Source organism: Carassius gibelio, chromosome A14, assembly GCF_023724105.1.
Source record: "Carassius gibelio isolate Cgi1373 ecotype wild population from Czech Republic chromosome A14, carGib1.2-hapl.c, whole genome shotgun sequence".
NCBI lineage: Eukaryota > Metazoa > Chordata > Actinopteri > Cypriniformes > Cyprinidae > Carassius > Carassius gibelio.
In genome coordinates this window covers 19,849,420-20,137,777 of record NC_068384.1, presented here as the reverse complement: position 1 = coordinate 20,137,777, position 288,358 = coordinate 19,849,420, and the positions used below count along the sequence as shown (strand labels likewise).

The 288,358-nt window shown below is 38.6% G+C and overlaps 13 protein-coding genes, 3 long non-coding RNA genes and 1 other non-coding gene across 40 annotated transcripts; 6 read left to right on the top strand and 11 right to left on the bottom strand.

Moving 5' to 3' along the window:
• Nucleotides 1-7,279: 7,279 nt before the first annotated feature.
• LOC128027127 (uncharacterized) lies at nucleotides 7,280-10,873 on the top strand. 3 transcript variants are annotated; one of them, XR_008186624.1, is made up of 6 exons: nucleotides 7,280-7,525; nucleotides 8,325-8,424; nucleotides 8,590-9,539; nucleotides 9,658-9,742; nucleotides 10,248-10,374; nucleotides 10,495-10,873. It is a non-coding gene; the product is annotated as an uncharacterized LOC128027127 (long non-coding RNA). The 3 variants fall into 3 exon arrangements; XR_008186626.1 differs by having other exon boundaries at nucleotides 9,389-9,539; nucleotides 10,495-10,866; XR_008186625.1 differs by having other exon boundaries at nucleotides 9,424-9,539; nucleotides 10,495-10,865.
• A 2,096-nt stretch (nucleotides 10,874-12,969) lies between these two features.
• Nucleotides 12,970-14,442, bottom strand: LOC128027146 (uncharacterized). The gene is made up of 2 exons (XR_008186635.1): nucleotides 14,338-14,442; nucleotides 12,970-13,624 (listed from the first exon to the last, which is right to left on the bottom strand). It is a non-coding gene; the product is annotated as an uncharacterized LOC128027146 (long non-coding RNA).
• A 76,867-nt stretch (nucleotides 14,443-91,309) lies between these two features.
• Nucleotides 91,310-100,605, bottom strand: LOC128026972 (receptor expression-enhancing protein 2-like). Its single transcript, XM_052614282.1, has 8 exons — nucleotides 100,422-100,605; nucleotides 98,293-98,365; nucleotides 97,337-97,413; nucleotides 97,090-97,210; nucleotides 96,889-97,002; nucleotides 95,491-95,638; nucleotides 93,687-93,853; nucleotides 91,310-93,397 (listed from the first exon to the last, which is right to left on the bottom strand). Exons 1-8 carry the CDS (start codon nucleotides 100,451-100,453, stop codon nucleotides 93,323-93,325), a joined length of 807 nt encoding a protein of 268 aa, XP_052470242.1. The 5' UTR covers nucleotides 100,454-100,605; the 3' UTR covers nucleotides 91,310-93,322.
• A 693-nt stretch (nucleotides 100,606-101,298) lies between these two features.
• On the bottom strand, nucleotides 101,299-122,423 carry LOC128027795 (lysine-specific demethylase 3B). 13 transcript variants are annotated; one of them, XM_052615679.1, is made up of 26 exons: nucleotides 121,962-122,423; nucleotides 120,624-120,776; nucleotides 120,307-120,420; nucleotides 120,093-120,198; nucleotides 119,529-119,653; nucleotides 119,330-119,398; nucleotides 118,955-119,128; nucleotides 118,445-118,858; nucleotides 116,437-117,640; nucleotides 115,282-115,486; nucleotides 114,982-115,196; nucleotides 114,434-114,586; nucleotides 114,211-114,315; nucleotides 114,001-114,128; nucleotides 113,658-113,907; nucleotides 112,115-112,362; nucleotides 111,516-111,788; nucleotides 111,264-111,435; nucleotides 111,047-111,137; nucleotides 110,006-110,136; nucleotides 109,795-109,914; nucleotides 109,011-109,034; nucleotides 104,214-104,353; nucleotides 103,836-104,012; nucleotides 102,386-102,520; nucleotides 101,299-102,243 (listed from the first exon to the last, which is right to left on the bottom strand). In XM_052615679.1, exons 1-26 carry the CDS (start codon nucleotides 122,112-122,114, stop codon nucleotides 102,163-102,165), a joined length of 5,160 nt encoding a protein of 1,719 aa, XP_052471639.1. In that variant the 5' UTR covers nucleotides 122,115-122,423; the 3' UTR covers nucleotides 101,299-102,162. The 13 variants fall into 13 exon arrangements, with proteins under 13 accessions (XP_052471639.1, XP_052471642.1, XP_052471636.1 ...); XM_052615682.1 differs by having other exon boundaries at nucleotides 114,211-114,312; nucleotides 121,962-122,402; XM_052615676.1 differs by having other exon boundaries at nucleotides 114,211-114,345; nucleotides 121,962-122,394.
• Nucleotides 122,424-124,040: 1,617 nt separating this feature from the next.
• On the bottom strand, nucleotides 124,041-138,409 carry LOC128027794 (spondin-2). Its single transcript, XM_052615669.1, has 6 exons — nucleotides 138,270-138,409; nucleotides 134,245-134,473; nucleotides 131,560-131,780; nucleotides 128,209-128,400; nucleotides 127,279-127,453; nucleotides 124,041-125,590 (listed from the first exon to the last, which is right to left on the bottom strand). Exons 2-6 carry the CDS (start codon nucleotides 134,471-134,473, stop codon nucleotides 125,403-125,405), a joined length of 1,005 nt encoding a protein of 334 aa, XP_052471629.1. The 5' UTR covers nucleotides 138,270-138,409; the 3' UTR covers nucleotides 124,041-125,402.
• A 4,102-nt stretch (nucleotides 138,410-142,511) lies between these two features.
• On the bottom strand, nucleotides 142,512-159,942 carry LOC128027792 (C-terminal-binding protein 1-like). The gene is made up of 11 exons (XM_052615668.1): nucleotides 159,626-159,942; nucleotides 158,673-158,724; nucleotides 158,296-158,463; nucleotides 151,269-151,423; nucleotides 151,050-151,194; nucleotides 150,762-150,968; nucleotides 147,190-147,404; nucleotides 146,701-146,831; nucleotides 146,418-146,545; nucleotides 146,108-146,228; nucleotides 142,512-146,025 (listed from the first exon to the last, which is right to left on the bottom strand). Exons 3-11 carry the CDS (start codon nucleotides 158,351-158,353, stop codon nucleotides 145,836-145,838), a joined length of 1,350 nt encoding a protein of 449 aa, XP_052471628.1. The 5' UTR covers nucleotides 158,354-158,463; nucleotides 158,673-158,724; nucleotides 159,626-159,942; the 3' UTR covers nucleotides 142,512-145,835.
• On the top strand, nucleotides 159,671-162,864 carry LOC128027793 (uncharacterized). Its single transcript, XR_008186806.1, has 4 exons — nucleotides 159,671-159,818; nucleotides 160,205-160,280; nucleotides 160,376-160,476; nucleotides 162,734-162,864. It is a non-coding gene; the product is annotated as an uncharacterized LOC128027793 (long non-coding RNA).
• On the bottom strand, nucleotides 160,756-169,841 carry LOC128027790 (ankyrin repeat domain-containing protein 13D-like). Of its 2 annotated transcripts, none has more exons than XM_052615666.1 (17): nucleotides 169,024-169,841; nucleotides 168,798-168,933; nucleotides 168,521-168,645; nucleotides 168,321-168,366; nucleotides 167,928-168,071; nucleotides 167,662-167,851; nucleotides 167,156-167,222; nucleotides 166,958-167,039; nucleotides 166,815-166,876; nucleotides 166,000-166,130; nucleotides 165,752-165,909; nucleotides 165,223-165,336; nucleotides 164,974-165,146; nucleotides 163,005-163,084; nucleotides 162,707-162,931; nucleotides 161,186-161,245; nucleotides 160,756-161,102 (listed from the first exon to the last, which is right to left on the bottom strand). In XM_052615666.1, the coding sequence occupies exons 1-17, from the start codon at nucleotides 169,105-169,107 to the stop codon at nucleotides 161,003-161,005; spliced, it is 1,977 nt and encodes a 658-aa protein (XP_052471626.1). In that variant the 5' UTR covers nucleotides 169,108-169,841; the 3' UTR covers nucleotides 160,756-161,002. The 2 variants fall into 2 exon arrangements, with proteins under 2 accessions (XP_052471626.1, XP_052471627.1); XM_052615667.1 differs by having other exon boundaries at nucleotides 160,756-161,065; nucleotides 161,169-161,245; nucleotides 169,024-169,840.
• Nucleotides 169,842-171,797: 1,956 nt separating this feature from the next.
• Nucleotides 171,798-181,727, bottom strand: LOC128027789 (lysine-specific demethylase 2A-like). Of its 3 annotated transcripts, XR_008186805.1 has the most exons (24): nucleotides 181,223-181,439; nucleotides 180,566-180,602; nucleotides 179,849-179,987; nucleotides 179,561-179,639; nucleotides 179,428-179,474; nucleotides 179,170-179,348; nucleotides 178,973-179,079; nucleotides 178,781-178,874; nucleotides 178,120-178,273; nucleotides 177,917-178,032; nucleotides 177,709-177,835; nucleotides 177,391-177,635; nucleotides 177,226-177,303; nucleotides 176,881-177,144; nucleotides 176,564-176,695; nucleotides 176,392-176,472; nucleotides 176,014-176,277; nucleotides 174,849-174,881; nucleotides 173,795-174,714; nucleotides 173,505-173,668; nucleotides 173,282-173,428; nucleotides 172,790-173,002; nucleotides 172,408-172,691; nucleotides 171,798-172,377 (listed from the first exon to the last, which is right to left on the bottom strand). XR_008186805.1 is itself a non-coding variant. In XM_052615664.1 (23 exons), the coding sequence occupies exons 2-23, from the start codon at nucleotides 180,599-180,601 to the stop codon at nucleotides 172,510-172,512; spliced, it is 3,801 nt and encodes a 1,266-aa protein (XP_052471624.1). In that variant the 5' UTR covers nucleotide 180,602; nucleotides 181,223-181,727; the 3' UTR covers nucleotides 171,798-172,509. The 3 variants fall into 3 exon arrangements, 2 of the variants coding, with proteins under 2 accessions (XP_052471624.1, XP_052471625.1); XM_052615664.1 differs by having other exon boundaries at nucleotides 171,798-172,691; nucleotides 181,223-181,727; XM_052615665.1 differs by having other exon boundaries at nucleotides 171,798-172,691; nucleotides 173,795-174,684.
• Nucleotides 181,728-181,925: 198 nt separating this feature from the next.
• On the bottom strand, nucleotides 181,926-205,094 carry LOC128027788 (syntaxin-3). 7 transcript variants are annotated; one of them, XR_008186802.1, is made up of 12 exons: nucleotides 204,680-205,086; nucleotides 194,557-194,631; nucleotides 194,363-194,462; nucleotides 193,497-193,571; nucleotides 193,025-193,095; nucleotides 192,839-192,947; nucleotides 192,623-192,696; nucleotides 190,227-190,361; nucleotides 189,999-190,098; nucleotides 187,853-187,963; nucleotides 183,998-184,077; nucleotides 181,926-183,270 (listed from the first exon to the last, which is right to left on the bottom strand). XR_008186802.1 is itself a non-coding variant. In XM_052615662.1 (11 exons), the coding sequence occupies exons 1-10, from the start codon at nucleotides 204,707-204,709 to the stop codon at nucleotides 186,431-186,433; spliced, it is 864 nt and encodes a 287-aa protein (XP_052471622.1). In that variant the 5' UTR covers nucleotides 204,710-205,094; the 3' UTR covers nucleotides 185,535-186,195; nucleotides 186,423-186,430. The 7 variants fall into 7 exon arrangements, 3 of the variants coding, with proteins under 3 accessions (XP_052471623.1, XP_052471622.1, XP_052471621.1); XR_008186803.1 differs by having other exon boundaries at nucleotides 181,926-183,210; XR_008186801.1 differs by having other exon boundaries at nucleotides 181,926-184,077.
• A 9,714-nt stretch (nucleotides 205,095-214,808) lies between these two features.
• Nucleotides 214,809-217,931, bottom strand: LOC128027785 (GTP-binding nuclear protein Ran). The gene is made up of 7 exons (XM_052615654.1): nucleotides 217,802-217,931; nucleotides 217,142-217,213; nucleotides 216,304-216,388; nucleotides 216,080-216,205; nucleotides 215,795-215,982; nucleotides 215,294-215,464; nucleotides 214,809-215,195 (listed from the first exon to the last, which is right to left on the bottom strand). Exons 2-7 carry the CDS (start codon nucleotides 217,172-217,174, stop codon nucleotides 215,151-215,153), a joined length of 648 nt encoding a protein of 215 aa, XP_052471614.1. The 5' UTR covers nucleotides 217,175-217,213; nucleotides 217,802-217,931; the 3' UTR covers nucleotides 214,809-215,150.
• A 5,356-nt stretch (nucleotides 217,932-223,287) lies between these two features.
• On the top strand, nucleotides 223,288-233,047 carry LOC128027783 (uncharacterized). The gene is made up of 10 exons (XM_052615652.1): nucleotides 223,288-223,431; nucleotides 223,735-223,847; nucleotides 224,333-224,429; nucleotides 225,148-225,255; nucleotides 225,336-225,442; nucleotides 225,562-225,676; nucleotides 226,754-226,819; nucleotides 226,905-227,094; nucleotides 227,524-227,684; nucleotides 229,447-233,047. The coding sequence occupies exons 2-10, from the start codon at nucleotides 223,735-223,737 to the stop codon at nucleotides 232,885-232,887; spliced, it is 4,398 nt and encodes a 1,465-aa protein (XP_052471612.1). The 5' UTR covers nucleotides 223,288-223,431; the 3' UTR covers nucleotides 232,888-233,047.
• On the bottom strand, nucleotides 232,911-237,056 carry LOC128027784 (cell cycle checkpoint control protein RAD9A-like). The gene is made up of 11 exons (XM_052615653.1): nucleotides 236,708-237,056; nucleotides 236,522-236,592; nucleotides 236,302-236,424; nucleotides 235,963-236,077; nucleotides 235,453-235,552; nucleotides 235,243-235,349; nucleotides 235,062-235,168; nucleotides 234,250-234,314; nucleotides 233,617-233,724; nucleotides 233,341-233,539; nucleotides 232,911-233,262 (listed from the first exon to the last, which is right to left on the bottom strand). The coding sequence occupies exons 1-11, from the start codon at nucleotides 236,739-236,741 to the stop codon at nucleotides 233,140-233,142; spliced, it is 1,152 nt and encodes a 383-aa protein (XP_052471613.1). The 5' UTR covers nucleotides 236,742-237,056; the 3' UTR covers nucleotides 232,911-233,139.
• A 119-nt stretch (nucleotides 237,057-237,175) lies between these two features.
• Nucleotides 237,176-241,802, top strand: LOC128026997 (uncharacterized). Its single transcript, XM_052614318.1, has 5 exons — nucleotides 237,176-238,944; nucleotides 239,575-239,699; nucleotides 240,292-240,475; nucleotides 240,569-240,781; nucleotides 241,500-241,802. Exons 1-5 carry the CDS (start codon nucleotides 238,114-238,116, stop codon nucleotides 241,695-241,697), a joined length of 1,551 nt encoding a protein of 516 aa, XP_052470278.1. The 5' UTR covers nucleotides 237,176-238,113; the 3' UTR covers nucleotides 241,698-241,802.
• Nucleotides 241,803-244,161: 2,359 nt separating this feature from the next.
• On the top strand, nucleotides 244,162-244,280 carry LOC128027808 (5S ribosomal RNA). Its single transcript, XR_008186808.1, has one exon. It is a non-coding gene; the product is annotated as a 5S ribosomal RNA (ribosomal RNA).
• Nucleotides 244,281-262,755: 18,475 nt separating this feature from the next.
• LOC128027096 (uncharacterized) lies at nucleotides 262,756-271,340 on the top strand. Its single transcript, XM_052614404.1, has 10 exons — nucleotides 262,756-263,697; nucleotides 264,073-264,260; nucleotides 265,339-265,535; nucleotides 266,746-267,069; nucleotides 267,248-267,481; nucleotides 268,477-268,524; nucleotides 268,800-268,904; nucleotides 269,656-269,727; nucleotides 270,006-270,169; nucleotides 270,474-271,340. The coding sequence occupies exons 1-10, from the start codon at nucleotides 262,756-262,758 to the stop codon at nucleotides 270,504-270,506; spliced, it is 2,307 nt and encodes a 768-aa protein (XP_052470364.1). The 3' UTR covers nucleotides 270,507-271,340.
• Nucleotides 271,341-275,675: 4,335 nt separating this feature from the next.
• cdx1a (caudal type homeobox 1a) lies at nucleotides 275,676-283,346 on the bottom strand. Its single transcript, XM_052614315.1, has 3 exons — nucleotides 282,904-283,346; nucleotides 276,615-276,763; nucleotides 275,676-276,008 (listed from the first exon to the last, which is right to left on the bottom strand). Exons 1-3 carry the CDS (start codon nucleotides 283,265-283,267, stop codon nucleotides 275,817-275,819), a joined length of 705 nt encoding a protein of 234 aa, XP_052470275.1. The 5' UTR covers nucleotides 283,268-283,346; the 3' UTR covers nucleotides 275,676-275,816.
• Between the last annotated feature and the right edge of the window lie 5,012 nt (nucleotides 283,347-288,358).

Here is a 288,358-nt window from a genome sequence, read left to right as displayed (position 1 = left end):
TGTCGAATGAAAATGTTTTGATATTTTACACTATCACACAGTTGATTTGTAGGTGTTGACCTTTGGGCTGTGAACATAATGTGAGGAGGAGGAATCAGCATACAATGTAATATTTAATTATAAATAAATAAATGTCAAGTGCATATTGCAAAAGTGAGTCATGCAGAAATGGAAGATTTACATACTGCAAAGTACAAAAATGAAAGGCCATGCGTTCTACAGTTTTTGGAGTCGGGGAAAGGTGATGTGGTTGAGGTTCTTGCTAAAAGCAAAACCAGTAAGTGCCTCAGGTTCTTGTTCCACATCAGTTACAAACCTGAGTTTAAAAACACAACTATACGTACCAAACGAGATCTGATCTTGAAAGTTAAAAGGGGAGAAAAAAAATGGTAGAAGCAATGGTGGTGCGTTTTGAACTTAGCTGTGACAGCCGTGAGTTTTGCAGAGAAAGTTGATGATGTGCCTTATTTCTGTCAGAATAAATTTTCCTCCTGGATCCGCACACACACAACTCTCTAAGTAAAACGTCAAGGTGCATCTTTTATGCTTTACTACTGATGTTCCTCACATCTCTGATACTCTATCAGCAGAAAGCTCACAAGAGCTACAGCATATACTGCGAGAATTAAACACATAAATGGATCATTGTCTTTTATCGGTCTACTGATTGATAGGATCTGATAAAAGTCTTTCTTTTGCATAATTTCTCGGGTGAACGTGAAGCGTAAACCAGCAATGGTGGTTGATGTTCTCCATGTCCTTGTTCCTGTTTAAAAACACTGTGCCGAGAACAGCAAAATAAAAGGGAGCATAGCATTTGAAATATTGAAGAAGACAAAAAAAAAAAAAAACAGTGTTGTCAATAATTGATGCAAAAGGAACTATGTGTTTATGTGTGATTTATGAGCTATGACTAAGGAAAGTACAGATGTGCGAAGCAATGTTGTGGACTTCGGTGTGCTCTAGATGGAATTTCTGACATCTTGTGTACAATACGTGCTAAAACTAAGATGTTTTAAAAATAACAGGAATGTCCAACAGACATTTACATATCAGCGGTAGACGATGTCACTAGCGTTCACTCAGAGTTTAGCCCATGTATACACTGTAGTTTCATAGTCCCACATTGCTCTGAAAAGGTCAAACCCGTGAGTCACCGTCCACCAAAAACCCCGCATCTGCAACAATGTGCTGTGTATTTTGGTTTTATGTATACAAACAATTCGCATGTCGCCCACAACGAACAGCTAATCTTGTGTAGTGTAGCTGTCAGTCCATTGGTGCGGCAGGAAAGTGACAAAACACACCCACCCGGGGAAAGTTTGAGTCCTGCTGTAAACTGATCACCTGCACTACTGTGATAGTGAGAGTGTGTGTGGGCTAAATGTGACAGTGTACTACATTCAAAATGCTGACTACATCTGTATATCTATTGCTGAGTATAAATATAATAAACATACTTCACCTTTTTCTCCTTCAACCACTGTGTGCTTTGGGATATTGTCATGTTGGAAGGTAAACCTTATTCCCATTGACAGCTTTCAGATATTTCTTAAGAATTTGACATATTTGGCCCCATCCATTTTCCCTTCTATCCTGACAATGCTCCAGTGCCTGCTGCAGAGAAACACCCCCATAACAGGATATTACCACCAAGCATTACTGGAGGAAAGTTGGCAGAGCTCAGTCGTGACTGCAGCTGTGTTCAAATGGCAAACTTGCTTACTGTCCAGCACACAGTGTATACTGCCTACTATACACTATATTATTAAATGAACGTAACTTTATTGGGAAAAAAACCCTCCCTACACCTATACTGCTTACCACCTAATAGCACTGTATTATTAATGAGACATTTTATTTCCAATTTGCAAATATTTCCTTTATTTTTATTGAAAATAAATGCCTTTCTGATCTGTTATGTCATGGAAAAAGGAGAAGCCTGGAACAAGTTTTTCTTAAAGGGCGGTCTCAAACTCGGGACGCTCGTGTCAAAATCATTCATAACACGTCTTTTACCCGCTACGTTACTGATATAACAGATGAATGGGCATCTTTTGCAGTGCTGTTTATCACAGCCAGGCATTGGTGGGCAGAGTTATTGTAAGCAGTCTCTGCCAACAAAATATTTATATATTATATTACTTCAATATTTTATTTTTATTCAGTATCTCTGAAATAATCTCTACTGTATAAAGCATTAAGAGATCGAAAACGTGCTGTAGAGCTTAAAGTACCATTCATGTCCTACTTATGATATTGTTTTTAGATACACAGCGATAGTTTGTAGGTTACAGTAACATGTATGTATAAAAGTGTTTTATAATTACCATTCCCCGTCTCTGGTTAACTCATGCCATTTAAGATGAAACATTACATGCAGTGTGTTGTGTTCTGGGAAACAGTATCCCATACAGTGTTTTCAGATGCATACGTCAAATTTTTTTTCAAATGAAAAGCACTAGTGTCTCGCGAGATTCTCTTTCCTGCAGAGTTTAGCTCTAACCCTAATCAAACATACATGAGTTTGTCATAGGTAGGTTTGTCTGATTAGGGTTGGAGCTAAACTATATACTGTAGTAGGATTTGTATGGTAGTATGCCATTCTGAACACAGCTTCTATACTGATTTCAGGATACTTCAGTTATATTTAGAAGATTCTGGGAACTGGGTCATCTGGGTATTTGATTTATACAGACAATTTGCACACTATGCACAGCATACATACTGGATACTGCAGAAATAGTAAGAGTAGTATGGTAGTATGGCATTTCGAACACAGCATGCATGTGGCCTTTCTTGAGGGCTGGCTTTTTTTAATGCAACCCTCTCATACAAGCCACATATGTGGAGAATTTGTGATATTATTGTCATATGCACACAATGACTATCCTCATTAAAAAATAAGTATACTTCAGGTTTATTTTATTAAGTAAAATTCAAGAAAATTTTCTTTAAGTGAACTTTACATTATACTTAAAGTATACTAGCATACTATGTAGGGTATATTTTTTGATATATGAATATCTGAACATACAAAACATCAAAAGAAAAAAACAGGGTAGCTGCTTGTAAACAAAAAAAAAAAAAACATTTGAATGTGGGTACCTATCATAAATCAAAATAAGAAAGAAATGATATTTTGAACAAAAAGCTGAAAAAGAAGACTGATAATCAAAATGTAGATGGAGTCGATCAACACAGCAAAGCTTGAAAGTCATTTCCTCTTCATTTATCCAACATTTTATTCCATAACGTTACACAGTTTTGATGTGTTTTATGTCTGATTGTGTTACATTGCAAGTGGAAGCATCTGTTGTCTTGGTTTCTTCTTTGCTTGTGTTTTGGAAATTCTGTACAGAAGGTGTGTAATAGCGTGCCCTGAAACAATCAAAACATGGATTCCTGGAGCACAAGCTGTAGGGCAAATATATATTTATATTTTTCTAAGTATAAGTCAAGTAAACATAAATATAATTTTAAGTATATTTCTGAAAAATTACATGAAGAACATTTCTGGTAAGTACATAAAAGTACACTGAAAGTATACTTTCATATTTTAAGTTTAAAAGAGGTTTACTAATGGCACACTTGAATAAACTTAATTATCATAAGGGCACTCTCTGTCATGAATTCCTGCAGCTGCTTCAAAGCTGATGTAGGACTCTTTGTCACCTCTCTGACCAATTTCATCCAGTTTGGAGTGATGTCCTGATCCAGGGAGGCTCTGTGTTTTACCAAATACCTTCCTCTTCTTATTAAGAGACTTCTAGACATTGATAAAGCCTTTGTTTTCTTGTATCCATCTCTTGACTTGTGTCTGTCCACAACTTTATCCCGGAGATCTTTTGACAGTGCTTTGCCACCCGTTGGATGTTTGCTTCGGTTACAAGGACTGTTCCAGGAAAGCTCTTTTCATGCTGAGCTGGTCAAAATGACCACAGCTTATTACAGTTGAAAGTCAAATGGCTTTGTGTGCCATTTAGAAGGTGATTAGCTACACCTGACTGAGTTTATAATATTTTAGGAGGGGGATGATCCTTTTTCCAACTCTGGAATCTGTTTTCAATCTGTCTGCCTGTCAGTCAGTCTGTCTGTCATTGGTTTGGTTAGTGATGTCAGCAAACATCGGTGTTTTATGCAGCACTAGTGGTTATGTATGATGAACACTCAGATTATGATTGGTAGCTCTTAAGCAAATCATCTCTGCTAATAGCCAGAGAGTGTTTTTTTATGATGTTATATAAATTGGATGCTTTTAATGACTTATTTTCTGCTGTCAATGATCTATTAAATTACTCATTCCATCCTATTTCTGTCCTCCCTTTAATTGCAGCACAATATAAAATTTCAACAATGTCATTTCTGCCCCAGGGGCATGATAACAAGCTGTGAAATGAATCATGACTTGTGTAGTTTAAGCAGAAGAGGGGATTGCGTTGGGCAGGCTGAGTCTCATGCTGGGTGACACTTTCCTTTCTAGTCTTGGGCAGTTTTTGTTTACTTCTAAACTCAGGCCACTATCCCAGTTATCATTTGAATTTGGCAATTAAGATGTTTCTATACCAGAGTTTTCTGACTCAATTACATGGCAAGCTACCTGTGCTGCTGCACTGGGAGCAAAGTGCCTTGTGTTGTGTGTTAGTAGAAATAGCACCCCCTATTGGTAAGAGGACATGTTATTATGTGTTGGTTTTTCATCTGCTCCTTTAGACTGATTGCTGCCTGCTATTCAAGGTGTAATGATCCCAACTAAATACCTTGCTCCAAAGCCATAACTGAATACATTTTGTCACAGCAAATCGGTGACATGAAATTATGAAACCAGCCAAACGTTTCTTATAATGTAGGTGTTGCACAGAAAACCCCATATCTGTAGTTTATACTCATACAACAAATCATGTCTCAGGGTGTGTGTGCTTACTGTGGGAAACTGCACGATGGACTCTAAATGCATGCTTAATAATATGAATTAACGTGAGTCTCCATGTGTGCTTCTAGCTCTCGCAGATGTTACTGATAGCACCTGTAAATGCTAAATAAAGCATGGCACATGGTTGCTTTTACATGCTCCTGAAAGAAATGCTTTGCTTCAGTAATATATATAAATGGCAAATAAAAAGGCTCATAAAATGCATAGCCATGGCCCTTAATTCTGTTCAGTGTTCAGCACCTACTGTTAGACTTAACTAACATATTATTGTTTTAAATACACTTATTTTACATATTTATTATTTTTTGTAAAAACCCTTAAGGTAATTGCATTTATGCAATTTGTATTTGCTTTTATCAAACAACTTGCACTGCATTATACATTTTATAACTTCATGCATTCCCTGGGAATCAAACCCATGATAAGATGTTGTTAGCATCATGCACTCCAAATGAGTTACAGTAAAAATGCATTGTCATTATTGTATAATATAGCAATATCTGTAATTCACAATATGACATTTTTACAGTACAGAAGCAGGTACAGTGCATTCAGTTTTTTTTAAATAATGTACAATGTGTACATCTTCTTGATTACCTGACATTTCTGCCATGTTCACACCGTCAGAGTTTGGGATTGACATCTACACTTACTTACTGGTGTTCTGTTCACACAGGGGTAATTTCTGTATTCTGTAAAGCTGATCTCATTGGTTCTGTTTCAGGTCTTTTGCATGTGCTTTTGCATGGAGCAGTTTTAATCAAGATTAAAGGTGATCATAACTAATGAGAGTATCATAACTAATGTCCATCACATATGCAGATTAATATCTAAACTTTTATTTTTCTTCTGACCTACAATTAGATATTAAAATTGAGTAATTCACCAACAGTTAAAACGGCTAACTACACTCTAAGAAAGAAAAAAAAATACAAAAGCTGTCACTGGGATGGTACCCTTTCAAAAGGTATATTTTGTGCCTTATAGCAAGCATTTTAGCATCTTAAATGTACATATATGTGCCTAAAGTGTGTATATGTAATGTGGGCCAGATAGTAAAAAGCTGTAACATCCACAACTGCTTTTGACACGTTTGACACAACAAAAAGTGATATTATCTTTTTTTTTTTTAAGATTAACCAAAGGCAGCTTTTATATCTCAGTAAAGAGTAGAGCATTTGAGTCATGCAGTTGTGATTAGCTCTAAACTTTCAGACACACAGCTCATATCTGGATATCTGTAAGTTACCAAAACTACTAAAGAAGTAGTGAAGTGACATTCAGCCAAGTATGGTGACCCATACTCAGAATTTGTGCTCTGCATTTAACCCATCCGAAATGCACACACTGTGAGCAGTGGGCAGCCATTTATGCTGCGGTGCACGGGGAGCAGTTGGGGGTTCGATGCCTTGCTCAAGGGCACCTAAGTCATGGTATAGAAGGTGGAGAGAGAGCTGTTCATGCACTACCCCCACCCACAATTCCTGCCGACCCGAGACTAGAACCCACAACCCTTCGATTGGGAGTCCAACCCTCTAACCATTAGGCCACGACTTCCCCAAAAAAGACACGACAGACAACAATTTGTCCAATATCCATTCAAACGTTAGAACTTTGCAGTGTCCAGAAAATGTACAGGTGTAAATTCAATTATAGAATGAGGTTGTTACTCCTGTAAATAACCCAAATGTGTGTGAACGCAACCATATAAATGGCTCAAATATAGGACTGACAACGGTATTCTTCTTGCCTTCAAGTAGTTGTAAGTTGTAAAAGAAATCAAACTCTCATTTTTAACACCTACATTGTCTTGCTTTGTCCTCATATATTTGAATGGTTTAATTAGTAATGAGTAGTATCTGATTTATAGCTGGGCCAGCGACTGGGGTTAATGCTTATCTTAGCTTACAGCTCCTCTTCTTCTGAGGCACATTAATAATGCTCCTCACTGAAATTACCCAAAAGATAACCCAATTATGCTCGGACCTCAGGGAAAATAGCCTCTCTAGAAAACCTTAACTTGATCGCTAGGAACACGGAAACCATGCCTTTGTACAAATTAGTTATGTTGTTTGTTAAAAAGTTGCAAGCGAGCCTTTATTGTTTGACAGCTCTGTGTTTTCTAGCCAGGGGGTTTACACTGTAAAAAAATGATGTACATTTCATGGTTAAAAATGGCAGCTGTGGTTGCAGGATTTTTACCATAAAAATACGGAAGCAACATTTTAGGTTTTACAGTAAATTTACATTTCATTAACTGATACATATACTGTTAATATACCATCCCATTGAAGTACTGTAATTTTTTCGTACCTATGCAATACACTGATAACCACCAAATCAACCCATTCTCACTCCAAAGGCGTCAAAAACCGAAGCATGGTCAAGCGCCCCTAGCGTCACTTTTATGACGCCAAATGTGCCTCTCGGCGTCGACTATCGAAGCACTACGACCTTCATTGCTTTCAGTGGGAAACTTTTGGCGTCAGAATTCGACACGAGGACATGAGATGTTTATCGCTATGAAATCACGTTCAAGAAGTCTCATTCAGCACACATCGCGCGATACTTGCTATCAGTTCCACAGTTTGGGTGAGTAGTCGTATATACGCTCTTTTAATGCCTTTTATCAAATGTATTCTGTCTTCTTTATTAATCAGATTAGTGCCATATGTTTAATCGCTGTATTATATCGGTCATCCGCGGCTGTCTTTGAGTTTCATTGCGTTTAAATAAATGAACACAGCTGCTAATTAGTGTGATTAAACTCTATCTGTCACGTGACGTGCCATAGACCTTCGATCCGTTTTATATTATTATTAATTTCAGGATCAATGATGTAAGTTGTATTTGTAGTAAAATCATGGTAATCACGACACAATAGTAATAAATGAAATGTGAAGTTAAAACACAGTAAATGGGACATTAGTAACTGTAACTGTAGTTTTACTATGATATATTAATAATCAATACAACAATACAATAATCACCAAACCAGCTATGTTTGTATCACTGTAATGTTAGTGTTTTTATGTGCTTTTATATGACAGATATCACAGTAATCATGTGTTCTGTACCATGCTTTTAATACCTTTTAATGTGAATCCAAAAAAAAAAAAAATCAAATTAAAAATAAATAATAAAACATGTATTTTTCCATCTTGCAGTTCATTCATATCAGTTTATATATATATATATATATATATATATATATATATATATATATATATATATATATATATATATTAATTTTTATATATATATATATATATATATATATATATATATATATATATATATATATAAATATTTTGCTCACAGATCATTATTAACATTCTGTATATAATTCAATTTTATTTTCTCTCCCCTTTTTTATTATTTATATTTTTAGCTGAAAAGACGTAAAGGCAGTCAGCCCAGTGGTGTTTCTGGAGAGGGATTCCTTCAGAAATGGAGAAGACAGAAAGCTGCGGAGGCAGATATTTGCAGCAGTAAGTCTGTGATAGTTTGTCTCTTTTATCAAAAATTCCTGCTGTTATAATTTGTACAGCATTTGTTGTTTCTTAAACTGTTGCACTGTCCAAATACCCACACTTGCCATCTTTTCACTTGACCACTTGATTACTTATTTGAAGTCTTTCCTGTATTTGGCCTAGTGTTCGAGTGAGCATGATGACCACGAGTGTGTGTCGAACTTTTCATGACCTGATGACTGTGTTTCCCAATCCTGATCCTGGAGAACCCCAGCACTGCACGGTTTTGGTGTCTCTCTTATCTGCCTTGGAGTCTTCACTGATGAGCTGATGAGTTGAATCAGGTGTGTTTGATCAGGGAGACATCTCAAATGTGCAGTGTTGGGGTTCTCCAGGACCAGGATTGGGAGCCACTGCCTTATGGGACACTTATGTGTTTAAAGAGATTTTTAATATCTAATTATCAATATTTCACATACTGTACATTGGACAGCTTTCCATGACCTCTTGTGAGATCTCGGCAAAAAGTCTGACGATTTATTCCAAAACATGATGCATGATGGGATACACTAAGCTTTGTATAGCGCTCCAGAGCAGTATTGGAGAGGTTTAGTGTGTGTTAAGGACGCTGTGCTTTGGCATTATTAAGACCGGGGACAGTCTTGTGCACACACTGTCACGTACACACACTCTCAAGTGGCCAAGACTGCAAGTGTGGGTATCTGGACAGGGTCAAAGTCTTAAAAATGATCCCTAAACACATCACAGTCTTAATAATCCAGTTTAACACTTGTATGATATTGTACAAGCCCCAGGACTGTCTCATCTGACACTATCAAAGAATTCATATGACTATAGCTTGTTATTAATTACTTGCTTTCAATAATGGATTCATTTAACATTTAATTATACAGCATCTTTACAGAGGTGTAATGTACAAGCTGCACGTAATTAATAATATGTCCTTCCTTCTGTCTTACAGGATTTTTTCCAGATAATGCTGTTCTTCTTTTTCAGGTCTAAAATATCGAGCTCAACAGCTATTTTAAGAGCCAACCCTCACAAACCTTCCTAAAACCTAAAAGAGCTATTACTGAGTCTCAGCGAATCTTGCCATGATCAGCTCTTCCCAGGTACATTTGTTTACTCCAAAAATGCTCTGGTCTGAATCTTACTTTAAATTAACTTAATTATGTTTAATGAGCAATATTAATTGCACAAAGAGTAAGTAGAGATTATCTTGTTTCACAGAAGAGAAGGAAGACCAAGGATATGATTTGCTCAGGATGAGGAATGAAGATGGCCATCTTGAGCTCAAACAAACAGAAGTCCTCTGGTATGTGTGTGTTGAAGCAATGTTATACAACATTTTATGATGATCTCTCACAGAACTGGTCATGTCAGCCTTGATTTCGTTTTATACTATTACAATTACAGCATGTTAGCAAAGTGTGACTGGACATTTTTAATATTATGTTTTTAAAAACACACCACCTGTTTTATTAGCAGACAAGTGTCATGAAATTGGTTTAGTTGATATAAACACCAATTGACATTATTTCATTGTTTTGTAAATGTTATGTTATTAATTGTGAATTGATAGTTGATTGGTTTGAAGCCAGGCATTACACTGCACAGACTAAAACACATTTGTGAGAGAAGTCAGGAACTTTGGAGAAAGATTCTAGAGGAAAAAAACACATTTACTGCAACAACAGATGAATTCTAGAGTCTCTGAGAACTACACATGCTAATGTCTCATGAGCAAGACCTTTGCTTCTGTAACTTTTTCTTAATTCTTGCAGAATGACATATTTATTGCAGTATTTTTATTTGTACAGATGATCTCATCAGCCAAATGAGGGGTTTTGACCAAGTGATGCTCTTGAAAGGAGTGAAAGAAGAGGATGTGGTAAATTGTCTTCAGAGAAAAGCTTCTCAAAAGATCTTAAAACAGCTTGAAGAATGGTAAGTGTACAGTACTACAAGGGTCATAGTTACTCACCCTGCTAAAACCACACAGAACATAAGCTGCGCTCTCTGTCCATTAAACAACTTCTTCTGCATTGTTTGTTTCACTTTGACCAGGTCTGGGATCTTAGGACTGAGAGATCATCTGGCTGAGAACAAGCTACACCTCATCAGTGCTGGACATCAACCACAAACTGTTTCCAGACACGAGAGAAGAAGATCACGATGGGGAGATGAAACCAGTTTAGATGTGATGATGGGAATCATTATTTTCTGGAACAGTATCACATGTCTAATATGTATCACATGATCTGTATCACAGTTGACTGGATGGGACTGTGTGACTTTTAAGGACATTTCATCACTCATCTGTGTGAACTGATTTATATATGAGGTTAATGTATCTTTGATGATAATTATTTTCATTGAATCTTATTTGTCTTGATGCTACTTTATCAAGTTTATAGTCTATGCTTCAATAAAATGAAAATGGTGAATATTGTGTTCTGAAGATTCTTGGTAAATACATCATTTTACTAGGTAGGCTCATATGTGTTTATTTTAGACTTGGAAAAACGACCTTTTAATTATTGGGATTATTTTTTTATTTAAGACATGAACATTTTTGATCGGATTAATAACATCTGGGACATCAGTACACCAGAAAGTAATTTTTTTTATATTTTAGTAACAAATATGCAAATTTTTTGTGAAATACAGGGAGTTACAAGATTAATTATTCTGCATTACAAGATGGTGCCATGGGCTTTATTGTTACAAGCACTTGACGGATAACTGAGAATGTAGCAGGAATGATCAATGTGGATCTTGTACTGCATTAAAACCAAGAGCACGCACATTACTGATGTCCAGCACATGAGGAGCAAGATACGGGGGTGAGGAGGACATTTTTACACTGATTTCGGCTAATTAGTTATATATAATGCTAATATATATATATATATATATATATATATATATATATATAAATTAATATTCTTAGCACTGCATGAATTTGTCCTTGTGTAATAGTGAAGTATCACAATGTGTATACATTGTCCTTGATTACTGCTTTACAGTGGGGAATAGATAATGGCAAGTTGTTGCAGGTTCATCCATTATATTTCTTGCCATTTACTTCAAAAATCAAAGAAATAATCTATTATTTTCATTATTAAATCATTGCTTTATAATTTTTCCATGTTTCATCAGATGGCTTCACAATGTCCTGTCAAAAGGTATAATAGCCATGATGAATAGAATAGAAAACAGAGGACTGTGAAAACTGTCAGATATAAATGTGACTCAGCTCAGTTTGTTGTTCATGATGAGGAGAATACATATATGTAGGTTTTACTGCCCTGCTACCCCCAGGGGCCCAGTAGCACCCCCCGGAAGAGCCCAAAACTGTACATTTCAAATGGCTGTAAATCAGAGTCCAATTAACATATCAAAGAGAAAATGGGCAGGATTATTACTTATGCTATGCTGATAAAATAATGTTGAGCTCAGTTTTCAGAAATAAGTGGAAAGCTGGCATAAAAGCATTTTAAATATTGCTCACTGTAAAATACCACATTTCAGCCTGCCTCTCAAATATATCATAGAGGTTTGCACAATAAACATATTTAGATATCCAGTTTACCTTAAAATAAATTATTTATTTAGTTTCGTTAATAAAAAGTTTTAAACTACATTACCCACAAGCCTCCGTCGTTCTATCTATGCAAAGGCAACACTAGGGGGCTGTTTTTGTAGTTCATTGAAGTTATGCTTAGGGTTAGGATTAGGATCTCGCTAATGATGTCATTTTTCTCAAGATAGCAACACTTCATTGTTGACTTAATATATTACTAATGTGATGATAGGAGCAAAACATACTTTTTAACATGATGCGCTGTTTAATATGGGTTAAAAGATAGTCCAACCACAGACTGTCCTGAAAAGTCATAGCCAATGACATCTAAGCTGAGCAGCAGCGTCACACTTCCTTATCCATGTATGACAGATGTCTTTCGTTTTTCGGCTGAAGGGATAGATTCGGTTAACAATAGATTAAGCTTGCTACTTATTAGATTCTGTTTTATTAACGTCTTCACCTTCCTCCGTTGTTCAGCTTGACAAAAATTAGGCAATATTGATGTGCACATGCCCAGCAGTCGCAGTTGTATCCAACAGATAGATTCCTCTCATTAAATATAAGACACATTTTTAAGATTTGTATATTTTTTTTTTGACCAAAGACAAATATATTTACTAATCAAATGACGTGCTTCTAAAATTTACATTGTATATTACATTGTGTTTTAAAGTTAAAATTGTTCACATTTGTGTTTCTGTGATTTACCATTCTCTACCATTTGAACCCTAGGAATAAAAACAGAAATTATAAATGAATGAATGAATGAATGAACAAATAAATACATAAAGCATAATAAACATGCATATTTTTGTAAGGATCTTCCATTATTTATTGATATGTCAAACTCATTTAAAGTCAACATGCCCAAATTACTACACTGCATCCTCTGTCACCAAGCTCGTTTTTGCCACCATAAAGAATAAAAAGGCAGTTATGTTGTAAACATTAACTATTTTCAGTATGCAAATGAAAATGCTTTTATTAAAAAACAAAACAGTAAATACAGTATGTCTTTCAGAGAACACTGGAAAAAGATAAATTTTATTAAAAAAATTAAATTGACCAAAATGTTATACAACACAATGTAAATGTTTCAAACTCACAAAAAAACACCATGAAGACATGCATGTCAAGTGTGCAATATCATCTATAAAACTCAATCAGCACAGCATCAAATAAACACTGATTGTCTGAACAATGGAAGACAGAGAAAGTGTTCAGGAAAACAAACACCTGCTAGCTTTGACAATAACATCATGAATTCACTTCATGACTGGAGCTAGGGGATGACTGTGTATGAATATCTCCTTTACTAAAACTCTTAATTAAAGTCTAAAAAGTTCACTGTATGAAGCTTGAAAAAGAGAACAAAATGCTTTATCAATACGAAAAATACTATTTTTAACTATTGTTTTCATCACTGGTTCTGTAATGTATTCATTATGAGCTTATAAATAAAACAAAGTTACATCTTCTGCAAAAATCAAACCACTGCAAAGTCTAATCACTGATCCAGGGACCATATCTGTGTGTGTGGGGGATAAAGAGTTAACGAGGTGAGTCCTTGTGCATGATGGAGAACTGCAGTGTTATCCTCAAACAATCCTGTAAAACAGAAATATTACATTACATTCAACTTATACATTACACTGTGTTTTGTTTAGACCATAAAAGCAGCCTCTGTAAAGATGCTGTAAAATTAAATGTTAAATGAATCCATTATTGAAAGCAAGTAATTAATAACAAGCTATAGTCATATGAATTCTTTTGATAGTGTCAGATGAGACCGTCCTGGGGCTTGTACAATATCATACAATTGTTAAACTGGATTATTAAGACTGTGATGTGTTTAGTACAGTATGTGAAATATTGATAATTAGATATTAAAAATCTCTTTAAACACATAAGTGTCCCATAAGGCAGTGGCTCCCAATCCTGGTCCTGGAGAACCCCAACACTGCACATTTGAGATGTCTCCCTGATCAAACACACCAGATTCAACTCATCAGCTCATCAGTGAAGACTCCAAGGCAGATAAGAGAGACACCAAAACCGTGCAGTGCTGGGGTTCTCCAGGATCAGGATTGGGAAACACAGTCATCAGGTCATGAAAAGTTCGACACACACTCGTGGTCATCATGCTCACTCGAACACTAGGCCAAATACAGGAAAGACTTCAAATAAGTAATCAAGTGGTCAAGTGAAAAGATGGCAAGTGTGGGTATTTGGACAGTGCAACAGTTTAAGAAACAACAAATACTGTACAAATTATAACAGCAGGAATTTTTGATAAAAGAGACAAACTATCACAGACTTACTGCTGCAAATATCTGCCTCCGCAGCTTTCTGTCTTCTCCATTTCTGAAGGAATCCCTCTCCAGAAACACCACTGGGCTGACTGCCTTTACGTCTTTTCAGCTAAAAATATAAATAATAAAAAAGGGGAGAGAAAATAAAATTGAATTATATACAGAATGTTAATAATGATCTGTGAGCAAAATATTTATATATATATATATATATATATATATATATATATATATATATATATATAAACTGATATGAATGAACTGCAAGATGGAAAAATACATGTTTTATTATTTATTTTTAATTTGATTTTTTTTTTTTTGGGATTCACATTAAAAGGTATTAAAAGCATGGTACAGAACACATGATTACTGTGATATCTGTCATATAAAAGCACATAAAAACACTAACATTACAGTGATACAAACATAGCTGGTTTGGTGATTATTGTATTGTTGTATTGATTATTAATATATCATAGTAAAACTACAGTTACAGTTACTAATGTCCCATTTACTGTGTTTTAACTTCACATTTCATTTATTACTATTGTGTCGTGATTACCATGATTTTACTACAAATACAACTTACATCATTGATCCTGAAATTAATAATAATATAAAACGGATCGAAGGTCTATGGCACGTCACGTGACAGATAGAGTTTAATCACACTAATTAGCAGCTGTGTTCATTTATTTAAACGCAATGAAACTCAAAGACAGCCGCGGATGACCGATATAATACAGCGATTAAACATATGGCACTAATCTGATTAATAAAGAAGACAGAATACATTTGATAAAAGGCATTAAAAGAGCGTATATACGACTACTCACCCAAACTGTGGAACTGATAGCAAGTATCGCGCGATGTGTGCTGAATGAGACTTCTTGAACGTGATTTCATAGCGATAAACATCTCATGTCCTCGTGTCGAATTCTGACGCCAAAAGTTTCCCAATGAAAGCAATGAAGGTCGTAGTGCTTCGATAGTCGACGCCGAGAGGCACATTTGGCGTCATAAAAGTGACGCTAGGGGCGCTTGACCATGCTTCGGTTTTTGACGCCTTTGGAGTGAGAATGGGTTGAAATGCAGGTGGTAATGAGAAAAATACATGATGAACCACAGCCCATCACAAGCAGCTTTTAAATAATAACATATTCAGAAGGTGGACAGTGTCATTCACACAAACACAAAGTCCCATCGTGGTAACACACATGAAACTGATGTAATGCAATAAACATTCATTTAACATTAGGGTGTAGCATAAAACCCTAAATATACAAGACTGAAAATACTAAGTAGTACCCCAGTTAATGAAAAAACAAACAAAAAAAAACATCAAATTTGAAATGTAACGCAGGGAATTCTGGGAATGTGAGTTTACGGTTATTTACTGTAAATTATACAGTCTTTTTCTTTTCTAAAAACGGAATACTACCGTAAAATTACATGTAATGTCCAATACAGTTTTTCAACGTAAATAGTAACCATTTAACAGGTTTCTTCACAACGCATTTTTACCGTCTTTTACCGTTAAAATCAAGGACATTTTTTTAGAGTCTATGCTAGCGTGCCAACATCTTTTATCATTAATGACTTGATTTGTCTTTGAAGTATGGTGTTAACTTTAACCTCTGTTTGACAACATTCAAGAAAGCGATATACGAACGGTTGGCGAAATTACATTCTGACACTTGCAGCGCTCTCTCCATTCCTTGACTGACTGATAGAAAGCAGTCAGGCTGGAATGAAGACATTTCTTGTGTGAACCTTTTGTCCTGAGGGACTGACTCGCTAAAGCTGGTCTCATCTCCCTGTCCTTTGCACTTAGTTGCCGTGGAAACCCAGAGGTAACTATTCTGAGGCTCGGAAACAGGAGCGCGATATTGACTTGGTGTCGGAATGCTCTACACAAAATCATCAGTCACATCACATTCCTCCAAACACAAACTCAATGGGCTCCATTATTCTTTCACCCTTCAAAGCACACAGCTTGCTTGAAATATGTCACCAACTGGTATTTTTCATATGAAAAGCTCCGGGTTCGGCAGCACAATATTCAGTGTGACTGAAGGAAATGGAAACCTTGAACGTTCATCCTTTCCCGGAGTTGTTCGGCAGAGTTTGATGGGAAGACGTAAAAACACAAATGTGTGAGTTTCACCTGTCCTACACCATGCCATCACAGAAAGACTTGTGTTTATGAGCCATCCAGAAGCTCTCGCCCAGCCTACTGTCAGTTCTGCTTCAGCCGTGCAGGCGAGGGCAGCTGAACTACCGTAATCGCTGCATCAATTACATGCATCTGCGGAGAGCGCTTGTTACTCAATATGTATGAGATTAGAGGCCTGAGTTCAATTGCCTTATTCATGTTTGTGAGGGAACAATGTCAGGAGAAATTACAGAGTGCACTACTCTTTTTTTTTTTTTTCCTATACTTTTGTTCTCCTGCTCATGTCTGGTTTTTACGGACAAAATTAGACTTTCTTTTCACCTGCTGGATAAGCTGTTGGGTCTTGCTGATGTGGACTGTAATGATCTTAAATGTTGCTTCATTATGTTGCATGTGCTCATTTGTCATGCAGGGTATTATGCTGATGCCGGCTTTAGGGTTTAAAATATGCATGTATCTTTGACGAGTATTAATTATGGCACCATACATCATGCACGCTAGTTCTGCATGTGTTTATACGGTATGTCTACTGTTGTCTGCATTCTTTGAACTCCACCAATGAAAAAAATAAAAGGATTTTTTCAGTCTTTCTTTGCAATAAATCTAGTTAGTACTGTAGATCAAATGCTGCTGAAAGATGTGTGTTTAAACCCTAAAAAGACATGAGTGGAATATTATCAGCCAAAAATCATCAATCATGTCACTTTTTATATCATCTGGAGGTTATGAGTTGAATCTTGCAGGATATGTTGCCCTATTAGGGTATAAGAAAAGCCAAGGTCCACAATATTTATGTGTTTTATTTGATGCAAAAGTATGTAATGTGTAGCATGTAGTATTGCATTCAGAGCATGCATTGCAACTGTTCATGCATTTTCCGGGAATCTGTAACACTTTAGTTTAGGGGACCAGTTCTCACTATTAACTAGTTCCTTATTAGCATGTATATATATTCTGCATGGCCAGATCCCTTAAACCTAGTTCATAGTTAATAATTAATTAACAGTGATAACAGGTCGCCAAACTAAAGTGTGACCAAACGATCTTGTCAAAGTTTTTAATCAGTTTTGATTTTGTTCTGTTTACAGTAAAAAAAATTGTTGATATTCCATTAAATGCTTTTTAGATCAGTATTGTGCTTTCTAGGCTGTTTAAAGTAACAATTTTTTAAATGGTTTTCTCTAATGTTCTTTGTAGATCTTACAATTTTCCCTACAATATTTGAATGCAAAACACATTTTGGTCTTAACTAGAATCAATAAGACTGAATAACTTGTGAATGACATTGTTTGTCTGTAAAATGTTATATTGAAAGAAGTTTTCCAGGATCAAGCTCAAAACATTTGACAGTATATAGTGGTTTTTAATCCATTTCCCATCCCTTATATCCTGCTGTCGAGAGAGAACAATATCCAGAACCCATGTTTCACCTCTTTTACCCCATCTTCTCCCAGCAGAATGTCTTCAGCCTTGTTTCTGTTTCAGCAAGCTTTACCTCTTGAGCTGCACATTTTGCGCTTGTTGTCAGGTTGCTGGTTGCACATGGACTCACGGGAGATGCCAGTGAGTGATCTGAGGTGACAGCCCAGCACGGCGGCAAGCGAGCGAGAATTTATGCCCCCCTCCACATATTCACTTTGCTGTGACATGGCCCTGCCAGTGTCCCATGGGCCTCCAGTCACTGGAGTCATGGGAGATGGTGAGACCCAAGGGTTCATAATTTAATTATTTGAAAGAGAGAAAGAGAGAGGGAGCAGGGTCTGATAGCACACGACACATTACTTAAAACCAAATGCACAGTCTTGCCCCCACCCCATCACTCACACATATAAACACACACACTGATAAACACACAGAGCTGTCCATGGAGAGGATTGGTGGAAGGAATTACATTAACATGGCTTTGAGCTGAGGGGGGTTTGATACTCATGCAACCTGATTGCGGCAGGAGGAGCGTGAGGGATGGAGATGAGTGCCAGCACTGCTGTCCTCTACCCTGCGGAGATGTTTATCCAAATGAAAGTGGAGAGAGCAGCGGCGCGCTCATGCTGAGGCCAAGATGCCTTCCTCAGAAACTGCATTGGTTTAGCCTGCTGGGGGAAATGTTTCTGTCTCTGCTTTTGAACAATTATTCTTTATAAGTTTCTACATGAGTTGTGCTTTTCACGCTGTGTGCCATGATGATGAAGATGGTGACAGTAAAGCTGGGGATGACTGCGGTTGTGGTGGTGGTGATGATGATGATGATAGTGATATTGGAGGTGTTGATGAAGATGGAGCTGGTGATAAAAGTGATAACAGAATTGCGCTGATGATAATGAACACAATGGTTGTGATCATGATGAGGATGTGATGATGGTGGGAACAGTGGTTGTGATGGTAGTTTAAGTGATGATAATGATGATGCTGGTCATATTATGATGATGATGATAACACTGATGATACATTTACATTTAGCAAACGCTTTTATCCAAAGCAACTTACAGTGCATTCAGGCTATACATTTTTTTTAACCAGTTTGTGTGTTCCCTGGGAATCGAACCCACAACGTTTTGCACTGCCAACACAATTCTCTACCACTAAGCAATTCTGATTATGGTGGTTATAGTGATAGTTATAATACAGTGATGATGACAATAAACACTGCAGTGATCATGACGGTGACAATGTGATGATGTTGGTAATAACAGCATAGGTGAATAGGTAACAGTGATGATAACAGTGATGAAGCTAAAGCTGGTCAAAACAGTGGTTTCATGATAATGGTGAGCATGATGGTGATAATTTAATGATGGTGGTTATATGTTGATGCCTGTATTGGCGATAAAAGAGATGATGATGATGATGATGATGATGAAGATAATGATTAAAATAATACTGATGATGATGGTAATAACAGTGATGGTCCTTTAAATCAACAGTATTTTTATGTTTATGATGTTGATTATAGTGGTGATGTATGTTGGTGATAACTGTGTTGGTGATGATGATGATAGCTAATGCATAACAATGATGATAATTATTATAGCAATGGTGATGATGAAAATGAAGCTGGTGATAACAGTGCTGGTGGTGATTATGATTATATCAAGTGGCAATGATGGTGATTGCATTAGTGATGGTGATAAATAAAAGTGTTGATGATGAAAATGCAAGCTGGTCATGGCAGTGGGAATTTCATTATAATGGGGAGCATGCTGGTGATAATGTGATGATGGTTGAGGTGATTCTGATGGTGATAAAAAAAATTATGATGATGGTGATTACAGTAGTGATGGTGATTAGTGTGGTTATGATGAAGCTGAAGCTGGTCAAAGCATTAGTGTCATGATAATGGTAAGCATGATGGCGATGTGATGATGGTGATAACTGGTGGCGCCTGTGATGGTGATAAAAAAGGTGATGATGAATAAGATAATGATGATAACCTTTATTTTATATAGCGCTTTAAACAAAATACAGTGCATCGAAGCAACTGAACAACATTCGGTAACACTTTAGAATAAGGTTCCATTAGTTAATGTTAGTTAACTACTTTCGTTAACATGAACTAAGCAAGAACTATCCTTCTACAGCATTTATAAGTCTTAGTTCATGTTAATTTCAACATTTACTAATGCATTATTTAAATCAAAAGTTGTGCTTGTTAACATTAGTTAATGCACTGTGAATTACCATGAACTAACAATGAATAACTGTATTTTCATTAACTAACATTAATGAAGATGAATAAATACAGTAATAAATGTATTATTCATTGTTTGTTCATGTTAATTAATACATTAACTAACATTAACTAATGGAACCTTATTATAAAGTGTTACCCAACATTCATTAGGAAAACAGTGTGTCAATAATGCAAAATGATAGTTAAAGGCAGTTCATCATTGAATTCAGTGATGTCATCTCTGTTCAGTTAAATAGTGTCTGTGCATTTATTTGCAATCAAGTCAACGATATCGCTGTAGATGAAGTGACCCCAACTAAGCAAGCCAGAGGCGACAGCGGCAAGGAACCGAAACTCCATCGGTGACAGAATGGAGAAAAAACCTTGGGAGAAACCAGGCTCAGTTGGGGGGCCAGTTCTCCTCTGACCAGACGAAACCAGTAGTTCAAATCCAGGCTGCAGCAAAGTCAGATTGTGCAGAAGAATCATCTGTTTCCTTTGGTCTTGTCCTGTATAACAATAATACTGATGATAAATGTAATTATGATTATGGTAATAACAGTGAAGGTACTGATGTCCCCTACATCAACAGTGTTTTTATGTTTATGATGGTAATTATAGTGGTGATGATAAAATGTATGCATTTAGCAGACACTTTTATCCAAAGCAACTTACAGTGCATTCAGGCTATCAATTTTTTACTTATTGTAGTGATGATAGTGATGATGTGTATGATTAAAGTGTTTATCATATGAAAATGAGTATATAAAGTAGCGAAAATGGAGATTACAATAGTGATGGTGATGATAAAGTGTTGATGATGAAGATGAAAGCTGGTCATAGCAGTGGAGTTTAAATGATACTGGTGAGCATGCTGGTGATACTGTGATGGTGTTAACACTGGTGGTGACTGTGATGGTAAAAATAATGATGATGATGAGTGTAATGATGATGGTGATCATAGTGTTTTTATGTGGTGATGGTGATGAACAGCAGTGTTGATCATAATAGTGATGATGTGATGATGTTTGTCATAACAGGTGGTGATTATGATCCGATAACAGTGGTAATAATGACAATTATGCTGTCTGTGATGGCGGTGATGATTATGTAGTGCTCATAATGTGATGATATTGGTGGTTACAGTGCTGGTGATTATGTTTGTGATAACAGTGGCAATGATGATGATAACTATAAAAAAAAATAAGAAGCTGCTCCGAGGTGTGTTATCATGAGTTATATTTCCCCTTCGCTTTGGTTTACATTGCTACACATAATGCCACTCTTTCAAGAAGTGAGCTGAGAAAAAATATCCATCTTGATCCACAAATAAAGCCAAGATGTCACTGGCCATAAGGTAGAAATCGACTATCCTACTACAACTAGCCCAAGGCTGTTCCACATCACTGAAACCAACGTTACCACATCAGTCGCTACAGCTACTGCTGTAGTACATTATACAAAACAATGCTGTTTTACACATTCTACACATACTAAGCTGTCCATATAAAACAATACTTCACTCTTAAAAATAAAGGTGCTTCAAGATGCCTGTCACAATCATGGACTGGCATTCTCCTATTTGGTCACTTTCCTTTTCTTGTTAGGTTAATTTATAACTTGTGTTTTATAAACCCTTTCTGTTTAGTTCATAGAAGTATCATAGCGTGAAGTTTATTTAAGTTGTGTATGTGTTTCTTCTCCACCCTTGTGATCATTAAAACCTTCTCCATTATGATTATCCTCTGGCATCCTTCTTTGGATGACACTTCATGTTACTATGCCATAGAAGAACCTTTTTGTGTAAATGGTCCCATAAATAACCTGTAAGGAATCATTCAACAGAATCCAGTAGCGAGTAGAAATAAGGTTTATTGAAGCAGTCAGTAGACCAAACAGAATTGCTGGCAGACAACGGGCACCAAGCAGGTCCTAGGGGACACAACAGCTGCAGTGTAGACTCCAAGCAGGGCAGACCAGAAATGTGATGTGATGAGACGATCCTCAAACATAAGCAGACCACAGATCAAGCAGATATATAAGCTGGATCTCCGAGCAATCCAAGAGCGTGACCAGAACTGCACAGAACAGAGATCAGAGCACACACAGCAAAACAACGATCTGACACAGCCGTACATATAGGGCTAGTAAACGAGACACACCTGCGACTGATCTGATTGCTCGTCAGCGCAGCTGGCGCTGATAGGCAATCAGATCAGTGCAGTACACACAAAATGAGCAAGCTGCGGACCGTGAAATAACCTTTATCATCTGAAGGACCTTTCTGTTTCACAAAAGGTTAATTTTTTGTGGCGAAAGAAGGTTCTTTAGATTATAAAAAGAAAGAAATGGTTCTTCTATGGCATCGCTTTAAAGAACGTTTGGAGACACAAAACACGTTCTGGTACCTTTTCAACAGCCTTGTGCATACCCCATCAACTGAAGCCTTGAAATACCAATGAACAATGAAACGAGACAATGAAAACTCACTGACACATTGAACACTGTATATTTCTCAGGAACAGCTGGATGCCTTCAGTCTGTACAAAGTGGATGATGACCACAGACAGCAGACAGAACTGTAATGTTGAGGATCAATAATATTTTAGAAAAGGCATTTCATCTATAACTTAATTCCATTTCATGGCATAAGAAGACTTGTCTCACAACTGTGGCACGTAAAATATTTAACAATACTTCATCAAGTATCACCTTGGAGCAGAAATCTCAGTGAGCAAAGAATAACATTGCAGCAAATCACAAATGGAATGTGGGAAATATACAAAAGGGAAGGCAGGGGGAAACTAGATATAGAGATAGACTAGGTAGGAATCTCACATCAAAGAGAGGATACTTTCACTTTCCCAAGGCAAGCCTCTAGCTTAACCCGCCACTTTTCCTCATGGAGAGTTCATTCCTGGTGCAGTGAGAAGAGGGAGAGTGGAGGGAAAAGAGAGAGAAAACAAGTACAGTAAAAGCCTTCGTTGGCACTGCAGATTTTTTCAGTAAAATAGGGAAGTAAAGTAATAAAAAGCTCCCTTTTCAAATCAGAGTTACAAGCCTAGATGTTAAACCACATTCTTTAACACATTGGGTCATGGTTCTCAATTGGACAGCAGGTGTAAAATATTAGCAGTGCAACAGTTCTGATGTTTTTAATATTTCTCTGGTGTACTGATAAATAATAATGACTAATAGAAAAAAAAATATGCTGATTATGATGGTGTTGACAGAAGGAGTAATGATAATTAATGATGATAGTGGTGACCACATCGATTGTGATAATGATGATGTGATGAATATTGGTGGTGATTTTGATGATGATATAAGTGGTGATGGTGATTATAACAGTGATAATGAAAAAGCTGGTCAAAGCAGTAGGGATTTCAAGACAGTGATAAGCATGATGGTGATAATGTGATGATGGTAGTAAAAGTAGTGGTGATTATGAATGTAAAAAATACAATAATTGTGGTGGTGACGATGATGATGATGAAGGTGATTATGATGGACATAATTATGATGATAATGAAAGTTATGATTATGATGATGTAATAACAGTGGTGATGGTTATGATTGTAATAAATGTACAATAGGTGTGATGGTGATTATGACAGCAATGATTATGATGACAGTGATGGTGATTATAGTGGTGGTGGTGATGTAATACTGATGATGACAGTGATGAACAGTGATAGTGACCATGATGGTGACTGTGGTGGCCCAAGCCACACAGGATGACCAATTGGCAAGGAAGGGTAATACCAGCACCCAAGTTATGTTTTAGGTACATAGGTTAAGTAATTTTTTGCAATAGCCACACCCCAAACAATTCATGATTTAGAAACATTGATAATATAGTTTATTTCAGTTATCATATAATATTATTTGTCTTAGCAACACACTGTTTAAATGAAGTACACACATTTTCACATTGTAGGGCTATGTAAATATTTTCTGTTTATTAATCATTGTTTCTTTGTTACCATGTTGGAGAGAGCTCTGTCCTGGGGGGGGGGGGGGGGAAGAAAGGTGTGGCCAAGGGTGGAGGACTGTGATATCCTGTGACCTGCCAATTAAGCCATACCATGTGCTGCCATGTTAGAGGGGGGTTTGGGTTTAGTTTGTTGGCTCTGTAATTGTTTGTACTTGTCTCCCATTTTTTATTTTCCCCTTTTTGTGTAAATTGGTTTTGTCAAGTCACTATATATGTTCCCTGGTGTCTCATTCTGTTAGGTGAGGTTGTTAAGTTCATATTCTGTTTTGCTGTATGCTGTTTTGAGTATAGTTATATTTTGTTGACCTCTTTTATAGGCCTAGTTGTTAATTTTTTGGTTTCTATTGTTCAGTATTTTTTTGGGGTGTAATAAAATAACCCATTTTCTAAAGAAACTTCTGTTTTCCTCATGGCCGGACTGTTTGGACCGTGACAATTGGTGGCAGCGGTGGGATATGAATCAAACTGAGAAATAGAATTCAGGTACCTGAAGTCGATGCAGAACCTTATGCTTCCGTCCTTCTTTGGCACCAGGACCACTGGGTTACACCACTCACTTCTAGAAGGCTCAATGATCCCCAGGGACAGCATCAGGTCAGTCTCCTTCTTCAGTGAGGTCAGCAGCCGTTCCGGGATCCTGTAACTAAGCCTCCTTACTGATGACCCCTCCTTAACAACAATGTCATGTTCAACCATATCGGTCCTCCCAGGATTCTCCTGGAATACCCCATAACCACAGATTTCTCTCACCTGAAGCTGCTTTTCTTCAGAGAGGTGGTTGAGGTTGTGGCCCCCTAGAACCCCAGCTGAAGGCAAGTACTGTTCATCCACTTCCTCTTCCTCTCTCACACCTCTGATAAGCATCACCTCTTTTTGTTCAGGTCGCTGCACCCACTCCTTCAGGAGATTTATATGAAGTGTCCTGCTCAACCGAGGCCGCCTAGGGGTTGCTACCTGATATGTGGTAGGCCCAAGTTTCTTTAGAACCGTGAACGGCCCCTGCCACTTTGCCAGAAGTTTGTTGTCGTCACTGGGGAGGAGCACCAGCACCTTCTGTCCCGGGTTGAAAGATCTCTGTCGGGCTGACCGGTCATACCAGGACTTCTGCTGTTGCTGGGCCTCCTCCATATGTGATTGGGCGAGTTCGCTCATCCTTTCCAGCTGCTCTCTCATCTGTACAACATGGGATATTATATTAATCGATTCCCCTTTTCCTTTTCCTCCCTCCCAAATCTCTCTCAGCAGCGAGAGAGGACCCCGTACTTCATGCCCGTACAAAAGTTCAAAGGGAGAGAAACCAGTGGAGGCTTGGGGTACTTCCCTGTAGGCAAACAGGAGATAAGGCAGCCACTGATCCCAGTCTGTACCACTATCGTTGACAAATTTCCTGATCATCTGCTTCAAGGTCTGATTAAAGCGCTCTGTCAGTCCATCTGTTTGGGGGTGATACGGCGTAGTTCTCAGGCTCCTTATACCGAGTAGCTGGTACACTTGTTTTAGTAGTGTAGACATAAAATTAGTTCCTTGATCAGTTAGTATTTCAGAAGGAAAACCTACTCTGGAAAAGAACTGCACCAAACAGAAAGCCACTGATTTTGCTTTTATAGACTTTAGTGGAAAGACTTCAGGGTATTTTGTAGCATAATCTGTTATAACCAGCATGTACCGGTTCCCCGATTTACTTCTCTCCACAGGACCCACAATATCCATTCCCAGACGCTCAAATGGGGTGCCAATGATGGGTAAGGGTCGGAGGGGAGCCTTGGAGGGAGTTTTAGCCGATGTAATTTGGCACTGAGGGCAGCTTCTACAAAATTCAGCCACCTCTCTGCTTAAGCCAGGCCAGTGAAAGTGGCGTTTGATGCGTGCTGCAGTTTTGTGCTTACCCAGGTGGCCAGCCCAGGGAATAGAATGCCCCATGGTGAGTATGGTATGTCTAGTTGCTTGAGGAGCCACTAACTGCAACACTGACCCCTGTTGACGGTAGAGCAGGCCACTTTGCAGAATGTACTCATCTCTGTTGGAGTCTTGCCCAGCTCCCGGGTCCCTCCCCTCTGCTTTCTGAAAAAGAGACACTAAAGATGGATCAGCTTTCTGCATTTCGATTAGGTTCTCTGGCATTTGAAATCCCAAGGATAACTCTGGTTCAGGAGGTGTTGATGGTTTTACCACTGTATTTTGGAACTTCTCCTGCCGTCTCTGTCTGCGAGTTTTCTGAGACTTCCCGGGTGCGGTCTCCAACTCCTCATTATAGAAAGGCAGGGTACATAGAGTCTCAGAGTAGTCATTGGATTTGGTCGCCTGTGCTCTAGTAACAACTGCGTTGCATTTTCTATGATCTGACTGCATCAAATCAAACAGCACTGGAAAGTCTCTCCCCAGCACAGCAGGAAAAGGTAAGCTATCAACAACCCCAATGTTCAACAGGTATGTCTGCCCATCTACTTTAATATACATATCAGCTGTCGAATAGCTCTTTTCATCCCCATGTACACAACAGATAGGTATGGTGTCTTCCGTGCTAATTATGTTGGGAGGTACAAACTTCCTATGCACCAGAGTCTGATCACTTCCGGAATCAAGCAGAGCCTTGAGCATTATTCCATTAACTTCAATATCTTTCAGTTTAATAGACTGGACCTTCTTGAGATTAGGCTCCTCCTGAATTCGTGGTACAAAGCACATCTGAGTCACGTTAACTGAATTTTTAGGGCACATAGGTTTTGTATGGCCTTCTACTCCACAAAGATAACAGATCGGCTTTCTCCCTAAGGATTTTACTGGTCTGTTAGCTGGCTGGCTTTCCCTCATTGGAAACTTACCCACCCCAGCGTCTGGGTGGTATGTTGGTTTGCGATAGTCCTTCGCATTTCTCCATGAGTTGTAACTCCATGGTTGACGCTTCTCTCGGGCAGCCACAAAAACCTCAGCCAGTCTAGCAGCCTCCATGGCCGAATCTGGGTCATGCTCTCGGACCCAGACCTGCAGCTCAGGAGAAATCTGTGGTTATGGGGTATTCCAGGAGAATCCTGGGAGGACCGATATGGTTGAACATGACATTTTACTCTTGAGACCGATCACAAAGCTCTTCAGTGGCTGAAGCGAAGGAAGGATACTAATGGCCGGATTACTCGCTGGTATCTGGCATTACAGCCTTTTCGCTTCATAATCCAGCACATCCCTGGCAAAGTAAACGTTACTGCAGACTACCTCTCTCGCAGTACCAGCGAGAGTCCTAAAGAGGGGGGGTGTGTGGTGGCCCAAGCCACACAGGATGACCAATTGGCAAGGAAGGGTAATACCAGCACCCAAGTTATGTTTTAGGTACATAGGTTAAGTAATTTTTTGCAATAGCCACACCCCAAACAATTCATGATTTAGAAACATTGATAATATAGTTTATTTCAGTTATCATATAATATTATTTGTCTTAGCAACACACTGTTTAAATGAAGTACACACATTTTCACATTGTAGGGCTATGTAAATATTTTCTGTTTATTAATCATTGTTTCTTTGTTACCATGTTGGAGAGAGCTCTGTCCTGGGGGGGGGGGGGGGGAAGAAAGGTGTGGCCAAGGGTGGAGGACTGTGATATCCTGTGACCTGCCAATTAAGCCATACCATGTGCTGCCATGTTAGAGGGGGGTTTGGGTTTAGTTTGTTGGCTCTGTAATTGTTTGTACTTGTCTCCCATTTTTTATTTTCCCCTTTTTGTGTAAATTGGTTTTGTCAAGTCACTATATATGTTCCCTGGTGTCTCATTCTGTTAGGTGAGGTTGTTAAGTTCATATTCTGTTTTGCTGTATGCTGTTTTGAGTATAGTTATATTTTGTTGACCTCTTTTATAGGCCTAGTTGTTAATTTTTTTGGTTTCTATTGTTCAGTATTTTTTTGGGGTGTAATAAAATAACCCATTTTCTAAAGAAACTTCTGTTTTCCTCATGGCCGGACTGTTTGGACCGTGACAATGACAGTGCAATAGTATTAACAGTGGTGGTGATAACAATGGTAATAGTAGTGATGATAATGATGATGAGAGTTTATACCCTAGCAGTTAGTCCAACGGAGAGATGATTAATGATATAGCTCACAAATTTTGTGTGAAACATTCCTGATTTTGTCTGCTTCACTGATAAATAAAATTCTAATTTAAATAAAACTTGGTTATAAAAAGCCTGTAGGCTTAATGCAATAAATTAAATTTAAAAAATATTACAAAGGCACGTGCAGACGAAGGTCCTCTACACAAGAGTTTAATAGAATCCAAGAAGATGATGATTCATGAAGGCAAAGGGAACACGCAGCATCACAACATCAACAATAACCCAACACAACCGAAGAGTGCACAAGGAGGAACATAATTACACAGATAAAGATAATAAACGAGGTGCAGGTGAACAGAATTAACTAATCAAAGGATGACAGAAACTAGGTCAGGTGAAACATGAAGGGAGAAAACTAAAAGTCCATGACCATGACACAATCAGAATGAATTAAAATTGTTTTCTTTGTGTAGGCAAATTAACATTTTAATGAATGCACAATATCTTAAAACCCTATTAAACCTTAAGAAAGCTTGTTGCTTACTTCAGTGTTTTCAAGCTTTGAGTCTGTGCTTGGCACCGACACACACACACGCACATTTGTTTTTGTGAAAAGTGGGAACATCCCACAGGCATGATGGTTTTAATACTGTACAAACTCTATATTCTATGGCCCTACACCAACCCTGCACCTAACCCTAACCTTCACAGGAAACTTTGTGCATTTTTCGTTTCTAAAAAAAAACTAATTCTGTATGATTTATAAGTGTTCTGAAAAATGGGGACATGGGTTATGTCCTCATAAGTCACCCTCTTCTTGTAATACCTGTCTCATACCCATGTCATTATACAGAGTTGTGTCATGATATGTCACAAAAACAAGAGCACACACACGTGCGCGCACACACACACACACACACACACTTCATTTCACTTTCTTAGTATAAACCTGTTGTTTCTTGTATTGGACCTTGTCTAACAGTTTCCCTCTCCTTGCTGACAGTTCTGAAGCATGTTTGCAGTGCATGTGCATGTATAGATTATAGTTTGTGTTTGCATACTGTATGTGTTTGCCTGCATGTGTGGGTTTGAGTGTGGACAGGGAATTTGGTATTCTTCCAATATTGGCAGCTATTTTCCAAGAAGTGGCTGATTTGGAATACTGTAAATAAACAGCAACTTTATGCATGACAGAATCAGCAAAATGCGTGGAAGCCTCGCAAGTGATAATGTTGCTAAATCCAGAAAACCAGAAATGTACTGGATCACATTCATTCTTTTTATAATGTGTACTTTAATTTACTTACAGTAAGATATTTTATATCAGTATTCCTGAAGGTCCATGAATAAAGGAATATGAATGCAACCTTAAACCTTTATTCCAGTGCCATTCTACATGTGGCCTTATCCTCCATCTCAAACTCAAGAATCAAATCAGCTAAGCAGACACCTTTCAAAAGAGTGTACATCAGCGCATTAAATGTGCATGCTATCTATAAAATTATCCCCTGCCAATTAGCCTCACAATATAATTTTAATTAGAAAATTGAATAAGCAAAAACAGTGCGAGACAGTGACTAACTAGCATCTCTTGCAAGATCTTAATTAAGAGCGTGTTTTGATGAGTCTATGTTGACAAAAGCATTGATCAGACACTCAGAACGAAAGGACAGCCTTGATGTTGAGACTTGAATGATGATTATATGTCATCATTTATGCTTCACAGCTTTTAAATTCAGTTATTTTTATTATTATTATTATTATTATTATTATTTTGCGCCAGTTCTGAGGGTATGACAAACAAGTTCCTCAGGAAAGCATTACTATTGTTATTGATCATAATCATTGTTTTATTGTTAGTTTGTTCATCAAAACAGAAGGTTGATGAATAAAGGAATATGAATGCAACCTTAAACCTTTATTCCAGTGCCAGTCTACATGTGGCCTCCATTACAAGCTCAAGTTCAAATCAGAACATCTCTTGCTCACCAGTGGATCCTCTGCAGTGAATGGGTGCCGTCAGAATGAAAGTTCAAACAGCTGATAAAAACATCACAATAATCCACAAGTTATCCACACCACTCCAGTCCATCAGTTAACATCTTGTGAAGTGAAAAGCACTATGTTTGTAAGAAAGAAATCCATAATTTAAGCATTTTAACTTCAGACTTCTGGCTAAAATACCAGTCAATATTCAACACGTTTCCTTCAATGAAAAAGTCCATCCCCTATTGTCCTTTCACATCAATATCCACCGACATACTTGTTTAGAACTGTTTTGGACTGTTTTAGCTTGTACATAATGCATGATCTGTATATATTACTCTCCTGATTTTGACAAGACAACTTTTTCATCTGAGAAAGCAATATTATGGATAGAAGAGAGTCAAAAACATCATTTTGAATTTGTTTTAATACAAACATTCAGCTTTTCACATTAAAATACATTAACTGATGGACTGGAGTCATGTGTATTACTTCTGGATTATTATAATGTTTTTATCAGCTGTTGCTGGACTCATTCTGACGGCACCCATTCATTACAGAGAATCCATTGATGAGCAAGAGATGGAATGCTACATTTCTCCAAATCTGTTCTGGTGAAGAAACAAACTCATCAACAGGAAATGGCATCTATTATTTATCATGCTAGATACTATAAAGCAGTATTAAGTATTAACCCTAACTTTATCAATATCTCTTCCTCCACCCTTTCCACCATTCTAAATGACAAATAGTCAGCTGTAATTCAGGCATATATTGATAAGATATATATATATATATATATATATATATATATATATATATATATATATATATAATTTTGTGAAACTACTGGAAAAAGCATTCATTATAATGTAATTTTCAGGTTCATAAAGAATAATGACAATAAGAATGTGAAATAATTGCAAAATGGTATCACGTTGTGATAATAATTTTATCATAGTAATGTTACTGCTATACAATAATATCAGTAAATTATTATCAGAGTCATGCCCACATACAATCAAATTTATATAAACACTAGCATGTATAATATCACAACAATGGAGAGACTTGCAATCAGCCGCAGGATTTAATCAGGCGAGATAAAGGAGCGATCTGTTTTTGATTGCTATAGTTATCCCTTCACAGTAAGAGGTTAGCATTACCAGAAAATTCCCCTACGTCACAATATTCCCTAGTCATTCACAGAGACCCAGAAATAGAGCGGGGGTTAAGTGTACCATCTGGGAGTAATTAATACTTAATTAGTGTGTGATGTGTTGAATACTCGTTAGGGGGGACATTTGGGAGCACCTTCCATCTCCTAAAAATATCCTGTGCTCTGCCAAAATGGACTTTTTTCGCAAACAGCCTCAGAGACACTCAGTGACATTTAAACACGTGTCCACAAGAAAACGAACTCATTCTCTTCAGCACCTCATTTAGTATTCAGTTTCATCAAATAAACATTATTACAAAGCTGTTTTTCCATTTCATAAATTAAAGCATCCAATTTACTGTTCATTACTTACACTCCTTGGTGCCCAATTTGACACGTGCAAAGCAATTGATGAGTCAAATTAATTAATGTTAAAATGTTCTAAAATAGACCCAAGCCATTGCAGATACATCACGGCATGTTGGAAAATGTTAGGGAACTGGAATGATACATTAATGAGTTTTTTTTAATGATATATTTCCAGTAGAGTATATTAAAGTGTCTGTTTTGTAGATTTTATTCACTAAGTAAGGATTGATGAGTGATTTCACTTGTTGCTGGTGTTAACATAAAAACACAAGCGTGCTGGAGCAATGGTACAGGGTGGAGCATGTTGCTCATGTTGTTCTCAGAAGAAACCAGTCTAACCTGGGGGGTATTCCAGAGAGTGACATAGCCAGGTATGTTTAAAGTTAAGCAGATAAACTCAGCTTTCGGTTCCAGAAACGGAGGTAACCTTTAGGATATGTTTTTAGCCATAGCAACTCACTCCCTGAACACAACCTGCTCTGGAATAATTCAGATTTAACGAAGAATCTTCTGCAGTGAATGGTTGCCATCAGAATAAGAGTCCAAACAGCTGATAATAATAATAATAATAATAATTCTTATTTTGTTATTTCCTAAGAAAGAGAGGGTAGAAGGTAAACAGACAATACATTACAAAGACAGTGCATAAAAAATGTACAATACTGTACAAGAATAAAAAGAAAAGCAATATGCAATAAGGGACAAAACAACAAGGAATAAAAAAAACTAAAAATAGCTGAAAAAAAACCTGCATTTTTGTAAGAAACAAATCCATCAAGGCATTTTAACTTTAGATAATTTTGCTGAAATATGAGTCTATAATCAATAACGCTTTCTCCAGAAGATCATTGTTACGTGTGAGCCTGGACAAGGAGGAGCAAGAATCCAAGTGCAAGCACAAAAGCTCATTAAAACACAAGCACGGATAATCCAAGAAAAGAATCAGGATGCGATCCATAGAAAGGAATCGGGAACATAATCCACACAGAGAAGGCAGGAGAGCATCACCTGGGAAAATGCATACAGGAAAAATTCCCGTCAAACAACAACTGACGTACAAACCTTATATGTATCCAGTGGTGAGCAAGTGATGTCATGCTAAATGGCGCAATAATGCTAAGTGATGTAATGCAAGATTATAGGAAACGGGGAAGTCTGTGAAATGAATAGGAATGAAAAATACTTTGTGAAATCAAATCCTTTTCAGTTTTAAAGTCCATGCCTTTAACACCACAATATCGGGTTACATGAGAGGCAGAAAACACCATTAACTTCACGTGCGATCAGAGCTCAAATCGCTTTATCGCGAAAGCAAAGGCATTCTGCGTTTCCGTCAGTTTCCCGGGCCTTCACGTAACCCCTCAGATCATCTCTCAGTTCAAAGAGGAAAAAAAAAACACACGGTTTAAGACAACTTGTAGCCTCTCTGTTTCAACAGCTGTGCCTCTGTATCTGTTAGGATGCACGTTTCGGGTTTTCTCGCCGCTCTTTTGGTTTTCCTTTCTTTTACTGCCAAGAGTCAAAATCCCTTTCATAAGAGCCACAGGGGAGCAACTATCCCCGCTGGTGAGAGACACTTAGTAAAACAATTCAAGATAACCTTTTATTATCACGGTACCTCATTACTTTTTAACGAGTATAATCCTAACATGCTACTACTCATGAATAATTTAAGGAGGAGAGCTCAGCCTGGAGTGACAGGAGAACAGGAGGGAAAGTTTATGACTTCAGCTGCAGCACTTATAATTAAGATCGCTTCATGAAAAGTACCTTTTAATTGCACCATCATTGATCCATGGGAAAGGTGAGGCACAAGCCTTTGATAACTAGTTAATAACACAGTGACATGAACACGGGTATCGTCAGCCATGGCTCGTGCCCTTTATAGTGCTCTTTGAATCGGCGGTGAAATGGAAACCGCACTGATAACTCTCTCTTTTAGTCATCTGTCATAAGAGACGGTTGCAGCGCACAGAGGTGTCTGAGTTCACCTCACACTCATTAAAATCCAATACAAAACAATTACTGTTGCACTGACTAGATTTAGCTGTGAATTACATTGTAAACGGATGAGATTATGAAGGTAAAGGTCTGGAGGGGAAAATGTTTGTTTATCGACTGCGTTGTCATCATCTCAGAAGGAATTCGGGGCCTGAAAGTGATTTTGTGCTGATTTTGGAGTGCTGATTGAAACCTTTGCAACCCTGAGTACAGAAGAGGGTGTTTTCATAAAGGACTTAAAGGCCCGACGGCTCTGAAACCAATGAGTCATCAGGTGAGCTGAGATTATTAGGATGAATGTGTTAAGTGAGGACACGAGGATGAAAGGAAACATTAGCGCTGTGTTGAGTGTGGAAAGCCTCGGGCTGGATGCTGTGTTTCGAAGAACTGCTTCCCGCTGCTGGTTTGGACACATTCACTTCCATCCCAGCCATGAGAACACTTGCTGTCTTTCTAAAGCTGTATTAACACTGCAAAGGTGGCACAGAAGCTGCATCTAAATTGGCATTTTGGCAATTTGTATCCTGTTTTAGGTGCATATTATGACCCAGGTTTATTACAAAGCTTTGCTTACAAACATAAAAATAAGTTAGCAATTATATGTTGCAATGCAACCGTGTAAACATTTAGATTTATAGTATTAGATAAACAGTAGGCGAAAAGTACGACCTACTACTTCCAAATGGCAGTGCTGGCAGATCACGTGATAAACAAGAAGTGTCAAATGTTTAGGAGCATCGAGATAAGACATTGCACTTTTGTCCCACAGCCCTTTGAAAGTGCAAAGCAGTAAATTTGATGACACATTAAATGAATATCATAAATGTGTGACTGTAGTCAACTAATGGCTTAAATGAATGACTAACAGGAAAATCTTTGGTGGAGGCAGCCTAAATGGGTCACAGTCAGAACCGCATTGAACCCCAGTCAATCACAATTGCAGGAAACAATGTATCGCATGCAATTTACCTACATGCTGAATGTCATGACAACCAGTTTGAAGTGGCTCTACTGTTTGTGTTTGTTCACATTTTGGAAAATGACAAAAGAACCACTGTTGAAAAGACTGTCTAATTCATTGACTAAGTTAGCAAAACAGCAGTCACATTTGATTCTGAACCTCTTAGTGCACAAGTCAAATAGAAGTCGAATGTCTACGAGAAGGTAAAGACAACCACCCCTCCGAAAGCGGAGAAGAAGAAGAAAGGTGAAATCATGAAACACATTGCTTGCTTCCAAACAGAGCCAATTTGTAAAAGTGAAGAATGCTAGTTATTTGGAACAAATCCACTTCCTCTCTGAGGAACACAGACTGAGCACAAGGTAATCTCCTTCTGGATTAATGCATTCCTAATTTAGTTTAACACTTGTTTGATAAAATAATGTAAAGTCAAGGTTGCTGGACAAGTTACTCTTTTAATTTTAGCATTATTACAATTTGGAACTTAATGGCAAAATTGTCTATAATGACAAATGAATTATTGAAACCCACTGCCATTGAAAATGTTGGCACATCTACTCTTTATATGAATATTTTCCATATTGTAGAATGCATGACTGATGCAAGTAACTATGCAATAAAACGAATGGAAGGTGTTTATTTATTATTTTATTTATTTAAAATAAATAAATAAATACATTTTGTAGGACATTCTTGCAGGCATAATTTGTGTATGTCTACCAGGCGACTTAAAAGCAAAAGCCTTTCTGAGATTATTAAAAAAAAATACATTCATACAACATTAGAAGCTTCCATCCATTTGGCACTTGACTTATAAGACACCATAATGCAGCTTTGCGAGATGACAAAGTGCTTTCATGCCAGTATATTAAATCAACTTAAATGTGTTATTATAAGGGACTTTGGGAAGGGGTACAATAAGGCAAAGTCCACAGAGAGCCACTCATCACCATCTAGCACACGACTATCTTTGGCCTGATAAAACATTTGAGCGACTCATTGGAGCATGGCTTTCCCTTGAGGCACCAAGAGTCCCCAGTGTGGAATGAGATCATTAAAATAATCAAATTACGGCCACTACGAAAAAAAATCACCAATGCCTAAAGTTGTTTAAGAGTATTATAAATAATGGCACTAATGCTGCTGAGAAGCAGAGTCATTTAGAGAGCTTAAACAGACCTTGAGCGCTCCACACTTCACAATAATAGACACGATTCAATCGCTCCCAAACTAATACAACCGTATCATCATGAAAGATTCAACAAAAGTACACATTTTGAATGTCAGTTCTTGCCTGTTTCATGCTTGACTTTGATTGCATGGTTGAAAACGATTAAAGCATGTCTTTCTGGCCGACTAAATAATTGTCTTTGCCAAATAATAAAGGCAAAGTTTTGTTCATGCAAAATAAACATTACTAACTTTAATTACGGATTGTTTAATTTCCCTTTCCTTCAGCACCTATAAAAATATCTCCTTTGAGGCAGTCTGTTATGAAAACGCCGTTTAATTTAAAGGAGAATTAATACAGCAGTAATTACTTTATCCTCTCATCTGATGATCTTTATTGTTGGCTAAAAAAAAAACAATATTTCATTTCCCAAGGGAGTCTGCTAAGAACGTATTTCCCTTGCCTCCTCATCAATTTTACTTCAGCAATGAGAAGACGGCAGAATTGTTCTCATTTGAACCAATAATCTCCTTGTCAATGCCACTTATCAAAAAACTTCCAAATTAATTATGGCAAAATGCAAGTTTTTTTTTTTTTTTTTGCATTGGATCCGTGAAACTGCAAGTGTGCCATCAGTTAGGAACGGCTCTGCAGCGATTACAGTTGATTTTATTTTCTTTAACGAATTTAATGTTGCCTTTTTTCTTCCTTCCTCTTGGTTAATTGGATTATAATGTCTGTCTGCTTTAATGTTTGGGAAGAATGAAAGAAGTCTTTGCCTTCATATCTATCATGAAAGTTTTCTCTTGGTCCCCGAAGATTAAACCAACTTCTTTATTTGTTCAAAATCTCACTCCTGACACAGAATGATAGGAAATGAAAGGGTGACAAGTGATTACTGAAGCATACATTCTTTTTCTTCTGCTTTGATAGTGCAAAGTCTGCAAAAATAATGAGGACAGGGGGTGGGGGGGAACAAAATAAATAAAGACTCAATTTGCAGTGACTCATTTTGAGATGTTGTCCAAAATGATCCGTCTGCCCTAAATATAGAGGGATGTGAGAACAGTGCAATGGTATGTAAATCACTGTGGCAGAAATGATGAAAACATGCTAACTTCTCAACACATCTGCACCAGCCAGTCAGTGTCATCGCTGTACAGTACAATGTTTTGGCGGACATCTGTGCATTAAAGGCTTGTTAAAATTGTTATTATAAATATAAGACTAAACCGTTCTAAATTTCGTTAACTCCCTCTGTTGACAGTGGAACTGAAAATTGTAGTTGTTGTAGTAATTATTATTATTATTAATCATAAACAGTTCAATAACAGGAGGTTATGAGAAATGGTAGGGGAGAACCGGGGCGAAAGTAACACGGGACGAAAGTAACAAAGCGATTTTCTCCGAGCCTCTTTCTGCATTTGCATTCCCAGCTATGACAGCATGTTCAGCACGCAATCCTTGACGGAGCTGAGAAATATCATGTGATTTCCTCATCGTTTCCAGAAGTTAGGTTCGTAAAACTGTTTTCGAGTACAAAAAGTAAATTGTTGAAGCAGTAATTTTTTTTTATTAGTCGTGTTGTTTTTCTTGTTTCATGTGTCACAGTAATTATCAATCTACAGGTTATTTAGTGCTTTAACACATCCTAAAGTTTGCATTTTCAAATTTTTTTTTATATAAAATTAAATCGAGTTTAAATGTCAGGAGTTCCTGTCGGGACGAAAGTAACAGTTTTTACTTTTGTCCCGCTACAGTCACAAAAAGTATTTATTTTGTTCCAGTGCAAGCTATATTGTGAATTTCTGTGTCTTGCATCATTTCTTACAAATGTTAATGTCATATTATACCAAAAGAATATGTCTTAGTGAGGGTCAGACAGACAGACAGAGGATTGGTTTTATCCAGATGTTTTTGAGAGGGCGTTTCTGGACATGGAGGAACATCTCTCTCTGGGCAGCTGCTACATCACATTTATATTTAGGTTTTAGCCATATCTTAGCCTTTACACCTCCACCTGTGATTTTGCAGTGTTTCCAGATCCACATTTTCAATTCATGCATAAAAACAACTGGATGGAAACATAAATGGACCTATTGTTACACTATGTTTAGAGTCTTTTTATTATGCTAATGTGATAAAAATTTTATATTGTGCATTCTGTAGAATTTTTTTATTATTATATAAAAATACATTGAAATTTAATACAGTCAGGTTTTAAGACATCTGATGAAACTGAAACTTAAATTTAAAATGAAAATATGAAAATGTAATTTAATAATTTTTTTGCAAAGATAAAGGACAAAGTATGTTTGCAGTTATTTATTAACAAGGTCACAATCAGGTATACTTAAGAAAAATAAGACTAACAGAAAAAAATCTAGCTTATATTGTTGTGTTACTTTTGTCCCAACCGATGGGGTCGAAAGTAACAATGTGCAACTTATGTTGAAAGTGAAATTATACTGAAGTCTTCCTACATTTCTACAAAATACCACCTGGTATTGTTAGACCACACTTATGCTTTACTGACCACAGCAGAAATATATCAACATTATCTTTTAAAATGAAGTTTTTCTGAAAAATGGTACTTTCGCTGCCTGCTCGCCCCTATTACCAATAAAGAGCTCTTGATAGTGAAAGCTCAGCATTGGAAATTGATGTTTTTAAAGACTTTAATGCCAGTTTGAGAACTCCATCATGATAAAGCCATCTGCGTTAATTCAGCTTGTTTTAAAAAAATTATCTTTTAATAGCAGAAGTCCAGCAATCAGTCACAAACGAGCTCTTAAGCTCCTCCCATTCCCATATAACACCGCAAATAACGTAAAAAAAAAACTGTAAAAAAATAAATAAATAAAAATAGCCCTGCTAATCATTTAAGTGCCAGGTCATGCTAGTTCACTGAAGCTTCTACAACTTAGCAAAACAAGATAGTATAGTTACAATCAAAACTTAACTTGAATGTGGACCAGAATTCATGCCGATAGTGAAGTCTGACTGTGTTATACTGCTTTAGTAGTCGAAGTGATTCCTCTTTGTCAACATCTTTAAGTGAGGAAGTGAGTTCTTCTAGCTATTCAAAAGTACTTCAGGCTTCACGTCAGATGTGCTGGAAGTGTCTTACCTGATGAAAGCCGAGAAAAGAAAGGAGATACACGCAGTCTAAAACATTTTTCCTGCCTGAGACAACCCGAAGACAAGAAAGAGAGGAAGTTTGCATTAAGTCTAACTAGACAACAGCAGTGAGAGACAAACCTCTTCCATTTTTCACTGTCAAAAAGCCCTGATTCAGGCCATATAGACAAAAGTGAATACGGCGCTGGAAGGATCTAACAGTGTATTGTGTTAAACAGAGAGAATCAGAGAAGTGACACTGCATGTGCGTGAATGTATGAAGGTGGTTTGAAGCACCAGGAGGTATTTCGTAATGAGCACGGCGGATGAGAAACCGCTGCGTCCTGTGAAGGAATTAGATGCGTGAGGCATCGGAGCGGCACAGTACCATCATTAACGCACTTCCAAAATCACCATTTTCACTGTATTAGTACCCTTTAGTTACACACGCATATTTTCTTTTTCTTCCGACTATACAGGCACAAGAGCAAGGAGCGAACGACTTGTCAGTTCCGCAGCAATTTCAGAACCATTTCAAGAGAAATTATGCTAATAGGGTGTAGCCGCTAGCAAGCGTATAACTATTCCATCCGAACCCAGTATGAAATAAATGACATCCTTACAAAGGGCCTACTGAAGAATGAAACACCAGGGTCGGAAAATCAAGGCAGAATCGGCCTGGTTTGAAATAACGAAGGCCATTTGCGTTTCATCTTGGCATCCCCTGCTGCTTCCCACCAGGCACATTTTATAATTTGGTTGGAAATAACATTAGTATTTATTTATTATTTCTATGCTGACCACTTGTTAACATAGATGTGTACTGCTGCCGCTGGCTGCATGCTCACACACATTTAACACCTGTTTATAAATTGTGCTTTTAGCTGCGTCTTTAAAGGTGCACAGAGGTACGTCCATGTTCACACACACACACACACACACTGCTGAGATGACTGTGGGAAAAGGATGGGAGTCCTTGTGCTCCACTAAGTGGAAAACTCAATCTTCTTACCTCAGCAGCTTCATACAGGGGAGAGCAGAGGACATGTGTGCCAGAGAGAGGTCTTGTGTTGTTGATTAGCAGTTTGCTCAGGAAAAGCTAGCAGACTTCTCTTAACAAAACAACAAGATCTCACCAAAAACTGGTGCACAGCCAGCATTCGCAGGGAACGTTTATATGGTCAGTGAATTCACTATGAATCACTTTTGTCCAGCTGTATGTCATTACAAATACTTTAGTCTTTATTTATTCTGTAGTTTCATCTTTGAGGATGTTAAAATGATTTTGCTTGATAGTACATTCAAAAGTAATGGATTTAAAAGCAGCGTATTAAATAAAAAATTAAAACGAAAGATTAAATTAATAATTTATTCACCCTGATGCTGTTCTGAATTCATAATACCAGGGCTCTCAAGTTTTATCAAAGGTTAGGAGTGTGATTACATCTGTTAGGGGCGGAGCCACTCAAATATGCACTTCAAGTTTTTCTTTGGGGCCAAATTTCTTATTTGATACATTTGAAAATACATTTAAAATATATAAAACAATTTATTTTATTTTATTTAAATCAGATTTACCAATTGTTATACCAATCTAGCAATTTCCTTAGTTTCAGGTAGCCAAAGCTAGGCTGAAGCTTTTGTTCGCAAAGCAGTTGGTTTCGGACCGCATCAATAATAATTTAGTATAAATTTGGCTATATTCCCCAACAGCTCTCACTATCTTTGATCACTTGCAAGCGATTTCTTCCAGGAAGTTTAAATGCTAAAAAAAATAAAAAAATAAAGTGGTTGCCTACAGCATTCATCAGATCTTGCCTTTTCCAACTTCCACTCCATGTGTGTGCGCATCCGTGTTGCCTAGTAACGAACATGCATGCAGCGGGATCAGGTAAATTACATGGAAACAACAAATTCTAATTTCTGATTGACTGGTAGGTGACATTTAACTCTGTCGAACTCAAGACAGCTATGAACTCGACAGAGAACGTCCCTCCATATGCCTGTGCCTCGTCCATTAATTGTATATAGTGGGACATGTTATTCCTTACTTCTTAGCATGTGGCATGTGTGCGTGTGAATTGGTTGAAATGCGTGTGTCTTACGGTGAATGCATGAGACTCGAGAGCCCTGATTTTACATGTTTGGCAGACGCTTTAATTCAAAGCAACTTCAAGGTACATATACTGTATATCAGCTCATGCATTAGGAATCAAAGCCATGACCTTGGAGTTGCTAGAGCTATGCAGGAATTTTCCCTATGGAACTCAGGGAACTTAAATATACTCAACTTGTGCTTATATTGCAAGTGTTACTATAGCTTTGTGTGAGGAAAAGGACAAAATTTGAATTGTTATTTGGTAAAAAATCATCCCATCTATTATAGCTCTCAATTCTAATTTGCAATCAGGATCTAATAAATTGCATAAATATTTTCTGCAACTTAAAAGTAGGAGGATTTGTTGCAAACAATATCAAGGCCATGGGTTTGTCTGATTCTCCGAAAAAGCAAGAACTGAAATCTAAAATCTGAAAATAAGTTGCTTTGGATAAAAGCATACACCAAATGCATAAAATAAAATAATAATAATGATAATAATAATGATAATAATAATGATAATAATAATTATTATTATTATTATTATTATTATTATTATTATTATTATTATTATTATTATTATTATCATATACAGATTTCATCCAGATCAAGATTTACCAGTTTGACTGAGGTGTTTACATGAAGGCTTTTGAGTCCATCACTCAGGTTATAAACAGATTATTTGGGTACATGTAAACGCAGCTACTAACATAAAACCTGATATTATATATATATATATTTTTTTTTTTACTTAGTTTCACCAGTCCCCATTCACTCCTACTGTATGGAAAAGAGCAGCCAGGATGTTCGGAAAGATAACTCCTTTTGTGTTTTATAAATAAAACCATAAAGGTTCAGGTCAAGACAACATTCATGTAAGTAAATAATGACAGAGTAACAGTCAAAGGTGACTTTGTCGCGGCTGTGTTCCACTATTACCACCTTCTCTAAAAGTCAAGACCAGTTATCACAGACATCACCCTCTTCTGTCCTCTCAGTCTGACCTTTATGTGCCTCTCTATGTCCATTTTTCCTCTTTTTTCCTTTGCACTCTCTCTCTCTATGTCTGGCCAGCTTAAGTTTAGTAGTCTAGCAATTCCTCATAATGATGTCAGCTGGCAGTCTTCCTCATGTACATCCGCTCTTCTCTCTGTCTCAGCGTTTGTGTGTGTGACTCATTCAGGGAGTCCGGATGCAGGTATGAAAATGTTTATTCAGCACAATAACTTTCCTCTTAATTGCAGAGAGTGTTCTCCAACACATGAGATCCATAAACCTCCTTCGTCATCACTCATTACCCATCACTCTCACTCATTCTTAAAGCTGTGGATTTTGTTTTTGTTTTTCCTATTCCAGTTTAATATGCAGAGATGACTATAAATAAGCCATCCGTAAGCCCTATTTGGATGGCATGAGTTTTCTAAACTACAGTGGCCATTACAGAATGTCAAACTCTGCAGTTGCATGCGTAACATATGATGTATATGTCTTTTAATGAATTATTTTTTAATATAATTTCAATTTAAATATACATCACATGAATTCATAAAAGTGACAGCTTATAATAGACCCTTGTAAATGTATTGAACATGATGCTTATATTATAATAGCCATTCAGAAGTTTTAGTGATTTGGCTCTTCTTAGTTAATTTTATTGTATTTCTCTTTCTTTTATATTTGAAAAGTTGAAATATTGAACACTTTTAATATTTCAATATGGACTTTGAACTAACAAAAGTCCAAAAAGCCTATGCATAAGCCTCGATAATCCATATAGGTGAAAAGTTGCAAAAAGGCCCACACACTAAGACGAAATTTCATTCCTAACTGATATTTCATTCATTCCTCTTTGTTTTCCCAACCTTGCGCCTTTGGGTACAACAACACTGCACATTTTAAGACTTTTTCGAATTAAACATAACTGATTCAGTTCATGAGTAGAGACTCTATACTCTGAAATACAGTATATTGGTCAGGTAAGGCAGACATCTAAAATGTGCGCTGTTTTGGTGTGCCTCCTGGAACAAGCTTGGGAACACTGGAGTTGCATGATAGTAAAAGATCTGGGCTGGTTACTGAAAGGTTGCTAGTTCAAGTCTTTTAGTGATGATCTATCAACTATGTGATACTGGCAAGGCAATTAACCCCAGGTTGCCCTTTGTAATAAGTCTACTGTAACACATTTAGGATACAAGTGACAAGTAACTGTAGACTATCTACCACACAAGAGGACTGATGCTGTGCTTCACAACAATGTTAAGTCAGTCATCAGCTTTCAACATCTTATGTCAAGTTCATGACCATGACTAATTAACATTTTCTAGAACTTATTAAGGACTCTTCAAATAAAGTGTTGCCTTGGAAACAATAACATCACGGGCATGCCATGCCTTTATAATAGCTGAGACTATGTGATTATGAGTGTCAGGCTCCTCTATACAATGGGTGGATCAGAGCCACACTCCAACAATCAGAATTATTACAGCAGAATGACAAGCCACAGTACTGCCATTCAGCACTGTCCAAACTAGTTATTTCGCCTTGAACCCCTTGTGAGCAAGTTTATATATAGTACAGCACATATGCGACGACATGTTAGAGAAGGGGAATGGTAATTAGTGAACAATGAATTGAGTGAGTGACTGTCTCGTTCACTGGTCAGATGACAAGTGCTGTTTAGCGAGACAGACTGAGGTCTGTACGGGCGCATGAGGAGTGATGGTTTTGGGAGTTAAGTGTCACATAGATAAGTTAAGACTCATGGGATCTGACACATTCTCAGAAAAAAATTTACCTACAAAAAACAATGAGTAGCGGACTCAATTCATTCATTACAGTGATTTGTGTGTGTGTGTGTGCTCTTGTTTTTGTGACATATCAGGACATAACTCTGTATAATGACATGGGTATGACACAGGTTTTACAAGGAGAGGGTGACTTATGAGGACAAAACCCATGTCCCTATTTTTCAAAATGCTTATAAATCATACAGAATGAGGTTTTTTGTGAAAGTAAAAATGCACAAAGTTTCCTGTGAGGGTTAGGGTTAGGTGTAGGGTTGGGGAAGGGTGATAGAATATACAGTTTGTACAGTATAAAAACCATTACGCCTTTGGGATGTCCCCACTTTTCACAAAAAAAAAACAAACAAACGTGTGTGTGTGTGTGTTTCTGGACGCATGCACAGGAATCCATGGCTCATTATCACCTGCTCATTGTAGTGTGAGTGTGTGCGAATGTTTATGCCGGGAAGGTAATTTGAGAATGCATCGAGTGTTTGAGGATTGCATCTGCATTGTTTCTCTAAACTGAGTTTACAGCTTGCTAATCGATACCATTGTGCTGGAGCTCTCTGCATAACAATACAATCCCTTTCCCTAATCACGAAACACTTATACATCTCCTCCCTTTAGTGTAAAAATATGAGCATTCATCACACTCAAGATGTTTGCCATTTCGCCGTCCGCACACAGTTCCTGCAAATTCCGCATTCAACCTCCTCGACAGCGCGAGAGCCCCCAATCATCAGCCCCGCACTTCTATTCAAACCACACCTGCATAATTGCCACATCTGACCTTTTCCAACCTGTCTCAGGCAAGCGCGAACGCACAATTGAGCGGCGGTATAAATAGCAGCTCATTTCATGCTGCTGAGGCATAAAACAAAGCTTGATTTTCATACCCACTTCATCTCACCAACTCTGAACCGAGCCACCAGGGCCCATTTCCTTTAATGATACCGACCCAAGCCGATGGTGCAGCCAGAAAAGAGTCAGTGGATGTTAAAAGTTGTTGTAAATACGAGCTTGTTGTCGTTCCGTTGAATTCGATTCTCGCCAACCCTTGTGAATTGGTAATAGCTCTCTGGATGACTAACTTCAATTACTGACAGCCATTCTCTAAGCAGGGTAGGAAGAAAAAAAGTTTTGATATTGAAAGCAGCTCATAGTCTTAATCCATAATTATCCTTAAAGCTTTCCTCTGTCTAGGAGCTGTTGTGCCCCTGTACTGATTCGCCTGAGATTTCTTTAGCGTGTGAGCGAGCATTAGAACACAGATTTGCAAACAATGCACACATGCATAACAACGTGCAAAGCACGTGAGTTGCATCTTCTTAACCAGCTCGACGCATACATCACAGCTAAAATGCATCTCGGTGCATTCTAAAAACATGACCCCGATGTGTTGCGGATTATGCTTTTTTTGTGTTTTTGAGGCATGATTACAGACGCTTGCATTTTTGATCTCATTACAACCGATTTACAGGATGTTTTATAAGCTTATTAATTCATTGGATCAGATTTGATCATTCTAAGGAAGATCATTCCTTTGAGAAGGGCTTTCCACATGTGTGACTGCTTGATATAAATCTGCTTGGCGTCTGCAGTGATGGGAAACACACAAAAAAAGGACAGAGATGGCGTTGGCCTAACACAAGAGGATCCCTTTTAATGCACCACAGACAGCTGCAATAAAATGACACAGAAGGGACGTCTTTTCATGTGAAGTAGAATACGCAACGAATCTCACACAATCACTGAACACAGAAAACTAGAGTAAGAGAATTCTTGAAACTCGGTACAGAAGTAGAAGAGCGTGGGTGGACGAGGGTGGGTGTTAATAGGGAATTAATGAGAGAAGAGCACACTGGATGAAGGGATGAACATGGAGCTATGGAGGAAAGATGCAGGATTAGTCGAGAGTGGGGTTGTTTTATGTGGGAGGGATTCTCCTGTTAGAAAAGTAATGGGATAGGGATCCCTCTGGAAACAAGAGCCCACACACATTGCCTCAGACTTGCAGTACTGCTGTGGACAAGCAGGAGCACTAAAGCTGTTGTGCTTACATTTAGGGTGAGAGTTTTCTTGAAGAAGTGTTCAACTAACTCGTCTTACACTACGGACATGAATGCTACCTGACATGAATGAGGAAAGGTACACTATTTCTTTTCTAAAAGATCAGATTTACAATTTTCATCTGCTGGAAAAAAATACTCAAGCTTACATTAAGGGAATGCAGTCAAACTGCTTTAGATTGAGCCATTATCCAACTGCCAAAAAGAACACCCAAACAACTGCATTAAACACCTTAAAACTGCTCTGAACACCCAGCAACTGCTATACAGTATTGTTCAAAATAATAGCAGTACAATGTGACTAACCAGAATAATCAAGGTTTTTCGTATATTTTTTTATTGCTACGTGGCAAACAAGTTACCAGTAGGTTCAGTAGATTCTCAGAAAACAAATGAGACCCAGCATTCATGATATGCACGCTCTTAAGGCTGTGCAATTGGGCAGTTAGTTGAATTAGTTGAAAGGGGTGTGTTCAAAAAAATAGCAGTGTGGCATTCAATCACTGAGGTCATCAATTTTGTGAAGAAACAGGTGTGAATCAGGTGGCCCCTATTTAAGGATGAAGCCAACACTTGTTGAACATGCATTTGAAAGCTGAGGAAAATGGGTCGTTCAAGACATTGTTCAGAAGAACAGCGTACTTTGATTAAAAAGTTGATTAGAGAGGGGAAAACCTATAAAGAGGTGCAAAAAATGATAGGCTGTTCAGCTAAAATGATCTCCAATGCCTTAAAATGGAGAGCAAAACCAGAGAGACGTGGAAGAAAACGGAAGACAACCATCAAAATGGATAGAAGAATAACCAGAATGGCAAAGGCTCAGCCAATGATCACCTCCAGGATGATCAAAGACAGTCTGGAGTTACCTGTAAGTACTGTGACAGTTAGAAGACGTCTGTGTGAAGCTAATCTATTTTCAAGAATCCCCCGCAAAGTCCCTCTGTTAAAAAAAAGGCATGTGCAGAAGAGGTTACAATTTGCCAAAGAACACATCAACTGGCCTAAAGAGAAATGGAGGAACATTTTGTGGACTGATGAGAGTAAAATTGTTCTTTTTGGGTCCAAGGGCCACAGGCAGTTTGTGAGACGACCCCCAAACTCTGAATTCAAGCCACAGTACACAGTGAAGACAGTGAAGCATGGAGGTGCAAGCATCATGATATGGGCATGTTTCTCCTACTATGGTGTTGGGCCTATTTATCGCATACCAGGGATCATGGATCAGTTTGCATATGTTAAAATACTTGAAGAGGTCATGTTGCCCTATGCTGAAGAGGACATGCCCTTGAAATGGTTGTTTCAACAAGACAATGACCCAAAACACACTAGTAAACGGGCAAAGTCTTGGTTCCAAACCAACAAAATTAATGTTATGGAGTGGCCAGCCCAATCTCCAGACCTTAATCCAATTGAGAACTTGTGGGGTGATATCAAAAATGCTGTTTCTGAAGCAAAACCAAGAAATGTGAATGAATTGTGGAATGTTGTTAAAGAATCATGGAGTGGAATAACAGCTGAGACGTGCCACAAGTTGGTTGACTCCATGCCACACAGATGTCAAGCAGTTTTAAAAAACTGTGGTCATACAACTAAATATTAGTTTAGTGATTCACAGGATTGCTAAATCCCAGAAAAAAAAATGTTTGTACAAAATAGTTTTGAGTTTGTACAGTCAAAGGTAGACACTGCTATTTTTTTGAACACACCCCTTTCAACTAATTGCCCAATTGCACAGCCTTAAGAGCGTGCATATCATGAATGCTGGGTCTTGTTTGTTTTCTGACAATCTACTGAACCTACTGGTAACTTGTTTGCCACGTAGCAATAAAAAATATACTAAAAACCTTGATTATTCTAGTTAGTCACATTGTACTGCTATTATTTTGAACAATACTGTATATATATAACAACTGCACAGAACACCCTAGCAGCTGTCCAGAACACCCTAACAACTGCACAGTACACCCAGAATATGCTATAAACAATGGTCCAGAAAACCCTAACAACTACATAAAACACCTTAAAAACTACCCAAAGCACTCAGCAATTATATACTGTAACCAACTGCATATTACACCCTAACAACTAGAACACCCTAGAAATTGCTCAGAATACTTAATATATTTAACCCATCCAGGTGCACACACACAACAGTGAGTATAGTGAACACGCACAATGTGAACATGCACACAGTGCTGTGGGCATCCATTTTTGCTGCGGCATCCGGGGATTTGAGTTTGTTGCCTTGCTCAAGGGTCTCACCTCAGTGGTGGTATTGAGGGTGGAAGAGAGTGCTGGTCATTCCCTCACCCCACCTATAATCCCTGCCTGTACAGAGTCTTAAATTCAAGATCTTTGAGTTACAATTTTGACTCTTTAAGCATTAGACCAACACCTAGTATTCATCCAGAACATCCAAGCAGCCACTCAAAACACTTTAGCAACTGCACAGCAACACTGTAGTAGAAGGTTGTGCATGGTCAAGCACCACTACCAGTTTTTATGCAAATTCTACGTGTGTAATTGAATATTTATGTGGTATTAGAAGCATGCATAAGCCTTTGAGTAATATACATACATTTATCAACCTACAGTATAAGCAGCAGGAACTGACTGAATGTAAATGCACATTATTACCATTTTAGACACCAGGAAGTACACTGAGAATTTATGTCAGGCACTAAAGTGTTGCATGATGCAGATGCTGATGAAATGCCCATGGAACAGAGCTTTATATCAAATAAGAAAGGCAATGTATTAATTTGCTTTATGCTCCTACCTTTCATTTGTTTCAAAGGTCATAATATCTGATTACCATTCACGTGAATGGGTACATGTGGCCAGGTGAATTTTTTTAATTAATTAATTAATTATTTGATCTGCAAATCAGCATATTAAAATTTAAGGAATAAATTCAATTTTAATACATACAGTGTGTGTATATGTGTGTGTGTGTGTGTGTATATACAGTACTACGGACCTCTTCTCCATCTACATGACGTTATTAGGATCTGTCATTCAGAAGCATGGCTTTTCTTATCACTGCTACACTGATGACACCCAACTGTACTTCTCAGTCCCACCAGATGACCCGACGGTAGCTGCTCGCCTGTCTGAGTGACATTTCTAGCTGGATGAATGACCATCACATTAGATATTATTTTATGCCCATTAGATATTATTTTATGGCTTTTACTGGAGTAACTGGATAATTACAATTATTAGTGCTATTACAGACATATCACTTATTTCTTATTTATGTATGACTGACAAATATGCACCACATTAAGATTATTAGTTAGTCTAAATGTTAAAACTGTGCAATCAACATGATGGAAATTTTACATGCAATTAAAATTAATGAGTCTTAAATTTAGGTCTAAAGTCTCAAAAAGCATTTATGCTTTTTATGTGAATCAGCCTATAAAAGGTTTACTTATAATCAAATATTAAACTGGGATAGAAGCATTTAAACACTGACAATGTGCAATTCTTCTTATTTGTAGATTACAACAGCATGTGTACTTGAGTAGAGCAAGTTTCTGGCATTTGTAAAATAAAGTTGCACAGCTGACAATCTGGAGAAATGACACAGCGCTCATCACAGCAACAAGTCCTCAAGACTCGCGCTCAAGAGCTAAGTGTGCCGTGCTTCTCCAGGTGTCTCCTCTGGGCAGATGGGCTGCGCGACTGCCATTTATAGAACAGCAATTACTCAACATCTGCCACAGTGATGAAGCCTCAAATTATACCGTGGAACCCAGCAGGGGGCTGTAGGTAGGAGCTGTGGGTTTTCATCATGGGAGGGTGGAGAGGGACCAACCTACCAGGTGTTCCCTACACTGAATGTCTCAAGGGGCGAAGGAGAAAAAGCCGGGGAGGTCTACAGTTGAGCTCATTTAGCCTCAACAAAACATTAACTGCAAGACACCCAGCCTGGCAAGCACAGTTTGAAGCGCTAAGTTTTACTAATTCATACATGAAAACAGGACAACATATTGGCAAGATTCAGCTTTTAAGTTCCTAAATATTGACAAGTCATATAGCTCCTTTGGTCTGCCTCTCATATATATTCATGCATCACATTTCCCGTTGCAGGCCTGAGATTGTAATGCATTCATATCTCGTACCATTGTTGCGTTAGTTTCAGATGCTGCCGCCTTGAGCCAGTCAAAAACCTTCAAAAACAAAATGGATTTGTGCAGTGTGTGAGATGACATATGCATTCACATGTTCATTATTTAAAATATAAGTGCTTTGGCATGCAGAATAATGCTCGTCAAATGTTCTTCGACATCGGATCCACCCAAAACCAGGCAGGTTACCAAAAAAAGAAAATGAAATAAACAAAAGAAAAACAACTGAAATCCGAATATGCAAACACTCGTTCCTTTTACAAGTAAATAAATAAACATAACAATAGTTTTGTGTTGTCAAATCACAATTCAGCTTTTCTCAAACCTTGACAGATGAGACACAAAGGTACAATAGAAGGCAGGAACGTGGCTCCTCTCCCAAAGACAGCGGTGATGGTGGGACTGATTGAAAAACAAAGAGAGGAATTGGAAAATTTGAGAAAGTTAGAGAAGGTCTCTCCTGCATTACGCCAAACGGGGCATGTTGCCTGGAGTCTTGCCTACGGACATCAGCATGGGCAAACACACACACACACATACACACACAGACACTTTCTCCAGTTGCTTTTTTCAGTCTGTTTTATTTACTAGCAGTATGGCGCACATTTGCATGACAACAACAACAAGATGTCTCAAAAGATTTCTATTAAAGTTTTCAACGTGTCATCTGTCTCCACACGTTTCTCTGCACTTAACTTTAGCTGCCAAGTCATTTCGAACTGAATTCTTAACATCAGGAGGAGAGGAGCGATTTTGAAAAGTGCATTTGGGGACAGCAAAGCATGAATATTAGTAAACCTTGAGTGAGATAAAGGTGGTTTGGCTTGCAGTCTGAGATTTGCTCTTTGAATTCTACCTTGAATCATTTAATCAATGAACCGACGTTTTGTGTAGCAGACTGCAGTGTCCTGGCGCATTACTTAAAACATATCTTAAATTATTTAACATAACTATTTTATAACAATTTTCTATATAACATTGTTGTAATTCTTTTAGAATTATTATACATGCAGTTTTGACCTTAAATTAATTTACTATTTAATTGAACTGAAAAAGGATGAAAAGTTATTAAATATTTAAAACCATAAAATAAATTTCAATCATTTTAAAAGTGTATATATATATATATATATATATATATATATATATATATATATATATATATATATATATATATTTATTTATTTATTTATATATATATTTATACCATTTATTTGAAATATAAATCCTTTGTTACAATATAAATGTCTTTACTGTCACCTTTGATCAAATTAATGCATGGTTGCTGAATAAAACTATTAATATTAATAGGCCTACTTAAGAAGTTAATATGAATATAAAGAAATATATTAATATATTATAATATATTGCGCATAATAGTATAAACTACTATAGAATTTCAGCTTTAAGAGCACTGTATAGTTGTATATAAATGTATAAAATGAAAAATCCCTAAAATAATTCCATTATTGCAAAAATACGGCACATTACTTGTGCAAAGTGTTACTTTTTTCTCCAGCAGTGCATTTCTGGTTGCGCTGGAGTTGTATAAAAAAAAATCGAAATTCTTCCCACTGCTGGAGCCTCGGGACTAACGGCCTGAAAGAGGAGCTTACACTGTGTTACCCGGTGTCATGAATCTTTCATAAAACTGTCACAGGAAAGATGGAGCGCCGATGTAGCCATAATTCCCAGTGCCGACGACACAGTCCCAGTAGAAAGTGTGTTATTGAGGCAGGTGGATGCTTCGAGTCTGTTGCGTTAATTGAGATTGGCTATAATAATATTTTACATCAAGTCACTATAAGAGTGTTATTACAATTTCAAGTGTCAAGTTAATATTGAAAAATGACTTTCTAAATCTATTCTTTGCTCTTAGTTCTTCACTCTGCTCCTGTTCCAAGTATTTCTCTGTATTTTCTTAAATGTGATGAATTATCCATTCCTCTCTTCAGGAAACTCTGTCTGCCTCGCTAAAATAAGAGAGATTGCCATTTGCATGCGTAGATAAAGGATAAAATATTCATATCCATACATTGTTAGCTTGTGCTTTTTTGTTCTATTTTCTTACTCTGGAACATTTCTCTGCACTTTATTGTTTTTCTTATTCATGAAGAGCACTGAAAGTGTCCTTATACCAGCATTATGAGACATTTAAAGGCTCTGCTTGGGAATTAACTTCAAAAACCTTAACATTTTCACTCCCATCCATACATACATGCACATCCTCACATGACTACACTCTAAAACCAATGGCATGACAAACCAAAGACCTTTGACAACATATAGTGGCAATTCAACTACTGCTTCAAATATCAATACAACTCGGTGATGGATGTTAACTACATTTCCATTTTATAAAATTTTCTTTATAGTAGAAAGGAGATCTTCAAATTATAAAAACGTTCTTTACACTTAAAAAAAAAATGTTCACTAAAGTGTTATTTGGCAAACCAAAAATTAAAATCAGTATCAAGCTCTCAACATAAGAGCTTAAAAGCATTATAGTTTTATCTTTCTCATTAATTAATAATCATCTTGTTTATAAAGACTCATTAACAAACTTTGATTTAACAACGAACAAACAAAAAAACAGCCGATTCTAAAATGATTTGTTCGTTTCCTTCACTTTCCACTTCTCTGTGGAACCCTTCAACAGATAATGACGAAATGGCGTCTGCTCCAGCTCTAGTAATGACCTCTAATGTGTTGAGCTGGGATAATGTGCATTACAAGTTGCATTTGCGTTGAGTTTGGAATATGCCTCCACGCTTTAATACCGCGCTGCAGCGAGAATCCATTATGGTAATGCAGCACCTGAGGGAAGCAATGGGAGATATCAGTCTTCAAGTGCTTATTACCAAAGATGACTGTGTTTAATGAAAGTCTCCCTGTGTGAGAAGGTAAGCCTTTCTCTTTCTTTCTCTCCCCCTCTCTTCTTTTTCCATTTGTCCTTTCAAACCTGTTTCTTCCAAAGTGCTTCTCTCTGTTGCCATCCAGCCTTGTGGAAGCTACTTTAAAGTTATAGTTTGTATAGCTCTGAAAAAAAAAATAGCGACACTACAAGCTTCTACAAGACTGAAAGGACCAATATGTATTTACAAAACATTTTGACCACAGTGAATGATTTATAAAATGAAAACCAATATATTTTGACATTTTCTTCAAATATCCATATGTATGAGTAAACTTACTCAGTAATGTACCTGGTACAGCATTGCACTTACAATATGAAGAGTGTGGTATGAGTCCTGTGAAATCAGAGTAATGAAAAAAGAGCTCAAAGACTTTTAAATTAGGGCTGCACATTTAATTGAATTTCTAATCGCAATTACAATTATGGATGCCATTTACGTGATCGTTTAAAAATGGAAATTAATCGTTCAAAGTCCACTTATGTTATTCTATGTGCTTAAGATGCATTTTTTTCTTTCTACATGTTATCTTAAAGGTTTTTTTCCCATTATTTTAATTTTAGTTTTAGTATAATATTATAATGCCATTCATATTTTTTACTCTTTTATAATTTAAAGAAGACACCAATCTGATGCATAGTTGACATCTGAGGCTTAATACTATAAAAAAAAGCACTAAAAGATGCAAATTGTGATAATCGTAATTAATAATCGCAACTACAATTTCAAGGGAATAATCGATAATTATGATTTTTGTCATAATCGCGAACCCCTAGGTAAAATGGTATGTTTGCTTCAGAAAATGTGTTTTTATCTCCGTCACAAACTGCACAGAGGAACGAAGGCTGATGATCCAAGTGTAGATTTTATTGACAGGGTAATCCACAAATGTAATCCAAAAACAGGCAAGTTGTCTCACACAATAAACAATCCAAACAAAGGCGAATCAAAAACCAGGATACAAGGCTAGGAAATGCAGTTGTGACACAAGCAAGTATTAGTAATGAATGGCTGAGAGAACTTATATACAGAGGGCTTATATAGGGTGAGCTAACAAGGCTAATAAGACACAGGTGCAAACAATGAGTGCTGAGGATTATGGGGAATGAAGTCTGTGACAGAGTGTCGGTAGTCTGGGATGGAATACCCTCTGGTGCCCATCAAGGTGGTGCTTGCAACAATCTCATATTTGCTTATGTAAACACAGTTGGTTAGGTTTAGTGTTGGGTTTAGCAAAGGTGCTAAGTTATTTTTTTTTATTTAGCATGGCTCATCACATTTCCAGTTACTATTTCTCCCATTCATATGTGTACAACAGGTCCATCTCCTACAAGTGGCTTTTAGCATTACTCCACTTATAATATCTCAGACCACACTACTGAAGTGTGAAGTCGGTATGCTTTGAGACTTTATACACTTCTGACATCCCCATCCAGCATCTTCCTTTGCTCTTCCTTGTCCTCCTCTCATGTCTCACCATCTTTCTCTTTACCTCCCCTCTCTCATTTGTCTACACCAAGCAGTGACAGCTTATGTAACAGCTCCAAACTTAGCTTCCTATTTGAATGACATGTTACATTTCAGTTTTTTTTTCTTCCATTACTTGACTCATTTTAGTTATTACCCTTTGACAAAGAGAACAAGATGAGGAGAAGGCTGAGAAACAAGAGAGAAAGATAGAGAATAAGAGGAAAAAGAGTGAAGAAGAGTGGAAGCGTGGAAGAGAAAATAAGGATTCAGTTATTTAATCTTTACAGACTGAGTCTGACTTTGGCTCTATTCATAGGCCAGAGGTGCACGATGCTTCATGGGGGCTGCCCTGGGATGGGGAAACAGCAGCATGCAACACCAACATTTTGAGCAGGTAACATGAAGGAGGAAATCGTGAGTGAAAGAATGAGGGAAGTGAAAAACAAGCAAAAGAGAAAAATGGAAAGCACAGGAGCTCTTAGTCACTTGTCTGCCTTGTAAATCTTCCGTGATCAGTCACATGCATTTAATTACTTATGCTTTAAATTCCCAGTTTTGACTAAGTAAATGCTGACAAAAAAATAAAATAAAAATGGTGTAACAGATATGCTTATAATAAATTTCAACTTACACAACTTCTGACCAGCCAATCAATTATAGTGGGAACGGAAAGTATTCAGACCCCCTTCAATTTTTCAATTTTTGTTATATTGCAGCCATTTGCTTAAATCATTTGAGTTCATTTTTTTCCTCATTAATGTACACACAGCACCCCACATTGACAGAAAAACACAGAATTGTTGACATTTTTGCAGATTTATTAAAAAAGAAAAACTGAAATATCACATGGTCTTAAGTATTCAGACCCCTTTTTGTTGTTATGGATTTGGGGGTGCATTATTTTCAGCTATGAAATCAACAAAAAAACAAACAGTGAAAATACAGTATAATTACAGTTTGAAATATCTGTTTTGTATTTGAATAAAATTTAATTTATTTCTGTTATCAAAGCAGAATTTCAGCATTACTCCAGTCTTCAGTGTCACATGATCCTTCAGAAATCATTCTGATATGATGCTTTGCTGCTGAAGAAACATTTCATATTTGTATCAATGTTGAACACAGTTGTGCTGCTTAGCAGTGATACCTTGATTTCAGCATTCTTTGATAAGTAGAAAGTTTAAAATAAACACATTTATTTGAAATAAAATTATTTTAAAACAACATTTGTAGATGTCTTCACTCTCACCTCTTTTTAAATAAATTTAATGCATCCTTGCTGAATAAAAGTATTTTATTTTATATTTTCACTGACCCCACACTTTTAAATGGCGGTGTCTTTCAATGACTTTGAAATATTATACATTGAAATAATCTATTCTGAAAAGAAATGCAGATGCATTATGCACACTCATAAATAAATGCATGACACTTATTATGAAGCTGAATGCAAATTATGTCCAGTTAACTTCTTATAATAGTGCTTAGTGTGTAAGAAGCAGTGTACACTATGTAGGGACCATGTGAATTGAACAGTGTTAAATTAAGGGACAGTGGAGGGAATTTCCTTGTACAGTGAAATTATCCATAGAGTTCCCTTCTTTCATTTTTCATTTCTACAATGCAGACAACAAACTCGAGAGAGCAAGAGAAAGAAATTGAGGTAAGACAAAAGAGAATGTGCAACAAAGCTGATATCCCCTTGACTTTGATTGTTATATTACACATAAATAAGACTAGGAATTTCTCAGAGTGATTAAGTAGGTCAGATTTCCATGCTATTCTTTGCATCCTTTACATATGAGTATAAACAGAGTTGATATTGGCTTTCTAATAATTGCTTTGAGGCAGGAATTTTCTCAATAGTTTTGCCGGAATAGCAGAAGATGGAAAAGGAAATGTCTTTGTTGCTGTCTGACTGAACCGCCAGGAACAAATATTAGAGGGAAAATACTACAACTTTGTCCTCTTTCACTCCTAATTGCTCTTTTTTTTAAACCATACACTGTGTTTTGCTCTATCTACGCTCATCTCCTCGTTCACTTATTTCTCCAACAGATTCCGTCTGCTCCAGCGCACGGGTGAATCAGCGCTCCGCACGGCCACAGCCACTAAACTTCTGATAAAATCAGTGTTTAATTCACATCGCTCGAGGCCATTGACAGAAAAAGTGGAAGCCTTTCATCTACAAAGGGATACATTGGGACTCCTAGCACGAAAGGATTCTCGCAGAATAAGAGCAATCGTCACGAGTTGTCCCATTTATTTCACTGAGCGTGTTCTCTCACTGACACTAAGAAGATCTGAGGGGCCTGGAATGAGACGCGTCCCGCTATCCGCTATGTGGACAGAGTGCAAAATGCAACTTTTAGTGCTTTGAACAGACTTTATGGTATAATATCGCTTTGTGGTGGAAATTATTTGAGGCTGATCTTCCTACCTGAAGGCCATTCCCAGACCAGAAAAAGTGAGTGACATGACATTCAGCCAAGTATGGTGACCCATACTCAGAATTCGGGCTCTGCATTTACAGTAACCCATCCAAAGTGCACACACACAGCAGTGAACACACGCACACTGTGAACACACACCCGGAGCAGTGAGCAGCCATTTATGCTGCGGCGCCCAGAGAGCAGTTTGGGGTTCAGTGCCTTGCTAAGTTGTGGTATTACCAGCCCGAGATTCGAACCCACAACCCTAGGTTTAGAAGTCAAACTCTCTAACCACTAGGCCATGACTTAAATTGGGAATATTGTCACATGCCCTTTGATGAGGGCACCCTATTATGCATTTTTATTTGTCATTTTGTCACAAACTAATGACTTTGCATGAGTATTTTTTTAAGTTTGAAATTTTGTTGGAGAGACACGCTCTTAGTGGGTCATTCTCAAAATCTAGTGATTTCATTTATAATATTTAAATCACGACACAGAAAAACCCCCATAGAAATAGTTAAGACACTTCACATAAAAGGCATTACTTCTTAAGCTAAAAGTTTATTACTTAACATAAAATGGCCTGACCCAGATATTTATTGACCCAGAATTTATTTATTTGCTCATTTTGTTCTAAAAAAAAATGCAGATTTAATAGTTCAAATATTGAAAACACTATTAATTTAGATTTAAATTGATCTCTTTGTTGTGGACTAAATAAAAGTATCACAAATATAAATATACCAAAATATACCTAGGTATTATTTGAAGTAAAAACCACAAACTGCAGCTAACAGGGAATGTTTCCAGAAGTTTGGCTAACGTTCTGGTTAGGTTTTTGCAAAGTTATGAACTATTCTATTATCAGTAACGTTAAAAAAGCATTCATCAAAGTTAGCTGGCCTTTATTAATGTTCTCAAAACATTAGCACAGAAACATTATTTATGCATCGTTTATGGACCACTTTTCCTGAATTGTTTTAGTCGATGGGTTTAGTGATTTAGTTTAGATGTTTGTCTAATAAAACTACATGTTTCAGAATGTTTAGTGAAATTCCAAAAGCAACAGTCCCATAGTGTTTGCAAAATGTTACATTGGAATGTTCCATTAATATTCCAATCAACAAGAACAAAGGATTTTAAAACATTTTTTTTTTTTTTTATGAACATTGTGAACATTTGGAGAACATTCAGTAAATAACTTAAATGGGAATGCTAGCATAGAACTTATTTTTGTTAGCTGGTCTCATTATGTATGGTTTATTCTGGCTGTGTTAAATTACTTACCTCTTGACCTGAAACATCATTTGATAAGCATTCATGAACATCAGAGGCATAGCTGAATATTTTCTGCCATGTTTTGTTATATCTCTGGTCAGTTAGGTGGGGGGGAAGGGGAAAGGCACAATCACCAACCTCAGTCCACTGTAATGCCACCAGAAAGCTTCTCACTTAGAATTCATTTCTTCGAATGGGCCACCTACAAAGCCCTGTCCATGCTGCGAGCTGGTATGCCTCACTCATCCTGCCAAACAGCAATTTGTCAACCTTTTGGAAATAGCTTATGTAACCCCCCCATCCACCATCCCAAAAAAAGGTATAAAAAAATATGCTGGCTTTCGAAAAAGCATAAATAATTATCATTTTGTTAGTGCAGAGATAGCTTATTAAACAAAGCAGGAGCTTAGCGTTTGAAGTGAATAATCCAGCTGAATATGTACTTGCCCTGCAGCGCTGAAGACACGGCCAGAACCATCACACCGTACAGAGACACTGACACGTGACTCACTGCTAAAGCTTACTGAGACCTGATCTTCAGCAGCAACACGTCAAATCTGCCATGTGCTAAACCCATTCCTCAATAGATTCTAAAAATGTTTGTACCAACAATCAGATGCCCACAGGCGATGGTGGCCTATCAGCTGGTGCATTGGATGGCACTTTAGATGAATATAGTACACTTTGATGTTCCTTTGCTATAATGCTTGAAATTTTTTTTTATCTTTAAAGTATTTTCTATCCATCTATATATATATATATATATATATATATATATATATATATATATATATATATATATATATATATATATATATATATATATATATATATACACATTCATTCCATGTTCCACAAATACCATTTATTAATTCATTCCATGTTCCACAAAAATCGTGTTGGAAATCATTCGCATTTATGTATACCAATGTTATTGTTAAAAAATAAATAAATAACTCCAATACAATTATAAAATGTATGGTCAATATAAATTTAACAACTGAAACCCAATATCTGGTTCCAGCTAGACCCCATACTTAGCAAGTTAGTTATCCGTTATTTTCTTTTCTTTTCTTTTCTTTTATTCTGATATCTATTTAATGGCAGAAAATAATAAAAGTACATAGATAAAGGTTTTCGGACAACTAAATTCAGCTTATAAAACATTTAATTTGCCCTCTTGGCCATCATTTTTTTCTGAAGGTTAAAAACTTTTCTTTTGACCATTTCTTGAAAAGGAATTATGGCTGTATATGTCTATTACATGGTGAATGCTGTATCCTTGGATCTTTCATTCAAATGAATATTGAATAAGTTGCAGTTAACTAGCGCCTGAATGAAAACTAAGATTAAGGAGAACAATGCAATCAAATATAACCTCCACCTGATTTGAATGCATCTCTAAGGTAAAGTCTCTTGAACCTTTCTGGGCTGATGGCATGTGACTCATTTGAATCACAACACAGTGAAACTCATTTGCTGATAGTGACGGATGGAGAGAAATGTCAGACCTCTGACCTTAAGATTTGATCCTCGGGCAATGGTTGGGCAAGCTTTCTTTAGGAAGCAATATCAGAAATGTAGCTAAAAATACAATCATGAGTGGTAAATATATGTACTTTAACTCTCACTTGTTTCTGCTCAAGCTGTTTGATTACTACAGCATACAGTTTACCCTGAACAAAATGTTATTCCATGACTTGATGAAAAATGTCATACTTCGAGATGTTACCATAACTTTTTAAAAGGAATAACGGAGGCTTTAGTAATTAAAAAGCCACTTTGGTTATATATACAGCATTTGTTTGTCTTTGACACCAACAGTTGGTGTATGAACACAAAACGGCTGTTTGTGTGTCAAACAAGGAAAATCACCCCACACTCTTCAGAAGAGGCTAAAATCATTTTTCTGTATACATTTACTTCATATGTTTGCACAAGAGTTTATAGTTATGACCTGGCAGGTTCCAAGAGCTCTTAGAAATAGCGTCCAAACAAGAGATTTTGACTCACCGACACTTTTAGCTTAGTTTTGTGGTCATGTTTGTGTATCAAACATCACCTTGATAGCTCCTCAGAGGTGACTGTCATGCTCCAGAGCGAACAGCATGATGTGGGTGTTGACCTTTGCCCCGGTGACCTTAACTGACCACTGCTGTTCTGAACACACTGCACCGGTTTGAGAGAGAAAGTTCAAGGCTGGATGCTCACCAAACATTTCCTTTTAGCCGCATAGATGGAAGAGTTTTGCTTATAAATAAATCAACTGATTCTGACTGTTTAGAGACAACTAGTGTAAGGCTCATTTTTGGGAAATGTTGCCATTCGTGTCAAAATAACTTACTGCTGATATAATTAACAGGAAAAAAATCACAGATACTGAAAATTATTGAGAGGCATAACCCTGAACATTGCGTAATTAAAAATAAAACTGATTTTAATCTTATTAAATACATAAATTATAATAAAAATATTTTTAAAAGCAAGAACTAAAAATGATTTTATTTTTGAGAAGTAAGGCTTATTCTTTAGAATTGGTGCAATTAGTATCTTTATGACTTACTGCTGATACAATTAAAAGGAAAAATCACAGATACTTAAAATTATTTAAGAGATGTAACGCTGCAATAAAAACAATACAATTATTTATATATTTTTATAAACGAATAAACTATCATAATACAATTATTTTATTTTATTATAAAAAAAATAATTATTGTTTATTCTTACCTCACAGAACACATACTAATTGCACAAGCGGAAAAATAATAATTTGTGCACTGTACAGACACTGTATAGTTTTGTATATTTTTCATTAAAAATCTGCTATGTTCTTTCCCCAATTATATTTTACATAAATGCTGGACTAGTCCTGCCATGAAAGGGTTCCTGGGGAAAAGCAATCATCTTGTTTAGTCATCGACATTCATGTAGTTTGTGTTACATATGATATGTTTCTGAAATGTGAATTGGAATAAAAGTTGGTGTTTTATTGCCTCTATTGTTCATTTTAGTTGTTAATCTATTGTTCATGGTAGGCACATTGCATTATCAAGCGCGAGGTTGGGGGTTCGATTCCCCGGGAACACATGATAAAATATTGATAGCCTGAATGTACTGTAAGTTGCTCTGGATAAAAGCGTCTGCTAAATGCATACATTTATTTATTTATTTAGTGAAAGTTTGAGCCTTAATTGGATTTTATGATCTATCAACTGTGAATTTACATCAACTGAGCTGTAAGATACTGTACAGTAGTTCAACTATCTGTAAGACATTCTGGCAAGGTACTGTATGCCAGCTGAACCTCAAGTTTAGATATTTGCAGGCACCCCGGGAAGCTCTCAAAGAGTGAGCCCACTAGACAGGTCAGGTCACTCTCAGACTTCGACAAATCTTTCCCATCTCCTTGTTTACCTCCTCTGACCTGATTTGAGTCTGGCCCTTCCCTGGAATATCAGAAGCAACTCTAATCCTTCCTCAAGACTTTTTTTTTTTTTTCAAATCTCAGCGAGCAGGAACAACCCCGGCCATCTGTGTGTCTCTCTATTGATCTGGCTTCCCTGAGAAGATTCTGGAAGGCTGGAATATCCCCCCTCTCTGCCACCAGACTGCACCGCTCAGCGGTCACCACTCATCAGGTTGGCACGCGCTGTTCTGTGGCCTTTCTGAACATAAAGGCATGTCTGGATGTCCATCTCCTTTTAGACTTAATCTCTTCTAAGATCCACGACGGTATGTTGTTTAATCAGTAGGGTCTAACGTTTGATGAGACCATTCTCAGTGTTTGTGGAAGACCTTTCACAAAACAGCACTTTTTCTTATAAGGTGAATGCAATTTTATTTATTTTTTCATATATTGCCTTATAGCAATATGACATTCATCTTGGAATTACACTAACTGTACACCTAGGGCCAGATTGACTAAACTGGGCAAATTAGCGTTAGAATAACACGATACCATGAAATTGCTGATGGGAGTGGGAAGTTTCTGAGGGTGATCGACTGACAATACACAAATTAACAAACAGATGCAGCGATTTTTATATTGACTAAAGCGATCTACCAAGAGCAGAGCAAATTAGCATAGGTAGGCAATCAAGTAAAAAATAATGCTTAGATATCCAAATAAGTATTAAAAATGACACGAACTACTTATGGTGGTTGCATCTCTTTTTAAGTCTGTTTATGTCCTTGTTTACACATTTGCAGAGACAAGTGAGGCACACGACTGAGGCATCCCTGACTGCTCGGACAGTTCGACCTTCTGCGGCGGAGGGGGGCCGAGGGGGGAGTCCCCGTTCCCTGCCCTGCCCTACAGAGAGGGCCATCTGTGCTAGGAAACCTCACGCCGAGGACCTGACCATGTGTGCCATGCCCTGTGACTCAAACACACACACACACACAACATACACATACACTTTAGCTTTCAGCCTTTTCACTGAGAGATACTGTCAACCCTCATCCCACTCTCCATCTAACCGTGCCGAAAACGATCACAGGAAAATGCTATGCAATAGTTTTTTTGATGTTTGGGTCACCGCTCTCACCTACCAAATTAACATCACATATATTTCTGATGTACAAAAGCAGATTTGTGATATCAAACGTGACCTGAGGGGAATCATTAGGACGTCGTACATGTGTTGCGTGCTGTGAAATGTGATAACAGAATAAGTGGCGGCACTCTGTTCTGGTCTCATTCGGGGAGCCGGGGAGCTTGTGGCAATATTAAACCTCCAAAACATCTGTGTGAGGGGCACAGGATGGGGGCGAGCCAGGAATATTCAGAGAATATGTGAAGTGGAAAAGCATTTTTAGGTCAGTGAAATCAAAAAAAGATCAACAGAATGAGAGAGAGGATGCAGCGCTGATGGTAAAGCCATGCACATCGAATTCAGTCTAATGTGATTTTGTGTTCTGTGTCTATTCAAGTCAGCCTTGATTTGGTTTCCAACACTAATCGCATCATCCAAGAGATTTGCATGGGCTTTTTTTTTTCTCATCTCTGTTTTTTTTTTTTTTCTGCCTTATTGAAACTCTCATAAGCCATTGTCACCTAAATCCCCCTGATGAATTAAAAATGATTGATTCAGACGAGGAAACAGCACCATAGGGGTTGGGGGGGGGGTCTACTGGCAACAGAGGACAGAAAGGGAAACATAATTGAGTCCACATTCATTTGCGCGTGAGAGTCAGGTCCTGTAATCACCTCAGGAGTGAGCATACCGCAATCAGTCCGCCCCTCGCTTTAACCTGCCGCGCTTTTTAGTGCACTTTGTCAATTAGAATCAGCTTGATGATTTTGTATTGAATTTCAGCATGAAAGGGCTAATATTGACGAAGTGTGGTAAAATAAGCCTGGACGCTTTTTGTGCTAATGGGCCATTCTCTCCACGTACTGGCTTATCAGTCTCAAAGGAAACGGATCCTGCATTACATTTAACATGAATCTGACTTGCTCCCAGGAGAATTATGTTCAAAGTTTAGATGTACATTTCCACAAAATAATACATATGTTTGAACATATATTTCTTTAAGATAACTGAATCGCTTTCCTGCCAGAGTAGTGTGTGTGTACTGTTTTTGCATGCAGTTTTCTGCCTGTTCTTTATTAGTATGTGACAGTTTTAACTAATTATTCCAACCAATAACCATACGAGCAATCAGGGAACAGATTAAGGCTCAACACTAATATTTGTGATGCTTTTTTAAATGTTTTATCCTCATCTTGTTCCACTTTTACACAGCCTGTTTGACCAAATTTCATTTCAAAACTTGAAAATGTTAAATACAATTTCAGTTTCATCCTCATAACATCACAGACCTACAATTAAGTTTTTTAATTTAGACATTTAAAGTTTCATTTGCAGTGGGCCTAACATTTTCAGTTCAATCAAGGAAAACATATTAACTGAATCTAATACATCAATCCACATAATAGCAGGAGTTATAATGCATTAATAAGCTATAAGTGGCATTAGATATAAGTGGATATAAGTGCCATTTATTAAAAATAAAAAATAAAATACAAAGGTGTGATGACCTACAGTTTACCTTTTGTTACTTTCTGAACACCTGTGTGAACTTGAACTTTTTTGTATTGGTTTATGAAAAATTATGAAACTTTATGAAAAATTGTTATATACTAAAATTAAATTAATCTAATTCAATAAACATCCCTTTCTGATATTATAAAATCTGACTCTTTTCCAGCACGTCATGAGATCAAAAAGGCACCACACACAACAAAATGATCTGGAGTGAGTTGTTGTTGCTTTACTCTGACTTTCTAGCATAATAAAACTTTGTATTTTTTGAATAGAATAAATGTGCTGCTCTGTCCAGTTATAAACTATACAATAGTGTTATACAAAAGTATAAAAAAAAAAGTTTTGGTGAAGCGAACAATGTCAACCTCAGATGCACCGTAGTGTGTCTACAAATAAGCCTTGGTCCCAGTCACACTCAAAAGTGTATTATCATTGTTATTAACATGTTTCGCACAAAGCGGATCTTATTTCTGCCCAGGTTTCCCTGCACACGGCACGCACACATACACACTGCTCCAATTAGGAGGGAGTGTTGTGTAGAGTCAGTGTCGAGGGATTCAGCTTTCTTCTGCGCTGTCAGGTCCCATCAGAAAGGCGGCTCATTAGTGTCAGGTTCAGCACTGCCACCGACTTTCCCTTCTCTCTTGCTCTCTGTCACTCTCTCTCTCTCTCTCTCTCTCTCTTTCTCTCTCCTCCTTTTTCATTTTCGCACAAACATTTCAAAAGAGCCTGCTGTACGCTTTCATATCTATATCATCAGAGCACGGTCTTGTTCTTCAGCCTCCCATGAATGCTCCCTTCTCCACCGGTCCAGCCGGAAGAGGTAAAACGCATCCAGAGTGTGAAGAAGGGTTACAGATCATCACGTGTTGTCTGTTAAAAATGGTTTTACTTTTATTGGTGAATCTCACAAAACCTGTCAAAAGCATGTCCCAGTCATATTGCACCCCCAAATCAAACACATCTGTCTGGAATTGCTGGTCAATCATAACATTCATCGGTCAAATAGGTCATAAGAATGATGCTACACCATTAAGACATTCAATAGAGTTTAAATCATTCAAGCACAAAAAGACGCGAAAGGATACAAGTCAGTACGCACACAGAGAAACACTGAATTGAGTTTTCTTTTGCGTCAATAACTACTCCATTTAGTCACGTCTCTGGCAACACGCAAACATAACAAAACAAAAAAAAACATGAGAAAATCACTCACTTCTCATGAATGAATAAATATTCTGGCTTTAACAAGGATTCATCTTTATTTATTTTAGGCTATACAGTGAAGAATATGCAGTGTTACATTTGATTATGCCGTTTCTGTACCTGAACACTTACAAACCCAAATACCTGAAGCATTGTTTCATTCTAATCTTTGTCCTGTTTATTTATTTGTGCAATTGGATATAATGTTTTTATTGTTTTCTTATTCACTGACTGTTTACTTGTCTTAAATAAAGTTTGAACCTTATATTTGTTAGACTAGTAGTAGATCTTTTTGGTGGCTTATTGTGCTTAAAACTAGTTTAAACCTCAGACATGATCATGTCTAATGGATTTAATGGACACGCACACATGGTGGCCATTGTAAGTCCTCAAGACCGCAAGTGCACATGAAGTGTGTCAATTCGGACAGGGCCACTGTCAACGGTTACAATATTTTCCGGCATCACCAGGGGCTTAAGCTCAGCTCGGGGCCCTGGGCTTAAGCTCAGGTAAGCCTGTGCATTAATAAAACCCAGTACACCACATAACTGACCGTTGTCCCTGGCAGTCAATCTCCAACACTGTTCCACTCTGTATTACACTTGCATCACTCTATGGTTTATTACTGTCACATAATAAATCATATGAACTAAAATCAATAATTAATGTCAATTTATTTATTTATTTGGCGAGTAGCTGCATAATAAGCAGGACAACATACGGCCAGTTCATCATAAAAAATAAAATTAAAATTGTATCCTGTATACCCTCTCATTGCATATTATTTCAATAATAATAAATTATTATTAATAATATTATTAATACTAAAAGTTATCATTATTATTATCACTGATATTACTTTAGTTTTTATTAATACATTAATTTTATTAATTATATATAATAAATATTAACAGTTATTTTGTTAATTTTATTAATAATTAAAAAATACATGTTTATATTTTCCATTTTCATTTTAGTATGTTAACGTTTTAGTAATTTGTACACGTTTTATTATATATTTTTATTGATTGTTTGTCTTTAGTGTTCATACATTTTTTATTACAGGTTGTTGTCATTTATTCTTAGTACAACAAATTAAATGACAATGAAAAAATACCTTAAAAATAAATATATATATAAATATATATATATATATATATATATATAAATACTAGTTGGTGCTATTCTTTATCTATTCTATCTGTTTTCTTTTCATTTATTATATTATTTAAAAGCCCTTGCTATGTGTACTGTGTTTAACCTAACTGAGACTTGTTATAGCACTTATATATCATTGCTCTTTTTGTTGTTTTTGATTGCTTCCACTGTCCTAATCTGTAAGTCGCTTTGGATAAAAGCATCTGCTAAATGTAATATATATATATATATATATTATATATATTATTTTATTTCATTTAACATTTATTTTATCTCAAGTATGTAATAATTACATTGATAATAATCGACTGCTTTCTACTTTACATATTTTGCTTAAAGAAAATCTGTCATATTTTAGTACCATTAAGCATCAATTTATACTGTAACATTAATTATCATTATCATAAATATAGTATTTATCATAGTGATTTAGATTTATGGTCTAAATAATAATAAAAAAATTATTACAGTAATATTTAAATTTTATTCTTGTATTATTTTTTATTAAGTATTAGTATTAGTTTGTTATTATTACATTTAGACAGTGCCGTAATGAGAAATGTGCTTAACTGTCAAAAAATGCTAAAATAAAAACCTTAATGTCCTTTAAAACAGACATTTTCTTTATGTAGAATGCAACACTCATATTTCCATAACTAACATTACAGAGCCTTACAGATGGGCGAACCGTGAAAGCGCTGGCATTAGGCATTACAGAGTATTTTTACTCTCGTCAGCAGGAGAGGTGCAGAGGCAGACTGGCAGTGAGAGTAGAAGGAAAACAGCACTAATGGTCTCAATGTGTCAACAGGTTTTCGCCAAGGACTCCATCTGCAGCCACACACACACACACACACACACACATAGCTCTACATCAAGTAATCTTCAGGATGAATTTACACTCCACACACTTGATAATTAATCCTAATCTGTTTATTTTTGAATCTCTGTTATGACTACAGTGGTTTAAATGAGTCTATTATTGCTGTAAACACATCACTGCACGCTTGTCAGGATTGTGTATACTATAAACCAGGTTGGAGTCATACACAGAACTTATATTCCAAATTTCACAAAAGAAAGGGAATGCTGTGTTTTTTTTTTTTTTTTTTTTTTTTTTTTCAGAGATCCGTTAAAAGGTGGCGGCATGAGAGAGATTACTGTGGTGTTACATTTAAAGCAAAGCTACTTATCTTAATACCGCTGCCATCTGAAGCTGCACAGAAACAAAATATCGTTTCAATCACATGCCAGAAATAAGTGGCGGACTTGTAAATGTAGCACAACTGAACACTTATCTGAGCAAAACAAAGATAAAAAAAAAATAATAATAAAAAACTTTGATCTCAAGTCTCATCTTCTCCATCATCTATCCCCCAAAGTCTCTCTCTCTCTCTCTCTCTCTCTCTCTCTCTCTCTCTCTCTCAGCAGCCCAACCCCATTACTATTAAACCCTTTAATTAAGAAAACAAGCTTTGAATTCGACTGTGCAACCCCATCTCCATGTTGGGGAACATTCAAAACTCATTCTCTTTCCCAATCCATCCAAAGGTTTTTTTGTTGTTGTTGTTCGTGCGCTCGAGTGCATGCTTGCAACTTTGAACCATATACTCAGAAAATGCCACACAGATAAAAGCCGGCAAGTGTCAAAAAGCAAGCAAACTTTTTCTTCCCTCCTCTCTCCTCCACTTTCCCTCTCCTCTTCCCTTCTCTGCGGCGTGTGTCTTTTCATTCCATTTGCAGCGACCTAATGAGGACATTTCTGTCAAAAAAATCAATCAAAGGCTCGGCTGCGAGCGTGTTATAAGTCTCAGGTATCTGAGGTGCCTCTTTTCCGGCGGATGAATGATAATAAAAATAAAATAAAATAAATAAATAAAGAGTGTGTTTAATTCAGTGACACGGGGGGCTGCTGGTGAGGAGGGGGGAGTTGAAAGAGCACATGCTGGAGAACAGACGCTGGTTGGATTCCCTAATCTCTGAGAGTGCATAAAGTGAACATGCCAAACACCTTCAAATTGTAAAGAGAAAAGTGTGACTCATTTTTTCCCCCATCCTGTTTTTTCTCTGTGCATTTATTTTTAAGCTCCATTAAAAGGCATTAAGACGAAGCGTTTGTGCATGAGCATGTAAATACATATAAGGAAGAGATGCACAGCAGTGGGCAGCCCTCCAGCGCACCCAGAGTGCCTCACTCCGTGCACATTTTCACTTATCTCCAGCAAACAAAGATGGATGTGCCTCAGCGCTTATTAAACCATGCTTTTTAAGCTCCCGCATGCCTTGTTTTGAAAAGCAAATTTCTTTATGCTACCGATTGACAGAGCAAACGCGCGCAAAAAATGCATGTGAGAAACTCTCTACATCGCGCGCATGATTACTTGTTTTAATGCGGACGCTTTGAGCTCGAGCGGGATCCTGGGTTGCCTCTCATGTAGGGCTTAGCACTGTATTCTCTCAAAGGGGTGCTGATCTCTTAATTACAGGCTCGTTTCTCTCTGATCAAACAATGACGTGATGGAATGTTTCAGCACGAGCTGAAAGTGTTTTATAATCTCGCTCGCTCTGAACCGGAGCAGGTGGCCGATTGTTCGCGCGCTCAGAAAACAGTGGAAAACAGTTTGGCTCCAGCGCATCCGCATTATGAAAATGATGCAGAGGAAATTGAAAAGACGTGCACTTCACAATGAGAAGTGCCCGAGGACACCGCTAACATGATATCAACATAATGTTGATATTTAATTTATTAAATTAAGGCAATGAAATAGTGGATACTGCATAAAGTACAAGTGCAATCTCAGTTTCCAAATTAGGAATGCCTAATTATTTATCATAAAGGGCAACTGAGAATATTGAGGTCTAAATGTGCTGCACTGAATAGTTTGAGTAAATTATTCTATAATTACACTAAATTATAGTTTAGTACATAAGAGTTTATGAAAAAAATATGTTGAATTAGGCATCACTTATAAATAGCATTCTGAAAAATGTGTAGCATAAGCTGTGAAAAATAATTGTTGCATTATTTTTGGACGACTAATTAAAGTACACTTTTCCAGCTAATTAGTTTGAAACTTTTAGATAACATTATCTGAATTCCTTTGGAAAGAGTTATTTATTTTAAATACTTTTTTAGACTTTTTATTAAGAAATTATTTTTCATAATTCGAAATGGTCTTTGCTACAGTATGTGGTTGTTAGGCCTTTTTTTTTTTTCATGTTGCTAGGTAAGTCAAAAGTGCCCAGTCCCAGTCTCCTTCACATTTTGTATTTAGATCAGTGCATTCATTATTTTGTTTCATCATCAGTTATGTAAAAATCTTTGGTTCAGTTGCTTCCACATCCAACAGGACTGAGACATCAAATCAGTAACAAACACAGCAGGACAAATTATGCCGCTTAACTCCATTTTTCATATTAGGAGTTAGTTTAAATCATAATCGTACACTATAAAAATTAATATTATTATTATTATTATTATTATTTAAGTTTTAAATAAATCGAAGATCACTGAGGTACGTTTAACAAGAAAATAAAACTTCATCCCTTTTATTTCAAAACGGCACATTCAATACAGCTTGCTATGAGCTCTTTTTTGTAATAATTTATTACATGTACTCGCAATTTCTGAGTGAAAATTGTTTCCTAGCTTTTTTCAGTTAATATTTTCAGTCGAGGTAACAGTAACAATGAAATAAAGGTCACATCTAATGAAGTTCTCACTCAATTATGTAAAAATCATAATCGGTTATGTCTTAAATCAATGTAAACAATTCTGTAAAAGCGGCTGTGTGTCAATGTATTAGATCCATGCATTAACTCTTAAAGTGACAGCAGCCTTATAAACCTGCTGCTGTCCGTGTCTTTAATATTAATCAAACAACAAAAGGCAAAGAGAAAATCACTCACTGCTCGTGACTGAATAGCTTTTGTGTCTATAACAAGAATCAAATTTAATTTAATCTTTACAGTGAAGGCTATGCAGTGTTTTAATTTATATTTGATTGTATTTCTTTCTTTGTATCTGTGTTCTATTACATTAGTCCTATATTACAATTAGCCTTATTTTAATAACAAAAATAAATCTAAATATATCATATATAGCCAAAAATCTATAAAACTGTTTAAAAGTTGTGAAAATGTTGTGACCAAGTAGCTTTATACAGTGTGTGTGCAATTGTAAAGATTGTAAGCCTGTCCCTCACGGCCTAATTTTCATACACATTATATACAACATTGCTGTTAATAGTATTCATCGTCTGGTTGACTACGTCTTGTATTGATTTTTATGAAAATTCCTGTCATATGCACACAAACTGACAGTCACTACTGATAAGCGATTTTAAACATTGTTATAAAAGCCTTTGTTTTTCTCCGTCTGTATTCGCTCATTATGGTGAGAGGCTGATGTTTGCTTAAACATATCTCCACAGCAGCACTCTTGAACCCTCTGGGTCAATTACCTAATCTTAATAAACCATAATTGCTGAGCTTGGAAAGTAGCTGAGCTATTAATTCTAGTGTGGCCCACTGGAGAATCGAGGGCTGCTGCCAGAAACGACACATTCAAACACACACACACACACACACACACACATATAAACACACTCATGTCAAAACCAAGGGTTAATAAACACATCACAGTGCTAGTTTAACTACAAGACAGATTGCATTGAAATATAGGCTATGTATGTATATGTCAGTTATTCATCAGCCTCTGTCAGAGAGGGGGGGCTTCTGGGATAATTAGTGAGACATTGCACCCCCCTTGGCCTTCTTTACTCTTCTTTACACAGAGGAATCCCCAACAAACAGGGGAGAATCAATCGATCCCTGTGCAAGAAGATTGATCCAGGAACCATCCCACTGCCTTTAATAAAGCCGTCTGCCAGGGAATACTGCTCTCACACTATTACCCAGCAGCCCTTTCACCACAGGAGACCCATATCAGACTACAGCTACTATGAGAATAACAATGTGAGCAAGGAAGGGGGCACACTGCCACATTACATATTAACACGCTCGCACAATCATCACAACGCGGCGAGGAGGGGTCGAATCTGAGCGTAGACATCCGAGGTGACCCGAAATCAATAGTGGTGAACTAAAAATAGGCAGGAGGGAAATGTCAGCTGTCATTCTGACACTTAAGACCAATTTCTGGTGTAGTGCTGAAAAACAATCAGCGCAGAGAGACTATTCATCAAACCAGCGTGAAAACTAAGCTTGCGATCCATCACCGGAAAGATAAAAGACTTGTGTGATCATGTACTGCAAGATAAAATGATGAATTACAAGGTCTTGCCGAGAAACTGTCATATCTTTCTTTTCATTCACTGGCTGCATGACACACCTGTTCTTCAGACTCAAGTTGAACTAATATCACTAGATCCAGACCGTGGATAAATGGACAGATTTCTAGAAGTGGCCAAAGAACTATATTCTGAGTACATGTTAACGAACAGTATTATTATTATTATTTTAAATATTATTATTGGGCATATGCATAAAAATAATAATCATTTAAAAAAGGGGGTCATAAAAAGTTTTTAACCATACTTTTGGGACTGAATGAGTTTGGAAAAACAAAAGAAAAGAAAAATGTGGGTGTTCATATGGAGGCATAACTAATACAAGAACTAACTCGAACCTCTTTTTATAACCTCTTTTTGCACTTTGGTTTCATAGGTCAAACTCCCACTGTTTTTTACCCATTCAATATTATTTTGATTATCATTAATAAAAGATATGAATCAAAATAAGAAATAAAATGCAAAATAAAATAAAAAACACTATTAAAGAGCCACACAGATGGGCTCTTTAAAGTAAAAAAACCAAAAAGTACACGATTTATAAAGTTATTGGCTTTTTGTTATTGGCTTTTTAAGTTATTGGTCGACTCTGAATCGCTGAAGCGAGTTGTTATAGATTTCAAATCTTTTGCCCATCTCTATGTACGTCACTAGGAGCACTTTGCATAATAATCTCCGCCTACCGTCTTGGTGGAAACGGAACTCTGACCTGCCCCACCCCCCCACACAGACGCTCTGGTTGGTGTGAGAGCATCAGGGCGAGGAGACAGTGTGTTTTTAATTGTAAAGGCAAGTTTGTTTTATTTTCACTCCCAAAGAATGAAGATCAGAAGGCTAAAATTAATTTTTACCACAATACCAGAGCAGTACAACAAATCCCTTTTGTATGTGTGCTGTCTGCAGCCTTTGTTTGTGCTGATCGTCATGTACAAACATGTCATTAAAATGAAGTGTAACTCCGTGAATACTCAATGAAGAGACATGAGAGAGATATCTATAGAAAGCTTGACATGTCTACTTTAAAACTAAACAAGTGCTGCCGAAAATATCACATATATTCTGTGATAAAGTAATCCATATGAAAACAACGCGATGTCTGTTTTTCACGTCTCCCTTCTTTATATCTAATGTGACCACGCCCCCGCGCTGAACACGCTATTCAGATTCAAACTGAAGCGCGCGGCTTGAATACACCCACACAAGAGCAGCGAGACTGTTCAAGTTTTTTATTTTACTGTTTGTTTCGCAATGAGAGAAATAAGACATAATCCCCCCCCCCCCCCCAAAAAAAATATGCTAACGCATTGTTTACCATGACGTTGTGTGCGGAACAACCAATCAAAACTGACTATGTCAGTTGACCAATCAGAACACAGTATGCTACTGAAAGGTGTGATTTAAGGAAACTGAATCTTTTGAACAGCTTCGCGCGAACCGTTAGGGGATCTCTGAGAATTGAGGTAATTTTTTCAGTTTAACAAACAGTTACCAAAAGTGAGTCATCCAAAAATGAAGTGTATGTTAGATGATTTTTGTCTTTTATGACTAGTCCCACAATGTTCTGGATTTTTTTACACTGTACTAGAATATTTCAGAATGCTACACAAACGTCTAGAATATTCGCTTGCAAAAGCAAAATATCTTTTAAAAAACATTCAAAATTATTCAAACTTATCTCTACTAAACCAATGTGATAGTAATGGTAGAAGTTCAAACATGTACCTGACCTAAATATTCATAATTTAGCACCATAGAATTACATGAGAACCATAATTGAAATAAACTATTGTCACGTTGTCTAATATTCAGTGTTGTGGAAAGTAATGTAATGCATAACAAGATTGCTCCATAACAATAAAAAAGTAACTAATTGTGATACTTAGTTACTTTTTATGGAAAGTTTAAGTAATACATTATGCTGCTTTTGCATTACTTTTTGTTACCTGGGCTGGGCTTGCTTATTTATTTTTAATTAAAAAAAATTTCAAAATGTACGCAAAGATTTCACAAAAATGCAATTATAAGAAGGTCCTCTGCCTCTGCACCAATCCCAATTTCTCTCAACATGGGGATAAAATGTGCAGTGAATAAATTACTTATTTTAATTACGTGTTTGAAAATGTAACTCAGATATTTCATTGTAAATTTAAAAGTAATGCATTACTATTATCTGAAAAAACTTGTAAACACTCATAGCATTTAGTCTGGCCTAAGCACCTGAGTAAGATTTGGGGTCACTATATAAAATGCTGTTTCTTTTAGATTTCAAAACTGCTCTTTATGTCCTCAGGTACAGTATACTCAAATAATACGCAATCTAGATAAGTATATCTGTGAATCAATAAGTATATCTGTGAACCCCCCACATCGTCTCTCTGTGAGCCCATTTATTAGACATGTCAGCATATAATGGAGCTCTTTAGTTCTTAAGTATATAGAGAGGCTCAGGCATTTGTCATCTTAATGACAGTAATTTCCTCGTCTGTTATCCTGCCTGCTCTAGCCTCAAGTGATCCCTACACCCGATCCTGACTTCGGGCCGACTCCGCTAGTGGACATCTGTCACTCTGACCCGCGTCACAGCACATCTCGTCTCATTGTCAACCCATGTCTGGCACGCGGTGACACATCGGCGTTAATGCTGGCATGCCGTTCTTGGCAAGATTTGCAAGTTTACAGACACATTGACCTACTCCTTTAGCTTTAGCATCAATGTCAGCGAATGCTCGCGTCGCACAACGATGACACGTTGCTGTCAAGAGTCGTATTGAGCAGATACTGACACGACGGCCCTCTGTCCGCTTCCAGCTGTGGCCTCCGGATATGATGTTTTAACGCTGGGAACGGGAAGACTCCCAACACAACTGGAGGCGGGAAGCCCAGGCATGAGAGAGAGAGAGAGAGAGAGTGCGGGTGGCTCAAGTTTAGGCTGCTGTAGTTGCCATAGAGACAGATGAGGAGTGAAAGCGAAGCAAAGGAACTAAAATAAGAAATGGCCACAGGTAATCAGCGGCGAGCTGTCGCAATAATGTTGACATCTTGCTCATAACTGGTCACTGAGGCAAGAGCTGAAAACCAGTGTCTTATTTTGTAATGACAGGGATAGTTAGAGAATCACAAAATGGGATCAAATTAAAGTGTGTTGGAGTTCAGGCCTGGGAAGGTTGTTGCAATGAGCTACTTTCAAACAATTACAAACTCTTGTTGCACTTTAACTCATTTAGGGTCAGTTCACCCAAACATGAAACTCCTTCATGTTGTTTTAAACACATATGACTTATGGTGCATTAAAGTAATCTCGTATAGATCGTATTTACGAGTTGAATGCACATGAGCGCCACCACAATATCGTAAAAATTTTCTTTAACCCCGATCTGTACGAGTTGGGAGCGTTTCAGTGATTAACATAACGGAATATACAATACTTAAAGGTATTTAGCTGTGATGTTGTCAGGCTTTTCTATTTACAGCGCAGTAAGTTAATCAACGATGCATAATATGATGGCATTATAATATAACAATGCAAATTGTAACAATAAAGTTGGCAGCGGTTCAATAAAATAATTTAAAACATTAAAAAAAACGAAGCATACCTAATGCACATCTCTTTGTTCTTCATTTTCTACAACAAGAGTTTAAGAACATTGCTGTATTTTTGTGTTTTTAATTAAGATATAGTACTCTGCCATCTTGCTCCGACCAAAGTGACTTGAACGCACATGCCGTCATAAGCACGACTTCCCACCTCGTGCGTACGAACTTCCCAGGAGGACTTGAACGCACTATTACTTTCTCCTGTGGAAGATAAAATAAGACAAGCTTGATTGAGAAATTGAAACATTAAGTGTAGAAACAATTTTCACTCCGAAATTGCTAGTAAATTTCTCAAGCAGTCAGAAAGAAGTGACACAAGTGAATGAAATGTGATATTTTAAAGTAGAAAAACTTCAACTGAATATTCTTGCAAATTGCACTTCGGTAATCTTTGTACTATTTACAGCCTCGACAAATCTTGTTTTACCGACTACAGCGGATGTTAATGGTGACCGAAACTGTTTGGTTAACAACATTCTTCAAAATAGCTTCTTTCATGTTCCAGAGAATAAAGAAAGTCATAAAGGTTTTAAAAGACATGAAGGTGAAAATGAACTATCCCTTTAACTACATTAAATTTATATTCTATTTCTACCCGCTGGACTGGGTTCACATTATATTATTTGAGTCCAAACCGCGATTTGTTTGCATCATCCAGTCAGCTAAGCATTGCTCTCTTAAATTTTTTATATTCATGTTTTTGAGCAATTGGTTTTGTTTCCAAAGCTTGAGTATATAACTGCGCTTACATCTGTCTTACGAATTTACTGGAGAATGCTGGAGGCGAACATAAATGAGATATACATCTCTTTACTTGCAGCGCTTCAGTCACGTTCATCAGGAAAGCGAGTGAAACACACTCACAAACACATTTTTATTAAATAATATGTCATTAATAGTGGTTCACTTCTGTGATTTGGTACGACTGCATTCACATCAGCAGTGAACCATTCTGTAGTTCACTTGACCCCAGACCAACCCTTTTAAGCAGACTTCTAACCCTAACCCTAACCCTAACCAAACTCTGACATCAGTCGAACCCGGGTACGCACCAAAAGTGCTAGTGTGAAAGCACCATGGCAAACATCCCGCAGTACCATCTACATACCATGCTTTATGAATACGGTAATCAAACCGTGGTACTACCATTCTTGCACCATGGTAACACCGCAGTGCCTTTTGTAGGGCGAGAGAAAAATGAGAACACAAGTGGTTGCTATGGCGAATAAAACTTTTTCATCATGAACAGCATAGCTTAAAAGAGAGGGATGAAGTTAAGGTAAAGATAAAGGAAAGAGTGAGAGATGGACATGAGGGAGATGTATAATACTGAGTGCAGTCAGGGGCACAATAAAAACAGCTCTCAGGAGAGAGAGCTGCAGTCTACAGCTCTTATGAGCCACTCAAGACATTTCTGTTGTTCAGGTATTGTGTGGGCAAAACGTATTCACTGGAGCGATGACGTTTAGCCTGTTTTAATCACTAAACCATTTCTGACCTAAACTGCACTCTTAAATATAAGTTTACAGTGGCAGGCAGAGGTTTGAAGATGATACGTTATCCAGGAAGAGCCGTGTCGGAGTCTCGGATTAATCCTCAAGACTAAATTACATGGACAAAACCTAAATGTACAAAAGAGAGAGCGATTCTGAATCACTTATTTATAGCTTCCACCTTTGAGCTGTGTGCGCTTCACTGGTGCGAGTGTGTTTGTGTGTTTGTGTAGATATTTGATCATGTCTGAATGGTAAGAAGTAGGCGGATGCCTGAGGGTTTTGCGCTCTCTTTCTCTCTCTCTCTCTTTATTTTCTTTCACTGCTCCTTCGTCCCAGAGCAGTGGTTAAGCCTGTATTATCCCGCCTTACCCGGGTTTACATTATCATTATCATTCCTGTGTACAAACACTATTGTTACCACAGGGCAGCACTCCAATGTGTTAAGAGGCAAGTATAAAATCTCTTAAAGAGCCAGTCGATAACCACCAATTTTTCACCATTTTTATATTTTGCACTTATGTTTCCTGGTCCACACACAAAAAAGGACTCGGACCATTTTGAGCTTGTTTATTCCTGAATTTTTTATACTTGTGTTGAAAAAAAAAAAACACCTGCGTGTTATCCATAAATGTTGAACTTTAGTCTGTAACTCACATTTGTGCTATCGACATGAATGATACCTCAAATCATGTGGCTTGTTGAGTTGTGTTTTTACTTTTCTGAGTAATAAGACAATAGGATAATTTGAACAAAAACATGGAAATTCCACTGAAGGAGGGACGTGAGTAGGGCTGAAACGATTATTCGACATTATCGACAACACAGATTTGTCTCCAAATATTTACATTGGGTCATAAATCTCATACGACCTAAAATAATGGCCTACAATAATGTAGGTTTCACCAGTTTTGTGCCGTAGCACAAGACTTCAAAACTTCTAAAGACTTCAGAACTATACTATAATTTTCGGGACTATTTTCAGGTGCTGTGTAATATCTTTGCACCTCCTGCACCCATCGTACAGCAGTAAAGTATCTTGATTATTACTTTTCATTTTCCGTCAACCTTAGTATACGATGTAACTTCAGAAGTGTCAAGTTTTAAATAGGAAAAATATCGAAACTATTTAGTCATTTTTGAGCGAGATGCTAACGGTCTAAACAGATTCAATGATCTATGCTAAGCTAAGCCAAAAGTGCTACCGCCAGACCCAGAGATCGGCTGAATGGATTCGAAAATGGTAAAACTGTTAAACTGTAGGAGAACAGCTGGTGAGGAATGGTGAGCATGATCAATGGCCAACAACAGAAACAAAAAACACTGCATAAACACAGAAAACAAATGAAGTGTAAAAACACAAATAAAGTTGCTGTATTTGCTCAGGTCTTCTGTCATGATACACTGCCGGAAACTCTTACACATGACATAACAAGGGAATTGGGAGGAACACAGGTGTACTGAATCACTAGTTAAACTTAACGAGGACAAGGACATCACCAAATAAGGGAAAATAGAAACAAGAATGCAAAATAAACGACTGAAGACACCTTAGCAATAGCAACCACTAAGAACATCCTAGCAAGCACATGAACATGTGTTAAAACCTGTTCAGAACAACCTAGACACCTTTGAGCAACGCCGTAGCAAAAACACTCAGCAACAAACAGCCATAGCAGCGTATGATTACAGCTGTGAGTCTCACATGCACAAACACCACTCACATCTCCTTCAAATATAGAAATGTTTTTTCTCTACTTACTAGTTTTATACTGAAGCTTTATGCAACAGACCTTATGACTCCGAACAGACATAGATCACGGAACCCGAACTCCCAGTAAATTTAGCTCTTTGTATCTTTGCCTTCCCTTAACTGTGTGTTCCATGTCTCGCTAAGAAAAGGTTTGCAGCTTTGTTCTGGGTGCCCAACTATCCTCATATTTATATAGCCGACATGCAGGAGAGAGACCAACTCTCATGCCATTTACAGCTCAAAGCACAGAGAATAAAGTGCATGTTTACATATATAAAACAGCTCATACACACTTAACTTTTAGGTTTTTACACCCTTTCAGGTAAAAATAAATAAATGCATTGCAGAATCTACAACCTGTAACACTATTCTATGTCAGGTCACCAAGGGCAAATGAGGAAAATACAACTACTTCAGTTAACATGAACTACCCAAAAACAATCCTTCTACAGCATTTACTAATCTTAGCGTTCATTTCAACGTTTACTAATGAATTATTCAAATTAAAAGTTGTGCTTGTTAACATGCACTGTGAATTAGCATAATCTAACAATGAATAACTGTATTTTCATTAACTAACATTAACAAAGGTTAAATAGAGTAATAAATGTATTGTTCATAGTTTTTTTTCATGTTAATTAATACATCAACTAACATTAACAAATAGAACTTTGTTATAAAGTATTACCAAATAATTAATGCAGTGCAAATGTAAAATATTGGACAGAGTTATTCTCCCACTGCCTCTACCTCAGACTCAATGCTCACCTGGGTTACCAGACTGTGAACACACAACAGAACAAGCACACTTGACAACGGAAAGCATCAAGTGACGAGTTAATTTATCTGCATTGTAATATTCCACTGATCACAGAGCTTTTTAGATGCATGGCCGAAGATTTTTAGGTAGGGTACAATCTGTGATCTCTGACCCAGTTCATTTGCTGGCTTCCATGGCTCTAATACATTGTGTCTCCTGCTAACTGGCAATCTGGGAAGTCAAAATACTGTTGGGTAAATTGGCAGTGGGTAAAATCACACAGACCAAAACAAAAACAGACATTCCGACATGGGACGCACATTTCAAAATAGAATAATTGGCTGCAGTGTAGTGAAGTATGTGACCTTAGCTTTTCCATGACACAAAAGGTTCTTCAGAGTGTAAAAAGGTTCTTCAGATCTTTAATATGTTCTTCACACTAAGAAAAAAAAAGGTCTTTTAATAACTGTTCACTGAAAGCCTGTTTGGAGAACCAAAAATGGTTCTTCCATTGCATCACTACAAAACCCCCCACTTTGAACCTTTATTTTGATGACAGGAAGTAATCTTTCATTTTATTTGAGCCTTTTTTATAGGACAGTGCCCGGAACCATGTGCAAGTCTCAGAAATAATGAAAGCATTTTAAGATATACATTTGTCTCAGTCATAAAGATCACATCACGTATGACATGAATGGTACTGGGAACACAGAGGAACATGCAGCACTTTCATGCATTTACTCCACAAGGTTTCGACCTGTAGAGTAGAGGCTTTATTGGTAGGTGGAGAGGTTATCCCTGGACTGGGATCGGGGGCAGGGGCGGAGGTGGAGGTGGAGGTGGAGGTGTAGGGGACTTTCTCCTGACAACAGGCTAGGGAGAGGGTAAACTCCATCAGCAACAGCGGCCATCCCAAATCGCCCCCTCAGCAGCGCTCCAGAGCTGTAACGGGAGAGCCAGCAGCCTCCTACGCCAGTGACACACACACACACACACACACACACACACAAGCACACCAGTGCTACTCCTTTCAAAGTGAATGCTTTTGGCTCAGCTTTGAAGATCGATACGTTCTAACCTTCTTTTCATTTATTTTAAAAACAGTACATGCCCTTTTCTTCCTCTGTGTAGGCATATGTTGCAAAAGAACTCCATTAAAAGTGTTTCCAATTGAATTGGTCCACTCATGAGGATATAACTTGGATACAAAGCGATGGTTATTATTATCAGGTCAGGTCAGCTTTGACTTAAACTCTCTTCGCTTGTAGATTAATGCAGTTTTTGGTACATTTCTCTCTTGCAGCGTGAATTATGGTCTTTTTTTTCCACATGTGCGCTTCAATCTCTGCTGCTATATGACACTCTGCTTCTTAAGGATGTCGCTTTGTGCTCGGACAACAGAGTGTGTGTCTGGGAAATAACTCTCAGGTGCCATCGCAACTCTGAATCTCCCGTGTTTAAAAGTCTTTGGATCATCGTGTAATCACGCAGCCCGTGGAGGATTCACTCCATAATGTCTCTGTGCATATCAGAGATATTGACTGCAGGAGAAAAGCTTTCAGACGTAATGGAGATCCATTTGTCCGATGGCGTTAAGAGGAACGTATAAGCTCATATTTACACTGGCCTTCTCCACTGTGAGCTATGAGATTTCAAAGAGTCGAAAGGAGACGGAAATATGTCATGAAAAACTCGAACGAGAGAAATGTTCGGAGAACGCAGGATGGATTTTAATGCACCAACCTTGATGCAGTTCGTATATGTTCGATGCATCAGTTACACTACGAATCTGGAAAAGTTGGAGTCTAAATGGTGTTCTACTGAACTATTACAGGCCTGTTGTGAGTAATGGAAGACTACGTATAAACAGTTCCATAGTGTTGTAACTCTGTCATCCATGACAACTCTGAGGGGGACGAGTTATAGCCTTCAGGCTCTCCACAGCAACTGGCAGCACAATTAAAAAAGCAAACAAACACAAAATGAAACACGCACCCAACCTCCATCTCACCTCCACTCACTAGTCAACAAGGCACGCTATTCTTCTCAAAACAATATACACAACTAAATATACGCAATCTATTATTTATACTAAAACACAACATTATACATGAAGGTGGTCCTTAAAGTTACATGAGGTGTGTGCTAGTGGCCTACGGATCTAAATTTCGGACTCCTTCAAATGAACCTGTTTGCACATTGGGTTTGGCGACTGTGGAGAGAATGCACATTCCGTTTAGGAAACTATAGCTTGGGTAAAAACATCAACGTCAGACTGTTGATGTAATATTTATGAAACAATATCAGGAGGCTGTTTTTCCATTATTCAGAGTGATGGAGGGTGCAAAGAGTGGAGGAGGAAACAAACAGCTGGTGTTAAAAGACTCCGCAGGTGGGTGGAAAAGGGCTTCCCCGGTATTACTGACGCACAGCTTACATAAACACACACAAACAAACACGTTTTCATTTTAACAATGTGACCAAGCCATCACGTACACACTTACTGAGTGGAAAAACACAGTTTATACCAATTTGTACTGTACCTTGAATGAGCAAAAACTTACAGTGCCATTCGTTCCAGTTATTTTTAGCTACAGTACTTTGCTGGACCAAATTAGTTGGACCAAATTAACTGAAAAGATGCGTGCTTTTTTTTTTAGAATGCCAAAAGTATACACTCCCACTTTAATAAACCTTGGTAAACACAGTGAGCCTATTCACAATGAAAGCAAGATTTAACATATATGTAACAAATGGAGATAATCCAAAATATAAACAATGATTTATGAACTAAACCCCAGTAAATCAATGCATTAAAATGAGTATAGCTTAACTAGTGAATATATAATATAATAGTGATTTTTTTTATGTATAAATATAGATCCAAAGACAAAATGTGAAAGTAACTATTGGAAATGGAAAATGTAATCTACTGGTAATATCATGTCCTTTTCATTTTATGTGTTTTATGTGTTCAACCAGGTGGCAGAAATATTCCACTGAAGTCTGGCATATTTTCTGTGAATTATCTACAGGAATTAAAATTTAAATAAAATAAAATTAAATTAAATTTAAAAAAAATTAACTTCTTTAAAGTTAATTTTTTTCACATAATGTTACCATTTTGTGTTAATATATACAAAAATATGCATAATTTTGAGGCAAATAAATAAAAGATAAATTAAAAAAAATACCAAAACTGCTTAAATAAAATGTGAGCAATATATGGCCATAGGGAATTAAAGAGGGTGTTATACAATACTTGATTTTTGTGGAAAGTGGGGGTGGTCACACTCGCAACACATTTTTCACCCTTGATTGACTTGCAAAAAAGTCAATCATATTCAAAGACAAAAATCACATGTGACAGCATTTAAAAATGAAATAACCTTTTGAATAACTTTATGGACATGCTGAAAGTCAAAACTGCATTTCAAGTTGTTTTTCCAATGCAGTTCAATTGCCATCAGCGGGGGTTCAGACCGACACAAATAAGAACAATAAACCCAAATATCAGATTTACTGAAGCAAACTGTGTCTCCCGGTTTTCTGATTTTCATTAGGAAGCTCGTGTTGCCAGAATGTTCTCCATTCGGTTCAATCACACATGAGAAATGAGATTCGAACCTCTCCAGATCTCTTTCCGTTACACGACCAGGATGCTGGCGAGGACCGCTGCATCACTATCAAGCCTGTTTATACAGAAGCAGATTTGTATATTTATAAAGTTTGGATCCATCCAGCTCTAGTTTCATCATGACATCGCTGGAGGGGAGACGAGAAGTGACACCATACAACAATGTGCCACAGGGACTTCTCTCTCTCTCCTCCTCATTGTTTCCTGTTTCCCTCCATCCCACTTTCTTTCTCTCTTTCATTTTTCTAGCATTCCCCTCTCCTCCTTCTTTCCTGTGCTTGCCCACAGACCTGCTGCTGTCAGTTTGGTAAAGCGTGGCCTCAGTGAGCCATGGTGACTCACTGTGTGTGTGTGTGTGTGTGTGTGCGCGTTCATCAATCTAGATTAGCGAAACAAATAGTTTTTTCTTCACTCATCTCTCTCCTGCCCTGTGAGATCTTCCAGGCGACTGTCAGAACACTCCTGTGTCATTCATGCCCCCCTAAGCACACACACTGTTGCATGTGTGTGTGTGTGTGTGTGTGTGTGTATGTAGACATGTTTCCGAGCGCATGTTTTCATGTGTGAATTGTTCATCGAGGAGAAACAATGAATTTTGTCATGTCTCTGTATGGATGAATAAGTGAAATTAGAGGTGTAACGAGCAGCTCTATGAAGTGACTGCACAGGGAGTTAAAGACAAATGTTTTCATCGCTGTACGAGCACAGAACACAGACCACTCTGACATCTGTTTACTTCTCAGAAACAGCATTTGAAACAACTTTCTCGCTCATCACCTATTCACTCATTTCCCGCTCTGGCTGTGGCTGCAGTATCACACCATCTATGGCTGTGTACACATGTCACAGTCTCTGTTTGCGGGGGTGAATCCTCTAAGTCAGGGGTTCCCAGCATCTGCTGAACCGCTACTGAACTCATATGACCTCAATTATTTACTGAAGTTACTACTGAGATTTTAAGCAATATGTTAAACTTTTTATAAACCTAATCAATATAATTATAATATAGTAAATGTTTATATATATATATATATATATATATATATATATATATATATATATATATATATATATATATTAGACTAAAAATTTAATAAGCAAGCTATTATCTTAAAAAATATTATTAATAATAATTTTAAACATTATTAAATTTATGTTGATGATTATATATATATATATATATATATATATATATATATATATATATATATATATATATATATATATATATATTATAGGATTTTTTATTATATATTTTTACACTTTTTGCATCAACGTTTGATGTTTAATTCTGTTTATTTGCAATTTCTTTGTAATTATTTGTGCAATTCACTAGCAATTTCTGAATGAAAATTGTTTCTAAAGTAAATTATACACCGATTTTATTCAATTGTTTATTATATAAATAAATATAAATGTTATTTATTATTATTATTATTATTATTTTTCATTTGGCATTTCCATTTTAATTACAATTCTTGGAATTTGTGAGTCACAGTTTAAAATGGGGTGGTGGGTACTGTTTTTAACCAAAGTAATATGAGCAACTTTATTATTATTATTATTATTATTATTATTATTATTATTATTATTATTATGATGATTATTATTATTATTTGTTATTGATAAATTATTATTTGGTAATTGTTAGCATACATTCTCTGAAATCAAATTTAGGGTTAGCAGAAAATGTAGTATAGCTTCCAATTATGTCACTCCATTAATAACATTCATCATTGTTCAATTTGGATGAATACACACTACACAGATTTAATGAAACTTCAAAAGTGAATGAATTTCATAGAAAGCAGCTATCACTTTTCTTTTAACCAAGAGACTTCAATTATGAAACACAATAGAATTTGTCAATCGTTTACAAAATCATTCTTACAAAAGGTTTCTTGTTAAGCCATTTGTGCATAAATTCTTGCAAGAATTCTTTCAGCTTTTGCAATTGCTTCAACATTTTAATTTTCTTATCCTTATTTTACATGGTCAATTTTTCTCATAAGAATTGTTTTGCAGTTCTTTTTTAACACTCCACACATTCACAGCCTATTAGCAAAGTTCACATGGATACTGAACAGCAACATAAGTTTCTGAAGTGTTTGAATATTCAAATCTCTGATTGTCACTATACCCTATGCAAATTCCCCAGGTGTGTCCATGTTATAATGAATATGCATAATTTGAAGCTTAAAGCATAGGATAGCACCAAAAGTGCATTTAATTGTATATTTTTAGATGAAAAATGTAGAAATGCCCAACTTGTCTACATACATAGAATAGCACTCCAGATCTGTCTAAACAAGCAGTCATTAATAAAGAATGAGGCCTGTTTTAAATAAAGCACTCTCTCCCTCTCTCTCTCCCTCTCTCTCCCTCTCTCTCTCTCTCTCTCTCCCTCTCTCTCTCTCTCTCTCTCTCTCTCTCACTCTCTCTCTCACTCTCTCTCTCTTTTTAAAAGTGCTAGTGGATTACACCGAGAGCTTTCAGCACCATGGAGAGCTACAGCAGCCACAATCCAATGAGAGAGGCATCTGATTATAAGAGGACGTTTCCAACCATGTCTTTTATCACCTGTATGTGAGCATGCGTTTGAGCCCATACTGAGTATCACTGTATAACAGAGTGTACATCCTATAGTTTGTGCTTGTCTCTCAGTGTGTATGCATGTATTAGTGTGTGTGATGGGCGATGACAGCACACCAGGTGTCCCCTCGGCAGGGGCTCCACGGTAAACATCAGTAAACAGCGAACCTGCTGACGAGCTCTGACCTTATCCACTCCTCTAAACTCCATCCCTCCATCCCTCCATCCCTCCGTCTCCCTGTACTCATGTATGCTCCACATCTGTCTCTCCTCAGCAGGGCAACTCCAATATTCATCTGCCCTCATTTGTCAAAGGTAGGATAAATACTTTATGCAGGAAATGTGTGAGTGTGTGCGCGTGTGTGTGTGTGTGTGTGTGTGTGTGTGTGTGTGTGTGTGTGTGTGTGTGTGTGTGTGTGTGTGTGTGTGTGTGTGTGTGTGTTTGTGTGTGTGTGTTTATGCCCTGTGGCAGAATAAGAATCACAAATGAAAAAGCAAAATGAATGAATGAAAGTTAGAAAAAAAAATGATATAGTGAACAATACAGAAAGAAAGAAAGAAAGAAAGAAAGAAAGAAAGAAAGAAAGAAAATAGATTAACTGTGATGAAGTGAGACTCTCGAAAATATTTTTAATATAGTAGTTATTTAGTATTTATTATAATTCCTTCTTCTGGAAATTCTAAACCAATTGTTTTAAATATTACATAACCATGACATGATGTCCATTTTTAATAATATTTTAACTTAAATACTTTAATTCATTTAAAAAAATGTTTTAGACATTCTAGAAAATTGTAGATCATTCACGACAAATTAATTTCACACAGACACACTAAATTTTATAGTAAACTAAATTTAAATTAATATATGTATGTATATATATATATATATATATATATATATATATATATATATATATATATATATATATATATATATTAATAAATATATAGGATCAGTAAGACTTGTTTATTAAAGAAGTCTCTTATGCTCATCAAGGCTGCGTTTATTTGATCAAAAATACAGTAACCTTGCAAAATGTTATTACAATAAAAATAATGGTTTCTATTTTAATTTCCTTTAAAATGTCTTTTATTTTTGTAATGCAAAGCTGAATTTCCATCAGCCATTAATCCAGTATAAAGTGTCACATGATCCTTAAGAAATAATTTTAATATGCTGATTTAATATTAGAATTATCAATGTGGGCAAAATACTTTTTCCAGTATTCTTTGATAAATAAAAAGCTAAAAAGAACTGCATTTATTCAAAATATAAATCTTTGCTAGCACTTCTTCACAATTTAACACATCCTGTCTGTATAAAAGTGAATTTCTTTAAAAATAACAATTTACTGACCCCAAACTTTTGAGCTATAGTGTATATTATTAGAAAATATTTCTATTTTAACTAAATGCTCTTCTTTTTATATTTTTATTCATCAAAGAAATCTGAAAAACTATCACAAGATTCAATGAAATATTTAGCAGCACAACAGTTTCTAGCACTGATAATAAATCAAGACTAGAGGAAAAATGATGAAAATTCAGCTCTGATCACAGGAATATGTTTTATATTCAGGAATATATTTGTTTTGAATGTATATTAAAATCTAAAAATTGTATTGTACATCATAATATTTCACAAAATAATTTTTTACCCTTTATTTTGACCAAATAAATACAGCCTTGATGATCATAAGAAACTCCTGTAAAAATATAAAAATAATAATCGTTCTGTTTTTTATTATTATTATTACTAATACATTGCATTACAATTACATATTATTATATGGTATTATATTATGTTTTATAATTTATATATATATATATATATATATATATATATATATATATATATATATATATATATAATGTAACACGATAAAATACATTGTAAATAGCTATTCAATAATAGTAACTTTCAGCCTATCAGCAAAGGCTACAGTGATTAAGGGTATGTTATGTATCATAATAATACCATGTTGTTGTTGTTGTTGTTTTTGGGGGGAAATGACAGCATGGTATACCCTGTTTTTCAGACCTGTACTATGGTACATACAGCATAATACTGAAGATAGTGCCATGGTCATAACATGTTTTCCCGACATGCGGCCAAACGGAGACCATCAGATATCTTCACTGGACAATAGTAGAGAAAGCAATGTAAGCAGAGGTGCTGCAGAGCAGAATGAAAGTGTGAGGCAGAACATGAGACTAAAAACACGTGAGAAGTGTCACGGTCGGAGAAACGAAACGAGAGACAACCAGAGAAGTGTTCCTCCCAGTAGAGACGAGGCAATCTTGGCTTGACCAACCTCCGCCAAATTAGATAAATTGACCCTCACCTTTGTAGAGATTCATTTGTCTGTTTACTCAGACGCTGAGAGAGCATGGAGAGCAGGAAGGTCAAACCCTCGACCCCTGTGTGGAGGCCAGCTGTCTGATAGAGCGAGACCGACAGACACAGAGAGAGAGAGAGAGAGAGAGAGACAGCTTCACTCGGAGGGGCTGCATGGGGAAGTTTAGGCTAAAGGTAAAGGTAAGGATGGATGGAGCAGTGGATGGATGGATAGATGGATCAGCAGGTCCACTTGACCGCCCGATTAGCTGAGCTGGCTGTAATTAGCGCTGAGCTAAGTGCCAGTAATTAGCCGCATTGTGTCACCTGCCAGAGGCCCTGCACCATGGCAGCACACGTTGCTATGGTTACCGGAGGACAAGAATGGAGGGGTGGAGGAAAGAAAGCAGAGGAAGAGAGAGAGAGAGAGAGAGCCAACATTAGACATGATCCAAACAAAAACAGCATGCGGCAGGGATTTGTTTTCCCGTGAGAAAGTCCATTGCAATACTAAAGAGAAATGACCTTAAAATCACTCGTGCATGAAAGACTGATAAACCAGTGAACACCATCAACTACCTTTGCATTCAACCGTTTAGTGATGCTTGATATTTCTGGTGCTTTAAAATGCATCATCATTCATGAATTATAAACAATATATATATGTCACAGTTGCAATAAAGTACAAAATGATGAACATCTTTGGTACATAGCAACAAAATGCCTTGAATAGTGCAGATTGTTTTTTAATAAAAATAAAAAAGTTACATGGTCTAACTAGGTTCCTGAAGCAAGTATCAGTGTTTGCAATGCAGAAGCAGAACTGTTTATGATAAATTCAGGTGTTAGGTTTTGGTTCTGTTTTCAGCCCCCATTGCTGTTATGACACTGAAGAAACATCATGTAGAAATCAAGCATGCAAATACTGTTCATTCACCGGTGAACATTATGACCATGAAAAATAATTGTACGCAAGCATTGTAAAAATATATTTGATGTGTATCAATATACTGTACTATACTATATGTTGCTAAAACTAACGAGTACACAACACTGGTGAGTGTAAGAGTACAGAAACTATAGTCTTGTACTTTCAGTTCTGCATCTAACAAATTATGCATTGCTTAACTGTGCCTCAACATTTGTACCAGTGAAATATCATTTGTTTCGCTAAAGACCAAAATATCAAAAGTAGCGGGAGGGAAAATATTTGAATGTGTACTGCAGGCTGTTCTCTTCGTGACCCTCAGCCTTCAAGATTTTAAAGTATCTGCTAAATAAATGAGCTGGGATCTTCTCAACCAGGATAGGTGTTTTTGGAGCTGTTCGGAGACTGATTTCAATGTCTTTCCTGATCAAACAAGGCCCTCTGCTGGTCATGCAGAAGCCACGTGCTTCCAGAGACCACTGAACTGGGTTCATTCAGTCCTTTTATCCATTTAGATCCCCAAAAATTCTTGACACCATCTACAGTTTCTAACATTTCAGCTTCGAGATGGAAGACGATCAAACAAGTTCCTCACCAACAATAAACACAAAGTCAAGAGACATTGCAATTGTGCATGCACATTCACATCCTCAAAAATAAATTCATGCCAGCGTATGTACACAGGGTAGAAAGTGAAGAGAAGTGGGAACTATGAGCTGTTCAAAATACATTGAGGGGCGTTACGTGGGCCTCTTCAGAGCCCAGCTGAGGCAGAGTAACAGGGTTTCTCCTGCTGATGTCAGAACTGTCCATGTAAACTCTGGGGAAGGAAACAGAGAGCAAAAAATAGCAAGAGAATAGAGAGAGAGAGAGAGAGCGGGCCACCTAGCAGCCCTCGTCCTGCTGCCATGAAGAGCAGAGGAGACAAACCTACAGGAGAGGGGAGCGGATGCACACTCAGGGATTCCCTCGTCTGGGGTTCACACCAGCCCACACCCCAGGATTCCCCCCACGCACCGCGGGACTGCAGCAGTAATGAGATTCAATCACTGCAGAGCCTTATGCAACCAGCTAGGGCCATACTTTCACCAGTGCGCCTGCAGACATTCGGTCACGCAGACATTCGGTCACGCAGACACATGATGAATGCAGTGAAACACACCTTTGCTGAAGGTAGAGTAGAAGCACCATGGCATTGGAGGTTAATACTAGAAGATTATTGGCCCAAACGTTCAAAAGAAGCTGCTATCTTGCACACAGAAGACTTCATGTGAAGCTAATGTGTGCACTGACTGAAAGCGTTATTCATTATTTCACTTTCATTCCGCTTCATCGTTTATTTGCAGAGTGAAACTGGGTTTAATTGGTAAAGATAATTAGCTTTCTCATTACAGTGATTTGAGATACACACCATCAATAACATTCATTACTGCTCAATAAAGCTCTTGCTGTATGTCATTATCTTTCTATTAACTCCCTCAGTTTGCAAAAGTGCCATTGCTTAGTTTTATATATATATACAGTACAGACCAAAAGTTTGGACACACTTTCTCACTCAAAGAGTTTTCTTTATTTTCATGACCTAGAAAATTGTAGATTCACACTGAAGGCATCACAACTATGAATTAACACGTGTGAAATAATAAACATAACAAAAAAGTGTCATATTGTAGGTTCTTCAAAGTAGCCACCTTTTGCTTTGATTACTGCTTTGCACACTCTTGGCTTTCTCTTGATGAGCTTCAAGAGGTCGTCACCTGAAATGGTCTTCAACAGTCTTGAAGGAGTTCCCTGAGAGATGCTTAGCACTTGTTGTCCCTTTTGCCTTCAGTCTGCGGTCCAGCTCACCCCTAAACCATCTGGATTGGGTTCAGGTCCGGTGACTGTGGAGACCAGGTCATCTGGCGCAGCACCCCATCACTCTCCTTCTTGCTCAAATAGCCCTTGATGCCCTTGATTCAGTGTGACTCTACAATTTTCATAGTCATGAAAATAAAGAAAACTCTTTGAATGAGAAGGTGTGTCCAAACTTTTGATCTGTACTGTGTATATATATACAAACACACACACAAATTAAGCAACTTCAAACGAACACATTAACTAAACAGAGCTAGTTAAATAAGACCAGAGTATTTGAGTTAAGTATTTGAAGGTAATTGTCAAAAGCATAAATAGCTTACTGTCATCAATTAATTTCAGATTTGCACATTACCAGTATTTGACTAAAACCTTGATGAAGAAAAAATAAAGTGGGGGGGGGGGGGTAATTAAAAACATTTAAAACAAGGTGCTAAATGTAAAAGGAATGAATCCATTAGGGATGTAATTGCATTTTATTGATTAATAATTCAAGGTCAGTTAGTACACACTTAGCAGCAATCTCTTTCTTTTTCATTCTTTTAACATATTAAGAGCATTTAGAATTGGCACAAACAATATATTAATGTTGAATATCCTCTCACAGTTCAAATCTGTATATGCAATAATACCAATTTCCAACACACTACAGAAAACATAAAAGAAAATATGTTCAGTTTGTCATGTCTCTTTCAGTGCGGTCCTTGGTGAATAAAAAAAAGTCATTGTCGTTTTTATTTATCCAGATAACAAATACCGAACAAAGGGGGAAAGAAGCGAAAAACAGTGTGGAACAAAGGAAGAATGAGGAGTGAGACTGACTTGTCATTTCTGTGTGGGTTGGCGAACATCAACCACACTAGCTTTTAATTAAAAGAAGAACAACAAAAATCAAATAAAGATTCTTTTTAAATACCGAATTACTCAGGAGAACGAGACTCAGAAAATGTCACGCTGCCAATCAGCAACACTGAATTAAACATCACGATGATAGTGAAGACAGCAATGTGACGACAATCTGCATCTAAACTGTGTTTCTACCAAAACATCTTTCTGCTAATGATGTAAAGACTGACATATGTTAAAATGATCATCAGTCCGTCCCACACAACTGTCCCCCGTTCTTCCTAAGAGCAAACAGCCATCTCTCATTTCTATACAAAAAAGGCAGAGAAGACACAACTTTGTAAATTAAAACACCACACAAATATGCACAAAAAAGCACTTAAAAAAAAAAATTAAACATGTTTCTGTACATCTTAACATACTAAAGTGACGAACTAAATGTAAACTTAAAAATCCTATCAGAGTAAGGCAGACATTATGATTATTATACACTTGATAATATTATTCAAATGAACAAGTTTCAGGCTGATTAAAACACATCATAATTGAAATCCTCTCTCCACCCACGTGTAAAATCACTCAGTCTGACAGGAAGTGCGCTGTGCTCTTTTCCTGTACAGCAGCGCCCCCTACCAGCTCTCAGTAGTACTGCAGACTTCAAACTGCCTTGAAGTCAAGATCAGAACCAAACCCCAAATCCTTCAATACACAGCTGCGCACATCTGGATTTAAAGTGTCCTGCCGTTTCAAATAACCTTGAACTGAAACAGCGGACTTAAAATCATAATTCTTCAGAAACTGAGGCATCTTGTCCTGAACCGGCCAACATCTGATTCTGTTTCCATCTTGCGCTCTACCGAAACACCAGATGACACCTGCTATCTCATCTACCACTTGGATAAATGGCTTAAAAATGTTCAAATTGTGTGACATCACACTAAAAAAAAATGTCAAATTAGCACAAGAGAACATTTATTTTGCTCTGAACGCCTCCAGCCCTGGCTGACAAAAGCGCTTATTAAAGGCATTGAGTGCCTAAAGCATCCAGCAGACATCTGACCTCTATGATTATGAATATTCACAACATATCTCGGGCACGGGATAATCTGTGACCCGGGATGAGAACAGAACTGCTGTGGGTGTCTCCAGAACTCTCTCGAACAGCCCAATTCTTCTGTTCCCATTTCTTGTTGGTCCCATAGTGTGTGTCCTACATGCTAAATAAAGTGAAATGGCCTCTATTATGGAAAACAAGCATGAAGTCTGTGGTTATAAGGGATATACTGTGGGTTCAGAAGTGTTGGTGTATGATCATGTACAGGCGCTGCTTTCTGATCTCATGCTTTACAGAGATGCCCTCTAATATAAAGGCCTACAGAGAATAAGACAAGACCCAGCCTTGCTTGAAACACACGCACAACACAAAAAATGAATGCATGAAGCCAGACGTCTTAACTTACTCACTGCATTTTACATCTTGCATGGATCTTATGTGAGTGTGTGTGTGTTTATTTGCAAGGGTCAGTGTGTTTCTATAAAAGCGAAGAGCACTAATGTTAGTATGGGAAAGCATGTGAGCGTGTGTGTGTGTGTGTCGTCCGGGGATGAATAAACACAATGTGACTCATGGTGATTCAGCGTTGTTGTTGGCCGTGGTGGTGGCTTTCTTCTTTGGCGGTTTCTTCACTGTCTTGGTGGTCTGCCGGCGAGGACAGCAGGATATGTGGGTAAAGAAGAACGAAAGAAAAAAGAAAGAGTGTTAATACCTTTTACGGTTATAACGAGACCTTATCGAGCAACTGGATGAACGCAACTCAGTGAAGACATGAGCGCTCACTCAAAGGCTTGGAAGAAATGTGTACACAGAAAATAAACAGGAAGACCTCTTTGATAACTAAACTCATGATTGCAGATGAAATGAAAGTCTAAATAGTTGTTTCGTGATTAAGTAGACTGTGTGTCCATGAGTTCATAAATACACTGTGTACCTCTGTCTTGGTAGCGACTGGTTTCTTGGGTGTTTTGACGCTTGCGGTGCGTTTGGGGGCCTTCTCCGCTGCATCTTCATCTGAGTGCTCCGTCCTGCCGTCGGCCTGGTCCTCCGAGCGAGAGATGTGCTGTGATTCAGTGTCAGCCGGTATGGGAGTGACACGAACTGAACATGGACACAGTTTAGACAATACATTTATTCATCTACTCTACAGGATTTGTTTTTTTCTTCTAGATTAGCAGCTGTCATGAATGTGATTGCCTTTTTTTGCTATTCATACATTTTTTAATTTAGATCTGGTCCATTTTTATATGTGAGAATAAATCGCATATACCTTTTAAAATGTGTCGTTTTATATAAACTGTAGAAAAAAATAAATATTGGGACTGTCAAAAGGAATATGTTAATTAACTCAACTAATGCCACATACATTGTTTCCCTTGCTGAAAAACTATAATAACATATTTTTCCCCAAATCCTTCCGCTCACGATTTCTGTTGATGCAATTTTCTAATTTACTGTCAAAATTAATGTGCAAAATAAAATTAGCAGGAATAAAATAATTCAAATAGGGTGAGATGATATTGACAGAGACAACACTATATTACCAAACACAATATACAGCGCACTATATTAAAGGCACAGCTAAATTTAACATTTATTATAATGGTTTAAAGTGAAGGTTGTTTTAGAGTCACCTAAATTAGAAGTTAGAATATTTTTTGTGTTCTGCAACAGGAAAAAATAAAATAAAATAAAATATAATTAAATTAAAAATAAAATAAAATAAAATAAAATAAAATTAAATTAAATTAAATTAAATTAAATTAAATTAAATTAAATTATAGTTAGGTTTGATATAATTACATAAAAATATGTGATTTATGTCATTTTTTTGGGTTAGTTAATTTATGTCAAAATTTGTTATATGATTAAAAAAAAGTTAATAATAGAAAATTATTTAAATGAAAAAATGTTTTTAGAGCAGTGTCTGTTATGAACCACATTAAGAGGTCACGTGAATGAACGAAAATGAATAAACCAAATCAAATTTGTCTTGTCACTGGCTCTCTGAATAGACTCTATCTGGCATTTAAAGCTTGCCAAACCTCATTCAAAGCCTGAAACACAAAGACTTCTTTAGAAGAGCCTTTTGCTTGTCCATTCACAATGTATCTTTGACGCTCTGTAACTCAAAGCAGGAGCTTTGTGGGCTAATAAAATCACTGCATGTCTCATTATTGAAATCATCAACTCTGGATGATTCCTCCACATGCTTTCTTTGTGTTTGCTGTAAAGGCTTACTGGGGGTCACGACCTTCAGCGACTTGCGAGTCTCATGACATCACAGTATTCGAAGAGGCCAAACTCGGCACAGTCCTGAACCGCTCGAATGTGCACTGAAGCTCATCCAACAAACGCAACCTCTCCAGCCTCTCTGTCAGCCAGTAGGCAGCTGAATCACATCAGCATCAGCATTAGAAACAGGCTGAGACAATGGCCTCCTGCAGAGCGGCTTTCAATGAGTCAGCAAACACACTAACACCTCACTGACCTGCCTGAGCGGGTTTGAACAGGACAGACTACTATAAATATTAGCTGTTTTTAAAGCAATATTAGTTATTGGTCACAGGTATTAATACTTTTAGGATCAGATTAAGGGAGTTAACACCTGTTAGTAAATAGGGTTGTTGAAACCAAACACTCATTATGTGAACGTGCCCTATAAAGTTTGATTCTGTTAGGACCAGAGCCGTGTGTGTGTGTGTGTGTGTGTGTGTGTGTGTGTGTGTGTGTGTTACCTGTGCGTGTGACTGTTTTAACCCGAGGTAGCGTGGCTGCAGTGTGTGTGTCGTCTGTTCTGTCCAGCTGCTGCTCGTATTCGTTCTGAATCAGAGTCAGGTCCTGCATGCTGAAACTGCGCAGCTTCTCTGATAACACACCCTGACCCTGTAGTTCAATAATACAAAAGACTCCACGATTACAACAGCATCATCTTATTCAAGACACAAAACACTTATACTGTACTTGTACATATGTCAGTAAAAGTTCTTTGCTAAACACAGTTTGAATAAAAGACAAATGTGTATTGAACAGTGACCATGCTCTACACTATGCAAAATCTGATATGTTTATTTCTTAACTTTAAACAATATGCAAAATGATACAATACTTTACAAAAGCCCCTGGGCTAAAAGTATTTTTTTTTTTTTTTTTTTTTAAATAAAATCATACACTACTGTTCTAAATATGTGGTCAGTAAGTTTTTTTGATGCTTTTATTAAATAAGGACACATTAAGTTATGGAAGCCCATTTCTGCCACTGAATGAAAAATAAAACAATGTAATTGGGACTTTATCTCACAATTCGGACTTTTTTTGTAAGTTATAAAGTCAGAATTGCAAGATAAAAACTCGCTATTCTGACTTTTTTTCTCTGAAATGCGAGTTCATATCTTGCAATTCTAACTTTATAACACGCAATTGCAGTCAAAATGGCAAGTTTAAAGTCAGAATTGCAAAATATAAAGTCAAAATTGCGATTTTTTTCCTTACATTTGCGAGTTTGTCTCACAATTCTAACTTTATAACTCGTAATCTTTACTTTATAACTCGCAATCTTTACTTTATAACTCGCAATTGGGAGTTTAAAATCACACAACTCAGACTTTATAACTAACAAAAAAAGTCAGAATTGTGAGATAAAATTCGCAATTATTTGTTTTATTTTGTATTTAGAAATGAGCTTCCAAATTAAGTTGATCAAAAGTAACAGCAAAAATATTGTAAAAAGTTCATTTGATTTTCAAATAAATTATTTTCCTTTGAACTTGCTATTCATCGAAAAATACTGAACAATGTATCTGTTTCCACAAAAATATTAAGCTGTACAACTGTTTTCAAAACTGATAATAAAAACAAGAGAAAGGATCATGTGACACTGAAGACTGAAGAATGAAGTAATGATGCTGAAAATGCAGCTTTGCATCAAAGGAATACATTATATTTTACAATAGATTCAAACAGAAAACAGTTCTTTATAATTGTAATAATATTTCACAATATTAAGTTTTTTACTCTATTTTACAGTTAATTCAATAATATAAAAATGTATTATTTTTTAAAGAAAAACAAGCCCATCCGACTGCATTGAGCCCTGACCACAAATGCACACTTCATCTAAAACCCAATGATTTCACCTTAGTGGCTGCTGTGACTGCTGCAGTGGCTGCGATGTTGAGTCCTCTCTTCCCAAACCGCATCATGGTCTCATAACTGCGGTCTTTAGCTTGGGTTATGTACTCATCAATTTCCTGTAACACACATATACATTAAAAAATTTAAAGACTAGTCTTTAACAATAGTTTGATTATACGTAATGAGGCAAGTTGTATTTGTACCTTTTCTTTATTGGAAAGCGTGGGGTGCACAAACTTGCGGTACAGCACACTGGAGCCCTTGGTGTACGGGGACAACAGCCAGATGACAAAGGCAATCTTCAGCTCAAAATAAAATGGAAACCTGCAAAATGGGAGGTCAACATTTAACAATGAATACAATAAACGCAATACATAAAAAAAGGGTGAAAAAAGTAGTATATTATCTTCAGAATGATCGTCAACTTTATAATATTAACAGCTGATTCACCAAGAGAGAAACAAATCTGTGATCGTTTCTGCTGTTGAAAATAACGCAAACACTATCCAGTACATCATCCATTTCACCTGAGGATGGAAACACACACAGATGTTATAATCAAGCTCGTGTGCACATGACATCAGCACGCATCAGGTCACATGTTCTTGCTGAATACAGCCTTGTGTGTTATGCACGACTGCCTTATGAAATAACAGTCACCACTGCACTGCATTGCCAGTTATATCTCCATCTTTATCTGCAATAAGATTCTTATCCATCTAATTATCAAATGACACATAACTTAGGTCAAAACTGCATGTGCATTAATAGATTCAGCTCCAAAAAGGTTATAAAATGCCCAAAGTGTTTTACTAAACAGTTTGACGACTCCTCTGCTCAATCTTGTGAGCAGCCTGGAATTAAATCATGCCATGCTGGTTTAGTTTGGCCAGAAGAAATTTGTTTCTAACATTTCTATCACGATGGTGTTTTGGTTCTAGCCATTGTCACCTCTGGCTTGCTTAGTTGGGGATTAGGGATGCACGATAATATCGGCACAACATCGGTATATGAATATTTCTGCCGATGAGCCAAACCGATATTCTCCAAGTGAAATAATTGACCTGTTTTTCAGATGTGAATGTCTGTCTACATTTGTAAAATAATACATTTATGGTAGAATCAGTACAGAAGAGATACATGGATTTCTCTTCAGTAAAATTAAAGTTTAAATATATCAGGCGAAAAATTTGCATATATATCGATATCGGTATCGGCATCGGCCAAAATTATTTTGAAAATATCGGCATATCGAATATCGGCCAAAATCCAATATCGTGCATCCCTATTGGGGATGCTTAATTTCTAGTAATACTGTGGTCTTGATTAAAAGTGAATAAAAGTGACTTGACAGCCTTTATACAAGACAGATTGTGTTATATTTTAAGCCATTCTGAAATACTCACATACTCCTTGACGTTTTTCGTCTTCACAGCCTTATAAGACGAATAGGCTGGGTAGAGGGTCCCGAAGGCCAGGCTGCAGAGAGAAAAGACTCCTGTTAAACGCACATGCTCACTTTAGCATTTACAGTTTCACTCGCACCATTACCTCAAGGTAAAGAACACAATTCAATTACGCCACTTATAAGGCCGCCTATTTAAGTGTTAAAGGTAGGATAGATATCTCCGGTTCACTCAAATCCAACCAGAATCAGTTTAGAAAAATCACACATCCAATATACTGGTGGCTGATCGAAATAGTCAGACGTGCACTTCAGTGAAAAGCAAACCTATAAAACTTACCCCAGTTAACACTAGCTCTACTGTGCACACACTATCATGCTTGATGACGTTACTGAAAGCAAACACTCTGAATCTGAGAGCGTTTTAATGTGAACCATTTATGAAAGGAAGACAGAGAGCTTGGAGACGGATGTACACACAAAGGGACCAGATTAGACGCAGATGCCCTGCATGTGCAGCATGCATTCAGACACGTGCTCTCGTTCACTCGCGCTCCAACACACAAACATGCCGTTTTGTGTTGATGTGACAAAAGCTGAGTGTTCTGCAATGGCAGATCCAGCAGAGGATGTCAGGATACGGGACAGACCGCACCTACCCACTGCATGTGCTCCAGACAGCTGGCACGAGTGAGTCCCCATCACTCCGGGGCTTCAGGCAGGACACTACCAAACCATAGATTTTCATGGACGTTTTTGAGCCATTTGGCTTTCCATAAAGTACTGTATTAGAATAGTAGAAAAAAAGGAGGGGTTCTTTTTATACCATTTACCTGATTTTATACAGCTTTTTTTTTCTGGCTGATTTATGATGAAATTTGATCCAAAATGCCCTCTGTAAATAAATCTTTGACTCTAATATGTCTTCAAAACGAAACGAAATTTTTACTGAGGCTTTATTCAAAGTTCAGATTTCTGTTCTGGAAATGTACAGAAATAGATAGATGCCTCATTTGCATATATAAACTTCCCATTTCAGAAAACTTAACAATAAAATGTTTGCAATACTTAATTACCTTAATTAACTGGGGAAGTATAGTTATGTCTAAGAATTAAATTATGGGGCATCTTGCCTTTAAAACATGGTTGTACTTATAGTTCAAATGATGCTTCTACTCTATAAATGCATATGTTCATATAGACTGTGCACTGTGTGTAATGCATAATGAAGCATGAGGACAGCGAGGCAGTCTGGTGCATGGCAGACCACATGCCCTCTGTCCAATATTCTAGCTTGACTCCCATTATGCATCAGCTCGCCACAGCTAAAGCCATAACAAAGAGTGTTCCATGAGATTCAGCAAACCAGGATAATGATACCTGATGTTTGTTTCTAATGGCCTAGATCCAGACCAACAAATTCAACTTCTCCCAGTCTTTGTAATAATATGGCATGCACATGCATTGTGGAGCAAGGCCTGAGTATTTGATGTAATCGATGAATCAGGAAGACTCGGTATGATCCAATGCGATTCAAAGTCAGCTGACTGTAAATCCCAATAGGAACCCATATGAGACCCAAATGTGTGAGTCATATAGACCAGACTGGCCTCCACTGCATAACATTACCAGCAGGCACAAATCAGCGAAGCAGGTAGCCCTTCTTACAGAAATAACCCCCTCATCAACCCATCCAAGATGTCTCTGATAACAGATTGTGGTTTAAAAATGGACATTTGAAAGTATGACATCAGCATAGGCCTAGAGGAGATGCTGTGATGGGTGTAATATACACAACAGCTGGCATGTTAAAAACCAATGTTTTTAAGACAAACAATTCCATTCTCTATTGAAGTGTTCAAGTGGTACATCAAGGCACATTATCACACACAGGGCATTTTGCTCTAGGTGAAAATCATGCTCACAACAAGCATCCCTTGTCTGGATATAGTCATCGCTTTGTTTCATTAATTTAACCCTTTATGTAATTCATAGGAGTATTCGAAAAAAATAATAATATTAAAGGATTTCAATTAAAAAATAAGCAGATTTTTTTTTTTTTTTTGTAATTCCATTGAAAAGCGTCATGTATCCGCAGCAACACACACACACACACACACACACACTCACACCACCATCCGCGAAATGATCCATGACACCATCTTGATCTCTGCGAGGACTTTTCCTTATTGTAGTCGATTATTCAGCATCTCCATTCCGCGCGCACGAGTGATGCTGAATATAAGAGGAATCCCGGCGGATCTTGTGTCTGTGTGTCTCAGTGTGACAGTGAGGAGGATGACGAGGAGCCGCTGCATATGCGCTCAGTCAGCCCGCGTCTCTTAAAGGGACAGTGACATCTTTACACCAGCTCCAGTTATTAAAAAACAAACATTAATTTATATGTTTCATTACTGCCCTGACAAATATTTGACATGGTATCCATAGCATCCGCCACAACAGTACTGTTGTACATACGTATTGTTACTACTGTGAAGTTTGCACCAAATGTGTCTTTTTAAAATAGATTTGTCATATGAAGGCCATTTCAAAAGTTTTCATTGGCAGCTCTAAATTTATATAAGTTTAGAAATATTTATCTTAAGGCCTTTTATGTTTTACTGTCTGTGACCTGCTGACTTTTAAAGCTGTATTTGTGTGAACTGTTGGGTTTACACTAATGTGCAATGTTATGTAGAGGTGAAACTACAATTACGTATAAACGCTTTAATAAATATATTGTAAACTCAAAAGGCTAAAAGTAGTTTAGCCTTGATTGAGTTTGAGGTCCCTTTGACTTACGGTCTCTGACGCCAAGAAACTTTTAGGGCAGAAAAAAATTAATTGCATAACAGTATGATTAGTAGTTTTACAACGGTTTTAAAGTAGCTAAATTTTGTAACTACGTTTAATGGACTAGTGTGTGTTTTTTTTTCACTCAAAAGTTATTTCAATAAACTCACTGATTATAGCCCAAGTTCCCCTTTTGGGAAATAAACAGACAATATTTAAAAAGCTTTAGTTTATTGCAGTGTCATCCATGAACCACAAAATGTCTTATAAAATAAAATAGTAAGCATTAAACAAATAGATAGCTAAGAAATTAATTGTCATTTCAAAACAAACAGGGCCAAATCGTTTCTTGTAAACCTTTATTTTGAGAGAGAGAGAAAAAAAATCATATGCACTGCTAAGATCAATATATATATTGGTACATATTTATGACCAGTAGTTCAGCAGAACTGGAGTAGCTGATTCTTGAATGACGTTCCTCAAAGCCAGTCGAACACTTGCTGTCAGTGAAATATTACCTTAATGGTGTATTACAAAAAAAAGCAAAGAACATGTTTTCCATCAACAAAACAAAACAAAAACGGAACATAAAACAAAAACTAAACAAAACTTTGGTCTAGTTCCCTTCCATGCTCTTATCCACCCCTCCTGAAAAAGTTGGCGGGAATCTTTTAATCAATTTAATTACTGTTGACGATACTGTACTCCTTTTCTGAAGAGCAGAAAATGTATGTTCTCTAAGAAGGAAACCCAGTGCTCAATGTTTTTCACAGAAGTCATAAAGAAACCTTGGTGAAGGCCTTTTAAAAGATTCATGTCAGCTTATAATCACCAGCTCTCTGAACAGTCCGACAAATTTTAAATGCTGAGAAAAAGAACAGACTTTTTAAATACAGAGAAATGGATTGTAAAACTAAACAATGCTCTTGTAACACTGATGAAGCAGCATCTTCATCCTACCAAAACGCAGAGACGTTCCATTATAAACAGCTTGTTTGGCAAGCACACTGGCCTCATCCAAACCCAAATCTCACCCACCCCAAGACCCAATCTCTCGGTGACTTCACCATCAGTACAACTAAGAGCGGCCTAGTTTAGGCTCATGGGCTTTTAATGTTCCCACAGCATCCTTCACGGCATGGTAGATGATGTTCTTTACCTTTAAACAACAGAAATAACACACAGTCAGAATCAAAAGAGTTTGGCAAGCATTTAGCTTACCAGAAAATGTTGATATACTGCTTTTGTGCTCAACAGAAGAGAGCCATATCAGGTTTAAACAGAACAACGAATAGAAATACCTGTAGCTTGTCCTCATGGTTAGTGTGAGTGGTGGACAGGTGCCGGAACTCCTGCGTCAGTCTAAAACAGTGCTTCACATGCTCGGGAGAAACAAAGTCCTCTGCGACCTTGATACAGCTGTACAAGTTGTGCACCTGGGAAAACCAAGATGATATAGTTGTCGTCACATAAGGGAGCACTGCCTTTCCAAATGTCTGCACAATTGCAAATGTGATATTGATTTTATTCAACAGTTAATAATATGAGTTACATTTGAAACAGATTAGTTTTCATACTTTACAGTGATGGCACCGGTATGCACCGAACCGAATAAGAACACAGATTTTGGTGCCTCTTAAATGCAGGAGCGATCGATTTAAATATTTGTCCTTGTTCTCTAAATTGTGCACAAGAAGCATGGGCGTCGCTAGGATTTTTAAGCGGGGCTATAGCCTTTAGCTCTATAAACTGTACGCAAATTCGTGATCGCCTCAGAGTCAGTCCGCTTAAATTTCATATGAAAACGGCGGCAGACCTGTCTCCTCCTCGTCTTTCAGTATACTCTTCAATAAGCAGAGCACGGCGGAACAGCGCGAGAAACAGAGGATACAAGGTGTGTGTTTATCGATAGATTGTTATAATATCTGTATCTGTGCAGTTCTGTCATAAATTCAGTTACAAAAGGTCCGAGGGAGCAATCGGTTTCTCATCTACTGTAAAGTTTTTTACTCATCACACCACAGCTAGTTTCCTCCAGCGACAATCGAGCCATTAACACATATGAACGCATACTTTATACTTAATCTAATTACTTTATACATACACTACTGTGCAAAAGTCTTAGTCTTAGGCAGTCTGTTGTAAGACTGCTTGTGCATTCAACTATCTCAATAGATTATTATTAAAATTAATGCCAAAATTAATGTTTGGAAATGTAAACTGATATTTCCTATTTGAGTCAGTCATTATTAAAAATTTCTTCTGTGAAAAACTGAATTCTAAGCTCAATAGGAAGCCAATGCAAACTAATCAAAACTGGAGTGATACTTTCTCTCTTTTTGGTCCCTGTTAAAAGTTTTAGCTCACACAATCAGTCAAAGACGGGAGAGATATATTGTCATCTGGTTTCATTGGAAGATAAAGCTGTATATCATCTGATAAAGATGGTATGAGATCTGATACTTACAAAAAAATCATAGCTAGAGGAGGAAGATAATGTGAGAACAAAATAGGGCCTAACACGGAACCCTGGGTTACCCCACAATGCAATGGTGCTTGAATAAGTGTTTTGGAATGAATTTAAAAATCTTTGGTCAGCTGTCCATGACAGGACTAAACCAGTCAAGTAACCAAAACAAAAACACACTCAGCTAAATATCGTCCAATTATTGTTATAGATGTGTGTCAATATTGCACACCCCTAATGTCAAGTACGGAACTCTGATGGTGGACATCCTCTCAATAACTAACCTGATGTGGCGCACCAGCTGGGATGAACACAGCATCTCCCAAAAACTGCACAATGGACCAGCCCTGGACCCCGTACTCCTCATACAGCCGGCGACGCAGCGTCTGATCCAGGTACCAGCTCTGGTCGTGGATTGGATCATGGTCTGGTGGGTTCTCTTGACCTTGTTCCTCTCCAACCTGCATTAAATAGATGAAATGAACTTCAGATATGCATACCGTATTAAAACAGAAAGCAGAGAACACTCTCCAAATCTGAAATCTAAAAAGTTGTCATCATTTAGTTATCCTCAAAAAGGCATATATATGTGTTTGGAACCACATGAGTGTCTTTATCTTTGGATAAACTATTACTTTAAAAGCAATATCCTTCAACGTCACCTTTCGCAGAAGCTCACGGATCTTCTCTGCATCTTTGGCGGCGTAGATGTGCCAGAGAGCTCCAGGTTTCTCCTTTGCCTCATAGACTCTTCTCTTAGTCACTTCATCCACATCTCCCTCTTCAATGGTCTGCATCACCTCTGCAGTAATTACAGGTCAGTCAGTAAACATACAAACAATTATAACTTGTGTAAAAGTTTTATAATTTCCATAAAACTGTGAACTAGAGCTGAACTATTGATATTGACTGTTAAAGCCTCATTTGTTTCTACACAGGGTCTCTAAGCATTAGTCGGGGAACTACACTATGACCATCAAAACAGAAAGTAGCTATTTAAGATTTCAAAGTTTAGGGCTGTCAGAATGAAACTTGTTTAACATTTATTTATGCAATGCTGTTAACTCTATCAATTTACCTGACAGTATAGTAGTTTAATTCTAATATTTTCAACCACATGCCCTTTCTCTCTGCCCTTCTGAAGATGCCAGCAAACCCAAATACACAACTTGACTGACAAGCAGAAATCATTTATAGTTTTTAAACACGTTCTGCCAGGCTGACTCTATTCTTGCTGTTTAGGACTGTCACAGACACAGATCTATATTTTATGACATGGCATTGCAAGAAATAATTATTTATAGGACATTTTAAGCCGAGTTTCCATCGCTGGAACTTTACCCAGGAACTAGGGACTTTGTGCCGGTATGTTTCCACAGCAGGAGCCAGGATCTAACTAAAGCTTAGGGTAAAAAACCACCAAGCATTAACGCAGCATTAGTTACTCACTCATGTGCAAAACACTTTTAAAGGGTTAGTTCACCCAAAAATGAAAATTAGGCTGCATTTTACTCACCTCCGAGACATCCTCTTTTTTTCAGACAAATCCAGTCTGAGTTATATTAAAAATTGTCTTTGCTCTTTCAAGCTGCATTCCTTCAGTCCAAAAGTCGTGAAACAAAAAGCACCCTTCCATAGTGTCTCACATGACTCCGGGGAATGAACAAAGTTCTCCTGTAGCAAATCGATGCGTTTTTGTAAGAAAAACATCTATATTCAAAACATAATAAATTTAATCTTGCTTGCACCAACAGTTGTACACAGACGAAGCTCCGGGAGCATGACGTATGGAGGTCAGCCGTGTGCATGTCTCGTGAAAACCAACGTTTGGATCCAAAGAAGCAAAGTTTCTTTACTTTTGCCAAGGAAATCCAGCCTCCTCTTGGCTTATATAGAAATCCTCCAACATTCTTCTTTAAAAATCCTCTTTTTGTACCAATTAGTGACGGTTGTTTTGTTTTGATCTCTCCACTGCGTTTCCGTGTGTGTCACTTCTGAGCGGCGCATGCGCAATTCTGACATCTTACGTCATTCCCCCGAAACTGCTTCGGTGTACAACAGTGAGCGCAAGCTAGATTAAAGTGATTATTACATTTTGAATATGGATATTTTTCTTACAAAAAATCATGAGACCTTTGTTCACCCCCCGGAGCCTTTTTTGTGGAAGGGCACTTCTTATTTAACGTCTTTTGGACTGAAGGAATGCAACGCCCATTGAGAGCCATGAAACAGCTTGAAAGATCAAAGACTATTTTTTTTATACACAGAATGGATTCATCTGAAAGAAAATCATATACACCTAGGATGCCTCGGGGGTGAGTAAAACACAGCCTTATTTTCATTTTTGGGTGAACTAACCCTTTAAACGTAAAAGAGAGCAAAGAGAAAATTACACTATTAAGTCCACACAATGTGGGAAAACGTTACATTCATTTTGGCAGATTACACAAATATTTCACAAGGTGTGGCATTATCAAACTACTACTAATAACACAAATAATGTTTTAACTTTTTGTCTTAAGAAAAAACGTAATTACAAGAAATTTGAGATTAACTGCAATAACATATTTTGATCTACTGACAGCCCTACTAATCAAGCAAGCAAACGGAGCAAAGAGGCTGGAATGAGGGGGGGGGAGGATCAATCCTGCAGGGTCTGCTCAGGAGTTGTATAAATAATATACATAAAAAAATATATACTAATCATTCACAAACCGCTCCAGTATCCCAACACTTTTTAGTAAAAAAAATAAATAAATTTTTTAAAATTCAGATTCCCAGAAATAAAAAGGTGACTAATTCAAATTCATGGATTATTTTTCTTCTTAAAAAAGAAAAAAGGAATGACAGAATGTGAAGGTCCTTCACCAACCACTGAAGAGCATGAAAATAAAATACAGCTATCCTATAGTGGATAAGAACTATTTAAAGAGGTCATAGTGTTACCCTAATGCTAAAATGTTCCAAATGTTCAACTAATCTGTCTGATCGTGATTCATTTATGAACTAGATTAACCAGTTAAATGAAAACAACTAGCTCAACAGAGTGATCCGTTCAGTCCAGTTGCAACGGTTATCAAGTAATAGCTCACTGGAGGGGGTCTGGGCCTGTTCCTAAGACAAAGACTTTCATACAGCTTCAGAAGACTTGGAAAATAGCTCATAAAGGCTCGCCATCAGCAAATGTTGGGCAATCATTGAATATCAATCAGCCCAGTTTCTGCAGTGTGTTCTGCACCTTTAGCACTTTAGCTGCCACTATCTGCAGCTTTTTGACCAATTGAGCGGGTTAAATCATTGGCGGAGCCCATCAGTGAGAGAAATCCTTGTTCAGCTTAGTAAATCAGTGCAAAAGTTGGTCAAAAAGGCATAAACCGAACACACTATTTATTCTTAATCCTCATCTCATCTGTGATGATTTTCATTGATTCTGTCTGATGAGAAAGCGTAATGTAAAAATGTTACAGAAAACTGGTGTGCTTTGTTTACAGTCGGTGTTTCTCGATGTCAAGGAAGGATCCTCGGAAGCCAGTTTTTCGAGGATGCTACGTCATTGACATCCGTCAAAGGACTGTTCCAATGTCGAGGATCCTCAGAATTTCAACCAAGGACTGAGTCCTTCATTCAAAGTATATCCCATACACAGGAAAGGATGCATATGTGTATCCTTCGCGCTCTCAAATCACCCACAATCCTATGCGTGCATCTTTGCTATCTAGTTAAAAAATGTCAAACGTTAGCGTAGTCGGAGCGATGGCGGTTTTTATTTACGTTACCAAACATTTGTTATAACTGTAGTAAATATAAGTAAAGTTTGACATTTAAATGCCAGTACAAATTACTACCGTACTGATATTGTAAATTATACAAATACAAATGGTTAACTGAACCGGACCTGTCATTTAACAATTGGTTGCGTCATCGGCATTTCTTTTATAAATAACTAGTTAAGTTGTCCAAAGTAATTTAATGATACCATTCAAAGCGTTATTCAAATGGACATTTTCACTGACGTAATGACGCAATTACGTGCACTTGCTAGCCTGTCCCATTTACCTGTTCTCAGTATGCTAAAGAGGAGTCTCACCTAGCCTCTGAAGGAAGTGACTTGGAAGGATCAGTCCTACCGAGGAAGTATCTTTGACATTGAGAAACGCCTAGTATGTATATGCAGAGTATTAGCTCTTCCAGTTTCCCCTTTTGTATGATGAATACAGACTACTGCCACCTGCTGGCATGGAGAGCTTTTTTTTTATCAAGCAACCAAAGAACATGCATGCTAATTGGTTGTTGGCTGTAAGATTTGCAATGTGTTCTGACTCAACTTTTTGGCCCTGATGCAAGCAACACCACATTCGGCTTTCCTCAGCACTAGTTCTTTGATGTCAGTTTGCTGAGTTTGGCCTTTGTGTAGGGATACACCAAACCAACACCAAAGAACTAGCGCTGAGGAAAGCCGACTGTGGAGTTGCCTTGCATTGCCTGCAAGGGGGCCAAAAAAGTTGTACTAGAACACTGGACAGACTACTGGCGATGACCAACTAGTGAACAAGCTCTGCACTTGCAGGAGAGAACATAACTGTCCCTTATCAGCAGATGGCAGTAGTCTATATTTGGGATTCAAACAGGGAAACCATTAGAACTAGAACTGTGGACATACAAAGCAATCATTGCTTGCTTTTACCATCGCTCACACCAGCCGCGCTCATTACTGGTGGATTCATGTAGCCTTGTTCAGTGAAGTTATAAATGGCATTGGCATTGTCAGCCCATCTTGTGGATAAAGAGAGAAAGGAGAGGATAGAATGACAACAAGTGTCTGTGCATTCCCTCTTTACTCTGCCATTGGTTTGCTTTAGTCCATTCTGTTTTTTTGTTTTTATTTTATTCTTGTGCGTTCATTCGCTAAGCTGAAAAGCCATTCAGAGATCTCCTTTTTGCCACTGAGCTCCGCCGTCAGCCCAACATGCATTGGGTTGCATTTTATAATGAACCATCTTTTGTGTTCCAAAGATAAACAAGAAGAATTTGGGTTTAAAACAACATGAGGATGAGTTAAATGAATTTTCATTTGTATGTTTAGATTTTTGAAAGTTACAATCCATATAGTCCATTATGCAACTTCTATTTGAAAAGAACCAAAGAAATTGTGATTTATTATATGACCCCTTTAAAAAAAAAAATAAGCTAACGCAATTGTCAAAAGTTCTGAAGGGGCTGAAGATGTAACAAAAAAAATCAAAACACTATGGTCACTATGTTTTGGTGTCCTGGGAAAACAAACTCTGAATGGAGTTTACAAATTGGTGTTTTATAATGAACCATCAAACATAAATACATAATTTAATGTAAAGAGTAGCAAGAGATGGGTTAAAACAATAGGAGTGAAGAACAAGAGAGAGCGAGAAAAGTGGGAGGGCATGCCTGAGGTGAGACAAATGAAAAAAAAATGCACAGACCTTTGCATCCAGCGAAATCGGCTTCTGTGAATGAGAAATGGTGCCACAATCAAAAGTAGTAAGACCCCAAGAACACAGGCACTTTAACTATAGGGTGCCATGTTGGCCTCTAAGAATTACCTCTTAAGGGAGGCTTGCAATTATTCGACACTTATTTAACTTTGTAACACAAAGTTAGGGGTCAGAATACTTTTGCAAGGCACTGTTTTTTGTTCTATTTTAATTCCAGTTTACTATCCAAAGATTTTGTCTATGGGTGGAATCTGTTTCTTTCAGACTTTAAGTAATTAGCTTATACTTGAAGGAATAGCTCACCCAAAAATGTCATCATTTACTTTCCATCATGGTAATCCAGAAACCCATGAGGGTGAGTAAATGATGACAGAACGTTGGCGTGAACTATGTCTTTAAGCACAGGAAGTTTGAAAAATCTGAAAGCTTGTGACACTTTGAATTTAACTTTCTTTTACTAACTTTAAGCCAATATAAACAATAAAACATGTCAAACTAAATTTTGTACATTTAAATTTAGTTAGTTTGTTCTTTAAAGAAAAACTGATTGCAAAATTACTCAAATTGCACCCAAAAATTTTTTTTGCATCATTATACAGCACAGGGGTTTTTTAGTGTTGAAAACTACAAGTTTATACATTATAATGAACAAAAGACAACTGCAGCAATATCAATGAACAGAAACAATAGCTTAATTAGAATAGCTACAAAAATAACCAAGAATACACATACACAAACCCTCAACACACATAAGCAAAAGCTTAATGCTTACTGATTTCATGGTCACTGTCTCCTTCTGGGATGCCCACATACACCATTACGTTGACTGCATCAGATACGTCCAGATGCAGGTTAGTGGTGCCAACCTTCCTGTCTTCTGTGGAGATCAGACCTGGGAGGAACACAGCAAAGGGCAGAGGTTAAAGAGCTGTCAGTGTTTTCCTCATAAGCAGCGGCGAGGATGTTTCATGTGGATCCCTTACCGTAGGCATTGTACATTTTAGGACCCAGATCTGGCCGTACGAAGAAGTTTGGAAGACGAGAGGCCAAGTTGAGCCGGCCATCTCTCTTTGTGTACTCTGGCAGAGGAAGGTTCACCATGAGATCATCAAACCTGCAAACACGGGGACATCAGTAATCTAATTCATAATAATTTCAACACACTGGATGCTTCCAAGCCAAGATCCCATAACTAGTGGTTGACCGATATATTGCCAAGGCTGAAATATAGACCAATATTTAAATGATCAGTATCGGCCAATTATTTAATTTTTTTTCTGTTTGGTCGACACGTCAGAAGTGGAAACTTTTAACTTGTCAGTGCACATAACTTTTATTTTGACAGCTCTGAGTGCACAGATCTCCCATTGTCCATCTCCATTAGTTAAAGGTCACTGTTTAACAGTTCTAATAAATTCTTACACATTTGCTTTCAAACTAAATTAGTTAAAAGTATCTGAAATGTATTATAGCATATGCTTGCCTATCATTAGTAATAAAAAGCCGCTAGCAAATATGCATTTCATTTAAACAAGTCTGAATATCTAATAAATAATTTCACTAACCTTGCTCTGCTTTGCTTGCTATTTCATATTCATTTCATATTCATCGTGTGATGTATGTAAAATGTTGGTATCGTGACAACACTAGCGCTAACTTGTTGAAGCCTACTATATTACAGACTGTAATCTTGTTGCAGCATTTCTTTGAGAAAAATACTATAATAGAATTCTATAAAGAAGACACATTTCAAGTTCTATTTTTCATATTTACTCATTTTCAGATCACAATTTAGTCAATATTATGCAAAATACATGTATATAAATGTAATATCAGCAATTGTTACATACATGTTTTTACTATCTTTAAAAGAAAAAGTGTAATATGATGTATATCGATATATATATTGGCTTTTTACCGCCCAGTGGCCACCATGCTCTTCAAGCCATCGGCATCAGGAATAAAAAAAATTCCTATCACGTGACCACCAGCTATGGCACCAAGTAACATGCCAGCAAACCTACCGAGTGGGCATCATATCTCTGAAATCTTCTCCAGGAGGCCAGTCTTTAAGTTTCAGTACCATAGGTTGGCCATCTCCACCCTGCAACCGCTCTAGAGAACAGAGGAGAAGATGTTTCATGGATTATGCTTTCATGGTCAGACAATTAAGGATGGTAATAATCAAATCAGCAATGAAAAGATCCAGGCTTGCACTGATGATAAAGTGTCTGTACTCACTGGAAATAACCTGGAAACCATCCCAGAAGTCTCTGACTTTGACATCAGAGATGATGGCGCAGTTCCTACAGTTGACCAGGTCCACATCCTGGTCTCCAAACTCCTTGCTAAAGGACTCTGGTTTCCATAAGTGTTCCTTCAGCTTCTTGTGTATGCCTGAGACCAGCACAGGCTAAACAAGAAAAAGCAATTAGCCTCAGCAGAACGTAATCCATCAAATAAACGCGCATCCATTTGATCTTCTCCGCTCACCTGTCCTTGTTTCCAGCACTCTCTGAAGATCTTCCAGTTGTTGCTGTTGCTGGGGTCCTGCAGGCAGAGCAGTCGGCCATCGCACAGCCAGGAGTGGGAAGTGTGAGGGTCTAATACACTGAGACCCATCAAGCCCTCTCTGCGAGGAACGGCCCCCGACTCGCCGCCTTCTGCTGCCCCTGATGACCGGCGACTCTCTGCCTTCTTCGTCTCCACCACTGATGCAATGATATGATCCAAGAAGTTAGGAAGTCCTCCCTTCATTTTATCAGCCTGCTTAGGAGAGAAAGAAAAACATATATTAAAATAAAATTGTAAAAAATATTACGAACATTTATTTTTGTCTCAACAACAACATTTGCATGACTGTTCAAAGTAAAAAATATATTGAATACAATTTAGTTCGATATAGTTATTTTTACTAATGCTTTAAAAAAAATACATTAATATCAAGTAATCTCTATTTTTAATAATGTAGTTGTAGTGATACTTTTTTCATAAATTAGTTCTATCATTCATAACAAATCTGTCATTGGTACACAAACCAATGACATATGAATTAAAAACAAGCATCAAAATGTAAAGATAAGGTTACGTACGCCGGCAGTGGAGAACACTGAAGGGAAGGGAACACCTCCCTCGGTGGGACCTTGCGGGAGCTTTCCGGGGCCAGAGTTCAGTAGATCTCGGAGACTAGTGCCCTCTGCTTTAGGTTGGGAAGGGCCAGCGCCCAGCAGCAGACTGTTGAAGAGCTTGGGACTAGCCCCTGAGGGTTTGGAAAGGGTGCCGAAGGAGTCCAGACCAAATGGAGTACGAGAGTCTCGACCCATCACGGAGCGCAGAGACTCTGAGATAAAACCAGAGGAAGAGCCTGAGCACATTGTGTCTGCAAAGATTTACCAACTTTAAGATTTACCAGCAAATGTTTTATAAGAGGCTTTCACACAGGAGGAACCTTTTCATAGCTCCAAGAACTACAGGCAGTAGTTCCCGCTTTCTGTCGTGTTCGCGCCGCAGGAACTCGGAACAGTTTTAGTTCTAAGATCTAATGTTTGGAGGAACTAGATTAGCTCCTTCTTCAGAGTAGGTTCAGTTCTATAGGAATTATCAGTAAATTGAGCATTTACATTCCATCTCAGTTATCACCAAACCTACAACACACTACAAAAACACCTCCATTCGTAAATGCGACATTTGTAAATGCCGCACATAAATAGTTTCTTAGTGGCAAGCCACGATAATAAACAGTCTACAAACATGAATAGCCTCTTCGTTGATGTTCAGATGGTTTCCACTTTCAAATTAAGTTTACCAATAGCCAAAATCAGTGAGTATTAGGACAGTATTGTTCATCCTTTGTGTGTTAGCTTCTACATAAACTTATGTGTATATATGTTGTATAAATTAGCATTACAAAACAGTTAATGAAGCCATTTACAGGCATAGTTCGATGTTAGATCATGTTAACTAACGCATTAACCGTTGTTAACTAATTAAGTTGTTAATGTGAAGAGATGCATTAGTATATTTGCAAGTTAACATTAACAAAGATTGTCAATGTGTTGTTCATTGTTAGTTCATGTTAACTAATGCATTAACTAGCGTTAACTAATACAGTGCAAAATAGTGCAAAAAGTAAAAAAAAAATTAAATTAAAAAGGAGAGTTAAAGCATATATTTTATTTAAGCTTTTAACTAATATTAGTTTCTTTAAATATCTTTGGAATGCATTGTCCTTTTTACCTGATTTATGAATGTTTTTCTTCAATTATTAAATATCTTTTTTATGCATTCCATGTAGAGAATTTTTGTTTACTACTATAAAATTGGTTTTGACATTGGTTTTTTTTTGGTTTCACTGAAGAACTTTGCAATTAATGTAATATTTGTTTTACTTGTAAAGGCATTTCAAGGCATTTCTTCTGAATGAATGTTATTTATTATTATTAAAGTGTCAAATAAAGAACAAAAAAAATTCTAAATATAATAAACATCTCTTCTTAAATGCACAAAATAATATATATAACAGTATATGATCATTTTGGTCAAATGTAAATTCAAAGCAGTTGAGAACCGCTGTTATATAAAGCACTTCCACATGCGCCATCCACTAACTGTAAACCGCTCTACACCGAGTCTCACCTTTGGGCTCCTTTTGTGTGGCCAGGTCAGCCAGCCAGTGAAGGGCCGAGGAACTGCCCTTGCCATCTTTAGCAGCTGGTGTCGGGGCAGGAGCAGGGCTAGAAGTGCTGCTGTTTGTCCCACTGGTGCCTGACGTTGTGTCAGCGCTGCCCGCCTCTTCAACAGGCTCTGTTTTGACTACAGCACCCGCTGCCGGGTCCCCGTTCGGACGGGTTGTGGCTCCATTCCCCACACTGTTAGCTGCACCCGACTGCACCAGACACGAGACAAACGATGAGAACAGATCGAACAGCATTATAGATGGAATTCTACTTTCAGTTGTAATGTTTTGGAGATATCTTGCCTGTGAAAGGCCGTTTGGAGCACTGGGCCGCACCAAGGGTTTGTTATGTCGACTAGTGCAGGGGCAGTTCGCTTTGATCCCCCATTTACCTCTGGCTGCGTGTACCATGTCACCTATGCTGTATAAGGCTGAAGGCACACAAGGAGACAATTAAACTGAGCTCCAGTTGCTGTGATTTCACATGTTTTTAACAGGAATAAATGCACTAACCCGTGCCAGGTATAATTTGAGTGGGCATGAGGTTCTGTGGTTCGTGTGGCTGGCCTTTAGCACACTTCAGCCATGAGAACACCTCTTCTTCAGGACTCTCGTCTACTGAAAGAGCAGAAGTGAGTCCGAGACATGCTGTAATGGACAAACGCGACAGTTTACCTTTATCAATCATATTGATACTTTTAATGATATTTCATGAATGTGGCAGATCCTTATCTACCTTCAGGTGGCCTGTTCTTGCGTAGCCGGTAGCAGTCGAGACAAACGCCGAAGCCGCATTTGCGACACACCCAGTGGATGTTGAACAGCGTCGTCTCACACACGTCGCACATCTCTCTCACTCCCCTCACAGCTCGCTTCCATGCCACTTTTTCTGCAAATTCACAGGGCATTATCAGATGTTATGCAAGTCACTAGCTCTTCTTTTAGTATTTTAGCGCACATTTATAATGCAAAACAAATGTTTAAAAAAAAACTGACTTACAGTCAGTTGCGACTTATTTATCAAAATTTATTTGACATGAACCAAGAGAAATTAACCAAGAGAAAACATTACAGACTACAGCCACCAGAGGGCGCTCTATGCTGCTCAGAGCTCCTGTAGCCTACCACTGAATGTTTTTTTTTCTCGTCATGACTATTTTTGGACTGATGCGACTTATGCTCAGGTGCGTCTAAAAAAAAACTGTATGTGATACTTTCTTATACTTTATTCAGATTATATATGATTTTCTGTGAACCGGCTTTAATAAACAAGCAGTCACTTACGATGGGGCTCTATCATCATCATGGCCTCTTTCTCTGACATGACCAGTTGGCAAAACTGGTCACCCACGTTTGCTAAAATATATTTGGACGTGTCCAGGTCAAGTCCTTCCTGTGCTGTGAGGGAGGGGAGCCACAGGCCCATCGCCATGCTGTCACTCTGCTGCGGGCTCAGAAAGCCCTCCACGCGAAGGACTCCCTTCTTAGTGAAAGCCAGCCTGTTACAATAAACCAAGATGTCAGTCTCACACCCTAGCCAGGAGTTCAGCTGGTCTCACCAGTATTCGTCTGAATCATAACCACCTGCGGAAGTGGAAGAATCGGCAAGCCACGTTTGGGTCATCATCATCCGAGTCCTCGCGGGATTTCCTGTAGCGCTCCAGACGGCACTCGCGGCATTTGTGCAGGTGGGGCGCCACGTTAATGCAGGAGCCGTCTTGTAGAAAGGACTCTCCGGACTGCTTCAAGCGCCGAACCTTATTCTGGTCCTTCAACACGGACTGTCCCACTTGATAAATCACACATGAACACGAAATCAGATGACCGAGAGCATCTATCAATTCATCTACTCTTTATAATCGTGCTCTCACAAACTTTCACAGTACAGGTTTAGATTGACATGACGGCGAGTACTAGGGCTGCACAATTAATTGAAATTAAATTGCGAAGGCAATAAATCGTGATTAGGCAGAATCTGCGATTGTCATGCGTTTTTTCAGTGAAGCACAGTTCTGTGATCAGTAGTAAATGTCCATCCAAAGGCTAGAGGGCGCTCTCCAGCTAAAAAGCCAAATAACCCCCGAAGAAGAAATCCAGGAAATCCATCGCTGTAGCTAAATAAACAGATTAAACTGCTTTCTTTGATTCAACATGACTAATAAACACACGACTGAGGCAATATATGGTTTATCAGAGTTATTATTATTTTAGTTTTCATCATAATAAAGTATATCTATAATGAAATGCTAATCGACGTAGCCATTATCACTGCTTAGAATACAATGAAATATTGTGTGACTTAATTATTCAGTTTAAGAAGCCATATCATCTCACAGAAGGATTTATTTTAAACACTCAACTGACGTTATGACGTGAATTTGGAGTAAAACGTAGTATTTTCACATGCTGCATTTACTACAAAAAAAAACGTAGTTCACTGAGAAGAACAGCTGTCATTATAGCAAACGATTTCATAATCATACGATTTTATCGTCTGGAAATATGAACGTGATTTTGCATAGCTTGTCAGAGAACTACGGCTCTGTGTGGTAAATACTGCTCCACCTGAAAGCAGCTGATGAAGATTTACTGCGAATCACAGAACTGGCTTTACTGAATAAATGCGCAAAACAATCGTGATTAATCGCGTTCAATTAATCATGCAGCCCTAGTGAGTACTAACTCATTCAGCTGAACTAACTCATGAAGTACACAGCATGCGGTAGTCAAAGATGTTACCTTTGAAAGGTTTGCTCCGTGGCCGGCTCTTAGCCACAGGCTGGGCCTTGCTCTTATCCTCAGTGCCTGAGGAAACCCCAGGTTTCTGGCTCTGGCCGGAGTTGTCCTCCCCCTCGCTCAAATCAGACAGGTCACTGTTGCTACTGGACTCTGAATCTCTTTTGGTGGACTGACTGCGTTCCTCCAAAGCAAACTTGGTTTGGTCAAAAGGCATAGCCACATCTTGGCCTTCGGTGCTGAGGCGGGTTCCCGGGCTGCCATCTGAACCCTCTTTGCTTGGTTTGGACATTTGTTGTCCATCCTGGGCAACCGAAGTGAATGACGGAGTGGTCGTGAGGGCAGGAGCAGGGAACTGGGGGGCTAAGATTCCCTTAGGAGGTTCTGCCATGGTGAAGAGATTTGGTTTGGCATCACCACCAGGAGGATCTTGACTAAGTGGACCAGAGCTGCCTGAAGGAGAGACAGCAGACGCGGACAGCGCAGACTTCGGGGCTGACAATGCACTAAAAGGGCTGTGTGAAACAGCTCCGCCATATGCAAGAAATGGATTTGTTTCCTTCGTGGCCAGTAGGAAAAGGTTCTCATGAGTTTCCGAAACCTTGTTGCTAGCCAGCAGACCAAAACCGCTGCCTGGATTTGAGCTGTTAACATTTCTGGCACTTCCAAGTCCGCTGGTTCCTAATCCCAAAGAGGGATTCAGAGGCTCTGCAGAGCTCGCAGCTTGACCTGTGGCTGGGGGAAAAGCCTCCCCCACCGCTCCGAAAGGCTTGTTCATTATGATCCCATTGCCTGCAGGCTTGATATCAGGCACTTTTGGCAGCTCTTTCATTGGTGCCAGGCCACTAGCAGCTGCTGAACCAAACAGTCCAGTGGATGTAGAAGCTGCAACCACCTTTTTGAAACCCTCGGAGGGAGCGGCAGGCTTGAACAGGTTGGGCGGCTCCTTGTTCAGGCACTCGGACAAGGACGTGAAGGCCTTTGACTGGCCTTGTGTGATGCTCTGGTTCTGAGACATGATTTGGAAGAACAGGTTCTGTGAGGGATCAGAGCCCTGCCTCTGAGACTCCTTCGCAGCTCCAAAAGGAAAGCCAAAAGGCTTGTCCTCCTGGGAAGAACCATTGGCCTGTGTGGGAACTTCTCCAAACACTGGCTCACTTGACTGTTTACCAAATCCTGAAGCAGCTAGAGCAGGGGTCTTGGGGGTCTGAAATACAAATAAGCCAAATAAATGCCAGATAAAGAGTAGTCAGTGTGTCTACAAAGAGAAAAGGGAAACCAATTAAAACCAATGTTGTCATTATTAACTAAAACTATAACAAATTGTTTTGGTAACTAAAATAAATCTTTAATCCGATAAAATATCAAAATGCCTTGGCAAATAAAAATGCCTATGCAACTAACTGAAGAAAAAAAAGTTGAACTACTAAAATTACTAATACTGAAATGAAAATAATTAATAAAAGAAAATAAATAAAATAAATATGAAATAATAAAAAGACAAAAAAAAGTTTAAAATGTCAAAAACCACAAAACAAAATTACAAAAACAAATAAAAATGCTAAATTGAAATAATAATAAAAAAAATCATTAAAAATTAACCAAAAAATGGTCTTTATCAGAAATGGTTAATATTGATGTTTCATGTAAAGGTTTGGCAGACAAAATCATATTTAAATTATTATTATCATCCAAGACTTTGATTTGGCTTTTTAATTATTTTTTTAATGTTATTTAAAAAACATTAAGCCAAACTATGTAATAATGTTTCTATTATTATTATTATTATTATTATTAAGAATTCATCTACTTTGAGGATATATTCTGATATCTTTTTATTTTATTTTTTAACTTTTTTGCACCCAAAGACATTAAAAACAAGAATCAATGTAATGTAACAAATGTATCACAGAAGCTGTGTTTCCATTTGCATTCATAAATTCCATTTTATTTAATGTATTTTTGAATAAATGAACAGATCCGAAGTAAAATACAAGCATCAATGTCCTACCTGGCTTGCTTCTGGAGCAGATCCCCATTTACTGGGCTTTTTGTTTGCTTCTACAGGAGTAGACAGAGTCACACTTGAAGCGTTGTCTTGGGAAGGTGATGAAATGGTCACAGGACCCGGAGACACCAGGGCAGCTGTTTTAGGATACCCTGAAAGGACACCTTCCTCCTCCCTCTCGGCTGCCGGGAGTGTGGGAGAGGATTTCGGGGCAGGGGCTCCGGGCACCAAGCTGGGCATTTGACCCAAAGAAGGAAAAGTGTTAGAAAAGGGCGACGGTGCAGGCTTCAATGGAGGTGGTGTTGGAGTGGACGCAGGAAGCACCGCTGATACTGAAGAGGATATCCTTTCTTGGTTTGGGACAAAACTGCCATTCTCCTTGACAAAACCTGTGCTCCTTATGTGGGAGTGCTCCTGCTGAGAGGAATTGCTGTTGTTAGAGGAGTCTGGACTACAGGTGCTCGTCACCCTCCCACCTACGCCACCCTCTCCCGGCATCTCTACACATGTTACCATAGCCTCAGCGTCCGTGTTAGAGCCACTGCCATTCTGGCTGTCAGAGGCGCCCTCTCCGGCTCCTTTGAAACGTTTCAGAGTAATGTCTTCATCTCCTTCAGATGCTGTCCGGCGCCGCCGACCGCCCTCACCTTTCCCACCATCGCCCTCCTTCTTGCGTCGATCTGGGCTCTAGAAAGAGATACGGCAGCATTTAGATTACTAAATTAATAAACAAGCTATAAAATGACTAACAAGCCTCTATTAACACTCACGTATACATTTATATCATTAAGTTTTGTTTAATTATTTGAATTAAAAATGGTTGTAGTGGAACAGAAAATCATCTAGTGTTAAATTAGACCAGCTCTAATCGACAGAAACCCAACACACCTTCTCTGACTGCTCCACAGCAAGCATCACGTGAATAACCCGGGGATCGACGACTTGTGTCTCTTCACCCTGAAACAAACCAAGATTGACAGACGAATCACACACACAAGTGTCAGCTTTTATCATCTGTAGCCTACGAATCAGACAATGGTAGCACTGATTCGATTCTAACAGACAGTGTCCGGCCTTCCACACAGACCTGGTCCATGATAATCTCCATAATGTGAGAAACTAGATCGTGCTGAGATACGAGTCCCAAGGCCCAGGGCTCCCCAAACTCAGGCTGGTACACCTGCACTCTCTGACCCCGAATAGTGCACGATCCTGTCCAACAGAGAAAAGAAGAGCAGTTAAATACAAAAAATTCACTTTAACAGAAAACGAAAGCAGAAAACCTCTATTGTATCTTGCCATAGACCAAATACAGTTTGGTTTGGTCTTCTGCTTTCATTGTGTTCATATGTTTGACCCACATATTTTTGTAATTGACTACTACTCCTGAAGTTAATTTACTCACCCCTCAAGCTATACAAGATGTAGGAAGATAATGTTGTAAATAATGTTCAGTTTCTTGCAGTTTCAGCTAAAAAAAAAATCTTGGATGGCTTGAGGGTGAGTAGATAAACAGCAATTGTTGATTTTTGGGTGAGCTATTCCTTTAATATCTTGTACGACTTCCTTTGAGGCTTTGCACAGGTAAGTTTACTAAAGCACATTAGAGTTTCCAGAGTTAAGAGTTTATTTATAGTTAATTGCGACTGACCTTTCCGCAGGATCTCCTGCAACTCCGAGTCACTGTGCCAGCGGCTGATGGCCGCTTGAAGCGCCGGCTGCTCTTGTAGCAGAGAGTGTCCGAAATCTTTTTCAGTCTGAAGAAAGAAAAAAAATCTATTTCTATTTCATCTATTTCTACTTGAACTTTTAACAGTGCAAAAGTTCTGCACATGCAAAATGACCGCAATGCAGATCTTACGAACCTCAAAAGTGTGCAGTGTGCTTCCGTTAGGGAGAAATGCCAAGGTTCTTGCGCCAAAGAACTCCACAGGAACCAGGGATCCCAAACCCACACGGTCAACCAGAGGTTTAAACATCTAAAGATTGAGCCGAAAAATAAATGGTTTTCAGGAAACAAGAATTGGATGCACAAACGAGTGAATAAAGACCAGAAAAGACCACATCTTCACTCTTCACAAGAGGTCCAAATGCTTTCTGAAACACTTTTTCCTAATCTAACCATTACTACAACAAAAAAAAACCATGGGAGAAGTGAGGCGCAGTGTGCATCTGTACTCACCAAGGCTGGCCACTGAGGCGCAGAGGAGAGCGACGGATCGCTGCAGCTGGCCCAGACGATGGCACTCTCCATGAGAACGGCTCGCACCTCGTCCCCGTACACCTGCACCCATGAGCGCTGCCGCCAAGGGCTGTCGTCAAACTCCACAAACACCTACAATGAACACAGACGGATGCACAGACGTGAAACGCTGCTCTCTACAAGCACACTTCAAACTTTTCTGCTGCAAATGATTATTACGGTGATTTGTCTTATATTCCCAAACAGCCCCATCATAAGCCTCAGGTACCCCCCTACATCAGCACCAAACCTGAAAAATGCTTATTTCACCTCAGATTCCTACAATGCTTTTAATACTACTAAAATATCGATTATAATAATGCAGTGAGCAAAACAGACTCGGCAAGCTTTCTCTCAAAAATCAAGAAGCATTTTTAAAAAACAGTTTTTATAACTGCATTAGGTTCGATTAACTAAGGGAAAAAACAGGACTCTGTGGAAGTTAAAAATACAAGTACATATACATTATCATTCAATAGTTTCTGTTCAGCAAGATCTTAATGTTTTGAAAGAAGTCTCTCGTGATCACCAAAGCTATATTTATTTGATCAAAATATATGAATATACATATATTAGACTAACACAAGACACATGCTGCATAAATACTAAATGCTTGCAGCATATTTCATTAGTTTTGAACACACTGACCATCAAAATTAACTTAGCGTAATTCAATCCATGAATAATAATCACCAACAAACAAAATCAGTTTCCAAAACTAAAAGTTGATTAATGACGTTGGCCTGCGTGAATATAATACCAACGCATATTTTCTATTTCATTAAATCTGAACAGCAATAAACCCTATAAATAAGCTCTTATTCCGTCCATCATATCAAATGAACATTTCTTCACAAGCAACACGTAATTTCCCAAACATTTCGCTTTGTATTTACAGTCGGTTTGTGTAATCGACTTGATGCATCTATTGTGTGGGACGGTTTTTAATCACAATGTCTCCTTTACTAAGTCTACTACAGTTTTAAACTAGTTGCTCCCTAACTAGAAAGCATCCGTGACCCCAAACACAGTCTCTGTAGGCGGCTCTCCAGATTTCACTCAGTCCATATCTGCAGCTAACGTTAGCTACTTAGCTAACTAGCCCTCAAACACGCATTAAATGCACATCTACGCATCTCTTCTTCATTTCAGACGCAACCTGGAGTCACATCTTACTGTTTTACACACTCCAACTGACGAATGCTTCCGTGTTTATTCGCACGGGCTGGTTGTGTTTAATGTTTTGACGGTGTGTTGTTGTTGTTGTGTGGGTCTCACCTCCGTCCCGGGGCTTGCCAGCCCGATCACACTGACCGCCCGCACGGTTCCGCGGATCCAGTCCGCCTGCTCCACCGCCCCTTCCGCCGCGGAGCCCCCGTCACCGAGCAGCAGCAGCAGCCGCTTCCCGATCAGACCGAGCGAGTCCCCCATATCACAACCACCATCAAGAGACCGACTTCCTCCGGAGCGCTGCTAAAACCCGCGATCAATCGTGCCTGAACTAAACCAGTGAATTACTAGAGCCACATATGAACGACTGCACGCTATGCATGTGGGATCTGCATCGGTCAACTGAGACGATTGAGAAGAGCTTCGCTGGGAAAGTGAGGTGTTATTGTTCAAGCTACAGCCCCTTGTCCTCATCCGCCATTTAGTTGTGCAGTAATCATCAAACGCAATGCTGCGGGACTGCGCTTCACTGGCTGCCCGGGAAACAGAGCAGCGCCTCCTGCTGGACACTGCGTGCGCCGTGCAGCGTGAACGCGCCGCTCTGGAGGTCCGTGGAACGACAAACTCTCGCGAGATTCACATGCGCTTATTTCGAGTCGCGCAGCCGCAGCAACAAGGTGAAGCATTCGCGTTGTAAACAAAATGATTATTATTATTTATGCATTTATGCATATTTTGAAAAAATGCTAAAAATAATATTAAAAGATTTAAATGTATAACCCGTGGCATATTAACTTTAATCAAAACCCTCAATTTGTAGATATTATCTATGCAACCTTACAAAATCCCCAACTTTTAGTAAAAGGTCTTATCTTTTTTGATAAGCGTTTTAATAATACTTTTATAAAGTACTCCTTAGTTACTTTTAATGTTGGATCAATCGTCCATGTAAATCAAAAAGTAACACTTCGTCTACTCTGGACAGTATAAATAGGCCTATGTTGTTTCTATAATTGTGTGTGTGTGTGTGTGTGTGTGTGTGTGTGTGTGTGTTATTTCTAAGGAAATAACATAAAATTATTTATAAATTTATCAATTTAAAAAAAAATCTAAACGTACAGTATTTCACTTAATTGATCATTAGCATTCTAACTAACATTAAAAGTGATGAATGTAATCTCTCTGAAATATAGTGATTTCACATCTAAGTAGCACCACCGGTCTAATGGCTTTGACTTAAATATTAATATTTAATTTTGGTCATACTATTTTAGATTAACCTACACAAAATATGGAAAGCAAACATCGATGGTTGATGCTGAACACTGACCCATGCATCCAAATACACAGTGTATACCTTCATCAGTTTGCATACATTGTTGTATCACCCGCAGCACTCATATACATATCTATAAATGGATTTGAAGAAGGTTTAATCAATTTTGTGTGAACACAAAGGGTTATTTAATTCATCTGATGTGGTTATGTATTTCCCTTAGCCATAGGAGGGCGCACGACATCGCTTTCATCATAAAAAAAATATCGTGCAAATTGTATCATCCTTCATCTGTGACATTGAAATATTAGTTTCCCCCACTAGATGGCAATATTTCAAAACACAATCACGCTGCTCTATATGATAATATTGCGTTTTATTATTATTTCCTAAATAATTAAATGGTCTGCTGATAATAAACAACACCGAAACCTCGCTTTATTCAGATGAAGCAGATTAAAGACGTGTGACATCAAAGACATCAACACCTAATGAAACTGACCAATAAGTTCATGAAAGGAGTAGCTACATCAAATGATAATGTTTGATCAACTGTAATCGTATTTATAATGCTAACTAATATTTTAAACAAGTTTGTGTTCTCATCCACACCATCTCTGAGCTGTCTCACAATAAATTATTTATAAACGTGCCATTATAACCTTTTTATTTAGTAGGGACATCACCTTAGTACGAGAGGAAAATCACCATCTAATAGACAAACTTAAGCACAATAAATGAACATTCAATAAAGAAAGTACACTCTTTAGTAGAGTAAAGCAAATAAAACTACTAATACCAGGGAAAGAAAAGAAAACATTTCCTCCACATGATTCATGTTATCCAGCATGATTATTAAGGACAGTTTTTGTAAAATACAATAAAAGCACAACAAGGAGAAAATGATTTGAGAGAGAATTTCATAGTTTATTATTAGAATAAACATAAAATACAACATATACACAACTAGTCAAAATCTGGAATTAAAAGTTTTAAATGTTCTTAGGAAGTATTTTAGTTTCACCAAGGTTGCATTTACTTAATCAAAAAGACATTAAAAACAGTCATATTGTGAAATATTATTATATTTTAAAATAGGTTTTCTATTTCAGTGTATTTTAAAATGTAATGGAAAAGCTGAATGTTCAGCATCATTAGTGAAAACGCTTGTGCTGCTTTATATTCGTTGTGGAAAGCATCGTATTCAAAAGGTTAGGATAAAACAAAAAATATGAAACTAAAGCAAGAAAAGAAATTAATACTTTTTTACAGCAAGGATGCATTACATTAACAAAAAAAGAGTTGAAATAGAGATATTCATGATGTCACAATGTATTTCTGTTTAAAAATAAATGCTGTTCTTTTAAATGTTCTGTTATTCAGATAATCAAAAATATGAAGCAGCACAACTGGGTTCAACACTGGTAAAAAAAAAAAAAAACTATATATATATATATATACATATATTTCTTGAGCATCAAATCAGTATATTAAAATGATTTCTGAAGGATCGTGTGACACTGAAGCCTGGAGTTATGATGCTGAAAATCACAGGAATAAATTACATTTTAACACACATTCAAATAGAACACATTAAATTGTAATAATATTTCACAATATTACAGCTTTTACTGAATTTTTGAGCAAACCGCTGAGCATTAAAGACTTCTTCCATCTTCATGATTACAAACTCTTGACTGGCAACATCTAAACAGTCCCTTATTTGATCAGTGACATTGTACAGTTAGTTTTTTGTGATTCCTCACAAGATGATATTGTAAACTTTATGCATACTGCATTCAGAACATAACGAGGCCTGTATGAGACAGGAGCTGGGGTGTCTTCAAGTGTCACTGTACCACTAACAGACTACTCGGCTTCTAAAAACCACTACAAATCACTCAAAACCCAACTCAGCTGCTTCAAAAAGGTTGCTATTGTTGTGAGATCAGAGGGAAGGCTTATGTAATTTCATGTAGTTGTGATAAAAACAGTGGTCGGGTAACAGCAAATCATCTATATTGGCGAAACAGTGTGCGATTACGCAAAGATACACTGAGATTACTGCGAGTACAGCACTCATAATCAAAGTCTCTATTAACAGAATACGAGCCGCTCTTTTCCAGTGAGGAGAGGAGCCAGCGCAGCTCATGGGACGTCCAGCCGGGCGGCTCTCCCACATTCTGCGGCAGTGACTCAGCGTTGGCATGGGGTTAAACTGGGCTCTCCGTTTGGACAGCGTCAGAGTGTCTGTGCCAGCGGCGTGACCGGCATCACTGATACGCCAGGCAGTTGTGCGGCGTGCACTCCTCCTGCTCCTCCAGCTCGGGGCACGGCGTGCCACTGTTGGCCGGTTTGAGCAGGATGTACCGGGTGCGATGGCGCAGGCCTCCCCGAGAGCACGGCCCCAGACACAGGCCCCAGGACGACCACATGGACACCTCGCAGTCCAGCGGCGTTTCTGCAAGACATGCGGGAATCGTGAGGATCAGTGGCCAGAAAAGCTGTCTGGAAGCAATCCGTCAAGAGATTATGTTTATGTGCATGTTTATGCACGGTCAGTTAAAGAAAAACAGACCACTGGTGTACTTGGGCTGTGGGGCCGACCGGCTCAGATTTCCCGGATAATTGAACAAATGTGTATTTTACAATAGGCTTCTGGGTTTAACTGATGATCGGGAAATATTTGTTAAACCATTTTCTTAAAATATATAATATTTGATCAATGCAAACTGCAATAACAAGAAAACAACATTTGGTTGGCAAACAAAGCCTGCTACTGAAATCATGAGTGAAAATGGTGAGATTGTCAACTATGTTATACCTGTCAATCCGTACATAACACGGGTGACAAACTCACCACCAGAGAAAAGTTACACTTGTACCAATAGGTGTTTTATTGAGCTAGCATATTGTTGCAATGAATCTATATTTAATGTACTTTAAATTGTATAATGACTCCTATGCATTCAGTCTGAAAGTCCAAATTGTTTAGCAATGTGTCATGGAAACTGTAGTAACAAATGCAAAGAAACGTTAGTTGGTGGAACAACACGTGCTTACATTTTCGTGGGAGCAAATAAAAAGTGTTTACCACATGTGCTGTGCATTAGAGTTCATCAAGTTTCAACCGTTTACTTTCCCCCAAAGTGCAACACGTAAAACCGTGCACAGCGCTGCGGTAAACCAAAACATCTAGAAGAAGCACGGAGCACTTCTGTTCTGGACTGACCAGTCACAAAACCAGTCATAAGGGTGACATTTTTTAAATTCGGAAATAAATATGCTTTCCATTGATGTATGCTTTGTTAGGATCGGACAATATTTGGCAGAGGTACAACGATTTGAAAATCTGGAATCTGAGGGTGCAAAAAAATAGAAAATCACCCGAAAAAGTTTTTCAAATGAAGTCCTTTGCAACACATATTACTAATGCTAATATATTTTTGATATGTTTACAGTAGGAGATTTACAAAATATCTTCATGGAACATAATCTTTACTTAAAGCTGCGGTAGGGAACTTTTGACGCTCTAGCGGTTAACAAACAGAACTGCTTGCGTCTTGCGGAAGAACATCGTAGCCGGAACTACTTCTCTCTGTTTATGTCTATGAAGAATCACAAAGGTACTGGGTTACTCGGCCGTGGTACCCCCGAAGCAATCTAAAACAGTCTGAATATAAACACTTATTATAGGTGCACCCTAGTGATTCAGGACAAGCCAAAAACACGGTTTGGAAAATAGATTCATGGTGTACTCGCTTATTATATACATTTTTCTACATTTTGAACACAAACAAAGTTACGGACCGCAGCTCTGATTGGTTATTTTTTACCGGGAGCGATGTATTTCTGCAAATGGCAATAGGAGCACTGGGAGGAGCCAGAGGAGCTTGGTTTTTTCACAGATTATCTGTCTCATATTCTACTGTCAGGACATAATGACAGGTTTAATAAATATGTAAAAAATATATTTTACAAAAGTTACCTACTGCAGCTTTAACATCCTAATGATATTTGACCCATGCAATGTATTGTTGGCTATTGCTACAAATAACCCTGGCGACTGGTTTTGTGCTCCAGGGTCACAAATGTGCAACAGTGAAAAGAGCCACAACACTGAATGTGTAAAATGTGTTGCAGATCTACCTGAGAATCTGTTGGGCTTGGTTGTGTCAGGCTGGATGTGATTGGACAGTCGGTTCTGTTGACGGACAGGTGTGCGGCCCTGTCGCTTCACCCAAATGGTGGCCAGAGGCGGGAGTTCGGTTAGCCGAGGGTAATAGAAGGAATTTGCCGGGTGGTTTGGCTTTTGAGAAGTGATCTGGATGAGAATAAAACAGATATTGATGCAGTAGAGTTGTGATTCGCAACAGCCAAAATATAAAAAAAATATTAGACTCATTTCGAAATGTAAATTCTAAATAAAATATATAACATTTTAAATGTAAACCAGTTCCCGAATCAACTTAGAATCAGGGCTCCTATGTCTGGGAAACCTGGAAATGTCTGGGAAATTATAAAATTATGATTTCTAGGCAAAAGCCATGAAAATGTATAAAATCCACAGTGGTTCAACCAAAAATGCTAATTAATTTTGCTAGTTAGTTTTTTAATTGCAGAATGTCCAACCTGCATTTCTCCATACAGTGTAAGTGTCTGAATAATGCCTTTTGTGATGTTTTTCTGGTGCTTTTCTTGTCTATTTTGAGCTTTGACAGTATCCACTATCATTATGTGGAAGAGAGCAGTGTGAACATTCTTTAAAACTTCTTCTTTTTTGTTCCATATTGATTTGAAACAACACGAGGATGAGTTAAACATTCATTTATGGGTGAACTTTCCCTTTAAAGGCCATGGAAATGATGTAAGATTTCCATAATTCTCCATGCCAGATTTGTTTGTCTAATTACAGACATTGGTATCTGATGAAATTGAAAATCTTAAAAATGCATTTGCTGTCACTTGAGATCGACTTTACGCATCCTTGCTGAATAAAAGCATGAATTTATTATTTCAAAAGATTTTTAAACTTTTAAACGCTAGTGTGTTTCTAGAATCATGGGAAGCGTATCTCACCATCATGATATTTTCTGGGGGTGTTGTTGGAAAGTTTGGCGAGGAGAAGGTGAAGCCGCTGTCTGTGCCAGCATCAAATGGGTGCAAGTCAAAGGTCACTTCCTGTTTCCACTGGCCACCCTCACACAGGTTCAGACTGTCCACCCCCACGAACCAGTCTGGACTGGGGATCACTTTCACTATCAGAGACAGCTGTGAGAGAAAACAAGACGATCGGTCACTCTCGTGCTGAAAACATACACACAGACATTATCACTGCCGCGCCAACGCCAATCTACTTCTTTTCCCAGCATGCTCTGCTAACATAATTGGCTTCATAAGTCACATCTGAAACTTTTCTTTGTAGCCATTTCCAGTATTTTCCACTCCTTCCTGTGTATGTTAGGTCAAACCATCTGTTTTTTTTTTTCTCTCTCTCTCTCTTTAAATAATGATGAACGTTTATGAACGACTATGAGCTCATTCAGGAAGAGCCCACGGGTCACAGCAGAACGAGGGATAGCCACACGACACGCTCGCAGAGAGACACGAGCCATGGAGTGACCTCAGCTCTTTTAGGACAAGCACAAGCCTGACGTTCAGCCAGATGAACAATAAATCCTAACGGATCCAAGGTATAAGGTTTATCAGTGAAACCTCCCTACGAAAAAAAAAAAAAAGAAAAATCACAAAGCAGAAATTTTCTGAAGTAAACGTAGTTGCTTACTAGGAAAAGTCAAATGAGAACTTCAGGGCTTTTCACCCTGGTTGGATGGATGGATGAAATCCTGCTTATCTGTCTTTGTGTTACACGCTGCGCTAAACCTGTTTCTAAATTGCAAGTGTGAAACGTACCTTTACCAGGGTTTAAAAGCAATGATAAACCTGGGTTAAACGCAGTGCCAAAAGCCCTTAGTGTGAGTAACAATTTAATTCATTTTTCCACAGTTATGAACCTTTTGTGCAACAGAAAGTTTCAATGGATGTTAAAGGTCCTTCAAGGGACCATCAATGCCAATAAAGAACCTTTATTTCTAGGAGGACTTTATTTCTTTAGTGTGAATTCCTCACAGCAGGTCATTCCTAAAACAACAATTAAAAGCAGAACAGATAAATTTGAAGCCTGTTTTTTATTTTTTTATTTTTTTTTGATAATCCATATTTGGGCCACAGTTTTGGTACCTTGTGACAACATCCAGTCTAGAGCTGACTTTTCTCCAGACTGGATTTACTCTTGTCTCTCCATCGTCTCTTCTCATTCCGTGGCTTTTCCGGGAATACCTCCTGCTATATCAGTTTCTCTGGGGTGAGAGGCGAGCGGTGCCTCATCACTCTGCTCTCTGTTCCGGCCCTGCGCTATTAGAGCTCAATCTCTCCTCGGGGCACAAAGTCACACTAACACATAACTGCCAAACTAATGCCCTGATCTGCCAGAATAAGTGTGTCAGGAAAAATAACACACAACTCGTCTATTCCTCCATCTGTCTGCATGCACAGCTGGAACGTGCTGTGGTTTGATGCATGCCTCACTCTTTGCAGAACTCCGCAGCGCTGCTCTGGATCTTATTAAATGCAAGAGAACCTCGAGTAATATTGGGCGGCTTTTTGCTGTTTCTGATTCACGTATTTTCCTGTTGATTTGAGGGTGCTGGTCTTGCATTTGCGGGAATCTGAAATTTGACACCGTGTCTCTTTTTTTGGAGTTCTTAATTAAACACATTGCAATGTCAGCTGCAGCCCAACAGTATATTTAGGAGGTTTCTTGGAAAATGGCACAGAAAGATGATAAATGCTGCTTTCACAGGCAGTGGTGAGACGGTATCAAGGGCACGTCTGAATCCAGCGTTTGTGTAACATCTTGTCTACTGAGATGCTTATATGACAGCCAACAATCTTGTGGTAAAGATCTTATTTAGTAAATAGACTGAAATAGAGCTTTCTGAAGAACACATGAGCGGTGCTAAACTCTTCAAAGTGTTGCTAATTTGGTTTCTGAGGTTTTCTGAGGGGTTAACTAAACTCATATTTTTACATTAGATGTTTCAGTTATCTCAACAAATTTTAAGCTGGTATAACTGATAGCAGCAGCATTTTTTTTTACAGTACCTCTACAATGTACGTTTATGGGACTTTTAAGTCTGATTGCTTAGAAAAGTAATAGTTCATCTCTCCTCATCAAGTAATAAGTGAAATAATAAGTGAACAGACACTCAGATCATACACACACACACAGACAGACAAATTAGATCTCACAGTCTCATCCCAAAGCCAAGTTCATACTCTTAATCATACCTCACTGCCCTGAGGATCTAAAAACAGCAGCGCCACAGCAGACGTCCCATCATGCCGTGGGTCAGTACCAGCAGGAGTGCATGCCAGGCGCATCTGAGGATAGTTGCTGATTTTTAATAAGTTTCCTTTGTATTCCAGACTTTGGTAATAATGTAGGTCACCAGCACTGCCTTTAGACCCTGTGACCTTCTGTCTGATGGCTAACAGGAAAATAAATATTCCAGAAACTGAGAAGAAAAGGTCCCAGGCTCTCCATATCTGCAGATCTGCTGGGTGCAGGAACCGCAGCGCAGGAGCCGGAAGGAGGGAGCGAGGGCTGTGGTCTGGAGGTCCTGGGACTCTGGATGTGGTTTTGGAGACCTGCGCTCTGGTGAAGTCTGTCTTTGTGCAATATGTAAGTATATAGTATCATAAAAATAAGCTGAAGAGAAATTTCACCCTATCTATTTTCCAAATGCATGTGATTGTGAATAAGTCATCTGTGCACATGTGTTTCGTTTTTGGATTTGGCCTCATATAATGCAACTCTCCACAAACTATTTTGCAGATTATTAATAGTTAGTACTATTTGACTATTTGGTGTGTATAAGCGCTATCTGTAGATTTCAATTTCTGTACAGTCAAATCTCTAATTGTCGTACCATTCGAATGTCATCAAAAGAAATTCTTTTAACCTTTAAAAATCAATTGAACATTCCTTTGATTTTAGTTCTCTTTGAAATGCAAATCTTCTGTAAATACGCCAATCCCATGGATCTCTAATCAGATGCACATTTAAAACTGGAATATAATCTAATTTCAGTCATGTGTTCATGTGTTTTTTATGACCACCATGCACCGTTTGACGTAATGACACAAAGACACAGGACCCGAGCCACTCAATCGGGCTAAAGTAAGGAGATAGTTTAGAACGCCTATTGGTTAATAACTGATTTTGGAACATTTTTATCCAACAAAATGTTACGGAATGCAACTTTAATCCAAAAGCCAGTTTGTTGAGGGAACAAGGGTGACACTAAAAATATTTTATTTAAGAAGATAACAATGATCCATTTTGTGTAGTGACTACGTCCATCTTACCAGTGGGGTCCTGGGTGTCAGGAGCAGCTCTGTGGAGCTGTGGCCGATTCCAGAGGGGATCCCGGCTGTACGGTACATGGACCCCACCACTCGCCTCTTCCTCGCCTCCTTGGCATCTTTCACCAAGTCCACCGTGAGTCCCTGCTCAGCAAAGCTCTTCATGCCATCGCTCGCAGGCGCCCCCTCCTGCCACAGCCGGTACTGCTCATTATGGGTCACGGCTGCACAGAAGTAACAGCAGCCAATGAGTGAAGGGTAAACTCAGAGGAAACCTATTTAAATGGCTCATGCTTTCAGGCCTCGTGATTCCTCTGGGCATGTTCTTCAGTGGCCTGTTGAACATTACTACCACCCCATGAAATTTTATTGTCCATCAGGTTTCACAAAACACAAATACAGCTCTGCAACCTTCTGTGTGCTCAACACACCGCGAGCTGTTGTATAAAGCCATGAAGAAGCCCCCAATGCCAAGTGAATAACCACCTATAAACAAAACCTGAAGTGAGAAAACACAGACCTAGTGTTCACCTAAAGTTCAGGGGTGACCGAGACCGTTATGTAACATATTAAAGTAGATTTTTATGTCCTCAAAGCAACATCAGTGCTTGCAAGGCGGCAAAAGAACAGTGTTTTGGGCATATTTATGTATTAGGTTTCCATTCTGTGTTGATGAATTGGCAGATCAGAGCCGCTTTGCCTTTGTCATGATGTTCAGTGCATTATATTTTCAGGTAATTGCAATTAAAATGATTAAATGTGTGGTTAAATATGTGCAAAGAAAAAGATAAATCACAGTTCAGTATGCAAGCAGACTTCAAGAATACCAATCACAAACTGCTAAATTTACATTGTGGTCTTCACTCATTGTCACATGCCATTTTAAACGCTAAACATCCATGTCAATCAATCAGAGCTTTTCAAATGTTATTTCTTAAGTAACAAGTTGGTGTTACACAGTTTTTCAGGTTGCTTTTGATTTCCATGCATATTTCCGCAAAAACTATAATCTCGGTCTATAACTGACTACATATTCAAGCACATTATAATTGCAGTCATATTTATTGTTGCCCAGCAAAATTTCATGGGTGAAATCCAGTCATTTCGATAGAAATCTGTGCAAGTGTGTGACAGCATTCCCCATTTAGATTTTGTAACAGGTCAATTTTTTTACTGACCAAGAAAAAGTTGCTCGGTTTGAAAGTGAACCTTTTTTGACAACATTTGCCAATAATACCTTAAGACTAAACTATTTTTCCGAAAGTATTTCCTATTCTTTAATCTGTTGAACAGCTCTCAAAAACCAGAATGACGTGTGTAACCAAACTAGAACAACATTTTCTAATTTTATTATTTTCTTGCCTGTGTAAACCTCGCCACATTGATATGAGAGCTTGTAAGTAGCTGTTATCAGATGGTTTGACTGGTTAATAGATGTTTCTGGTCCAAGTTTAAAGACCCCAACACCAAGTCTCAACATAAATACAAGCAGCAGCAATACTGCTTACCACAGTTTATTTGACAAATTGCTTTTGCTAATGTTTAATGAATTGATTTTGTTCCCTTTTTTAAGTTGCGTGTTTGAGGGGATAGAAAAAAATTAATGCGACACTCAGTTCAGGTGGAACAAAATAAAATCCAAGATAGAGATGCTGCAAAGGTGTGCAATGCGAGCTTAAAAAACACATCCGTCTAGTGCTTCTAAATAGAAAAACCATAGAAACCTGTTCTGTATTAACTTCACCTAATGAAAAACCACATAACTACAAACCGTTTTGGTCTGGCAGACCCGGAGCTGGAAGAGAGAGTGCAGGAGAATGAGAGAAAAAGATACAAGTGAGAATGACAGCAAGTTTGGCACGTCTTGTCTCTCCGTGCTACACTTCTGGCCCAAAACGTGGACAGACAAATTAAAGAGACCTGACCTCAATCATCTAAACCACAAACCGCAACCGTCTCCAGTGCTTTTATCTCTCTATCTCTGTCTTTTCCCTAATAGTCTCATCCTTCATATGTGGAGTTCATGTACGGCGCAACCTTTTCATTACATACAAAAATGTACGGTTTCTGAACATAATTGCGATGCAACAGTGATAAATGGATAGAGAGAGGGTCAGAAAGTCGTCCAGGAGGCAGGAGAAACCACACAGATATCATCTCAGCGCTCCCAAGCTGCTTTCAAGAGCTCTGCGTTGTGAATGTTTTGGCGCGTCTGCTGCTGGTCTTGGCTCATGCACGGTGGCGTGCGACGGCTGGTATACCGCTGACACCCAGAAAGCACGTCGTCAGAAGACGCGAGCACCCAGGCGTTGGAGTCCGAATGCATTGTGTATTTATGGAAGGACTATTTAATAACAGGGTGACCTTGCAAGCCAAACCATGTCAACTGGCAAAGGTTATTACTCCTCAACCTCACTCTCGTTCTGCTTTCCTCATTAGACTGGCCTGCCCCCGTGGTGTGGCAGGTAACGCGTGTATGTTTGGAGGGTCATCAGGGCAAATCTCAGGGTTAACAGGCCAGCTGTGAGCACTTGGCGTCCTGACATATGGTGAGGAAGTTTGAAAGCCCTCGTCTCGTCACACGTGGAGCCATCGCCAGCGGTCAAGCTCAGGGAACGAGACGTTCAGCTTCTAGCCATCTACGTTTGGCTTGTAAACCCGACATCTTGTATCACTTGTATCACTTACCCATGAGTTTGGACCACTGCGCTGGTGGTCGGAATAAGGGATACTGTTTGGGGAAGGTCTGTGGACTCCAGTGGCCTGTGAACACCAGGATGTAAGAGGCGGGTCCTCGAGCGCTGCACTCTATCCCATTGGTCAGGTTCACCGGGGCGGCACCGGACAGTGCAAACCTGATCAGCACGACCAGCAGCTGCTGCAGCCAACCAGGGACGAAGACCTCTGATGACGTCATCTGTGTCAGGGGGGAAAAAGAGCGGGAAAAGCCATCAGCCAAGTACAGTACACTTGAGGGAAAGTACACCATTTTTAGTGTTAATTTTAGTGAAATGGCTTTGTAGAAATTAAACATCCTAGAGTAACTCTGATCTACTCATGCAGCAAATATGTATTGCAAGAGGAAATTTGCATAACTTTGGTTCCTGACACCTTAATCCTCCGTCAAGAGCATCTGAGATTTGCAGCTTGCTCCACTCACCAGCTGATATTACAAAGAAACCCTCATACAATATTTGGGAATGAAAATGGCTCTTGTTAATTGCTGTTAATTTACTCACCCTCATGCCATGCATGATGAAGGTGGCTTTTTTCTTCAGGAGGACACTGAAGATGATTTATAGCTGAACCCAACTTTGGTGATTCATACAATGCAAGCCAATGCTATCATCACTTTGAGAGTAAAAAAAAAGGCAGATACAAAACCACTAAATGAATCCCATGGCTCCTGACGATATATTGAGGTCTTATGAAGCGAAACAATCGCGCGCATTATTTACAATATTATTACCTGTAATCTGCAGCCATTGACTTGCATTTTATGCCTCATCAAGGCTGAAAAATAAAAATCTTCTTTAAGTGTTACTGAAGAAAGTCAGTCAGCTACATCTTGAATGGCCTGAGGCGGAGTTAATCAACAGCACATTTTCATTTTTGGGTCAATTATTGCTTTCAAGGGATTGGTCATCCAAAAATGAAAAGTCTATCAATCATTTACTCAAGTCGTGTAATTTGAAACCTATGAATTGTATGCTTCTGCTGAAAAAAAAAATTTATTGTGTTGCAAAGCTGCTGTGTTGTATAGAATGAAAATAGTATTGCATGCTTTGTACAAACAGCAGTCTGCAAAGAAAGGAACTTTAGATGCTTTAAATAAAACATAATGAATAGCTGCTGAAGGCATGTGTGATGAACTCAACATCACCACGGCATTGATTTACCCTGAACCCCACAGTCACATCCCAGCTGACAGCTTTATCACAACAACCCTAGACATGCCGTTTATTCCCGACTGAATTAAAATAACACAACAGCGAGGGTTATTTTCATCCCACGTGGCCTGTGATTGAGTGTTGAGTGTATTATGCAAGACCCCCGTAGAAGGTTTAGAGCATGACCGCATGAGTTTCTGGCATCTGCGCCGTCTGCCACGGTCTCTTAATAAAGAGACGAAGAGACAAAGGGCAGAAGTTCATCACCGCAGTCTCAGACTATTACTGTGACCCCGTGCCCATAGTTTATAACGAGCCACGATCATATGACAGACCAGCAGATCATAGACACGGGCTCACTGCATCCCCACTTCTGGTATTTTTATGCTCGCCTGTTAAAGTTTGGAGTCATTAATGTAGGTTTAGGTTGGACTGGTAGTTCATATATATATATATTTGAGAGGGTGACTCTGATGTTATTGAGGAAAAGCAGCGGACTGGGTTATAATAATGCTCATGATGAACAGATATATGAGGATGCATGAAGAAAGGGGTCTTGAGTCACCAGAAATGACCTCATGTCTAATGGAGTGAGAAAGCAGCTAAACGCTCCTTGTTTGAAAGCTGGCTAGACCACAGGTTCAATGGGACATGGATCAAATCTTACGAGCGAGGACTGAACATGCACTCCTTTTGTGGTTTCCTTTCCTTTTCTTCAGAGTCAGAGTCTCTTTCTCCTATATTTGACAGATCAGGTTTCCGCATCTTTTGGAAACTCTTAAGTGTCGCAGCACTTTCACACATACAGCCATTTCCATCCGCATTTTTCCCTTTAGAGGTGAACGGTGTGCGACTAGATATGGGTCTTGGCATTTTGACAGAATAACATTGCTGGAAAAGATCCATATTGATGCTACTGGCGAAAAAAAACCCAAAGCATTAATGGTTTGAGTTTTCATGAGGTTGAGGAGCTCATAGGAGGAGTATTTGTGCAGATGCATTGTGTCTTTATAATGGTTTCAGGTGGTTTTGTAAACTTATTTTCAAGAAAATTTAAAGCAGGACATTTTTTTTTTTTTTGATCATGGAGTGCATGAAAATATATCCAAAATCTTTAATATATCAAAAATAAAATCTAATGTTTCGATTTATGTTTTGGAAATGGGTGTATTTAATTAGATAATGCCTCAATTGCATATTTAAACATAACATTTTAGCAAACTTGTAACACAAAACGATTGTGTAGATGTACTGTGATTAATCCGCTGGAGAAATATGTTGATTTTTAACCACATTCACTGTCTTGCCTTACAAATGTCATGTGGTGTAACCATCATGTAATAAGCAATATTAATAAAAGTAATAAGCAATTACACATTTTAATCCTTATTTTCAAATAATATTTAAAAAATAATAACTTTTACACTGAAAAGGGTTTATTTTTAATAAATTATTTATTTATAAATATGATTAAGTCTTTAGGGGAGTTGCACCACATCACATTTACAGCCTGAACTAATCTTTCCTTCTCATAAAAAAAAGGTTAAATAATCAGATATTTTAAGAGACTTATTAAGCTCGGCAGGGGTCGTCTCCATGACATCATTCCCTGTTTTATCGTTTGTTCTTTCATGCATGTTGGTCGCACCACATGAAAACCATTATCTACATTTTGGAAAGAAGTGTCAAATTCTGGGTAGATGAATGAAGGAGTTGATCAACAGATCCCGAAACAGTCTGAGATTCTAGATCTGTGGCTAGCGGTTTAAAAGCCATTTCCTCTAAATGACATCACAGCGTTTTAACAGCACTGATGGTGCTGATGTGTAAATGGGACGCAAAAAAAAAAAGCTATTGAAAGCTGTTAGAGGTGTGAACAGCAGAAAAGGTATTCTGGACGTTTTACTACAACTTATGAGGTTTTGTGCTTGGAAGTGACTGTAACATACAAGAATCAGGCACATTGCTTCAATTGCTTAATAATATGTGTCCTCAATACAAACAGATCTGTTTGCTCGTGGGAGACAAGGGTTAAGCTTTGAAGAAACAATGCTTTGTCTATCCACTGGAGTCATCATTCCCAAACACCATTGGCTGACTATTAAACCTTTTCATAAATATTTTGATCTCCCATCTGCGCTGACATTTTGCATGTGCACAAATGCAAAGTCCCACGTTTTCCACATTATCTCGGTTTCGGACTGTGGCACTAAATCAAACCTTATAGGCTACAGTTAAAGTTCTGGCACACTGTGGGATGCATTTCTGCTGCCCTGCACTTGTCAGTGTTTGCAGATGCTGCTGGACACTGACCTAAAGCAAACCTCGCTCTGTTTGCCGTCTCCAGCACAGATTCTCAAACATCCAACAGACACAGCAAATCATGAGCGAGACACAATAAAACCAGGGAGACGGTAAAGTGCCAAAGAAAAGAGCTTGCGGCTTTTTTGCCACCTAAGCTTATATTTACAGGGAGAGCAATTATGAAGCTTCTGCTGCAGAAAGAGGGCAAAATTCTTCCATTTCATTTGCATGCAAACACAAAATGAATGACAAGAGGGGGAAAATAGTTAAATAACTGTTAAGAGTACCACATGTTAAAATACTTTAGCACTGCAGCATTGTTCGTCAAAGAGACGTCAAACCTGCAGAAGAGGAGAGTGGGAAGGTTGCAGTATATAGCAGGAAAGTGAAGAAGCAGAAAATAAACCCTTGCCTTAACCTTTGCCACAGCAGCCGGCATTGTCACAGGACACACACACACACACACACACACACACAGACTCACAGTGGATCATATGCTAGTGAAGAGCTCACTCTTACCTGGCTGGGATGGTAGACAGCAGGACAGGGTTTGTGAAGATGTGCACTACAGATCAAGACACCTCACTTTCATGCTCTCTTTCCCCTCCTCTCTTTTTGCTTTCCTCTCTCTCTCCTCCCATTCTTCACCCCCACCTCTCCATGTATGGGCATGCACACACACACACAAACATACACGCACACACACACACACACGGTCCTCTGCTTTTATCTCTTTCTTTTCTTCTCCTGTGAGATCACAGACTGTGTAAATGGAAGTTGATGTGTTCATATATGAACTTGATCCGGTAACCTCTCATCTAATAGTCTATAGCTGTGGATTTCTGTTTGTCCCAGCTTAACTTTGTAATACAAGAATGCCATTTGTTTGTCGCTTCTCCTGGAAAGTGTAAACATTTCTCTGTGGCTCTGTTTGTTTTCTGAAGCCAGCCTGACACAGCAACAGCTCAGCCAATGGTGTGAGTTTGGGGCGGGGCTCTCTGTTTGTTCTACCAATGGTAAAGGAGGGGGAGGGTTGGGGAAACCTGTTTAACAACAGTCATCGGCCTAATACTTACAGTGAGATTCTGAATACTTAACAATTCACATATTAAATAAATGATCCATATACCGATTGTGTCTGAAAGCCAAAAAAATGCCTCCTCTGTAGGCAGAATATGGGGAAGGCAACAAGAAGTCTGAATACAGTAATCATCATGTCACATGCGGTCTGAGATACCTTCATCCAAGCTTGCTCTATTTTTGTTGTAGATCATTAAACTTTTATGCTGCCTCAGAAGTCTGTTCGAAATCAGTTTCAGGAGGCACCTTCACGAAAAAGCTGCCTGCAAGTCATTGACACTGACAAACCGTTTTCAAACAGGTTTCCCTAACACTTCCTTAATTTGTCATTGGTCAGATGAACAGAGAGCTCCGCCCTAAACTCACACCATTGGTTAAGCAATTATAGCCATGTCAGTCTGCTCATATAAACTGATGTTACAGCAATGGAGTGTGGAAATCAGCCTTAAGATTACTTCTTGTTGAGTCTGTATTTTAAACAGAAATGGTAAAATGGCATGGAGTGGTACCCTGGATTTATAATTTGGCAGTACAACCGTTGGACAGAAGTATACTGTATATAAAACCTTCCACTACTTCAGTTTATAGGTCAGTCCATCCAGCACCATGCAAAACTTACCAGCACAATGCCGGAGCTTAGCTTTGGATTCGCTAAGGTGATCGGATTTGAAACTGAAAGGATTTGAATCCCTTCAGTTTCAGTGAACATCCAGTCGCTTATAGAAAACAGCCCTAATTCCCTCTGTGAGCCTCATAATTCACTCCATATATCATATCAGTAGCACATAAACATATCAGAGACATGACATTCAACACTTGTTATTATAAGGGTTGATACTTGAGCAATAACAATAGGGTTAATTGCTTTAGCAATACTGCGCTGGTCTACAGCAGCTCGCACACTTGCACAAGAGGCTTTAGCACAGGAAGAATGGCTTTCCTGATAACACACTCATAGAAGGGAATGACATCTGGGAATTATGTGGTTAGAAAGCAGTCAGTCCCTGTGAGAGCTCACGTCAGTCCAGCATAAGACATTTGTCACTGATTTTCCCGTCACACTAACAGCAACACAGCTGAAAGCCAAGAGGTTTTACCAGTCCCCATAAATCAAGGTTGGCATTTGCAGGAAAAGTCCAATGTAAACGCATCTATTCATCAAATTTGGTAATGTGTATTGCGTCCGGTGAAGGCAGTCATCACTTCATCAGAGGCCAGACTCAACGGTGAATGGTTAAACGGTTGTTTAAAATTGACATTGCCGTGGAAGGGATTGGACCCCAGAAAGTGATTGGTTTCAGTCTCAGTGAGGGTTCTGGACGCTCTTGAGCACACTGACCCTAACGTGAACCTCTCTTGGTCAAAAGCCTTTAATAAATCTTCCAGTGGACAGGCTGATGAAAAAGAGCTGATGAGACCAGGAATGTACTAGAAACTTTGTTTAGCGTTTCCACAAGTGTTGCAAGTGCTTCCAAAAAACTTGGTGATCTATTTGCCAATATTTCACTAGTATACCAAAAAATAATTTGCTAGGGTTTCTCTGTAGGTATTTCTTTGTCTTGTTTGTTCATTTTGAATAATTGGGGTTATGAAATTCAAACGTTTTATTTTTATCAATTTTGGGCAAAGAGTGACGTCAGCGAAATGAGCTCATGCTCAGTCGTCTAAACACAATAAAACAAATTTAGGATCAAAATGGCCATTTCTGTTCAGTATATCAAGCGCGGCTGTCTACTCCTTCAGCAGCTCACTTTTTCCCTGCCAACTTGACGTCATTTTGTGGGATTGCGTGGAGATACCATGTCAAATAAAGTGGCAATGACTCGGAGACGATCATCTGTAGAGAAAACATTTACATGGGGACCGAGTGGAGTATAAACAGTCATTCTCTGCTGAGCGCCTCCCATAAACAGTGGAGTCTAGTTTTACGTCTTGTCTGAGGGAAACCGTTTTAGACATAATATATGGTCACCTTCTCGTCCCAGCGCAGATGTACGGTACAGCATCTGGGTCACTGGTGCTCAAACACACACCTACTGCACTACACAACATGAGTTTTCACTTAAATTCAACTGAAATTAAAGTTAATGTGGAAAAAATGGGTAAGAAATTAAGTTGTTGTTTTTTTACCCCACATAACCCAAATGTAATTGTGGTGAATGTGGAACAAGCTAATCTGCTTGTCAAATGAAAAACTGATTTACACACCATTTTACTCAACAGAGGAAGCCATTATTACATTTTTTTTTTTTTGTTAAAGCTACACCGTTTTTCCAAAATAGCTCATTTAGACAGGAGCTTCCTTTATTTACGAGACATAAAGAATGTTTACTGCCAAACCTTTATGGTAAACATACACTCGGCTGTCAACAAACAAACCGAAACGGCACGAACAACAGGCGCCACACTATTTAACATACTACATAAACCATTTATGCACTGAGCTAAACGGATTACAACAGGACTTAATATGTGGCAGAGAGTGTTTCTCAGACATTTGGTAACAATTTGGGCTTGAGCAGAGGTAGGGGGTGTATGCCCTGAACACCTCATTAACCTGATTGGCAACACATCAGCAGCTGGGGACATTAGCTGATAAACAAGCACCAGGACACATTCTGAGGGAGAACCCTGCTAAAAATACACCGCTAAATACTTTCCTCCCTTTAATGACCTCAAACTGTGCTTTTCTTTTCCCTACAGCCAAAGATGTTGTATGAACTCAAAACCGCTAACACCTGAAGTCTGGAAAACTTGTGTTATGAGTGAACATTTCAAATAAACCTGGCAACTGAAACTCAAGCTGACATTTCTTTCTTCATTAATGTTTCTGGTTTTATTACGAGTGATTCTTCTATCAAGCATAAATGTGAACCTGGAGCACAAAACCAGTCTTAAAGTCGCTGCATGGGGGATATTTGTAGCAATAGGCAAAAAAACATTGCATGGGTCAAAATTATTGATTTTGCTTTTATGCCAAAAATCATTATGATATTAAGAAAAGATCATGTTCCATGAACATATTTTGAAAACTTCCTACCTTGAATATATCGAAATGTAATTTTTGATCAGTAATATGCATTGCTAATTATTCATTTGGACCGTTTCAAAGGCGATTTTCTCAGTTTTTAGATTTTTTTTCACCCTCAGATTCCAGATATTCAAATAGTTGTATCTCCGGTAAATATTGTTTGATCCTAATAAACCATACATCAATGGAAGGCATATTTATTCAGCTATCATATGATATATATACACATCTCCATTTAAAAAAAAAGACTGGTTTTGTGGTCCAGGGTCACAGATATCTATCAATACATTGATAAATTTGTCTTTAAAAAATTAAGTTCTTTTGACTCAAAATTGATTCAAAAGTTTGGGGTCAATAAGATTTGTTCATTTTTTTTTTTTAAAGTCTTATCCACTTATCCAGTCTTCAGTGTCACGTTATCCTTCAAAAATCATTCTAATATGCTGATTTGCTGCTCAAGAAACATTTCATATCAAATTTGAAAATGGGAAACAGATTTTCTAGAACTGTTTATTTAATAGTGTTCAAAAGAAGAGAATTAAAAAAAAAAAAAAGACTGACCCCAAACTTTTGAATAGTATGCCACATTACAGAAGCTGCAAATAAACTAAAATAAAAAGACATGTCAGAAAAGAGTAAGCAACCAAGGGTTTAATCTTTAGGATTTTATTAAAATACCTTGTGGAATTTACCATCACAAACATGATTGTTTTCTAATAAAAAAAGTAAACAAAAACAAAAGTAAAGCTTAAGAGCCTAGGTACAGGTTTTGTGTTTCTTTTTTTTTTTGTGGTTTTTACTTTTTTGCAGTCTGGTGATGGGGAGAAAGAGAAAAAAAAAAGTCAATTCACAACAAAAAGAGAAAGGAATAAAAAGTTCACATGTTGTAAAAATACATTTCCCAACTTCAACGTCACACGCGGTTCTATTAAAACATTCATTCTTCTGTTGTTAGGTGTCAGTGCGACAAATACGCAAAAAGAAAGTGAGGAGAGAGCGATAGAAAGGAGAGAGATCACAGAGAGACACTCACTGCTGAAAGACGGCCTGTGTGAGAGAGAGCTCTGGAGATCTACAACGTGACCTTCATTGGGATGGAGGAAGAGTAACTGACGGCTGTGGGACGTGTGTGTATTTGAACCCTGAGAGAGAAACCGACCGCTGCGAGTCCATGTCTGTGCTCTCCAGCTCTAGATTTAAACACATCGCCGGCTCCTGAAAGGGTCTTTCATAGTGCCGGACCATTTCACACCTCAAAGTGAAAGCCATGTGTGTTCTCCAGAAACATGAGCAACACACGGCTAAAGAAAACAGCCTCCTCTCTCTTGCATGTGTGTTTGCGGGGAAAAGACGAGAGGTCGGGGGTCCCACCACAATCTACGACATTAAGGGGAGCACAGGACGAAGACGGCCTTCAGACGGGAAACTGAGGGTGAAAGTATCGAACAAGACTCATCTTGAAATGTTTCAATACAACACGTTGAACACTGAATGACACAAACTAGATCAAAACGTCTCGTTTCTTGGTTTTAACACATAGTGCACATCTCATACCAAAGCTGGATGATGCTGACGGCAAAGAAACACCACGATAATGCTAGAAGAAACTCCAAAAACATTGAAAAACGCTGTAGTACAGAGAAACTTTAGGGTCTTGAGAATAAAGGGCATCACTTCAGTCTAGGAAAAGCTGCGACATCAACACGTGGCCAATGGGGACGCGAGTGGGAGGGGCCTGATAGGTTCGAACATCTCATTATCATGCATTAAATCCACCGTCCGGGACACTTACGACGGCGATCAAAAACGGCCTATTTGCAGCTAGCAAGACTTTCAAACCTCCTCCGTTTATTAGCATACATCTCGACGAAGCAAGAAACTGTGCTCCTTTAGACAGAGAACTACAAAAATCACAGATCAAGGACTTCCTAAAGCTAAAGCCTGAGTTTCAATCTACGTCTAAATGAAACAATACAACAGACATCCTATGCTTGGAGGAAGAAAACAAACCGGCTTCATTTTGTCATTTGCGAATAACTGATGCACTGGGTAAGCAGTCGCACACAGTCACATACATGCAGACGCATACACACCCCTTCAGAAATAGAACCTATCATCTAAAAAAAAGCTGTACAAAGCGAGAAAGATTTGAGCATACATTCAATATCTGTTACTGAGGTACTAGAAAGGCCTTTATCTTCCCGAGACACTCTTTGGAAAGCAACCAGCGTTCCAGTGACCCAGCTTTTACATTCTTTCCACCTTATCTCCTGTGCTCTAAACGGTGAAGACGCAAGAGAAAACGAAGGCTGAGATCATAGAAGACAGCCGACTCTGGGTAAATGACCTGCTGTAACCCGTCCTGAGAATCTGGAAGAGTGTCGTCGATGAGCGACAGATGGTGCGGCCCACAACAGGTCTGTCTGAATCTCTTCTAAACCTTCACGAGGCTCTCTGTGCAAGAAACGGCTGAGCAGGGATGAATCAATCAGCCGTGAACCTGAGGGGGATGTGAGTCGTCGCCACCTGCTGGCCTTCAATGGTACTGCAGCCTCCAGAACACAGCTCGGCTGAAGTTCGGTTTGTTTGTCAGGCCTGTATGAAAACGTGTTTGAGAGTGTGTTAAGAGTTTAAGTGCCTTGTGGGGAGGAGGAAGGGCCGGACGGGACGGGCGGATGCGCTACACAGTGATTTTATGGGAACTGATGGAGGACGAGCGGGTGAAGGGGTGGACAAGCGTGCCTCGCCGGGTCACAAAGAGAAGGCCTAATCGGAAAAAGGAGGCACAAGGAGGAAGTACAGCAAGAGATAATCCAGGACAGAGAGAAGATATGGAAAACAAGGCAAATAACCGTTTTTCAAACGGCTACGAATTAAAAAAGGTGCCAATGTTACCAGCTTAGCTATGGTGGATCTCAGTATGAGCCAAGCGGAGGTCAATGTCGCACGCAAGCATTGTGAAATGAGCCTCTTTTGTCTTTTAGAAGGTAGGTTTAAGGTGTGTCTCAAACCAGCAATGTTATACACCGCATAAATATGGCTTTGTTTGAAACTTTCATTTATGAAGCTGGCTGCCTGTGAGTGATTTCCCATCATCATCATCATCAAGCGGTTCACAAAGCAGCACACAAAATAAAATGAATGCGGCCATCACAGGACGATGGAATCTCACGTATGACACTTACGCAGACCTCAGGCGTTACGGACGCTGTAAATCTTGTGACTTAAGTGGAGCGCGTGATTTAACCCCCAACAGCTCTGGGGGTGAAGCTCTCGTGGCTCCTGCAGAAGAGAGAGAGAGAGAGAGAGAGAGAAACTCTAGAAGATGCCTTCCACATGAAGAGAGAGTGAGAGGAACGTGAAACATCTGAGCTCTTCCCATGGACTGTTACTCTTAGCCACGGGGCACAACCTTTAGCCTTGATCTCTGTTATCGAACACCAGCCGTGAAATAAATCGCTGCTGGCTGCTGAATTGAATCAAAGACGTCAGCCAGCTGCTACTGTGTTTGGATGATCACACGTTTGCTAAGATGGGACCGGTTGAGAGGGTTTTACAAATGTATGCTAGGAGGAGAATGGGCAGGGGACTAAGGAATAAAAAAACAAGGTCCATTTGTTTATTTCCACGCTGTTAAAACGGAAAAGAAAAGAACAGAAATGTAAGAAACACTACTCGGAAAACAAACTCCAACAAAGCAAAGGAACTGGGATTTCGTCGCGTAGAAATAGTGTGTATCAACCCAATTATTGAATCCTTGAGAGAAGTTATTGCTTTCTGCCAAAGTATACAACAGAGGATACAGCGAGTGGAAATAAGGGGTACGTTCGGGGTAGAGGGTTTCACTCCTGGGTTTGTACACATGTTCTGTTGGACTGGGGTGACCCAAGGTCACATCGAAAGCAGGGGTGTCAGTCCCCCCCGGGTGAGGTGAAAGGGCATCGATCAGGGCAAAGATGGAATGTGCTGGGATGCTATTGGTCGGAGGGGATGTCTCTGTCCGCCTCGGCCTTGGAGGGCTGCCCGGGCGACGGGGTGTGAGGCGGATGTGAGACTGGGGCGATGGCGTGGGCCAGGGGCAGAGATCCAGCCACAATGCCCTCCACTCCTGCCCCGGCTCCAGGCAGCCCACCCGCTGCTACACCAATCAGCCCTGCTGGGAACCTAGAAGACAGACACAGTCATGTTTTCACTTTCTCAAATACATCAGTTACACCAACAGCAGTCAGGAGGGAGGTGTCGTTACCTATAGGCTGCAGCTCCGTTGAGTTCAGAGTGCACGGTGGTGGCCTCCATAGACGGCCACTGAGAGGCGGCCATCAAATACTCCTTATTCACACAGTTCTTCAGACTGTCTGGGATACGACCTGCGCACACACACACACACACACACACACAAGAGCACGGTGTCACAGACGAACACTGCCACCTTGGCAAAAACACGCTGCACAGCTCAATCAGAAATTAAATGTGTTCGAGTACCCTGGCATGCTTCGCAACACTTATTACAGAGTAAACAATATGTAAAGAAAATAAACAAATACAGGTTTTCTGACCAGTGATGGCTCTGCGCACCTCCCGCGCCGCCTCCTCTCTGGCCTCGATGGAGGCCTGTTCACTGTACCAGGATGTGTGTGGGGTACAGATAAGATTTGGGGCATCCTTTAGTGGGCCCTGAGAGAAACTGGAGTAGAAAACATGTCAAACGTGAATGATAGAAAAAAAAAAAAAACTGAGGGCGTTGACAGGCCAATTGTAGCCACTGTAGTTTAGTGGAACTATATACCAGTAACACGTCATAAAAACAATGAAAGCAAACAGCAAACTTGAGTCCCTCACCTGAAGGGCTCCGTCTCATGGACGTCCAGGGCTGCTCCTCGTATCCTGCCCTCTTTCAGAGCCTGGGCCAGAGCTTTCTCATCCACCAGACCGCCACGCGCCGTGTTCACCAGGAAAGCCCCCTGACGCATCTACAAATAAAAAGCATTGATGGATATTAAAAGGAAGACTAGAGAAGAGTTCTCACTTAGTTCATTTCCACATCAGTCTCCTGAAACCAAAGGGGCTCTTTTTACAGCAAGCGGTTCTGAACTCAAATAAAGTGTGTTTCCAATCTAGCAGCAACTGCAGATAAGTAACAACACTGTTCACTTCACGTTGTCACTATATTTGCTCCCTTTAGAGTCTTTATCTGTGGCAGAGAGATTGTTGTTTTAGTTGTATAAACCCAAGTTCAGAAAACAGCTCTCACATGAAGCCAGTGAATCAAACTCTGATGTCAAACAGAGCCGGGTTCACACCAAAAGCAGTCGGGGAACCGAAGCGCACCTGTTTGATGGTGAAGTCGTTGATGAGGTGGTGGTTGTGCTCGTTGAGGCTGCAGTGTAGCGACACACAGTCCGAGTGGATGAGCAGGTCCTGTAGTGTGGCCATGCGCTGGAGTCCTAGTGACCGCTCCACCCCATCCGGCAGGTACGGGTCATAGAAGATCACTCCAAACCCAAAGGCCTTCGCCCTCAGAGCAACCGCTTGACCAACACGACCTGAAAACAGAAAACACAAGTTTGGACCACATTACTAACCTCAAATTAGTTCAAACCTGAGATTAGACTGAGCTTCTCACTGATGATGCTTTTTAAAACAAGCAATCCCATGTAAATTGGGATAAATTTTTTTTTTATAATAATAAAAAAAAAGATAACGCCATAAACCCTAAGCTGATTGATTACATTAAGAACTGCAAGCTTTTTTTTTTTTTTTTTGCATTACGTGTTTTCTAAAATGTTGGGTTTAAATATAAAAATGACATCATCTTATTAAAGATGCATTAATTAGCATTAATTTCCAGAACAGAAATACGAGCATTGGATGAAGCCAGGTTCTAAATTCACGTTTTATTTTACTGACATACTATAGTAATTAGAAAATGCTGCTGAATAATACTGTGAATAAAAAAATGACAATGATTTTAAGAATATAATGTATAAAATCAGGCAAATTATATGAACAGTGTGCGGTCAAATCGATTAAATCACATTCAAAATAAAATTTTGTTTACATAATGTGCGTGTGTACTGTGAGGGATGTGACAGTATGGGATTTTTTTTCTACCGTGCTGAAGAAGCAATGGTTTATCGGTTTATCACCCCGTTTATCACCCCACACCCCACTGCAGAAATCGTCAATGACTTTAGATTAAGAATGCATTCACCTTGGAAATGAATAGTAATGGTCTTTACTATTAAAACAGCTAATTATATTATCAATATTTTCAAAATATTTATTTCTATAACTTTGTTGTTTTTTCGATATCTTTTGAGTTTAGTAGGAATCATGGAATGGTTTTTGTCAAACGCATTCTTTGTACAATAAACTATAAAAGAATAAAAATCTGAGAAAGCTGCAGAAAGAACAAGCCAAGCTCAACCATGCTCAGTTCTGGGGAGTTGTGCTAAACAACATGTTATTTCTTTAGACATCGTCTTTCGGGTAACAGTCCGTGGATATAAACGCACTTGTCCAAAGGCAACTGGTTAAAACTTTGAATAATATTAATTAGGCTACATTCATAACAACAACAACCTTTTTCAAAGTGCAACATAAAAAATGAACACTTTAGGCTAGTTTAACCTAGCTAAAATGCAGATCTCGTTCCCAGAATTTCACATTTAAATTTCCAGTACTGAAAGAGAGAGGGATAACAAACGTAGTCTACACAAAAACTGCATTTGTCATTTCCTCAGTCTGGTCCAGAATCAAATTAGTTTTACATTTTGCCATCAACAATAGGGAATCGTGTCACAGAGGGAAAAAAAAAAATTGAGGAGAAAGAAAAAGACATGTCACTTTTACAAGCAAAATGTGAACAAAACCATTGGCTTGAAGCTATTGCAAAATTAAATCACTTATTAACCAAACAATTTACCATCCCTGAGAAGAATGTCCTGCGTCAGACTTGCCTTTAAAAAATTTAAAGGAAACATTGGCTCCTATAAGAAAAAATTATTTCTTATAATAATTTCAAATATTTTTTTTTAGGTGCCACAGAATAAACACGTTTCATTATTAGTATTTTTTACATTTTAACATTTCAATCTTACAGTCACGTATTTACATCTCATCTTTTCTTGACTTTATTACCATTTTAATCCATCTTATAGATGACCTGGGAACTAATGTTCACTAAAAGTGGGAACTAAATGTCTTTCAAACTCGAAATATACAGTCACTAAGAATTGTTTATTATCTGTGCCAATATCATGGACCATAAGCATCTCTTGGCGTGTAGTTTGGCCTCCTCCTCGATGCATCCTAGAAATGTTGTCATACACTCTTAAAAAATAAAGGTCCTTGACGATGCCATAGAAGAACCTTTTATATCTAAATTATTTCATATAAAAACCTTTAACATCTGAAGAACCTTTATGTTTCACAAAATGTTCTTTGTGGTGAAAGAAAGTTCCTCAGATTATAAAAAAAAAGGTCATAAAGAGATGGTTCTTTGAAGAACCTTTTAAGCACCTTTATTTTTAATAGTGTATGTCCTTCTCACTTTCAGCCTGTTCTTCCTAATTAGTCAAATGCAATTTTATAAGAATTGAATCATGTAGACAAAAATGCAATAGCGCATAAATATAGCAAAATGCTCCTCTGTATAACTTTTTTTCTAGCTGACTGATGAGCTTATGGACACCGAATGGGTATTGAGATGAATGTATATTGAGATGAATGTATATTATGTTGCAATGTTAACAAGCTTTGCACGTTTTCCGCATTAAAGAGTGTCAAAAATGTATTTATTGTTTGAATTTCGTTATGAATTTGGAATAATTTTAAAGCTGATACTTTATTAATTATAAAGTAACAAAGATTTTTGCGATTACTGGATGGCAAATGCGCTTCAAATAATGAAGTTCACACATTAACAGAACGCAGCATAGACTAAGAACTTGTTAAGAAGGCATATGAGGAATGAATATAAACGAGAATTGTTCACGATTTTGCCAAGATACACACTACCTGTTGTAGTTTGTTCAAGTTGTGCACGAAATAAACAGTTTTTCTACACTTTCTCTTCAAGTCTCCATCATCTCTCTCGCGCTGCTCAACGGAGCGGTGTTTATCAGGTGTGTGTCAGCGCTGCTGTGCTGCAGAGATGAGGACTGTTTGAAACTCTTTTTCCACTAAAACTTTGATGGGCATCGCCTCAGTTTAATGCACGAACATAAAAGATGTGATAGCAAAACAATCAGGACATTTTTTTGAAGTGATAATACATGTAAAGACATGGGTCTAGTTGTCAGTGGTGATCGCAGCAAAACACTCGCAAATTAATATTTATGTTTTAGTGGCAGTTTGGAGCCCTGAAAGGTTCTGAAAGGACGTCAGGAACAGGATATTGTTAGACTGCCTGCTCCCGTTCAAATTACACCTGATTTACCGACCGCTACCGTGTTTTACTCTGGAGTTTAGTGTATTTTGGATGTTTTATTTCAACTAGTCCAGGGGTAGGTAACGTCGGTTCTGGAGTGTCCTGCAGGGTTTAGCTCCAACCCTGAAGAAAAACCTCACTTGTCTGTAGCCTTAGCTTAATCTTGATTAGGTAGTTCAGGTGTCTTTGATTGGGTCTAGAGCTAACCTCTGCAGGACAGCGGCACTCCAGGACCGACGGTGCCTTTCCCTGAACTATTCTGAAACTACACATTATGAAAACTGCAGCGTTTTAATCCAATATGTATTAAAAAAATACATCATTTCTTGAGATTGTGAGCTCAGTTTGCTGCAGCTTGTCACATTTTATATTAAGTAATACAAATTTTATTCTAGTTACATGTATAGAAGTTTTAGCTTTCGCCTTAAGCTGATTCTTTGAGCCCCGAGTAAAATACGTCAGGACTCACCCAGTCCAATGATGCCCAATGTTTCCCCTCGAATGCGTGCTGCGCCTCCTGCCACCTCCCGGATCTGCTCCACGCTGGAGGCGCGGGTGCCCTCGCGCAGAGCCTGATGCATCCAGGTGACGCGGCGGTACAGATTCAGAATTAGACACATTGAGGTGTCTGCAGTCTCCTCCACAGACGAGGCTGGCACATTACACACTGCTATACCTGTTTAAGACAAAGAACCGTCAGTTTGACTTCAACTCATTCAGTCAAACAATCATTTGACAACACAGGAACCAATCTCACCCAGCTCTGCTGCAGCTTTTATATCAACATTGTCAAACCCACTGCCAATCCTCACAATGACCCGAAGACCTTTAAACTTGTCCAGGTCGTCTCGCGAGAGCGTGATGGTGTGGTAGAGCAAAGCAGCAACAGCCTCGTTTAAGACCTGCAGAGTCAAAAAAACCTATTAAACGCACTGTATAAAGGCTTGAGATATATGGGCTCAACCTGTGACATTACCTTCTCGTGGATCTCCTGGGTGGACTGGGCATCACAGAAGGCCACGGTGGCCACGTCCTTCAGGATGGGCATCTCCACCGTACAGTCCCGGCCATCCAGCAGCGCCACCAGAGGACGAGGGTGCATGGGGCCATTGAGGATGGGTGGTCGAATGCCTGCAGGACACCAAGAAGAACCTTCATTAAATCATGTTTTACTTGGGGAACTTAATTTGTTCAAATTCCCACAATTCTGGTAATCTCACAAAACGCCAGATTTGTGGGTTTTTTTTAAACCCCCTTGGCTTCTGGATGCTAGTCATGTTAATAAACAACAGCAGCATCTGCCATCATCTGCAACCAAGATGACATTTACTTCAAGGTTCATTAAATCAGATTAGGTGCTACGTATAATCGGTTGACTGACTTTAAAGGCCTTTCAGATTCCTCAAAGCAAAGCTAGCCAACGGTTAAGCAGCATTCAATAAACTCACTCACATGAGAGTAAAAACCAAATATTTCCAAGGCTTTTTTCAAGACTATCAGCACCTCTACCAAATACATCAACAAAAGCCTGTATCATTTGACTCCAAACTATTGCGATCCCACCGAGAATTTCATCTTGAATGTTAGATGCCGCAAATTCCAGGAAACAATTTTATGATTGTTACGACTATGAGGCGAGGCAAGACAACAGCTCCTAATAACTCCAGGGTCCACCCCAACCCCCCCAACCTGACAAACGAAAGTGTGAGCATGGGACAGAGAGAGGAAAGGGGGCAGGGAGTCTTCACATGACTCATAATGACCTACATTCAGCAGATTGGAGGCTAAATGATCTTTGTCTTCATCCTACGAAACCATCACTAACCACTTAAAGTCTAATACATTAGATACAGAAAGCTTTCAATGAAATCTAGAACGAAGGGATAGTTCATCCAAAAATGTAAATTCTCTCATCGTTTACATTTACACCTGCATTCTCGATCACTTTTTTTTTTTTGTGGTAAAATAACTTTTCTATTCATGGTGATATTACTACAATAACAAAACACGCAGGTTTAATGTAACATAACCATCAACACATTCAGAATATTAATTGTAATATCCAATTTAAAAGCAGCTGCTTGAAATATGTTGAGGAAAGTTTAACGTGATGATCTGCAGATATCAGTTTTCTGTACCGACCATTAAAAGTTCAGTTATTTGGCCCATTTATTAGACCACTAAAGGTCTAAACTGACCTTTCATACACCCCTAAGAAACATGTTTGATAAAGTGTCTAGTGGTCCATTTGAGTAGATTATTTGAACGTGCCTAATAAGAACCTGCCACTAAAAGATGCATCTCTGCACATTAAAGCACTGTTGTCTATTGTATACACTTTCTAGATTGAGTGCGAGATGCAGACAAAATTGTTGGCAACACAGCATAAAAGCCAATGAGACAATGTAATACAGAATCATTACAAGACAGAAGGACAAATTAAAGAAAATTGGTCCTACAGACCAAAAAACTATTTTAACAAACATCCTTCCTTCTCCCAAAGCAGCACTGTCTGTATTCACTGCATATACAGTACACATGTGAAAGCAAGTATTTAGCTTTTTTTGTAAATGGCTGCACATTCTTTCAAAACAGCTGGGTGAAAAGCTGATATGTCAGACGATGGATGGGGAACTTCTGCCTGTTCCAGCCAAACACAGAACAACATTTCTGAGCAAGCAATAGAACTTAATTGATCCGTGTCATCAGATTCCCATATTGCATCAGGATGCTTTGTGCAGCACGATCATTAAACTATTACATAAACAGTGCTACAATCTGCAAAATTCATCAGGGCTTTCCCAAAACTGGGCTTTTTAAGAGACGTAATTCAGAAGCTGCACATACCAGAAATAACCAGGTGTGATGATTTACTCATCATATAATTATGATCTCATTATCACACTCGTCTAATAAAAGCAATGGGGAAAAGGGTGTTAAACCATTCATCCAAGAACTCACAAATTCCAAAACCTATTTCGACTAAACGATGCTTTTTTAAAACCGAATGTGACGATGATCTGAACAGCCATGTTACATTCTATTGGCCCCCCTTCCATCACTGACAGGTGTTGCTGCACTGGCGGATGAGATGGGGGTGGGGTAAGATGCCTCTGTGATGTTCACTAAAACCCACACTCGTGCGATCACTCCTGTGCATGGAGAATGATTAAGGAGCGATCCGTGATGAGGTCTTAGACAAATATTTGCACTCTTTTCCTGCAAATCAGTGCAGTGTGCAAAAGCATACATTGCGTGGTGGCGGTAAAAGCGCACTGGGCAGGCAGAACAAACACATGATACATAAAACAGGCGAGGGGAGGACGAATAAAACGGCTGAGCTGCAGAATTCAGAGTCCACTGTGCTTTCGTGAAGGAACAATGCAAACACTTATTGCTGTAGGGTCACGGTGAGAGCGGCGCTGAGAGCACAGATGCCGTGCGTTGAGTCTGCGCCAGGATGCATGAGAAACAGAGAGAGGGCCGCAACACAAGCATGGCCATGCAAACAATGCCATTCATTCAGTGTTCATTTCTCCTCCGCTTCACCCCCCTCGCTCTCCCTGCCTCGCCGTTTCACCCCCCACATGGTCCTCACAGGCACACACGGTCTCAAGGAGCGGGGGGGAAGGGTGGGGGGATGATAATACAGCTGCACCACACCCTGCCTCCTGCCTGGCCAACACACACACACATATACACACACGCTCAAGCTGCAGGGACATGCATAAGACGCGGCAAAAAAGAAAACTACGCCTGTTTCTGACACCACACCCATGTGAATTACTGCATCTTCGAGGTGACGCGCACACACACACACACCAAACAGGTACACGTAGGTCCAAACCTTGCATCATGAAATCCACACGCCTGTCTTCTCTCCCCTCCTCTCCTTCTATCGCTCGCGCGCGCTCTCTCTCTCTCTCTCTCTCTCCACCCTTTACAATCAATCTCAGGCTGTTTTTGCCTGGCAGACTCCCATCTCCCATGTCATCCACACTGGCTCCTCCCCCAAGGCAGCGGTCCAATCAGAGGCCTGGGGCCTGAGTGCTGGCCAACCAGCACAAACCTCCACTCATTGGCAAGCAGCACTAGAGGCAGTTAGGCAGTTGTCGTTTTTTTAAAGAGACAATCTCATTCTGCTCGCATCTACATGACCCCGCTCTTCTGAAGAAACCGCTCCGTTATCTTCTCCACCCGCCCCCTCCGCTCTCTCTTTTGCTGTCACTTGGATGAATATCGTAGCCCTCTGCAGCTGTAGCCATAGAACTGACTTTAATTATCTGGAAAATAATCTTGCGTGTCCTTTTTTTTTTTTTTTTTTGCAATGTAAAAATTTGTCTCTGAGCAATTGACACACTAAATATTCTCACCTGATTTTTATCTGCATACAAAAACGACCTGCTTTGCTTAATAGAAAGGTTTGACCCGAGGCAACAGCTGATGAGACTTGCAACAGACAGTAAAGCTGCCGCTTACCATTTCTATGTAAATTGCTTAACGGCACATAACACTCTCCCTATATAAATTAGCTTTTAAAATGCCACAATTACGCAATAAGATTCAAGAGGCTGTGCCATATGGTTAGCACTGTCATTGGAAAGGGCAGAAAGTGTGCCAAGGTTGGAAACTGAGAAGCATTTCCATTTTTTATTTTGCTCTGTAATGACTGGCTATATTCTTGCTTTCAGTAAATGCTTAATTCTCATCTTTAAATACAGCACAGCATTTAAGACCTCACTGCTTTTATAAATTGGTTACCAATAATACCAACTGTTGCAAATAAATTGGTTACCGCAATAAAACTATTAGGGACACAAATTAAAGCTCCTATGAAGCAAATTTATTAAGCATCATCTGACTGCCAGAACAAAGTAGTAACTGTTATAAGATCACAATGAAACGGAAGCGACATATTTTCTTCTGCATTTTAATGTATAATTGAATGTGAGATAAAAATAAATAAATAATAATAATAATAGGGTGGGAACTTGGTTCTTGTTTTTTTTTTTTTATATGTATAGGCAGTTGAATTTAAGCTTACAAGAGCAAAGATTTTTTGCAGAAGAGAAATGACTGGAGAGTCCTGCAAATGTCTAAACATTTCCACTGGAAGATCCAGGCATTTTGATTACAGAATTAAACTAAGTAGGATTTCAAGTAATCATACGGCATGCTAAAAGATTTGATTTAACGGGTAAATTTCATGGCATTTAGATCAACTGCAAAGTTTAAACTACAAAGCATGTAATTGCATGTCAAATCTTGAAAATAACAAAAATTAATCACGATATGCAGTATAGAGAGATGTTTCCCAAATGGTCGTCAACCAATTGCAACTTGATGAAAACTTACAAACAGCGTGTTCAGTCAATCTTGATGTAATGCTAAATAGATAAGACATTTCACTGATCCGATCACACAACTACTATCAAACACAGGGGCCATCAAATAAAGGGGGCCTATTTAAATTTAAGCAAGTCTAAAATCAACATCACATACATCTGTGGCATCATAGTTCCTCTTTGATGAATAGTCACACATGACAAAAACATAAAAGGGACTACAATATACAGCATGTTGATTCATTATAACATGCAGCCTGCCCCCTTTATTCATTACACACCTCCAAATGAGCATCTTTATGAGACTTGCCAAACCTAAAGAACTAGCTCTCCCTTGATTGTATTAAAAGTGTCAAATGGACAGGAGCTCAGTTCATTCAGTAATGAACTATTCAATGAAGTACACACAAGCACTGGTGTTTAATAACAGCAGTGTGAGTGTTTGAGCGGTCTGTGTCTGCATACACAGACAGAAGGGGGAAAGATAGAGATAACAACCATATCACCCATCAATCACTCAGTGTTTACTAGTTCACTGACAGCACTGACAGTGCCAGATGATTCGCTCAAGGTTAACACACACACACACACACACACACACACACAGCCCTCGACCAAAGATTTTTCTAGTCGACTAGTATACCATTTGAATCGGTTCATTTAAAAGTAGACATTTCACTTTCTATAGATATATTTCTCATGTCTGTGAGGCACGCACACTGTTTCGGTTCATTTTTTTGTTTGACATGCAAGTTCACAGAGACCTAGAGAGCAAAAAGCGCATCCCGTTTGCTTTCATTATCTCACGTTCTGTCGTTATTGTGAGTGCACACAACTGAAAGTTAACCTCGTACAAATTCAAAAGATGTATTACTCTGTATGAGAAAAAAAAGACAGTATTTTAAATTAAATGCAAATAATCGCACCGCTGACTCCAAGCTAACGGTCATGCATATTCAGCCTATGCACAAATACGTTAATAGCACACTTTTCTAGGTTAACGTTGGAGACTAATCAATTATTGATCGACTAAGCCTCTTCTCATTGACTAATGCTTAGTCACTACTACTCTATAAACATTTGTAGAAGAATACATTTAGGACTATACATGTCAAATAAAGTTAATCTGACTAACTGCAGTGGCAAATTTAAATTACAAAGTGAAATTTCACATCAGTTTTTGAAGCTCAGCGACAGACTTTAAATGCAATGCTTTTCAGGCCTCTGCATCTGAAGCCAACTTTACATTCAATTACACTGATGCGAAAGTTTCCATTAAAACAAAGAGATAGATATTTTTGAAATCAAAACATAATATCTTGACTTAAATTAACCAACAGGTGTCTGCGGTTAACTGATAGCTATGTAACACCCACTTTTCAAAATGCAACCACTTTCTCAAAGGGGGGGGGGGGGGGGGGGGGGTGAAATGCTATTTCATGCATACTGAGTTTTTTACACTGTCCATGTTTAGCATGGGAATCCAACTCTTTAACAAAGTTTCAAAAATTAAGTTGTACGTTTGAAGGAGTATTTCTGTTCCAAAAATACTCCTTCGGAAAGTTTTTTTCGAGTATGGCTCTGTGTGACGTTAGATGGAGCGGAATTTCCTTATATGGGTCCTAAGGCACTTCTGCCGGAAGAGCGCGCGCTAACGTATAGCACGTAACCCACTGAGAGCACAACAGACATTCACTGATCAGAGCGAGAGAGTCACGAAATGTCAAAAAAGAAGTGTGTTTTTGGTTGCCAGGGCAAGACAACCCTGCACAGATTACCAAAAGAGAAACCGCATTAAGGGACGAGTGGATGGAGTTTATTTTTACAGAGCATCAACGGAGTTGTGCAAGTGTTTGTGTTTGTTCCCTGCATTTCGAAGATGCTTGTTTTACAAACAAGGTCCAGTTTGACGATGGATTTGCGTATCGTTTATTTCTTAAGGATAATGCAGTCGCAACGAAAAAGGGTCACGATCGTGTGTTGGATCCACAGGCGGTGAGTAAAACTGCTTCAAATATCTCTGTGTTGTTAACTTAGCTATCGGCGCGTAAGCACATCAAGTAAACAACATGCCCTGTTGTCATCAAACTGCACTTTCCACATGTACAGCTTAAAAAATTTTTTTTTTTAAAACGACAAAGTGGAACTTAGTCATTTTCCAAAACCGCTAAGCAAATATATACAGTTTCAGTACATACCACATAGAGACGTTGTTGCTGATGCTGCTCTTGTTAAATTTCAGCCTCTGGATCTGATTCTGGATCATAAATAAACGGCTGAATCTGACTGTTAGCCATGGTTTGTTTGGGTTGGTTTTTCCCTCACGGTAAAGTCACAGCTTCCAAACGCTCTCAACGCAAAAGCCTACTGGCGCTCGTGATTCTTTAGCTCCGCCCACACGTCATGCCTCCAGCCGGTCGTGTTTTTCCGGGAAAAATCGGTACAGATTATCTTTCTCTTATGAATATAATAAAACTAAAGACTTTTTGGAGTTTAAATCTTCTTTGTCCTCGATTATCTCATTTCACATGCCACATTATAGATGTAAAGTAGTGCAAATGTAATGTCATGTTAAGTTCAAAGAGATATAGGTTGATGATAGTAAATAATATCTATTTTTATCCATCTCCTGTGGTTGCATTAGTCGTATCTCCTCACCTTCACAGATGCGGTCCAGTCTCTGCCGCTTCACTTTGTGTTTGTCCATCAGAGCCATCGACTGGCAGTTCTTCAGTGAGACCAGCTACAGCCACAACACGCCGAACGAGAGAGTGAGGGTCACAGCACAGCGTTCGGTCCACAAACCACCAAAAATCCTCAAAACACCTGCAAAGATGCATTTCACATGTTATGATTCAGACCTAAACATGAGACCACATCCAACCGTCACATCAAAACAAACACCTCAGTCATTTCATCTAGTCTGAAATACTACTCATTGTGAAAAAGGCTCTCCTTCGCCACATAAATGACTGATACTTAAAATTGATGCAGGGAAACTATTAGAGAAAATGTCAAATGTAGAAACTACCCACCTGATGACGTCAAAGCCAATCAACTACCCCGCTGACGTCACGGTAACAGCGGCTGAAAGATAAAATCCAACCTTAACGTCAAACAAGCATTAGTTATAATTACAGAGACTATACATATAATCAAAATATATTTAACGGACATCCACAATGTCATCTAAGGCTTTTTTAAACTCACTTATTTAGGACCATTTCACTGAAATACCCGTAATTGACACGTAAAGTCTAAATTACTCTGTAAAATGAATGAATAAATAAATTAACGTGTTTTTAGGAGAGAAAAAACATTCAGTTGAGGAAAACCGGATCTTGAGCACTTCGCGATTGACTTCAGTCTCGTTTCTTTGAATTATTTTCTCTCTTGTTGTTTATTAAGTCCGTGTGAAACAGCTCAGGGAAAGAGAAGCGACAGAAGAGCGCGTTAATGATGTGAACGGTTTATAATCGCGTTAAACCCAGCAAATCAGCCGTTAACGGGGGCGTTGTAGTTTTAACGCGTCGCTCGCTCGCTGTGAGTTCTTCAGTTAGTGCTGCGCTAGCTAATTAGCACATGCAGCAAGAAACAATGCGAGGGACTGCTCGATTAACCCCCAAAAGCACACGCTGAGCGAAACACACGAGCTTATCTGTGGTTTCTAATCGCTCTTATAACTACATTCGTCTCTCGTTGCTTCTCTGGCTGTAAACACACACACTCTGTGAAAGACGCTTTGACTGGTTGCTAACTGAGCTACCACACACACACACACACACACACACACACACACACACACACACACACACACACACACACACACACACACACACAGAGAGAGAGGGAGGGAGGGAGAGAGAGAGAGAATGAGAGATACAGAGTCATAATAACACACGGCAGGCTCACAGCACACACAACCGACAGTTTGATGTGAGGAATGGCTCACAGATCATTCAAAAGCAGGATAACGCGCCCCACTCACCCGAAAAATCGCGTTTCTGGAGATTTGTGCACGGCTCAGTGTGGTCACGGGAGGCGAATCAACTATTCCCCACTATCACTCGCCATGAACTCTGCACAGAAAAGGAAGTCGAGGCCGCGCAGACAACGTGCTGCGGAAAGAGCGAGCGCTCGAGCAGAGACGTGCGCGCCGCACGGACGCGCGCCTCCTATCGGTAAGTCTGCGTCACCGCGGGATCCCTTTTTTTCTTAATACCTCAGGTTTACTCGGAGATTGCTATGTAGGGGACAGAGCGGGGTCAGGAGGCGAGCGGTCTCCAAGTTTGCATTATGTGTCACGTGATCATATGTTTAGAAAGGGCCCTCATTAACAACCTGCAGTTATGTTTCTGTTTTATAGGGACATTCAGTAATGTTCTTTTTTTCCATCTTCACTGAACAAACTGTATTTTCTATCCAAAACTTAGCCCTCACTCAAAACTTTAATTTCCATAAACTTAATTCTGTATGATTTGTAAGCTCGTTTACCTCATTGGGACCAAAAATAAAAATAAAAACAAAAAGTCCCGACAAGTTTTTTTTTTTTTTTTTTTTTTTAAAGACAGGTATTACAATCGAATCCTTGTGGGACATTTGATCTCAATAACATAGGCATACCAGTACACACCCACACACAGGTAGGTGGATTAATTATTATTAATATTATTTTAGCATTTTAATAAATTCTTTAAAATGTAAAACTGTTTTAATTAATTTTTTTAAATCATTTCAGCCACCCTTGCCCCTTGAAAGTGTGAGGCTCCCCAGAGGGCCCCGGCCTCCTGATTGAGAGCAACTGACCTAGTGGAGAAAACCTTTTCATTTGCTGCAGATGTAATGGATGATTCAGTTGTCTTATGTAACAAAATGACAGCGGTATTCAAGAATAATAATAGAAACGCTGTATTGCAGAGGAACTCTGCAGCTAAATCACTCTACACATGCCTGGTCTGTGCCAATAACAGCTTTTCTGAAGGCAAAGGCTGTTCGAATCCCCTTTACATCAGTCATACCAATACATTTGAGGTGTTTTGGTCAGTTCCTTAGCCTGTTGTCTATATGTCTTAGATGGTCGCTTCCCCATGCACAAAAAAAAAACCATCACAACAGAGATCATTGCTGTAAAAGTGTTTGAGCAACAACATTTAATACTTATACTTTCATGTTATTATCATCCACCATAAGAAAACTCATTATCTTATGCGAGAATATTTTCAGTACTTTACCTTTATGCATTATCATAGTCATCAATGTTCATAATTTATATTCACATTTTAATCTGCATCATTATAAAATGAAGTTGACCTTTTATCACTCAAAAAGACAGTGGAGCTGAGAGGATATCGTTCATGCTCTTTGATTATCTTATCATTCGTTTCAGTCGCGGCACACACACTCTGTCCGATTCCTCTTTCTGTTCCATCTTTATTAATTTGGGAAAGAAATAAAGATTGATGAATCTAGGATAAGAATAATTTAACATTGCAGAATAAAAAACAACCAATAAATTACTGTGTTAAACCCACATCAATGCTACTGTTACTTCTCCGTTAGAGACAGCTGTAGTATCCTCTCCAGCTCTTCCTCCTCTTCCCTCCTCTTCCTTTAGGGAACAAAAAGAGGAGAGCTATTGACTGATACACACATAAACACATTCTCTATTGAACTAATGTGATGACGCATGGGGTGTGTGGCTATTCCTCATATAAAGTCGCTACAGTCAAAATATACAAAATAACGATAGGTGTCAATGTTTTTGTGACTGTTCTGCAAGTGGAAAAGGATGAAAAATGTGTAGTTAATGTGCTTTTCAGGCTGTATATAGCACAACAAAAAACAAACAATGAAAAAAATAAGAAAAATATCAAAAACAAAATTTTGATAAAAAATATGTAGTGCAAGAACACAAGACAAATAAATAAAAAAACGATACACAAAATACAGTAGTAAATATGCATCTCAGGTTTTTTATAGCTTAAAAAAATTAAACAAAAAAGACAGAAAACTAAATTTTTTTTTATCTTGGATGAAAAACATGTCCTAAATACGCTTGTCAGGTTTTTTATAGCACAACAAAATGAAACAAGAAAAGACAAATAATTTTTTTTTTTTTTATCTTGGATGGAAATTTAGTAAATGTTCTTGTCGAGTTGTATGTAGTGCAACAAAACAAAAAAAATGAAACAAAATTTTAACTTTAAAAATGTGCAGTAAATGTGCTTGTCAGATATAATGCAACAAAATGAAAAAAATGTGCTCTTATATACTATATGCTAAAAATATAGCATGTAGTAACTATGCTTGTCTTGTTTTCTTGTATAGTGCAACAAAACAAAACAAAAACCAAAATGTGTAATATATGTGCTTGTCAGGTTGTATACAGCAGAAAGAAACAGAACAAAGAAAAGACACATTACATAATAGTTTATATGCCTATTGGTTGCAAATATCACAAAAAAAAAAAAAAAAACTGTCTTAGAATTTAGACATAAAGATATTTTAACCTGTTAACTGTCACTCACATTTTTGAAGATAGACTTGAATGTGCATGATACAAACCTAAATTTTTATAATTCATGACTGAAAACATTTTGTAACATGATTTTGATGTGCCATTTACATGGTAATGCAATGTCTGATTTTAAAATGGGTTTTGAAGGATGAATTTTGAGATTTTATGTTTTCAAGTGATATATAACTTCTGATGATTTTTAAACAAAGGTCAAAGCTCCTTTTGTAATGTAGATTTCTGAGGGTGTACTCTTGTCATAAATTGATCTATTACTTTTCCTACATCATTTTTAACAAAAAATATTGGTATAATATATATTTGGGATTCTTAGACCTTTCCAACGATATATAGTTTGTCAAGATTAGATTAGAATTTATTGTAATATAGTATAGTCAACGTAGGCGTCCCGTATACGGGACGGGGTGACATTTAACAGGTTAAAGCAGTGTCAATTTGCAGCCAGCCAAAGATGCCTTAAAATCCTCCGTAGGTTTGAGAACAGAGCTAATGTTTTTGGTTTTTGTCATTTCTTTGCTCCTCCGTCATTCGTACCTGTCTAACTCCTCCTGTTCTCTGCAGGAAAGCTCCATCGCAATGCGTAGCTGTTCATCAAAACTGGTGGCCACAGCAAATGCTCCCGGCGCCCGAGGCTCGGTCAGTGAGCTGTAAGACGGAGGTGAGATGAGTGCGGGATCAGACGGGGAGAACGGCAGGAGGGCATCGGACTCGCCACTCTCTCCTCCAGCCAGCGACAAACACAGAGATTCCTGAATCGCCCTGTCAGAGACACCGTCACACGTCAGACAGCTGAACACATCACATGTACACACACGTACACACACACACACACCTCTCAAGCTGAGAGTCCTCCTCATAAAGCGGAGGCTGAGAAACTGGACGAGTGTTAGTGAGAGCCTCCCATATGGTCACCTACAGGAAAAAAGAAAGAGAAATGAGGGAGTGGGTGGAAAGCTGTGGAGGGAATGCTGATAAGTTGATGTCTGAGAATTGTTTAGTATTGACTAGAGCACCGCAATTACTCAAATGATAACCAAATTATCATGAAAAGTACCACATCTCTTTAAATCTGGGGCCAGCTGTTTAAACATAGCCATTAATAAGTAGTATGACCAAGTAAAAATGTAGATGACTAACTTAGACAAGTTTTAGCCTTTATGCAACCGGCCCCTGTTCCTGTTGCATTAACATCATGTCTTTTGCAGCATATTACAGAGATGCATATTAGTTATTTATTTAAATTAAATAAAATAAGTACAGTTTTGGTATTTAACCTGAACAGGCTGAATTTGTTGTTGCATTCTTGGTTATAGTACAAAAAAAGCAGAAGATAATGGTTCAGAAGTTAATTATACAGTATTTCAGTTGTTGGTAAGTTTATTCGGGTGGTTTATGGAAACAGCTCATTCAGGTTAAAATGACTACTACTACTACTGATTAATGACAGTTTTGTTTTGTTTTTGCATTAAAAAGTAAACTAAATAAATAAATAAATAACGCCAGATCATTTGAATGTTATAGAAAACAAATTGTTAAAATAAAACGTCATCTGTCGGAATAAAAAATTGTCATGCCATATATATATATTTCAATTTTTGAATAATCGCAGGGCAGTATCAGTTTATGAGTGGCTTTACAGAAAACAAAACCCAAATATGACTTTCTGTTCACCCAAAATAACATGTCATAAAGGGGAAAAGTTTAGTTGCAAGGTAGTGCCTGAATATAAACTCTGAATATCCTTGAAATCTAAAGTAAGAAAAATAATAATAATAATAATCAAGTGATTCATTCTCTCTTAAATCATAAAAACACAGTACTTTGGAAAACAAATACAGGTGCTGGTCATATAATTAGAATATCATCAAAAAGTTGATTTATTTCCCTAATTCCATTCAAAAAGTGAAACTTGTATATTATATTCATTCAATTCACACAGACTGATATAAACAAATGTTTATTTCTTTTAATTTAGGAAAATCCCAAATTCAGTATCTCAGAAAATTTTAATATTACATACAAAGAAAGGATTTTTAGAAATCTTGGCCAACTAAAATGTATGAAATGAAAAGTATGAGCATGTACAGCACTCAATACTTAGTTGGGGCTCCTTTTGCCTGAATTACTGCAGCAATATGGCGTGGCATGGAGTCGAAACCCATTTTTTTTCATACGTCTGTGCGTAGTGGTTCTTGAAGCACTGACACCAGCTGCAGTCCCTTCTTTGTGAATCTCCCCCACATTTTTGAATGGGTTTTGTTTCACAATCCTCTCTGTCTTGCCCTCCTTGTGCAATGTGTCAGTGGTTGTCTTTTGGACAACTGTCAAGTCAGCAGTCTTCCCCATGATTGTGTAGCCTACAGAACTAGACTGAGAGACAATTTAAAGGCCTTTGCAGGTGTTTTGAGTTAATTAGCTGATTAGAGTGTGGCACCAGGTGTCTTCAATATTAAACCTTTTCACAATATTCTAATTTTCTGAGATACTGAATTTGGGATTTTCTTTAGTTATCAGGTATAAACAAATAAATTAAAAGAAATAAACATGTGATATATATCAGTCTGTGTGTAATGAATGAATATAATATACACGTTTCACTTATGGAATGGAATTAGTGAAATCAATCAACTTTTTGATGATATTCTAATTATATGACCAGCACACCTTTATGTTTTCCAGGAAGATTGATAAAAACATGCGGCGACTCTCAGGAGTCAGCCAATCAGAACTGAGCTTGCCAGATCGAGAAAGTGCATGGGATGTTTTGTGTCATTGGCATACCAAGTGATAGATGCCGTTACCTGGTCACTCTCTGTTCCCGCGTCCAGCAGGCTCTGTTGAATGGCGAACTGGAGTAAATTATCATCTTCATCCCTCATCGGTTCGCTGCGGCCTGGTCCAAGTGTGGTGTATTCTGGGGGAGGCTCAAACACAGATGGGTCGACTTCACACTGCAGAGGGGGAGGCGTCTGACCTGAGAGCAGCGAGGTTAGGGTGAATAAACGGCACAGTCACAGTCAGAGCAGCTTTAGACCTGAAGAGATACTAACCGGCCTCTGTGGCTCCTTCAGGAGATTGTACAGTAACAGAACTGACCGGTTCATCGCAGCCACACAGATTGCTGAATGTCACTCGAGCATTCAACACGTGGAAGAGAGGAATTTCTAAGAATCAGGACAATGAGTAAAGTCCATTTAAATTGGCACTTACAACAGTTTTGGGCGTAACACAGGATATTCTGGTCTTTCTTCTGTTGAACACAAAAGAAGATATTCTGAAGAGAGTGGGTAACCAAAGGGTTTTGGGTCCCATTAACTTCCAAAGTATGGACAAAAGATACTATGGAAGTCAATGGGACTTGCAACTGTTCGGTTTCCAACATTCTTCAAAAAAATCTTCTTTTGAACAATAAAATAATATATAAAGGAGAATGTATAATATATAAAAACTGAATGTTTATATGATGACTGAATGAGATGGACTATCCCTTTACGAGAGTAAATAGTAAAAGATTTTGATTGCATGGTGATATTTACGTTATACAGTTATCCATCAACTCGATGTGACACTTCTTCTCACCTATCTTTACAGGAAAGCCAGGTGGCAGGCGTAGGGTGATGAAGTCACGCAGTTTGGCAAAGTGGGCGTTAGAAATGGCCATGAGGTCAATGATGGGCGTCACCTGCTCAGCCAGCGAGAGAGGATGAACTTCACTCAGCCACAGTGTGGCCTTAAACCTGAGCGAGACACACACAAACCACACATTCTTAACTCACTTGCAAACACAGTTCAATTCATGGCACTTTAGAGCTGTCATGGGACGGTACCTCTGCACTTTGCTGGTGAGCTCAATGGGCCGCCCGATATCTCTGCCGTTCAGATTAAACTCTTCATCGAAGTACTCCTCCGCTGTGATAGCTGTTGGGTTATGGGGACTAGCGCACTGAGAAACCTGACTCTAGAAACACAGTAAACAAAGGAATTCTTGTTGTATCCCATCAGAATCAACAGACTCTTTAAACAATGTTTTTTAAAGTCTCTTCTGCTCAACAAGGCTGCATTAATTTGATAAAAAATACAGTAAACACAGTGATGTTGTGAAATATTATTACAATGTAAAATAACTGCTTTCTATTTGAATATTTTGGATAATATAATTTATTCCTGTGATGCAAAGCTGAATTTTCAGCATCATTACCACAGTCACATGATCCTTCAGAAATCATTATATGATGCTTTGATGCTGTTTAAAAAATACTGTGTAGTTGTTTTTTCTGTGGAATTTTTTTTTTCAGGGTTCTTTGGTGAATACAAATTTCAAAAGCACAGTATTTATTCAAAATAGAAAATATAACTCTTTTGTAACATTTTTTTAAAATCAATTTAATGCATCCATGCTCAATAAGAAATTTGGTAACACTTTAAGGTTCATTGGTTAACATGAACAAAGCATGAACAATACTTCCACAGCACTTATTAATCTTAGTTAGTTCATTTCAATATTTACTAATGCATTATTCAAATCAAAAGTTGTGCTTGTTATCATTAGTTAATTCCCTTTGAATAAACTGTTATAAATACAATATATAAAAAAAAACTAAGTATATTGAAATTATAATTAAATGCATCTGATCACACTCACCCCAGGACTAGAGATGTGCTGCTCAGCAATCCCAAGGAATGACTGTAGAGGAGTTCTAGATCCTGGAAGCACAGCGAGGCCAGGAGTGAGTAGATGGGGGCAAAAACTGTCTCAGGTTGTATATTTATTGTCAGCATATGTACCTCTACTCCTACATTTGTCCTGGTCAGAAAGGTGCTCAGTCCGAGAACGTGTCACTAACTCCACATTAATGGCACTGTAAACCTACAATTAAGTAATTATAAAAAACAATTAGGAAGCTCATTTTGTCCAAGCACACAGATGTGTGTGTGTTTTTTTTAGCAAGGCTCAGACCTAAATGTCTTTTTAAATGGACCCACCTTTGCTTCATATCCACTGACAGCCTCTGTCTTCTCAGAGCGCCATCCCCAAATCCCTGATTTATTTCTGGAGTCAGGCAGAACAGGGGATTAGATGTACAACAGCTACTAGGGATGTAACGATTACCGGTTTGACAATAAATCATGATAAAATTCTCCATACTTCTGTTAAAGCCATCCGTTGACATTATTGAAAAAAAAAAAAATTTGTTTAACTGTTAAATCTGTTGTGGAAAACTACATTATCCATAATGCTGAATAGAAAATACATTAAATCAGTCTTGTACCTTTGACATTTTGTCAAAAACTTTTTGTGCTCCGAATTTATATATTCTTAATGTTGTGATTCTCCCCGTAGCTGGTTAGTTTGGTTCATGGCTTATATCGATTCAAAAAAGTACAAAAAAATACCTCCGGAACCAGAGCCACTGAAAAAGAAGCCATGCACTAATGCACTCCTTACAGACTCAGACTAATTAAATCTGTGGTAAAGCCTCTTCCTGTACCTCTCAAAGGCAATGTTGCGTGTGTTGAGATGAGTGGACACTATAGGAGAGGTGAGTCTCTGGGCCGTGTTCTCCTGCGAGGGCAGCATGGCGGCGAGCAGAGAGGGAGCGTCCCGTGGAGACAGAGACAGCGGTTCTGTATACACCACCTGCTTCTCGTGGTCCACCTCCATCACCAAAGCCCCGCTCTCTGCAAAACACACAAACCACCTCAAAACACTGAATCCTGCATGAGAACCCTGCATCAGTGTGTGCTGAAGACTCACCTTCACCCTTAAAAATGTAGCTGCGTCGGCCCTTAAGCCAAGTCATGTGCTCAAAGCCCAATAAAGTGGTGTCGACTCTCAGACACGAACCGCTTTTCCATACACGATACACGTCGCTTGGACAAACTTTCGACACTAGAGGAACTGAGTTTTTGAGACAGAATCACATCTGACTGTCAGGAGCAATTGATCAGAGGAGCTGTCCACGTCTGTGGTGCTGAAATGGTTAAAGCTGCCATATAGGTTGGATTGTTTGGTTGGATATAAATTATTTCCTTCAGCTTCACAGAGTATTAAATGGCAGAATCAGAGTCATCACTAAACAATCAATAAACAAATACTGTACAATAAGATTCACCAATGGTTTCCAAACTCTTTAGCTCTCAAACTCACCCCAGCTAGTAAATTCCCATTTCATCTCCACGTAGAAATCACGTGCCTGCAAGAAAAACAACATGCTGGGATGCTTCCCTAGAGAGGATGCCAACTCAAACCAATACTGATAAGTTGATAAATAAGCCGTATGGATTTACCCAATGAATGAACATCAAATGCATCTTCAGTCAGGGTGTATGTGTATGCATATAGATAACCTGTCTCAGTTTGCTCAGCAGCTCAGGAATACCAGACAGTCTCTCTGTGGCTCTTCTGAAGTCTCTGTACTGAAGAACCAGCTGCACAAGCTCGGGGTCTCCAGTGCTCACTGCCTCCTGCAAAACTGCACACAGAATTCAAGTTCTTAAAAAATAATATGGGAGAGAATATGGACTGAGGATGTCAATCCTTAAAAAATGAGCTCAACATACACAGAAGTGTATGCCAAGCTTGATCTGTGGGTGAAGTATTCCTTCAAATGACTCGATCGTGTACCTGTCCATCCCTGTGTGTTGCTGTGCGTCGGATCCGCGTTGTGTCTCAGAAGCACGCGCGTGGACTCCAGGTGCCCGAGACACACGGACAGCTCGAGCGGCGTGCGCCCGCGCGGATCCAGCCGCCCTGTGTCATGCTGTAACACACACAAACACAAAACACACGGCTTTATAGAGGCAACAGCCCATGCTTTAAGATACCAAACACTTTAAACTACACCATCTACCTGCTTTTTCTGAAGCTCTCGGTCCAGTTCTAGATATTGATTGTTCCACACCAGATAATGCAAAGGAAACGCCTCTTCAGCCATTGCTGTGATGTTGGGTTTTAGATCTTAGTTTACGTGGTTAAGTTTTATTTTTGGTCGCCGGATAAATGTTTGCTGGGCAGTGGCCAGCCTTTGAATCTAAACATATAAGGTTAGATACACGAGCGTTTATCTATTCATTTTTTATTTATTATTATTATTAAAAATGTGTCGTTTAATCTGCTCAGCGAATTCATTCCCTCAGGACTCCAGATGTCTCATTGACAATCAGCATCCGTGTCTTATTTTGCTGTAAATCCCCCGTTTGCTGAAAATATCCACTGACAGTCAAGCCAACAGCTGCTTAGCTAGCGAAGCTAAGTCCAAATTTCTGCAAGTCTTTATAAAATAGTCTCTTTAAGGAAACAGTGATTGAAAATCGATTGGTAAAATTGAGCGGCGTCCCGTTAAATGAGGTAAAATCGAGAGCATGGATGAGTTGACGTTAGACGTTTAATTGCAGTAAAGCATCCTTGCGTTAGCAGATAGCTTCCCCTCATCCTCCTCATGAGGCTAGTGCTGCTGGAGCTCGCTGACACATGATGTCCTCACTATCCTCTGACGGGGAAAAGGACTTCTATCCATTACATCCCGACCGAGCTGTAATGAACTGTTGGGGAAACGCAGATAACCCACTGCAGAGGCCTAATTTCCATCCAGGTTGATGTGAGAAATGCATCGGATGCAGGCTTGTCTTGGCTGTGCAGTATGGAGGCTGAATGCAACTCATCTGTCAGCAGACAGCAGCTGGTACAGAATATAAACTCAACTGAGATCAGATAATGTCACTTGCTCAATTTAGAGACTTGCCTGAAATCAGACTGCATCATGACCACAATTTCAACCCAGTTATAACAAGCATCATTTGCAGAATACTTGGGCTCCCGATCAAACTTACCAATGAACAAATTAGAAAAAAAAAGAAAAACATTTGAGATCAGATAACCACAGAAAGTTGTGGTAAATTCACAAATCCTTAGATAAGACAGCATCATATACAGAATTTATAAACTACGCTGAGATCAGAAATCATCACATGAATCCATAGATATCTGAAATTTAGACTTCATAAGAACACAATTTATACACTCACCTGAGATCAGACACCATTGGGTTCTGAATGTATTTATCATACTAATATAAGATCAGAATCAACATGTTGCTGATTTTGTAAACTCATTTGGCTTAAGACGGCATCAGGTTGGGATGTGGGCAACTTCATTCTGAAACCCTTCTGAGATCAGACTGCATATAGAATTTACAAACTCATCTGCAATCATATAGCTTTGTGTTGTAGTTATTTGAAACCAGGTGGCACAATTTATGAACTCATTTGAGATCAGACAGCATCTTCAGCTGAATTTATGAACTCATCTGAGATGAGCCAGCATTATGCTCTATAGAATTTGTAAATCGATCTGAGATCAGACAGCATCAGCAACAGAATTGATCTGAGATCAATAAACATAAGACAGACGTGAGATCAGAGGGTCATGTGCTCAATTTATAAACTAATCTGAGATCAGATGGCATTGTGATTTAAATAAAGGGGTTCTGCAGGGTAGCGTACTTGGTCCGCAATTGTTTCTCAAATATATAAAGGATATTCAGACTGCATGTGAGGGAAATATGTTTTTATATGCTGATGATGATGCTCTTTTAGTTGCAGATGGAGACTGAATTAATTCAGGAGGAATTGGGTGAGGAGCTGGTTAAGGTTAAGGAATGACTGACTAAAAATAAGCTCTTATTACATCAATCATCAGTATCCATTCTCTTTGGGTCATATTATAAATTGTGTAAGGCAAAGGACTTCGCAATCAGAGTTGATAGTTATGTCCTATTAAACAGAACATCAGCTTATTATCTTGACTCTGTTTTGGGTAATTAAGTGGAGTAAATATGGCTTGGAAAGTGTTGCAAAAAGTAAATGCTAGAACAATGGACATTAAGTTTATGACAGATTATGAGGAAGGGTTTTAGTAAAAGTTGTTTTAAGATGGGCAGTCTTGAATTTGACATATTTGGATTATTGTACTGTTGTGATGATGATGCCTGTGTTTGAGTGTTAAAATTATATTTTTTTGTAATTAATATGAAATGTATGCCAGAAATGTTTTAAATGTTAATCTTAGAATGGACAGGTTGTTCTCATGAACTCATTAGACAAGGGTGAGCAGTGTTTATAAACCATTCTGAGATCCTCAGAGCAACAGTTGAATTTACAGTTATCTGAAATCAGATGGTATCACAAGCACAACAGCAGAAGCAGATATTCCTCAATCAGACAGGGATTTCTTAGACTGGATCATGTGCTGAATTTAAACAATCATCTGAGATCAGACAACATTTGTGTCCGGAGTGTACAAACCCTTTAAAAACCAGACAGAATCTGAATAGTATATTGCTGAATTCATAAACTATTTCGAGATTAGACATTAGGATGCACTTAATTTATAAACCCACCTGAGAACAGAGAAGATGATGTACTTTTTGAAGTCAGATTTTTACATTAGGCAGGAACAATAAAAACCGGAACCTTTTTCCCTGTTGATGGTTGAATGAAGACATTCGGCTGCCAAATACTATGAATAAACAAATTATGTGCATTGTATGACTACCCACCGTACTAACACAGGGCAGCTAACCAATGCAGATTTCGGCATCTCAATTTCAATCAAATCAATTCCAGCTTACATTTTTATCATTTTTTTTTATTTTCTTAAAAAAAAAAGTGGAAAAAAAAAAACTTCTGAAAATGCTACAGATATTTTTTCTGTCGTACTACAGGAGAGGAATACATTTAAACAAGGGCGTTTATATATTTATATCTCTCTATAGTCTCAGGTATTAAGGAGGGAGATGAATTGAGAACAAAAAGGTATTCCTCAAGTAAAAATTACATTTAAAGTAATGGGATAAGTGTGTGGAGGATAATTTAATCTGTGTCTAGATTTCAGGATCTGGACAGTGGATTAGCGTATCAAACAACAGAAGAAGCGAAGGTTTTTAAAGGCAGACAGAAAGCTGCTCTGAAACAGAAATCCAACTGTAGAGGAATAGCACCTGTTGATCTCTTTAATAGAAGAGCCCATGGCATGACAGGCCTGAGAACCCATCTGATTGCCAAATGCAGTGTTTGTGTCAACACAGAAAAAAAGAGAAATAGTTAACTACAAAAGAATACTCTTCACCCAGACCTATTTATATATAAGCCCCGCCCTGGATGCTTTGAGCTCCTCCCTCCTAAGTTGCTATACATGAATCCTGGTCCTCTGTCAAACAGAAGGCCTCCCTACAGACCTACAGAAGGAATTACTCTCACACACACACAGTCGGACTTTGTAGTCCTTCTCAGTCAAACAAATATTCACAAAGTCTCTCTCTCCCTGAGCAGGGCGGGTTTTATGATATCCTCTGGATGAGTTTGTCATCTGATAGGCAGTAGAGGGCATTGACAGACAGCTCGGAGATAAAGCTTTCGCACGCCTGTCGCGAGACCCCTTTGCAGCCGCGCAGGTCCAGTACGGAGAGGCAGGACAGGCGCCGCAGGTACACCAGACACCGGTCTGTCAGACGGCTGCAACCTGACGACGACATCAGACAGGGAAGAATGGTTCATTCATGTTTAACATGTCCACTCATTATTTGGGAGCTGTAAACGGGTTGGTGTGTGTTTGCATACCTGCTAAGTTGAGGTGTGTGAGTGTGTTGCGTGTGGAGGAGCCCACAGCGCTGAGGAGGTTGAGAGCACCGTCTGTGATGGGACAATGCGAGAGCTCGAGGCGAGTGAGCAGAGGCATGTGTCTGATGATCAGCCTCAGCGTGGCTTCGGTCACCTCCAGACCGCACAGCCACAAGCACTGCATGTGCTTCATCTGGGAACGGTTGTCGCTGCCTACAGACACACAGACACGGGATTCAAGCAGGGGTGTGCGAAAAGTAAGTGTTTCATGCTTAAATAACCATTTCATTTTCTTAAAACCCATTTCATAATTTTTAGGGGAGAAATATTGCCCCATAATGGACAGAATGCGACAAGATTAGACAGCCAGCTGTCCACAACTGACCTCAAGCAGCCAAGGCAAACTAACACACTCCGCTAAATACGGTCCAATTAACATCACAAAAATCTCAGAAAATATTGAAACTTTTTTTTTTTTTTGGTCAATAGTACCTGGTGGGTTGAGCAGCTCCCTGATTTGTGCATCTTTGACTCCATCGGCCCAGCTCAGGTCTAAAGAGCGCAGTAAAGGACAGCTTGGAGAGCTCAGCGCCGAGACTGACACCCAGTTGCACCCTGATAGCACCAGATCTTTAAGGCCTGTGAGAGAGCTGCTGTGAGTAATATCACAACATGTACCGTGTATTAAAACAGATGCAGCGGTGAGAACAGGCACCTGGCAGGCGGTTGATGAGCCAGCTGAGCTGCTTCTTGGAGATGTTGGCCCAAGAGAGGTCCAGTGTGGCAGGCTGCCGTTTGATGATGCCTGTGAGGGCCTGTGGACTTATAGAGCGGCAGCGGCTCAGAGTGATGCGCATCCATAAACGCTTGTCACAGCCCCTAGAATCACACCACTGTATTAGAACAAACACACGTTTCAGAAAGCTCCCCATGTAGACAGTAAACAACAAGGTAGCTCACTAGATGTTTTAAACACAGGCAGACGTGTGGTAATCATGCACTCACCATTTGTACCAACTCTTACAAACAGCCATGCAGACGCACAGCTCTGCACGAGTCAAGTAGTGGAACACGGACACCCACACCTCTCTCTCCCAGCCGGGCTCGTTCCCTCCGTTCGGCTCCGCTGGGGGCCGCAAGGTGGAACTGGGACAAGAGTCGGAGTGCTTCGTCTTTTCCGATCGGGATCGGGCCTTTTTCCCAATCCTCTCTCTCGTCAGCCGGTGAGGGGAATCTTTGAAGTTTGATCTCAGTCTCCTCACCATGTGTTTGGATGCACTTCTGGTCAGAGTGTGCGGTGATGACGAAAGAGCATGTGATCTGTTTACATGCAGTCTGTCCGCAGGCGAATGAGGACCGTCTGAGCGAGGGGCGCCGTTTCGGAGTGGGGGACGGAGCAGGGCTTTGTGGTTTTGAGGAAGGCTTCTAGAAGACAAGTTGGCTTCCAGTTTGGGAACAATGGCGCTTGGGTCACGCTTACCCCTCGATGGCTGTAACGTCACCGTGATGCAGGACCCCTGGCCTCTGACATCATCACTTAGCACCACAGATGAGTCCGATGGGGTGGGCTCTCCTCCCTCACTGCTCCCCTCGCTCTCTCCGTTTTGGTGACCGTCTCCGTTCTCATCTTCAGCGGCTTTTCCCCCTCGTCTCTGAGGACGGTTCTCTTTACCATTATACGGTCCGTTCTCTTTCCTCTCCTCCGGTTCTTCTTCCACGGAGTCATCTCTTTCAACCTCTATCTCCATTCTTTCTCTCAGGCCTCCCCCTCGGCCACCGCCCCGGAGTCGTACCCCTCTTCCCCGACAGGAGGACGTCCCTCGGCCACGCGAAACGCTCCGTCCGGGTCCCGCTCTGACTACGCCCCCTCTCTCCAGACTCCGCTGACGCAGGAGCTTTGGAGAAAGAGAGACAGACGAACGGGTCTGAGAGACAGACAGAAGTAGAGAGAACGAAAGCGCAGCCGAGAGCGACACAGAGAGCATGTGAGAATGGGAAAAGCAGGATTACAGCGGCGCTGCGATGAGGGAAGCAGATGTTAGAGGCTTAAAATACTCACCGACTGGAGGATTTTGTTCCTTTCTAATTTTATCTGCAAAAGAAAATAGGAAATCAGACACGCAGCATTACATGACAATTATCATAAAGCCTGATTCACGTTGCACCTTATTTTGACCAAGAACCAGCCACTTAAGACAAAAAGGGTTATGTACATATGTATATAAACTCAACCCCTTTTTATATATATATATATATATATATATATATATATATTTTTTTTTTTTCTTTCTTTCAATTTTCTTAACATTAAACAAATGCCATGAAGTCTTTAGAAAATATAACTTCTCAAATTGTATATAATATACAATAAATAAATTCCCTGAAACTACGTGTTTTTAAAAGTGCCTTTGATTTTTGTATGTCTGTTAAGTTTTAAATGTCTTTTGAACCTTCTATACATCAAACAATCCTGAAAAATAATTGCATTCCACTAAATCAGCAGCACAACTGCTTCAACATTTATAATAACTGGAAATGTTCCTTGAGCAACAAAGCATCATATTTTCATGATTTCTGAAGAATCATGTGACACTGAAGACTGGAGCAATGATGCTGAAAATTCAGCTTTGCATCACAGGAATACTTTGAATTTTAAAATATATTTACCCGTGTTTTTCGGACTATAAGTCACACCTAAGTATAAGTCGCATTACTCCAAAAATACATCACGATGAGGAAAAAAAACATATACAAGTCGCACTGGACTAGAAGTCTCACAAGAGAAAACATTACCGTCTCCAGCTACGAGAGGGCGCTCTTTGTTCTCAGTGTAGGCTACAGGAGCATTGAGCAGCATAGAGCGCACTCTGGCGGCTGGAGACGATAATGTTTTTCTCTTGGTTCAGGTCTCTTACTTCATGTCAAATTAATTTTGATAAATAAGTCGCACCACCAGTCAAACTATGAAAAAAAGTGCGACTTATAGTCCGGAAAATACAGTAAACAAAGCAGTTATTTTATAATGTAATATGTTATCAATATTTTTGACCAAATAAATGCAGCCATAATGTGCCTAAGAGACTTCTTTCAAACACACACACACACACAAATGTCAATTTCTGACTATAAAGGTTGCCATAAATATGTTGTCCAACAAATGTTAATGTAATGAACTGAAAGCGTCATTATATCTGTAACCATATGTATTGTATGTGCATACTCACCCTTTTCCTGAGCTGTAGCTCCAGCGCTCCTGCTCTCCTCCTGTTCTGCTGGTGCTGCAGCAGGAGTCTCTGGGATGGGGGCGGCTGCCGTCTGGAGCGGGTCAGAGGCAGGGAGGAGGGGGAGAGGGGCGGGCGACCTCTGCGCCCTATACGCAGACCCCCCACCCCAATCCCTTCTCTGTACGCGCGCTTAGCCGGAGGACCAGACAGGTGACTGCTGTTGGACACGCTGCTGTCTGTCTCTTCCTCACTACTGCTGGAAAACTTCAGGTGAAGAAGAAAAACCAAAAACAACAATCATTATCAAATGAGGAGTGAGTCAAGCAAAAGCTTGCTTAAACAGGATGACTTTTTTTCTGCCAAAAGCAGAAAGCATACCTCTATTTTCTTGCCCTGGACACATTTCGGACACTCCCAACAACTGGGAAGGTCCTTATTAATAATACCCTCACCGGGCACCTGCAATACACACACACACACACAAGGGATTAACATAACAGTACATATAACAGCTAAATCCATACAAGCAAGATGTGGGACAGACTTGTACCTTTATACATTCTGGATGAGTGATCTGAGCGCATTCGGAGCACTCCATGAGCGTTTGGACGGACTCGGAGTCTTCAGACTCTTGATAGCCTTCCTTACATATGGCACACACTGCAGTAAGAGGTAGCGCCGGCTAGAAATACAACACAAGGGTGAGATACAACACCTACAGGGGTCATTTTTACACAATTTGGGTTTTAGTTTTTCTTAAAGCTTTCCTTTAGATTCATTCATTAACATGTACAAGTCAATTTTACTCCGAGTAACACCACATTTAACTGGTGTTCATTTTAACTGACACTGAACACAGATACTCACTGCAAGACACTGACGGAGAACACAGCTCTTCTTGAGTCTGCCCGGTCCTCCGAACTTCCTCATGTCCCGACAGTAGTTACAGTCGCCGCACTCGGTGCGCAGACAGGCCTCGCAGCGTTTGCAGCGCACGCGTCTGCGTCTCAGAGCGGAGATGGAGGAAGACGGCTTCACGGGACGAGGAACGGGTGGCAGCACGGGGGCTGAACCGGGAGCGCGCGGGCGGTACAGCAGAGACAGAGGCGGAGGCGGCTCATACCACGAGGGCTAGACAGAAGCAGACACATTTTACTTCGGCTCACCACATCTGTATAAGCTGTAAGAAACAGTGGTCAGTGTATAACCCACCCTTTTGGGCCATTTAACAATTGGTTTTCCAGTGTAAGACAACTTGGGGTTATCATTGGCATGTTCCTCTAGCAGCTTCTGTTGGGACAGAAAGAAAAACTTATGCTACTGAAATAAAAACAACCGTTATATTTCTATAGCCACACATGGCGTGCGTGTTCATACCCGTATGTCACCGAGCAGTGCTGGGGCGTTTCTGATGCCTGATGGGACGCATTTCTTGTGTGCTGGCAACTCCTCCAACTTGTGCAGTAATTCCCAAAGCCCTTGGAGCTCAAAGGGTGTCAGGTGAACTTTAACCCCTGGGCGAGCCGGAGATGCTGCCTCTTCCTCAGACTCCTCCTCTTTCTCTACACTTCCCGCATCACTATTCAATCCTCCTTGTTTAATCACGTCCTCCTTCGTCAGCCCTGTGAAGCACAAAACGGGTGTCAGCAGAATTACGGTTGTACAAGTGCACTGTTAAAAAGGTTGTGCGCTGACCAATGCCCAGTGAGTGCTTCTGGAACTCCGGTGTGAGGTGAGACGTGTTGGTCATACAGTACAAGTAACGCTCCAACACATACCAGCACATCTCAAAGTAGAAAGGGTAGCGGAACTTAGCAGGGACCTGCACGGATAAACCACAGAGACAGTCCGAGACGGTTCACAGATGGAATAATAATCATCAAGAGTTCGTTTGAGTGCTCACCCGTGTGCGGTCCTCAATGCTGTAGATGTGGAGCTGCATGGGAATGTTAAAGCTGTGCAAAAAGTTTCCCCCAAACACCAGCGTATCCATTGGAGTGTAAACCGCATGAATCCACCCTACACACACACAGACAGAGGGCTTTGGTCTGAGAAAAGCTGAGAGATTCCTACCTAAATCGTTTGAAGCATGAGAAGCATGTGTACCTGAGGGGATCATGAATGTGTAGCCTTGCTTCAGTTCAATCCGTTGGCACATTGTGGCTTTATCGCCGAGAAAGATGTCCCCCTGCTTCCCTGACAACACCCAGTTCTCATAGAGCTCCAGGTTCTGAGGGGTGGGCGGGATCAGCCAGAACACCTGAGATCATTCAGAACAACACGGGCAGTTATGAAACATCAGATGGGCTGACTCTGACACACAGGTTCGAAAAGTTTATAAATGCTGCAACTAGAGAGAACAAGATGATTTAAATTAAATTAATGCATTTAGCAGAAGCTTGTGTCCAAAGTGCATTTAGGCTAACATTTTTTACCTAACGTGTTCCCTGGGAATCGATCCCACAACATTTTGCGCTGCTAACGCATTGCTCTACCACTGAGCTACAGGAACATTTCACATTTGACATTTTAAACCAAATTGGATTAATTAGTGCACAATATTTCCCATGAAAATTAGACAGCACTCCACGAATTAAACATGCAACATAGAACCAGAACACTATTTGAAATGTTTAATACTGCATTATGCATTTCACATACTATCTCAGTTGAAGTAGGAAGTACACCGTATATACAGTATTCAGTGAGCATTAGCAAGTATTTCATTCTGAACTAGATAGCGTCGTACCTTTAAGAAAGCCCTCACCTTTCTTCCCCTGAGGATATGATACCAGACTGACGTGCCACCAAAGTCTATGTGGAAATCTGTGAAGCATCCCTCGACACTCATCAGACAATACCTGAAAAACAGCAGAAACCAAGTTCATGTTGCCCTAGTGTTCAGAACAAAACAAAAAAAGGTTTAAATGGAACTGTATGAACGAATAAAACAACTCACTTCTGTACTTTAGGGTACTGCATGTCTGTAATGGCATTAGTGGAGTCTCTCTGACTCTCTTTAAGATGCCGTGGCCACATGTTGTCCACCCAGTCAATCATATCAACCTAATTAAAACGATATCCAATAACGCCAGAAGATTTTACAGATTTAGCAAATTCTCAATATGGGTTGACCACTAATTGCGTGTCACATACCGAGGTAGGTCTCTTGACCAGATGCTCTAGTTTTGTGTGACTGAACTCCAGGCTGATCACATTGTACAGCTTTTCACGTTCAGAAGGCGGCGTCTCGTAGTATCTCCTCCACTGCCCCATTGACATCTCGATGCCTTTTTGAGTGGTCACATCCATCACATCCACCATCCTGCGACTGCCTAAGGTAGGGGAGCGAATGTTAGCAGGCGTCACTGTTGATTATAGAGCGATAGAGGGACAAAAACCTTCTCTTCTTACCCACAAACAATTTCACGTCACTGACGCTAAAGTCTGGGTCAGGCATCCTACAAAAGACAGATAATATACAGAGCTGATAAGTTTCAAAAGGGTCCAGTGGCCACAAACACTGGCATGATGAAATGGGTCCTACTTTATGCCAAGACCATCCGCTTTTTGGAAGATAATAGGGTCCCGGAGTCCCTCCCGTTGGATGTACTCCAAGGTGAAGTCTGCGAAGAACACCATACAGTGTTACAAGGATACAAGCATTTCAAAACAGCTTTACAGAAAATGTTGCTTCATAACCAAATCATAGGTGGCAGCGGCAAAGAAAACTCACAATATGGTTTAGCTAGGATAAGAGGAACCGAAACTCAGCTCGCGGAGCTCACTATAAATCAGTGCAGGAACTAAACAACAAGCAAGGTCCAAAACGCACCTTTCCCATCCATAATTTTGACCAGATCGGAGTTGTAACGATCACTTTGGAGTTTCTCGTCAACGTCAAAGGTCCGCTTCCCTTCGATTTCATCATCTGAAATGCTGTCATCTTGGTAACGCCGCCGCGTGCCAGTCCGCTGAACACAGAAAACGAAAGAAATACTACACCGTACTCAGATGAACAGAAATGCAGTGCTGAATTCAACCTGATTGGCATCAACCATGCATTAATAAAATGTAATCATTTTACTCCAACACACTTTGACTTAAACTCGAGCAGATCTAGTCATAGTTTCCTAGAAACAGCTCACTTTTGGACATTTTAGGCAACTTGGAAATCCCAGCCAGGATACGTCCAGAAAAAAAGGAGGACGTATGTTTATCCTTATCTTTAGTTTCAGATGCTCTATCAGAGCTTTATGAGCCATGTAAACATCACAAAGGGTGGATCACCATTAAAGTAAATATTAAAGAAGCCAGTTTATTATTTTCCTGCTGCTGAGGCACAGTCTTGAGTGATAAGGTATTGTAAATACATGAGAATGAGGTTTTGACAGTCTCTTCCCTTTACTGTGTGCTCTGTAACATCAACAAAGCCGAGAGCGCCTGCTGGCGACGGGTTAACGCAGTTACAACTCGGTTAAACCCACATACAAACGTTCCCCAGAAAGCGATGTAGTTCACGTAATAGCTGCTTAGTAAATGAGAAACTTACCAGGCGTTTGCTATAACGGGAACTCCCCTCTTCCATGCTGTGAAAAATGAAGAGATAAGTTACTAGAAGGTCTCTTTCAGACGCTGTAATCAATAAATGGCATCAGGTGCAGCGTTAATGAGCTGAAACCAGCTGGAGTGATTGTTTTTCACGTGCACGGTTCAACAGCAGAGTTAGATGCTGTCTATGTAGGAGGCTCGCGAGGCTTTGAGACACCGTCATTGTGTAAACGATCAGACAACAGAGTGTGTTTAAACGCTCCCAACTTCCCATTTCCCAGACAGCAAATCAAAACGAAACTAAGTTACACACTTTAAACGCCAAGCAATCGGATATCATTCATCTGATCATCGCTCGTGAAGTAAACAAACAGTGAAGAGCTGTGACACACAACTGACATTTATAGCCGTTGTGAAGCTGCTAGCCTGAGCGAGAACCAGTAATGCTAATACAACTCCACTTAAACAGGTCTTGTTTTCATCACTAGGCTTTGTTGTGATTGCTCTATTACTGAAAAGCATATGGTGGGGTTATAATAGCAAAGTCAAACCCCTGACAGTGGAGGCTACCCAACTAATCGACTAGCACTACCATTGACAACCCGCGCTAGCCTGTTAGCCTGCTAGAAACAAAACAAAAAAGACCTTTAAACAATACCTAGACTTCTACTCGCGCTCTCTGCCGACAGTGTCGAGTCGCTCTGTGGAAAGAGGCTTAAAAATTCCCGTTGGACTGCGAATTCATCCTGTGCAATGGTGTCGGTCTTCACTTGATATTCTTATTTTTGTACGATAAAGTTAAATCAATTCGCTTTCATCCGCCATTTTCGGATTCTCATGATACACACACGACTACTACTCATACGACTCGCCCCTGGAATACACAGCCAATGAGGTGGCGGGGATGCAAACTAGGCGAGAGATGATTGGTTCAAACTAATGTCCATCATAAGGGAGCTTCTGATCGTCTACGCCCCTTGTTGGTTCATTATATTTCGGGAGCCAATAAATGTTTCGATTGTTGCTTATTACGGACAGTTTATCGGCTGCGGAGTAAAATTCTAGTCACTTTGTCGCAGACTATTACTGGCAAGAATATTTTTACTTGAAATATAAAAAGTATATAATCTCCGAAAACCCATTGGTTGATTTTTTTGGTCACCGAAGAGGATTAAAACGAAGGCATTATAATATTGATTGTGTTGTAAAACAGCCACCTGCCATCATTCAGAAACACCCTGTCCTCTGATTGGCCAGTTAGAGATTAAATCCACGTCATACAAAACCTTTAAAAAAAAAAGAACTTTCAAAGATTAAACCTCGACTATATGAGCATTAAAGCAAATTACAACAAAAGCACGTTTCTTCAGTCTCATTTTAATAGATACATAGCACGCACAATTTAATCATCCCTTATTGAAACATTTTAAAGACGTGTACTTTACTGCAGTTAAAAACAATCCTTATAAATAGCAACACTAAAACATTAAACCAAACAATATATTGAACTATAGGCCTAAATCCAAATTATATGAGACATATGACCATGAGGAAAAACGAACAAGGACAAACACACACACACAATAATTTTTTTTTTTTTTTTTGAAAAAGTTCTGCTCATCATGGCTGCTTTTATAAAAAAAAAAAAAACAGGAAAATCTGCAATATTGTGAAATATTATTGTAATTTAAGATAATGGTTATATATATAATTAGAAATCAGCATCAATACTCCAGTCTTCAGTGTCACGTGATCCTCCAGAAATCATTTTAATATGATTTAATATCAATTTTGGAAACAGTTGTGCTGCTTAAAATGTTTGGTGAATCTGTGATTCTTTTTTTTTTCAGGATTCAGGATCTGATGAATAAAGTTAAAAAGAACAACATTTATGTAAAATAAAAATCTTTTCTAACAGTATAAGTCTTTATGATCACTTTTTATTTTTCTATTTAACACATCCTTGCTGAATAAAAGACTTAATTCCTTTAAAAATTAAAAAAATAAAATAAAAGGTGGTGCACATGGTTACAAAATATTCTATATATCTATTTTGAATAAATGCTGGTCTTTTTAACTTTGTATTCATCAGTCCAGAAAAAATATCACAGGTCCCCCCCCAAAAAATAAATAAATAAAAAATAATAATATATATACCGATATATATATATATATATATATATATATATATATATATATATATATATATATATATATATATATATGTGTGTGTGTGTGTGTGTGTGTGTGTGTGTGTGTGTGTGTGTGTATTAAGCGCACAACTGTTCCCAACATTTATAATAAATAACTTTTAAGGACCACGTGACACAAAGACTGGAGTATGCGAATGGAAATTCAGATTTGATCACAGAATTAAATTATTTTAAATATATATAAAAAGTTGCAATAATATTTTTTCTGCATTTCTGATCATATAAATACAGCCATGCTGAGCACAAGAGACTACAAAATTATTTAAAAATATCACAAATCTTCCCGATGGCGAACTCCTAAATGGCCGTGTCTGTGGGCTGCTTTCTTCAGGACTCGTCCGTGTGTTGGTGAGCGGCTGGGGGCGCTCCGGTGCTCTGAGAGACGGGGTCGTCTGGATGAAGCACTACACAGCACTGGATCTCTGAAATGAGGCTAATTGAGCAGGAAATATAATGGGAGCAGGTTTAGTTGTGGTCTCGAAGTCACTTCAGCCTGAAAGATAGTAAAAGTAGCAATTAGAGACGAGCACACATGAAATATTAAGTAGTCAGTAAGATTTATTTTATTTCATTCCCTTCTATTCAGCAAAACTATTTACTATTTTGACAAACTATTTATTTTAAATAAATGCTATTTTTTTAAAACTCTTTATTTATCGAAGAATCATGAAAAAAAAAAGTTTTCCACAAAATATGAAGCAGCACAACTGTTTTCAACACTGATAATAAGAAATGTTTTTGAGCAGCATATCAGAATGATTTCTGAAGGATCGCGTGACACTAAAGACTGGAGTAATGATGCTGAAAATTCAACTTTGGATCACAGGAATAAATCATATTTTAAAACATTAAAAGGGAAGAATAGTTATTTTAAATTATAATATTTAACTGCATTTTTCATCAAATAAATGTAAAGTTTTCACGGATAATAATAATAATAATAAAAACATTGTTGATGAGCACACAACACTCTTGTTCAGAGAACACCAGTTAAACCAGTGTCAGTGTGGTTGAAATGTGTTTGTTTGTTTGTTTACCCACAGGTTTATAGGATTCATTCCATGTTATTTTAGTTTGGAAGACAGTATTCAAAATCAATATAAAACTGAAATTAAAATACACAGACTGCTGGAGAGAAAAAAACAACAACACATTTATAGTTTACTTGTGACAACCTGCCCCAGTCTCCTTTAAACATGTATATTAGTTAGGACTCTTACCATTAAGAAAAGAAGCTGTAAAGGTAAGAAAAGACAACAATCCCCAGAATCACACAGCAAAGCATGATCATCATTTTCTTCTACAGAGAGAAAGATGGATATGAATGAGACAGTAAAGACAAATAATAGAGGAGATAGTTAAAAAAAGAGAAAGAGAAAAGGGAACACGTTCTCACAGCAGACCACATCTATTAAAAAGATTGCTTATGACAAATCATGCACAGTAGGGAGAAAGAGGAGTAAAACAAGGAAAGGTTGAGGTTTAAGGCCTGTGTGTGTTTGTGCGTTTAAGAAAGCGTGCATTAACTTACCATCAGGTGTGGAGCACATTCATTACACAAACCAAACGAGACGTTTCTCTGTGCTTCCTAATAACAAGATTCTGCTTTTTGAGAAGAGGACATAATCCTGCTGAAATCACCTAAACCTGCCCTGCCGGCTTGAGACAGGTGATGTTACTGAGGCTTTTTGACTTCCTCTGTGTCAGTCAGTATAGGATGGTTTAAGGACAAACAAACTATGAAAGCTTATACTGTCAACTAAATAACAGGTCTGCTGTACTCTCAGAAAAAAAGGTACAAAAGCGGTCACTGGGGTGGTACCTTTACAAATGGTACACTTTTGTATATTTTAGATGTTCACTTTAGATACTAATATGCATCTTTAAGGTACCAGTATGGACTGTTTAGGTACAAAGGTGTGCCTTTTGAAAAGGTATAGCCCCAGTGACAGCTTTTGTACCTTTTTTTCTGAGAGTGTGTCATGAGCGCTGCAGTGAAGTCTCCTTCAAATGCTGCCTTGAAATGCATTCAAAATTTAATTTTATAGATAGTTTCTACTTCTTATTATGTATATAAATGGACCATGGTAAATATATTTAGACAGGTTGGTAACCATGCAGTTGTCTCTCCCATGGTCATTTAACCTATATTGTTTCATAATGTATTTTTTCTAAAATATTGAATGCATTTTGTTCAAAAATGCTGGATGTCCCTGCACTGCACTTTGTTTTTTACCAGTCACTCTGACATTCCTCTCCTTTTATATAATAATACATAAAAAAAAGATCTAGAAAACGCTTCCTAAATATTTTATATATTTAAAGGAAATTAAAATATTTTTTTTGGACCACGTCGTTCCAACTGAGGTAAATTTCTACTGAATGAATCTGCTTCATGATTCACTTATGGTTAAAATCAAAGTGAAAGTTTGGTTTCATTCACAAGGCACAGTGAAGCTATGTGATACTACTTATAATTTTTATAGATACTAATTGAAAAATTTAAGTACATAACATTTAAATGTATATACAAATATGTTTTAAATATCTTTTTTTTTTTCAGGCCTGTAACCACATGATTAGGAATAGCTATTGAACCCAAACTCACATATAAACCTATTATAACTATTGAAACCCTATTGGTCGATTATTAAATATGAATTAATATATCATTTATTCACATATAAACGAACAACAGTTTTCTGACAATGATCCCTTTGAATCCATCAATTCATTTCTCAGAAATGTACAAAATACTTAGAAAATATATAAAGTAATTTATTCCTTAGGTTAATTCCCATACAGACGTTCATCACAATAAAAATCTACTCGTGTGAGCTTCTCCCGCTCTGGACGTCCCATCAATGCTTAGCTTATGGTGTTCATTTCATAGGGATCCAAAATAGAAGCTGGAATCACATTTGAGTCTCCAAGCCCTTTTGATCAAGAAAATCTCAGCAGTTCATCCGGTAGATGTAGACACTGATGTGTCTAATGAACACACGATACAATAAAAACATTAAGGCGTGAAATGGAAGTTACCTTCCCCTTATAAGTCTCATAAAAATCCCTTATTTTGTGCTCATGGATTTGTCCGTGTATTTAAAACGTGCTTCCTTCAATGTAGTAGAAGTTCCTTAAACATTTCCAATCACATCCTAACAACAACAACAACAACAACAAAAAAACACAGTCTGTTTCCTTGACCATCCCTCGGGTTCCCATTGGTTTGTGCTGATGAGGGGAGGGGCCACAGGTGAAGGGGGCGGAGCATTTGTCTTGACGTACTTCCAAGGAAAAACAGGGAGGGTGGAAAGGAGTGGAGGAAATGATCATCTGTAATCATGGAGAGTTTGTGAGCAGCCACAGAGGTTATCGTAGACACCACAGCACCAATCACACCCAGTACGATCATCTTCTACAAGAGACGGAACAAAACACGAGCCATAAATCCAACAGCAAACATCTAAAGTCTTCAACAGAGCCCAACAGAACCAAGACACACAGACAACATTAAAAAGGACTCCGCAACCAAACCAAAGGATGCCCAGGAGATCCCAAAGCCCAATCGATGCATGCTTATTAATGTCACCACCTCCATATCTACACCCAAACCTCACACACACTCCTCTGAAGTATACTCACCACAGCCTTTATTTCAGACCTACGGATAAACCCACTATCAGCGCAATAACTGCCAAAACCGCCAAAACCACAGACACTATAATAATCGTTTTCTGTGAAGAAACACACACAACAACACAACTGTTAGCATCGACATTAGCATTTGAGTAGCTTGCTCAGATATAAAGACACAACATCCAGTCTGGGCCAACATATGATCAGCTTTTCAGGACTAGGCATTACATTCGTGGCAAAGACGATGTCTAGAAAACTATCATTTACTGCTGAAAGTACAAAAGCTGTCACTGGTGCGGTACCTTTCCAAATCTACAAATATACAACTTGACAATTAAACAATCTAAGGTACTTTTATACACCTTCTGGGGTACCTTGTGTACCTTTTGAAAAGGTAGCCAACGGACTGCCCCAGTGACAGTTTCATACCATTTTTTCTGAGTGTTGAAGATTAAAGAAAATGATGAAAGACAGACAGAAAGAAAGGAAGAAAAGAGAGCTTGTGCTTCACCATGGTATGCCCATCATCTTCATCATTTGCGACCCAAATTATTTTCTTAATGTGATATTTCCAGAAATCTCAGAATTTGGATCTTTGCTAAGCAATTTCCAAAAACGTGTATTTTGCAAATACTTAATAAATCAGTTTTAATATTTTGCACTGCCTTGGTCAATTCATTCCATGTACAATACACCTTAATGTTAAGATCATTGCTTCTTGTAGCTTTGATTAATTGTAATACTTTTCTATTCTTTTGCTTTTGTTTATGCTTTACACATTCCCATTTTAAGGATTTTTTAACATATAATTTTATGTTTTAAAGAATATAATACTACTTTCCACAGAAGAAAAGGAGGACATGAAAGTTTTCATTTTTGGGTGGAGTGTTACTTTGTTTCTTTAAATTCAATATGAAAATCTATTCGTTTTATTGTTGTACCTGAACAATGACAATAAAGAGAAGTTGTTTCCATAGGTGGAGCGAGTTTTTAAGTTTTCATACATGTGCTGTGTATTCTATGATTTTATCTGTATAAATAAAAGTGTCAAAAAGACCAGAATGGTCACAAACCCCTGACTTCAAGACTGATGGTAACAGAAAGCTCTCGCTCACACCGTTTTTCCTCACATTTTAACACAGAACGGCTTTGTTCAAATGCATCCTTCTCAGCTGTGTGTGTGTGATGCGTCAAATGTTTTGTTGCTATTAATAAAGACATGAAAAGTGAACATGTGTGTCTTAACATGGTTTTTTTCAATACTTGATACACACTGAAATCCTGTAATGTGAAGTTTCGGGGCGTATCAGTATTAGTGATAATCATTGGGTTTGTTTGTGTGTATGAATGTGACTGTGTAACGTTAGCAGGTTCAGACACGGTAAGGAGAGGCAGGGCGGGAAGGGGGCGGGGCCTGATATTCATCATGAACTCACACGTCGAGCCTCCTGCTGAAATTTAGCGGCTTTTTTAGTGTCAGCAACCGCCCGCTCTACAAAACCCACTGACTGATCCATGTTGTTCTCAATCCTCTCAATCATACCGCCCTACAGTGGATTGTGGGTGAAGAAGAAAGAAGAAAAGAGGAAAGAGAGAAGACCGAGAGAGAGAGAGAGAGAGAGAGAGAGAGAGGGAGAGAGAGAGAGAGAGAGAGAGAGAGAAGGGGAGGGGGGGCAAAAACGGAAGAGAAAAGAAACAGCAGTAAAGTCCGTACCTTCCTGGCTTTGCTCTGATACCTGACAGCTTTCTTGGTTTCAGCTTTTGCCGCTTCAACGTGATCGACTGCTTTACCTACATTCACCTCAATGTTATCAACCATGTTGCCCTGAAACATATAGAAAAAATTAATTTAAACACACATACAGGGTGTCTTTATCTCCAAAAACAAAAGAAAACACATATATACCCAGGTGCACCACGAACACACACACAGACGGGAAGGCCGGGGCTAGTTGTCTCACAGAAAAGCTATTCTAAAACTGGTCTTAAAGGGACAGTTCACCCAAAAATGAGAATTTGGTTATTGTTTACACATCAACACGTTGTTCCAAACCTGTATGACTTTCTCTTTTCTGTAAAACATATTTTGTAATATGTATTTGTAATGATCCCCACTGACTTCTACTGTTAGAACAAAATAAAATGGAAGTCAATGGGGACCAGAAACTGTGTGCCTACTCACATTTTATTTTGTGTTCAACAGAAGAAAGTTAGTTAAACAGGTTTGGAATGACATGAGGGTGAGTAAATGATGTCTAAATTTTGTGACGAACTTTAAGCAGTCAATGGTTTTTTTTTTTCAGGACAATAATGGTAAACATGTTCAATATACCTTTCTAGTCTGTACTTTGGCTATATAGAGACTGGCTTTGAAAACAAAGCCCACACTGATTTACTGGAGTAAGAAGAGTGAGAACTAGCCCCGATCTGCCTTATTCAGTGTTGACGCTCTGAAGAACAGGGACTTATTAGAGAAATACCAGAAGCTTACCTTTCACTTTTTCTCCATTGCAAGCAGTTAACAAGCAAAAACGGATTGGTCAATAATTTACCCCAGCTCTTTAGATTGTGTTGAACTAGCTCTGCTCCAAAACCTAGTGAACTGCATCACTTACGATCTACACAGAGAGCTGTGTTCACAGACAGAAACCAAACTGAAATCGAGCTAATAAGTGATTATAATGAAACACACCTGATGCAGCAACCCAGCAGTTCAATACTGTTCATGCACAAAATATACACCACCAAAAGTATCAGCTTTGCATCATAAAATGTACATTTTTACATTTTAAAATACATTCAGTTAAATTATTTGCTAAGCTTTTTTAAATTGTAGTAATATTTTACAATACTACTGTTTCTACTGTATTTTTTATCACATCGAGGTATCTTATAAGTATAATTTTGCTTATTTAAAACTACTGCTGTCAAATGATTAATCGCAATTAATCGCATCCGAAAAGTTATTCTTTACCTAATATATAAGTGTGTACTGTGTATATTATATATACATGCATGTGTTTGTATTTATTATATATATATATATATATATATATATATATATATATATATATATATATATATATATATATATATATATATATATATATATATATATATATATATATATATATATAAAATACACAAACACATGCATGTATATATTTAAGAAAAATGTTATGTTTATATATTTATATATAATAAATGTATATACACATGTAAATATTTCCAATATATATATATATATATATATATATATATATATATATATATATATATATATATATATATACTGTATGTGTGTTTATTTCTATATACATAAGAAATAAACAAAAGCACACATGCATATATTACATAAACAAAAACTTTTATTTTGGATGCGATTAATCGCGATTAATCGTTTGACAGCACTATTTAAAACATCATCTAGCTGTGCAGCTCACTAGGTTTTTGGAAAAGAACTACTCACTTTCATTTCTTCTAATCAAGGTGTAAAAGTTTGCAACAAATCATGTAGATGAATGAAAAGGAATACAGTCAGTAAGGGAAATAAAAAGGCCATGCAAAAAAAAGAGGACTCACATGTGAGAGAAAAGGCTGATGGGAAGTCACTCCGACCAGCAGAATACGGCTTAGCAACCGACAGAACGAGTTTGAACAAAGAGGAAGAGAGACAAGGATGCTACAGACAAAAGGCAGAGAGAGAGAAGGAAATGCATGACAATGAGGGGGAAGTCAGAAAACCCTGACAGCATGAAAGGATGGAGAACATGATGGACAAACAGATGCGTGATGAAGGGAGGGGTGTACCTGGCTCTCCACCAGCATGGCGATGTCCACAAACATGTCGTGCAGTTCCTTTATGCTGCTCTCCAGACGCACAATGTCTTTGTGACGTGATTCGATCTCACTCAGCGCTTGTTTAGAGATCCCTGAATCCACGATCTAAAACACAAACGACAGATTTTCATATTCAGCAAAGATTATGAAAGTGTGGGGTGTTTTGCTCAGTTTAGCTGCAGTTAATGGTCACAGGATACTCTAGAAGCGGTTTAGATCTTGTGGTCTTGGTTTGGAGATATTAAAGGGGCCTGAGTCTCATTATTTGATGTTTTGGTCCGAGTCTAAGTGTTTTTTTTTGCCATCAGTGATTAGTTAAACAGTTACAACAACGGGAAAGTTACTTTAAAAGCAACATGTTACATAATAGTTTAAAAAAGTAACCATTTGCATCCCATTTAACTTCATATGAAAAGTAATGTGTTTTTTTTGCATTACATTGCATCATAAAGTTTGTGGGTGGGCTACTTCTCTACTGCTGTGAAGTCGCCACGGAAGTTACATTTTAGTAGCATTTATGCTATAAGATAAGAGTGTATTTACACAGCAACCACAATCACAGGAAACAAAGAATCACTCGACCGTTACATTCATGACAAAGTACTGCTTGCTGTGTTGATTCAAATGCCTGCTAGAGTCCACATATTTTAATACAGCTTATATGTTGCATTAGAGGTGGGCAATATTACCAAAATCTTGTTTTGTGCCACTTTAAATCTGCATTGTCAAGATCTAGAAAACCATTTTAATTAAATTACATATTTAATTTGAACTAAAATTTGTATATTTAATCATGAATATTACAACTTCAGGATTCCAGGAATGTTAAAGGGGTCATATGATGCGATTTCAAGTTCTCCTTTCTCTTTAGAGTGTTACAAGCTCTTGGTGCATGAAGAAGATCTGTAAAGTTACAAAAAGCTAAAGTCTCATACCCAAAGAGAGTCAACCACTCCTGCCTAAAATGAATAATTTTAATGTCTTACGTCACAATGTGGGATGACTTGCATGACGCCGCCCAAATGTTTATGCAATGAAAGAAGGCATAGGTTTTATTCTCTCTGTTCCAGCTGCTGTCATGTCATGGAGACGCTGTGTGTTCGTTGTGAAAGTGAAACTACTTTGTTTGGCCTTCCAGAAGAGGACACGAATGGAGCGAAGCGATAGTTCTGGCAGGCCATGTCAGTCAAGCTCGCACCAGCTGATCCTCGTTTAACTATAGGATCACGACACCAATCATAATTCCCTTCAGAAGGTCCCTTCCGACATTATTCAGCAGATATCACTCACTCAGGACCTAATCAATCAGACGGCGAATTCAATCTCCGTTCAATCAGGATTTTCAACAGGATTCCCACAAAGCATTACCAGATTCAAGTTGTGAACTTGAGCAAATTGGCCATGTTGTTTGTCAAGCTGATAGACTGCAGGGATCTGAGCGAGCACGGCTCCTCGCAATTGACATGGACACTTTACACGCAATTCATTGCAGAAGTTGTGCCAATACGACTGCATCAACAACTTTACACGAGATCTGCTTCCCCGCTGGAAAAAGAGAGATATTCAAGAAGGGTTAAAGCAGTTGTAAAAGAGTTGTATAGATCGAAATAATGTTCTTTTTAGCAACATCATATGACCCCTTTAATAGCCGTACGTACGTAATTCAGGCATCACGTTCTTTTTAAACAATACATTTCCACGACTCTTCCAGACGGGGATTTAAAAGCAGATTTTTCTTTACTCAGAATTTCTATCCAATTAAATATTTTAAATCTTGCCATTACTTAAAGTATATTTGCGATTAAAAAGATTTAGTTTTAAGATTCTCTTAATTTACACTCTTTATAGACTTTTTCAGGTCTAGAAATTAAAAAATGTTTAAAATTAGGCTACATATTATACCCATATTTTCCAACACCTTGGGAACCCTGGTTCTTTTTAAAGGAAACAAACAGTTAATGAAGGCGTTAAATACAATAAGAACTATGTTGATTTGTAGTTGTTTAATCTTATTTTAAATAATTTTAACCCATCTTGATACTCCGCTGTTGAGAACCAAAATAAAGGTACAAAGCTGCCACTGGGATGGGACAAGAGCCAAAGGGTATATCTGATCTTCTACATTATTTAACCCTAAATGGTGCATATTAGTACCTTAAAAGATACATTTTAGTACTTTATATTAGCATTTAAGTGCACATATTAGTATCGGTTTAAAGGCTACCGCCACACTGACAGCTTTGTATCTCTTTTTCTGAGTGCTGCTTTAGACTCGTGCAATGTCTATGGGAGCACGTTATGAGGAAAGGAAAAGTTCTGACTCCATCTCTTCCACACACACACACACACATGCACGCGCGCATTACCCCCGCTGTGAAAACAGCTGTGTTTCCTCCCTCCAGCATCTCCTCCAGCTCCTCATCAGTTGTGGTTTTACCAGCTAAAGCGAGAAGCAGAACAAAAGCAAAGTCAGAAAAGGGGAAAAGCACAATGTCAGTTTGACACGCTTCAACCACAAGCTTGAGAAAGAAACGTCCTGTACGCTGCATCATACACTGCTGTTTAGTCAGGGCCACACTTACTGATCTCTAATTGTCTCTGAATGCGACCTTTGCTTTTCTCTCTGAAGTCAACCTGGGCTTCATTGTATTTGGTCATCACATCAACAAACTTCCTGGAAAGTACGGCGTGCTGGCAGGGCAACATGAGGACAGAGTTAATGGAGCGTGTGTATTTGTGTGTGTTACGTGAGAAGGATGTTGACTCACCTGTGATTTGCGTATTCTCAAGTCGGCCGATACTCTCTCCACTTCTTCCATCTCTAGATTCCTTTCAATGGCTGTACGGACACACATTATATTAATAGTTAACTAAAACTAATATTAAAAATATATTAAAAAGTAACCTTATTTTTCAGCTAGTTGCCAAAGCAACATTTCTCATTTAGCTTAATTTGATGTACTAAAATTACTGAAGCTGCGTTAAAAAGTATATAGACATGTAAAAAAAGAAAGAAAGACAAAACTAAAACTTGAAATAAAATATGAGAAGTAGCATTTGCGTGATACTAAAATAAGACTGACACAGGGTAAACAATGCTTTTCTAGAGGTGACAGATAAATGGCTCACATTATTGTGGGTCAGAAGTGTGTGTTAAGCCAAACCTAGTTCTTTGTGGCCTATTTCTTTCACCCAATGAGAAGAGCAATGTTTGTAATGTATGCGAGTAAAAACACTTACTCTTCAGTTTGTTACGAGCATTGTTGGCCATTTTCTTGATATCGTTAGTACGTGCCTCCAAATCATCCTGCGTTTCTGTTCACAGACAAGAAAACAAGTTCAGCAGATGGAGATGTGTGTGTTTTGTCGTTGTTAAAAGGTAGTTCTTGCAAAGCTCAGTAGATTAAATGGAGTTAGGTTTCATGCACACTACCATTCAAATGTTTGGGCTCGGGATTTTTATATTTATATATATATATATATATATATATATATACACACACACAAACATATATTATGCTGTAATTGCACCAGTTAACTTAAAAACATGGAAAGGACATCGGTGTCTGTGTATTCTATTATAAGAAAAAGTATCATTAATGTACAGTACTGATAAGAAAATAATAATAATCATATATTAAGTGTCAGGAATATCCTATATTAGTTCATAGTTTCCTATTCATTTTCAACAAAATTTGAAATTTTTTACAGTAAAAATGTTAGAAAAATGAAAAATGAGATGACAAAAATGAGTTTTTCACCATATATATTAGGATTATTTACAGTTAACTAACAGTTTTTTTTTTATTGCAACATTTTTACAGTTTTGTTTTATTTAGATGTACTATAATAAAAAATGTACACGTGTTGAAATTACCATTTAACAAATGCAATAAAAGTATTGTTGACTATCAGTTTATGTTAATTATCACATGAACTAATGTAAAGGTACAGAACTCTAATGAACAGATGCTATCTTTACACTATATATGATAACAGCATTATTACTACAGTATATGACTCATGTTCAGACTTCAGAGTCTGTTTCACATGTTACTACCAGGCAGTGGCAAAAAAACAAAAAAAAACAACTGCCCACAACTTACTCTGGTCTGATGTTGGTGCAGAAAGAATAACCGAGTAGAGTTTCTTCACTTCGGCCACATTCTCGTCGATCTTATCAATGCTGTTCCTGATGTCTTCGATCTGAAACCAGCAAAAAAGGTCACAGTGACACACATTCAGACAAAGCACACCGAAAGTATCCCAAACACACTGTCAAATACACAGAAGAACATGCCTGGGAGAAGAACTCATCCATAAAGGCAGCGTTGTCCACAGCGATCTCAACATCATCATCATCATGATCGCAAGTCTGAAACATACAACATAAGAAGTGCATACTAAAGGACAATTTAATGCACATTAGAAAGATATTTAAAGGGGCAGTTCACCCAAAAATTCAAAGTCTGTCATCATTTACGCACCTTCGTGTTGCTCCAAACTGTTTTGAAGAATGTGTGTAACCAAACATTTGCTGGCAGCCATTGAGGTCCACTATGTTTTTTACATTAACTGTTTGGTTACACACGTTATCTCTTTTTTTTTTTATAGGTGATGACAAAATTATCATTTTTGGGTGAACTGTCCCTTTAAACTATTTAATTGCATATCTACTGCTAATATTGAGCAACTCCCAAAACATTAAAGGTAATTTCCATGATGGGGTATTTCTAAGCCAATAACAATAACTGACAATCAAAACTACGTATCTGACTTCTTGTTGTTTAACTCTTTCAAACCCTTTTTCAGTTAGTTATTGAGATTATTTATTTAAAACCACAGATAGCAAGTAATCAAATTTTCAATTGTGCGTGGTAATTTGCTAACAAATTGTGACCGATTTATGATCATAGTAACCATAAGATAAATCAATAATCAGAGAGCCATATTGTCATATTGTTGTAAAAGGCCCAATTGTTAGAATACAAAAAGCATATTTATTTCATGCACAAGTGTTATGAATAAAAAGTATTTTGAATGAGCTTTTATTTTTGTATCTGCCGTTTTAATTTTTATTAAATGTTTTAGCAATCTTGTTAGGTGTGTTCGCCATTGTTTATTAATCTTAGTGTTTTTTTTTAATACTTCTACTTAGTTTTTTGTTTTCATTTCAGTTAACGTGCTTAAACGTATTTTAGGCAACATTTCTAATGTTCATTCAAGTTTTTCAAGTGAAAGGTTTTCTTTTTTTGGTTTTTCAGCTTTATTTAAATGTAAATTATTTCAAATCTCCACTGAATCACAACCTACAGTATATGTTTATATTAAATGTTTATATTTTTTATTGAGCACTTTGGAAAAAAAAAGGGGGAACTATGGCGATGGGCGTATGGTTTCCGGCACATGCTGTGCACGGTAGACCAATCACGACAGACTGGGCCATCTGACCAATCAGAGCAGAGCAGGCTCATGGAAAGGATTGGTTTAGAGAGAACTGCTTCGAATGAATCGTTTGAGAATCATTAGAAAATTAGGTGATAATAAATGCATATTTTGAGATAAAGCATTTTTTTTTTACCTTGCAGGCATGTGAAAGTTACAGTAGGAGACTCCAAAACAACATCAGAAACCCTAATGGCATTATAGGAGCACTTTAATAACAACTTTTTTTTTAAAGTGACGTGACATGCAGCCAAGTATGGTGACCCATACTCAGAATTTGTGCTCTGCATTTAACCCATCCAAAGTGCACACACACACACACACACACACACACTGTGAACACACACACACTGTGAACACACACCCAGAGCAGTGGGCAGCCATTTATGCTGCGGCGCCCGGGGAGCAGTTGGGGGTTTGGTGCCTTGATCAAGAGCACCTCGGTCATGGGATTGCCGGCCCGAGACTCAAACCCACAACCCTCGGGTTAGGAGTCAAACTCTCTAACCACTAGGCCACAACTTCTCCAAATGTTTAATGATTACAACTGAATATGTAATAAATGAATGACATATCAGTCGTCAATACAAAAAGTCATTAGTTTACAGTCTAGCTCTCTTTAGACTTGGGTTAATTTATGGTTAGTTAATGGGTTTTATAATTAAACTGCACTTTAAGAATGTAGTTCTTACAGTTATCATGTCACATGAACATCCGGCGTTCAGGCCGCTGCTGACAAGGCACAATGTAAGCTGCCCTGAAACAGCAGAAGGACTAGCAAACTGTTAAATCTCCAGTTGAATTGCATGTAAGCTCATAAAACATGACTCCGGTAGAATGAAGTACATGCATAAACAAGGTAAATTGTGATTTGGTTGGGACACTCAGCCAGAGTGTCTTGCACTGCACTTTTATTTGCCGTGCACATAAAGGTGTGTCTTGTCCGTGACGTTTTATGAAGAACATGTGGAGACCAGTATCGTTTTCCACTTAATAATAGCTTTCCTGTCGAATGACACAACAGCAATATAACACACTGACGCCGCCACAGAGCAGAGAATGGTGCGTGATAAGATTATATCTCAAACGCGAGTCAGAAGACACAAGGGTTGAAGTCCGAGGGAAATCACACCTTTTTTATGACACCACTCAATTATTTCTCTATAGTCATCAAACTTGCAGCTCTGTCACTCCGCCACAGAGCAGCCGCACATGAAGACAAAGCACTTTTACTCATTCAGCACTTCTGAAACATTTGTAAAACACATTTTAGTTAGTTATATGCTTCTGTAGAAATATGTGTCAATTGATACACACTACTATTCAAAAGCTAGTGGTTTTCTTAAATAGAAATGTATATAAAATACTTTCATTTAGCAAAAATGTAGCAGCGTGTAAACCATCTGTTCTCTATTTGTGATCATTTGATATACAGCAAGCGATCAAAGCTGGAGCAGTCGATACAAGATCATCTGTTTCCTGCCATTTTGGTCAATGACACAGTTTGCACTGCTCAACCTCTTATTTACGTTAGTTATGACGCAAGTATTCGTTAGACTGCAGAAATCATGTTGCAATAAGGAGATCGTTGTGGTATTCATGTGCAAGTAGACTGTGTGCGTTCGGCTACATTGATGCAACGGGAGCAATTCTGATTCTAATGCCGTAATCAACACTTTTCACAATCAGTTAATCTTGGTGGCTGTTACAAGAAAAGCACAGATAAATGTTTCTAGAGAGCTAATGCTGATTTCATATGCAAAGATGTTAGCCAATCATAGGAGTGTCTGTTTAGATTGATGTCTGCAGAAGACTGAATTCAGGGTAGAAAATTACAATTTAAATAGGGGTGCTCCGATCACGATCGGCCGATCGTTATGCGCATCTCGTCAGTAAAGCCGGTTTTCTAATCAGCGGTTAATTCCATCAGGTGCGTGATTTCACATAGAGCAGCTGTTACTACACAGAGCCGTTGTTAACTGAGAAGATGCGCAAATCCACTTAATTTTCAGCGTTTTTTGGCGCATCTTCTCTATTAACAATGGCTCTGTGTAGTAACAGCTGCTCTATGTGAAATCAGGCACCTGATGGAATTTACCGCTGATTAGAAAACCGGCTTTACTGACGAGATGCACATTAACGATCGGCCAATCGTGATCGGAGCACCCCTAAATTTAAATCTAAAAAAATGACAGTTTTGATGATACTAAGTTTATAAAAACACCTCAGCAAACATTTTAAAATGCATTTTACACAAGCCCTTTTCACAAGCTCTCATGCTGAAAACGTGAATGTTGCAGTGTGACGTATGAATCCCTAACCCAAAGAGAAATATTTCTCTTTAGCAAACACACTTACAGATCCCCGTAGGACAAAAGAATATTTACTCTGGCCACAAATTATGAATTCGTTCCCTCATTATATTAATTTGTTCCCTTATTTTAGTTACACCGCAGTCACAAACTAAGAATTCTTGCGCCCTTTTTTTTAATTAATGAATTCCCTTGTTTTAGTGAAAATATGGACACAAATTAATAATTCATTTCCCTTGTTTTGATTGAATTAAATGTATTATCCATTTCAGGTGTAGGCCTCATTAAATACCGAATGATAATTTAGTGTAAATTTGTTACTTACCATTGTAAATTTTTGTAAAAGACCATAAACTACGGTCTGACAAAGGCAATATTATGAAAACAAGCACTTTCTGTGATTGTACTAGAGAATTTCAATTGAACTATTTCTGTGACAAAGTGTAATTTTACCCATCTTTCTGACAAAGGCTTCAGCTCTATTTACAAGTTTATTTGTAGCATTAACAATGTGCTGCCAACCCAACGGGTTTTTGTGAAGGTCAGACATTTTCACACTCACACGCACTGTGATGGAAAAGCTGTGAACTGAGGTAATGAGATAACCTAAAAGAGACTTCCTGCTGAAAGAAAGAGAGAGAGAGAGAGAGAGAGAGAGAGAAAGTCTTAGTAGGTTAAAGTATAGTGAGTCCAAGTTAACAGTGTGCCTTAAAGGGATAGTTCACCCAAAAATGAAAACTACCCCATGATTTACTCAGCCTCAATCCAACCTAGGTATGTGTGACTTTCTTCTTTCAGACGACTACAATCGGAGTTATATTTAAAAATGTCCTTGCTCTTCCAAGCTTTATGATGGCAGTTAGTGGGTGTTATTTTTTAATAGTCCAAAAGAAGTCCAATAAAATGCATCCATCCATCATAAAAAGTGCTCCACATGGCTCTGGGGGTGAAAAAGGCCTCTCTTGCCTTATATTGAAATCCTCCAACATTTTTTTTATTTTACAAATCTTAGTTTTTTACTTCTAATTTGTGACCAGTGTTTTGTTCTGCTCTCTCCTCTGCACTTCTGCATTCGTCACTTCTCACCGGACCTTATGCTACATCCTACATCATCCACTGGTTATTATGAACGCATACGGCTAGAGATCATAGCTTATAAAGTTTTAAATCTGGATATATTTGACACAAACTCCTCGATCTGCTTCAGAAGGCCAGTATTCACCCCCCGGAGCTGGGACACTTTTTATCATGCATGTGCTTTATTTTAATAACACCCATTTACTGTCATTATAAAGCTTAGAAGGGAGAGGATTTTTTTAATTAACTCCAACTGGATTCGTCTGAAAGAAAAATAACCACACACACCAAGGATGGCTTGAGGGTGAGCAAATCATGGGGTAATTTTCAGTTTTGGGTGAACTATCCCTTGAAGGATAAAGTCTATATCTCTAGTGCAATACAGTGTTTTTCATTCATCACCCTAAAAAAAGAGACGCTACATAAGAAGGCCGATTGGAGTGGCCAGAAGGACACAAAAACAAAGTCACCAACACACAGTGTTCCCGCTCAGATGTTTAATGTCCCACAGTTCCTCAAGTGCTCCGAGAAGAGCACCGTGTGTGTGTGTGTGTGTGTGTATACTGAGCCTATAACACTCTTAGGAGAGGAGAAAAGTGTGGCCACACCAAGTTAAACATTACTGACAGACGCAGATGCAAATAAATAGCACATAGCACAATTCCTAACACATAGGTCACATATATATGCCCCAAACAACTTATTTTAGTGCTGTTTGCTAAGACAAGTATCACTACTATTGCTCATGGGGAAGGTTAAAGATCTGAACAAAGAAAAGACAAATTACACTTAGCTATGAAATTAATATTTAGTTTCACTGCTCCAGGCCAGATGAATGGCAACTCAAATTTAATTCCAGATGATTTAAATTAAAAGATGGGCCACATTTAGGGATCTGAACCAGGTTTATTTTGCATAAAATTTTTAAAATGCATTTTAATTCCTATTTTATATTTAAAGGTGCCATTAAATGAAAAAAGGGCACTTTTATAAGGTGTTTGAACACAGTTGTGGCCACAGTGTGTGAAGACAACCAGCCTAAAATGGTAAAAATCCACTCACTCATTGTTTTATAATCCCAATAAATCATAAACAGTCTCTCCACACTAGCAGTTCCAGGTTTCTCACCACTACTATGATATAAATGTTAAGTGAGAGAAAGATATATAAATTGTCTGCGTCTGTTTCTCTCTACAAACAATTAAGCTTATTTACTAAGCACAATAAACAATCCTTGTTGAGAAATATAATGTAGCGATTCAGTATCAATTAATAAAAGTCAAGTGGCAGTACCGACAACAATTTTATGAGCTTCTGAATGTTACTTTTTGCACAGCGCAATCTCAGATCTGTGTGCCAGTGGTGTGTGTGTGCGTGCAATTAAAGCAGCGCATTAATATAGAACGGTAATTAAACTGAAGGGTTTTAATGCATTCGCCTTGTCACACACACGTATATTTGTGTTGTACGGTCACACTGTATATATGTTATTCAAGAAACTAAAAAATAAAAGTAAATAAATTAAGTTGAAAAACAATTTATGAAAAAAATCTTCAGAAGCTTTTTGCATGAAAATCAAATAGGCTTATTTTTTTATCGTATCATTTAAAAATGTGTATGAAATATACAAAGCATTAATGCATTCTGTAGGATATGGGTTTTACTGGGTGTTGGCACAGTGATTAACCAGAAAAATTAAAAATGTGACGTCATGCTCTATTAGCATGCATACACACAGCCCTGAATGAGAAGCTGCGGTCTGTCATTACTGTTCTCTTGCTGTAGCTGCGGGAGGTACAACAGGTGCATTTACATGGACGCTTTAATTAATTCATTAATTCCGATTGATGAATCCAAATGTAGTGTTTATGCCACAAGCTTCTGATTGGATTTAATCTTGACTATGAATAAGAATATGCAGAGTTTTCCGCTGTTGTCGCATACTGTTTTAAAAAGCACACATGATATTCATCTTCTTCAGATTCTAATTAGGGGACGACCAGCACATGAACAGTAAAAGTGGCCCTTCCTGCACCCAAAACCAGTCATCTGTTGATGAGAGTCTTAAACAAGGACTGGTGAGACGTCCTGCTCCACTTCTCAGACGCTGAGTGAAAGGGGAATTTTATGATGATTAAACACTCATTTATGACACTTTATTCACCAGGAAGAACAGCTCATTTCACACGTCATACGTCATTATGCTATTTTTATGTCACTGTGCAGTACTTTTTCTAGTTTCGGTAATAAACCACCCCTTGCAATCCGATCGAAATTTTAGTTGGATCTGACCAATTCAATCCGATTGACCTGTTTACATGTGACTTTTTTATTCTGATTGTGCTTCTAGTCCTATTACGATCAGATTAGTAGGGTCCACGTAAACGCAGCTACTGTCAGCGCAGGGGTATTCTGAGACAATAGTTCACAAACATAGATATTCTCATCAATGCATTCGATGGCACCTTTAAATGTAGTCTAGTTTTAGTTTGTTTTTTGGAATTTATTTCAAAGTTTTCTCCGATTTAATTTTAATTTCTCTTTACATTTTTTTTGTTTAATCCAGATTTTGTTGACAATTATAATTATAGGATTGGCTTTTTTTTCTTGAATCAATAGGTAACCCTAAGAACACCCCAGCAACCACCCACCTCAGCACGGTGCTGCTAAATTTTGCTCGGGCAAACACCAGAAAGTGTAAACTCTTATTTCTGGATTTTTTTTTTAACTCCATAAAGAGACGTTTAAAGATTAAACCACAAAAAATAACCTGAGTGAGATTTTCTGAATGCAAAACAGCACGGAAACACAACTATGATTAATGTAAATAATGTGGTTTCGGCCATAAACACACGCACACAATATCCTCTTGCCTGCTAGTCAGCTTCAGGTAACAAAAAAATGTCAACAATGGAAGTATTTGACTGAGGCAGAGTCGCCATAGAAACAAATCCTCACCTCTGACCCTGCCCATAAGATCTGACAGCCGCTCCAAAACATCCGAATAAACTAGCCCTACCAATCCCTGCCAACAGTACTCCGGGTCGGGATCATACACTGTACAGCACGGTCATCAGGTGATAATAACAGAGTTTTGATATAACATAATCCATATCAAATAATTTGGTTGAACCTTACAAAATACCATCATACTGCAATAATACATGCACAAAAAAACTTTGTTTCATGGAACATGTCTATAAACATGATATATGTCCAATAAAACATGGTTTTACCATGGTTTAATATTACATGTCTATAACATAGAATTCAATGTGCAAGTTATTAAAAAACATGTTAGTGCCACAGTAAACACACACACACAATCATAGCAGTACTGTCTGATACATGCTCAAATGTCAAGGTAGCAAAATAAAACATGGTTGTCTGTATGGTATGTCTGAAAAAAAGTGGTAAATATCAAAAGCTATGATAGTACCATGATAGATGCCCAAAATTGTGGTTGTATTGGATATTATGGATTATATATATATATATATACACACACACACGTATATAACTTTTATATACATACATATGTATATAAATATGGTATCACCATAATACAATGCCAAAACCCAGGGTAGTATTGGGCCATATTTCTGAAAAAAATTTGGTACATTTACATTTACATTTATTCATTTAGCTGACGCTTTTATCCAAAGCGACTTACAATTGCTATATATGTCAGAGGTCGCACGCCGCTGGAGCAACTAGGGGTTAAGTGTCTTGCTCAGGGACACATTGGTGTCTCACAATGGATTCGAACCCAGGTCGAACCCGACTCTCACACCAAGTGTATTTGTCTTATCCACTGCGCCATCACCACCCGTAATCAAAAGAAACATTCTTGTACCATGGTACATACAGTATACTTATAAAAATGGTAGTATTGGATTAATATACATATAAAAAAAACATGGTAGTACCATGATCCATGCCCCAAAATTTGATAATATTTTGTCATATAAGTAGGGATGCACCGGTTGACCGGCCATAAATCGGAACTGGCCGGTTTTTGCTTAAAATATGCCATCGGCTATTGGCCGGTTTTGTCTTTTTTCGGCCGATTTTTCCGGAAGTCTTTCCGGAAGTCCAGACTACATTGTAATCATGTAATCAATTTGTGTGGAAGTATTTCGAAATCTGTGCACAGGACATGAGCAGCCGTTCATTACTGGAAGCGCAGAGCTACACGTCTGAGGCACAGATAGAAGGAAGCGAACTGCACAAAATAAAAGTCCCTTTCCAGCGCTCACTGATGCTGCGCAGCATACTGTACCTGTCTGCGCCCTACACAAGCCGAGACAGTGAAGAGATGTTCAGCTCAACTTCTTGGGTGTTGGATTAAAAACGTATCAGACTAAACCACGACAAAGCTGAATTTTTTTTTTTTTTTTTTTTTTTTTTTGTAAAGTAGAACTTGCATACATGTTTGAAAAGCCAGAAGCAAATGTCAGTTCTGATTATTTTTATTTTACCTTAAAATTATATCGACTGAATTTGATTTTAAAATCACCTGCTGTAGCACACTGAAAAGTGTTTCATTCATCCAGTTAAAAAAACTTTAGGGTAATGATTCACGTCTATATTTTTTAACTTGAGCCAATAGTTATTTATTTTTCATTGGATGAAGTAAAAAAATATAGATGGGAATCATTACCTTATTATTATTTTTATTTTTTAATGGGACGAATGAAGCATCTTTGTTTTATTCGCACTAAAATTACTTGATTTTAATATTTTGGAATAATATTTATATAGCATACTTTTATTTAGTCTCACTGGTAAAGACCTATTTTTTTAATTTAAAACCAAATTAAAAAACTAAAATACTGACTGCTGATGCTGAATGTGTGTTGATTGTGGTGTTTGGACTGTAGAACTATGCAGTTAATGCAACATGGCAACATATACATCTGAAAAATATGATATACAGTATATCAAAACAATGTAGTAGCACTATGGTACATTATACAGTACATAAACATTGTAGTACTGTATTATATGTCTGAAAAACATGGTACATATAAAAGTAATACTATGGTAGGCCCACATAAAAACATGAAATTTTAGCAAAAATATATAGATAAAAATGCCTGAGCATCATGATAACTATCCAAAAATAGGTCAAAACTATGGTCGTAATATGTTTTTATTTATTTACTTATTGTTTTGGTCAGAGTTGCAATACAATGGATGGCAAACGGTCTAATGTTATTATTATTTTTTTATATTTTTTTTATTTTCAGATCATGCTTACACCCCCCCCCCCATCTGACCCCCTCCTCGAGTCAGGTGACCACATCTGCTCTCCTCTATTCACCATCTCTTGTGCTGCCTTCAGTGAACACTTGTTGGATATTCATCCACAAGACTTAAAAAATACGCTTTTGTATTATTTCTCTTGTACTTGCCACAAATATACAAAAAGTACAAAAGTTTCAAAATGTACTTTACTCATACTATAATCATTGTCTAACAGGTTTCAGACGAGCTCCATTATGTAATGTCATTCCCAAACAGCGGTTTGAACGTGCGCTCGCTTCAGTCGCGTTCACAAAACAAGAGAAATAAGCAGACGCTTACCGCCTTTAGTTGCTCCAGTCGGTCCTTCATCTTTCAATCTACTGCTTAACACTATCTTAAAAATAAAATAAATAAATAATAAATAGGAGAAAGTCAAATGAAACGGGAAAGTGCTGTGTACGAGTAGTCAGTCGGCTGCTGAGCGGATCGTTTGCTCGTGAACTCCGTGTATCTCTGCTCCGGTGACTCGTATTATTACTCCACCGAAGGTCCATGCAATATGGCTGCTCTTCTCCAATTCAGGAGGGTTTTTTCTCTAAATCTATCCGCTCAGAGGATTAAAACAACAGTTGCGTTCAGTCTGTTTAATCTGTCTTCCTCCCTCTCCCTCTTTTCTCGTTATAATCGCCCTCAGAGAGCTGCTCTTTCACGCATGCTCGTGCACGCTCTCTCTCTCTCTCTCTCTCTCTCTCTCTTTCTCGCGCGCGCGCGCGCACGCTCTCACTCTCTCACCTGGCCACGGTTACGCCCTGCGCGAACACCTGTGTGTACGAACCAGTCCATATTTATTCTTCCAAACTATTTTAATAAGACATTTTTTTCCTAGTAAATATGCTATTTGCTGCTAACAATACATTTCATTTCAATAAGTTCATTATCGTTTTCAAATTTACTGGTAGCGGTTTACTTGGTTAGATATAGCCAAGAAGGTCAAGACTGCAAGATGGGACAGACCAGAATGTAATAATGTGTGTGTGTGTGTGTGTGTGTGTGTGTGTGTGTGTGTGTGTGTGTGTGTGTGTGTGTGTGTGTGTGTGTGTGTGTGTGTGTGTGTGTGTGTGCGCGTGTGTGTGTGTGTGTGCGTGTGCGTGTGCGTGTGTGTGCGCGCATTTCCAGAAAGTTGACACTGCTTTTCATGGACCATTTACTGTAGATGTGAAACAATTATAAATTATGTAATAATATAAAAAATGTTATATAAATTATAATGTTTATACCAAATTCAGTAGCCTATTTGTCCATAATAGCTACTACCTTTATCTAATAATTACTATATATTAATCATTTAAATAACAGTAAGTTTTGCATTACTAACAAATATATATTTATATATATTTATATATTATTTCTTCAAGAATTGGCTTAAAACACATCTCTTCCATCTTTATTTGACCCTCTAACTTTATCACTCAATATTCTAATTCTATTCTTTAAAAATCTAACTACCTTTCTAATCTTTTTGTATTCTATTTTTCTTTTAATTTATTATGCAATTATATATATCTGTGTGTATGTGTAAAGACCTCTAACTAGCTTGCTCTATTCTTTTATTTTTTTATTCTATCTGTTTTCTTTTTATTTATTATATTAGTTAAAATCCCATGCTATGTGTACTGTGTTAACCTAACTGAGACTTGTTATAGCACTTATATATCATTGCTCTTTTTGTTGTTTTTGATTGCTTCCACTGTCTTCATCTGTAAGTCGCTTTGGATAAAAGCGTCTGCTAAATGAATAAATGTAAATGTAAATGTAAATGTATATACTGGTAGGTATTCATTACATACTACTTATTCTTTAGTTTCTAACTAATGTTTTTTTTTTTTACATGATTCTGTGATTGTGATGCAAAACTGTGGTGTGTGAGATATATTATTCCCTAACACACACACACACACACACACACACACACACACACACAGAGCGGATAGAGTTAAAGATCAATGAGTATTGCCCACTTCGCCGCGCGTGAAGCAGGAGAGCTGGCGTTCATTAACCCTCTGCTCTGTCAACAATAAGCGGATCCTCCGTAGCGCGGAAGATATGTGACAGGAGTTCACTAAAACCCTTGCTTCTGAATGTGTGTGAATCCAGACTCCACAGACTCTGACACGAGTGAGATAAATAACTATCTTCTGCGCTCTGGTGGCCATATTGTAGCGTTACGCAGTAGGCTACGTAGGGATTGCGCTACGTCATCACTATGGTAGACATTATATGTTAAGCAAAAAGTCATTATCAATAAATTTTATAAGATAAAGTTGCTTGTATAAGAGCAATGTTCGATTTTATAACTAATCATAAAGACTTGAAACTAAAATGAATGTTTAGGTATACACAACCTTCCTGACATCTCATTAAATAGCTTACAAATCCAAGGTTGTATTATCCCTTTTAATGTGAAAATTAGAAAAAGTAATTATTAATGATATTTTATTAATATTAATAATATAAATATAAATAAACTGGCCCCGCCCCTAGACCATCTTACGTTCCCTCTCGAGGCGGTAACTCAACATTACGTCAGCTAAGACGTATATGGGAACTCTTCCCTTCTCCACTTTCACTGAAATCTTATTGGCTAACGCCAGCTGGGGACAGCTGGCCAATTGACGCGAAGCATGCAAATACTGGCGGGTAAGCGTGCAGTATAAAATGCATGGGCGCGAAAATTACGTCAGAATCTCTTTCTTCACGCTAGAAGTCTTATCTAAGTCATCGTGGAAGTTGCAATAGAGGACTACTCACCCTGTTTTTCCTCTCCGCATCCGATGGCTGCTAATGCTAGATTCGGATCTTCCCCAGTTCTGTGTGACCTGCTTGGGATTCTCACACGGACAACACTTGCGCCCACTGTACCGAGCTGACAGTGCGCGCCCTCAGAGCCAGAGTGGCTCGGAGGACGGCGGGAATGAGGCCCACTGCCGCCAGCGAGCCGCTGGTGGGCCCTCCCCCGCCCGAAGACGAGTTTGACGTCGGCGTGGTGGACTATAGCTTCCGCGAACTTCGTCCTCTTCGGAGCTGGCGAGGAAAACGACTCCATGTCGCTTCGACGTCGAAAAAGGTTTGGGCCTCTCAGTGGGACCGCCCCGACCAAGAGGGCCCTGAGACCTCCAGGAGAAGCTCGTCAGGGTCTTCGGAAAGGTCGTCACGGAGCTGAGTCTCGCTTGCAACGCACATGACGAGCCTGTGATAGGTAACTAGACTCGTGGCTCCTCCAGTCGAGCTGCTACCAGATGGCATTTAGGCATGCAAGAGCTCGTGGTGAAATCGTGGGCTGCACCCCAATCGGCGCGCACCCACTCTGCTACGAAGGCCATATCACGCACGTGGACGGGACGGAGACCCTCCCCCCCCGTCTAGGAGACTGTTACCACACACCTGTGCTCGTCTCCCTCTGTTTTTGGTCCGGACCACAGTCTAGAAAGAGCGAGTGCAGCTTCTGCTCTTTGCCAGGGCAATACTCAAGGTGTTTCAGGCAAACGGTGGCACAGTAGCGCTGACGTCATCAGGATCTGCACGCGGCAACTGATCTCGCGCTGATTGCTACTAAGCGCTCTGCTCAGCTGTTTTACGGAGCTTATGGTCATCTTTACAGGCACCTATGGCTTCCCTAGCTGTCCTGAAAGACGCGGACCGTAGGCCGCTCCTAAACGTTCCAGTTGCTCCCTCCGGCCTCTTTGGTGACGTCATGGAGCTATTCTCAGAGACGCAGAAAGCGCGCCAAAGTATGAGCCATGTGATACCCCGTCGCTCACCTCAGTCTTCTTCTGCGAGATTCTTATGCACCGGGCCAGGCTCTGAAACCAGCTAAAATAACCCGCAGTGGCACCCCGCTCTGAACCGGACGCTCGTTTCTGCCGAAACCAGCAGTGGTAAGAGCCTGGAAGGTAACGTCAGGGTCAGTTGAAGACCCCGCGCCGCGAGAGAGCCAGCGCGCCATACGAGCCGTCTCCCTGACGGTGAAAGAGTGAGTGAGCGGGAGGCCCCGCCCCCAAGCGCCATGTTCATATGCATCATGTCCCCCATTTCCTTCGGGCGACGATTGCTATGTCTGTTTGAATGCTGTTTGTGTGAGTTCCACAATAAAAGCAGGTATACAATCAGCGAAAGAGCTTTACTGCCTCTTACACTCATCACTGTGTCACTCGCCCTGTCTCAGATCAGTGCAGAGCCACAACCCATGATTATACTGGCCGCGCGAGAGTGCCAACACCACATAAACACGGTGTCACCCTCAATGTTCAGATGCATCATGTCCCCCATATTTCTTCGGGCGACGATTGCTATGTCTGTTTGAATGCTGTTTGTGTGAGTTCCACAATAAAAGCATGTTACAATCAACTAAAGAGCTTTACTTCCTCTTACACTCATCTCTGTGTCACTCGCCCTGTCTCAGAACAGTGCAGAGCCACAACCCATGATTACTGGCCTCGCGAGAGTGCCAACACCACATAAACACGGTGTCACCCTCAATGTTCAAATGCATCATGTCCCCCATGTTTCTTCGGGCGACGATTGCTATGTCTTTTTGAATGCTGTTTGTGTGAGTTCCACAATAAAAACAGGTATACAATCAGCGAAAGAACTTTACTGCCTCTTACACTCATCACTGTGTCACTCGCCCTGTCTCAGATCAGTGCAGAGCCACAACCCATGATTATACTGGCCGCGCGAGAGTGCCAACACCACATGAACACGGTGTCACCCTCAATGCTCGGATGCATCATGTCCCCCATGTTTCTTCGGGCGACGATTGCTATGTCTGTTTGAATGCTGTTTGTGTGAGTTCCACAATAAAAGCATGTTACAATCAACTAAGAGCTTTACTTCCTCTTACACTCATCTCTGTGTCACTCGCCCTGTCTCAGAACAGTGCAGAGCCACAACCTATTATTATAATGGCCTCGCGAAGGAGCGAGAGTGCCAACACCACAAAGACACATGCATCATGTCCCCCACATAACTATGGGTGACGATTGCTATATGTGTTTAAATGATGTTTTTGTGAGTAAAAATTGTACTAAAGAAGCATATATACAAATTCTTGCACCCAACGTTGTGTCACTCGCCCTGTCTCAAACAGCGCAGAGCCACAGTCCATGATTATAATGGCCTCATGATGGCGCAAGAGTGTCACACCATTTCGCGACGCGCCCGCCCTCCCGCCAGTGCTTCCAGCCTCGCGGGGGCGGGGCCCTAATTAAAATAAGCCATCAGTGGCTGTAGACGTAACGCGTCCGCCGTGTCATCTCATGGACGGTAAGAGGGCTATCCCGGGCGTTTCACCGTGGATACTGGGAATAATTCACGACGGATATTCCCTCCAATTCAAACGCAGACCTCCCCGCTTCAATGGCGTGGTCCCGTCACTGACTTTGCCCCAAAACCGTCCTGTTCTGCGACAGGAAGTTCTCAGTCTGCTCGAGAGAGAGCGATAGAGCGAAATTTCCCCTCAGATCGAGCGGAATGCGCATGTTGAATTATCTGGACGATTGGCTGATTTTAGCCCACTCAAGAGATGTGCTATCAGTCACGTGGAAACAATGCTTCGCCGTTTGGATACGCTGGGACTGCGTGTGAATATGCAGAAGAGCGTGTTTTTACGAGTCGGACCGTAACATATCTGGGAATATGTTTGGACTCGATGGCGATCCGAGCCCATCTCTCTCTAGAGCATTTCATCGACTCTGTGCTGTTTCTGACTGGGCAGGTCGTTTGCACTGAGGGAATTTCAGAGGCTTCTGGGACTGATGGCGGCGACTTCTTCAGTGTGCCATCTGGGTCTGCTACATTGCGGCCGCTACAGTTTTGGCTGTAACTCGAGTTCCGCCGAGGGCGTGGTCTTCGGTCCACAAGCACTTACGGTCATTCACAGTTGCGTCAGCACTCTGAGACCGTGGAACAGCCCGGATATGTTCAGCCCAGGAGTTCTTTTCTCTGCGAACGCGATCTAGGCCGGGGAGCAGTGCGTCTGGGCCTGTGGTCGGAGTCACAGAGAAGGTGACACAAAACCGTTTGGAATAATGGAAGCGGTGTCCTAATATCCCTGCAAGCCTTTCGGTCGAAATTGGAGCGGAAACATGTACTGATTCAAACCGACAACACGTCTGTGGTCTCGTACATAAATCGCCAGGGCGGCGTGCGCTCCAGAGCTCTATTCAAACAGGCAGCGAGTTTCCTGTTGTGGGCGGACCGACACTTAATCTCCATAAGAGCGTCGCACATCCCCGGTACTTTGAACCGTGGAGTGAGCATGCTTTTGAGGAACGGGATTCCTTAAGGAGATGTTGGCTTCACCCAAGATCAGATCTAATGATTTGGGAGGGAGGAAGTGGATTGTTTGCCACGAGCGAGATCACGTTTGCTATCTCACTCCCCCCTGCTGGGAGATGCTCTGACATCGCGCTGGCCGGAAGCCAGGCTTACACATTCCCTCCTGTGAAGATTCCGCCTGTGTTGTGCAAAATCAGGGAGGAGAAAGCATCAGTTATACTCGTGGCCCCGAACTGGCCGAATCAGCCCTGGTTCGCGGACCTGAGAGAGTTACTGATGGCTCCCCCATGGCGAATCCCCCTCAAGCAGGACCTGCTGTCTCAGGCGAATGGCACAATATAGCACCCCAGCCCCGAGCTGTGGAACCTTCATGTGTGGCCGCTGCGGGGACCCTAATGAGCGGGACACTCTGCACTGACGAGTGCTAAATACACTTACTGAGACGCGAGCATCATCAAACATTCGCTGCTACGCGCAGAAGTGGTGAGTTTTCACAAAATGGTGCGAGAACATTATATTGACCCGGGGACCTGTTCCGTGTCGGATGTTTTGCGCTTTCTACAGCACAGTTGGATAGCGGGAGTTTGAAACCATCCACGCTGAAGGTGTATGTGACCGCTATTGCCGCTTTCGTTCCCCGGTTACGGGTAAACGATCGGTAAGCACGCTCTGGTATTCATTTTTCTCAGGGGAGCAAGTAGATTGTGTACTTCATGGCCGCCCTCCGTGCCGCCGTGGGCTCTATCTCTTATTACCGTTCGAGCCATTAGCTTCGTGCTACCAAGTGCCTTGGAGAATTTCGTGAGTGTTTGGTGAACGATATTGCATTGGTTTCGGGCCTGGCGACTGTAATGTCACTCTCCGGCCGAGACCGGGTTTCGTTTCGAAGTCACTCAATACACCGTTTTGTTTCCCTGCCCGCCTTATCTGTTGAGCCGTCAGCCTCGCGCGACGCTGATACTCAGAGCGCCGGGACCCTGTTAGGGTTTTACGGATGTATATGAATTGCTCGGCCGCCTTTCGTCAGTCGGACCAGCTGTTCGTGTGCTTGGTGGATGTAATAAGGGACGTGCTGTTTCTAAACAGAGACTTTCTCACTGGATCGTGGACGCTATCAAATGCCAGGGGAAGGATTACCCCCTCAACATCAGAGCTCATTCTGCGAGGACATTATAAATGCTTCCTGATGGGCCTGGTCTAGAGGTATGTCTGTCCAGTATTTATGTTTTGCTGCTGGCTGGTCTTCCCAGAACACAATCGCCAGGTTTTACAAGCTGGATGTACCCTCTGTAGCGTCACATGTTTTTCGGTGAGTTAAGTTTTATTCATTAAAGCTGTTATAACCAGCTATACAGTAGTTACCATGGCTGCTAACTCTGTGTTATGGTTAAATGGTTTATGCAGCAGTCACCGCAAACGCCGTCGACTCTGTTTAACTCTCATGCTTGAGTGCTTATTGCTTTGTGTCTGCCCTGGTTAGTGCAGATTTCGATATATTGCTTGAAGTTATGCATATTTTGTTAGGGTCGGAGCAGATGTCTCATTGGCCTAGTTCCGCCTATCAGATGCAAGCACTCTTAGCGACACGGCCATTGGCTAGAACTGTACTGCTTGTGTGAGGGTGATTGACTCCGTTCAGGGCTTATCTTCACTGCTCTCACGGCGGGATTTTATACAGTTCCCATATACGTCTTAGCTGACGTAATGTTGAGTTACCGCCTCGAGAGGGAACGTCTCCGGTTACTATCGTAACCTCGGTTCCCTGAGAGGCGGGAACGAGACATTACGTTAGCCGCCGTGGTCGCTGTTTGATCAGCTGTGCTAGCGTTCAGTCGTGATTCTGACGTAATTTTCGCGCCCATGCATTTTATACTGCACGCTTACCCGCCAGTATTTGCATGCTTCGCGTCAATTGGCCAGCTGTCCCCAGCTGGCGTTAGCCAATAAGATTTCAGTGAAAGTGGAGAAGGGAAGAGTTCCCATATACGTCTTAGCTGACGTAATGTCTCGTTCCCGCCTCTCAGGGAACCGAGGTTACGATAGTAACCGGAGACGTTTCCCTGTATGTTTTTCCAGAGACAGTTTTTCTCATATTTATCATATGATAAGCGACATCACATCACACGAGTGCTGTCACGAATAACACTAGTCCAAATGTCATTTCAGTAAATCGCAATGTTTTATTTTTGTTCAGTTTTGCTAACAAAAGTATTACTTCAAAAGCCACAGCAGAATTGTTGAGTCACAGCGGTGTTTTGAATGAATCGGAGTTTTGAATGAATCATGTGGACCAGATTTACTGCAATCTACTGGTGGTCTCATTCGTTTTTAGCGTACCATTTAATAATAATAATAATAATAATAATAATAATAATAATAAAACGTTGCACAACATTAAAGAACGTATTTTGAATATTGTTGGCCACTATAGGGGTTTTGTCACAAGTGACTTCAAATTCATGGACAAAAAATACTGAGACGTTTTTCTTTCTTTTTTTTTTCATACTTTGTTAGGCCATTGCAGCCTAAACATTTAACACAATAACAGCTTTAAATTATCTTTTGGGGGCATTTTCACACCCATATTAGTTTGCAATTACACACATGCAGTTGCAAGCCACACATACAGCTTAGAACTTCTTGGCCTTAATTCTATCTTGGTCTCATCAGACCAGAGAATTTTAGAAAACTCCATGGGGGCTTCCATGTGTCCTGCACTGAAGAGAGGCTTCTGTCGGGACACTCTGCCATAAAGCCCCGACTGGCGGAGGGCTGCAGTGATGGTTGACTTTCTACAACTTTCTCTTATCTCCCGACTGCATCTCTGGAGCTCAGCCACAGTGATCTTTGGGTTCTTCTTTACCTCTCTCACCAAGGCTCTTCTCCCCCGATGCTCAGTTTGGTCAGACGGCCAGCTCTAGGAAGGGTTCTGGTCGTCCCAAACGTCATCCATTTAAGGATTATGGAGACCACTGTGCTCTTAGGAACCTTAAGTGCAGCAGAAATTTGTTTATAACCTTGGCCAGATCTGTGCCTTGACACACTCCTGTTGATGTCTCTGAGCTCTTCAGGCAGTTTCTTTGACCTCATGATTCTCATTTGCTCTAACATGCACTGTGAGCTTTAAGGTTTTATATAGACAGGTGTGTGGCTTTCCTAATCCAAGTCCAGTCAATATAATCAAACACATCTGGACTCAAATTAAGGTGTAGAACCATCTCAAGGATGATCAGAAGAAATGGACAGTCCCGGAGTTCAATATATGAGTGTTACAGCAAAGGGTCTGAATACTAAGACCATGTGATATTTCAGTTTTTTGCAAGTGCAAAAATGTCAACAATTCAGTTTTTCTGTCAATAAGGGGTGCTGTGTGTACATTAATTAGGAAAAAAAAAATAACTTAAATGATTTTAGCAAATGGCTGCAATATAAAAAAATAGTGAAAAATTTAAGGGGGTATGAATTCATGTAAACACACACACATATATCTAGACATGAATACAAATATTTATTTTGGATGTTATTAATCGATTTGACAGCACTAATTTAAATTATAATTTTTACCAAAATATTTTAAAATGTTTTTCCCCAGTATGTAGTTGTATATATATTTTTTTATTCATCTAATTGATTGTGATGCCTCTTTTAATTTTTATTGTATTTTCACAATGTTGACCACATCTTTTCAAATGTATAATTAAATGGACTTTATAAAAATCGACATATGAGCTTTTCCAATACAGAGCAGTCGCTGTGAACACTGTCAGATAATATAAGACACCTCGTGCTCACCTCACCCATATTTATGCAAAACCACATCAGACCTTAAACTAGGTACATGCCATTCTATTCTTGGCACCATGGTTTGCTTTCAGACTTGACAGCAATTCGCACTCCAAAAATACCCACAGTATTTAAATATCACACCAATGACTAGCAACTTCACATTTTAGACCAGAGCATTACTTTGCTTCCTTGTCCGAGCCAAATAAACTTCCAGAAGCTTCCTAAAAACGCTTTACATGTAAACAACTGAATAAAAAAAGGGAATTGTCAGTCCTTTGTTTTACAAGTAGGCCAACACAATTTAAAATTCACTCAAATAAAAAATAAAAAAAAGACCAAGCAAAGATTATTATATAGAGAATGTTTTTATTCCAAGAATTCCTCTAAGTGCTTAGAGCCTTACATAGAGAAGTAAGCACTGGGACACTCGAGCTGCTCTCACACCTTTGAGTGAGGGAGTGTCAGTGTAGGCATGTCTGCGTGTGTGTGTCTGGTGGCAACAGTTAGCATGTCTACAATGAAATGAACCACACGGTTTACTCAAATTCAAAACACACAAAAAAAAAAAACTGAAAATTGAAAAATAAAAATATTCTGCGCTGGGGTTTTACAGTAAAAGGGGCAGGGGGAAGAATCGTCACCAGGACATCCCGGTGACATCGCCATAAGGAGGTCAGAGACTAACAGGTTAAAGGTCGTCATCTTCATCTGGGAGAGCTGTTTCTGACGCCACCTGGAAAAGAAACCACAATTACGGATCAGCACAGACTAAACAGGGATAATCTCGAGAGCAGCAGCGGCAGGAGCTCGCTGGCCGGACAATGCACTTACTTTCAAGTCGTGCTCATACTGTGCAGCAAGTGATGGATCCATAGCAATTTCAGGTGGAGCGAGGGCAGGCATCTCAACAAACTCCAGATTGGGATCGCCAATCAGCTTCCGTGCGAGCCACAGGAAGGGCTTCTCAAAGTTATAATTACTCTTGGCAGAGATGTCATAGTACTGTGAAAGAGAGAGGACGCATCAGTCAAGCTTCACATTTACAGCCGGACATTCAGCCTTCACTAATCCATGTTTGTCTATGTAGGAAACATGCTTTGAAATTGCATTGAACTGGAAGTGGAGGATGATCATTTCCGTATTGCAACATACATCCAAGTTTAATGAATTATCAAAAAAGAAAAAGGGCAGGGATTTTAAGCATTGGTTGTCGATTGGATAAACATGGAGGCAGATCAACATCACCAGTTATTTAATTCTTTGAGAATTAAACATGCATGCATTGTTCTCTTTGTGACTTTCACGAGTTTGAGTTTGAGGGACGCTCCGTACCTGTAGATTCTTCTTACGATGGAATACAATGCTCTTTGCTTTGACCTTCCTGTCTTTGATGTCCACTTTGTTACCGCACAGCACTATGGGAATGTTCTCGCACACACGCACCAAGTCACGATGCCAGTTGGGCACATTTTTATAGGTCACTCGAGAAGTTACATCAAACATGATGATTGCACACTGAGCTATAAAGAGAGAGAGAGAGAGAGAGAGATGCAGATGTTAAACCACTGCTGGACAGTAGAGGTCTACAGTGTGAGAATATGATAAAACGCTGCATACCCTGGATGTAATATCCATCTCTCAGGCCTCCGAACTTCTCTTGTCCGGCTGTGTCCCATACATTATATTTGATGGCTCCTCTGTTGGTGTGGAAGACCAGGGGATGCACCTCAACTCCAAGCGTGGCTAAGAGGACACAGAAATTCAGAAGCAGACCATTACTGTGACAGTCGAATCTCAGGCACACATTCCTCCAGAAGAGTCGCGTCAAGCAAAAGACTTACCAACATATTTCTTCTCAAACTCCCCAGTCAAGTGTCTCTTCACGAAGGTGGTTTTCCCCGTTCCTCCGTCTCCTACCAGAACCAGCTGTGGACGGGAAAGACAGTTTGCAGGAGTACTGATAATACAGTAGTTAACGTGTCACAAAGACACAGCAGCAAGGAAATACTACACATCTGTTACTATTTCAAACATGACTACTGGTTATTAATACTGACACCACCAATAGTAGAATCTCTCTATACATTTAAGATGATTATTTTGTTGAACTTCCTTACCGGGCTGTCTTAATCGTGTGCACAGCACTGGTTTTGCTCGTTTTAATCTCAATCATCTTTATTAAAGAACAATACTTGCTAAAAAAACAAGTTTCAAGTAAATATAATAACCCATAGGCTGTTAATTATCCATATTCTGCTATAGTTTTCACAATGTAATTATGTCAGTGGACATGTATAGAGCCATTTTGAATGGGCACCTGATAAGTTTCTATTAGAAACCATCAAGTTTCAAATTATCAAATGGTAATTGATATTTATAACGTTACTTTGTTCACAGATCCCTTTCGCATCACCTGAATTTGTGACTTTGGAAGACTTAAGTTTCATTTACAATATTGACCAGTTGTTGTTTTAAAGTAGGTTATGTAAATTGTTTCACCATACTACTAAAGTGTAATTACACTAGTCAACCGATTACAAGTTAAACAAATATTCTTCTAATAAATCGATTCTAGATCGCTTGTGTAGCGCTAGATAGCTAACTATTTAGCAGTTAACCGCGCTAAAAGGTAAACATACACTTCGCCCCTCGTCACTTTAAAAGAGAGAGTCTCGTTACCTTAAACTGCACCTGGGGCTCATTCTCCGCCATTGCTGTGTGTTGTGTGCGGGTCTTTGTGCTGCAGTCGGTCTGCGGGAGAGATGAGGCGGGACACGGTTACTCACAACACACAAAGGCCGCGCCAATCACAAACTACGAACATAGTTACACTAAACTCCCGGAAAACAACACTTTCGCACTCATATTAAAAGTCAAACAGCTTATAAGGCTCAAAACACCCGATTGTGTTCATAAACACTCATCCGTCGAGCCTGAATAAGAGGATGCTAGGAGACACACGAGGCCGCTGCTTCAGGAGCCTGAACTCCACAGTAATAACCGACCGAGAGTCAGTCACAGCAGCCTGAAGGCCTCGAGCAGGCCCATCGCTGCGGAAAACAACTCATGGCGCATTTAAGCGTGCGGAAATGAATGAAAATAAGACTAATTCATAAAAGTAGGAACAAAAGCGAGCGCTGCTCGAGCGGCTCCCGCCAACGGCTCGCGACGGGGATGAGCCGCGAGGAACTCCACATCAGCGGCGAATATAACCAATCCGGCTGACTTACGACGACTTCAGCTAAATACAAAGTCTTTCACGAGTGTTTTGTCTTCGGAGGAAACCAAAACGCCTAAGTGAAAATAGTTCTCGGTAAGATGAGCAGTGTCCGCACTCACCGGTGTTGAAGCGATCGAGGAAGAGAGCAAATGGCTGCGCCCGCGCGGGATTCAGCGTGGCTCACATAAACGCTTCCGCCCCTACCACGTGACGTCACAGCGCCGCGGGAACGTCGCGCTCTCTAGTGTCGGTGGCGCGCACTTGACATATGAGGACTGATTTAAAGGTGCTGTAGGGAACTTTTGTAAAAAAATATTTTTTACATATTTATTAAACCTTTCATTATGTCCTGACAGTAGAATATGAGACAGATAATCTGTGAAAAAAATCAAGCTCCTCTGGCTCCTCCCAGTGGTCCTATTGCCATTTGCAGAAACTCCATCGCTCCCGGTAAAAAATAACCAAATCAGAGCTGTGGTCCGTAACTTTCAAAATGTAGAAAAATGTATATAATAAGCGAGTACACCATGAATCCATTTTCCAAACCGTGTTTTTGGCTTGTCTTGAATCACTAGGGTGCACCTATAATAAGTGTTTATATTCGGACTATTTTAGATTGCTTCGGGGATACCGCGGCGGAGTAACCCAGTACCTTTGTGATTCTTCATAGACATAAACAGAGAGAAGTAGTTCCGGCTACGATGTTCTTCTGCAAGACGCAAGCTGTTCTGTTTATTAACCGCTAGAGTGTCAAAAGTTACCAACTGCAGCTTTAATACACTTCTGTTACTGTGTACAAAAAAACATGACACTCACTTATAATTCTGCTTAATAAATACTTCATCTCTGGAATGCACTATTTGTTTTGGGAACAAACAGAAACTGCGAGAGAAAAGATAAGAGGACATAATGTGGACTGTGGCATTAGAATTAGAATAAGTTCTAGAAATACAATAAAATAAGACATATAGAACATGCTGTTATGTACAATGTAATATATTATGAACATGTACAACAATGTAGGTCGAAGACTATAATAAATATATTGTGAAATACATATATATGTCTGTATAATATTGTTGTACAGTTTAAATACTAGGCTAACTGTTCGACAATTAAAGTAAAAACAGCTAACAATAATAATATTTGTAATCTAAGTGGGTAAAATTGTATTATTATTATGATGTTAAGAAAATAAATAGAACATGATTAGTTTCTTGGTTTATTTAAATCATTACATCACTTTGTCTGAGAACAAGCAAATATACTATAACATTAACATTATGTTTGAATGCACTGCTTTAAACAACAGCTGAATAAAACTTTCTTGCACATCATGTTGTGTTTGACTTGATTTGTGTGTTTATATGATTATATTATACTACATAAAATAGTATATAATTAACGATTGAAGACTAAAGACACGAAAGCCTCTTAAGTGCCATCTGATGATTTCAGTTTAATGCCAAGAAACAGGTCCTTTTCATTGCCATTAAAGTGAAATAACTGATCACAAACATAGGAACCTGATTAAAATACTAATTTTATATGATAACATTTCAGACAGCACTTAAGAGGCTTTTGCACCTGAAATCTTCAATTTAATTTAATATATGTTTAAAATATTATTGGATGTACAATACATGAACTGTGGACGGTCAGGCTGAAGGGACGGACAGGTCCAAGTCCGGCTGCGAAAGTGTCTTAATGAAATAAAACAATTTTGCTTCAATAAGCAGAACAGGAATACAGTATGTGCAATGTCATCTCCATCTTAATCAGCTAAAGAGAGACAAATATTTAGGTTCATGATTTATATAGTTTTACGTCAGGGGTGCAACTACCCCTTATGTTGAGACTGAAACATTTGGGCTTCATGCCAAGGGAACAGATCTGTGCCATGCATAAGCCTACTGGTAATCTCCATTCCCAATCTGTCAGACATTATGAAACTACTTGTGTTATACAAGTAAAGTAATGTTTTACAAATGCCTTCTGTATACACATTGTTTTGAGGTAGACCCAAGTTGCCTGTGTGGTTTATTATGTTTATTTAATATGATGAAATTATATTTAGGCAGAGATGCTGACTAAAGCAAGGGTGCATATATTTACAATGTTTTTATTTATTATTTTTATTGACTGATTTACCATATTTAAAACACTTTTATACCCCAAAAGTAATGGAGGCAGAAGTCACACAGATAGCCTATAGCGCCCTTCTGCAGGGGCGGGACATTTGCATTTGTTTATTTATTCATATTTGTAATCATTTTTATATAGAGAGATAATTCATTAATTCATCATTCATTGTTTAACATTCTGTTAGTTGTCAAAATGAATTCATTGCAGCACTTTTGTCATACCTAAATCGAGCTCTGTACAAAGGAAAATAATGTAAGAAAGTAATTCTATGCATTTAAATATGGTTTCAATTATAAGTGTACAACTAAAGAGCGTGCACCGTTAGCACAGTAAAACGCAGGACAGGAAAGTTTGTTTTACTGAAATAATAACATCTCATCAGACCGCAGTTCACTGTTGTTCTACTGAAGCTCAGTTGGCATCTATAACTTTTCTGCAATGGTTTACTCGCATGCTGAGGGAAAGCTGCTGAAATGCGCGTCTCCCATTTGTACTAGTCTCAAAGATAATAAATATACAATAAATACATTTTTGATCTCAATAAAATGCTAAAAACAGTTAGATTAAAATGTTGCATTACATTACTTTTAATAACTATGCCTTTGATTGGCCTAACTAACCCTAACCTAACTCTAACCTAAGCCCCCCGTACTGTACTGATGGGAAAATAATGAACTCTGAACATCAAAAAGTTTCTCAATAATTTACACAGATATAAAAACCCCAACTCTGACTCTTTCAATATGGAAAACCTAGTTTGAAGAAAATGTAAAATTTCAAGTTTTCAAAAAGAATCCCTAAATGAAGAATTAATACGAGTAATATTTTACTGATATTATTTAGGTTAAGGTTTTGGTTGATTCTGCTCTCTTTAGATCAGGCTTCTCTACAGGACGTCTTCGGTAGGACAGTGATCATCAGGAACCTTCTTCCACTCCTCCTGAAGAACTCTCACTGCAGAGGAGCAGCAGATGCAGGACGTCCAGCCTCCAGATCAGGACAGTCCAGTCAGCTCCTCAGCAGTGATAGTGCATCACATCTGCTGAGACAGCTGGACTGTGACGAGATCGTTGCAATTGCAAAATGCAGATAATTTTATATTATTCAACTGCTTAACGATAGCCAGTGATGCAAACAACTCAACTTTTATTCTCAAATATGGCCACTTTGAGAGAGAGAGAGAGATTAAAGTTTCATGTGTGAATCACCTGCATCTGTATGTTGCTCTCTACAAACAATGAATCTGTAAGTTTAGTTACTTCAAAAACACCTTGTTGCTTAGAAATTATATATTGTAAGTTTTAAAAACCAGAATGTTTCTGTGTGTCCCCCTGTGTGATGTGATCTCTGTGAATCTCTCTCTCTCTGTGTGTATGTGTATAAAAGACCCCTCCCCCCCAAATGTTCAATACATGGTTACAGAATGAGGGTGAGTTTACTATCATAACCCAAAAGGTTACACATACACTCCACAGGAAGGTTTGTTTTAAATAATACAACTAGCTGCAGTAATATTTTCTGGAAGGAGGTTTTAGTTTTATCTAGTTTTTTTCATAATTTTAAACCATTTTAGTTTTTACACCATTTGGCTTTTTTGCAGTTCACTTAAACAGACCTAAAGTGCTACAACTGAATTTTAAAAGCAGATTCAGCAATATCCCAATTAAAATTAAGTAATTAAAAGTAGAAGTATAATAATTATATGAGCATTAGAAACAATGGTAAAACAGTTTTAGAAAAAGTATGGCATGCCATACTGCAGGACACTGCTTTGTTAAATAATAATAATAATAATAATAATAATTATTATTATTATTATTATTATATTTTAAAGGCATCATATGATGATTTTTTTAAAGATCATTATTATAATATTTTTGTATTTTGTGTAACAGAATGTGTTGACAAGCTTTAATGTTAAAAAAACCCCATTTTTTTTCAAATACTGTACATTATTAGTAGGTCCTCTATGCCTCGTCTCTCTCAAACACATCGTTTTCTACAAAGTCCCTCCTTCTGGCAAGTGCTGTCTGCTCTGAATGTCCCTCACATTGCTGCTCCAAAAGTTCCTGCCATACTGTGTCCCAACGATCCTGTCAGAGGCAGCTCCAGAAGCTGCTGAGTTAAAAGAGGTCAGTGTAACCGTCACCACAGATGTCACTCAATAAGGGTTACTTATCAGAGCCAGTGATCCACGAGTCCCAGAGCTGAAGGTTCCTGCTGCCGCTGCTTCCCCAGAAGCAGCGGCAGGTCGGTTCGATTTTTCCATTTCCTATCGTCCAGGTTCCAAGAACATCAAACCTGATGCATTGTCCCGCATTTTTGACCAGTCTGAATGCCCGGTTTCTCCACAGTCCATCGTTCCACATAATTGTGTGGTTTCAATGTTGACCTAGGAGATCGAGTCGAAGGTCTGCATGGCCTTAGATGGGGTAGTGCCTTTGCCCGGAAGTCCACCGGGTCATTTATTTGTGCCAGAGAAATTGTGGTCCAACATCATCTGGTCAGGTCATTGTTTCAAGGTGGTGTGTCATACAAGAGTCAATTGTACCATTTACCATTTAGCCTCGGTTCTGGTGGCAAACTATTGCTTGTGACACTCGTCATTTTGTATTGGCCTGCTCGGTCTGTGCCAGTTGTAAGTCTTTCACTCGCTCCTTCAGCCATTATCAGTTCCTTCGAGAACTTGGTCACATATTGCACTAGATTTCTTTACAGGTCTCCCTGCCTAGCCACTACTCACTACTGTATTCTGTCGTATGATTCCTGACATTTTAAATGTTTTACAACAATTTTAATGGTTTAAACCTGTTTGTGTATATTTAAATAAATAAACAAACCGTTAAAAATAATCACACAGTGGTGATTTGGGGCAACTTGGTGTCTTAGTAGGCCCATATGCCTGGCAAACTCCGCCCCTTTATAAAAATTAGTAGTATTTGGTCTGATTTGTCAGTACATTTTCCCAGCTGTGCTGAATGGGAATTGCCTGTTTTTACCATATAACTGCACAAAACCAATAGATTGTCATTTTTGCACATATCATTGATTTAATAGAATTGAAATGTTGTTTTTAAAATAAGTACTGGACCCAGTTTGACTATGAAGGTTTTGTCAAATTTACCACCGTTTTGGGCAAAATCCACTTAAAACGTGAAAAGCATATATGAAATACTGAATTTTTGATCTCTATGGTGCAACTCAGGTTCTTCTAAAAAATACATTGATATGAGGCATTTGAAATATATTGTGAAACAGAGCCAGTGACAAATTCTCAAGTTTCCAACTTCACACTCCTTCACTTGTCCTGCAGAGTGACAAATAAAGTACAAATATTCAGTGTAGTGTCTCAGCTGATGTGATATTACCTGATGTATGTCATCATCACAGGGCACTAGTGAAACTGAAGTTTCAGTTCCTTATAATGGTTAACGGAGGATCCAACACAGCCTTTCCTCCAGCCATTAGTTATTTAAACACGCACACACATACACACTCATGCACAACCACTCACTAGCTGACTTTACAGCGGAAGTCTTTGTCTTAGTTGTCTTCCCTCCCATCAGAGGACAACGGCACCTTTGAGTTTGGCAGAAGCGTGAAGGTAACTTGCTCTACTGACCATTATCTCACAACTGACTGTGTTTTTCTGTTGTTATGCTGTATCAATGATGATTCTGTGCTTAGTGTGCATCAGTAAATAGGGTTTAATTCCAAATCAATACATACTTTAGGTTACACATCAGTAAATACTAAAGTGTCACGTACTGTATATTGTGTCATTCAAATGAATTAGCTTTTAAAATGGCACTTGTTTGGTAACAGAAACAGGATTGACATAGAAATCCATGTGTCATCAAACATGACATCATGTTTCTGGATGCATTTCTCTCTCACACATGCATAGATGTCTGTTAAATCAGACCATAGCAAGGATGAGGAGGGGAATCTTGTGCCGGAGGTTATGGTTGTGGAGACGAACCGTTTCGGCTTCATTATAGGGAATGGAGAAACTGACAGGTCAGTGTTGATGTCTGTTTGGGTGCTTTTTTGCTATTTAAGTGTTTTTGACTGTATTTGTAAGCCCTAGTTGAGCACAGTGCATGCTATTAAATATATATTCTGTGGTCAAATCATTTTTGTAATGCGCTTCTAATACCGTATTACCAATATTTATAATTGTTAACTCACGATTATGTTACAGTTACCTTCCGCACCTCTTGCTCTTATTCTCTCCTTCTCAACATCCTGTCATGTTACCATAGTGACTTCTAGCCTGTCAGAGTGTGGTTTCCTGTTTTTTTGCGTGTTTGGCTCTTGTGACACTCGTGCTTTGCTCTGGTATAGGGTGCTTTGGTGAGAGTAATTTAGGAAGGAGGGTAAAGGTGTGTGATTTTCTGCTTCAGTGGAAAGTATCGTTCACACTGACTCTACAGTGATGGTAATAGTGGAGTTTGCTGCTGTATTGTGTGTGTAGGGTTGCTGATTGTGTGTGTTGTTGACAGTGATGCTCCATGTCCTGAGTTAGTGAGACACAGAGAGTCCAAGTGGCTCAACCTCATCACTCAATGGGAGCAAGTGATGGAGAAAAAGAGCAACAAGGTGTGTCTATCTTGCTATACAATACTTGTGTGTAAAACTGTATATAAAATCATATTTGGCACCTTTAAAATATTAACTTGTGCCCCCCATCCATGTCGAGGGACAAGAATATCATTCACACATTTATTTATTTATTCAAACATGGAGTCCCAGCAATATCTGAGCACTATAATTACACGGAACAGCATCTGTCAGGCCAACTCTAATGTTGTTGTGGCAAGATTTGCATTGACATGCAACTCATTTCATCCAAAAAATGCTAAATCTTTTTTTTTTTTTTTTTGTCATGCAATTATAAAATTAGAAATGTTTTGCCAACCCCTTGTGGGTTAATGCAATAAATAAAGTCCAAACCATCAAACTAGTTTTGAAAATAAATGTATTCAGCTGTTTATGATCCTGTTTGATTCTTCTTGCCTTGATTCGTCTGCTGATTTTTGTGTGAGACCTCATATGTCATTGTCAGTCGGCCTACATATGATACAGGATGTTGAATGTCAAACACCGCAGACTGGGTGCCAAATTCTTCTTTATGTACCTTGACCAATCATACATTTTGTTGGATCATTATATTTAATGCAAAAGTAATTAATAACAAAATGTTTTATCCAACATGCTAAAATTACCAAAAATCCTCCAAAGGTCATCTGCAGGTCAAAACATCTTTCATAGTCTAGAACAGCTGTCTGCATCGCTCAGCTCTCGTTCTTTGTCTCAGGTCAAAGGTCAGTGTCAGAAGGGCATCCCAGCATCCGTCAGGGCGAAGGGCTGGCCACTGCTCTGTGGAGCTAAGGATAGAAAAGAAAAAAGTCAAGGACTCTATAAAGTAAGTGATTTGGTCATATTTGTATCCTATTTTGAATATACTCATATATAAGGCCTGTGTTTCCTCTGCGACTCGTCTAGCGTCTCGTCACAGCTCCAGATCATCAGGGATGGACTGATATCATCAAAAGAGATACAGACAGACAATTTCCATTCCATGAGATGTTCCAGTCCAAAGACGGTCATGGGTACTAATACTGCCTTTCCCTTCCTGTTCAATGTGCTCTGCAGCATCATAATTCACAAGATTAGTCATAAAGCTCCCGTACTCATTCGGTGTCTGTCTGGTCTCTGTCTGCTCTCTCAGTCAGAAGGACTTGCTGGAGGTCCTGAAAGCGTACACTCAGCATCGTCCAGACGAGGGCTACTGTCAGGCGCAGGGTCCAGTGGCTGCTGTCCTTCTGATGAACATGCCTGCCGAGGTACCGCTTCTGTCATTATTATTTACTAAGAGTTATTAAAGATTAAACAACCAAATAATATGCAAAACCTACATTTATAATGTACACCACCATTCAAACATTTGGGGACATTTTTTGAAACAAGTCTCTTATGCCCACCAAGGCTGCATTATCTCAGAAATAATACAGTTATATTGTGAAATATTTTTACAATTGTAAATTATAAATTAGTAAATGTACAATATATTGTAAAATGTAATTTATTCCTGTGATCAAAGCTGAATTTTCTGCATCATTACTCCAGTCTTCAGTGTCACATGATCCTTCAGAAATTATTCTAATATGCTGATTTGCTGCTCAAGAAAAATGTATTATTATTATAATTATTAATATTTTCAATGTTGAAAAGGTCAAATATAATTATATATATATAATTTTTTTTTTTTTGAAAACCGTGATAATTTATTTTCAGAATCCCTTGAATAGAAAAAAACATTTTCAAACCTTTTGAGCAATTTAATGCATTCTTGGTGTATTAAATTATTTAAAATTAAAAATTTTTTTTTTACTGACCTCATACTTTAAAATTTTTACCTGTCGTTTTTTTTAAAAATAGCATGTGAAATAAATTATGCAATTTCAGACAGTCATTTACTACCATTTATTGCCACATGTCCTCAATATTATTATTTATAGGCATAGTCCACCCAAAAATGAAATGTTAGTCACAAAAGAACATATTTTGAAGAATGTTGGGAAACAGACAGTAGCCAGTGGCCAATGACTTTCATAGAAGAAGAAAAAACACTGAGGAAGTCAGTAGCTACCTGCAGCTTTTAGTGTTACCGACTTTCTTCAGAATATCTTCTTTTTTGTTCAACAGAAGAAAGAAATTCATACAGGTTTGAAACAAATAGAGGGTGAGTAAATGATGATGACAGAGTTTTCATCTTTGTGAGAACCGCCCCTTAAAAATTTAATTCCACGATTGGTGTCCAGCTATTACAGCTGAAACTGTTATGTATTGGCTACCGCAGGAATAGTTTAATTGCTCGTATCCTTGATGCTTAATATGGCCTAATTGCTTGCTTTGTTTAGGAGGCGTTCTGGTGTCTGGTGCAGATTAGTGAGCTCTACCTCCCTGGATACTACAGCCCTCTGCTGGTAGGGCATCTTTAGAGTAACCATGAAAACAGCTGTTAAATGTGTGTGAAAATGCTAATAGGCTTTTATTTTTATTTCTGTTCAGGAAGGTGTTTTATTCGATGCTGCTGTCCTCTCAAGTGTGTTAAAAAAACAGTGTCCTGCCGCACACAAACACCTACAGAATCAGGGGGTGGAGCCTCTCATGTTTGCCACTGATTGGCTGATGTGTCTGTACAGCCGTCACCTGCCCTTCGACACTCTGCTCAGAGTCTGGGATCTCTTTTTCTGCTGTGGTTCGTTTTTCAACTACATATTTGCATGATTTAAAGGTGCACTAAGTAACTGTTGGTTTGATTGTGGTCTTGGACGTTATACTGACACCTATTGGCTTGGATGGCAAATCATGCAAATATATTCAGAGACTGGATGCCACTGTTGCAACATTTGTCACCATTTGTTAAGCAACAGTAAGTGTCCGATAGTGTTTGCTTGCTTCCGTTGAACAGTGTGAAACAGGCCATGTGATTTCAGCAGGGTGGTAAGCACAGCACAACTTGCTTTATGCAGAATAAAACATTTGCTAGGCCACTAATACTTCAAAAGTCAAAAGTACCATCCCTTCTTCAGTTGTATGCTGAGTGCACCTTTATTTTATTACACCTCTTGCCATGTTGAGCTGTTGTTGAAGTCCATGCATTGACCACAGCTCGTGTGTGTTGCAGGTGTGCGTGTTTTGTTTCAGGTCGCTGTGGTGCTGGTGCGCCGCTGTCTGGGAGAAGGACGCCTGCGGAAAGAGTGTGACGGACAGATGGAAACCCTGGAAAGACTGCGAGGTGTTAAACAGCGTGTTCAGCATGAGCAGGCTGATGCCTTTATCCATGAGGTAAAATATTACTGATTATTTCAACTCATCTGAATGAAGGCCTGTTCACACCATAATGTATCTCTGTATGGTTCGATTTTAATTTGAATAAATTGCATGCAGATACCTAGTTAGCCTAATAGCTTAGCCTATACAACACTTTACACAATTAAGACAATATTCACACAAATCTTTAATGTAATTTTGTGTTAAATGTGTAAATATTTGAGTTATGGTCAATGTTATGTTATTTCATATTGTTTAACACTATCATCAAGTAACTGTTTTTTGTCCAGTTTATTTTATGCACTACATAGTAAGAATTGATATACATATTTTAAATGAATGTAATTTGTGTGTACTTAGTTTATTAATTGATGGAGACCTGATTTCTCACAACACCAGCTCTCTTATCTCTTGTACTTGGTATTGTTATATAAACACCATAGCGAATACAATAGCGTTCTGGCTATTTTAAGCTTTATAATGGCAGTGAATGGGTGATAAGATTTAGAAGCCCAATAACGAGCATCCATCCATCATAAAAAGTGCTCCACACGACTCCGGGGGGTTAAAATAAAAGGCCTACTGGAGCAAATTGTTTCATCTGTGTAAGAAAAATTTCCATCGCCGCTCTCTCATGGAAGCGAGTATAACCGTTAGCAAAAGCAGAAATGGGTCTCATTCATGAAACACGAGCAGAACTTATTTTTGTGTAAATCGTGTGTAAAGGGGTTCTGACGAAAATTTTTTGATTCATTAAAATGTTTACATTTTCCAATTGTTAGTTGGTACGAAAGAAATCTACACCTACTCCCAGCCACGCGTTAATAGTGCGTTTAACATCCGAACGTTTTGCTCATTAATAAGTCAGCATTTTAATTCACCTTCGGTTACATATTTACAAAGATTTTTTTTTTTTTATATTATATATAGTAATTACATACAGGTTTTCTTTTTACATTTATTATGAGAGCCAGTAACTATCTGCAAACGGAACACTTTAATCAAATAATTAATTGCTTTCAGTAGGGCTCAGCAAAATAATAGTCACTTAATTGTTATGGAAATTAGTTTTTTGCAGTCAAGCTTGAACAAATGAAACTCCATCGACAGTATCTGTAATATGCTGCCTTTTTTAGGACCTGATACGCCACTACGTATTCTTGAAAATAAAATGTGGTGTTTTGAATGAACTTCTGATAATAAAACTTCAATTTCTGCATCTGAAAATTTTTTCTTTTTCATTCGCTTTTGAGAAGACATGTTGAAATCCTTCGTTTGGTGTCATAATATAATGCCCATATATAGGTGTCGGTCGGATTTAATGGGCGGGATTTATGGCAATTGAGAATGAGCGTGCACGCGCGTCCCATTTACGACTGATTGGAATTCATTAACACACACACACACACACACACACACACCACTCTCAAATCTGACATTTACAAAGTATTTGTGAATCAGGAGAAGAGTTTTCGGGGAAGGTCTCTTTACGCGCAAATCACTCATCACATATTTACTCATATATTTACGATTGTTTCATGAATGAGATGCATTGATTGTAGTTTGTCACATGTATTCAATTCATTGACCAACAGAAAACTGCTTGTTATGAAAGTGACTTCTGTGTGAGCTGTACTTCACACATCACTACACTATTGACAATGGACCCAAATCTAATTTTGCCAATGCAACCATGCAAAAGCTTTAATTGTGTTGGAGTGAACAGGCCTTAATTCCTGATAGACTTCTTTACTCTAAACCACTGTTATACCCTCAGGTATGCTCGGTGTCCCTGTCCTTGGCGGACCTGCAAAAACAAACTGAGAAAGAGCTGGAGAAATGGAAAAAAGAGAGACCAAACTCGACCTTTGACCCGCGAGGACGCTGTCACGGATACAGAATGGCATGGGAGAGAGCACAGGACAAACAAAAGGAACATGAAAAGAAGGAGCGACCGAAGGGGAGCCTGACTCTTCCTCTCATGCGCTCACATTCTTCTCTTTCTCCTTCAATCCTGCGCAAGAAATGGAGGAAGAGGAGCAGTAAGACTGACACAGAGGAGTGGGACGGAGGGGGGAGAAAATTCTCGCAAAGTGTGATGGAGGAGAGCGACGAGGAGGAGGTGAGGAGGAGGAGTGTGTGCGGTATCGTCGGGGAGCAAAGGGCCAAAAGGGACAGGCTAGCAGACGAACTCTGCACACACAAAGATCACAGCACACATCCCAACATCTCAGTGGTGGTGTCCTCCGCTATTGACTGTGATGTTTTTGAGACGGAGCATACAGAAACATCTTTTAACCAACGAAAAGATAATACAGAAACAACACGAGGTGAAGAGAAAGACAGGACCACTGGGTGTGAGGTCGAGGAAAGCATACAGACACATCATCACATACAGGACACAAATCAAGATGTACAGTGTACAGAAATGCAAGGACATCAGGTTGAACAGAATATAGAAAAAGAGAAAATTCAAGATGATCAGAACACAAATCAAAACGAACAGAATACAGGCAAACAGACGTGTCAGGATGAACAGACTGAGAGGAATTTAGAGACAGGTGGGGAAAGTACATCACAGGAAGAAGACACACAGACTGACTCCAGTAAACAGGGAGAGGAAATACGAACAGAATGCTGCAAACAAGAAGAAGAAACTGAAGGTGTGTTGCCAAACATCATAGTGACTGAAGAAAATGAGGAAAATAGCCCAGAGAAAGAGGTACAGATACATGTTGTCCAGGATCAAACATCTAGAGATCAACAGGAACATTTGGAAAGGCCAGAAGACAGTTTGTTCATCCACACAGCTATAGAGGAAGCTGAGGAGACTCGGCTTGTTTGTGAAAACCGTGCTGATGCCGACAAGGAGGAAGGGATTCAGCAAGAGTTTGATGTACGCCCTGAGGAGACCATAGAGATATCAGACCCGTTAAAGATGTATGAGGAGAAAGATGACAAGATATTGGAGGATGACAGACAAGATCTAAGCTTAGAAGAGAGTGCTGGTAAAGAAACATTGCACCCATCTGAAGCAGTGCTAACATCAACCTCTTTAAAAATAGAACAAGAAAGTGAAACCGAGAATCTGGATAGATCAGCAGATCCTCTACAGCAATCCCAATGTGACCTAGAGCACAGTGACATGGACGCTACTGTTACTTCCGAAGAGATGGCGCATTGTCCAACAGATTCCACAGTGGAGGATGCAGTAGGATCTGGCAACCCAGAGCAAAGTGATGCGGATTCTGCTGATCGCACCATCATCCTTGAACCTCAGGAGGAGGATGTATCAGTAGCATCTACACACTCTGTTGGCACATGTAGTAATAAAGAAATCATTGAGATCAATCCCAAAAATAGTGAAGTAAATGAATCACTTGAAGCTGAAAATACAGCATGTTGTGAAGCCAATACTGATGAATCATGCAATCGCACAACCAATGTAGAGGATGATATTTGTAGATCGGTTTATGGAGACAGCACCCAAATACATGCTGCTCCTGGATCAGGAAATCCTGAATGCAACAGAATAGACATCACTGCTCAATCTGGCAACCCAGAGAGCATCAATGTGTCCGTTTCAAGTGAATCTGGCAACCCAGAGAACAACAGTGTGCCTGTTACAACTGAATTTGGCAACACGGAGAGCCACAATGTGCCTGATACAAGTGAATCTGGCAACCCAGAGAGCAGTAATGTGCCTGAATCAAGTGAATCTGGCAACCCAGAGAGCATCAATGTGTCCGTTTCAAATGAATCTGGCAACCCAGAGAGCAACAATGTGCCTGATACAAGTGAACCTGGCAACCCAGAGAGCAACAATGTGCCTGATACAAGTGAATCTGGCAACCCAGAGAGCAACAATGTGCCTGAATCAAGTGAATCTGGCAACCCAGAGAGCATCAATGTGTCCGTTTCAAATGAATCTGGCAACCCAGAGAGCAACAATGTGCCTGATACAAGTGAATCTGGCAACCCAGAGAGCAACAATGTGCCTGATACAAGTGAATCTGGCAACCCAGAGAGCCACAATGTGCCTGATACAAGTGAATCTGGCAACCCAGAGAGCCACAATGTGTCCGTTTTAAGTGAATCTTGCAACCCAGAGAACAACAATGTACCCATTTCAAGTGAATCTGGCAACCCAGAGGATTCTGCTGTTGGCAACCTTGAAAACAATGATGTGCATGTTACAACTGGATCTGGCAACCCTGAATGCAAAATGACAGATGTTACTACTGAAACTGAAAAGCCAGAAAGCGATGGCATGGAAATTGCTGTTGGATCTGACAATTCAGAGAGCAATATAGTTGGTTCTCCTGTTCAAAACCCAGAATATAATGATGTGCGAGTTACAGCTGGATCTGGCGACACAGACAGCAATATTGTTGATTCTGCTGTTGAATCCGGCCACCCGGATCACAAAGAAGTGCATGTCACAACTGAATCAGACAACTCAGAGACCAGCAGAGAGAATGTATCCACTGGATCTACCAACCCAAAACACAATGAAGTTCCTTCTACAAGTGAATCTGGCAACCCTGAGAACAATATAGTAGATTATGCTGTTGGATCTGGCAACCCAGATTACAAAGGTGATCATATCACAACCGGATCTGACAACTCAGAGACCAGCAGAGAGTCCCTCTCTTCAATTCCATCTTCAAAATCCCCAAACGTCCCACCAGCTCACCTCTGCGTGCGCAGGACTTCCAGCTCGAGGGTTTCCTATCCCACAATCCTCTCTGAGGACACCTTCAAAGAGCCCCAGCAGCAAGAACTCACACAATCAGCACAGACAACAGACACACCAACACAAGACCCACACGCTCAGCCCAACTCACTGACAAAGGCAGGCACCCCAAAACGTCTGGGTCTGTTTCGCCGTCTCCGAGGGGAGACCAGTAAAGCCCCCGTCCCCAAAATCCTCATCCAGGACTTCAGCGATAAAGAGGAGGGGCTGACGGCGAAGGAGAGGAGGAGGAGAAAGAGAGAGAAAGAGCGAAAAGAAAGAGAAGAGAAAGACAGAAAGAAACAAGAGAAGGAAATGGAAAAGGACAAAGAAAAAGAAAGGAAGAAGCCTCAGACAAGAGGAAAGAGCTTCCAGGTGCTCAGCAGGAAGGGAGCAGATAATGCCGTGTCCCCCGGGAACAGTAACTCTCAGACATCTCACGCCAGGAGAAACTCGGCCCCTTTTTCTGACGGTTATTTTTAAATAATCAGAGACTCGATCACACGTTTGTATTTCCCAGTGGGAGTGAGATGTTTTAATGTGACTTGTGCAATGATCTAACGTGGCCTGTTATATTCACCGCTTCATCTCTTAGTTTAAAACCATAATTATTTTCACAGAAAAATAAAATCAGGAGGAGACATCTGTGTGTGCATGTATACAGCAGTCTTTGTGAGGTTAGATGTGGGAGGGTTTTTTCCACATCCTTTCCGTCTGAGTTCAGTCGATGGGCGGTTATGATGTTTCTGTCTGATTTTCGTCTTCACTGTCGCTTGCGAGCACTTCCTGGCTCGGCATCGTCTGATTGGGCAACTGAGAGGGAGTGGGCAGAACTGAACCGAAGAAAAGCGAACAAAACTGAAAGGAAAGAAAGCAGGGACTGAATACTGGGTTTTATAGTTTTAAACAAATGACTCATTTAAATAATTATTGCACCTTTTTGTTGGGAGGTCCGTCTGCAAGTGCTTGCTCGTCCTCCTCCTCTTCAATGTATGAGTGCTTTCTGTTATTGGTGGGCCGTGGTGGGGATGTGGGTACATGTGACGGTCCAGGAAGTTCACTGCTCTCCATGGCAATGAGAAACGAGTCCATGTCGTCGCTCATGAAGTCATCAGGTGGTTGTTCTGTGTCAGGGCTATGAGAGAAGCAGTATAAAAGTAACAGATATAAGGTTTTTGAGACTATACTTCATATTTTCTGATTGTTACTTACTGTTTTGTGTCGGAGTTGACGTGGTTCTTTGGATGCGAGTCCTCTGACAGTGTAGCGAGGACAAAATTTGCCTCCAGAACACTGTCTGCTACACTCAGGATAACTGGACTTAAACACAACCACAGACACACACAGGTGAGAATACACCAATGCACTGCCGTTTAAAAGTGCAGAGTAAATAAGATTTGTTTTTAATAAACACAAGCTTTTATTTAGTAAGGATGCATTAAATTGATCGTAATTGACAGTGAAGACATGTTACTAAATATTGAAATTAAATCAGTTCTTTTGAAATTTCGATTCATTAAAGAAAGGAAAAAACATTATGCAGCACGGCTGTTTTCAACATGGATAACAATAAGAAATGTTTCTTAAACATCAAATTAGTATATCAGAATGATTACTGAAGGATCATGTGACACTGAAGACTGGAGCAATGATGCTGAAAATTCAGCTTTAAATAACATTTAAAATTGTAGTAATATTTAACAATATCATTGTTTATACTGATCAACTTAATTCTAATTCAGCCTTGGTGAGGCATCTTTCGAAAATATTTCCATATCCAAACCTTGAAAATAAGCTATGTGAACAAAAAGTTGTGAACTAGTTCATAAGCAAATAGAAACTAACCTGCCTGGCTCGTCAAAATACATCGAGACTGGAAGACCAGATGAGTCCGCGAACACAAGCAAACCCTGATGGAAAACCAGAGAGACAACAACAGTAGTTTTAATGCTATAGCATTCTATGGTTATTTTAATAGCAAAATTAAGGTTAAAATATATTCATATATAAAACATCTTATAACCCATTTAATATGTTTAAGATCCATTCTTATCTATTCTTGATTTTGCAACCCTCTATAGACACCTTGGCAATAGAATTGTTAACTTGTCAGAAAGTCTGAAAATTAAATTAAATTTGACCCCATTTATGTTTTTACTATAACAGAAATCCCTTATTTTTTTTAAACAAATGTTGAAAATCCTTAAAAAAAAGGATGCTCCTAAATAACATTTTGAAATAACTGTTGTACATAACACACACACACACACACACAGATACATATATATATATATAAAGAGAGAGGGAGGGAGAGGGAGAGGGAGAGAGAGAGAGAGAGAGAGAGAGAGAGAGAGAGAGATATCCAGTCAAAGTATTTGCACTAAAAAACTGTGTTTTATAATTAAGACAATACATCATAATAATATGATAAGAAATACCAGTTTGCAATATCAAGCAGAATAACGAGGTGTTTTGTACAGATAAAAGTAACTGGATGCAGATGAAACCGAAGCCTCAGCACATTCAGATTACAAATATCCTCACTCAAGGTAAACATAAGTTTGATGTTGGGCCCTTAAATGTCGCTTCAATCAGATATTTGTCAAATCTTTAAGGCCTGTCTTTGTTAGTGAATATGTGTGTGAGAACACACTCACCCTGAGCTCTTTGAGGCAGAAGGTGACGCTGGTCTGAGAGCCGACGGAAAAATGATCAAACTCCTCCGAGCTCAAACACAGTTCAGTCATCATTGCTCTGAGAGAGTCTGAGAGGGGAAAACAGTTTGGACTTGATTCATTTCATGCATATCATAAGAATACAGATGGACATGACTGATACCTGCACCATCCTCCACGTGGTTCCTGAGCCACACGCGGTCACTGCTCACTGACAGATTCACCTCCTCCAGAGACGGAGGGAAGTGCAGAACTGTGTCCACCATCAACCTACAGTGGACATACAAGTACAACAGAAAAATGATTAAACAGACTCTGAATGGGAATGCAGATGGCTTGATATTAACATTGAGGTGTTAAAATGAATGTAAACCTGGGTTGAGCCTGCAGCACGTTTGCACAGCTCTCTTTATCAAACACGGCCTGCAAACTCTCACAGTCCTGAAAGGACAAATTGTGTGTTTTCAAGAGCCCTGCAACAAACACACACAGTTTAGGCGAAAATACTGTAAAACATGTCATTTCAATGCAAGATTTTGAATCTATTTAGAAAAAAAATACATGTATTACTGACTGATATCTATGCCATAACAAAGGTTAATCAAGTCAATTGTATTTGTATAACACTTTTCATAATTCTCACTTCAAAGCAGCTTTAGAAAAAAAAAAACATCATAATCATATTTAGCAGATAAGAACTGGCCGAAAATATAGTAAACACTCTGTGATGATATAAACAATCAAGCATTTGAGATTTCTCGCTTTGTGTGAGTATGCTGTATGCTTGCAGGCAAAGTTGACCACTTGCATATTCAACTTTATATATAGAGCTGTGCGATAACATATATTTACATTTAATGCTACTAACAAAAGCTGTTTTTACCATGTTTACAGTGCAGAGTTATGGTCAGCCGACTCTTTTCACTGTTCAACTGAATACGGCATTTTTCTACAGAGCGATCCAGAGACGCCAGGGACTTGAACACAGCCTGAACGCTCTGAAGAACACAAGACAAACACAGACCAGCAGGAAAACATTCCCATCAAGACTTTGCCGTACATTACGAAGTTCCTTTTTACAGTTTAGTCTGACTGAAAAAACAGCACAAGCAATATATAAACAACATTGTAGTCTATAAGTGATGCATGAACAGGTATTTAGCTTATTAAAATCATAAAGAGGAACTGCAGGGATGACATGAACAGGACCAGGAAATGTCACCTTGATGGGCATCTTGCAGCGGAAGCTATGATCTGCAGGAGCCTGATATCTCTGGAAGAAGAGAGGAGACAGCAGGAAGCAGGCGAAGGCTGAGCGGGATGAGTTGACAGACCGCAGGGCCAACTTAAAACACAGGACACACACACACACACACATTAAACACTATCTCAACGCCTCACATCTGGCTAAACAATCACAAACACCTGGAACAAACACGTACCCCATCCTCCACAGACTCCAGATACAGCTCCTCTCCGATTCTGGAAAGGGAATGTATGGCTTTGGCTAAAACTACAACAAGTGTGGATCAGTATTCTTCTATTCATAAAGTCATTTGATAAACATGCACGAGAAGCCTACGTTACACCATTTAAGTTTTTAATGCAGCTTTGACGTCGGTTATTACCTTTCACGTTTCCTCCGGTAGCAACACAATCCATTATGTTTTGCTTGTGAGCAATATTACTTTTAAACAGAGTTTACATAAAGTTTCCAGCGCCAGGAGCAGAAGTTTTAATGACGAACCACGGAATCGTCCACATGACACCAGTGGCCATTATAACGCAGGAAATTAATCGTGAAGAAAAGTTAAGAGCTGTTTTCTCTTATCGCGTAACAGATGGTACACCATTCAGACAAAAGTAAATTTATTGTAAGCGGATATCACTTCAAGGATTTGGCAGGTGTGCGCCACTGTTTACTTCGAGTTCGAATCCGACATGAGGCGCGTATTTTCTGCTCTGGCCAATCAGCGCGAGGGATTGGACAGACGGCGTCTGCGTCATAACGAAGCGCCCGCGTACGAAACGAAAGAATACAACGAACAGCATATGCAAGCCTAAATAAAGAGTTTAAATATGAGCAACAGGTTCTGCCTCTCAATGTAAATCATAATACAGTTCCTGTAAAAGCAGCACCATCTCACGATTAATATTGCTTATGTTAAACCATTAAACGAGGCGCATTCTCACGATAAAATAAACACCCGTTCAAAACAAAAAATATCTTAGACTAATAAGGGTCTTTTACGGCAAATTACAATCTTGAATAGTACATAAAATTGCATTTTGTTTTGATAGTGTGTACTTTAGTGGAAGTTAACATGATATTGTTTGATGTGAATCTGAATTGTTTTATGCAACACTTGTTTATCTAGCCTAACTCAAGGTTACATAATTTCACATCATGAATCTGATGTGTGATTTCAGATTACCATAATTATTTCATGTAACTGCACTTCATTCTATTTTGCTTTCTATAAATATGAAAATAAATCTAGAGTAATCCACCTAAATACCATTACTACAATTAATTGGTGCAGCTTACTACAAGTGATTTCGCATTTGAGAATTACAGTTCGTTGGCAATGGGTGACCAATTAAATGAAATTACTCAGCTTCCTGAAGCAGACTTCATATTAAGAGGTCAAAATGTTCTCAAGAAGACACAGTGTCTCTGGTCAGAGGGAGTGACAAAAATACTAAAATGTTTCATCCTGATACACTTGTCTTACCTGTCCATCTGGGTGTAGGACACACCTCTTTCTGGCTTTTGCACTATTCTTTATGACACTCTTTCCTTCTGCAACACTTGGGAAAGGATCAAACAGTTTTGAGAGCACACATGATGGATGAAAAACAGGATCTGATTGACTGATGGACATAAATACTTGTGTGGACTAACATGAGGACATAAGTGAAGGATCTATGGAACTGTACAGCTCTACCAACTATCATGGGTGAACGTTGAGTGTCTAGAGCGAGTCTGCTTGAATGCGTACACTTACCTAATATCTGTGAGTTGTCTCTAGTCATGTGTGCGCATGTGGTACCACAAAGCCCAATGGCAGGATTGAACCCTGTCTCAGACTCTCATACATTACTGCAATCTATGCTTCAGAAGTTACGACTGAACTCTCAGACCAACAGAAGTTCAGTCATTGATATGCAACCATGGGGTCCGTCTGGAGAATGTAATGCTAAACCAGTGGAAGATTCATCTAAGACAACTTATCGGTTTGGGTTTTCTTCCAACAGTAAAGAGCAGGATGGATTCACATCAGTCTGGAATAAATGGGAGGAACCATGGACTCAACAATCTTCTCATGCATTGACTTCTGTTCTCAAGCAACCTGTCAAAAGGATCAGTAAGCACAACTCAGGATTCTCTGGTAAACCTAAACGCCCACCATTGATTTGGGGGGAACACAATCGCTTCACATCAGAGAGGATGGGTGATGTCACTTCCTGGGTTGGAGACGATCAGATGCCCGGGCCGGAGAAGAAGCAACATTTTTCTTTAGAAGGGGAGACCAGCTCGAATGTGCCACCATTATACAAAACAGAATCGTTCCAAAACCCTCCTGATCTTTTAGCTCCAATGCTAACAGCACCATCTCCAGTGCTGGAAAAACCAGAGGTCACAGGTCAAAGTGACACATGGAGTTGGGGTACTGGGACTGAGAGAATTGAAAGCACCAGATTTCATGAGCAATCAGGAAATATGCCAAAGACCAGTACAAAGAAGTGGGGGGATGCTAAAAGGTGGGCTCAGAATGTGAAAGAGAGATGGAGAGAGAGACACAGAAACACACTGACCAGACAAAGAGAGGATGGAGAAAGACAAATGCAGAATGATGTACAAGTGAGTATTGGAGTCAGTCAAGCCAGTTTGGTACAAGTTCTTTGTCTATTAGTGGTGCTTACTTACATTAACAATACATTAATACAGTGAGCCAAGCATTGCAAAAATATTAAATTAGCCTCATTTATCAAGACTATTAATGGGATGACCGAATGGTCAAAATCTGTTTGGCACATTGGTGCACGCTTACAAATTGCACCTGAGACTAATTAAACTCAATAATAGTGCCAGAGCCACAGTGGACTGATGTGCAATGGCTGGTTGGTAAATTTCCTTCTCCACTTCCTGTGTAGTGATATATAAATGTAAGCTTATTCCCTATGGCCTTCAAACTAAACACATTTGCTCCCTTCAGACTGGAATCTCACTTAAGATGACAAAATACTCTAAGTCCACTTTGAAGTCCACTTACATTCAAATGGAACACACCTACTGTGCTAAAAACATCCAGAATGCCTTAGGAACCACCCAGCAATGCCCTAGCAATTAATGCTAAAACCACCATGAATGCTTTAGCAACCTTACAGAAATGTGCCAGCATTCATTCACTCAAACAGTTCAGCATAAGGGCAAGCACAAGTAAAATCTAGAATTGTTTTAAAAGTGATTGTCCTTTATGTTTATATTCAGAATAATTGCTCCTCTTTATTGGTGCCCATCGATGTGAACGACACACCTACAGCACTCACTGAGATGACAGAAATAAATCATGAAGAGATGGATGAAGATGGCCCCGGTTCACTAAGCTACATCAGGTAAACACATCAACCAATGACATTAGAAATATGCATCAGACATAGTTATCATTCCACGTTTGTGATCCATTAATCACTTTCTATTTCATGAGAAACTGTCTCATCGAGAAAGAATGTGTGCCCCCCCCCAGGGCTAAAAGAGTAAAACAATCTTTTGTGACTATCAAAGCCACATACTGGTTCAGGTGGTTCTCATTGGTCGTATTTGGCATTCTGCTTACATGATCTTTCATTCTTCTTGTCAGTGTACAGTAAGTCTGCTCTCATTTAGAACTACTTCTAATTTAATGGAGGTCTTCAGTGGGACGGAGTGGGCTCAGTTTCTCTCAATTAACTGTGGCAAACCGGAGCAATCAAACGAGTTACCACACACTAATAAAAAATCACTCGAAGAAGAATTGCCAAGTAAATGGACTCATAAAGACGCAAATGATTCTCATTTAGGTTTGACACAACTGTCACTAGAGATTTTTGCACAAGACATGACCTCCGATAAAAAGACGGAGGCGTCCCAAATGAGTGTTACTGATCTCCTCACAAATCCACTACAAACTTCTGACCTGTTACAAAACACCAATCTGAACCCCAACAGATCTCATGACAGTGAGCAATCAAATGGACAATCACAGTTTTCCCAGCTTGATCCGGATGAATCAAAGGCAACTGCTCATAGTGATCAACAGCCGACATCTAATCAAGTGTCCGGCCCCAGTCGTAACCAGCCACTAGGTGGGACGAAGGATTTTGTACCCCTCCTTGACCCTTCAAATGTTAAGGTGAGAGTATAAGCATTATAAGCAGTAAAAATACTTTTTTTGTGTTATTAGTATTACAAATGTTCTTTCTTGTTTCCTTTCCTTTTCCCTCAGTCAATGAAAAGTTTGTCCATAACATCCCATGGATCTCTGAGCCGAAAAAGAGAGCACTGGACAAAAAGGAGGGAACCGTTTGAACACACAACACTAGACGTGGAGGACGAGGAGCAAGGCAGCTCTTTCACAGCTGCACAGCCTTCAAACCCTTCATCTGCAACTTCCCTCAACTCCATCTCTCAAGACACTTTGGAGACTGCGGTCAAAAAGGTAGGATGTGCTTTATGTGCTTTCTGATAAACCAGTTTTATCAACTGACTTATCAATATTAAGATCAGGGTTTGGCTTTGAACATAAAGGGAGTTTGTTACTACGGACTACAGAGGTAACGTGTGTTACTATGTTAAGATGCTTGTGGTTTGTGCCTTTGTTGAATTAATTGTTGGGTGGTGTTGCATTTTCAGCTTGACATGTGAATGAGGTTATTATGGTGTGTGTCACTACAAAAATTTGTTTTCGGGCATGCCGGTCATACTGTGTGATTAAAATGTGACATAAGAACACTAATAATAATAAGAAACGTTTCTTAAGCAGCAAATCAGCACATTAGTATGATTTCTGAAGGATCATGTGACACGTAATGATACGTAAAATTCAGCATTGATCACAGGAATAAATTACATTTAATGTAAACAACTACCGGTAATATATTGTTTCCAATAGAATAGTTTTTTTTTTTTTTTAAAGTGTAACAGTATTTCACAGTGTTATTGTTTTTACTATATCAAATAAATGCAACCTTAATGAGAATAATAAGAAACTTGTTGAACAGCATGAACAGGCCTGCAACAGCTGGTCATTTCAAATGGCAATTCTGTTCAGTTGATGTATCTATTGTAAACACATTCTATCATTCGTGAATCAATTTTAATCATATTAATATCCACAATTATAATCCATCATGTCATTGTTTCTCCTCTTCTCCCAGAGGAGGATGGAAGATACTCGGCGCGTTCAGTTCTCTGAGGAGGTTATCATCTTATCACCCAGCTATTTGCCAGATCTGGACGATGATAATGTTGATGAAAAAAATGAGAGCGTCTGGGAAGAAAAACGTTCTCCCCGGCCTGCTTTCCCTAAGTGGATTGCGTCTTTAAAATCCAGAAGAGGAAAGTACAAATTTTAACTCTCTTCACATCTGCCTCCACCTCTCAAATTCTGCAGCTCACACAAACAGACACTGTACTTCCAGAGACGAGAGCGACAAAGAAAATGATCATTATTACATTCTGAAAAACTTTTTTTTTTTTTTATGAGACTGCCATATGCCAGCATCATTTTGATATGCCCTTACATTAAATTATTATAATGTTGTTTTAAATAAAAATGAAGTAAAATGTAATAAGAATGCAAAGAGGTTGTGCAATTTATTTTACAAGATAACATCACTTACAATCTCAAGGGCATAGTTCAAGTAAATAAAGTCGAAAGAATGAAAAACAAGCTGATTTAGAGAAATTTTTCACATGAAACACATAAAATATCCATATCCTCCCATATCATTGTTTTCTTTCTTCGTTCATTTTACATGCTCAAAAGATGAACTAGTACTTAATGAATGAATTGCTGTTCTTTCTATATGTAATTTAATTTACTCCTGCTGTTTGTGTATACACTGTCAGTCAAAGGTTTAATTAAAACTCTCACTTTTTACAAGAAGCAATTTAAAATGAAATTTTGTAGACAAAAAAAAAAAAGTAAATTGTGAAAAATTGTGAATTTCTTGTGAAAATGAGATGTAAAGCACTATCCAGCATATATGGAAAATCAGTTTAAAGCTTAAGAAATAAGATGTTTTGATCGGTTAACGTTTTTGGTTACTATGTAACTCTCATACTTACATTTCTGCTATTTCATAGTTTCGAATACTTGGTTATTATTCTAAAATCCAGGAAATACGAATATTCTTTGACTGGTATTGTGTTTGCATAGATGTGTGTTTTCTCATGTTCGGGGGTTGACAAAAAAAATTCTATGATTTAAACTCTTGAACAAATCCGGCCTTAGGTTCACAGATTTAAAACAAGCTATTGCTTAAAGAAAGTGCAAATAAGCACAAATCTCGAAGTAGGAATATTATTTTAAAAAGTCTCATTGAAATGACGGGTCCTGCCGTCCGTAAGAAAAGGTCCCGGAGTCATTTGAGCGCTTCTCCAATGTTTTGATTGACATCTGGCTTCCCATATAGAGTCTGTTGTTTGCTGACTCGGAGACAACGCATGATACCTGTCAGAGGATACAAAGATAAGACATCGCTCTACTTATCTCTACATACTTACATCAGGAATCTCTGGCACCTCTTCAAATTTCTTTGCTTTGTACTTGTCCGCCCCTTTATGAAAGTTGAGAAGGATGATGTCACACAACACTGTAGCCTGCAAAAATATACATATAGATCACATCAGTCAGATATTATGTGCCTAAAACCAGCAGTTTTGCCAGCATTAATGTGTGCCACAACTGTCTTACCAATCCCACTGAAGTGAAAGCTGCCACCAAATTAATCAGAAAGGGCACAGTGCTAAACTTGCCTGCCTGCGAATAAATAAGCAAAATGAGACACTCACAAGTCCATATGTCACATAAGCTGCTTTATAAACATTTAGGGCTATACAATCTACCCACATTGCCAGACACGATTATGTCAAAGCGGATGGCTTTAGCTTTATGAAGTGTTCGATACTCAGTCCCATCTTCGGACTGATAGTATTTAGCAAACCTGGAAAGGAGAAAAAGAAGATGCTGTTGCAGAAAAGAAGAATGATGCATGAGTATGTGTGTTAATGTGCTACCTAAAGTTATATCCTTTAGAGGCAACGCTGTTCTTAAAAGCAGCATCCAAGCGTGTGAAGAAGTAATTGGGATTGCAGTACATCACATTATAATCCAGATTACAGTTCCAGTTGATGTTAATTCCAATCTCTCCCCCCTGACACACAAAAAACACACACAACAAACAACACAACAACATTGTTAACTTCATATATACATATCATATATATCTATATGTATCATTTTCACCTTTGAAGACATGCTTGGGCATTCAAATGGAGGTTTAATCAGATTGAACTCATGTCTGGGGACAATTCTGTCCCAGAAGTAAAACCTCCCCATATACAGTGTCATTGTGTGTGTCACAAAACCTGTGCTAATATAAAGAAGACAATATGGCAAAAATATTGAATCAAAGATTTAGTGATCAATATAGCATAATGAGAGATTTACAAATGATTTAAAAGGTCGGTCATTATTATATATATATATATATATATATATATATATATATTTACCAGAAACACCAAATTAGGATTTTCAGCAAAGCAAAACAGTATATCAGTAATAAACACAGTTTCAAAAGCAGAGCCGTGCAGCGTAAACATGATTTTTGCGTGAAAGGCTTATTAACCTTCCAGTGTAAGACTAAAATTGCTGTCATGTCATTGATGGACATTAGAAAACAAAAAAGACATGAGCACTTGAGGGCTAAAGGAGGCTGTTTGTCTTGTAGCTGCAGCCCGGGACGTGTGTGAATACAGACCTCTCCGTGTACTTTATCTTCTTTAAATAGCTGATTTGTGGCTGTAGTTTTCGTTTACGGTCATACCACCCTGAACACGCCCGATCTCATCCGATCTCGGAAACTAAGCAGGGTCGGGCCTGGTTAGTACTTGGATGGGACACCGCCTGGGAATACCAGGTGCTGTAAGCTTTTGCCTATCATTCACTCATCAGCTAATGCACTTCTTCATTTCTCAGTATTGTAGGTTGTTCCCTTTATCATATTAAACGGCCTGCTTCTTTTATTTTCTTTCATTATGTTTTCTCTGTGGCTTCTGTCCGCTCTCTCAGCCGCTTCATTCTTCTTTCCTCCCCCAAGGGGCGATCGAGAAATTCTCCCATGAACCTCCAGGGGTTCACAAACCCCTATTTGAAAAGCCCTGGTCTAGGGGTTTCTTATGTTAAAGGGTTAGTTCACCCAAATAGCAAATTTATGTAATTAATAATTCACCCTCATGTCGTTCCAAACCCGTAAGACCTCCGTTTATCTTTGGAACACAGTTTAAGATATTTTAGATTTAGTCCGAGAGCTCTCAGTCCCTCCATTGAAGCTGTGTGTGCGGTATACTGTCCATGTCCAGAAAAGTAAAAAAAACATCATCAAAGTAGTCCATGTGACATCAGAGGGTCAGTTAGAATATTTTGAAGCATCGAAAATACATTTTGGTCCAAAAATAGCAAAAAAAACCCAGACTTTATTCAGCATTGTCTTCTCTTCCGTGTCTGTTGTGAGCGAGTTCAAAACACTGTAGTTTGTGATATCCGGTTCGCGAATGAATCATTCGATGTAAACAGATCTTTATGAACCAGTTCACCAAATGTAACTGAATTGTTTTAAACGGTTCGTGTCTCCTATACGCATTAATCCACAAATGACTTAAGCTGTTAACTTTTTTAATGTGGCTGACACTTCCTCTGAGTTCAAACAAACCAATATCCCGGAGTAATTAATGTACTCAAACAGTACACTGACTGAACTGCTGTGAAGAGAGAGCTGAAGATGAACACCGAGCCGAGCCAGATAATGACTTGTTCTCGAGTAAAGAACCGGTTGCATCGGTTTTCAGATCAGCAGTAGTTCTTTCGGACAGTTTTATTCAAAAAACCGGCTGAAGAAAACGGTTCACCGGTTCTTTTGCGCTCGAAGTAATGGCGTCATTGGCGTCAAACCTTCAGTTTACCCGCGCTCATAACATTTGCAAAGAATCAGTTCAGAATCAATCACCAAAAGAATCAGTTTGGTCTGCTTCACGCTGAATCACACATGCGCAGTATCATCAGCTCCTCGGCTCTCGAATTGGACGCGTCTGACAGAAACGGTTCTTGCCTCGAGAACGAGTCAGTCTGTTGTTCGTTATCTGGCTCGGCTCGGTGTTCATCTTCAGCTCTCTCTTCACAGCAGTTCAGCCAGTGTACTGTTTGAGTACATTAATTACTCCAATATATTTGTTTGTTTGAACTCAGAGGCAGTGTCAGCCACATTAAAAAGTTAACAGCTTAAGTCATTTGTGGATTAATGCTTATAGGAGACGCGAACCGTTTAAAACGATTCAGTTCGATTTGGTGAATTGGTTCAAAAAGATCTGGTTACATCAAATGATTCGTTCGCGAACCGGATATCACTAAACTGCTTTGTTTAGAGCTGTCTAAACAACAGACACGGAAGAGAAGACAATGCTGAATAAAGTCATAGTTTTTGCTATTTTTGGACCAAAATGTATTTTCGATGCATCAAAAAATTCTAACTGATCCTCTGATGTCACATGGACTACTTTGATGATGTTATTCTTACCTTTCTGGACATGGACAGTAGACCGTACACACAGCTTCAATGGAGGGACTGAGAGCTCTCGGACTAAATCTAAAATATCTTAAACTGTGTTCTGAAGATAAACCGAGGTCTTATTGGTTTGGAACGACATGAGGGTGAGATATTAATTACATAAATTTGCTATTTGGGTGAACTAACCCTTTAAGCTGATCTTGATGGCTCTGCGATAACTACTTTTTGGTTACAGAACAGACTGTTGTTGTGCGACACCATGCCAATCACGAGAAGACATTTTAACTTTGGCCGTCGATTAAATGAATGGTTGATTGTTTATCAAAAATAATGAAATGGATGTCTTTGTTAAACTGCAAATCTAATGAGTGATCAGATGAGAGTTAAAGCTGAATGGACCTACTTTGTCAGTAATGCTGTCGACACTTTGATTGATTTGTCTCAGGATGTCTCCCACTTTAAAAATCGGACAGAACGGATTGTCCACCGAGTCATAATGACAGCTCTGAATGTAAGACTTGTTTAGGATTGAAGGGAAATTGCCTCTGTGAAGGGAAGAGAGGGAACCAGTACATTAGTATGAAGCAATATTATAAATAATAATAATAATAATAATAATATTTTAGTTTTTATTATTCTGGGTATTTGAATTTCCTTTGTTTCAAAGGGAGAATATATTACTACAATTCAGGGGGCTTGTCCATTGATTAGATGAAATTTAGAAAAAAAATAAATGAATAAGAGAATGGCTTCTCACAACAGTAAGGTTTTTGATTCTAGTACAGATGAAACTCACCGAGTGACATTAAACAGAGGGAAGCGAATGCTGTTCTTGATGAAGATGGTGAAGTTCTCCACCTCTTTCATTGGCTTTCTAAGAGTGAGCAGATGAATGAATGCATCTAGCATTAAAACATGCTTAATCCAGTTTATTTTGGTTTAAAAGATAACTCCAAATTGTGTACAATTTCTGAATTACAAGTCCAAAAAAAACATCTTACTCTGAAACGTTGTCATCTTCTGCAGGACACCAGCCTTCAATTTCACACCATCCCTTTGTCTCATTATTATTGTTCAAGCATAGGCCTGTTATAATACCTGTAATAAAGGAGAGAAGCATCTTTAGCATTTTAATAAGCATTAGTAGATTTGATAGTGATGTCAGCCTCTGAAGACTAGAAGACAATGAACTCACCATTTCCTAAATTTGAGCCCAGTTTTTTCATGCAGTCATCATCAGTAGTGCATTTAAACTTATGATCAGTCTGACAAACGAGAGAAGAGTAGAGAGTGAGTGCTTGTGTTAAAATACATAAGAGAGCATATCAAGTCAGCCGTGGTTTATGTCACCTCAGGGCATCGTCCTTGCTTCTGGTTGGCTGTGATGACCATGCTGGTGATGACAGAGAACGAAGAACCACCCTAAAATAATGTGCAGAAATGTTCACCTCCCAAGACCAAGACTTTACAGAGAGGCAGGGCGAATGGTTTCATAATTCAGCATTGAGAAAAGTACATTTGCTGACCTGTGAGGGAGCTACATAGTCTGCTACGTCCATCACACGGTTGTTAAATCTGCCCAAGCCTTTCACTTTGGACATGACCGCAGATTCGATTCCCGTATCCCGCTGCTGATATCCTTTTTCATGCATAAACACCCAGCTGGAAATACAAACATGCACACATAACACCAACAAAAGCCATCAAGCATGTTCATTATTATGGTCATTAATAAAAAAAGAAGAAGAAAATACTTTTATGATTATTTGTTTGGCTAAAAAGATAATCTTCATGAATAATGAGCAGGCTAATATCAATTACAAGATGTACTTTATTCATATATTTATATTTTTTCATATAGATAGATAATTCTATTACATCATGATTGTCATGCATGAACACATTCATTTAGCAGATGGTTTTATCCAACGTGACACATATCGGTGATAAAATGTATAATGTACATACATTTTTCTTCATATTTTGTTAATTCTGGTGCACATACACCCATTTGCAACTCAATATAAACACATTTCATCCGTTCTATTAATTTGTAAGTTCCAGCTCATTATTTAAAACATTTACATTCACCATAATCAAAGTTGAACTACATCTTTTGCTCTTCAATGTCAAACAGCCCTTCACTTCATTTATTCACTGCAACTATAATATTTAAAACAAGTTTAAATTTATATTAGCAACGAGGAAATAATCAAAGCTTACCAGATGAAATACAGAATAATTAACAGCTGGACGACTCGGTTGATGATTCCTACAGACCAGCTCTTCACCACAACAGATTTGGCGGTTTCATAGACGAAGAAGTTAGCGATGAAGTGTGGGACTCTGTGAGCCATAGTAGAAGTGTGTTGTGTAGAAGTGCAAATCGAAGAGGCTTTGAGCTGAGATCCGCTGCAGGATAAACCAGTGTTCCTCACTATTGTGCATCTGCTGAGTGAAAGAACTAGAATAAAAACTTGACCACATTTTCCCTCCCCTTTTCGTGTTCTTGCCTTTCCTCTGTGGCCCCCAGGGGCCTTGACTATCCATTTCCCTAATAGCCCGCTCATTTGCTAATCTGTTTCTCTCTCTCTCTCTCTTTTTTTTTTTTTTTACAAACCAAACCTTTTATTAATATAAACACATTACTATGTGTAATTATAACAGATGATTTGTGAAAGTCAATGACTTTCGCCAATCCTTCAGCTCCACATGGGTCCTCCATCCCTCTGGCTCTGCCTTGGTCCTCATTCCCACTGGTCCTGGCTTCCGAATGCAACAAATCTTCCAGGTCCATCTTGTTCCTCCCATCTTTTGGCTTCACTCTGGTCTCCATTTTATCCGGGTCCACCTCATTTTTTCAATATCTCCATTCTGCTTGCTCCACCATGGTGTCCTACTCCTTGTGCACACCTGTTTGTTATAGTTCTCATTATTATGTGTATTTATAGCCCTATATTTCAGTTCTCTTTTGTCTGATATTTTCTTGAGTAAAAAAAAAAAAAGGCAATATGTTGCATTTTAGATCCCCACTTCATCTACTTCTGTGCTCGCAAAACCCTGACATTAAACCAGGTAAAAATATTGCATTAAGGTAACAGTTGGAGGTTATTACTTTTAACAGTGCATTTCATTTTAAGCATTTTAAAGGCAAAATGCTTGAAATGAAATGCACTGTCCAAATTTGAGAACGGCAATCAGTTACTGAACAAACACATAAAACACTGACTAACAGCAACTCAATAAGCACATAACAGTCCCATTTTGTTCAGATGTTTTTGGGTCCCATAGAAATATATGTGTAGTGTTTAACACTCGTTCAAGTCGCACAAATACAAAATTACAACCTCATTATTTAAACCACGTGAGCTGTTTGCCATTACACTGCGTTCCAAATTTACTGATTCACTGGTCTACTAGAACATTTCTGGAGTCATTTGCAAATTGTGTACGCTTAAAGTGAAGATCGCATTTCCTAATCACTAAAGTGAGCCCATTATGTTTGTGGTCAATTACGTCGTCGCGTCATCTCCAACTGGAAAGCTTTCAGAGAAGCGTCTTTAAGTGAACACAGCTTCCCATAAATTAGAGATGCCAGAGTCATGAACATCTTTAGCACTGACATTATCCACTCTCACACATGGCACAAAATGAATTATCCTTCAAAGAGGGCATACAGTGGCACCCAGCAGACAAAACAGCAGTGTGACAGAGGATAGGATAAGATGGATTGTTTTCTGTTCGATTTTATTTATATTTATATTTACTTTTATACACGCGTATTGGTAAATATATATTTTTTTACATATTATTTTAAATGGTTGAGATTGAGATTATTTAAAGGAGGACAGAAATATTACATTTCACTTTACATCGCACAAGCTATGAGACTCCACTCATCTCTCTCAACCCTCTATCATATTAAAAACCACAACTTCTTTTCATCTTCCCTTTGCTTCTGATAGACCACATTTGTTGACCATGAAAGTCTCATACTGTATTAAAAGCCACAAGATCTCATTGTAGGCCATTACTGGTACTTTATACCTCTGGTGGGGGATATTTACTTGCCTTTTAGTGCTAACAAAGCCCTTTTGCTTGAATTTGGAAAGAAAGGGCAATTGGTTGAGTCATCGTAGATGTTTGAGAGCAGGGCATGTGTCGAGACGATTCCTTAGGAACTTCGCAAGTGTGTTTATTAAGATCATAATGGGGTTTAATTTCCCCCAATTACAGGAGAAGCCACACTGAAAAGGGAGGAACAATCCTCAAACCTTTAGGCAGTTAAAAGATCTTTCTGGGTTCAATCTCTATCCACAGTTTATGTTACACACTGTTTTATAAATGAGTGTGATATATTTTTATAACTGCACTCTCACAAGCTAACTGTAATGAACCAGAACTCAACATAGTATCCATGATGCAGGCTTTATTATAAAGGCTCGTAATCGTACAGGCAATGGTCGTAACCAGCAATATCAACAGCGTGGGCTAAACAGAGAATCAAAACTAATAACAAGCAAGGGGTCGGTAGGCAGGCAGCAAAGGTACGTTAGAGACAACAGGCAAGATCGGTAACAGGAAATCAAACACGGGTAGTAACACTCAGAAATGACAGACACAGCAAATCAAGACTTCGCGTTTGAACTGTGGTGGAAGTCCAGCTTATATACACAGTCTTGATGACAATCACCTGTGCAGGTGATCAGAGTCCAAGGACTGGGCTTATGGGAAGTGTAGTGTCGTCAGTGTAAGTGAATGAATGGATGTGTGTGTGTGTCAGTATTCAGGTTAGGGTGCCCTCCGCTGGCCAACAGAGGGAATCACGGGGTTCGCCTCCGTGCGAGCAACACCTGGCGCGAGGAGGCATACAACGTCGGGGTCTACCACGGGGTCGAGGGGCCGGTTTACCAGGATGTAGACGCTGAAACTCATTGACAAGATTGGGGTCTAGGATGTCCTCCGAGTTTACCCACGAGCGTTCCTCTGGACCGTACCCCTCCCAGTCGACCAGATACTGTAGGATTCTACACCGACGTCTAGAATCAAGCAAATCCTGAACTTGGTAAGCCTCCTCACCCTCTATGATGATGGGTTGAGGGGCCTGTGCATGGGCCCTCCCCTCTCCCTCGTACATGAAAAGTAGGAGAGATACGATACGTGTTAGGCAGTGCCAACCGGAATGAAATTGGAGTTATCTGTCTAATGATTTGAAATCCTGACCATGGGAACATTGGTGGTTGGAATCCCAGCACACATTTAAAGGGGGTCAGACCCGTAGATGGCTTAATAAGGGAGTTTTGTGCGTATTCGGCCCATAGGAGACATCTCACCCAGTCCTCCTGCTTCTGGTTACAATAGGCTCTGAGGAAGCAGTTTAGCTCTTGGTTGAGCCTCTCCACCTGTCCGTTTGCTTGAGAGTGATACCCAGAGGTGAGGCTGACCATAATTGAGAGGTGAATTGCAGTCCTCGGTCTGACACAATGTCCTTGGGTAGGCCGTATAGTCTGAAGACCCAGTTGCATAGGTGTTCTGCCGTCTGGAGAGCGGTAGGTAGTTTGGGTAAAGGGATGAATCTGCAAGCCTTGGAGAACCGGTCTACGATGGTGAGTATGGTGGTGTAACCCTGTGAACTGGGAAGATCCGTAACAAAGTCAATGGCAATGTGTGACCAGGGTCATTGAGGAATGGGTAATGGTTGTAGGAGACCGGCGGGAGATTGTTTGGATGCCTTATTAATATTACAGTTATTGCATTGCTAGATGTAATTTGTTGTGTCCTTGTGGAGAGAGGTTCTCCAACTGGTTGATGGTGGCAAGTGATACCTGGTTGACCAGATGATGGATGGCAGTGGACTTGACTAATGACCTGGTCACGAAGATTCTCAGGAATGAAGATTTTGTCGGCTGGACAGGCTACTGGGTTCTCCTTTTGCTCCCTGTGTTGTTGAAGTAGAGTCATGATATCCCATTGAATGGGAGCAACCACCACCTGGAACGGTAGTATGGGTTCTGTAACAGATGGAATGTTCTCCTCCTCAAATTGATGTGACAGGGCATCTGCTTTAGTGTTCTTGGAGCCGGGTCGGTAGGTTACCGAGAAGTCGAATCGTGTGAAGAACAAGGACCATCTGGCTTGTTGTGGATTAAGGCGTTTGGCGGTGCGTAAGAATTCCAGGTTCTTGTGATCTGTTAGTACTGTGAACGGGTGTGTGGCTCCCTCTAGCCAGTGCCTGCACTCCTCAAAGGCGGCCTTCACGGCAAGGAGTTCCTGATCCCCAAAACTGTAGTTGCGCTCTACTAAGTTGAGTTTCCTAGAATAGAAAGCACATGGATGAAGTTTAGTGGCAGGATCTGGGCATTGTGACAGGATAGCTCCAATGCCTGTGTTGGATGCGTCCACCTCGACAATGAAGGGCAATGAGGGGTCAGGGTGACAGAGGATGGGCGCATTACTGAATCGTTGTTTCAGGGTTTGGAAAGCTTGGTGAGTGGAATCTGACCGTTGGAGTCGATGAGTTCCCTTTTTGACCAGTGAGGTGAGCGGAGCGACAACAGTGCTGAAGTTCCTAATGAGTCTTCTATAAAAGTTTGCGAATCCCAGAAATCATTGCAATTCCTTAAGGGTTGAGGGGTTCAGGCCAGTTGAGCATGGCGTTAACCTTCTTTTCGTCCATGGCTACCCCTCCGGGACTGATTATGTACCCTAGGAAAGTGGTGGAAGTTGTGTGGAACTCGCACTTCTCAGCCTTGGCGTATAACTGATATTGTATGAGGCGTTGGAGAACTGCTCGAACGTGTTGGACGTGTTCAGGAAGGGTGTTAGAGTAAATCAGGATATCATCGATGTACACAATCACAGATATGTTCAACATGTCTCTGAAAACCTCGTTAATAAATGATTGATACACAGATGGACTATTGGCTAGTCCGAACGGCATCACCAGATATTCATAGTGTCTAGTGGTGGTGGAGAAGGCTGTCTTCCATTCGTCTCCCTCCCTAATGCGGATGAGGTTGTAGGCGCATCTCACGTCCAGTTTGGTGTAGTATTGGGCGGTACGAAGTTGCTCGAGGGCTGAAGGAACCAAGGGGAGTGGGTATCTGAACTTTACTGTCATTTCATTTAGTCCGCGATAATCGATGCAGGGACGGAGGCCACCATCCTTCTTTTTGATGAAGAAGAACCCGGAGGTAAGGTGTTGGCTTGTCTCTTACTGAAGGCCTCCAGAAGATCTGCGTATTCCTCTGGCAGATCGGGAATGGGTTCTTGAACGGAAGTAAGTGACACGGAACAAACAGGAATAGGTTTGACCAGGGAAAGACAGTTCTGTTGACAGTAATTGCTCCACCTCACCACTTGACCCTCTCTCCATGAGATTTGGGGGTTATGAAGACGTAGCCAGGGTAATCCAAGAATAACGGGTGTATGAGATGTGGGGAGGATGTAGAATTGGATCCTCTCCTTGTGCAGTAAGCAAGCCGCCATTACGACTTTGCGGGTGAGGTGAGTGATGGATCCTGAACCCAGTGGTCGACCATCTATTGTTTCCACTGAGAGAGAGGTAGAGCATGGAATGAGTTGAATGTTACACCTCTGAGCTAACTCTTCAGAAATGAAATTGCCTGCAGCTCCGTAATCGAGTAAGGCAGAGGTGAAACTTGTCTGTCATTAAAGGGGGGGTGAAATGCTATTTCATGCATACTGAGTTTTTTACACTGTTAAAGAGTTGGATTCCCATGCTAAACATGGACAAAGTTAAAAAAATTAAGTTGTACGTTCGAAGGAGTATTTCTGTTCCAAAAATACTCCTTCCGGTTTGTCACAAGTTTCTTTCGAGTATGGCTCTGTGTGACGTTAGATGGAGCAGAATTTCCTTATATGGGTCCTGAGGGCACGTCTGCCGGAAGAGCGCGCGTTAACGTATAGCACAGCACTGAGAGCACAACAGACTTCACTGATCAGAGCGAGAGCGTCGCGAAATGTCACAAAAGGAGTGTGTTTTTGGTTGCCAGGGCAAGACAACCCTGCACAGATCACCAAGAGAGAAACAGCATCAAGGGACCAGTGGATGGAGTTTATTTTTACAAAGCATCAACGGAGTTGTGCAAGTGTTTGTGTTTGTTCCCTGCATTTCGAAGATGCTTGTTTTACAAACAAGGTACAGTTTGACGCCGGATTTGCACATCGTTTATTTCTTAAGGATAATGCAGTCCCAACGAAAAAGGGTCACGATCGTGTGTTGGAACCGCAGGCGGTGAGTAAAACTGCTTCAAATATCTCTGTGTTGTTAACTTAGCTATCGGCGCGTAAGCACATCAAGTAAACAACATGCGATGTTGTCATCAAACATCAAAAGACGACAAAGTGGAACTTAGTCATTTTCCAAAACCGCTAAGCAAATATATACAGTTTCAGTATATACCACATAGAGACGTTGTTGCTGATGCTGCTCTTGTTAAATTTCAGCCTCTGGATCTGATTCTGGATCATAAATATACGCTGAATCTGACTGTTAGCCATGGTTTGTTTTGGTTGGTTTTTCCCTCACGGTAAAGTCACAGCTTCCAAACGCTCTCAACGCAAAAGCCTACTGGCGCTCATGATTCTTTAGCTCCGCCCACACGTCATGCCTCCAGCCGGTCGTGTTTTTCCGGGAAAAATCAGTACAGACTATCTTTCTCTTATGAATATAATAATACTAAAGACTTTTTGGAGTTATGAAGGATGCAGTACTACTCTATGGGTACTCAAGATTAACAGGATATTGAGTAAAAACGAGCATTTCACCCCCCCCCCCCCCTTAATCCAAAACTCAACGGGAATGCTTACGCTCTGGGTATCACACATGGAAGTGAGAGGAGTACTCACCGGGCGTTGGGAGAAGGTTGATGTACGAGTGGGGCAGTCATTGCGTTGATGGCCAGGCAGTCAACAATACATGCATAACCTATTGGAAATACGTCGATCTCTTTCCTCCGTAGATAAGTGGTAAGTATTGACCTGCATGGGTTCAGTAGATTCCTGCGAGCCAGGGTGCTGAATGCTCAGCGCGACGGGAGTTGGATCGCCGGGCACGTGGCAGATTATCAATGGATGTGGTCAGTTCAATGAAGCTGTTGAGATCTCTGCAGGGAACATGTTTTGTTTTTTGAAGGAGTTTGTGATGTTGAAGTCATGTGACTGTGGTGTAACAATATATAGAGCAATAAATAGGGGAAGCCATGAAAATATTTTATAGTTTACTACGGTTTTGCACAGCTGAATATACATCTAAATGAGGCCAGTTTTTGTATACGTTTATCATTTTATCTAAGCATGAATTCCTCTGATAAAACTGTCAAATTATTTGAGCTGTAATTCTGTTTAAATCATTTTATTGTTAGATTTATGTTTTCTTAATATGGTTTTAGTGTAGAAAGTTTCAATGACAACTTACTGATATTGATTACATCTTGGATGTCCGACTGAAACAGTATTTTAATGAATACAGATTGACCTTTCATTTCCAATTAATTTGCTTAATTGAAAATGAACTCCACTGGAGCTATCAACTGAGCATCAATTGTACTGTAAGCATTTCCTCACCGCTTGTTCTCTACAAGTATGTTTCATCATGTCTTCAGTCAAGTGACCATCACTGAGGGTCTGATTAAATTTAAATGATTACTGATCACACACACACACACACACACACACACACACTAGTAATCACTCACTGAAATATATATTATATTGTAAAACAACGATTAATATTATTTTGATAACCTGAAGTACACCACACATTATCAAAATACCCAAAACATTCAGTGAAGTGCATTCTTTCCATTTAAAAAAAGGGGAAAACTGTGACGACTGGGTGAAGGAGGAACAGGAAGCAAGTGCGAAGTTAACAATGTTTAATAAGAATACAAAGACAATACAAAACTGGAACACAAATAACGCTGGGAGGAATGTACTGTCCAAGATGGTGGAGAGGAGTGATGAATCCGGAAGGCGGAGGTGAGTAGGCAGCAGGAGAGGGTGGCACAGGAACTGCGGGGAAGCGCAAAGTGCAAAACCCACAGTAAATCCGAAGACAGGCTAACCGACGCTCCTAGCAACTTACAAAATTCTTTCCAAAATTTTGATATAAATTGGGATCCCCTGTCAGAAACCACATCTACCGGGAGGCCATGTAACCGAAATACATGATCAAGGACAGTGACCGCTGTCTCCTTTGCTGTCTGTAATTTGGGCAAGGGAATGAAATGTGCCGCCTTCGAGAACCGGTCCACTACGGTCAAAACGACCGTCATGCCATTAGAGGGCAGGAGGGCGGTAACAAAATCTAGAGCGATGTGGGACCAGGATCTCGAAGGGACAGACAGCGGCTGAAGAAGCCCATCAGGAGGCCGGTTAGATGACTTACCACTGGCGCAAACTGAGCAAGCCAAAACAAAATCGTGGACGTCACGAGCCATAAGTGGCCACCAGAATCGTTGTTTAACTAACCCCTTGGTTCGGCTTATCCCTGGATGACAAGCAACGTTAGAGCAGTGACCACACTGAATGACTTCGGACCGTAACTCTTCCGGCACAAATAAACGATTTGGTGGGCAACCGGGCGGAGGCGTTACCCCTTCTAAGGCCGTCTTGACCTTCGATTCGACCTCCCATACGAGTGCTGAGACGACTATCTCCTCAGGTAAAATACACTCGGGAGTCACGGGGCGGGCGGAGGGATCAAAAAGACGTGACAAAGAATCAGGTTTTACATTTTTGGAACCAGGGCGGTACGACAGAGTAAAATCAAAACGACCGAAAAAAAGTGCCCACCGAGCCTGCCTGGAATTGAGTCTTTTGGCAGTTCTAATATACTCTAAATTCTTATGATCGGTCCAAACAATGAAAGGTACCCCTGAACCTTCCAACCAGTGATGCTGGGAGAAAAACGCGCAGGGATGCATCTTATCGTCCGAGGCAACACGTTGGGAAAGAACTGCTCCTACCCCCACCTCTGATGCATCGACCTTCACCACGGACTGCTGTGTGGGATCAGGGGCCACAAGGATGGATGGGGTTCCAGGGAAGACATGGACATCCAACGCAGGAACACACAAGAAAGCAAGAAACGGGTTACAAACAGGAAACAACGGTCTCATGAACACAAGACGCTAGACAAGCCATATATATAGGGATGAGTGACGAGTGACAGCTGTTGCTGATGACATTTAACTGAGATATTAACAATTAACTGAGTTTGCTGCCTCTGTCGTGGTCAGATTCAGATGAGCTCTTCTCGATGCAGATGAACTCTTTACTCTTAAAGCTGTTTTCTCCACCTTATTTCTTTATCTCCTTTTTCCTCCAATCTTCCACTAAACTTCCATCTTCCCTCCTTTCGTTTTCTTTTCTCCAAATGCAGAAGTCATGATTGTGTCTTTATAAAGCAGGACTGCAAGTAACAACCATTGCATCATTCAGTGAAGTCTGAGAAAGAAAATCTGCAAAGATGCATTTAAATCGATCAAAAGTGATAGTAAGGACATGCATAATGTTACAAAATTCTGTCATTCTGTTTCAAACAACTGGTGTTCTTTTCATTTCTATTCAACAAAAAGGAATCCTAAAAAAAAAGTAGGCTATCACAGTAGTCTTCAGCAACTCTTGAACATTCATTATAATCATAAAAGTATCTCAAACAGCAAATCAGTATATCAGAATGATTTCTGAAGGATCATGTGACACTGAAGACTGGAGCAATGATGCTGAAAATTCAGCTTTACATCACAGAAATAAATGACATTTTACAATATATTCAAAAAAAAAAAAACAGTTCTCTTAAATTTTAATTATATATTGCTGTTTTTACTATGTTTTTGAGCAAATAAATTCAGACTTGATGAATATATTATAAACTGCATTGTATGCTTATTTTGGTGACTTAATGATTTCTTCAATGTAATCTAATATCTTACCCAGTAATATAATTGTAATATAAAGTATGTGTTTGATAGATCTGTTTGCTCACTTAGTAACAGATGCTATTTCTCCTCCAATCGCTTTGTACTCTTTCATGGCTTTCTCATATTGTTTTTTTAGCCTGTTCTGCTTTTCCTTCACCCTCCTGCGAAATACACAAGAGACATTTAGCTGAAAATACTGATGAATCAAATAAACAAATCTGTTGACTCAATAACAGCACAGCATCAGGAGTTTATGCTTCAGTCATCTGAGGCACAATAAAACAAACCACAGGCAAATAATTCAGTACGTGGTTAATAAATGTATTCAGTGGTCCAGCAGACATTTGAAAGAAAAAAATAAAAAATAGACTACATGCATAAAATATTACATTTGCCACAGGACTAAAGTCCATAAACAATGTGTTTTTGATTCATGAAAGAGTCAAGATGACATAAATTAAACGAAAATCCCTCTCAATTTCCTGCTATGAATTCAGTTCAAACATACAGACGCAGTTTCAGTTGTGGATGTGCAATTATTTTTTATAATTTTTTTTGCCAACTTGTATGAAATGCATGTTTTAGTATGTCCACCAGTGATGTCACCGCGATAATTGCATACTGAATTGTGGCTTTTACTAACATCGAATCATGGGTTACTGATGGAAAGTCATTTGAATGTCTGTTAATTAAGTGTGTTTTGTTTCGGGTTTCACTTTCTGGACTGTTGAACAGATGCTAGTAGATGTATTAAGGTATTACACATGTGTTGCTAATTTTATGCCATTTTAAGACAGTAACAAACAAGAATGGTGTCAAAAGCACCAGAATGCATCTCTCTGATGCATTTATTTTAACAGATATTGATATGTAGATACTGAGAAGCATAAAAAAGTACAAGACCTCTTTCTGTGGTTTTCTCTCTTTGTTCTCCTTCACCACTTTCTTTGGGCTTCTTCTCAGCTTTTTACCAAAGTTGTGATCTGGCCCTCTTCTTTCATTCTTTCCAGGTAAGGATCATACTGGTCTTCATCAGAATTGCTGTAGTCATCTGCTCCTTTCATGCCCTAACACACACAAACAGTTCGATAACTATTGTCAGCGTAACACATTACTACGTATGCGTCTGTGCTGTCCACAGACAGTTAACGTAGTAAAAGTGTGTCGCAGTCTGAGCACTTTAGTATAAACACACACAGAGTCTGGATGATAGAATTAGAGGGTCAAACGCTCTTCCTGCTTATTCCCATGAGCGCAGATCCATCAACAGAATGGGTTGTTTATTTAGTTAAAACCAGCTTCAGATTGTGCGTCCATCCGTGCTTGAACACGACATGCATGTGCATTTGGGTGTGTCCGGAGAAGAAGCTCCTTACGTAATCTATTTGGTTATAAATCAGACAGCATTTGGAAAAAGACATGATAGTCCTCTGTGAGAATGAGTAAGAGAAAGGATACAAGTGAAAGAAAATTAAATTATTATATGGACAATGGATAATGCACACATTAAGGCTGGGACATGTGACATAATTTTACTTTATAGTCTTTATGAAAGAGAGAAAAAAACATTTGAAATTATTAATGTTTTCTTTTATATATGTAATTTATTCCCGTAATCAAAGCTGAATTTTCAGCATCATTACTCCAGTCTTCAGTGTCACATGATCCTTTAGAAATCATTCTGATTTGCTGATTTGCTGCTCAAGAAACATTTCTTGTACTGTCAATATTGAAAACAGACGAGCTGTTTAATATTTCTGAGGAAATATATATATTTAAAAAAAAAAATTTCAGGATACTGCATTTACTTGAAATTATTTTTTTTGTAACATCCAAAATTTTTTTTTTTTGGGTTAAACTTTTAAATAATAGAATCTATAACTATAGAAAACTTTTTTTTTTCTTGTGTTGACCTGGAACCCACAATGGTACGTTCACATGCACTAATTTGCATTAAAATAAAATCCAACTTGATTTTGCATTCAGAATGTTCTATGAACGCTGAATTGCAATTCGATTCACATATTTGTTCACATGTTCATTTCATGTAAATTAAACAAAACCCATCTTGGCGCAATGTCACCGAGCTAGCAATAGTTTTATATGTTTAGTTTATCTTTGGTGCGGTGAATCACACAAAACTCACCACTGAGAAAATCTGCTTCTGGTCCTTGTGTGACAGCAGAAAGAGATGTACACCGTATGGTGATGTAAGAAGGGATCTTACAGTCAAAAGGTAACCGTGCAGGTGCAGGAAGGTGAGGTATATACGGATATCATACCTGAAAAATAAATAAATAAAATACTTATTCATACATGAGGAGTCTTAAATATAAAACGTGTGTATATAAGATTTTGAGAGAAACAACACTGTATTACTTGATGTGAATCGATTTCTTCTTTCTTTCTTTTTGAACAGATTGACAGACTTGTGCTGATAGAGACCTCGTGTGGTGATCTAGTGTAATGACAGAGGTTTCATCATTTCAGCACAAACTGAGCTTCATCAGGAAAAATGTTTTTACAAACTGCAATAATGAGTGAAAGCTTTTTTAAAAGCACGTACAATGTTTAAAACTGACATTATAAATATCCTTATGACAACTGGTTTATTTATATTTACCAGTTTTTTTTACCTCTATATATGGTCATTTTTGGTCATTTTGTCCCTCATATATTTGATTCTTTGGTGTAAAGTGAGGAATATAATAATAATAATAATAATAATAATAAAATACTTTACATATCCGATTATTTTCTGATGGTCAATTTTCCAGTCGAATTAACAGGGAACATCATCGATTATGATTTTGTGCCAAAACTGGTGGATTTAAACTTGAGTGAAAATTGATAGAAGATGTGCAAAACATGGTAAACATTTTCTTCAGTAGATGTTTGTTAGTCAGCAATTAATTATAGCCAGATTTCACCTTTGGTCGATGCATGTTGAGTATTCATTATGAGCCTTGCCGCCGTAACAGAAACAGCTTATTAACATAATAAATAATATCTTCGTAAACATTTAAACTTTATTCATGTAAATAGAATGTTTATACGTTTGGTCTTGGCGGACTAGATCTGCTATGCTACTGCTGCTGCTGCAGAATGAGTAGAATTGCATCTGCTAAATGCTCAGACCATGGAATTAAAAGAAAACCTGGTGCTGTTGCTCCTGGTGCTAGAAAGAGGAAGATTCCTGCAGTGGATCTAGGCAGGTGGTGCTGGGGAGGTGGTGGGCTAAAATGAGGACACATATAGTGTGTTGACATAGCATTCATTGAATATGTCCTGGTTATATTGGTAAACACTAATGAGCACTGATTGACTGATTGAGGTGTTTATGTTGTTGTTTTCAGTGTTTTCTGATGGTTCTGTTTGGTCTTTTAGGAGGGTCACATCTACATAAGACACGTCCGGTGAGCAACACTTAAGATCATCATTATGCATTTGACATGCAAATATTAAGAGAGTTAATGATAATGTGGTTTAGGAAAGAAACTGAGAATGTTAAGATTTAGAGAATGACATGAACACACAGAACAAGATTCATTAGACCAGCAGCAGATCATTACATCACAATTGACTTCGTAATCTCACAGATTCTCACCTGTTGACACCCGGAGATCAGTATAAAGCCAGAAGACATTTTCTACAGTTTAAGTAATGAAGCTCTTCTTTAATTTCAGAGTTTTAGAAAAAGCGCTAAGGTTATGCACGCATGGCCCATTTATGACGGCCTTCAAAGCCACTACTTTTAGTATGGCAGGTTGGCCCGATTGGGCGATTGGGCGATTGGACAACTTCCTGTCACAGAGGTTCCTGCCACTCACATTCCTCAGTACCTTTTGCAGGAGGGTCTTTCACATCCATATCGTCAAAATACACAGGAAGCTCTTCAGGGTCTCTTTAGAGGGCGAAGCTTACCAATAACATGTTCTTCCGTTTGTACTGTCTCTAGCTCCTCAAACGTTCACAAAGAGGCTGGATATTTTAATGGATAGAGACAATATACCAACCAAAAATCCACAAAAAACACATTATATAAAGGTTAGAGATTGATCTGCATTTCAGTGAGTATTTTATCACATACAATCCTGCAAGAATTCTGGCTCTCAAAAAATTATGTGTTTTTGCCAATGTGGAACACAGATTAGTACTGCCACTTTAAGAAGTTACTCCTAATGTCAGCTCATTAGGTGTATAAAACACCTGTTCACACAATCTGTGTCTTCCATTCCAACCTCTCCCACCACCATGGGCAAGACCAAAGAACTGTCAAAGGATGCCAGATACAAGATTGTAGATCTGCACAAGGCTGGAATGGGCTACAAGACCATCAGCAAGAACCTTGGCGAGAAGGAGACAACTGTTGGTGGCGCGATTACTCAGAAATGGAAGAAAAAAAAAAAATCGGCCTTGGTGGGCAAACCTGCAAAATCAGCAGGGGATCAAATAAATATTTTCATCTTGGGTATTTAGGGAACAAGATAATGCGATGCTGGCCATTCCCGTACCTGCGATAGCACTTCCTTTGTAATTGTGGAAATCTGATGAATTTTGAGCATATGAGCCTATTCTTATGGCAGTGCTTAGCGCTATCTATCTATCTATCTATCTATCTATCTATCTATCTATCTATCTATCTATCTATCTATCTATCTATCTATCTATCTATCTATCCCTTTCAGTCAGTCACGTTCAACGTTACGTCAGTGACTGACAAAATCTCGCTAGAGAGACGAATCGCCTTCGAGTGTTGACAAAACGAGCATATGAATATTGGTGTATGAGATTTGCATCGCGTATCCTGCCCCTACAAGCACATTATGGTCCGTACGGACAATACTGCGTCCATTGTGTACATCATACACCAAGCCGGTCTGTGCCTCTGTCGCATGTCGCAACTCACCCACCATCTCCTCCTTTGGAGTCAGAAGCATCTGAGGTCGGTTCGTGCTGTTCACGTCCCAGGCGAGCTCAATCGTGCAGCCAACGAGCTCTCACGACAGCCCGAACTTCCGGGAGAATGGCGACTCCACCCCGAGACACTTCAGGGACGCTCAGGTAGACCTGTTTGCCTCCCCGGATATGTCCCACTGCCAGCTGTTTTACTCCCTGTCCGAGGGGACCCTTGGCATGGATGTACTGGCACACAGCTGGCCTCTGGGTCTAGGCAAGTATGCATTACCCCCAGTGAGCTTTCTCGCACTGTGCAAGGTCAGGGAGGACGAGGAGCAGGTACTCTTAGTGGCGCTATACTGGCCCAATCGGACTTGGTTCCCAGAACTGATGCTCCTTGTGACAGCCCCTCCTTGGCGTGTTCCCCTGAGGAAGGATCTCCTTTCTCAGAGAGGGGGCACCTTCTGGCACCCATGCCCAGACCTTTGGAATCTCCATGTATGGTCTCTGGAAAGAACCGCCGTAGATGCCCGATCATGGTTGTGCTCTCCTTTCTGCAAGATGGGCTGGAGCGAAGGCTGTCTCCCTCCACTATCAAAGTGTATGTTGCCGCTATTGCCACACATCACGATGCAGTAGATGGCAGGTCCATTGGGAAGCATGACCTGGTCATCAGGTTCCTTATGGGGGCAAGGAGGCTGAACCCTCCGCGCTCTCGCTTGGTACCCTCTGGGGATCTCCCCTTGATCCTGATGGAATTGAAGCAGGAGCCTTTCCAGCCTCTGCAGTCAGTAGAGTTAAAGTTTCTGTTGCTGAAGACAGTGCTCCTCACTGCATTGGCTTCGGTCAAGAGGGTTGGGGACCTGCAGACATTTTCGGTCGACGATACGTGCCCCAGATATGTGCCCAAAGTTCCCACCACACCCTTCCGGGATCAGGTAGTGAACTTGCAAGCGCAGCCCCGGGAGGAGGCAGACCCAGCCTCCGCTTTGCTCTGTCTCGTTCATGCCCTCAGCATCTACGTGGACCACACACAGAGCTTCAGGACCTCAGACCAGCTCTTTGTCTGCTTTGGTGGACAGCAGAAGGGAAAGGCTGTCTCCAAACAAAGACTTGCCCACTGGATAGTGGAGGCTATAGTCTTAGCATATCAGGCCATCGTTTATCATGCCCCCTTGGAGTGAGAGCACACTCTACAAGAGCTGTTGCCTCCTCCTGGGCTTTGGCATGGGGCACCTCCATAGCAGACATCTGTAGAGCTGCCAGCTGGGCGACACCTTACACCTTTGCGAGATTCTATAATCTCCGTGTAGAGCCTGTGTCCTCTTGCGTACTCGCCCCAGATGGCCTGTAATGCTGGACCGGCTCGGTGTCAATCACACTTGCTGCGCCATTCCCCTCTACGGACTGAAGGAGGGAACGGAGACGTTACGTCATCACAGTTGCTGTACCACCGCTGTACGGCCGGGGCCGGGCCCACGTCTCGGCTCCTCAACTGTTTGTGCGACTGCACGCGCTCTCCTTTTATATGCGCTGCATTGGCTCGTTTTGTCAACACTCGAAGGCGATTCCCTGATTTCGTCAGCCACTGACATAACGTTTCCATTCCCTCCTTCAGGTTACATTCAAAACCCGAGACGTTTCTTTTCAGACTGTTTCTTTTCCCATTCACATTGGTTGGCATAGTAATGACACTAATGTGTAAAGGGTCAGTTCATTGTGAGTCCAACAAATCTGATTTATAAATTGACTGTTAAGATATACATTTTGCACCATTTATCATTTGTAATACCATTGCATGTATAGCCCTATATAAAATATATAAACAGATTTGTGCAGTCCCTAGTTCCAAAGAAATTATCATCACACATAAATTCATTTGATTACATTTGGATATATGTTTAGATATTATCAATGGCTGCTTCTTGTCTTTATCTGTTTTTGTTTACCGTATTTTATAAGTATATAAGTCGCACCTGAGTATAAGTCACATCAGTCCAAAAATACGTCATGATGAGGAAAAAAACATGTATAAGACGCATTTATTTAGAACCAAGAACCAAGAGAAAACATTACCGTCTACAGCCGCGAGAGGGAGCTCTGTGCTGACGGTAATGCTTTCTATTGGTTAATTTCTCTTGGTTCATGTCAAATACATTTTTTATAAATAAGTTGCACTTGACTGTAAGTCGCAGAACCAGTCAAACTATGAAAAAAAGTGCGACTTATATTCCAGAAAATACGGTAGTTGTTTACATTTTTTTGTGTCAGTTTTTGCATTATAATTTCAGTCAAACATATAAAACCCTTTGTTAACCCAAACTACATATAAAAGCTTGATCAGTCACATAAACGTAATCAGAATCCAGCTACTTATTCCTTTGTTACTCATTGTCAAGTCATTTTACAACCCCTTCCCTCTTGCTTCTTCTAAAACAAGATTTGTTTTTTTACTTTTCTGAAAATGGGCCTAAAAAATACTTATTTTTCAATATTTCTCTTAGTTTCACTCACTTGTTTTAGATGTAAGATCATCTGCCTTCCCCTATAAAAGGAAGCTTCCTCTTTCTTCGCTGAAGGGGTCAGATATTTTCTCATGTGTCAGTCCAGTCTGAGTATCGCTGTGAACAGAGACGAACAGAAGTCCAGACACTGGTGTCACGATCTGAAGCAGCATTTCACTCTTCTGCTGGGATTGGGCTCTTCTGGAAACTGGACATTAGAGAAATGATGCTCCTCTTTGCACTGATGCTGATGCTGCTGCAAACTGCTGAATGTGAGTCACTTTCACATCAAACTCTTTTATGATGCTGTTTAGTCAGGTGAATGTCTATTTTAAAATATTTTTGTTTTGTAATGTTACATTAAGAGTCTGCAGTGAGCTAATCATAGAGTTCCTGATCTTCTTACCAGTTTGTATTTGTAGAGTATTTAAAAATGCCAGAGTGTGTGTTTCTCTCTGTGTTCATTGTGCTGGAAAATATCAGTAATTTTGTAAATGTATTTATTCTTTCAAAAAAATATTTTTTGTATTATATAGACTAGAGGTCTCATCAAATAATGTCTGTCCATTAAACATTATGTCAAAAAGACAAAACATTATTAATAAAGAGAGAAATGTCACAGATTAATGGGACTGAACAGAAAGTGCACGACAAAGACAAAAAATGGTGCATTATCAGAATGTGTTAAAATGCATGAAGTGTTTTTATAAAGTGAAAGCATGATAGTTTATTTTAATAAAATCAGCATTTAGATTCGATTTTTGACTTTTGGCATACAGACTAGCTGATATTATAATGCTTTAAATCAAAATAAAGTTATTTTATCTGTCAAGTGACATGACTTTATTTAGTGTATAAGTTATAAGTCAGAAGAGACACATATTACACTTTCCTTACAGAAAAGAGTTAAGCATCTCTTTATATTACTATTACTTGCACTACTGTCTGTTCATCCAGGAACACTGTATAATCCATTTGCACATTGTAATATTTTCTATGCACTTTACTGTCCATTGCAATACTGTAAATTATGTTCATAGTTCTGCCTATAGTGTACATACACTTTTACATAGCCCATCTGTATAGTATGTTCATAGTACACCTATCTGTATATCGTGCTTATAGTATTTAATATCTGTAAATTATGTCCATAATACTTACCTGTATAGTTATTGTACATATTATAGACCTTTATTCTGTACTTACTGCTTATTGCACTTCTGGTTAGATGCTAACTGCATTTCGTTGCCTTGTACCTACATGTGCAGTGACAATAAAGTTGAATCTAATCTAATCTAATCTAATAACAAAGAAAAAAAAAGCATTATTTAGATGATATGTGTGAGATCATATCAAGAGTCTGTCATATGTTTCTTCTGTTGAACTTTAAATCTGTAAACCTTTGTGTCATTTATGTTTGATTTTATTTAATAAAGGAAGACATATTTATACTCTATTATATGTGTGTGTGTTGTTCTTCAGGTCTCTGCTGGTTAAATCAGACCGATCCCTGTTATGCAGCTTTGGGACACAAATTCAATCTGCCGACGGTGCTGGACGCTAGTAAATATGACATGAAGATACAAAAGAGAATAAACAACAGTAGCAGAAATGGTCCAGTTTGTAGAGTTAAATATGGTAGGATGAAGGATTGTGATCTTTATAGTAACAGACCTGAGGTTGCATTAATTAATGGCACTCTGATAATAAACCGTGTGATCAGAGCAGATTCAGGGAATTACACAGTAACACTCTCTCGCTCAGATGGCACAGAAACATCTACAGATCTTCAAGTGAATGTTGAAGGTACAGAAACTCATGCTCTCCAAAGACCTCACTGTCATGTACATGAATCACTTCCATTAGATTATTTTTAGAGTGAAATATCAGCATGTTACTTATTGTACACTGCATACTGATGACATATGAAAGCATTTCAAACAGTCATTTGAGTCATGTGACTGTCACGTGTCCCTCCCTCCAGCTCCTGTTGGCTCAGTGGAAGTGTTCATCAGCTGTTCCTCCAGTGGGGCGAGGAGGGCGTCCTGCTCCTCGGAGGGCGATCAGCTCCTCTACAGCTGGACTTTGAATGGAGATCCACTGATGGATGGCAACTCCAGCATTGATCTGGATGAGGGAACTGATGGAAACATCACCTGCGGTGTGAAGAACCATGTCAGTCACAGACAGATGACCATTAGTCTGAAACCTTGTTCCGGTGAGCTTTTAATACATGAATGTCAACGAATTTATAAAACCAACAGCAACAAGAGAGATGAAGATGAGCGAATCTCACAAAACCTGTCAAGAACATGCCAAACTCACACTTCACCATAAAATCCTCTTATGCCAGAGTGCAGTGTGTATTCTGATTGGCTGTAATGGTTTTACCTCCTCTGGGACTGTTTACTTTTTAGTTGATTCGATTGAATTTTTTAATTAAGTGAGACCAGATTCATATAAACCTTTCTGTGTTTATTTGTTGTTTATCTGTAGTTTATTTACTTACCTTTTCACTTATTATTAAACAAACATTTAACCACAAAATCAAAAGAAATTATATTTTGCATGAGGAAAATGAGAACTACAGCCATTACATTTACAACAATACATTTTATTTGCATTTTGACCCTTTTTCATGACAATTAAATGCACTGCCTAAATTTGCTTTACTTTAATGTTCTAAAAAAAAAATGTTGTTACAATTGTAATTATTTACTGTGCTAATTGTTCTTTGATTCTTATTACTGCAATTGCATATGTTACATATCTGTGAGGTACATTTTATGATGATAATAATATGATTTTAATTGCCATAATTTTTTTTACTATAGTTATTTTCTACGTATTAATTGCAATTAATATTGTTTTTGCACTAATGTATTAAGAATTTACATTATTTTCTTAGAATTTTCATCTTATGTCAGGTATTTGATGCATTAATGTCAGTGCAAAATGATTTAATGCTCCTTAAAACATTCTGTGAAGCATGAATGCAAAATATTACTTACCGTAATTACAGTAACATAATACTTACAGTCGGTCCAATTTTGAACTGAAATGTGACCAGGACGTGACCTAGACAGGTTTGACGAGAATCAAACAAATCAAATGTCTTAATTAGCCACCTAATACTTCAAATTTAATAATTTCTCTGCAGTAATTTATATTAAGGGATAAAAGGGGTGATTCTGCAATGATGTTTTATTACAGGACCATCTACTGCATCTGAGACCTCAACAGTAAAGGATTCAAAATATGGTATGAGTTTCTCAAAAGCTGGTGAATCTCACCCATGGAGTGTTTCTTTCATCGATGTGTGTTTGTTAAAGCAACAGAAAATACTGCAAATTACAAATAAACCTAATAATGATGGTTTTGAGAGATCTACAAGGTCCTTTAACTAATTTACTGTGCTATTAATTGTATGTTTTTGTTAAAGTTGTTCTTGTTGCTGCTCCAGTTGGTACGAATGAACTTTTCTAAGCAGTTTTGTAGTTTGGTTTAAATGAGCTCGTTTTATCTTTCTTCCATAGTTTTACATTCCTCTCTGATTGCTTTGGGCTGCGTTGCGCTGATCTTGATTCTGCTGTTCATCCCTGCATATCACACTTACAAGAAAAAACAGGTCAAGTCAACAGGTCAGTTCATTTTGAATCTGTAGTTCATATACGTACTGATAGAAGTTCAAATCACAGTAGTACAACTCAATGCAAGCTGCAATTACAAAGCCAAAACACTGGTTACACATTCAAATCTTGAGTGGATTTGTGGCTTATTTGTTATATATTATGAATGGATTTGTTTAGTCATTGCACTCCCTTACAGACAGTTTTAAAGACAACTGCACCAAAAGCCAAAAGCAAAAAGCTTATATATGTGGTGAAGATGAACCAAGCCAATTTTAGTGCAAATAAAATAAAATCAAAAATTGTTTGGATTAACCAATGCAAATTGGTGTAAATTTTCAGAAATGCTCTGAAACAACATTGTTCTTCGAATCTCACGAATATGTAGAAAAACTAAATCTTGAGTAAAGCCAATTTGATTGATTCAAAAAAAAAAAAAAAAAATGTAACCATTAATTTTATAATTTCATGATAAAGTTAAACTATGTTATTTTGGAAGGCGCCTTTTATGCGTAGTTTACTTAGAATTTACTCATATTTTAATTTTCAATAAATCTAAGATTAGAGAAGATGTGATCTCACTTCCTGCGTTCTGTATTTACTTTTTTCTTGATATTTCCCATGCAAACAGTTCGATATAAAAAAACATGAATCAGCATGATCTGAGGATGATCTGTTATAGACCTAGTTTTGAAGCCAATACTTTAATGACTGAAATTAGGTTCTAGTTTATCTGTTGCTAATGTCAGTGTTTTCCCATCAGCCACTGCTGCCAGTGCGGACATCATATATGCTGATATCTCTCATAAGAAAAAGGGTGCAAAGAAGAAAACAGGTAAGAAACTCTGCTGTACTCTTTAAAAGCACACAAGACTCTATCAGTTTGTGCTCTACTAGTCTCAATCATTGAATTAGTGATGGTACTTCCTAAACTCAAAGTCACACGGTCACTATCACACACTGAATACAAAAGCCTTTATCACTTTAGATTCAGACAGTAGTTTAAAAATCACATAGTTTAACATTTGAACACTGCATTTTTGATTAAGATAATGTTTGCAAACTCTGAATCAAATGGAACAGCTTTAAATGTCCGGTAATGTCTCTGTTCAGAAATACTCCCCGCTGATGTGGAATATGTCGAGGTCAAATGTCAGAAAAAGAGGAAGGAGAGGAAAGAGAAGAAAGAGGAAGAAGTTGAGTACGGCGAGGTGATGTTCACTCTGAACCGCTCAAACGCTCACCTGCAGCCTCAGCATGAGTGTGTTTATTCTCAGGTACATGCACAACAAGGGCTGTGCAACATCGCACTTTCCCTGGGAAATTAAGTGTGTATGCTCACTTATGTTTCACTTTGGGAGATGTACAGTTTTACATAAAGCACATATCTCTTTTGCATATGCACTGTGAATTATTTTGTATAACAAGTTAATGATGTTACTGTAGGAAGGTAGAGCTTGAGCTTTAAAAGGGATAGTTCACCCAAAAAAGGAGCTTACGCTACTTCTACGTCACCCGCAGGAACGCATGTAAGAGATTACGGTTTATAAAGTTTTAAATATGGATATTTTTCTTACACAGATGAATCGAGTCACTTCAGAAGGCCTTTATTAACCCCCCGGAGCCGTGTGGGGCACTTATTATGATGGATGGATGCACTTTATTGGGCTTGAAAATCTCAACACCCATTCACTGGCATTATGATGATGGGAAGAGCCAGGAGATTTTTTTTACTTAACTCCTATTGTATTTGTCTGAAAAAGAAAGCCAAATAGGATGAATTGAGGATTGATTTAAATCATGGGGTAATTTTCATTTTTGGGTGAACTATCCCTTTAATGTTTGTGTGTCTGGGGCTGAACTGTGAGATGTTGAGTAAAAGCGAGACAATGGAAAAAAAGGGAAACCAAATGCATGTTATTTTCCATCAGACAAGCTGTACTGTTTTTAGTGCTTCTCGTGTTGTTCTCAGATCATATGACGGCGAGAAAAAGCTTTAGTGAAAGTCAGCTTTTAATCATGAAGAAATTCATGCTCGATACCTTACATTTCATAAGTTCCACAAGTAGAATTCAAAGAAATATATATGCAGTCATCTTTGTTGCATCTCTGCTGCTTTCATTAAAAATTTAATGTATTCATTAAAAGGAATTAATTTATATTATCCCCCAGTTCTATATTTAAGTATATCCAACTTTATTTGCATGCATACAGAATACTCACATAAAGTGATATATACTATATAGCAAATCTCCACTGTTTTCAGTCATCATAAAATATAACTATATTATCATCCAGCTCTAATCTGGTAAATGCGACATGAAGATGTTGAGCTATTTTAAACATTAACATCATGTTTTTTTTTGTAAAACTGTTTTGTAACAATGTGTATGGTCAAAAGTGCTATATAAATTAATTTGACTTAATAAATAAAGTTTTTAGAGTGAATATTATTATTAATCTATGTGGATCCTTGTTTATTGGTTTCTGGGCTGATTGAGCATGTGTTTCTCAGTCTGTAAGAGTTGAGTTACATCACTTCCTTCAGCTTGAGTTATGTTAATAAATGTGAATTTGTTTTTGAGTTTTTAACCCTTTGTCATTGTGGATTGGGACATTGTTACGAGTGCTCTAGAGAGTCAGTGGTCCCAGGTGACACACACACACACGCACGCACACACGCACACACACACACACACACACACACACACACACACACACACACACACATACATTTTGGTGTCTGTATCACATTCATAGAATACAAATTAAATGCAAATGTATACTTTAATGTTTTAATTCCATTTTGTGAAAATAAAACTTCTTCTGTAACTATACTTCTGTAAGTATACGATAGTCATTATCTTTGCTCATAAAAAATATTATTGAAAAGGCACATTTTAATGTATAGGGAATTGTTTTTTTATTTATTTATAAAAAGTCATAAATATAAATATAATTTCAAGTGACTGGTTATGTCTAAATAGCCTATAGATCTTTGGAGCTTTACTATAATAAATAAACAGATTTATTAATTTATTTACTATTGTAAAAATATATATAAGATGGATATGTCTTATTAATGTCTTTTTTTATATATTAAAAACCCATATTTGTTTTAATTTTAGTTAAAATTTAAGAAATGTTATAATTAATATTTCTATATAGTTTTTATAATATATTTTTATTGAACTTTTTTAGTACTTTAACTTCTAATCATGGGAATTAGAGTTTTTCTTTTTTTCAGGCAACTTGCTGAATTAATTTTTTAACAAGAGAGAACAAGAGAGTAATCTCTTCAAAACAGCAGAAAACTGAAGTGAGGATATATTTTTAAAGCATGATCCATACAGGTGCAGTTATCAAATTTACAGTTTTTCTTCTCTATTTTATTAAAAACCCCGACATGTGTTTGCATATATTTATATATCTTTTACTCAAATGCTCTTGAAACTGAATACTATCTCAGTACTCAACTATGTTTCTGAGGCAAAATCACCCTTTTATTATTTCTTAATAATGAGCTTTTTCGAGCTCCCCCAAATGCTACCTTCACTTAAAACAGCCAATGAAATTGATTTTGGTGTAAAGAATAATATGACATTATTTCATCCTTACATGGCAACAGTGTTTGGCCTATATTAAAAGTGCTATTGTCAATATATGATGTAATATTTTTGAGTAATAAGATTTTTTTTATAATACTGCTATGCCATAATTATTCAACCCCTATTCAACATTGCTGTTTTTAAATCACTTATTTGCATGGTGGGGAATAAAACAGTCTCAAAACACAATTAAGCCTTTAGAAACTCTATTAAAAACAGAATTAGCTTGAGCCGTTACACATACAGTTAGCCCATGCATGTGCTGAAGTTGAGTAGCAAAAATGTCAACAGAGATCTCACAAAAGCTAAAGAGAATACTGTATTACTTTAGAAAGGCTAAAGCTATATGGAGATTTCCAAGACATTGAAAGTTCCTGACACAGCTCTCATCTTTATTTCTTAGCTTAAAGTGTATTTTACCAGAAAACCCTTGAGGGTGTTGAAGAAAAAGCACAATATCATAAAATGTTTAATCAGAGCAACTGAGAAAAACCTGCAATGTACAGACAAAGACTTGCAAGATGACCCAAAGAAAAGAGGGAAACCATTTCAAAGCAGTGTGTAAGAAGAACACTAGACAAGTATGGCCTTCAGTTTGAGACATATTGCAGAATACCACTCTTGATCAAGAAGAACAAAAGGACAACTTGAACTTGTTAAAATACATTTGTGTAGACTTGTGGAGCTCTGGAGGAATGTTATATGGAGTGATGTGACCAAACTGGAACTTTTTGGACCCATGGATCAGCGGTTTGCTGCAAAAAAGGCAAAGCTCATAAGCAGAAGAACACCATCTCCATCCTCAGACTTGGAGGTGGATCAGTCCTGTTATGGGGTTTCTTTACTGTAGAAGGAAGTGGAAATCATAACTGTATGAAGGACATCATGGATTCTTTGAAGTATCAGGACATTTAGACAAGAATTGTGATGCCTTTAGTGCAAAAACTGAAGCTGATGATCAATGGACTTTCCTGCAGGACAGTCATACCAGAGTACACATCCAAATCTACTACTGCTTGGTTCAGGGATCAGATTCAAAGTAGCCACCTTTTGCTTTGATTACTGCTTTGCACACTCTTGGCTTTCTCTTGATGAGCTTCAAGAGGTAGTCACCTGAAACGGTCTTCCAACAGTCTTGAAGGAGTTCCCCGAGAGATGCTTAGCACTTGTTGGCCCTTTTGCCTTCTGTCTGCGGTCCAGCTCACCCCTAAACCATCTGGATTGGGTTCAGGTCCGGTGACTGTGGAGGCCAGGTCATCTGGAGCAGCACCCCATCACTCTCCTTCTTGGTCAAATAGCCCTTGATGCCTTCAGTGTGACTCTACAATTTTCATAGTCATGAAAATAAAGAAAACTCTTTGAATGAGAAGGTGAGTCCAAACTTTTGGTCTGTACTGTATATATATATATATATATATATATATATATATATATATATATATATATAAAATCTACAGTAAATTGTGTTCCACAGGAGAAGAATAGTATTATTTTGTTGAATATCTTACTTATATACTCCAAACTGAAGACCAGCTCTTGATAATGTTTCAGAGGCGAAATCACATTGTTCCTTATCATTTCCTCATAAGCCAATGAAATTAAATTCAGCGTCAAATATAATAAGACATGACATAATGACAGTAAAGCAATTTTATTTAGAACTATTTCGGAAGATGGAAGTTTATATTGGACTGAAGTGTGACTTCTGACACACATTTTGACCCGGTCGTCAAACTCAAACGTATACTTTTGATAAATGTGCGTTGCGTTCCTTCAGAGGAGGTGAGTGGTGACATTGTGAAACCGATCAAACATTAACAGTTCAGATGCATGATCTTGAAGGACAGGAGATGAACGTTACTGGCATCAGGTCTTTATTGGCTCTTTAATTGACACAAATCATCTGACCGAGCTGCAGAAACAGACCCCATCCGATAACGTCCGTGCGGCCCGCCGCTTCTCCTCGACCTCTGGCTTCTCTGTCAATGATCCACTTCACTGAACACACACTTCAGCTTCTGTTTTTATCAATAAGCTGCGTTTGTTTCCTTGTGTTATCACGACTTATGATCCACAGGGCTCATTGTGATCGGTAAACACTCACACGCAAACTGGTTTCCACCCTCTCAAAGTACAGCGGGGTTTAGAGCTTGTCACAGCATGTCAAGGTCATATTTGCCAAAAAAACAAAAACAACAAAAAGGCATTGTTTTCCCAAATAAAATATATAAACAAAGGAACACTTTTATTAAAGCATTTATATATATATATAATACATAATAAAACTATTTTTAATGCATTAAGTATAGCTTGTAATGCAGCTTGTATGATCCCATGCAAAATCGAAATTTGCATTATAATGCATTGCACTTCTTCATAGTTAGATCTTTAGAACATATAATGCATTAAAACACACGACAAACAAGGAATCTGCAAATAGTGCATTTTAATTCTGGTTATAATTACTTACGAAAAGATATAATGTATTATAATGTCAATTATGAATACCTTTATAATGCATTATACAAAAAAGCTTCAAGTGTTACCAAACTCTAAAATGTGCAAAGAATTAACATATTATTTAAATTGCGAAGTATTTCTACAACTTTATAGTATTTCGTTTATACTGAAAAAAAGCACAATATTTTATGAAAAATTTATTACTGTGATGAGATTCGTCATTGAGAATAACGGCACTTACATAAAACTCAAAAGTAACAATTCTCATCACAATATAGAGATTTTGGAGGAAAATGTTATTAATTGTTGTGAAAATAGATCATGATAGGTAAAAATTGATAGCCTGAATGCACTGTAAGTCGCTTGGATAAAAGCGTCTGCTAAATGCATAAATATAATAAATATAATATAAAATATAAAATGCAAAAAAAAAAAAAAAAAGATAATTTTTCTCCTCAAATATTATTTTTTTATTCAAATTATGCACTGTTTACAAATGAATGATTACACAGAAGCACCAGTTCAAAAAAAGAAGTAATTTTTCCATCATCCCGCATGTGTAAAATATTTAACATAGTAAAGCAAAGCAGTAGTGATACAAATATATCATCAGATCATCATCAGTAGTTTTGGCAGGTCATATCAAAAGCAGTTTAGACATCTAGAAACCATTATGACGCGTGTCTTCAGTCGTTCAACATACTCTGAGATTAAAAAAAAAAATTGAAATACTGTGCGCGTTATTCACAATAAAACGTGTTTGCGTGTCTTTCATGTAGTGCAATATGAACGCTCCACTCAGTGTCACTGAAACGGTGTAAACATGTCCTGTTTATCCTTCTGTCTGGAAGAGTTTTCAGTATTCCTCTTTGATGCTGATCGATATATTGTCTGTCATCAAGCTGTTATTGGTGCTGCTGACCATGGCGGTGTTGGCGTGGCCGGACACACTGACCGGTGTGGACGTGGAGCTCAGCTGAGCCTGCTGGAGTCGCTTCTTGTTCATTTTCCTTTCTTTGGCTCGTCTGTTTTGAAACCAGATCTTCACCTGGGAATCACAGAGATTCAAAATGATTTACAACCGATGAGGCTTCTAGCTGTACCAGACACATCCTGTATGAGAGAACTTTTTCATATGTGAGCGTGTGAGTGAGACCCTGGACCAAAAAACAGTCTGAAGTCGCTGTGGTATATTTTTAGTGATAGCCAAAAAAAAAACACAAAAACAACAACAACCTTGTATGGATCAAAATGATCGATTTTTCTTTTAAGCCAAAAATCAATAGGATATTAAGTAAAGATCATGTCTCATGAAGATATTTAGTCAATTTCCTATATATATATATATATATATATATATATGCATTTTTAATTGTAGAGTGAAATATGTATGTGTTCAATAGTCTTCTGATATTCACACCCACCGTTTCTACAGAACTGAGTGACGGAATTTTAAAAAGGCATTGACAATTATCTTCCTCTTTCTAAAAATTTTCCTGGGATTTCTAATATTCTGCATATTGCAATACATGCATCTAATTCTGTACAGGGACATCATGTCCCTTCACAAGAAACTCGGGTACAATTAGTCGAATCTCACCGCATAATCTCACAGGTTTGGTTAACTTCCTCTTTGCATGCTTAATGAACCCACCTGGCGTTCTGATAGGCTCAGGGCCCCGGCGAGCTCCGCCTTCCGTCTGATGGTGATGTAGCGGCTGAAATGAAATTCCTTCTCCAGCTCCAGACGCTGTACGTCACTGTACACCACTCTGTACTTGTCCTTCGTCCGTGTCTTTCCTCCTGCCGGCACAACAGGGTTACTTTTCATTTGCATATATTTAATAGTATTCAAGACAAGACACCTCAGGTCAATAGGCTAAAAAATATACAATTTAAGAATTGAAAATAATTAAAATTCCATGCATTTTTTTTGCAGTGTTATGTTTGTTTTTTCTAAATAAATATGCCAATGTCCATACATTTGCAGAGTAAAAATGGATAAACATTAAAGGTTTTTATAAAGGGGATTTTGGATCTCTCCTTGTAAAAAAAAAAATCTGAAACAGAAAAACTAAATTTTCACCATGTTTTTAGGAATAAAATGTTATATAAATCAGGGTGAATGATAAATGAACAAACGCCTCAGTAAAAATCTTCAGAATATAGATAGGAATAAAACTAAGTTTGGTGTGTGTGCGTTCTGCTGGTGAAATACTCACAGAAGGTATAGAATTGAAATCTAGCGATGCACATAGATAAAGTGCATTTTGCAAGTGTATTTAGGATGCTTTTTTTCACTAGTCAGAAAAAAACATGCTGTGGAAAGTCAAATAGAGCAAAATCTCAAAATTGACCATGTTTGTCCTGCCTTTTTGTGTGTACAAACATCTCAAATGAGACAAAAGTGCCATTTTTACTGTGCACAAAGGGCAATATTTGAATGTCAGATAGAAAAATGCACAAAGCAACGCCCATGACTTTTAATAAGCTGATGATCCCCTGATATTTTCAGAATTAGCACAAAATTTGAATCCTTGGATTTTAGTTATAGTTAATATTTGTGCAGCTTGGATTTTAAATCCCATCTAAATGATTAATAATTTCAATAAAAAGGGCACTTATGCAGTTATAAAATAGAAATAGAAAGAAAGATGTGTTTCATTTGTGATGTCGTTTCCTGTTTTTATAATCGGTCACCATGCAGGACAGGCCTTGTGCTAATATTAACGTTAATATTCCTATACAGAGACTGTGTGGTAAACCTCGTTCTCAGTCGTCTCACACTTTTGGTTTATCTTGAGAAGTTCTGTTTGCCTGAACAGATGAGCGTTTACCACACGACCTCATCTGAACCCGCTAAATAAAACTCAGAATTGTAAGTCAATGAACATCTGTATTGCATTACAGTTACAAAGCAAGTGTCTGAATCTGCTCAACCGCTGCAGGAGCTTTTTTTTAGATCAACTTCACTTTTCCGAGCCTTTCTTTGCAATGACCTTTAAATTAAAGCAGACATTAAATTAATGAGTCCATTTTGTACTTCTGTCCTTTTACTGAGTTTCAGACAGGTATCAAAAACCTCTAAAGTAAAAGTAGGAAATGCTGTGCAAAAAACTTTTTTTTTATGCAATTCACATGCCTCACAGAATATCCTCTTTTTTATTAAAATTATCAATTATTTTAGATGAATATTTACATTATTTACATTTTATATATATATATATATATATATATATATATATATATATATATATATATATAAATATATATATATATACACACACACGCACACACACACACACACAGTATATCAGCAAGATGCCCAAACAATATTTCTCACTTTGACTTAGTTTAACTAAATAAATCTACTACAATTATGGAAGTCTGTTTCTGCCATGAAAAAAAAAGGTTATGAAAATCTAAATTTTGAGTTTATATCTCACAATTCTAAAATTCAGAAATGTGAAAACAATTTTTTTTAAATTAATTAATTTATTTTATTCTGTGCTAATTTTTTTATTTATTATAATATTCGATATGGATATTCAATATATTTTATTAGATATGTAAAAAATAATAATGAATAAAACATAAAATGTAAAATGTAAAATTAAAACTTTAATTAAAATTAAAAAGTTTACTATTTAAATACTACAAAATCTATAATGGTATTACTGAAACTTTAAATAAAATTAAACTGTAAAATAGAAAAAATATTTTACGTTACTTTTTAAATGCATATATATATATAGCATCTCAGTGATACTAAAATAACACTGAAGCACAGACAGACACACACACACACACACACACACACTGTCTGGACTGTCTTTCCTGTAAAGACCCTGAATGCAGTTTTCATAGACTGAATCTCTTTCTCAACAGTTTTCTTCCCTTTTTTCGTCTGACTTGTGACACACACACACACACACACACACACACACACACAAATGTTTGTTTTTGTGAAAAGTGGGGACATGTTATAGGCGTAATGGTTTTTATACTGTACAAACTGTATATTCTATCGCCCTTCACCAACCCTACACCTAACCCTAACCCTCACAAGGAAACTTTGTGCATTTTTACTTTCTCAAAAAATCTCATTCTGTATGATTTATAAGTGTTTTGAAAAATGGGGACATGGGTTTTGTCCTCATAAGTCACCCTCTCCTTGTAATACCTGTGTCATACCCATGTCATTATACAGAGTTGTGTCCTGATATGTCACAAAAACAAGAGCACGCACACACACACACACACACACACACACACACACACACACAGAGTCTCGTCCCCTTATCAGTGCGCTCTGGTCCTCCCACACAGCAGGGTGCGGCGCTGCCTCAGACTCGCTGGCCTCTGCTACTGTTAGCTTTTCACAAAATCTTTCACTTAGTTCGACTCTTAAGACGCCTTGTGTTTAGAAATGAGGACAAATGATCGAGCGGTGAACATTAGGCAACACCTTCACACACTGTTTCATCCGGTGTCACACACGGCTGACTCACTGTGCCTCTCTATGATGGCGCCCTCGTTTATCTCTTTCCCTAAACTAATACATACGTCCGTGACATTACTAATGTGTTACATGTTTGGTAAAAGTCCTGGCAAGAGCGATTATTTGTCCAGCGAATGCAGAACCACCTTCTTGAACCAACAGAAGTTCATGTTAAGAGGACATCAATGTGTAGTTAGTTGAGTAGTTCTGTATTAAATGGGTTTTAAATGGATAACTGATTTTTACTGTGGTTTATCTCTTCAAAGCTGTTCTGAGAAGGCAAAAAAATTTAATTGTGTGCACTCATTAAATCAGGGTTTACAGTGTTTAACCTCATTACACACACACACACACACACACACAGAAATCAACACAGTCATATGATGGGCTGTAATAAACACAATATACAGAGATAAAGACAGAATGTGTATCAGCAGATGCCTGTCCAAACTTTAGTGTGCTGCCTAACTAGACTGCATTTCACAGCATCACAACCCAGTTATTTTAGTGTCACTGAGATATTATGATTTTTATTAATATTTTCAATTAGTTTTTATTATAATATTTTCTTTTTTTGTGTGTTCATGTTTTAGTTCATTTAGTCATTTTAGTTTCTGTTCATTAGTTTCTGTTTTTTTTTACATAATGTTTATATAGTTTACACATTTTGGTTTTACATTTCATTATTTTAGTAGCTCAAGTTAAACTAAATGGAAATTAGAAATGCTTCCTTTACATCTAAGCGAAATAAAATGTTTACATTTTTTATATTTTTAATTAGTTTTTATTTTTGTATGTTCTGTTTTAATTTTCTTTACAGTTTTAATTTGGTTCTTTTTTACTTTTAATTCATTTTGTATTGTTTATATAGTTTTTATTAATTTATTTAAGTTTGAGTTATTTTAGTACATCAAGTTAAACTAAATGCAAAGGAGAAATGTAGCTGATATAAAATAAGCTTAAATTCTATTGTTTAATTTTTTTATTTACATTAATTTTATTTCAAGAAACTTCTTTTTAAAGGTTTATATTTATTTATCTTAGTATACCAAATTAAACAAATTTAAATTTACAAATGTTGCCTTTGGAACTAGCTGAAATACAATATTTTTAAAAATTGTATTTTATTTTATTTCAGTTCATGCTCATTTCATTTCAAGTAATGAGAATGTGTTTATGGTTTTAGATGTAGTTTAATGTAATAATCCTGTCATAGACTATTCCATTAGTGTATGTGTTTTTTTTTTTTTTTTACATAAATGTAGGATAATGATTCATCGTCATTAATTGCATCCGAAATAAAACTTTGTGTTTACATAATATATATGTGTATATATTTATATATAATATAACTCATATATATATGCATTTATGTATGCATTTAAGAAATATTTACAAGTATATTATTTTTACACACACACACATGGATACATCTATTTAATAGCAACATGAAGTAAATGTGCACATTTGAATTGTCTCCAGTGGTTAATGTCTCCATTATTATATAAATATATATATATATATATATATATATATATATATATATATATATATATATATACATGAAGTCATATTTATAACAAACACTGGTTGTATGTCACTGTTTTCCAGTAGGGGGCAGCAGTAGATTGCATTTAAAAGAGTGAAAATTACTCATTTATAAAATAAAGCTAATAATGTAAATAAATCATGTGTTTTCTCATGCATTCTTTCAAGGTAATGTATGGATCTGGATTAGTTTGTCAAAATTAGCTCTATATAAAACAGTAGATACTGTACGTTCCTATAAAGATAAGTAGGCCATTCAGATAAGTTAGGTGAGCCTCGTGCATTTCTCAAGGAAATTGAACAGCGTTTCATATTTTCAGCAGTATTTCCTGAACATTCTCATCAGTGTTTGTTTTAGTCACATGATGCATAATCGCCGCTCATGTGATGATATCAGAGCGTTTGAACAGTCAAACACAGTGACCGCATTTGCATCTTGACCAACTGTGTTAGACAACGGTCCTTTGAGAGCTTCAGTTCCTCCCTTGGCACTGTTTAGGAAATACGTCCAATTATTACTGAAACAATATCAGATGAGTTTGAAACGAATTGAATCAAATTGCTCAACGGCAACAACAAATGCAACAAATCATTTAAAAAAAAAAAAAAAAAAGAAACTAAGATGCTTCTGGAACTAAATCTCCATGTTTCTGTCTGAGCTTTATAACTTCACCGGGCTGACTGTGTGTGACATATTTACCCAAATATTCCCTGAAGAGATTAGTTTATCACTCAGTAAACTATTAGCCACAATGCACTTCCGATAAGGCCACAAACATCTATAATCGGCTGTTCAGCTGCATGCTCCTTCAGATCTCTGTAGATCAACAAAGATCAAACAGATGAATTCTGCTGGCATTTTGATCTCTCAGCTGTAACGGCTGATTCATAAACTGATCTGTTCGTCGAATTACAAAACGCTAAATATTTCCACAACAGAAACAGTTCGAACTCTATAATATTCTAAACATTTTTCAAGCGAAACATTCACTTTCTGAACTTTTGAAATGGTGCATTGAATGTTATCAGGTGATTATACTGGGCAATACTGTCTGATATAACCCATAGTGTATGATTTCCATATTGATATACCATGGCTTTTAGGTGCTACTCCAGTGGTTTTACATGTTTGTTACGGTAGCTATTACCAATCTTTTTGTCCAATTAACTTACTACTATTTAAAAAAAGCTTATAATAACATGGTACATAAAAAACAAAATGTATTACATGATCCATGTCCAAAACATGGCAGTTTCATTTGTATTGTACAAAAAAAAAAACTATAACAACACTATAACAACATTATAACAACATCAATGTACTGCTATTTCCAAAAAGCATGAAATCACATGGAACATGTCTTAAAAACATGTTATTACCAATCTTACTACTATGGTATATTTTATAAAAACATCAAATTACATGGTATCACCACAGTGTCTGTCTAAGAAACATGGTATTACCAATGATATTGACAAACAAACAAAACTACTACTATAGTTCATTTCATAAAATCATTACATGGTATGTCTAAAAACGTGGTATTACCGATGGTATTGTCCAAAAGTGCAATGCTGGTATATAGGTAAAATGGTATATTTGATAAAAGCATCAAATTATTACCATGATGCATGTCCAAAAAAACATGGTATTGTATAAGAAACGTGGTATTACTATAACATATGTCTAAAACATGTTATTACAAATGGCATTTTCTTAAACTGTTCTTTAATGGGGTATTTCATAAAAGTATCAAGTTACATGGTGCATAAAAAACCTCAATGGTGTTACCATGATGCATGTCCAAATAACATGATTACCATAGTTGTTTTTTGATAGTGTGGAGTAAGTGAAAGCGTGTGCTGTGCGTCAGGAGAGGGTCTGATGTCTCACCCAGGTTCGCGGGAGCCGTGGTGCGTCTCATCCAGTCCAGCGGCTCTTCTCTCTCCACCGCGCCGCTCAGAAGACCCTGGTCCACGGGCGGAATCACGCTGACCTCCACGCCGTTCGCCGGGAGCGAGTGGCCCGTCCCGTGACCATATAGCGGCGGCCAGTCCTCGCGCGAAACCGGGTCGAACCCGGGACTCCACGAGCTGCCGTTGTGATGCAGGTCATTCCCGAGGACCGGACCCGGGTGGTATCCGCTGTAGTCCGGGTACGGGGCAGAAGGGTAGACGTTCAGGTGAGGCTGGCTGAGGTTCAGGTGTCTCGCGGAGTTGCCGTACATGGCCGCGTCCAGCAGGAAGCTCACGGACATTTTCCTCGCGAGCTGAAAAGTTTTACTTTAACTGAACTTCACCTTACCGGAGCGCTCGCGGGCGCGCGTTTGTTTGCCCAGCGCTGACGTCACGCCCGGGACACCCACCTGAGCTGATTTATGACAGGCGCACAGGTGCCGCTGTCAGACCGGAAGGGCGCCAGATCACCGATGAGATCAACCGAGAGGCCGCGATCGACGCTCGGCTTCATACCTTTATCTTTGGCGCGTCTGTCACGTTAAGAACATTTACAACAAAACTTTGCATTAATGTCGAAAAACTGACCTTTTATATGATGAAGATTACGATGAACATATGAAGTGATGAAGATCATTATTATGATGGGATGTCAAGGAACGTTTACACTGATGAAGATGATCACATCTAGTATGATGCTCTAAGAGCCAGTTTAAAGTGGTTGATGAAGTTCATCATGATGATGTTGGAGGTGATGAAGGCCGTGATGATGATGATGATGATGATGATGATGATATCTAGCAGTGATGAAGTTCATGATGATGATGTTCGAGGTGATGAAGGCAGTGATGGTGTGGTGTTGGTTGGTTTTCAAGGAGCCAGAGCGGCGCTCGTGGCTCTTTACATCAGAAAGCGCTCGTGCATTTCAAAGGGTCTCGCGCGCCGCACATCAAAGAGCCGCAATAAAAGCGACAAATGAACGCCACTGTAAATCAAGGCCTCTGTATTCAAATGATGATGACACGCGTGACAGGCGTGAGAACCAGAGGACACGATCAGTGCTGGAGCCGCTCGTACTGCAGTAATGCTGCTGCTTTACATTAACACTATTTACTATCATGCTGTATTACACTTTATATTGATTTTATTGGTTATATTACAATAGCTATATCTAATTTACAATATTGCATTGATTGGCTACTAATAAACAAATACAAATAATTGATGGTTTTAATTACTCTTCGGGTTTAGTTCTTCTTAGCCTATCAAAAAATGTAAAGATTATTTAATATTTTGATTATTACAAATAGCTTTTAATTGTATTCTCATTCGGGGTGAAAATGTTTTACATATAGGCTACAGTACATAGTTTTGTGACTCTTCATATGCTTAATGGGTTTTTACTGTATAATCTTTATTTTCAATTCCCTTACTCTAACCCTCGCACAATACTTTCTGCATTTTAACATTTTTAATAAAAAATGATTTAGTAGTCTGTTTTAAATGATGAGTATTCAGGAAATGTCCTTATAGTAGTAATAGTAGTAGTAGCCTTTTATTGTCACTAGTCACAAGTACCAGCGACATTTAGCCATCAACATTTCCATACACACACACAATATGACAAGGGGGTAGACAGGACAGGAAGACAGGAGATTGAGGAAGAAATACAGCATAACACGAGGAGAGAGGAGGAGAGAGAGAAAAAAACAACCCCCAGACTATGCTCCTTTGGGAGTAGAGTGATAGAACAGGAAAAACACCTCAGCAACATAAGCACAGAATCAGTACACTTTACAAAAAACACGTTGATGTAATTAAAGCAGTTAATAACCATGTCATTATACAGATGTGTTACTTTTATTACTTCTACTGTCTTTAACGTTTGAATCAGATGCTAATTATATAACAATAAATAATTGTTAAACACTATTTTTTAATAATTGTAATTCATTTAATTGTATTATTTCGTTTTTAATCAGTTTATTTATTTTGTATTTATTATGATATATATTTGTTATATATATAAACAAACAAATAGTAAATCATCTTCCTGTGTGTCTGTGTTTGTCCTCTAGGAGGCAGTAATCAACTGTCAGACACCCACTAAGGGAATTTTTTTTCTCATTGCCACAATCACTTCCCAGTGACTCTAAGGACAGAAGCTTTATCATGTTATGACACTGAAATATGACTCATCCTTTTACCAGTTTAATTATACAATTATTGTATAGTTATTTAATATGCCATGAATTATTAAGCGAATCGTGACATTCATTAATGATAGAAAAAATACTACAAATTACACTGAAGTGAACAAACAATATTAACAAAATAGTGCATGTCATGAGCTCTTTATTTCAGAAAAAAAAGAAAAGAAATATTTATACCTTTACAAAACATTATATTACTTCAGAGGACAATGAAAGTTATACAGAATGTTATTCTAAACTTTATAAATATGCCAGATGATAAAATAACATCACTTTCTATAAAAGTAACACAACTAGTTACTCTTTTAGGGAGTAACACAGTATTGTAATGCATTACTTTTAAAAGTAACTCTCCCAAACACTAGGAGAGTGCTCCAAATCTAATGGTCAACAGCCTTACAAGACAGCTGCCCATGTAGACGGCTAAAATAAGACTAGTTTGTGTGTGTCTGTTTCTGAACTGAGTGTGTGACAACGACATTCTAAGTTTTACAGACTTTAGAAGGCAGCACCTCCTCCTCCCAAAGGACTCTCTCTCTCTCTCTCTCACACACACACACACACACACACACACACACACACACACACACACACACACACACACACACACACACACACGCACACACACACACACACACACACACACACACTATGTGGTATGAAAATTGTAAAAAAATAAATCAAATCAAATCAAAAATAAAATAAAATAAATGCATATTATAAACACTGGTCTTTTATTGAAAAGAATATCGATAATGTTGTTGTTTCTTTATGAGAAGTGGGTTTATGTCATTTTAAGATAATAAAGAGATGTTATATGTCACAACAGTCCAATCTGTGATGGTGTTGCATGTTGCAACCTTAATATCATTCCTATTAACAGGTTAATCGATGTTTTCTCCAGTAATGCGATATTTTAGAGAAATGCTTGATTAATACGTTACAGTTACAATTATACTTTATTTAATAAAATATGAATATAATAAAATATAAAGATAATTTAAAAAAATACAATATACACAGACACATAGCCTATACATATATAGTGCTTAGCAAAGCAAAAGACTAGCTAAAACTAAAAAAAGAGTTAAATAAATGTCCAGTTCGTGGGTCACAAACATCATAAACACAGACCGTATGTGTCAAACCCCTGGACTCATTATGATGTGTTTTCCATTCCCCATATTCTCTTTTGGGCCTGGGTCCAACTGGACTCCTCCTGTCTCCTCCCTCCCTCCGTGGTCCCTGTCTGATGGCCCCCTCCCGGGAGTCCGAAATCTCCTCCCAAGTCCCCACCCATTCCCCCTCCCCTGTTGTTCCACGATGCAAGGTCTCACCTTCCGGGAGGGGGGAGTAATGTCACACCCCTGGACTCATCCTGGTGTGTTTTCCATTCCCCATTTTCTCTGTGCAGAGTTCTTAACAAGTAATGTTAATGTACTTGTTCATCATTGTGTCAGTGTTTCATTCGCAAGAACAACGAAGTTACGAAATGCGCTCAGTGGAACAGTTTGTCCATTTAGGGCTACTGTAGAAACATGGAGGCTACTTCTGTGTAAGGGGACCCGTGGTGTGGTGTATGTAGATATAAACTTCTCAATCTAAGGTAATAAAAACATGACGGCTCATTAAGTAAGGTCTTTATACACCTCTGAAAACATAGTTATGTATATTGACTGAATTGGCCAGGCAAATTTATAATTTTTATTTAGTTATAATTTAATTTAAAAAATTTTTGTTTATAATTTATTTGATCTATTTTAAGTTTGTTGAATGCTATTCCTGACGGGTTGAAAAAACGCACTTCAACTACCATCTCTGACAAGCATCTGTGGGTTAAACACTAGTTTCTTAGATTATTTATAATACAGCTGTGAAGCTGTCAGTATGTCTGTCTATACGTAGCTACCAGGATGTACGGAAATGATCGAAATACGACATTGTCGATGTCCACATCAGCGTTTATGCAAATGACGACAGTTTATGCGCATATCAAATGTTGTCTTTATTGATTTCCTAAGTGCAAATATAAGGAATCACAAAAATGGTTGGATGGAAACCATGCAATAGGCCAACAGCTGCAGGACTGAGCAGCCGTGAATAAATCTTGAGCAGATGTGAAAATGAGAAACACAGGAAACTGCAGTTTAACCCAGATGAGGGGAAACCAGATGTTTAGAGAGCATTCATTTGACATCTATCTATCTATCTATCTATCTATCTATCTATCTATCTATCTATCTATCTATCTATCTATCTATCTATCTATCTATCTATCTATCTATCTATCTATCTATCTATCTATCTATCGTTTTTTGAACTACTTGAACTACTAACTACTGTATTGAACTATACTCAGGCAATATCAGTCAATATACATCCTGATGGTACTTGTTCCATATTTCTCCCAATGCTATTAATACAGACTCTGGTGAGTTTATTAATATTACTACTACTACTATCATTATCATAATTATCATTTGAAGTAATTGTGCATCATTTGTCTGTCAACTTTGTCACACAAATTGTAAAGAATTTTTGGGGGGCATTTTTAGGTAGCCTACTTCCTCTCATTTTACATAGCTAGCTCTCATTAGTAGCAACAATAAAAGAACAATAAAATGACTTTAGCGTTTATTAAAAATGTCATTTGGTACTCATATTTTTACAAGCCTATGCTGAAAAACAACAAAACAAAACATAAAATGGGGAAAAATGAAGAAAGTTAATATCGTAACTGAAGCAACTGTTGAGAGCATTATTGTGGTGCTGGGGCCTGAGCAGGGTGAAACTGGGGAGAGTTCAGACTCAGTGAATACAGGCCAGACCAAGTAGCCCAGAGTGCAGTCTGGACGATGGGGCGGGGGGCGACACGTTGGGGCAGAGCGACATGTGTCGCCCCGCCCACCTCAGCGGTTATTGGTTTATGATTAAGATCAGCTTATTGGTGTACAGATGAGTGATGATTTTACAGCTTATTGGTATAGAGAATTATGACGCTATATTAGCAGGATTGGAATGCGGAAGTACACACTCAGATGAATAAACTTTTAATATAAATTAAAAAGTGAATATAAATGTTGTGTTTTTGCATTTATTATTGCATTTCCACAACATCCCATATAAATACAAAGAGTTTTGGATTACGACGAACAGAATAGAAATAAATGGTCTACTCCC

Coding starts and splice junctions, on each gene's coding strand:
- LOC128027790 (XM_052615666.1), bottom strand. CDS start 169,107: ATGGCTGAAGAGGCGTTTCCTTTGCATTATCTGGTGTGGAACAATCAA. Junction 162,932..163,004: donor GAGGACTCTCAGCTTGAGAG/GTGTGTGTGTGT, acceptor TGTCTCTGACAG/GGCGATTCAGGAATCTCTGT. Junction 161,103..161,185: donor CAGCTGTCTCTAACGGAGAA/GTAACAGTAGCA, acceptor TTCTTATCCTAG/ATTCATCAATCTTTATTTCT.
- LOC128026997 (XM_052614318.1), top strand. CDS start 238,114: ATGTGTGCGCATGTGGTACCACAAAGCCCAATGGCAGGATTGAACCCT. Junction 238,945..239,574: donor AAATGCAGAATGATGTACAA/GTGAGTATTGGA, acceptor GTTTATATTCAG/AATAATTGCTCCTCTTTATT. Junction 240,476..240,568: donor TTGACCCTTCAAATGTTAAG/GTGAGAGTATAA, acceptor CTTTTCCCTCAG/TCAATGAAAAGTTTGTCCAT.
- LOC128027789 (XM_052615664.1), bottom strand. CDS start 180,601: ATGGAAGAGGGGAGTTCCCGTTATAGCAAACGCCTG. Junction 179,475..179,560: donor GCGGATGGTCTTGGCATAAA/GTAGGACCCATT, acceptor TGTCTTTTGTAG/GATGCCTGACCCAGACTTTA. Junction 178,875..178,972: donor CAGTACCCTAAAGTACAGAA/GTGAGTTGTTTT, acceptor GCTGTTTTTCAG/GTATTGTCTGATGAGTGTCG.
- LOC128027784 (XM_052615653.1), bottom strand. CDS start 236,741: ATGGATTGTGTTGCTACCGGAGGAAACGTGAAAG. Junction 235,350..235,452: donor GTGCTGCAGGCTCAACCCAG/GTTTACATTCAT, acceptor TGTCCACTGTAG/GTTGATGGTGGACACAGTTC. Junction 234,315..235,061: donor TCTGCCTCAAAGAGCTCAGG/GTGAGTGTGTTC, acceptor GTTTTCCATCAG/GGTTTGCTTGTGTTCGCGGA.
- cdx1a (XM_052614315.1), bottom strand. CDS start 283,267: ATGTCCGTGAGCTTCCTGCTGGACGCGGCCATGTACGGCAACTCCGCG. Junction 276,764..282,903: donor CACGGCTCCCGCGAACCTGG/GTGAGACATCAG, acceptor TTGTGCCGGCAG/GAGGAAAGACACGGACGAAG. Junction 276,009..276,614: donor TGAGCCTATCAGAACGCCAG/GTGGGTTCATTA, acceptor TGTGATTCCCAG/GTGAAGATCTGGTTTCAAAA.
- LOC128027785 (XM_052615654.1), bottom strand. CDS start 217,174: ATGGCGGAGAATGAGCCCCAGGTGCAGTTTAAG. Junction 216,389..217,141: donor AGCCCCAGGTGCAGTTTAAG/GTAACGAGACTC, acceptor TCCCGTCCACAG/CTGGTTCTGGTAGGAGACGG. Junction 215,983..216,079: donor AGATGGATATTACATCCAGG/GTATGCAGCGTT, acceptor CTCTCTTTATAG/CTCAGTGTGCAATCATCATG.
- LOC128026972 (XM_052614282.1), bottom strand. CDS start 100,453: ATGGTGTCATGGATCATTTCGCGGATGGTGGT. Junction 97,211..97,336: donor ACAGATTTGTTTCTCTCTTG/GTGAATCAGCTG, acceptor CCCATTTTGCAG/GTTTCCATTTTATTTTGAGC. Junction 97,003..97,089: donor CGCTTTCCAATAAAGAAAAG/GTACAAATACAA, acceptor TGTGTGTTACAG/GAAATTGATGAGTACATAAC.
- LOC128027788 (XM_052615661.1), bottom strand. CDS start 204,709: ATGAAGGACCGACTGGAGCAACTAAAGGCG. Junction 193,572..194,362: donor TGCACCAACATCAGACCAGA/GTAAGTTGTGGG, acceptor GTCTGTGAACAG/AAACGCAGGATGATTTGGAG. Junction 190,362..192,622: donor CAGCTGTTTTCACAGCGGGG/GTAATGCGCGCG, acceptor TTTGTGTTTTAG/ATCGTGGATTCAGGGATCTC.
- LOC128027795 (XM_052615671.1), bottom strand. CDS start 122,114: ATGGGGGACTCGCTCGGTCTGATCGGGAAGCGGCTGCTGCTGCTGCTC. Junction 120,777..121,961: donor TGGCAAGCCCCGGGACGGAG/GTGAGACCCACA, acceptor TGTTCATTGTAG/GTGTTTGTGGAGTTTGACGA. Junction 120,199..120,306: donor GCACACTGCACACTTTTGAG/GTTCGTAAGATC, acceptor TTCTTTCTTCAG/ACTGAAAAAGATTTCGGACA.
- LOC128027096 (XM_052614404.1), top strand. CDS start 262,756: ATGTCGCAACTCACCCACCATCTCCTCCTTTGGAGTCAGAAGCATCTG. Junction 267,482..268,476: donor TAGTCTGAAACCTTGTTCCG/GTGAGCTTTTAA, acceptor GTTTTATTACAG/GACCATCTACTGCATCTGAG. Junction 269,728..270,005: donor GGGTGCAAAGAAGAAAACAG/GTAAGAAACTCT, acceptor GTCTCTGTTCAG/AAATACTCCCCGCTGATGTG.
- LOC128027783 (XM_052615652.1), top strand. CDS start 223,735: ATGTCTGTTAAATCAGACCATAGCAAGGATGAGGAGGGGAATCTTGTG. Junction 224,430..225,147: donor TGGAGAAAAAGAGCAACAAG/GTGTGTCTATCT, acceptor TCTTTGTCTCAG/GTCAAAGGTCAGTGTCAGAA. Junction 227,685..229,446: donor CTGATGCCTTTATCCATGAG/GTAAAATATTAC, acceptor TTATACCCTCAG/GTATGCTCGGTGTCCCTGTC.
- LOC128027792 (XM_052615668.1), bottom strand. CDS start 158,353: ATGGCTCTGATGGACAAACACAAAGTGAAGCGGCAGAGACTGGACCGC. Junction 151,195..151,268: donor CCCAGGAGATCCACGAGAAG/GTAATGTCACAG, acceptor TTGACTCTGCAG/GTCTTAAACGAGGCTGTTGC. Junction 146,832..147,189: donor ACGACTTCACCATCAAACAG/GTGCGCTTCGGT, acceptor TTTTATTTGTAG/ATGCGTCAGGGGGCTTTCCT.
- LOC128027794 (XM_052615669.1), bottom strand. CDS start 134,473: ATGACGTCATCAGAGGTCTTCGTCCCTGGTTGGCTGCAGCAGCTGCTG. Junction 131,781..134,244: donor GCAGTGGTCCAAACTCATGG/GTAAGTGATACA, acceptor ACTTCTGTGCAG/CCGTGACCCATAATGAGCAG. Junction 128,401..131,559: donor TGACACCCAGGACCCCACTG/GTAAGATGGACG, acceptor TTTCTCTCACAG/CTGTCTCTGATAGTGAAAGT.